This window comes from Cygnus olor, chromosome 1 (assembly GCF_009769625.2).
Source record: "Cygnus olor isolate bCygOlo1 chromosome 1, bCygOlo1.pri.v2, whole genome shotgun sequence".
Taxonomy (NCBI): Eukaryota; Metazoa; Chordata; class Aves; order Anseriformes; family Anatidae; genus Cygnus; species Cygnus olor.
This window is the reverse complement of record NC_049169.1, coordinates 43,517,262-43,795,492: the sequence shown is the minus strand read 5'-3', so window position 1 is coordinate 43,795,492 and position 278,231 is coordinate 43,517,262. Positions and strand designations below refer to the sequence as shown.

Sequence of the window (278,231 nt, the reverse complement as noted above, 5' to 3'; positions counted from 1 at the left end):
GCTCTTACACTTTGAGCGTATTTTATTTGCGGTGCTAGCTCTGCCCTGTCCTTATGCTCAGAAAATCACAAACCACCTACCTGGCAAAGCACGGTCTTTAGAAGATTTGGTCCAGAGTGCTTTTTTTTATTATTATTTTTTAACCTAAAAGCTGACCAGGAACTGGAGGGAGGAAGTTTAGCTTATGCACTTCATAGGTCTTTAATGGACATTTTCTTACCGACTGTAATGTGTCTTATCATTTCTTTCTTCCCCAGTGGACTATGGGACAGCGAGAAGAGAGTTTGGCGTGACAACGCTGAGGCTCAGCAACAATTCCAGGAGAACTGCAACAGGTACCATGATTCTTTATTTTAAGAATATATACGAGGGGAAAATCATACGTGTTTCTGCGACTGTCACTAAAACGTACTCAAACCTTGGTTATCAGAACTCTTCTGCAGGGCGGACCAAACTTTCGTTCTCCTATTTGGTTCCATTTTCATGGATAGGCATGAGATCCCAGACAGGTTTGTCTTGGAGTGCAGCTCAGGGTACAGGGTACATTACAGGAAATCAAGTCAGAGAGGGAAATTCAGGGAGTCAGAGAGGGAAATTGACCGGTGAAAGCATACTCTACCCACCCTGAGACAGACTCACAAGCCGGCCGCCACACAAGAAACAAAGGCTCCCCTATCCCACCAGGCAGCCACTACACAACAGACAAAGGTTCCCCCATCCCACCAGGCAGTAGGAGGGGACCTCGGTCACGGGAGGCAATGGCAGCAGGTTTCTGCTCGGGGTGGTAGGCGAGCCCTCTCCCTGCCCACCTCACCTTCCTGACTAGCCTTACCTAGCAGGTACGAGGCTCTAGAACTTGACAGTCAAAACAGCGATGTAGACGAAAGCCCATCCCGGTTGGAAGGGGTGCCTAAGGCAAGGCAATGTAACCCCTGCATCGCTACATCTTCTATCAAGAAAGAAAGAAGGGTTATCGTCATGGGGGACTCCCTTCCGAAAGGGACAGAGGGCCCAATTTGCTGGCCAGACCCAACCCACAGGGAAATCTGCTGCCTCCCTGGGGCTCGGGTAAGAGACGTTGCCAGGAAAGTCACTCGCCTGGTACGGCCCTCTGCCTAATACCCGCTACTGTTCGTTCAGGCTGGTGATGACGAAGTAGCAAGAAGTCCAAGAGCAATCAAAAGGGACTTTAGGGCTTTGGGGCGCCTGCTTAAAGGATCAGGGCCACAGGTCGTGTTTGCCTCTGCCTTTCCAATAGGAGGGATCAATGTTGACGGGCAGACTCAGCTCATCAATATGTGGCTTTGAGACTGGTGCCACCAGCAGAACTTTGGCTTTGTTGATCAGGGAAGGCATATGCGACACCAGGCCTGCTGGCACCAGATGAGATGCACCTCTCTCAGAGGGGGAAAAGGATTTTTGCCCAGGAGTTAGCGGGGCTGATAGATAGGGCTTTAAACTAGAGTCGAAGGGGGAGAGGAATAAAACCAGGCCCACCGGCGATGAGCTGAGGGATGGCGTGCTAGAATCAGAGGGACTGTGTGCTAGTGAGGTCCTTCGGTCTGCTCCACGAGGTGCTGCGTACAATGAGGTGCATTCGAAGTGCTTCTACACAAGCGCACTCAGTATGAGGAATAAAGTGAATGAGCCAGACGTCTTGGCCCAGTCCCAGAACTACCATATCATCAGCATCAGCGAAACCTGGTGGGATGAGTCCTGTGACTGGTGTGTTGCAATAATGGCTACAGGTTCCTCAGGAGGGACAGGCAGGGCAGGCGAGGAGGTGGGATGGCACTGTATTTAAAGGAGGGGATGGACTGTGTGGTGCTTGCAGTTGGCGGTGGCAAAGTCAGTGGCAAAGCTGAGAGGCTCTGGGTAAGGATTAAGGGACAGTCAAATAAAGGGGATGTCGTTGTGAGAGTCTATTACAGACCACCCGGCCAGGATGACGACACCGATGAATTATTCTTTGAGTGTGCTATGTGAGAAAGCACAGGGCTAACACTGGGCTCTGACAAGGAGTGGTGAGAGTTCCCGGAGAAGAAACATCAATGTCCTGTCTGCAACCTTCTGCAAGTTCACCTCTGTTTTAGGGATACTGTCTCTGGATGATTTCCCTAAACTTGAGACACGCTGAAACTGTTGAGCTAATAGTGCTTTCCCCGGGACTGGTGTGGGCTCTCCATGCTTCCAAGTCCTTGCCGAGCCCTGCTTACAAAGGAAGTAGGACCACTGCAGTCATTTTGCGGGTTCTTTACCTGCTGGTGGCTGGCACTAATGCCCTACGGAGAGCAGTCACTTCTCTGCCCTATAAACAATGAGGGCCCTGATGATCAACTGCATCTGGTGTATGCTGGTACAGGTTGGACAGGAGATTACAAACAAGCCAAACACAAGGGTGGCTCTGACTTGGCACCAACATTTGTGGGGGCTATATTGTGAAGCCAAAGCCAGCTTACGGACGCTGTTTAATCTGCATCATATAGCACGCAGCTCTTACACTTTGAGCGTATTTTATTTGCGGTGCTAGCTCTGCCCTGTCCTTATGCTCAGAAAATCACAAACCACCTACCTGGCAAAGCACAGTCTTTAGAAGATTTGGTCCAGAGTGCTTTTTTTTATTATTATTTTTTAACCTAAAAGCTGACCAGGAACTGGAGGGAGGAAGTTTAGCTTATGCACTTCATAGGTCTTTAATGGACATTTTCTTACCGACTGTAATGTGTCTTATCATTTCTTTCTTCCCCAGTGGACTATGGGACAGCGAGAAGAGAGTTTGGCGTGACAACGCTGAGGCTCAGCAACAATTCCAGGAGAACTGCAACAGGTACCATGATTCTTTATTTTAAGAATATATACGAGGGGAAAATCATACGTGTTTCTGCGACTGTCACTAAAACGTACTCAAACCTTGGTTATCAGAACTCTTCTGCAGGGCGGACCAAACTTTCGTTCCCCTATTTGGTTCCATTTTCATGGATAGGCATGAGATCCCAGACAGGTTTGTCTTGGAGTGCAGCTCAGGGTACAGGGTACATTACAGGAAATCAAGTCAGAGAGGGAAATTCAGGGAGTCAGAGAGGGAAATTGACCGGTGAAAGCATACTCTACCCACCCTGAGACAGACTCACAAGCCGGCCGCCACACAAGAAACAAAGGCTCCCCTATCCCACCAGGCAGCCACTACACAACAGACAAAGGTTCCCCCATCCCACCAGGCAGTAGGAGGGGACCTCGGTCACGGGGGGCAATGGCAGCAGGTTTCTGCTCGGGGTGGTAGGCGAGCCCTCTCCCTGCCCACCTCACCTTCCTGACTAGCCTTACCTAGCAGGTACGAGGCTCTAGAACTTGACAGTCAAAACAGCGATGTAGACGAAAGCCCATCCCGGTTGGAAGGGGTGCCTAAGGCAAGGCAATGTAATCCCTGCATCGCTACATCTTCTATCAAGAAAGAAAGAAGGGTTATCGTCATGGGGGACTCCCTTCCGAAAGGGACAGAGGGCCCAATTTGCTGGCCAGACCCAACCCACAGGGAAATCTGCTGCCTCCCTGGGGCTCGGGTAAGAGACGTTGCCAGGAAAGTCACTCGCCTGGTACGGCCCTCTGCCTAATACCCGCTACTGTTCGTTCAGGCTGGTGATGACGAAGTAGCAAGAAGTCCAAGAGCAATCAAAAGGGACTTTAGGGCTTTGGGGCACCTGCTTAAAGGATCAGGGCCACGGGTCGTGTTTGCCTCTGCCTTTCCAATAGGAGGGATCAATGTTGACGGGCAGACTCAGCTCATCAATATGTGGCTTTGAGACTGGTGCCACCAGCAGAACTTTGGCTTTGTTGATCAGGGAAGGCATATGCGACACCAGGCCTGCTGGCACCAGATGAGATGCACCTCTCTCAGAGGGGGAAAAGGATTTTTGCCCAGGAGTTAGCGGGGCTGATAGATAGGGCTTTAAACTAGAGTCGAAGGGGGAGAGGAATAAAACCAGGCCCACCGGCGATGAGCTGAGGGATGGCGTGCTAGAATCAGAGGGACTGTGTGCTAGTGAGGTCCTTCGGTCTGCTCCACGAGGTGCTGCGTACAATGAGGTGCATTCGAAGTGCTTCTACACAAGCGCACTCAGTATGAGGAATAAAGTGAATGAGCCAGACGTCTTGGCCCAGTCCCAGAACTACCATATCATCAGCATCAGCGAAACCTGGTGGGATGAGTCCTGTGACTGGTGTGTTGCAATAATGGCTACAGGTTCCTCAGGAGGGACAGGCAGGGCAGGCGAGGAGGTGGGATGGCACTGTATTTAAAGGAGGGGATGGACTGTGTGGTGCTTGCAGTTGGCGGTGGCAAAGTCAGTGGCAAAGCTGAGAGGCTCTGGGTAAGGATTAAGGGACAGTCAAATAAAGGGGATGTCGTTGTGAGAGTCTATTACAGACCACCCGGCCAGGATGACGACACCGATGAATTATTCTTTGAGTGTGCTATGTGAGAAAGCACAGGGCTAACACTGGGCTCTGACAAGGAGTGGTGAGAGTTCCCGGAGAAGAAACATCAATGTCCTGTCTGCAACCTTCTGCAAGTTCACCTCTGTTTTAGGGATACTGTCTCTGGATGATTTCCCTAAACTTGAGACACGCTGAAACTGTTGAGCTAATAGTGCTTTCCCCGGGACTGGTGTGGGCTCTCCATGCTTCCAAGTCCTTGCCGAGCCCTGCTTACAAAGGAAGTAGGACCACTGCAGTCATTTTGCGGGTTCTTTACCTGCTGGTGGCTGGCACTAATGCCCTACGGAGAGCAGTCACTTCTCTGCCCTATAAACAATGAGGGCCCTGATGATCAACTGCATCTGGTGTATGCTGGTACAGGTTGGACAGGAGATTACAAACAAGCCAAACACAAGGGTGGCTCTGACTTGGCACCAACATTTGTGGGGGCTATATTGTGAAGCCAAAGCCAGCTTACGGACGCTGTTTAATCTGCATCATATAGCACGCAGCTCTTACACTTTGAGCGTATTTTATTTGCGGTGCTAGCTCTGCCCTGTCCTTATGCTCAGAAAATCACAAACCACCTACCTGGCAAAGCACGGTCTTTAGAAGATTTGGTCCAGAGTGCTTTTTTTTATTATTATTTTTTAACCTAAAAGCTGACCAGGAACTGGAGGGAGGAAGTTTAGCTTATGCACTTCATAGGTCTTTAATGGACATTTTCTTACCGACTGTAATGTGTCTTATCATTTCTTTCTTCCCCAGTGGACTATGGGACAGCGAGAAGAGAGTTTGGCGTGACAACGCTGAGGCTCAGCAACAATTCCAGGAGAACTGCAACAGGTACCATGATTCTTTATTTTAAGAATATATACGAGGGGAAAATCATACGTGTTTCTGCGACTGTCACTAAAACGTACTCAAACCTTGGTTATCAGAACTCTTCTGCAGGGCGGACCAAACTTTCGTTCTCCTATTTGGTTCCATTTTCATGGATAGGCATGAGATCCCAGACAGGTTTGTCTTGGAGTGCAGCTCAGGGTACAGGGTACATTACAGGAAATCAAGTCAGAGAGGGAAATTCAGGGAGTCAGAGAGGGAAATTGACCGGTGAAAGCATACTCTACCCACCCTGAGACAGACTCACAAGCCGGCCGCCACACAAGAAACAAAGGCTCCCCTATCCCACCAGGCAGCCACTACACAACAGACAAAGGTTCCCCCATCCCACCAGGCAGTAGGAGGGGACCTCGGTCACGGGGGGCAATGGCAGCAGGTTTCTGCTCGGGGTGGTAGGCGAGCCCTCTCCCTGCCCACCTCACCTTCCTGACTAGCCTTACCTAGCAGGTACGAGGCTCTAGAACTTGACAGTCAAAACAGCGATGTAGACGAAAGCCCATCCCGGTTGGAAGGGGTGCCTAAGGCAAGGCAATGTAACCCCTGCATCGCTACATCTTCTATCAAGAAAGAAAGAAGGGTTATCGTCATGGGGGACTCCCTTCCGAAAGGGACAGAGGGCCCAATTTGCTGGCCAGACCCAACCCACAGGGAAATCTGCTGCCTCCCTGGGGCTCGGGTAAGAGACGTTGCCAGGAAAGTCACTCGCCTGGTACGGCCCTCTGCCTAATACCCGCTACTGTTCGTTCAGGCTGGTGATGACGAAGTAGCAAGAAGTCCAAGAGCAATCAAAAGGGACTTTAGGGCTTTGGGGCGCCTGCTTAAAGGATCAGGGCCACGGGTCGTGTTTGCCTCTGCCTTTCCAATAGGAGGGATCAATGTTGACGGGCAGACTCAGCTCATCAATATGTGGCTTTGAGACTGGTGCCACCAGCAGAACTTTGGCTTTGTTGATCAGGGAAGGCATATGCGACACCAGGCCTGCTGGCACCAGATGAGATGCACCTCTCTCAGAGGGGGAAAAGGATTTTTGCCCAGGAGTTAGCGGGGCTGATAGATAGGGCTTTAAACTAGAGTCGAAGGGGGAGAGGAATAAAACCAGGCCCACCGGCGATGAGCTGAGGGATGGCGTGCTAGAATCAGAGGGACTGTGTGCTAGTGAGGTCCTTCGGTCTGCTCCACGAGGTGCTGCGTACAATGAGGTGCATTCGAAGTGCTTCTACACAAGCGCACTCAGTATGAGGAATAAAGTGAATGAGCCAGACGTCTTGGCCCAGTCCCAGAACTACCATATCATCAGCATCAGCGAAACCTGGTGGGATGAGTCCTGTGACTGGTGTGTTGCAATAATGGCTACAGGTTCCTCAGGAGGGACAGGCAGGGCAGGCGAGGAGGTGGGATGGCACTGTATTTAAAGGAGGGGATGGACTGTGTGGTGCTTGCAGTTGGCGGTGGCAAAGTCAGTGGCAAAGCTGAGAGGCTCTGGGTAAGGATTAAGGGACAGTCAAATAAAGGGGATGTCGTTGTGAGAGTCTATTACAGACCACCCGGCCAGGATGACGACACCGATGAATTATTCTTTGAGTGTGCTATGTGAGAAAGCACAGGGCTAACACTGGGCTCTGACAAGGAGTGGTGAGAGTTCCCGGAGAAGAAACATCAATGTCCTGTCTGCAACCTTCTGCAAGTTCACCTCTGTTTTAGGGATACTGTCTCTGGATGATTTCCCTAAACTTGAGACACGCTGAAACTGTTGAGCTAATAGTGCTTTCCCCGGGACTGGTGTGGGCTCTCCATGCTTCCAAGTCCTTGCCGAGCCCTGCTTACAAAGGAAGTAGGACCACTGCAGTCATTTTGCGGGTTCTTTACCTGCTGGTGGCTGGCACTAATGCCCTACGGAGAGCAGTCACTTCTCTGCCCTATAAACAATGAGGGCCCTGATGATCAACTGCATCTGGTGTATGCTGGTACAGGTTGGACAGGAGATTACAAACAAGCCAAACACAAGGGTGGCTCTGACTTGGCACCAACATTTGTGGGGGCTATATTGTGAAGCCAAAGCCAGCTTACGGACGCTGTTTAATCTGCATCATATAGCACGCAGCTCTTACACTTTGAGCGTATTTTATTTGCGGTGCTAGCTCTGCCCTGTCCTTATGCTCAGAAAATCACAAACCACCTACCTGGCAAAGCACGGTCTTTAGAAGATTTGGTCCAGAGTGCTTTTTTTTATTATTATTTTTTAACCTAAAAGCTGACCAGGAACTGGAGGGAGGAAGTTTAGCTTATGCACTTCATAGGTCTTTAATGGACATTTTCTTACCGACTGTAATGTGTCTTATCATTTCTTTCTTCCCCAGTGGACTATGGGACAGCGAGAAGAGAGTTTGGCGTGACAACGCTGAGGCTCAGCAACAATTCCAGGAGAACTGCAACAGGTACCATGATTCTTTATTTTAAGAATATATACGAGGGGAAAATCATACGTGTTTCTGCGACTGTCACTAAAACGTACTCAAACCTTGGTTATCAGAACTCTTCTGCAGGGCGGACCAAACTTTCGTTCTCCTATTTGGTTCCATTTTCATGGATAGGCATGAGATCCCAGACAGGTTTGTCTTGGAGTGCAGCTCAGGGTACAGGGTACATTACAGGAAATCAAGTCAGAGAGGGAAATTCAGGGAGTCAGAGAGGGAAATTGACCGGTGAAAGCATACTCTACCCACCCTGAGACAGACTCACAAGCCGGCCGCCACACAAGAAACAAAGGCTCCCCTATCCCACCAGGCAGCCACTACACAACAGACAAAGGTTCCCCCATCCCACCAGGCAGTAGGAGGGGACCTCGGTCACGGGGGGCAGTGGCAGCAGGTTTCTGCTCGGGGTGGTAGGCGAGCCCTCTCACCTGGAAAGGCCTTGCAGAGATATCTGAACAGATTGGAGAGCTGGGCAATCACCAACTGCATGAAGTTTAACAAGAGGAAGTGCCAGGTCCTGCACTTGGGACAGGGCAACCCTGGCTATACGTACAGACTGGGCGACGAGATGCTGGAGAGCAGCCCTGCAGAGAGGGATCTGGGGGTTGTGATTGATAGCAAGCTGAATATGAGCCAGTAGTGTGCCCTGGCAGCGAGGAGGGCCAGCCATACCCTGGGATGCATCAAGCATGGCATTGCTAGTCGGTCGAGGGAAGGGATTCTCCTGCTCTACTCTGCGCCTCTGTGCAGCCTCACCTTGAGTACTGTGTGCAGTTCTGAGCACCATAGTACAAAAAGGACATGAAACTGTTGGAGAGTGTCCAGAGGAGGGCTACTAGGATGGTGAAGGGCCTAGAGGCGAAGACGTATGAGGAGCGGCTGAGGTCACTTGGCCTGTTCAGCCTGCAAAAGAGGAGGCTGAGGGGAGACCTCACCATGGTCTACTGCTTCCTCACAAGGGGAAGTGGAGGGGCAGGCGCTGATCTATTCTCTTTAGTGACCAGCGATAGGACCCGTGGGAATGGTGTCAAGCTGCGACAGGGGAGGTTCAGGCTGGATATCAGGAAGAGGTTCTTCACTGAGAGGGTGGTCACACACTGGAACAGGCTCCCCCTGAATGTAGTCACAGCACCGAGCCTGTCAGAATTTAAGAAGCATTTGGACTGTGCACTTAGTCATATGATCTGAATTTTTGGATAGACCTGTGTGGTGCCAGGAGTTGGACTCAATGACCCTTATGGGTCCCTTCCAACTCGGGATATTCTATGATTCTAAGTCATCTTGTGACATAAACTTTCATTTCTATGCAAATACTTTTATGAATAGGTAATGGCTCCTTTAACAAGAGCATTGCCCAAGATAAAGGCATCCAGCCCAACAAAGAAAGGAGAGGTGGTAAAAGCACCTCTGAAGACATTTGGAGTAGATGTGCAGTCAGTCATGTTTTTTGTTTGTTTGTTTGTTTGTGAAAACTGCCCTTGTGAGCTAAGCATGCATCGATGGAAGACATGGTAGCTGGGATATGGGGAGGAAGGAGGGAAGTTGTTGATCAGGAGTAAAGGAAAAGAAATAATAGCCTAATGAATCACATTTGGGGCAAAAAAAATACACACATAGATCATTCACAGTAACTGAGGCCAGGAGTTAATAAACTTCAAATAGCATAGCTGGATTTCCAAACCCTTCCTAAACTACACACAGCCTTGTGGAGAAGAGGCTTTCCTATTGGGATTTCAGTGAGGACAAGTCGTAGTATTTTAAAGTTTCTGATCTTGTTTGGAGTATCAGTAGAGTCATTAAGGATTTGCATATGATCAGTTATGGATAGCCTGATAATGAGGACAGGCAAGCAAGAGAAACAGTCAGACTTTCTGAAACCATAGAGCTTTCTTCAGGAGTGACTCAAGTTTGAGACTTGGGTTGATGGTGTAAGGCAACAATTCCCAGACCCTGGGCCTAGACTCAGATAATGACCAAGCTGAGTCACTTGTGTGACCAAGGGAGTTAGTTTGCTTAATTGTGGAAGGCTGTCAGGAAACCAATATAGATCCAGATTACACCTCTCACATTCAGGTCCTCACTCTTTGTTTATTCCCAGGTCTGTTTGTATAACATAGGTTGCTTCTTCCATTTCTAGGCAGAGTACTGTACATCATTCCAAGATGCAGGCGACCAGCAAACCTGACCCTCCTTACAACCAGCAACAAGGGAGCTCTTGGGAGTAAGTGCTGGGATTTTCTGTATTTGCTCTTCTCAGTATCCTTTCACCTAGAACCAGTCATTTTCCTTCAATAAACATACTATGTTTACCACCTCCAAATTTAGACAGTCTCTGAACATGATATTTCTGTGTGCAGTAATGAAGGTAATTTAATTGACAGCATAAAGACTTGATGGGATAATTCACAAGATCAAAATATTAATACAAGATGGCATACCTTACTCTGAAAGGAGCAGAAAGAAACATGGGACAAGAGGTGTCCTTTTCATTAGAACCGAATGTATTTGCTCTGAGATCTAAAATACAGAAGGAGACATAACTTCTAAAAAACTGGTGAATGATAAGGAAAAAACAAAACGAAACAAAACACTTCTATGGTGTGAGTATGCAATAGACCAAATATCTAGGTCATCATGTAGAAAGGGCTTTTTTAAGCTCTAGCAGTATCATCTAAAGAATAGGCATTGGAGATGGGAGAATTTCACCCACTGGAGAGAGACTGCAATTACCCAGATATATCTGTGGAGAAAGGAATCCAGGAGGACAGAAACTCGCTGAAGAGTTTGGGATGTTTGGTGGTAATATTTTGATATTAAAAATACAGAAAACTAGAGAAAAGATGAGTGTAGATACTAACCAGTGGAGAATACTTTTGTTTTTTTTTTCAAGCCCGTTGTCTTTCTCTTGTCTCACCTCTGATCCTCACAACCCTACCTCTCTTTCTTCTGCTGTAGATAGCTCTGCCCTTGCTTTGAGTATAAATCCTATGTGGGGGCTTCTAGGGGAGGTTGTTAAGCTGGTTTTGTGAAATCCTTCCTCAGTGCTCTATGCCCTCCCACCTCACAGTGTTTTTGCTGAAATTTTGGTAATTCCACAGGGGCAAGTCCACCGTTATCCAATATCCAAATACAAATGAAGAGATCTCATGAAATAAATCTGTTTCAGAGCATTTCCTGGAAGGGTCACCCAAAAAGAGCCTGAGGACAAAGAAGAATATCGGAAGATGAAAGAGAAGATCAAACTACTAGAGGCACGGTAACGTATATATTCAGATTTCTGATGCAGTGTGTGTTTTTACACTGAAAAGCCACACACTTCTTGCTTTCTCCAGTCCTTAGAGACTCTTTTTTTCTGAGCAGGCAGCCTAGACACCTTCTCCCCAGATCTTTGGCCTGTCAGCATCTCTTTATAACTGATTCCTGGAAGATGGATTGGGTTGTTCTAGAAAGGGAAGGAGATGTTCCCAGGGTGAACGTGTTAATAAAAAGAATCAGCCTACAAAGACATAGTCCAAATACTGCTCTTTGATCACATTCCACTGTGACCATGCAAGATTGAGACATGAAAGTACTATTTCCCACACAAAAGCTGCTTACCAGCTAGTATGGTATAGCTGGGAATTGCGATGTAGAAAATATGATATTCCTGAAATAGATTAATAAAAATAGTTATGCTTATTCATTTTTTCATCTTGTCTTAGCTAACTTTTTGAATATCCTTCTTGCTCTAGAAACCACGAGCTCTTGTCTAAATTGATGAGCATGCACAAGCAATCAGAGAACATGAATGACCCTTCACGCTTGTCTGCTGTGCTGTATTTGTATGAGATGGTTAGGCTACGTGACTGGGAAAAATGCAGGAAATCCTCAACCAATATGACATATAAAAATGGCAGAAGCATAATTCAGGTTTGTTCATGTCCGTTTTATCAATCTGAATCTTATCAAATTGATGTGCTATAGCCAGTACAGCAGGCTTTGAGTATTTAGTACTTCTATATCAGACAGGATTGGGTACTATGTTACTGTCTGTTATTTTCCAGTCCAGCAGGGCCCATATAATGATGTAGAGAGCAAACTGACAGAGACTTGCTTTCTCCTGCCTTTCAAAAGGGCACGTTCAAACCCCACTCCCATTTCTCACCCATATTAAGCACAAGTGGGAAATCAGTCTATTTTTCTTATGGTTAATGCTTTAACTACTAGATAGGACATCCCATTCTGATGTCTGACTCTTTGTTCTGATTCTGAGATGATCTAAAGGAAAATGGTAAACCTTAAAGGACAAAACTGAGATGAAACCATTATTACCATTGATTGCAATGGCAGGACCCCACAGATGCTGAAGAATGGGCTTCAATATGCAGACAGCTCATTGAAACAGTTTATTTCCCAAGTATTAAAGACATATTTCAGTCAGTTAGGGACCCTGCAATTTACTCTAATGCTGATGTGTTTTCAGCCCATGCTTCTCACACCATGCTTTCTGTTTCGCTGTGATTGCTGCTCTGATCAGCTGTTGTCTTTCTATTGTAGAAGCTGTTTGATGCCTGTGAGGAATATATAGAGAAGAGAAAAAATGACATATTTAACGTCCTTGACATTTCATCTTCGAATTACGCTTACAAATCTCAGGAATTTGCCAACTGCAAACAAGTACTTATTGTCTCTGTGTAACTGGGACCAGGCAGTGGGATAACGGGGCTGTCTGTGCCTGCCATTCATTTAGAGCTTAGTTTCTGCTATGGACACTGTTAAAGTATTCCGGTGATGACAGTGGGGATAAGTCATGAGCTGAGAGGGATGGGGGAGTGGAAAGTTGAGCTTCAGCAACCCTTCTGTGTCCCACAGACATATGCTGCATGTCTGAATTGTGTGGCTGGCTGAGGCACATAAGCAAGTGCAGAAGACATTTCCCAGATGCATATTGCTTTTATAGGACCTTCCTCCAAAGCTTGAAACTGGAAGTTTCTCCATTGCTGATTGACATGATCTGAGAAACACAAATTTCTAGCACTCAGGGGCTGCACTGCTGGCATCACATGCTAAGTCCGCTTTGTGCTGTCTTTGGTTTGTAGGAGCTGATGCCAATTGTAACGGAACTCTTAAGAAATGCCTATTGCCAACATTACTCAGACTTTAACAAAATCATTACTGAGGTAAGTAAAGATACAGCCCAGAAACAGGGGCAAAGATTCAGTTTTCTGGTTATGTCTGCGCAGCTTGGTACAAAACAGGACAGGTCTCTCTTCTGCTTGGAGTTATTTTCCACTTGTAGAGAGGGTCTTCTAGCCCGTATACTCCCATATATTCCCCCAGGCATGCACAGAGGTACATGTAACCTCCCCAAAACTGCATCAGGAGCAGTGAGGAATGGCAGAAGAGGCAGGGCGGTGCCCTCCCTAACAAGGGTGCAGTCCTACCAGGTGAGTAAAGCAGGGCTGGTGATGGTGATCAGGGTCAGCCACAGAGTAGCGATCACCAGGCAAGCCCACAGTGATGGGGCAAGATGAGCTGAGAATTCAGTCCATGGGTCAGAAGAAACGGTACAAGGCTGGACACAGGCATCCCAACATCATAGCTCAGGCAACCACCCACCCGAGCTTGAAACAACCACTGGACTGAGGGGCAGAGGTTATGTGGGTAGAGGCACCAGCTGAGCCTTCTCATAACTTCTTACATCCCTCTTTCTGCCAGCCTTGTTGTTTTCATAGCAGTCTGATCCAAGGTTTTACAGCTATGCTATATCAGAGCAGACCCTGAACACAAGCAGTCAAGCCCTTGGGGATGCAAGGGAAAGCTTGCAGAAGCTGTTGGTGTGCTCTGAGACCCCTTGCTATACAAACGGACTATAGACTAGTGGTTTTTTTCCAGGAGATATGTACATACAAAGCTTCCAGAGAGCAGCTTCCTCCTTTTGCAGCTTGCTAGGCCTTTTCAAAAGCTCAGCCTTGTCAAGGTCTTTGCAGAACTCTGTTGAATATGAGGAAATACAGACAGCTGCTGAATGCTGGAATGGTCCAGCAACCAGGACTTAGTAAATAAAAGATCCTTTAAGGTGACCCTGGGACCCGTGTCTGTCCCACTTGAACAGTACCAGCTTTCACAAATCAAATTCTTCAATGCTCAGATCATGCGGAGCATCTGCACAGAATGAGAATAGAGGGAGGCAATGTATGCTAATCAAAGTAACACTATAAAGCTTTCAAAACTGTTCTCATCTGATTTTCAGCAAGCCAGAGTTACTCTGGAAAATGATGATCAAAAACAGTTCGCACTGCAGTGCTGCAGAGTTTATTGTCTGATGCTTCTTCAGGAGTCACCAGTTAAAGCCGTCTGGGACACACAGGAAATCCTTCCTCAACATGTAGAGCATGTGGACAGGAAAGACTTGAAGCCCTGGAAGAAAGCAAGGCTTCTGTGGCCCATACTGAAATCTGGGGAAGAAGTTATTGTGAAAGGTGTAGTCTGGGATTAAAAGTGACATGATTTTTGAGTCAAGATGCACACTTAAATGGCTATAAGAAGATGAAACAGCTGCTGTGCAATATGTTGCTTTTCTTTCTCACATGAACACTCTGCTTTCCATACCTAGTTAAATGTGCATGGCTTGGGATGCTTAGGATAAACTGCTATTCACAAGCAACTACTAAAAATTGAAGATGTTCGTTTTGGTGGCATGCATACATTTTATGTAATTTTTGTTGTCACTGTCTAAACAGCACTTGTGTGAAGAGAGAATCTGTGTTTGTAGCCTACCTTATCTGTTCTTCATAGGTGCTTATGACCTTGTCAGATAACACTGGGGCTCTCAGCCACGCTGTGGAGGCACCTGCCTCCTTACCAACTGTGGGCTCCTACTCTTAGCAGCTCTGAACTGCACTTTGACAACGGTATCACAACCCTCCCGTGTCTACACCCAGTTCACATACTGCAGGCTCTTGCTTTTTGCTAATGAAAAAGCAGTGAGGATAAAGATGACCTGCTGGGAAAAAGGTCTCTCTCTAGAGTAAAAATGTGCTTAGCTGAGAAAGAGGGCAAGGAACTAAAAAATAAATAAAGCAGAGCTCTCAGAGGCTACAGACTCTCACAAGACACGTGTTCATAGGTATATAGACACAGACACAAAAGCCCACTCTTGCATACCAAAAGGTTACTTGTGTCCACACAAATGCTGCCTGCCTGCTAGTACTCAGCTGCTTTCCTTTGTCTGTATGATTTACTGCTCCACGGCCCTTCACCTAGATACTCTCCGCAGCTCTAAAAGTTTTCTTAAAGTTGCATTTCACAGTGTAAAGGGATGAAAAGAGGCAAATGTATGTTTATGAATGTGTGTGATGAAATTTTCAGTGAGAATCTTGAGATGTGACAAATAAAAAAGACTGGAAAACCTGCTGTGTGCCCTCCAAGACCTTTCCTCCATTTCTGCTTTCTAGTCCAGCAATTTTTGTTAGTGTTCTCAGTTGCAGAAACTCTCTGGCATTTTCTCAAGGGGCCCAGGAAGAAAAGTAAATTTCTCTGCAGCTCTCTGCTGTAAGCAATTTTTGCTCCTTCTCTCAGGATTCCAGCATTCTGTGAGCATGTTGCAGGTCACAGAACCTGACAGCATGAGCTGGGATCCAGGGATGATCTGAAAACCTGGCTTTCAGAAAAACACAGTATTCTGAGAAACTGATTGTAAAAGACCTTTACTAGAAATATTTATTATGAAATAGAGCAGCTGAATTAAAATTACATATACACCCTATTTCCTACAAATTTAGCAAAAAAAGAAAGAACCACAATAGTAAGCTTTACATTCCTCTTAAGGTGTTGCAGATGAAGGTGGGCAGTACATTAACACTTGATTTTTGTCCAGGCTTTAGAAGGTAAATGACAAGGAAGTTGTCCTGTATTAGCAAGTACGACATTCAGCATGACCCTGAGCCAAATACCATGATTTTGTATGTGTAATAGTACAAGCTCTTATGCTCCATTTGTTGCCTGCTTATGAATTTTATTAGCCTAATTTTTAGGACCCTGTGGCTCCCTGAGTCAGTCTGGTGCTGTTCTGTGGATCAGCTTTATCTCTGAAGCTCACTGCTTCTACAGTTCTCATACATGGCCCTTTCCTTTGACTTTTTTCTTTCCTTAACATTTTTTTTTCGTCTTTAGGCTGAAACATTCAAATTACAAAGCTTTATGTTTCAAAGGCTGATTCAAAAGCCTCCAGAAGGCTACAAGCCTTCTTTGCATTCTTTCTAGCAGGCTTCACACACGCTCGCTAGTCTCTCTTAACAGCAGTAGTAGTCTTTTTGCTCTGTTTGTACAGCATCTGGCAGAGTCTAGCAGATCTGGACTCTGAGTATTGCTGAAATACCTCTCCCTGTTACATATGCTCAGTCAATCTCAAAAGATCAACAATTTCCCCCTCCCTGCAAAAGGTTTCATTTGGCCTAGAGTGCAGTAGCCAAGGCTGCTTCCTTCCTGCCCAGATACAGGATTTTTAACTATTCACTACAGACCAGGTACTTCCTGTGTCTCTGTGTGTGAAATTTTCCTACTGCCAGACACTCATATCTCCTGGTGCAAAGGACAACATCCAGCCTGTGATTCAAATTGACCTCTTTTCCCAAATCTTGACATTACATTTGAGAGTGGAAGGGGGAAGAGAAGGGTTAACAGCTGTGTCTGCTGCTGTGCTGTCTTGAGATAGCATATAGCTTCTGACCAAGAATGTCAGCATATTCCCTGAAGAGGAATAGGGTGAGTCCCATCTCTTTCCATTTCATAATAGCATGCAACCGTGAAATAACCTAGTGTTGTCTTCCCTTCCTACTTTGGCTCTATACTATCATTAAGAGGCGTGGAGAAATGTTACTGCTACCTGAACGGAAATGTTTTTCTACCATAGCTTCTTCCACCCTGTGCCTCGTGGGGACAAATAGATTCTTCCATGGTCTGACTGAGAAGTGTTTTCTATTCCCCACCATCTCCTCCCCTCCCTTTTCATCAGTCACCACAATCATGCAAAAGCTTTCCCTCACTTGGTCTCTTTTGCTATCTAAGCCAAGCTGAGACAGTTCTGATCTAGACTCCGTAGAAATTTCAGTGGAAACCCTGAGACCCTATCCCTACTCATAGATTCTTCATCCAGGCTGGTGGAAGGTAAGTCTGCCCATACCTGTATACCTTATGTCTCTCAGATGGATGGTAAAGGATGAGAGTCTAAGTTTGCTCATCCCTGCCAGAGACATTATGTTCTGCAAGACAAAAGCTCCATACAGATGAATTCACACAGCCAAGGGGGTTAGATCCTTGGCCTAGCATCAGGAAAATATTATTCCATTTTTACACTATCATCCCAACAGTGATGCAGGATTATTTCTGGAGCTGAGGCACAATGGCTTTTTTTCAGCTCTGTGGGATGTAACTGGTTGCCATCTCAATCCCTCAGACTTTGGTGGGAGATCTGTCTGTCTGCTCCCACCAAAGACGCAGCCTAGGTGTTCTCTCCCTTTCTGCTCTCCCTGCTGTTCTGAGAGGGAGGAAGAGCCTGTTCCCAGCAAAATTTCAATGTAAATAAAAATTAATATCATTCATATCCTGGTAGAAATATTATTCAAAACATCAGCAGTCTACTCAGTGCTCCACTTGACCAAGAAAATAGTTTTGCTGTATCCTCACTGAAGTGAAAGAGGTAAAGGTTAGCCCATACTACTGGGACATAATGTTGAGTAATAACATAACTAGTGCAGCAGACTGAAGCCTTCCCCAGTTTCAGGGGTCTTCATAAGAAGAGGTGTCTCTTCAGGCTATTGTATGGACCTTGTTATTCAGCTTGCATGCCAGTGACCTGCAAGGCCTGCTGGGACAGGTAAATGAAAAGCATCCTGCTTCTGTCTTCTCCTGCCTCTCCTGCACAAGCCCGTCACTATTCTGACTCAGAGAATCTCTGATCCTGCTCTGTATTTCCCATGCTCTGAAGCAGCAACATCCCATAACTGCAATGATCCTCGGTGCTTCTGGTCTTACACTGCATCAGCTAAGTAACTGGGAAGAAACACAGCCCATCAAGCACAGTATAGCCAGCCGGTCGGGGGAAGTGATTGCCTCAAGTACTGAGTGCAGTTTTGGGCACCACAGTATAAGAAGGACATAAAACTATCAGAGAGTGACCAAAGGAAAACAGCAAAGATGGTGAAGGGTCTAGAGGGCAAGACATAAGAGGAGCAGCTGAGGTCCCTTGGTTTGTTCAGCCCAGAGCAGAGCAGGCTGAGGGGAGGCCTCATGGCGGCCTGCAGCTCCCTCACGAGGGGAGCGGAGGGGCAGGCGCTGAGCTCTGCTCTCTGGGGACAGCGACAGGACCCGAGGGAACGGCATGGAGCTGGGACAGGGGAGGGTCAGGCTGGGTGTTAGGGAAAGGTTCTGCACCCAGAGGGTGGTTGGGCACTGGGACAGGCTCCCCAGGGCAGTGGTCATGGCACCAACCCTGACAGAGTTCAAGAAGCATTTGGACAACGCTCTCAGATGTATAGTTTGATTTTTGGGTTGCCCTGCATGGAGCCAGAAATTGGTCCCAATGATCCTTGTGGGTCCCTTTCAACTGGAGATAGTCTGTGATTCTATGATGTCTGAGGTCTCATAACCTTGTGCATAGCTGCCATCTATTGCTCCCTAACCCAAGGAGACCCAGTTTCTGGAAGGCAGTATATTTTCCATCAGAGGAAAACTATGCCAGTAGTTATAATCCACAGAAGTCTGCTTAGCTGTTTGCTGTGGTTTGACCTTTCCCTCTCTGTGTGACTCCTTTCTATTTATTTCACACATGCAGTGAGCTTTGGTAAGAGAACAGACAGGGCAGTGAGCCACAGCTCCTCTTCAGATGCGTTAGACATGTTTGCAGGGTCTTATCATGCTGAGCACATTCAAATAAAAAGCAATTGGTGATCAGTTTGATGTTCTGGGGCATAAAGGACAAAGTCACAATAAATTCTGCAGAAGAGATTGGAGGTCCAAAAAACAAGTTACACTGTCTTGTCTTTTTCCATTAGTCTAGGCATCTAGGTATTTCTCCCATTATTCTCCACACTGAAGGACTGACTTCTGACAGCTTGGCAGCCCTGGAGGGCCCTGGAGGTGTATGTAAGATGGGACAAAGCCACCCTGGGACATCACTCACAGATTGTCTCACATTCTGGACCTTGATATGACTTACAACAGGAATGCCCCATGCACTCCATAAAATAACAGCAAGGGTACAGAAGAGAGCAGGCTAAAGGATGTGCACAGTGCGAGGGCAGTCAGCACTTGGGATTTGTCTCTTGTCACTCAGTCTCTTACTTTCTGATAGCTGGAAAGGACCAGGCTTCGTTGGTTCAGACAGGTGGAGAGAGAAAGTGAAAGGAGATGTTTGGCTCTGAGCAAGTCCTCCAACCCATTACAAGAAAGTGGTGGGGCCAGAATCCAGGAGGCTCAGCTCTTGGAAGAAGGAACAAGAAAGCTTTGGGACTATCCAGCGGGCCCCACTTAGATCATTAGAAGTACCTGGTCAATGCTATTAGTGCAGATACTGGGTGAGGTCCCTGGGACATATTTCAGTCATGTGGTTTTGCCTACTGACTCATGTCCCTAGGGGCACTGCACAGCTCTCATTATTTATTTTTTTAAGGACTAAAACAGTGGACAGTTTTTATTTCCATATGCGTGGAAACCACTACACCACTAACTTTTAGTTTTGAGTGATTACTTGATTTAGGATGCCCCTGACACACACTGGCAAAGCAGAGGCAACAGTGGAACAGAGGAACTGAAGAGGACCAAAGCTCCTCTTTTAAGACTGATTTCGATTACATTCTTGACCACATACTCTGAAGGTAGTCATGAAGATCAGGGACCGATTTTCCTAAACATTTCTAACATGCTAAACAGCTTATTGCTTGATTTCTTCCATTTATTTTCACTTCAGTTGTGAATCAAGGCTGTGCTTTCAAGGCTAGGATATATGCCCACATCAGTAATGGAGTTTAATATTAATAAAAAAATAGACTTTGAGGAGGAAAAAATCAGCTGAAAGAAGAAAGACACCTTTGGTTGGCAACAGAGCTCTTTGTACTTAGCTAGAGGAGGACAGTGTTTGTGTGGTTAGTATACCTGATCATGTCTCTCTTTAATAAGGGAAGGCACGGCAGACTGGTGGGACTCTACCTGCGAAGTGAGCAGCTGCTGCAGGCATTGCCAGTGGGTTCTGGTTACTGGGAACAACTGACAAAAAGGGCACAAATGCCATAAAGTGAAAGATCCCTGCAATTACAGTCAGGGAACTACTATAAAGTAAAAAAGTTCCCATCTATGATTAGATTGAAGAATAAATATTCTCAAAAAAAAAAAAAAAAGAAAAAGAAAAAAAAGAGAAAAAAAAGAAAAAGAAAGAAAAAAGAAAAAGGTAAAGAAAAATAAAAGGAAAAAAAAAGAAAAAAATGAAAAAGAAAAAATAGAGGAAAAAAATGCTACAGTTTAAATGTAACACAAGCAATAACCAGCAGGTTTTAAAAAACAAAGACGGTCTTTGTCCAGCTTCTTAAAAATGAAATGATTGGTAGGTGTCTCCATGCGGAAATTCTTCTTCTTGGACAAACCAGTATAACTGACATTGAATATACAGCCTTTTACCCCTGCCCTAACTGAATAGTATCATACCTTCTCAGACAGTTCTTCAGTTTGTCAGGCTAATTTTGGAACCTGGTTCTGCTTGCTAATGTTTCTTCATCCCACCCACATCCCATCCCACAAAGGATTCAAAATTTGGGCTAAAAGGAAAAACATATTCTGCTCAAGTACACTATTAAACAAATGAAAAGGGCTGCTTGCTGCAGAAACATCAACTGAAATTGAAAGTAAAAGAACGGCACTAAAAAAGCAGAACTGATTTTCCTTTAAATAGGTGTGTCAAGTAGCTCGCTGCATAATTTTTAATAATACAAGCTTACTCAGTAAGAAAGCTCAAAATTTAAAATACTTTTAAAAGCGGCTCTCTTTAATGAGACATTAAATAAAAGTAACAGATTATAACAGACAGGCAAAACAGTTACAAAAAGCAGCGTGCTCAACCTATGATGAATATGTAAGATGCTTCATTCAAAATCATTGCAGAACTTCAAAGCAAGGCAAATTTAAAGCTTAACTAAAATCTCATAGCTTGCTTCATGGCATTACCCCTCCTTTTTCTCAAAAAAAAAAAAAAAAAGGAAAAAAGGGTTTTGTGCTCGCAGTTTTATATATATATATACAGAAACTTAAAAATACAGAGGTCTCAGGCTTGATTGTCCTCCCCAGTATTTGTGTGATCAGTTCACAGTGGCAGCGCCACGCCTGATGCAAGACACACGGAGCCCCGTTGGCTGCCAGGCACTGGCGTCCCCAGGCGCAGCATGCAGTGTGCCAGCTTCTAACCCTGACATGTCCCGCTCTCTTCTGGATTACATCCAACGCAAATAACTGAAGTACTCCAGCAGAGAAATTAGAAGTTGAAAAAATAACCAGGGCTGCACATTTGCTAGTCATTTAAACTTTTACCATGATAAGAATATCCCTTTATTTCTGCAAATGTTTGTTGTATTCCAAACTAATCCCAAATCTGGCCCTTTCTCTTTGTCTGTTCTTATTTTTAAGAATGGAGTTTGTTCCTGCTAGATAGCATGCATCTTAATAAATAAGTATGTTTACAGAGATAAACAAGAGAGAGAACTCAACCTTACATTAACTGACATCTCTAGTGTAACCTCCAAAAGCATTAATGTCTCTCTGTCTTCAATCTGGACAAAAAAAAAGGAAAATGTAGTAAGCCAGGAGATTGTTGTTGTAATTATTAGGATTCTGCTTCACTGTACAGAACCTGACGTAGAAAAATTACCCATACAGCAGCTAGTTCCCTCTTGAGTTTAATTACAAAATTGCTTAATTGCTTTCATACAAAATATTTCTGTGTCAAGGCAGTAAGTATGGTGATGCTATTAATGCAGTCAAGGAGAAATGCACTGCCTTCATATGAAGTGTGTAATAGTTTTGTTACAGCTATTAGAGCAGAAATAAGGTTTCTAACTTTGTAGGTGGTTAGGGGCTCTCCTATCTGACATTGGCCAGAAAGGTTACCTGGCTTCTGGGGCAGCGGGCACGCAGGGGGCTGTCCTTTGAAGACCAAAGTCACTGGGACAAACGCTACAGTCACTGGGACAAACGGACTTCTGGACTAAGTAATAATGTGATCTTGCTCCCTGGCAATTTATCAAGTATTTTCGCCAGCCACGTCATTCTGCTTTTAGCTGCTTCATACACCTCTGTCAGATTCAATGAAGGTAATGCTGTAAGTCCCATACTACCCCAAGATGAATATTCACATAATTTCCAAAGTAATATTCTTAAAAGGAAATTGTTGTGAGGCAAGGAAAGGAGCTCCTCTGTTCTGAGTCCTGTACCCTGGGTCTCAGCCAGCTGCTGACCAGGTAGATGCTCTCAAGGATTCTGCTTTTTAAAAAGCAGCCCCTGGCCCACAGGCAGGCCTAAAAGCTACCCGGCACGTTTCAACAAGGACCCCTTTGTGGAAGCAGCTCGAGGAGGTCTCTTTGTTTTGCTGCCTGCATCTTCCTCCCCCTCACAGCCATCAGAAGGGAAGGGAGGCCTGGGCCCTTCCCCAGGCAAATATTTGACTTCTCATTCACAGCTGAAAGGGGGAACTGGGAGAGATCGGTGAAAGCTGAGCTGCTGCTCGTCATGTCCCACGGCAAGAAACTAACCCCCAGCCAAGAGACCCTGTGTGAGTTGCACACCCAGAACCAGGGGGAGTTGCAGCCTGTACTTTTCCCTTTTTAATGTGCTCTGTAGCCAAGAGCTAAGGTATATAAAGTGCTTTAAGAGAGCACAGGGGGGAAATTAGTGACTGCTGTATGAACATGATCTACTTGGGAAGAGTTTGCATGGTTTCTGTACAAAGACTTCCAAAGTTGTGAGTTTCTTTGAAAAGTCTGCAAACAGGAGCATACTACTTGGTTGGTCTAATCCCCCTGGATTTCTCAAAGCTTTTGAAAAAATCTTTCACCACAGGCTTTCAAAGCAACTAAGCGGTCACGGGATGAGAGACAGCCTGTCATGAATAAATGATTAGCTAAAAAACAGGAAACAGAGGGGAAGGGTAAATGAAGAAAAGCCACAAGTGGAGTATGGCTGGGGTCTGTGCTGGGACCTGTGATGTTTAACATAGTTGTGAGTGGTCTTTAAAAAGGGTGAGCCAGGAGATTACAGTTTGCTGATGTGAAATTATTTGGGGTCATGAAAGTGATGAAAGGACTGCAGAAAGATCTAACACACTGAGTGGCAATAAAATGTTGGATTTCAGTGTGCATTTACATAAAAGTGGTGCTTACAGGGGAAAACAATTCTCACTGCACAGACAAAAGGACAGGCTCTCATCTGATCACTATTGCTCAGCAACAAAACTTGGGGGTTTTGACAGATAGATGCATGAAATCATCAGGAGCGGCTGAAAAACAAAATCCAGTATTAGGAATCATTGGCAAAGGAGTAGGAAACAAGACAGAAAGCATCCAGATTTGCCACTCTGTATTTGTGATCTCTCTACATTGCGAACTGGGAAAGAAACAGTAAAGCCCAACAGGAATTGTTGGAAGTTTGAACGGGCTTTTACCAAAGAAATGGGTGAGCAGGCCTGGATTCTTCAACTGGAAAGTAGGTGACTTGTTAGATTGCAAGGTGGAAAAGAAGGTTGTTTGGAGCCATGTGTGCACTCTGCCTTCAAGAGCTAGGCTGGCAGAAGAAAAACAAAAAGGAGGTGTTTCTACACGAGACAAAGAGCAGAGGGGCTGTGCAGCCTGTCAAAGCATACTGTCTGCACAGATGTCACTGGGATCAAGGGCATCTGGCCAGGTGTCTGGAAGAGACCTCCAGTGGGTTACTAAACAAATCCGAGTGCCTGGAGGAGCATGAAGGGGGAGTACCGCGAGTGCTTGTTCCGTTCCAATTCTTCCCTTAGCATCGGCTTACAGGGACTGCTTTGGTTTACTTGGATTTTTACCTCCTAGAGGAGTAAAAGCCATCCACAAACGAGGCAGCTGAGTTTCTCACATTTGGGGAAACTTCAGGGGTCAGCACAGCAGGGCGACGGGCCTGACACTAGAAGGCACCTTCCTGATCCTATTGTCTCCCTGCAGGCAGGGAAACAGAAACTGGAGAGATGGAGCTTTAAGTCTGAACCACGGGGGCTGCTCTTACGTTTACGTGAACTTGCTCGAAATGTTGGCTGCAACAGCGGGGTTTTTTTGTCTGTTTCGGGAATTTTTCGCTTTTTTTTCTGACTGCTGTCAGTCACGTGCCAGCTGCCCCTGCAGGGCCCCACAGCGCCAGCACAAGATGGCGGCGGCCGCGCCGGTTCTGTCGTTGGGACGTCGGGCACTGAGGGTCGGGCAGATCGCGGCTCCCGGGCATCCCGCGAAGTAAGCGGGTCACCCGGGGGCGACCTGTACCCGCGCAAAAATTCCTCTCACATCAGCAGTGAGGACCCGGGCGTCACCCCGGGTCGTTATTTTCCTTACTCATAAGTTTAAGGCATAACACGACTCTTTCCGGCTCGCTGGCAGGGCTCTGCGCGTCACCTCTGCGGGTCAGGGCGAGCAGCTCGCCCTCACTACCCCGGCTAGAACGGGCTGTGTCCGTGCTGCCCTGCCGTTTTGCCCGCTCCTCGTGCCGTTGTGAGCCGGGTAAGCGCTTTTCCAGGCCGAACCGTGCCGTGCTGTGCCAGGGCCTGTATGCAAATGAGCCGCCGGGCCGCCGCTGGGGTTTGTGGGACCGCCGGGCTGGGGAGGGGGCGGGCGTCCTCGTGCGGTGCCGCGGGGAGGAGGGAGGGGGAGGGAAGCGCCGGAAGGGGTATGATGTCACGTCCGGGGTTCGCTGGCTGCGTCTCCTCGCTGGGCCCCGCGACAAGATGGCGGACCTGTCGCTGGACGAGCTCATACGGAAGCGCGGCGTGACGGGGAAGGGCAGGTAGGCGCCCGCCGGTACACGGCGCCCCCCCGGGGCTCCTCCGGGGCTCCCCCCGCTCTCCCTTCCGGGCCTTCCGCTCGGGAGGCCGCTGCCCGCTGCCGGGCCGGGCCTTCGGGGGCGGCGGCCGGCGCGCAGGGCCCGTCTGTGAGGTGAGCGGGGCGCCTCGGTTCCCTGAGCGCGCCTCTGGCTTTGTGTGGCCCGTTCCTCACTGAGGAACGACCACTTGTTTACCTTTCCTTCTATATCTATAGGATGTTGAAAGTCTGACGATAATATGTTATAGCGGAAATATTCCAGCACCTTTAAATCCCAGTCCTCACAAGGCTTTGCGCTTTCATTCATGCTGTCCTCCATGTTTGGAACGGTTTTCATGCAGCTGAGGCTGCGCTGCACCTCCCTTTGCCTTTCTCAAGTTCCCCCTTTACTCTCGTTTCTTCCGGGAAGTCTCCTTGCTTTGTCTGCCAAGCAGTAATCCCTGAAGTTCGTGTACCTTAAATTTCACTTGGCGCACTTAGCTTGCTTTATGAGATTTCTGAGGTAGCTAATGTGCCTTTGGGAAGGCTGGACAAACTGAATAAACTCGTCTGATCGTGTTATGTGCTCTTCAGTAATCTAGACGAAATGATAACAGAAAAATCTTCAACTATAAATAAAATATCCTTACCCACAAAATACCATTTTGTGTAATAAGTCAGAGCTCATAGTCTTTGAAAGGAAATGAGATGTTTGAGATTCCCTTGTGTTTCAGGTGCCATGGCACAAAACTGGCAGAAAATGCTTGAACGGTTTGTGCTGTTACAGGGTAAGCAATTCTCTCCAGAGAAGAGTTGCTTATTAGGGTAAACAAAGCCTTCAGAGAAGGTGTAGTCTTCAGTATAGAGTTTCCTAACTGATTTCATCATGCATGTTGTTAACAGTCTAACTAATTCTGGCTTAAATGCTGATACGCATATTTCGGGTTTTACTTTGACTTCTTTTATGCTTATTAAAAGGAACACTCACGAAGCCCTCTGCAGCACTCTAACCAAGTGCTTTCTGCTTTGCTATGTTAACGCTCTTTAAAATGGCAAGCGAAGTCGTGTTTTGTGGCTGTTGCTTTATGGGTGCCGTTACACCTTCATATTGTTCTGGATATATTTCAATAAATGGTCTTTGTAACAGTCCTGCCGTGTGGAGCTGGTGCGCTTTGGCTGTATGAGAGAGCAGCTGTAGGATTTCAAAGCTGGGTAACACAGCGGGACCCCAGTCTGAGCTTTCCAGTTCGGGGCACGGCAAGAACAGAGATGTGGAAGTGGGTGTCCAGTCTCAGGCTGTTTCATCTCCTTTCCACACATCTCTCCGCTGTAAATAGGTGATGGAAAATTATGTTAAGATAGTAGGGTTAGATCAGGAAATACTGATAGAAAGCCATATGGAGAATTTGAATTGCATCATCATTTGAATTTGTGACATTAGACTTTTAGGTATTAAAACAAATTCTAGATACCTAATTTTAGACTATAATACTGTGTGATGTGATTCAGAAAGCAGATGAACACTATAGTGCTGTAGCTTACTTGGAATTAAAAAAAAGAAATGACATCTAGAATATTTTTCACTAACATAGCTTTAAAATTGCTTACATTTTCTTCATCTTTACAAAAAAGAAGCCCAGTTAAAAGGGTTTCTTTACAAAAACTTTACACCCTAAAACTTTACAAAATGCTTAAAGGAAGACCAGTATTAAAAAATTAGACAAGCTACTTCCTTTTAGGGGAAATTTTGGACAAGTAAATCAGACCTAGTAAGAAGCTGGTTTCTGCTTCGCTATGTAACAGGCTGCTTCTTAGTACTATGCGTGTACAAATACAAATACCGTTCTTCCTGCGCACTGTTAGCTTCTGTGCTCGGTTTTGCGATGATGATGATGTACTTAAAAAGTAAAGGCCACTGAGTGCAGCAGCTCTGTCAACAGATCAAAGGAGAGGCAGCGATGCTGAAAAGTGATTTGACTTGTAAGTGTTCTTACTGGCAGTTCCTCAGTTTTGGAACTAGTGGCTTTGAGCTGAGAATGGGGCTTGTGCATTCTAGAATCCACACCTCCTGCAGTCCCAGAACTCTGCACTTGCTGCCCAGAGCTCTTGAAATCAGACATATAGCTCCATGCTTTCTTTGTTCCAAGGCATCTGATTGTACTACGAGAGATGTTTTAGCGGAGCTGCTCAGTCCTAACGCTAGAAAATCTATTTCTATTTGTCTTCAAAGAGTTCCCCAAAGTATGTAAGGTTTTGATGAATTTTGTTTAAATACAGTAGGTTTTTTAGCACAGCTGAAGTCAGGCCTTTACTGAAGTTCATAAATGTGAGCTTAAGGATTTTTGGAGAACGGTTCCTTAGCTATTTACAAGCGAAGTAAAATCTGGCATAAAACAGTTCAGGAGCTGTACTGTTGTACTGGGACAGGTAACCTGGTCAGAGCTCTGTGCAGTAATCGTGAGCTTTTCTTAGCAGTAGCACAGATACTTCTGTGGATGCTGTATCACACCTTATAATGTCTGAACCTTTTTTTTTTTTCAGGCTTAACACGAGGCCAGTATTTGGAGGTGTAAGATCTCGCATTGGGATCCAGCAAAATCTTCTGAGTAGATCGTCACCAGCTGTCAACTTCCAGCGGACGTTCGATGCCCGACAGAAGATCGGCCTCACTGATGCCCGGCACAAACTGGGGGTTAAAGATGCTCGGGAAAAACTGGTGCAAAAGGACGCTCGGTTCAAAATAAAAGGGAAGGTGCAGGATGCTCGAGAGATGTTGAATTCCCGTAAGCAGCAAAGTGTTGCTGCTGAAAAGGTGACCAAAGTGGTGGATGCCAGAGAGAAGATCAGTTTGAAAAGGAACACTCCAGCTGCTATCAGCCCAGCTATGGGGACAGTAAATCCAGCTGTGAAAATCACCAAAACTATTCAAGTAGGTCAAGCAAGCCATCTCTGAGCCCCTCAGTTATTCTGCAGCAGTCCAGTGGAAATGATAATAGTTGCGTGAATACGTTCCCTTGTTTACAACAGTCTGTAGGGCAGGATTCAGTCTTTTTCGTGTCCTTCTGGCTTTTTGGGTCTTGTTGAAGAATCCAAGCTTTCATTTAAGCTTTTATTTAAATTTTGGGCCCAATAAAGACGAAAGCAGTGCTCCTGCCAGCACTAAAATACTTACCTTGAGCTGTTAAGTAGTCTCTCTTCCCCAGATAAAATGCAAGGAAAACGTATACGTTTTTTGTTGTTCTTATACCACCGTTCTTTGCAAGAGACCGTTGATTCTTATTTAACTTCTCAGGCTAGCAGCTCCTGTTGAACTCCACGTGTTACACACAGTGAGTAGAGTCAGATGAGAAGTTCCTGTTCAGCCCCTCAGGATTGCTGTTTGAGGAGCGCTTGCGTTCCTCACTTATTCAAGCACGTTGCAAGGGCATAACTCGAGCTCCCAGTCTACCTCTTTTCCTTTCCTGTCTCCTGGAGATCCCGTGTGCTTGTACGCACCGGAACATTTGCTGTCCTCATCAGTTTGAAAGCCTGGGTGAGTCTTTCTGCTCAGCAGAAAATTGCCCCTTGGCGTCTTCAGATGCCAGGCTGGGAGTGAAAGGCTGGCCTGAGAAAGGATTCTTGTGGCAGTCGGAAGAGCTAATCACAGAGCTATAGAGCAGTCTGTTCAATAGCCTCAAATTAGCAGGGTAATTAATCCTCATCCTGGCCTTTTCTGCCAAATCACCGCTGTTAGGAGCTGAACGTTGCTAGAAATCCAGGAGTTAAATGGTTTCTGGAGGCCTGGTGCAGCAGCAACGTGCTCTGACCTGACTGGTTTTTTTTTTTTTTTTTTTTAATCGCTTGGTTTGACCTACAGTGCTTGTTCGCATGTTGCTATAAAATGTTGTAGAATCATGTGGTGACTAAGACTGTAGGCAAAACCGTGCACGTAAGCAGTTATCTTATAACTTGTTTCAAGATTTACACTGAAATTCTAAATTGCCAGTGGCCCTCCTCTATGTTCCAGTTGTGGGAGCAGAATCAAACTGGACTAGCTGTTCAGAATCAAACTGAACTGAACTGTCTTTGAACTAGCAAATTGAAACGTGAGGGTGCTGTGCTAGAAACTATGTTTTTCTAGAGAAAATGCAAATTTGTTTTTTTTTACTGCATTTACTGAGTGTTTTTGTGAGACATTGTTTTCTGTAGTTGACGGCTTCCAGCTTTTTCAAATACCAAGAAGGCATTTCTGAGGTAGCTGCGGGTTGATTTTGGTCACTGATTAGTGCAGTTACATTCCCTGTGTGTTGTGGTTTCCTCGTTTCACAGGCTAACATATGAGATGGCAGAAGGGTCAGGTGCACTACCCTGTGCGTCATTTTATTCTAGTACAGTGTATTCCAGCTCTAGCGTGAAGTGATGTAATTTGCTTCTATGAAATGGAACTGACCGACTAGATGGTGTTGTGTCCCAACTTGTTGAGCTTAATGGAAATAGATATCTTCTGGTTCTCCATAACGTGGTGGAAGAGAAGCTTTCTTACTGATTTAGACCATTCATGGTTTCGTATTTGCAGCAATAAAAATCTAATCAATGCTGTCGAAGCTGGAAATAAATCTTTCCTACTAAACTTGAAGTAAAACTCAAGTAATTTGAATCAAAACTTACCTGTGTGGCCTTGGGTTTTAATTTCTTTGATGAAGTGCAGGTATCTCATTCTGAACGTATCACAGGAGACATAGATGTTGTTTAATATTGTGGTGTAGCATGTTTCAAGAGCAGGGGAGTGTCTCCTTTAAGTGGTCTCAGGGGATCAATGAACAGCGCCAGTCTCTCGAAATGGCGATCTGGTGGACTGCAGTGTTTAACGCTTTGGTTCTTTCCCTCCAACTGTAGCAGAAAGCTCCAGTCCCCGGACACTCTCATCCAGCAGGAATGAGGATCAACGTGGTGAACAACCATACACACAAGCAGGTGTGTGCCCGTTCTGTGCTCTTCTAATTTAACCCTTGTTTTTGAGGGGTGGGGTGGGCAACTGAGGGGGCAGGAAGGTGTCCGTGCACGTTGGTGGGTGCAAGGAGAACTTAAGATAGGAAAGAAGAGAGAGTTAACAAGGTCTCTGACAGCTTGGCTCTTCGTTCGAGTGCAGTAAGATACTTCCGTGGTAACTGAGGCTTTCATTTAGTCTAACTGAACTTGATTCCTCGTGTCTTACATGAATACAGTGTAGGTATTCCCAGTTCTTGTTACGAGAACGTGTTTTTTCCAGAGACCAAGACCTTTAGCCATAATGTCTTTTCATAAATGCTTCGCTGATACGGCGTCGGGTCCAGGTGTTGGTTGCTTTGATTCAGCGTCCTGGCAGCCTCTTCACGGAGTGGATGTTGTTAGGCATTGTCAAATGCTCTGCAGCGAGATGGGAGAGGGTGTTACCTTCCTGTGAAACCCCAGCTGTGGGTCCCTGCTGGAAACCTGCTGATGAATGATTTTAACTGTTTTTTTTTGATGTACTGTCAACATTACTATATCAAGCAGCCTTTGTTTGAGGAAAACTCTAGAATTTGTGCTGTCTGTCTTGGGATCAGTCTTCAAGGCCTTTGCCGCAGCCCCCCGAGTGTTTGGCTACCTTACCACCTTGGGTTCTTTCAAAGGAATTATCCTTATATTATGTTACTTTGTATGTCTGTATGCATAAATTGTGGTATGAAATACGGGAGAACTAGCACTGACAATACCATGTCGTGTTTATTTTATGCCTTGATTAGGGTAACTTTAGCTGTTTATGTCTTCATTGACCTGCTGCCCTCACCTATCCCAGGTGCTATCACTTCAGAAAGTGTCTTCATTATTCTGACCTTGTTACCAGCAAGGTAACAAGGTAACATTTTGACTCTGTTTCACTGTCTTTAACTCAAATCCATTGTCCTCTTGCCTGGCGTTTTTGCCAGTTTTCTGCATGGGTCTGTGTTCTACCATCCCTTTTTCTTTCTTCATAGCATTTCTGTGATTATAACGACCTCCCTGCTCATAAACCAGAATCTCGTTGGCCATGAAAACCCACTTATTTTTCAGGCTGTCATTGCTGACCTCTTCATTTTTCTTCACCTTTCTACTGAATTAACAGGAAGCTCTTTCAAGTTGTGACTTCCTATGTTCTGGGCAGTGCCATATGCGTATAAACTTTTTTTCTTAGAAATACTGTTTAGAGTCTATGAAAAATATTTGGATAGGTGCTAGCCTCGGTATTTTAAGGCAGGGCTATGGGCATTATGCGGAACTGGGAAATGAATTCTTTAGTAACCTCACAGTACAGTGTTTTCTGGTGCCAGACGGCCGTGTGCTGTGCTGAGGAACGCAGCCGATTCAAAAGGAACGTTCAGTTCAGTTGTATTCCACAGGCATCTGCTTCCTTTTACAAAAAATAGATGCATAGGCTTCAACTTTAAAGGTAGAAGGGTGCTAAAACATAAGCCATTAAGGCTTTATTCTAGTAATGCGGTTTCGTCAGTGCTGGTAAGGTCTAGAGATTAGAGGAATCTGTACGTGACTTCAGTACACCTAGGGAAATCGCATCTCTGGAAAAGAAGTTAGATCTTACACTGACGTTATGAAATGGACTTGTATTCTCTCAGCTCTCTGTCCCCTAGATGTGAGGGTAAGAGCCAAGTCCAAAGTAGTTGTGCATTCCCAAACAGCATTCCCAAACATGCAAACATGGTGTTTGCAATGCTAAACGTGAATCCAGTCTGGGTGTGGGTGGAGAGCAGCTCTGGGGAGAAGGACTTGGGGGTGTTGGTTGATGAAACGCGAGCTGGCAATGTGCACTTACAGCCCAGAAAGCCAGCCGTATCCTGAGCTGCATCAAAAGAAGCGTGGCCAGCAGGGCGAGGGAGGTGAATCTTCCCCTCTGCTCTGCTCTCGAGACCCCACCTGAGTGCTGCGTTCAGCTCTGGGGCTCCCAACATAAGAAGGACGTGGACCTGTTAGAGTGGGTCCGGAGGAGGGCCACAGAGATGATCAGAGGGCTGGAGCACCCAGAGAAGAGAGGGCTCTGGGGAGAGCTCTGGTGGCTGCCTTTGAGTACGTAAAGGAGGCCTACAAAGTTGGAAGGGGACTCTTTGTCAGGGAGTGTGGTGATAGGGCAAGGGGTAGCAGTTTTAAGTTGAAAGAGGGTAGGTTGAGATTAGATATAAGGAAGAAATTCTTTACTATGGGGGTGGTGAGGCTCTGGCACAGGTAGCCCAGAGAGGTTATAGATTTCCCATCCCTGGAAGCGTTCAAGGCCAGGCTGGATGGGGCTTTGGGCAACCTGGTCAGGTGGGAGGTGTCCCTGCCCATGGCAGGGGGGTTGGAACCAGGTGGTCTTCAAGGTCCCTTCCAACCCAAACTGTTCTGTGTCCATTTCCTCATGTTACCGCCTGCGTTCTGAAGAAGGCTGAAGACAGGAGAAAATCCCTTATTTTAGAAATCACGTCTAAAGTAAATCTACCTTCTTGTAAACTATTGTCTTGCTTCTTTTCAGGGTCTGTATGACATGGAAGATGATGATGAAAGTGTCTCTCCCCTTCCTAGCAAACAGATGAAAATCACCACCACAAACAGTTTCCTGCACAACGCGGTAAGGGATTATCTGAACAGTCCCCACCGCGCCATGCTCACATTGGGTGGACGCACAGGCTGCGGCTTTACAGGGCTTGTGTTCTTTTAAAGTATGTAAACGATGCTCTACCCTGAAATGTTTGCTCTTCACCCTGCCCTTCTCTCTGTGTCAGTGCTGCTAGTGTTATTTTTGGGACAGGCTCCCTTGTAGGCTAACTGTGATTGTATAGGCCTTTTGCAGCCAGAATGTGGGCTTTCTCCCTCGCTGGCAGGTTGCTGCGTGTTAGCTCTCGACTTTCTTCGTGTTGGGAAAGTGCATTGTATCTATCTCGGTTGAGCAGGCAAGCAAGGGAAGCTTTCTGCTGCTCCTAGAGACTGGACATCAAAGCAGGAAATCTCTTGCCATGCAAAACCTTAGTTGACAGCTTGTTGGGAATACTCACGCTCTGAAGAAGATGGAAGTTCAACACAAATGCGAGGTCCCGCTGCAACTGAAGTTGAGGACTGGCTAGAAAGCAGCTTTGTAGGAAAGGACCTGGGGCTGCTGCTGGGTGATATGCTAAGAATGACCTGGCACTGCAGCCTCGCAGCAATGATGGCCAGCTGCACGTTAGGCTGTATTAGTGAGATCATAGCAACTCAAGGGAAATAATTATTCCCATCTATTTGGCGCTTGTGAGAATGCACCTGGAATGCTATGCCCATTTTGGGGCTCCATGATACAAGGCAGACTGATGCCAGTACACCAGCACGGGCAGAGGGCTGCAGAAAATGATGGATGAGGAGAGGACAAGAGAGCAGGGTTTCTTCAGGCTGAGAAGAGAAGGCTGTTGTGAGATGTCTGCTCCTTTTTCACTGTTTAATTAGGTGGTCAGAAAGGGCAAAAACCAGACCCTTTTCACAGATGAACGGAGCGAAGATGAGCCAACAAATGTGTTGCAGCAAACTAAGTTCTAGTTAGGTGTAAGAAGGGATTGTGCAATTCTCAGGGTCAGATTCTGGCAGAGGGACCCGGACAGGTCGTGAAATCTGTTCTCAGAGATGCTGAAGTTTGGCTGGATGAGGCCCTGAGCCAACTTGATGCACCTTTGAAGTTAGCCCTGTTTCAGACCCAGGGGTTGGACGTGGGTTTGTCCTAAATTATTCAGTGGTTTTAAGAGAGCAAATGAGTGCAGCTTTACCATCACCCAGGCAATCTTCTGCAGTGATTATCGCAGGCTTTTCTCGTGTGGGTGTTCAGAATAGAGCTCCAGACTTCACAGCAGGTACTAAGCACAATTTTTATTCTGGCTTTAGACTTCCCGGGTAGCTGCGAGTAGAAAAGTCATGCTCCAAGTCTTCACGTGCCCTAGCTCTATGTTTCTGAAGAACTACTACTGTTTGCACTAGGGAAGCTCAATTTTACTCTAAATGAACAATTGTTGTGTACGCTGTGTCAACTACTTGAGAATCTATGGACAAAAGGTGTCTTCCAAATTCAAATTGCACTGCTGAAGTTCATTTAAGAAGAGTATGAAACTTAAGTGTGTCGAAAAAGTGCTCTTTTGCAAGGGAAGTGCTCTTTCGAGATAATCATGCCAAAAAAAAACTTCAGTTGATTTTTGCCTCACAGCTGAAAGTCTCCAGCACTGCTGTGGTTTTGACACTGGGAAGGACATGAAGTTTTTAATGCATGCCAGTAATGCTCTTCTGCTCTTGTGCTTGAAAAAATGGGCTTACTTTTGTCACCTGCAGCTCTCAGAGATACTTTCTCTCCTTCTGTAGACTGGGCTGAGTGGCAATAAGTTCTCTCTGTCCAAGACTGTTCCCCTGACTAAAGTGGTCCAGAATGATACGTACACGGCTCCACCTGCACCTCCTTCCCCAATGCGGACAAAGGCCTTGACAAACATGTCCCGGACCTTGGTGACAAAGGAGGAGCCTCCAAAAGAGCCAGCGCCTGTTGAGGTGAGCTCCGGGAAGTGGGGACATGATCCTTAGAGAAACCTCTGAAACAGCTGAAGCTTGCTGTTGATTGGATTTGTGAGCAGTTTGCTTCTGCCCGCCTCGCACCACTACCTCTGGGAGTCCTTCAGGCTTATTCCGATAGCTGCGACCTGTTTCACGAGAATTTTAAACCTGTCTGAACATCCTCTTCTCCAGCGTTTGAGAGACTGGGAATTCTCAGACAGTGCGTCTCACTTCTTTTATTTCTTTCTAGTGTGGGAGGGAGCACGTGGTCTTGGAGGAAGCAGGTGGATGTCACCAGGAGATGGCAGTTGTTATCTGGACACCCTTTGGTGGCTTCCATGTCCCTAGGAATACTGTTTTAACACTAGTTTGTGTAGTCTTCTGTCCTCTGCTGCTAGCAAAAAGAACAGGATTCTTCCAAGAGCAGCTTCTTGCTATCTACACAAGACTTCTCGGGCAATTTGTAGAGAAACCTGCCTGGGATTGCTTTGCCAAACTGCCTGCTGCTAGGTACGGATGTTCCCAGGCACATTGGTCGAGTTCAGCGTGCTCTGGAGAGGCTGGAGCCCTGCTTCAGATTTCCTGGCTGGTTCTGAACGTAGCTTAGATGTGCTGTTAAAAGGGAGGGCGGACACAACTAGTGAGTACTGTGTATGTGTGCAGATTAAGTTAGTGTTATACTTGGGAACAGGAGAGGAAAAGTTACTTCAGAGAGAAATTGATATGAAAAAGGGGCTTTTTTTCATTCTCAGATGAGCTGGTCTTTTCTAAGCATTAGTATTTTCCATTACTAGCTGTAGTTTTCTTTTATGCACGTGTACAAACTTTCCCAGACACCCTTTTAGTGACTTTTTTTTGTTTATTTTATTTGCTGTGCTGTCTTTGCCGCATTTCTGACCTTCTGCGTGTAATGTATTTGTTTGTGTCGGTAGCTGGCGTTCAGTCCCTTGGAAGGCACAAAGATGACCGTAAACAATCTGCATCCTCGCGTCACTGAGGAGGACATTGTTGTGAGTGTTGCTTACTGCCAAACTCTGGGTGAATGAAGCTTCCTTCCCCTACCCTACCTCTTTTGATAAATCCCTCTGTGGTGAATACGGTGAAGAGGGATTGCAAAAGTTGAGTGTTTCCTGATTTTTGGGGGGGCAGGGTGGGGTGTGCTGTTCACTCTTTTTTTTTTTAAATGTATGCTCAAGAAGATGGTAGAAAATCCCACTTCTAGAGCTACCTGACATCACTTAGAAGACTTCATGCTAAGCGATGCGTAATGTTCTCCCTGAACTTAATGCTCCCATGCAAATTACCTAGGTCCTTCCATGCTCAGCAGGCAGAGAACAACCCAGGTCTGCATGCGCTCCCATATAAGAAATATGCCCAGTACTTGTTACATAGCAAACACGTTAAGACAAGTGGCAGCTGTCAGGTTCTGCCATGTGTTTACTGAACGGGAGTGGGGATGTAATTAGGAAACCGAGCCTTTCTCGCTCGTTGTGTCTGTCTGGTTCGTGTGGTGCCTTTGATGTGACCGCGGTCGTGACCAACGCTCTGCCCTTAGGAGTTATTCTGTGTGTGTGGCGCTCTGAAGCGAGCCCGACTGGTGCACCCAGGAGTGGCTGAAGTAGTCTTTGTGAAGAAAGAAGATGCAATCACAGCATATAAGAAATACAACAACAGATGCTTAGATGGTAAGTTTGAGCGGGGTTGCACTGAGGACAGATACATTTCATAGAATCACACAATATCCCGAGTTGGAAGGGACCCATAAGGATCATCAAGGCCAACTCCTGGCACCGCACAGGTCTACCCAAAATTTTAGACCATGTGACTAAGAGCACAGTCCAAACGCTTTTTAAACTCTGACAGGCTTGGTGCAGTGACTACTGGGGAGCCTGTTCCAGTGTGCAACCACCCTCTCGGTGAAGAACCTCTTCCTGATGTCCAGCCTAAACCTCCCCTGCCTCAGCTTGACACCATTCCTTCAGGGCATAGTCAAAGACATTTCAAAGCTTCAGGGCATAGTCAAAGATGTTTCGAATGAGACTTGTAAAACAGTTAGTGTCAGCTTCTCTCTAAACTTTGAACAATGCACTTCTTGATCTGGATCTGCCATCTGTTATAGGCTAAAATTAGGTGGTAATTACTTAGCTGGAAAGAGGTGTTTTTCCTTTGACAAGTGAGTGACAAGTTAAAAATACCAGATCAAGAGCCGAGAGCTCAGAATGGGAGATTCTCTTGCATCTATGCTAAGGGCTTTTAATCTATATGTGCTCTCTTACTTGGTGCAATTTTTCCTGTTGTACAGCGTTTCAGTGACACTTCTGCCCTTGTAATTTTGCAACAAAAGACGTATCAGCTGTTCCTTCTCATGTTTCCTCAACACGTGGAACTCTGTTGCTTACACTGTTGCATGATATTTCTGGTGTCTTTCCTTACTGGGATTCTGAGATAAGGACTCTTTGTTTTGGTTTAGGTCAACCAATGAAATGCAACCTTCATATGAATGGGAATGTCATCACCTCAGACCAGCCTATATTGCTGTAAGTGTCCCTTTGCGTGGGGGGAAGAATCAAACACATTTCCAGGTTCTGTTTTGAAGAGAATATGAGGGGAGGAAAACTGCCGGCAAATTATTGTCCCCTGAATATTCTCCTCTTGTTTGTGGCTCTCTGTGCTGAGTGCAGTTTGACTCTGTAGCGTTTCCAGCCCTGGAAATGAGTTCAAAATGAGACTGAGATCAGGATGTTCTTGTGTCTGAAAGTATATTTAAAACATTTGGGAATATATGGAATAAGGAAGGAAATACGGGAAAGGAAGAACATATGGGAAAGGAAGAACACTGAGAACACCAAACATGGACATTGTGTTAAATTTTATTTTATAATGAAAGGTTAAATACTGCTTTTTAATCCTCCAGGCGATTGAGTGATACTCCTTCAGTGAAGAAGGAAGGGGAACCACGCCGGACAAGTGCAAGCACTGCGTCAAATCCCCCAGCTGAGGTGGACCCTGACACCATCTTGAAGGCACTCTTCAAATCCTCAGGGGTCTCTTCCTCTGTGCAGCCCACAGAATTCAAAATCAAACTCTGAGAAGGAGGAGTGAGCAGTGGACTGGAAAACTCAATTAAGTTGGGGAATGAGAAAAGTGCAGGAGTGCAGATGTTGTTTGCATTTGCCTGCCTCGAAGTTTTTTTTTGTTTTCTATGATCGCTACCTTACTGTACAATAGTGTTTTCCTCTTGTGTGTGTATTTTCTGTTTTCATAGTTGGAGTTTTCTTCCACTATTTTTTTTCCAAGAGAATAACCTCGCCCTTCTGCCGGTAATATATTACTAAGCATATACCATGTAATTCCCTCCTTTACTCCGAAGCCCTTAGTGGCCATTAAAAGTGCACATAGACTGTGAGGGAAGGGGTGGCCATCTCCTTCTCTTCTGTCCTACCTTTAACTAAAAGGTGCATCCCCTGGATTTTCAACAGGCAAGAACAACACACTGTTTCCAAAATTGCTGCACCGGGTACGAAGTCAGGTGTGGCCACATACAGGAAGTGCCATCTTGCATCTTTGACTCGTATGCATTTGGTAGCATACTGTTTCATTCTGACTGCTGGGTGTTTTTCTGCTCAGCGGCTGTGACGTTGAGAAGTGTGAAAAACTGAGCTTCCCACCGTGTGTACCAGCCAGTGGAGGCATCGGGCACAAAGGACATCATGCAGCACCCATTGTGCTACAGGAGGGGTGCTTCAACTCTGGTAATACGCAGAGGCGGGGGAAAAAACGGCTCTGCCGTTTGTACAGTGAACATATTAGCCCCGTAGGGTGAGGCTGAGTTATTTTCTCCTGTGTCGACTGAAAATTAAGAACCAGGATTGTGTTCAGAGCTAGAGGAAATCCTAGTGTTTCATTCCCAGTAGACTGTATTGCATCTTCCTGCCGATGCAGGGACATCAAGTTTTTTCTTACCTTCTGACTTAACCAGTCTCCTTTTATGAAAAGGAAGGAGCTGGGGCCTTTTTCTGATACTAACATGTAAGAAGCAGTCTTCACTTGCCCTGGAGAAATCACTTTCTTGAGAGGTATAATTTGGGCAATGTTTGGCTGCTGTGCTGGCCTGTTGCTCACATAAATGGATTTGGAGGATGATCACTGTGCTTCGTTGCTGCAAGTTTTGGAGGAGAGCAGGCAGCACTGTGTAAGGGACGCTTGGAGAGGAGTGTTAAGCAAGTCCCCTGCTGAGCAGCAAGGATGAAACTTCGGCCAGTGAGCATCTGTGATGAGCCACAGGCCACTAGGTGGCACTTCCAATACCTCCTTCGTTAGTACAGCATTATTGTCATGGATATTTGAAGTCCCAGTAGCTCCATTTGTTTGTATTAGTTCAAATTGTATTATAAGAGAGGAAAGGAAAGAGCCACTTCGAGAAGCTGGTTGGGGGTTGAATTTGATCCTTCTAGCTAGGAGATTAACCTAACCCATTCGGTTCAGGTCTGCAGAACTTCAGTGAGCTTTCCGTAATCGGTGTAGGTCCAGATTCTCCAGGTCCCGATTCTTGGTCAGCCCTGTGTTTCTTTTGCTTTCTTGTTCTGTATGAATTCTGCTCTATCTAGCTGGTGCAAACCATTCCTTATCTCACTGCATCCCTTTTAGCCATGGAGATAACTGAGAACTTGGCAGGACTTGTTTTTCCGGAGTACTCTCCTTGGTTTGGAAGCCAACGACACCATTTCTGGTAGGGTGCTTTGTTTGAACAGCAGATGTTTGTAGGGGAGGGGACTTAAGACAGCTGTTGTTCCCCTTTCTTAGATCACCCACCAAACACCTGTGTTTTAATAAAAACTGGGGGGAGGGCGGAGAAATGTTAGGGTTGGAGAAGATAATGTATTATCTGTTTCTGAATAAACGTTTGTTATACGGAGAGTGGATTCTAAGCCTTTTTAGATGCTGTGAAGCAACTGAAAGATCAGTAGGTAGAGTTGTTCAATATTGAATCAAGTGTGCTTTTAAAAAAAAAAATAGAAACTTCAAATCTCTAATCATGCTGCTGGTTCAGTGGTAAATGCCATAGGTAGCTGATAGTGTGATGGAAGACCAAGAGGAAGAGTATGTGGATAATCGATTGATACTCATAAGTAATTTCATCTAGATTATCTCATCAAAATTAATAGCTGATTGTTGCTGTCGAAATGGGAACAATTTGTGACCCCACCTAGTCCCAATTTATTTGTCACATGAAAGCAATGGCAATTTGTTATTGACAGCCTAGTGATTTAAAAATAATTTTAAAAGTGCAGCTGTGAAGTTAGAGTACCTGTTCCAGATAAAGTAGGGTGCTTTCATAATCAGCTAGGTAATAAGATGATACGGCTGTGAAAATGTGAAGACATGTATTGTGATTGCATATCTTGTCTCTTCTGAAAGAATGGGGAGACAAGCAAGTTTTTTAATTGATTTATATCCATTCCAAAAGCCAAATAGCAAGAAGATGCATTTTGTAACTTGCTGTTAAATCATGCATTGTTTAGGTTATCTGTGATGAATTATGATGACATTAACATACTTCCTTGGAAGAACTACTGCTTTGTTCTCTATCTCTGTGATCTGTGCAGTAAATCTTTTTTTTTTTTAATTGTTCAGGTCGATGATTGTCTAAACGCCACTCTATGACTTGTCTTACAGCAATGTCTTGGTTGTGCGTTGCTCTGCCTGCTCCTGTAGTCAGTCAGCTCTCTGAAGTCATCTTAGCTTTCTAATTCTTTGTAGTGTTGCTTGTTTCAGCAGGCGCTTGAAAGAAGAGTAACCTGCAGTTATTCTAGGCTTTTTTAAGCAGCTCACCTTGCAGCTGACAAATTTCTTACTGTTCTGGAATTGTCATGCTAATCTTGTTACATTCCACTGAGTTCTCACCTACCATCTTCTGACCTAACATCTGTGCACATTTGTCCTTATGCAGCATGGTTATATTTTTTTTTTTTCTGGGCTACTAAGAGATTTTAAGCTCACATATGAAATACGAATGGTTTGCACTAACTCAATATGGCTGTCCAGGACAGGTGGTAGGTAATATGTAATAATGTCTCTCAAACTTCCTTTGCTTTTTCAAAAATATGCTGTCTTCTGAAGTGATGCCACAATTTGTGAGTTTGCCTGGTATACTTTTACGGCTTGTGCATGTACCATATCATCTGATAAATGTTCATTAACTTCGATATCTTGAGTCAACTAACCATATCACTTCTTACTTTCACAAGCCATTTTTTCACCTTGTACATGTCTTCTTTCAAGATCTTTATTTTTGGAGTTGTCTTCCATCCAATCATAAATATAACTTCCTCTGTAATGGTTGTATTTTATCTTCTCCTGATTTACAAGGGTCTTTAAGAACAGTTGTACTTACTGTTGTCTTCTGAGTGTTTTTACAAGTCTTTAACATTTCTTTATTCTTTTATTTGCCTCTCTAGCATTAAGCACATTTGCTGTTTTATACTGTTCTCATTGTTCAGGTCTTCATTTCAGAACTGTTAAACTAACTGTGTGCAATAAGCTTCCTTAACAGTAAGCGTGCTGTTCTTTAGAGACTCTACCTAGGTATTGTTCTTCATAGCATTGCATTTCCATAGTCCTTAGCCAAGGATTTCCAGAGGAACTTCAGTGTAGAAATACACCTCTAATGCCAAATCATTGGGCGACATAACCCAACAGCTACTTTGCTTGCCCTGGCTTCAGTCTCCGTTTACTCCCCTGTGCCTGTCTCAGTTATTTCCCATGACTGTGTAATGTGCCCCACCACCTGGGGTAAAAAAAAAATCAAAAATAAATCAGGTTTTGAGATAGCACCCCCTGTACCTGTGGAAACTGTCTCTAGGGAAACCTTTACCTTTCCACATCTATTGGTGCATCACCTCATGTTACATCTTGTTCCCTTGGTGTGCTACTCTTGTATTCCTTCTGCTGTCTTCATGCATTAGTGTTAGCCACTGTTTTCATGACCATCTTTCCCTGGGCTTTCTCTCTCCTGTGACGCACTTCCAGAGTGCGTGCAATATTGTCTCGAGTTTAGTGTACCTGTAAAAGCTGTAAATTGCCTGCTGCCTTACGAGGAAGGTTTAAGGAATAGTCAAAACCTCCCAGCCCAGGTGAGTCACAGCTTTCTTTGGAGGTCAGACGTGGTAGCAGACTTTTGAAAGACTGTAATCCGCAGGTGTGAGGAAAGCCATGCCTCAGCTGGGCTGCGCGCCTCCTTGGGGCTGAGGCAGGAGAGTAGCTACCTTCCTCTTCTCCAGCACCTCCCCCAGGTCCCAGTGCCCTCCGCCTCCTTAGCGTCAGCAGCCCTGAGCCAGGGGATTTTGGCTTTACCTCAAGGAAGTCTCGAGGCGAGCTGTCCCCGGCTTGCCCCGTGTGAGCGCAGCCCGGCCCCTCCTCAGGGCAGGGCCCCGCCGCCATTAGGAGCGGCGCGGGGGGAACTACAGCTCCCGGCAGCCCTCGCTGCCCGCCGCTTCCCGCCGCGCTAAGATGGCGGCCGCCAAGCAGCGTGCGGCAGGAGCGGCGCCGCCGGGCTACACGGGTGAGGGGCGGCGGGGAGGGCCGGGCCGGGCCGGGGGCCGGGAGCCGGGAGCGGGGCCTCTAACCAACCGCTGTGTCTCCCGCAGCCCTGGCGGTGAAGTTCGGGGAGCGGCAGCGCTCGCCCCACTGCCTGCTGGTGAAGGAGCACCGCGTGCGGGAAGGGCCCGGCGACGCGCACCCGCCCGGCCGCACCCTCTTCGTCCTCAACGTGCCCCCGTACTGCGGCCCGGTGAGTGCGGCCGGCGGCCGGGCCCCTCGCGGGGCCTCCCGCACCGCTGACCCGGGGCCGAGTCTCTCCCGCTCTGCTCTGACGCTTGTCTCGTAATCTCCGTGCCAAGGAGTCTCTGTCCAGGTTGTTCGCCAGCTGCGGGCCGGTGCAGGGCGTGGACGTCAGGGACAAGCCGGGGCCGGGGGAGAAAACGGAAAAACTCAGCTCCAAGTTCTTCAGCCGCAGGACTGCGACGGTAAAGCTCGGGGGAGAGAGAACCGGTGCTTCGGTGGTCACAACGGGAAGAAATCTCGAGTATCGAGTCGTGCTGTTTAGCATGAGTTGTGGAAAAACTGCGTGGGGAGACTTGGCAACGTGATTCAAAATTGCCTTATCTTTTTTTTTTTTTTAATCCATTCTTCTGTAACTTGTGCTTTGATTGCTATTTTATGCTTCAGTTCCTTGCCGCATCACCGTGGTATATCTGACTGGCCTGGGTGGGTCTTTTTCTTTTAGGGATTTCGAGTAGCATATGTGGTGTTCAAGAAACCAGCTAGCGTCCAAGCAGTCAAGGCCCTGGCAGAGGAAGGTCCCTTGCTGATATCAACAGACAGTCACCCTGTGAAAACTGGCATTAGCAGTAAGTAAGCAGCGGCAATCTTCCTGTTAGCCAGAGCAGGGGAAACCTTTTCCTTGCTGAATGCTACCTAGCGTGTTCCAATTTCATTCTCACCTCTTTGTGATGAGCCTGAGCTGGGGAGATGTCCAGCATTTCATTATTTTTTTTTTTTTTTTTACTCTATCTTATTGCTATCTTGTATTGGACGTTGTAGAGCCTAAGTGACCCTACAGGAGGATGCGGTCAGTTGGTCCAATGGAAGGGCAGTTTTTCCCCACATCTCTTCAATTTCACATAGCTCCAGAGAAGCTGGCTGTTTTTTACCCTCAGAATGGAAGCCAGACTCATAAACAGGCACCAGATGGCTGTCAAGATGACCCCTTGGTAGGAAGGCAGCCCTGAATGTTGCACCTTTTGGGCTTAAGGTAGCTCGCTCCTGCTTGGGAAAGTTGCAAGCTCTTCCCATCATTTAGCTTCCCATTGCTTACTGCCTGTGGCCTGGGCCTCAAATTGATTGTTCATGAGCTAATGCAGCGGGGAAGCTGAACAGAAATGGGAATGGAGCGTGTTGTTTCCCACAGCAGTTCTCTCTAGAGCTGCTCAAATGTGCCGCACTAGAGCTTGCTTCTAACAGAGGCTGTGGCTGACTTCTGCTGTCTGTGTCTCAGAGTGGATCGCCAGATACGCAGACTCAGTAGTGGATCAGGAAGAACTGAAGACTGAGGTGGACACCTTCATGCAAGACTATGACAAAAAGATAGCACAGGTGAGGCCGGGCTGGGGAGGGAACCCAGCCTAAGCAGTTTGTTTGGAGAAGGAAAGGAAGAGAGAGAGGATCTCTCAGTGCCCAGGCCCTGTTGCAAATGGCAGAGGGGAAACACGCTGGCTAGAAGGGTTGGTGGTGGAAGGTTTGGTTCATCGCACCTGGTATCCCCAAATAAAATGGGTCCTGTCTGGCATGCACCGTTGTGACTGAGACTTGAGTGCCTTTGTCCTTGGTTCCATGCCTTCCTTCAAATCTTGCTGTAACTTTTCATGTGTGTAAGCAGGACCCTGGGGGGAGCCGTGCTTCAGACTGGCTGGCAGCCCAGCTGCACTAAGCCGTCTCGCCTTCCTGTCTTTATAGGAAGAAGCCAAAGCGGCCCAGGAGGAGGGCGTGCCAGATGAGGAGGGCTGGGTGAAGGTAACGCGGAAGGGCCGGAAGCCTGGCCTGCCCCGGACAGAGGCCGCCAACCTGCGGGTGCTGGAGAGGGAGAAGCGGAAAAGGGCCCGCAAAGAGCTGCTCAACTTCTACGCCTGGCAGCATCGCGAGACCAAGAGAGAGCGTGAGTGTCTGAGTCCCCTCCTGCCTGTCTTTTTTTCTCTCACACTGTGGTCCAAAGAGTATCCTTTCTCCTTCAGCAGCCACTACATCCAGCTGCAGGTGAGCAGCCAGCTTGGTGGTGGTGTGAATGGCCTCACCAGTTCCCGTGGGCCCCTTGCCACCACCCGGCCTAACAATCTGTGGGAGAGCGTACAGATCACGGCTTCCTAACAGATTTTGTCAGTCTGCATAGAGGCAGCCGCTGAGAGGGAAAACTAGCATGTTCTGTCCCCAAGAGGGAGCTGCAGCGCTGCAGGAGAACAGCCAGAGCCTCAGCTCTGCACTTAGCCCTCGTGCAAAGGGACCTGCTCTGGGAAGTGTGTGCTTTAAGTGGCAGGACTGAACCCGTCACGGGGTGCCAAGGTGGAGCTCCCCAGGGAGAGGGAGGTCTGCTGCTCCTGTGTGACATCCCTTCTTTTTTTTTTCTGCCTGTTCCAGATATTGCCCAGTTGAGGAAGAAATTTGAAGAGGACAAGCAAAGAATCGCACTGATGCGAGCCCAGCGCAAGTTTAGGCCATACTGAGCCATGCCGAGCTGTTTCCTCAGATGCCTGCGCTGAAGAGGGCAGGAGAGATGCCAACAGACTCCACATGCCAAAGAGTTTCAAGGAATTGAGGCAGTTTCATGCTGTCCCTGCCCCTGGACCTGACGTGGGAGATCCCAGCAACCACAGCTGGAGGGGGAGTTGGCTTCGCTCGCACCGGCATCCTTCTGCTCTCCTGGCCACGTCTGCGCTGCCATCGTCACTATTTTCCATGGTGTGGGTCCAGGGGGCTGAGGCATGTCCAGTGACAACCTGTATCTCCCTGCCACCCAAGGCCTTCCCGAAACTTGGTGAGAGACAGAATTGGCCCAGCACAGCCTTTGCAGGGGCAGGGAATGGCTGAAGCACTGTAAATAAACTGCTGCTCTGTTCCCAACACACAGGAATGCCTCTCTCCCCCTTGCTCTGCTGTGGGAAGCAACCTCTTATGTGCTGGACTGGGGTGGTGATAAAAGTCATGGCTTATTTCTCAGTGCTCCTTTATGCGTTTACCTGGGGGTCAGGAAGAAGGGGAGGGAGTGACCTTGGGAATTAAAAAAAAAAAAAAAGGCAAAAATGACTGGTAAATTCCCAGGCCTCCTGTCGGCCTCAACAGGAGGCAGGTAAGGATGGCAACAGGCACATCCAGCCGTGGGGTAGCGCTTTTGCTGCTGCCCACACAACTTGGACTTCACCCCAGCAGTCTGTGACTGCTGCTGCTGTGGTCTGAAAGGAGCCACCCCAGGCTTCTACACGTTTATTTTACTGCCTGCAGCCTTGGTAAGGGGCTGACCGTGAGTGTACAGAGGAAGTGCTGATAAATTCCACAGAGCTGGGCTGAAATAGATTCGCCCTCCCCTAGAAAACCCACTGTCAATGCAGTTTCTATTGCGTGGGGAGGCTGCCAGGCCTGCTTGCTTCATTTGGCTTTTTGTATCAATTTACAAGGCAGATGGATGCTTTACATGCATTCTGCTTTAGATACGGCACGTTAAAATCGCTGCCTCTTAAGATTGGCACTTCAGCTGCTTGGGTGAGCATCCTGAAAGAAAGTCCACTCTCCTGTACAGTCAAAGACAGTGTTAACAGTAGAAGATCAATCTTTATTTAGAAGGACAGAAATCATCTCTGCCAACTTTTCCATTACTAGTAGTTCTCCCAGCTGTTTCAGCTAGAGGATTAATGTCTCATTCCCTACGAGTTCATTGAAATGGCCTTCTGTGCTCAGGTGAGCTCTCATGTAAGCCAAGTTTTTTTAAAAAGCAGCAGTAGAACAGAGAGATTGAGGCGCTCTGAGCTCAGGTACTCATGGAAATAAGCAGAGAAGCAGAACGCTCCTGTGTTTTTCAGAGGGTCTAACCCTGGGAAGAGACTGATCACACCATGCTCAGAGGGGAGTCAAGAATGAGCCACCCCACCCCTCTCTTGCGGTGCTACAGCTGGTGCTGCTGCTGCTCCCGCAGAGGATGCCTGTGCCTGTATTCCTGCTCTGTTTCAGGGTGCAAAAGTTAGGAGTAAGCAAAGGGAAGGCCACTGGGTATCTAACCCTGCACTGCCAGAGCTAGAAGTGGAGGAAAAATTCCTTTTCCCTTGGACAAATGAGCAGATCTGCTTCCACCCGTTCAACAAGTTCAGCTTAGGAATGAGCATCGTGAAACCGCTGTTGGATGTGAGGTAGGAAAGGTGACAATTCCTCCGGAGTCTGCTTTTAGCTCCCTGTTCTGAACTGCTGCTGCAGTGGAACCTGCCTAGAGCCTTGCTCTGGTGTCGTGCGCTGTCAGGAAGTTGCTGATGATCCCGGACACCACCTCAGGCTCGTTCATGTGCACAAAATGACTCCCGGGCACCTCTACTAGCTGGATGTGCTGGAGGGAGAAGACACAAGCAGATAAAGAGGAGGAAAGTGTTCCCTCAGGCAAGCTACGCTTGCTTTGTGGCACCCACCACGGGAGGAAGCTAGAGGAAATGGTGTCTCAAAGAAGGGTTGGGTTTTATGTTGCCGTATGCCAGTCACAGACAAAGCATCATATAAAGAGATTACAATCCAGCAGACTGGAGGCAGGACAGGGACCGGAGGACCTGGGATGAGCTGGCTCCAGAGGGCAGTGCTGACCAGGACTTTGGCAGCAGGGGAAAATTTGGCTTTCCCCCTTTGTGAGGACTGGGCTGTTCAGGACAAATCCCCCAGTGCAGGTGTCCACTAGGGTAAGCTACTTCCTAGCTGCTCCCGGTTTGGTGCCCCGCAGAGATGCGAGGATGAAGGCTGCTCTCACCTCTCTGAGGGTACGCTCGAATGCCTCCCGTAGGGCTATCACAAAGTGGTTTTTGCTCTCCAGCTTGCGCGGTACCAAGAGTCCATCTTGTGCTCTGAAAAGTAAGAGCGAGGCTCAGTACAGCACACGGTGTGCCTCTCTTTGTGGCTGTCCTGGGCAGAAGCAGTGTCCCCAGGACACTGGGGTGACAGCCCCAGCTGCTCTTTATCGGCTGCTTGTAAACAGCACGGTTACCTGTTCATACGTGGCAGTCAGAGGAGCAAGGCACAGCTTGGCTGAGCAGCTATTATCTGCCAAATTATTCATTTAAGACCTTAGGCCACTGCCTAGTATCAGAGTGGAGACTGGTTAAATATTATCCTCTTGGGGCTGACTCCTTAACTTGCCCATCATGCCCTGCCCCACCCTATCTTCTGCTCTTTTTTCCTTCCAGCCAGCTTTTGCAGCTCTCTGTCCCTTTCCCCCCTCCATACTGCTGCTTTAAACACTAATCACAGGTCGTGCCCTGCTTGGAGGAGGAGGTACCAGGGCAGTCCTCGTGGAGAAGCCAGCGTTAGACCTCCTAGAGAATTACGATTGTACTGCAGGTGACGGGACAAAGCGATGTCTGAGGCTCCGAGAGATGTGCTCTGAGTGGCTCAGAGCACCTGGCCTCACTATGACGTTGTGTTGCTCTGCTCTGGGCACACGGGAAAATTCTTAAGTGCACAGGACTCCGCTCTTACGATTCGATCAGCCTAGGGAAGCCAAACCTGCACCTCATTTTTCAACTCCCAGCACCTCTGCTTATAGCCACTGCACAGCACAGGCCAAGGTAACCACAGGGGATGGCCGGGTGTGGGAAGGGAGCTGTAAGCCCGGGGGAACCGGGGGCCCCTTCTAGCTGCCACCCCCTCTGCCCAGGGCTGTGGGACAGCAGCGAGGGCTGGCTGTGCTTGTGCTTCACTCACAAAATGATGAGAACACGATCCTGGATCTTCTGCAAGAGCTTCACGCACTGCTCCGTGGTGAGGGATTCTCGACTCTGCTGCAGGTGCAAAGACAGGGAGAGCAACAAAGGTCAGGGGCAGCAGCTGAGGACGCAGCACGTCCCCAAACCCCGTGGCAGCAGCAGCTCTGAAGGCAGGAGAGGCTGAGGCCCCACGGCTGCTGCGCAGAGACCGGATAAGCTGCCAGGCTGCACACAAGAGTGGCTGGCTCTGCAACTGCTCCTTCTGTCCAGCTGCGTTTCAGGGCTGCCAACAACGCTGCCTGCTGGGTTGCAGCACATATGGGAATGATCTCACAGCAGAGAAAAAGCTTTAAAAATCCTTTTACTAAAAAGGAGATAGTACAATGCTCTGGCTTTCACAGCCTGGCTGTAGCACAGGTAGAGAAGGCCCTACTTGCGCAATAGTGGCACAAAGCTATCAAAGTATCAAATATAAGGGACTTTGTTCCACTCCCTGCCCCCTTCTTATAAGGGTGACCCGACAAAGAAGCTAACCTAAAGCATCCATCCATCTGCTGCCTTAAGAGTTTTAACAGCAGGAAAACGTGGCCAGGAGGCCCTGGGGCTCAGGAACTGCTAAAAAATTCAGTAACATTTTCCAGTGACTCTGTAAGCTGAGTCAGTTAATGATCAAGTGTAGGCTCTTTTAACAGCAGCATTTAAAAGAGGTGTGGGAATTAGGGAAGCAGTAAGTAAACGGTTGGGTGGAGGCAGAGCCGGGGCTCAGCGAGTGGGCCTCCGCTACCTCTGTGTTCTGTAAGCTCAGGCCTTAGAAGCAGCAGGGGGCAAGTCAGAACTGCACCGCTTACCGTACGGACTCTCATGTCTCTGTTATACACCAGCCCTGGAATGAAAACAAGGGAAGGTTTCCATGAGTCAGAAGAGAGGGAGTTGCTCTGCCCCCTCTGCCCCTCACCTCTGGGTCTGCCCAAGGCTTTCTGAGACAAGAGGAGCAGGATTACTTCTGGTATCTCCTTTTTAGATGTCTTTTTCTTTACCCATTCTAACCTCAGTTGCTGGGAGAGGAGAGCTCGGCCTCCAGACCTAATTGATCCCAGTCAGGCTGCGTAAACTTGTAGCTAGGGCACCCCGTACCCTGCGGAAGATGATGGCTGTTGGCACTGCTCCCTTCCTACACCCAGTGTTGGGCCGGCGCTGTGATGAGCCCTGTCTCCAAGCAGCCCCTTACCAGCGGGTGTCTCAGTTGCTCCTCGCTGCAGCAGGATCGCCCCACCCTCAGCTGTCAGATGTCTGTTTGCTTCTAACAGCCTGGAGGAGACATGGCAGAGAGATTGTGCTGCTGAAAAAGGGAGGAAGCGAAGCGAAAATGGCATGACAAGGTGACAGCGAGCCCTTGGGCTGCTTCAGAGAAGAGCAGGAAGGTGGCTGCAGAAGCCAAAAGACTGCTGAGATGCCAGAGGAGGACTTGAACGGGCAGAACAGAGACAGTTTCACCTTATTGTTCAAGCAACCATAGCTGTCCAAGATGAAGGCAGGCAGCAAATGAAGAGACAGATGAGAACCCACCTCTGCAATGCTGCTTCAGGGCTACGTGCTTTGGGAGCTTGCTGCCTTGCCTCTAAGCTCAGTAATCTGTCGATAACCATCCGTTTTGATTTCAGCCACGCCTCAGTGTCCTAAAACAAAGCCATGTAGAGCACAGGAGTAACCTCCCTCTTCTGAGTCATTTTACCCCTAATCAAGAGGGTAGAAAGAGGTATTTCACCCTTCAACATCTCTCATAACTCCTACCAGTTACGGACATCATATATCATGCACACTTCTGGGGCAAAGAGAACAGTAATACATAACAGGCAAGGTAGAAGCTGAAAACCTATACAGCAGCGCTTAAAGTTGTTAACTTTTCACCTGTATAATCTCTTCTACTCTCTCCCACTTCACTTTTGAGCTGAGGACAAGTGTCCAAAAGAACAAGGAAAATCTGATATCTTTTGTCTCTCTGACCCTGTGCCTCTGTCCCCCCCTTCTGCCTACCACCCCCCAGCACTTGGGAGTGATGCTGGCAGTTTGGGAATGCAGCTTTATGTCCTGCCAGGAACAGAAAAAGAAATCTGCCAGTCTTGCGCCCAGGTCACCCAACAAGCTGTTGGCAAAAAGACAACCTTGGCAAGCAGCTGCTTGGCCAGACATTCCAGTTCCTTTTGCACACGAGCACGGTACAGACAAGTGAATTTCAATGCTACGGGGCTACAGGATGCTCAGCACTACCAAGTGTTCTTCAAGGGCCACCCTAAGCAGGGACCACGCTTCATGCAACAACAAGCACGTCTGTGCCTGCCAAAAGGACTGGTCACATCAGTGCTTTCCTTGAACAATGATGGAAAAAAACACCTCTCTTTTTATTTAATAAAAGGGAGGGGAACAACACATGAAATCTAACCTCTGGAGCCAGCAGAAAGCCCAGATTTTCCAGCAGGATCAGCTTGTCCACCATCTCAGGATAAAGGAAACAGAACTGAGGAAAGATGAAACATTATGAGACAAAGCAAAAAGCTGCGCACTGAGCGCTGTCTTCATCCTGTTACACTGGAGAGGAGTCAGAGAATGGCCTCTCCTCCCCCGAGATCCAAGTCTCACACAGTCTGTCCCTTTATTCCTCTCCCATTTGTTGTTCCAGCTGCAAAAGTCACAAACCCCATGAAGAAAGAATGTTTTACTCACCATTCCTGCCACAGCCCCACCTGCAAAGGAAAGAATGGTGCTCAGTTATAAGCAGGACACCCCCTGGTAACAGGAGCTCTCCTTCCCCACAGCAGGAGCTGCCTTAGAGGCCCAAATGCACCGTGTGCCAAGGGACAAAGCCCAAGCTACAGAGCAAAGCTCTCCCGGCAGGGAGAACACAAGCAGAAAACGGGATGACTGGAGGCCAGCTGGAGTCCCCAGCCTGCCCCATCCCCATCTCCCTCTCAGGCAGCAAAGGTGAAGGAAGAGTTACCAGTTAAAACACTACTGCCAGCAGGTACAGAGCAGCCCTGGGGAACAAAACCCACATCAAGGCAAAACCCAGTTATGTCCCCAGGACACAGAGTCGTGGTTCCCCTCTGCAAGCCCTGTAACCCACCAAGACCCTGCCTGGAGCCCACAAGGCCACAAAGCCCGGGGACAGCAGGAAGGCCTGCTGTGAATATTGCTGCCTTAGACCAACCCTCTTTGCCCATCCCTGTTCCCTCCTGGGAGTTCAGGAAGTGCCCGCAGGGAGAGCCATGCTGTTTGTACTACAGTGTCTTGAAAACAGAGGCATTCTAAACAAGGGTGCAGATTTTTGAATCACTCAAGCAAGAACCTGGTACTTGACACAATATAATAAATATTCCAACCCAGCCCCTAGCAGCATGCCTTGTAAATTAATTATCTACTCATATTTCCGTGAATCTCACGGCTTACAAGGACAAGAGCCACTTACCCATACTGTGACCCATCAGGGTGAACCGTCTCCACTGCAATGCTAAGTGGCAACAGACAAAAACAGACAGTGCTGCATTAGAAACCAGACCAGCGGCATCTTGCTGCTTCTCGACCACCACAGGCCCCTTCTCCCAGGAGGGCTTCTGCAAAGCTTAATTTGCTTCCCAACCCAGAAATGAGGTGGCTAAGTCGGCCAGTTTTAAAGAAAAAAGAACATCCACCACCTCATTTCCTTGGTAGTTAAGTCACACAGCTCTCGAGCACTCTCTGCAAGGCAAACTACAGCACGTTTCCACCCTCTGCCAGACATGAGAGTGGCAATAAGCAAAGGAGCCTGACTGGGCAGCACCTGCTGGAATGGGGAGACCTTGACAAAGCACCCTGCTGCAGGGCGCTCAGCAGAAGCCGTGAGGAGGCTGAGCCAGGTCTGCTGTGTCGGTGAAAGGAGGATCATTCCAAGTGAAAGCTCTTAACGCCGTTTAACGAATTGGGCTCTTCAGACCATTTTTAGGCACTCTGAGAGGCTCATGGGAAAATACCACTTCATCCATGCCGCCATCTGAAACATACCTCACTGAAAGATGTGTTTTACCCTCTGGCACGCCAAAGAACTTCTTCTCCAGGCTCTTTGTATGCTGAACGAGGGATGCAAAACTGCACATGCCATAGGCTCTCCCAATATCAGCACACAGATACGCAGTTAGACCAGGAGTTATTAGGAGTCTGAGACACCCTGCCTTTCACATTTCTTTGTATGGCACTAAAGCAAGCACCAAACTGCCAATGGGGAGAACCAGAAGAGTCTCCAATTTACACCTAACACTGGTTAGTGGTCGCTGGCTGCTTACAAAAAGTCAGTCTGGCAGAACCATTTAGCTGCATATTCAGTCACTGCTGCTTTTCAGTACAGAAACATTTCCTATCCTCAGTAAACAGTGATAAAGGGGGATGTTTATTCAGTCTGCATTACCAGAGCACCAGCTAACATCAGAATGGGGAGAACCAGTAAATGCTGCCTACTTCTTCCAAAGAGCAGCAAAGATAGAGCACCCCCTGCACAAACATCCCTCAAGGGTTCCTTCAACTACCCACCTGCTGCTACCCGGCGCACATCGCTCACATAATCCAGAAAATGGTAGGGGGAGCCTGCAGGTCGGTGGGACGACAAACCATGGCCAGAAAAATCCACTGCCACGTAATGGTTATCTGAAAGGGAGAAAGCATCAGGCATGTGGCCCTGCAACACAGCAAGAGCCATCCCAGTGAGCCAGACCCACCTTTGGGGAGCAGAGGGATGAGCCTGTCAAAGGTGTTGGCATTGTCCAGCCAGCCGTGCAAGCACAGCACCGGGTGTCCCTCCGGGGGTCCCCAGGCCTTGGCTGCCAAATGGCCCCAGGGCACGGGAAACTTCATCTCTGAGAACATGCCCAAAATAAAGTGCTCTCAAGCAATGTCTCCCGTGAGCCACGTGCTTGAAACAGGTCCCACGGAGCTTGTTAATGGCCCAGAGCTCTGAAAAGAGTAATACAGGTCTTTAGTAACTCACCAGTCTTCTGCGGTCTTAATTAGCAGCTTGCTGATTTATAGCTCCCCATTTAACATCCCAAGCTGCCATTCCTGCTTGCCTGCTTGGGGACTCCCCCTCCCAGCACGTACCAGCAATGCTCCTAGGAAGAAACAAGCTTTCCCTGCGCAGGAGGAGAAAAACTCCTCTTGTGTCTCCGCAGCAGCTGTGACCTGACCAGAAGGCACAAGCGATCTGGCAAGAGGGAAGCAAGCAGAATTTCCCCAGTTAGCTGCAAGGAGTCAGGCACCTGTCTTGGACCAAGAAGGCAATTTTGGGAATCAGGATACTGTCTTCAGTATTAGATTATTGCCACCTTCTCACAGCTACCTACCGCCCTGGCAGTCACCGAGCTACACCTTACCTTTTACTCAGCCCCAGGCTTTCCAGTGATCCCCCCAGTACTGCCCAGCCTCTGGGGTTCTTCCAGGGGTGTCCTGAATATCCTCCCAGTACCCCCAAGCCCATCTGGTCCCTGGAGCCCCTCATGGGCAGCCTGACACCCCATAAACCCATCCCCACTTCTCTCACGCTGTGTCCCTTTCCCAGTCACTCGTCTTGGGTTTGTGCCCCCTTACACAGCCCTCTGACACCCCGCTGCAATCACCCTACAGCAAGTCCCTCCTGATGGAGGAGGACAGAGGGAGCAAACTGGAAAAGGGCACCGCTCTCAGGGCCCTGAGGGCACCTGGAGGCCATCACGGACCTGACCAGATGCTCCTGGAGCCTCCCCCCCACCGCCCAGGCGCCCATTTCAGCTGCAGCAGCGCCGTCCTCAGCCCAGCACCCTCGCCCCGCCCGCTGATGGCCGGGTCCGACCCCGTTTGCCCTCGCCGGGCCTGATCCCGGCAGCTACGGACGGACAGACCGACGGACGGACAGACAGACCTTGGACCTGCCTCCTCCTACCCGCTACCCCCGGGCGCTGCGGGGCTCCCCCCCGACACCCGCAGCCCGGGCACGGCCGGACCCCAGCGGGGCCGGGGGCTCCCGGTCCCGGCCCCAGCCAAGGGCTCCCCGGGCACCGGCCCCCCCGGAGCGCCGCGGGGGGAGGCACGGCCCCGGCTGCCCTCCTACCCCTCTGTCTGCTCGGGACTGCGGAGCGAGGCCGCGGCAGGAGGACGGAGCCCGGCGGCTGGAGGCGGCGGGGCGGACCCCGGCTGCCCCGCACCGCCCCGCGGCCCGGCTGCCCCCGCCTCCTTCCCCTGCCCCGCCGCCGGCCCGGGGCAGCCGCAGCCATTTTGGTCCTGCCTCGTTGCTGTCCCGCAGCCATGGGCAGAGGGGGTGGCAGCTAGAAGGGAGCTCTGGCCGTGAGCAAGGACGTGTCCTGGCAGATGGGTGACCCTTCCCAACACCAGTCCCATGGGCTTTCCTCATGGTCAGACTCTCCCAATAGCAGCAACCCAGCCTGCCCAGTTCCGCAGCCCTCCAATCTCTCATCTACACAAGCAAGTAAAGCCATTGCAGCCTCCATCTCCTCTATCTTGTTCTGGAGCCTGACCCAGCTCCTGCAAGCTCTAGCCTTCAGTGCCCAGGGCAGAGAGGAGTTGGTAGGGAAGCAGCCAGTGTTTTATGTGGAGCCCCACGAGCCATTATCTGTCTGTGTGGTGTGGTGTGGGTGCTGTTTGTCCTCCTCTGCCTTTTTGCCATGTCCTTGGAGGGTGAGATGTGCAGGGCTGTGGTTACCTTGGCCCACATTGTGCAGGGGAAATGAGAGGAAGTGCTGGGAGTTGAGAAATGAGGTGCAGGTTTGGCTTCCCTAGGCTGTTAAAGCTCAGAAGGGGAACCCCACTTACTATGTAAGATCTCTCTCTAAATGTGTTCACTGAGGTACGTGCTATCAAGTTCATAGCTCGTTTTCTGTAACGAGAATAACAAAGGGTCTGAAGCTGTGATCCACCTACTGGATCTGTAAGGAGTCTCAGTCATGGAGGTACTGTTGCATCCTTGACTGCCTTCACAATGCACATTACTGCTAGTGGAAACTGCCTGTACTGCAGCCTTACAGTGTGAGATGTTTTAAATGTTGCCCAGGAGTATCATAGGGACATCAAACAAGCTCTGTGCTTGACACCAATGCTGGACTGACATCACTTTCTGACGGAGAAACTCTTCTGAACTCTAACATTTGTTGTAATCACATTGCTTCAGGGACAAGAGTCACTTACTGATACTGTGACCCATCTTCATGAGCTGACTACTGCAGGGCTAAGTTGCAGCACATCACAGACAGCACTGCATGAGCAGCTCTACTCTTCTACAAAAGCAGACCCCTCTCAGCCCGAGAGATTTCCACACAGTTATATTTATTATTTGTCCAGAAATTGGTTGGCTACATAGACCAGGCTTCAAGAAAAAGTTCACGATGAAGTCAATACCTGAGTACCCTTGTGAATGCTGCTTGCTGGTGCCCAGCATTCCCTCTAGCAGAGTCTTTCAGGCCTAACACAGACCACAACCGTTCACCTTCAGTCAAGGACTCGAGCAGCCAAAAGAGGAAAAGTCGGACTGCGCTTTGAGCAGTGGGACACCTTGCTGGTACGACTGGAGAGAACAGAATGGATATCTGTTCTTGGGGACTCATTTTGATATTGGTAATTGAAATCTCTGTGCTCAGTTCAGCACATCAGTCTCTTAAATTGCACAATACATTTTTAGAACAGCCTGTGAAGCTTGAAAGAAACCAACATGGAAGCTTACAGCCCTGTTTCTCCTGCCTACCTCAAACGCATCCTGGCAAAGTAGGCTCTGTACCACGGCAGAAAGGTAAAAAGCTTGGGGACCCATCACACAGAAGAAATGAAAGTGCTGTGCAGCTCACAACCTCCCCTCCAGGTGAACCATTAGAAGGGAAATCAATGTGAATTCCTTTAGGTTTGGAAAGTCTAACGCTTTGCTTTTTCTTAGGCCTTCTGCATCAATGAGAAGCAGGCAAGCAGACCACGAGTGCTGGGGAACCATGCAAAGGGAGAGAGGCCACAGTACCATCTATACAGCTTCTTTCCTACATCTGTCAGAGGTGGGTGTCTGATTACAAAAGGTGAAAAGCAAGAAATAACTTGGCAGAACAGATACGTACTCAATCATTGCTACTGCCGTTATGGAGGGCAGGGCCTTCCCTTGATTTGCTAGGATTTGAACATAAGAAGCCATCCAAAAGCAGTGTAACTCAGGCAGTGGCTGCAAGGGGCTGCTCACAGGCAGTGGCTGGTAGGCTTGCAGTTCTTCTGTCTGTGACAGCTCCTGAGGAAGGGGACCCTGTGTCAGGATCAGGAGTGATGTGGACCCCTCACACAAATCTCTGCAGTTGGTGGGACAACAGGCCATGGGCCAGGAAAATCTATTGCTGCACAACTGCAATCTGAAAAGTAGAGAGCATCAGGCATGCAGACCTGAAGCACAACACACAGCCCATACCTGTGTGCCAGAGTCATCTCTGGGGGACACTGGAACAAGCCCATCAAAGGTGTTGGTGTTGGCCAGCCAGCCATACAAGCACAGCACAGCGTACCCCTCTGGAGTCCCCAGGTCTCAGCTGCCACATGTCCCCAGGGCATGGGGAACTTCACCTCTGAGAACTTTTGTGCCTGTAGGTGACATCCTTTGAGAGCTACATGCTGAGAGCTGGTTCCAGGGAGCTCGTTAACAGCCTAGAGCTCTTGACAGAGATTGTAGGTAGATAGTAGTTATCAAATTTGCTTATCAGACAGCCCTGACCTCCGTTTAACACAAGTCTTCAGGCACAAGCCATGCTTGGGGGATCCTGCTCTAATTGCTTGCCCTGCAGGTATGTGCATCACCACTCACAGGTCTTGGACCCTCTCCCCCATCACTCTGCAGCCAGAAGTCATCCTGCATCAAGCAGCCAGAAGAATCTGGGCTTTTTTGCTTTGAGTCACAGAGATGACCTCTGGGTGTTGGGTGGGAAGTATGACTCCTCCAGTGAATTCTGACTCCCATGTCTTGCATCTCAAATCACTTTTTGGTAGGAGGCTCCATCAACAGGAACCTCAGGGGAAAGGGAAAATTCCTTACAGAAATCACCAGCAATAGATGATGTGGGACAGAGGGGTATTCCCAGGGATGAGCAACATGTTTCTGGTAGGATGGTCCCACCTCAAATTCCCAAATGGCTACTCTTGCTTCCCCCTTCCCAGCCATTCTAGCTGTGTTTCCATTTGCCTGGGTGAGATGTTTTCACCTCTCATTCCCTCCCCACCGTTCCTGTCTCCACTGTAGGTAGGCACAAAACACCTGGCACACCAGTCAGATCTGTGATACAGAAACAGATTTGCCCATGGGAGCAGCACAGAGAGAACACTTTCCTCAAACAAAGACAGCTGTCCCAGAGAGGACCTCCTTTCAGAGCTGGAGCTCCAAGTGAAGAAGGTTTTACAATGCACTGGGATACAGCCCTAGACCCTTCCTCAGCAGCATCACTATCACCCTATAAGTCAAAGGCAGATTGTTGAGATCTTTTCCGGGTCCCTCATATCCACTCTTCTCCACTCTAGCAATGCTGTTTAGCCATTTTGAAAGAGCAGCCCAGTATCCTGCAAGACTGCATATCTTCCCTCTGACACCGCCTGGCAAACCATTTCCCACGAGGAGAGGACTATTGAGGATGCATGGCAAAATTTGGGTGGCTCACAGAATTCATTCTGCAACATCTACTTCTAAGAAATGCTGCAGGCTACTGCAGTGGATTTGCTGCCGGTGTGGGAGCAAATTAGACTTCACTTGGCAAGGTGCTGAGGTGTTTGCTGGGCTAGTGGTAAGAGGCTGGTTTTGCATAAAAGACTGGGAGTTAGTTTGAGATGTCCCATGCACTTAGCAAAGGATAATTCAACCTCTGTGTCCTTGCAGAGGAGGAGGAGACTTGCAAGTGTAAATCGTGGGACATGCAAAGCTGTTACGCTCTGCTGACTTGGAACAGCATTGATCAGTTTGTGCTAGCTGCAGATCTGGTGAGGAAACTTTAAGTACAGCAGATTGATTGCTACCAAGGGACAAATTCCCCATAGCTATTCGGATTCAAGCCTTAAAGTGCTGGCATATTGATCTATTTATGGTGATTTATTAGTTATAGCCCTGTACCCCAAACTCTCTCACACAGTTATATGAGTAAAAAAGCATGCTATTGCTAGCTTAACTCATTTTTTTTCCAGTGGATAGCACAACCAGTATATAAAGCCCCACACTGGTTGGGCAGCCCACAGTGGGGCTGGGGGAAGCAGAGAGGCACTCAATGACAACAGAGAAGCCCCTGCTCCTCAGAGTATGGATCCCTAATGGGCCATCTGCCCTTTGTCCTGCACACTCTTTGGTATCCTCTTGGCAGAGGAACAGTGTCCTCTCATCTCTGCCCTCTGCACAAGGTTGCAGTGGTATGGACTTCATCCCCTAATCTGGCTTGTTCTGGAAGGAGGACATTTGAGAAGGAGAGGTCTCAGTGAGGGGCTGAAGTACAGATCTGCACATTGTGGACATTTTGCAGTGGACATCTCCCCTCTCGAGCCCCATCTGTAAACCTTGCTTGCCTTGGAGATAGTCCCACGGAGTCACAAGGGTTTAAATGTGCTGCCCACATGGGAAGAGTTGAAGCAGGACATGAATGTTCTGCAGTCCATTTAGTTTTAGCCCATCAGTTCCTGATGCCTGAGCTGCATCAAAAGAAGCATGACCACCAGGGTGAGGGACGTGATTCTCCTCCTCTACTTTGCTCTCATGAGACCCTACCTGGAGTGCTGCGTTCAGCTCTGGGGCCCCCAGCACAAGAAGGACACAGAAGTGTTAGAAGAAGTCCAGAGCAGGGCCGCAAAGATGATCAAGGGACTGGAGCACCTCTCCTACAAAGAGGGGCTGAGGGAATTGTGGTTGTTCAGCCTGGAGAAGAGAAGGCTCCGGGGAGACCTTACAGCGGCCTTCCAGTACCTAAAGGAGGCCTACAGGAAAACTGGGGAGGGATTCTTTTTCAGGGAGTGCAGTTATGGGACAAGGAGTAATGGCTTTAAACTAAAAGAGGGTAACTTTAGATTAGACATTAGGAAGAAATTCTTTACTCAGAGGGTGGTGAGGCCCTGGAACAGGTTGCCCAGAGAAGCTGTGGGTTCCCCATCCCTGGAGGTGTTCAAGGCTTGGCTGGATGGGGCTTTGGCCAACCTGGTCAGGTGGGAGGTGTCCCTGCCCATGGCAGGGGCGTTGGAACCAGGTGGTCTTTAAGGTCCCTTCCAACCCAAGCCATTCTATGACTGTGAAATAGCTGCTGACATATTAAGCTCAGAAAAGGCTGTGATGGTTTAGGTTGTTTTCTCTCGCCTGGCTCGAGGCACACACAAGCCCGTTGCACTCCTTGTCCCAGAGCTCTCCAGCCCTGCAGAAGGTAAGAGAGACAAATATATGCTGGCTCTTTACCCACCACAGGCTGGAGCCAATGTGATAGTTTAAATGGAAATCTTTGGCAGCTTAAGTTAATAAGCCAAGCTACGAGTGTTTGAAAAAGTGGTGAGCATCTGCTCCAGGGATTAACCTGCAGCAGAATTTGGATAGCGACGATGCTGGAGTGTTAAATCATCCCCACGTGAATCACCGCTATTCAGCTGGCAGCAGCCTCAGGCACACACCATGCATCAGCTGCAAGTGGTGCACATTTGTATTACTTTATTTGCAACTAATGAAATAGCTAGAAACATTTATTGCGTATAAATTATATATGAGCACCCATCATACAAATAAACTCTTTCCTGTCTCAGCTTTCCACTTCCTCCTTAATCAGAAAGTCCTTTATATTTAGGATTCAGATGCAGGAGTCTCTGCTGGTTCCCATCCCTTGGGCCTGTTTTGGTTAACTAGTGAGGAGCGCTGCTCTCCAGGTCTCTGCAAAACCTGTACTTGCTGATAGATTAAGCACCTATTTTGATGTATTTAATTGAGGGGGAAGAGGAGGAGTTTCTATCCAGCTCTTGTCTAGGCTTAACCCTGCTTCACTTTGAAGATCTGGCAGATTCCCCATAAGCTGAGAAGAAATAATAGCAAAAAAACGAAGTAATCTGACACTTGTAATTACAGGCCTACCAGCTCCTTATTGACCTCAGACAAAATAAGGAAATGGTACATACAAGAATCATTAAAAGCAAGAGGAGAGTTGTAGTTAATACCAAGTCTTGTGTTGATGGAAAAAATCCATAAAACTGAGCTGGTAACTTATGGAGATATAGGTTTAGGATATGGATTTAGCTAATAAACACAAAGGCTATTGTTGTAATAGGGCTCCAGCAAGGAATTTGACATGGTCTTAACTTTGTGTTTTGATTAAATAAACAAAAACTACAGTGATACCAAAATAACAAATTTTGTCACAATTGGATTGAAAGTTCGCTAGCTAACGTGTCCAAATGTTGAAGTAGGTAGAAGAGTACAATGTGTGTTTTTGAAACAGCCCACTGGTAAGTTATTTGACATGGGCCCCACTCGTGGGCTGGCAGCTCTGTTCGTGGGAGAAGGGACTCGGGTGAAGGCTTTACTCATGGTGTAGGAGCTACTGAATGGGAGCTTGCACTGCTGCAGTTGCAAAGGCTAATTTGATCCTCAGATGTGTGAGCAGGGGATGTGGAGCAGGTGGAATGAGATTATATTGCAGAAGATTGTATTGCATCTGCTAATTCTACGGTTGTGACTGTTGGCATGAAAGAATTTGCCATTTTAACATCTACAATTCAGGGAGGAAGTTAAGAAATTGGAGAAGCTGCCTACAGGTTGGAAGACATCTTGTGGGGGAGGAGAGCTTAAGACTGATATGATCAAGCCTAAATATAACTATGTGGGAATTAAGTTTTTGCTCTTCTGAGAGCTGCTGGGGCCAACAATAGCTCAAGAAAAAAGTCTAGAGACAGGGTATACATTTTATAATGGTAAAAGTAGTTAAATACTTGAACAGTTTACTTAGGATGGTGTCAGCTTCCCTACCACTGGCAACTTTTGAATCAAGATGGGATGTTTTACAAAACAACCATAATGACACAGTCCTTTGCTATGTAATTATCAAGAAAGCAGACCAGTCTGGAACTTAGTCTAGTGCAACAGACACCACTGTCAGATGGTACCAGCCTGTGGTGTTTTTGCTACAAACACTCCTAAAATTATAGCTCATAGCTATACTCTTTCTTGTCTTCTACATTATTTTTCTTCATTTAGAGGCTCAGCTTATTCATTTGAGGAAACTCCTGCTTCTAGGTCCAGCAATCACTTCGGACCTTTCCTCAGTGTGTCTGTGTCTTGGATTGCCCTTTCAGGATGGCTGCTTGTGGCTGTTTTTGTTTGGCTTTTGGTGACGGAACACTGGCACAGGTTTCCCAGAGAGGTTGCGGACTCTGCCTCCCTGGAGATCTTCAAAAGCCACTTGGACATGAACCTGGGCAGCCTGCGCTAGCAGGTCATGCTTTAGCAGGGGGATCAGCCCAGTTGGCCTCCAGAGGTCCTTAACCATTCTGATTCTGTGAAAACCCTGAAGGAGGTGGGCATAGGTCAGGACTTGGCGCCTGTCTCCTCTGAGTGGGGCTCAGCATCACCTCCTGTCTCAGCGTGGGGGAACAAGTCTGGGGAAGCAAGGACAGGGGTAAGGCCACACATTCCAGGAGAAGAAATGAGGTCAGAGGGCTCCAGGCTTGGCTGACCGTTTTTGGACAGCACTCCTAGGCACCTAAGAACATGGCCTGAAAACACAGGATACTGGGGAGAAGCGATAGGCCTCACAGGCACAATGAAATAAGTCCTTACTGAGCTTCTCCCTCTGTGTCTGATAGGTGGCAACGTTAGGAGGAGATAGCTGAGGTGGTTGTAGATTCATGGGTCCACAGAGCCCCAGGGAGCTTACACCTGGGTCCATGGTGCAGCGGGCTGGTGGCACCTCGCCTCTGCCCTGGATCCTCTGGTAGTGCTCTGAGGTGTTGTATGTGTGGGCCAGGAGCTAGGGAGCAGTTGGCTGTACAGTTATACGAGGCTGTTTGTGTTGTCTGCAGCTGCTTAAATCTGACCTAAATACCTTTTGGGCTATGCAGCCTGGTGCTTTCTTTGAAAACCTAGAAGGTCACCAGGTGCTGGGCCTTCCTTCCTCAGACGACCCAGGGGTGCATGAGGAGCCCCAGCTACGCCGGCAACCAGCAAGAAGTGCCCTCCCTTTCCTCTCCCTCCTCTGCCAGAACAGCAGAGGGTGTTGCGGGCCAGACCAAATGCCAATGCCGCTTTCTCCAGCTGCCCATGGCACAGTGGGTTTTGGATCCCTGGCCTCCAGCCCCGACGCCGTTGGGTGCGGGAGGCCAGCAGCCTGCAAGCGGCCTCGCTGCCTTGCTGCAGCCTCGCCGGGTCAGTGCACGCCGGGCAGCGTGTACCTTTCCTTTCCTGGAAAGCAGCTTCTCTTCAATACTGAGAAGAGCCTTGCTCTTGGAGGGGGAGGAGGGGCCTGGCCACGGCTTCACGCAAAGGGGCCACTACTCGTGCTAATTTTTCTCATAAGAGTTGAACTAATGCAGCCTCCGCTCACTCGAAACCACAGAAAGGTGTTTTTGTTTGGTGTTGATTCTTTTTTTTTTTCAGGGGGGAGGGGAAGCAGGGGACTGGGGGATTTCTGCATGTTGGTTTTGTCCTCCCAGCTTTCTCTTTCTGTGTTTTTTTTTTTTCTTTTCTTCTTAATGCTTTGCTGTTTGCATCCCCCCAAAGGAGGCTTTTAGGAAGTTATGGGACTACCTAGAAAGGGCAGAAGAGTGAAAAGGAAAAACTATCTACGACTGTATGCAGTAAACAGCTGTACATTTTTTTGCTGTCTGCAGGCTGGACACAGAGCACATCAGGAGGCTGTAGCAATCATTTCCTACCCACGCCCCAAGCATCCTTCGTCCTCCTCTGCACAACATCTTGTGCACCGTGTCATTGCTCGTGCTGGGGTATCCAGGCCTGCCCTGTGCTTGCTTCTCTCCTTTCTTTTGCCATTTCACCAGCTGGCAGGAACCCCCCAGGCTGTGTCTGGGCCACTCTGATCGATCATCACCAGGGCAGGCTACATGCAGTGTGGTTCATCTCCCACCCAGGTCCCACTCGCAAAGCCAGCGTGCACACTTTTGGACGACAGCAGGTTTGGGTCTGGCTGGCAACCCAGTAAAGCACTGAGCCTCTAGGTCATCCCTTCATCATCTGGAGATGATGCTCCCGCCCCAGCTGAGCTTCCATGCACTTAACGTGGCCACCCACCTTCCCACCCCCAGCACACCCCCTGCCCTCTACGTTCTTCTTGTTTTGCTTTTTTGCACCTCTCCTCCAGATTTTCAGTGCTTCGTTCTCCCCACCTCAGTTCTTTTCCTCATTGTATTACTTTCTCTCTTCCTGTGGGACAATGCAAGCCTTCGCTTTCCCAGAAAGCCATCCTCATCCAGCTGTTGGATATCAACATCTCCAAACTTACCAAAGGCTTTGGGGGTTGCTGAACAACGAGCAAATAAATGCCACAAAGCACAACTGTGATCCAAAGGTATAGTCAGGCCCTCAGACCTACTGCCTGCAGCAGCTGGACTTGAGATGAAAACACTGTGGAAACATTTCGTTTTGTCAACAGCTTTGTCACGTCATGCTTTCATGTTTAATGCTTTTTAAAGTTTTAGTATCAGGGATAGGGAGAGTGTACACATCCTTAGGCAGAAGAAAAAACAAGGGGATTGATACTACATGTAAAAATAAGAACAAATCCTGGCCTCCCCTAGGGAGCTATTCTTCTCCTCACTGTCATCAGCGTCCTGGGCAGGGCTCAAAGTGGGATGCACACAGCAGGACCATTCACTTGCCTGTGTCCTCCCTGCCACTGCACAGAGCCTTTCAGATGGGTGTCCATGTGCTACGAGCAGTTGGGTAAATGGCACCAATCCAGCGGTGTGAGAGAGGGGGGTCTCTTGGTTCTAGGGAATTTGCTGTTTTTTTTTTTTCTTAAGAAAACTCAGCTAAAGGCAGGGTCTGTTTGTCAGCTTAATCACATCCAGGCTAGCAGGAGAGAAAAGCAGCACTAGTGAAGCTTGAGCATGTGTTGTTCGCTCTCTCTTTTGTGTCGGAAGACACAACGCTATTTCAGCGTCCTTGTGTTTTCCACATATCATGAAGCCACTTGAGAGGCACCTCGATCCTGGTCCTCGTGAGTCAAGTCTGAGCTTTGGAAAACTGCGGTCAGTGGTGCCACCGTGCCACGTCTCACGGCTTTTATTGCCAAAGAGGATCGCCGCAATATGGCTCAGCCACAACCGCTGCAAGGTCACAGTTTCAAGTGGATGAGGGAGGGAAGAGCGAGACACGCGGGCAGGCTCAGAGCAGTGAGGCCGGTTGTTACTTTTCTAAAGGAAAGACAGAGAGGAAGAATAAAAGGAAGAATTAGACTGGTCCAACTCATGTTAAGGCAAGGTGGCCGGTAGAGTCTATGAAGTCACCCAGTAAATGCTATAAATACCCACAGAGGGAAACTGGCTCCCTACTAGGCAACTGTAAAGCAAACCACAGGATATTTTTGAAGCTGCCATCCAAAAATACAAAGAAAAGTGTGACAAGCTTCCTCATAAACCAAAAATGGAACAGAAGAGCACTTCGTCCCTGCCGTGATTTAGCGCTCCAGTGGCAGATCCTCCCACTGAAGCCTCCCTAAAAAAGAATTACCACTTTGCCCAGACTCTCAGGGAAGCTCAGAAATTCTTCTGTGGTCAGCAGCATCTTCATGCTTGGTTGAAAGGAAAAACAAGGAGTGATGTCTCAATACTTGGTGGAACTTCTGGCAAGACTGCAGGTCAGATTCAGCGTGTCTCTGACTGTTTCGTGCTCCCCAGCAATGCGAAGCAGCTGTAAAGCTCTTGTAGTCAGCTGCTTAACCCAGAGTTACAGCTGCTTTGCATCACTAGACTGGTGCAAAGCAGCCAGAGCATGTCCGTGTTCTGCATTTGTGTGTGGCTTTTTCAACAGGGCAATCCACCTAGCATGCATGCACCAGGGGACGCATGCAGCGGTCTCGGGGGGATCTGGTGGAGGTGAATTAGAGCTCCGATGGTGCAGTCAAGCCATTGCCTAATTGCAGGCTAGGCCTTTAACAATGGTGTGTTTCGTACAGAACTGCAAAAAAATCTTCTCCCCCATTCTTTTCGAGCAGCGGTACGCTTACGGCACGCACCACGCCGGCAGCTATTCATAGCCCACCTCTGAAAACTTTTGCGCCTTCTCCCGTTTTTTTCCACGATTTCCCTTCGGCTCCCCGGGGCGTGCGTTTCTGCCCAGCCCGAGCTGCCCCCTGCCCTCGGAGGGCTCCAGCGCTGCCCGGCCCAGCTCGGGGCTCAGCCGGGCAGGGCCACCCCGACCTCCCCGGGGGAAAAGAGCCCACGCCCGGTGCGCGCTCCCCGAGGGATGCTGCGGAGCCGAGGCTGCAGCAGAGGGGCTTTCGGAGTTTTGTTTTTTTTTTTTTTTGCCGTTGCTTTTTCCTTCCCCTTCTTTCTCCCAACCTGGCCAACTTTTCTTAACTTTTTTTTTTTTTTCTTCTGTACGTTTTTTTTTTTTTTTTTTTTTTTTTTTCCCTCGCAAAAGCCACGCCGTGGAAAGACGGGGTGGCGGTGGTGGAGGAGGGAGAAACCCCTCCCCTTCCCCTCCCCCGTGGCTCCTTCCTCGGAAAACCAGCACTTTGGGGGGTTTCCTCCCCTTCCCCTCCGCGCCGCTCCCCGCGGCCGAGGAGGGCCCGGCGGGCTCCCGCCGGCCCGGGCCGCCCCCGCTAAGCCCCGGTAAGGCGGGCACCGGCCCCTCGCCGATCTCGGGGGCCGGGGAGTGCGAGGGGGGGACGGGGGGAGGGATGCGCGGCGCGGCGGCGGAGAGCGAGGCCGCCTCGGTTTCGCTTCGGGGCGGGAGAGCGGGGGCAGGGGCCGGGCCGGGCCGGGCAGCGCCGCTGTCGCCCCGGCACTGAGCGCTCGCTCGCACCCGCGGCCCCTTCGGCCGCCCCGCCCGGAGCCCAGGAGGTGCCGAGAGCGAGCCGGGCTCTGCTTACCGACAGCCGGCTCCTTGGGGAGCGCGTGAGTGTTTGGGGGGCGGGGGGGGGATTTCATTCTTTATTTGGTTTTTGTTACGCCTCGGGAGGGCAGGAGCTGGGGGCCAGGCTGCGGGAGAGGGGGGCCGGGCTGGGCTGGGGCTGCCCCGCTCCGGGTTTGGGGTGCCGGCAGCAGCCCCGCGGGGAGCCATGTGCCTCGGCTCGGCTCGAGCCTGCCGCCCCTGTCGTCTCTCGGCACGGGGTGGCGGGGAGCTGTGTCCCGGTGCCGCTTCCCCTCCGTGCAGCGCCGGAGGAGCGGTTAATCTTTGCTGGAAAAGCGAGCTCTTCCTTTTATTTATTTATTTTCCTCCTCGATTTAATTCTAATTGAGTTTAGTGTAAGTGTGTGTTCTGTCCTGCTCAGTACAAGCACGGAAACGAGACCTGAATGAGCCCTGGAGGTAACAGAAAGATGAATGTAACATCCCTGAGTTCCTGCCCCCCCCCCCCCGCCAAACGTACAAGAGAAGGATGGGGATGTGGCTTGACCGTTGTTTTGGAAAGTTTGGGGTAAAGAGGAAAGTTTAGGGTAGCGAGCTGCTATTCAGGAGTACGTGGTCCAGACAGCAGAGTTTGCTCTTTGCAGTACTCGGAGAGTGAAAATTGCGGTCACATGTTGCCCATGCTTAATTCTGTTGAATGGGGTGGGATCAGAAATAACTGCAGTTTCCCAACCTATCGTCCTCTAATGGCTGGGCCCTCTGGAGGCTCTATCTTCCTTCTCCAAACAATCGGGACTGCAGTTCAGATGCTGCGGATGTCAAATAGCCCATTCAGTCGCAGTGGGGTTATAGTCATGTGCTTAAAATTATGCACATGCACAGAAGTTTGTGGGACTGAGGCTCTATTATCACATAATGTTGGTCTTGGTTGAATCAAGTTACGACGAGATGTGACCGGTTGCTGCAGATGAAGCCAAGCTTTGTTTCTGTGTTCGTGAGGGATTCTGCTGGGTCTGTGACTTACAGCTCGGCTGTTGAAGGACGGGGTCTTGTCCCCTCTGGAGCGGAAGGCTCTTGGGCGCAAATCCGTGGGATTACTCGGATGCCAGCCTCCCACACTGGTTCCCATCTTCTCCCCAGCCAGACTTGGAGCTGGGCCTTTGTTATTTCTGCGCTGCTTGCTGTCTGTTGCACACCCCTCGGTACCCTGGCTCGCTCACTGCTGGCTGGGGGTTGTGGCGAGAGGCAGCATGAGGCTCTCCTTCCAGGTTGCACTGGAAGCCACAGGTAAAAACTGTTGGGGTCCCGAAAAGCAGGTGTACAGAAGCTATAGGGCAAGGCTGGGCTGGTGCAAAGCCTCCCGGGTTTGTGTCCCTGCCCCTGTTTGGAGAGGGCCAAGTTTGGTTTCTAGATGACAGCTTCAGACATCAGCTAGTGCCTCCGTCCCTAATCCAGCTGGAATGTCTCTGAAGTTGGTGGCCAGTTTGCGCAAGGGCAGAGCTGGAGCCGTGTGGTGCCAATTCCTCGCTGCTGTCACCGATGCTGTGGTTGCACCGCTGGGAAACAAAAGGGGAGAATGTGCCTTTCGAGCTGGGTTTCTTCCCTGGTTTCTCTTTCTTTCCGTCCCCGCTGGGATTTCATTCTTTCCTTCTCCCTGGCCCTGCCACATGCAGTGTTGCTTTCCTTGCTTCTCCTGCCCTGTTCCTACCTTCGTCTGGTCAGCAAGAAATAGCTAGTGCTGGTGCTCAAACAGGACGTCGTTTGGGTCAGGCTGACACTGTGGTCACGTTAATAAAAGCTCTGGGGAGGCTGTGTGTTCCCGAGCCATTATCTGGTTGTGCTCGTGAGCCGGGAGAGGTGCGTCTTAAATGAATGTGTAGGTGCTGCAAGAGTTGAGTCTGCCATACTGGGATGGTATCTTTTTGTAGAGCAAGACATTAAGTGCATATACTGTTAAGAGGCATCAAATATTTGTTTAAAAGAAGGCAGTTAAACGTTAGGCTAATTACACCCCTGATTACATGTAACTAGAGGCAGAAGCTGAAGATGGTCATGGTATCAACTTACCCCCTTCTTTCCTGCCAGTGTACTTCACTACTGCTCGGCCTTCTGTTTTGCATCTGTGCATATCCTACAGCCTGTTGCCTCATCGAGGTATTCATTAGCTGAGCGTTTTGCTGAAACTGGTCTCACACCCTTTAAAAAAAAAAAAAGTTCAGCGGTGTGTGGTGCAACAGGATTTGGTGGCTTTGTGCTAGTGAGTGGTCAAAATGACTCGAGTAAAATTAATTTCCCCCCCGACCAAGTGCAAGATTTCAAGGTAAGATTTAGAAGTGAGAGGTATAGAAAGTCCTGTTTTTATTTATTTATTTTTTTTATTTTTATTTTATTTAACCTCTGGGAATCTGTGTGCAGTACTTCTTTAATAGTATATCAATATCAACTCAGTTTTAGTACAACTGCTAAATACCGGTCTCTGTGTTGTCTTTGGAGCCTTTCGAGCTGCCCCCTTAGTTTCGTCCTCTTCAGTGGAGAAATGAAAAGGCCTGTGTGCACTTCACAGGAAATGAATGTCTGATACAAGCTTGCAGACTGCACATTTCCAAGAACTGCTCTCAAGGTATTTTGATAATGCACATTCTCTCTGCCTTCTCCCTTCCTGCTCCCCGTGCACTTTCTGTGCTGCTGCTTGTTCGCAAACACATGTGAAGTACAAGGGAGACAACCAGGCCCTGCTGATCCGAAGCTTGCACGCAGGCTGCTCGAGCTTTACGTTGGCTCTCTCGGAGCGGTTGCTGGCAAAGTTGTGCTAAGCTGGCAGCCTTCAGCTGCCTTTGTCTGAGCAGAGAGGTTTTGTCTCCCCCATCCCCACCCCCTGCAAACACCGAAGAAAAACTTTGACTTCAGATGCTGACTTGGGTTACGGTCTTTGTGATTCTGCAGTTCACAAACTGCAGCAGCCCCACGGTTGAGTCCTTGTAGTGACTTTATAAACCCTTGTTTACTTCTTCAGTTCTGCATGACTAAGGGAAGTTTGCGCCTTTTGCTGGGCTCCCCTGATTTTTATGTCAAGTCTGATCAGTTAAGGGGGGACTTAAAAAGGTGATGCTGAAAAAAATAAAGCCCTTTGCTGCTGGATTCCTCTGCTGAAGCCTGGAGTGGTGGGTCCTTTACAGAAGCAAGGCAGAGAAGTTTGAGAAAGAAGAGAAATGAGAGTCCTCAGATCAGCTCTCTCACTTTCCCCGGCAGCATTTTAATGTGTGTGTGATTGGAGTTTTTCCCTTTTATGAGTTTTAAAATTACTTACTTTTCAATCTCGGTTACCTTTGAACTTCCTCTCTTTTAGTTTTATGAAAGAGCACAAAAAGAGCGGCCTGACTATATGGTGTGTTCCTTTTGCACCCCCTGTACCTATCCGCTCTCTAAACTAAGCATCACGTTTCTCCAGTCTCCATCTGAAAACTTGCATGTGACTTCTCATCACCCATCCTTAGGCCCATTCCCTTTGTTTCAGCTCTACCTGTTTTTATGTAAGGTGGCTGGAGCCGAACGTGTTGTCTCAGGTGTTACATTCCCACCTGCCTATTTTGCAGCCTCACGTTTGTGTTTGCTGCTTGTTTATTAATTTCTGCTTCTGCGTGCTGAGCTGGAGCTTCCCTCAGTGAGCGCTAGGTGCTGTTTTTCAGCTCGTTTGTGAGCTGCCCCAGTTAACGCATTGCTCCTGGAAATGCAGACCCAGTTTATTTTCTTGCAAGTCCTGGGGATGCTTGAGGCACGTCCTGGCAGCCGGCCGCCTTTCGGTGCTGCCTTGCTGATGGAAGTTCTGCCTCTGCCCTGCGGCCAGGCAGCCCTGTGCTGCTCCTGTCATAGCAGCGCTTGTCCAAAAAGGTTCCTTACATCACCTGCAGCCCCGTGCAACTGGTGGCAGCAGCTGGTCTGAGCGAGAGAGCACCTTTCTGCATCTCAACCAGCCCTTTCCGAGCTCCTTCCAAAGTCCTGCGTACGGTCCGCTGCGTCCCGCTGACTTTCTGCTCTTTAATTTCAGCATTCCCCATCTCTTCTGATTACTGCCCTCCACCCCTTCAGGTTAAATATCATTAAATACTGGGGAATCTCCTCAGCAAAATATGCAAGGGAAAAAAAAAAGTTATCTGCTTGCTTGCTTAGCTTCTCTGCAGTGTCCTCATCCCCACGTGCTGGTATCCCAGTGAGACGAGTGATTCCCCTGGAGGCTTTCAGGTTTTAATCAACTGAAAATGCCATTTGTTTTCTGGGTTTTCCTTTTGTTTTTCTTGGCTACTTGCTGTCCCACTTTCATGACAGCCATCCTAATGTAAATTTGCTCCCCGCCATCAGTAATTTATATTCCTTTACGTCGGCTCTGCCAGGGTTAGCTTTTCACCTTCTGAAGGGCTGTGGAGGTTGTAAAGAGGTTTGGGCAGGCACTGGGGCTTCGCAGGGGTTTTGGATGGTGCCTTTGACCCACGGCAATGGCCCTTGTGAGGCTTGTACCTCCCCAAGCTGTCCTCACAGCCAGGCAGCCCCTATTGCCCCTGCAGGTCAGCACGCTCTGACACTTTAAGCTTTCCTGAATAATCTCTAATGACTGAAGTATTTTTCTTTTTTCCACTTTTGATGCGCAGGACTCGTTTCTTTATTTTGTGTATTGGAAATTCCCCATTATAAAACTTGGTGTTGTGGTGCGTTTGTGCTTCGTGACCCTCGCTCCTTCTTCTGAAAGCGCAATCATTGATTCATGGTCTGTCACATCGGCTAGAGCCAGGAGGTTTTAAGAGCAAAGGGAGCATCCCTCCCCTGTGCCTGTGTGCCCTGGCTTGTACGGGTTAAGCACCTAGGATTTTTCTTTCAAATCCATGATACCGAGCCAGTTTTCCCTGCAGACGCTGCTCATTTCCAGGAATTAGCATCTTCCATGAATGCCTTTCTTGCTAAATGAGATGGTTTTGATGAGGGGCTGTGGTCATTGTGGGAACCACCGACAGCCGTCGTGTTTTGGGATGTACGTGTTCAGGCAGGGCACTGGAACAACCAAAACCAGTCCATTCAGCTGAGTAAGGTCGGAATGGGGGATGCAAACCCATGCCGTTGACCCAGGTATGGAAAGAGGAGCTGCCACTGGCGGATGCTGGACTCCTGGCCTCCCTCCCGGCCCCTCTTTCCCTGTCCCTGTCACCCTCAGTGCTCCGCCAGAGCCCCCGTGCCTCCGCTGTCCCAGCTCCCCCTCCTCATCTCTCCTCTCCCTGGCTGCCCCCCACCTCCTCCTTTTGGCACCCAGGCATCAAAAAACACCGCTGGGCCGACCAGAAGTGAGCAGCGACAGCTCCCTGTCCTTCAGCCTCGGCAGGAGAGCCCGAGCAGCAGCGTTGAAGCCTAGCAGTAACCCGTAACAATTTCCTGTTTCTAACAATTTATATTTTTAAACTCTCTTTTCCCCAGTTTCAGCGGGGGAAAACACCTCAGGCTCCCAGACCAGAAGTCGGTAGTCCCGTGTAAGCCAGCTGGTAGGTCTGGTTGTGTTACTTGCTATGCAGCAGCTCCTGCGCGGCAGCCTTACAGCTCAGGGAAGTGGTGCTGTTACTCCGAAATGGCGGGATTACAGCTTCACGCAGGGCCAGGCCTGCGTGGAAAGGGCTGTTTAATTTGGAAGTAGTTGTTCTGGATTTGCAGAGTGGTTCAAAGGTGAGAGGAAGGGACCCTGAAGCAGGTTTTCTCTTCCAGCTCTTTTGGTCAGGCTAGCAAAAGCAATAAGCTTTCCCTATAAACTGCCACCTTCTTATTTTTTGAAGCATGTTTTGTGGAAGCCAAACGCGCTCGCAGACTTCCTTGCCTTGAAGAATACTCGGAGCACATCAAACTATCCTGTGGGTTTTCTTCTGGGTAAAAAACTTGCAGCCTGTATCAGCAGATCATCACGTTAAAGCAGAGAGCACGTCACAGAAAAGTACAATAAGAAACGCAAAAAAATAAACGCAAAAACTAAACTAAGCCATGAGAAGGTGGAATTATTTGTGGGTTCTGAAGCGTGCTCTCCAACACCAGAGTTAAGAAGAGGGTTTGATAAGGACAGTCCTTTCGCAAGAGCTCTCGAAGCCAGTTCCCAAAACCCGCGTGCAGAGCTCTCCCCTACATCTCTTCTACGTGGAAACAGGAAATGTCACAGCGTGTGCTGCTGCCTCGTACAGGACAGCAAGCTTACAGATTTTTTTTTTTTATATTGCATCCTTGTTGAATGCTGGTCATGTAGGGAAACATGGTTTTGGTTTGGTATGTGTACGCGTGTCACGTTTGTTTTTTTCCACATATTCCCTCACGCCAGACGTAGTATCAGCCTCACACCAAGGTCTATTTATAGCCGTGGCATAAAAGACAGTGGGAACTGCGGCATCTCCTCAGCCCGCTTTGTGCTGGAGGAGCTGCCTGTGATTGACGCCGGCCCTATTCACGGGGCTGTGCCATGTTCCTCGCTGAAACGTGGTCCTCCGTGCTCACAGGCATGTGCTTGTCCCCGTGCCTGTCCTGCTTGCCCCTTCCCCTCTGCTGATGGATGGGATGGGGGCCTGCAAGCAGGAGGTGTCTGCTCGGGCTCCGCTGCCTGAAGCAGGGATGCTGCTGCGAAGGACCTGCTGGGTGTCCCTGTGAAAGCTTTTCTGAATTACCCTACCTGCTCGCGAGCTGCAGGATTGGTAACAGGGAGGTGCCGAGGCCAGACAGAGGGGGTAATGTAGTCACGGGGCAGAGCTGTGGTTCTGCTAGCTGCGAGTCAGCGTGGCTTGTGGGGTGCGTGCCCTGCCTGGGCTTGGCTGGGGCGATGCAGAGAAGTGATGTTAACTGATGGGAGCCTAGGTAAAAGTGGAGCCTTGAAGGGACTGCCTCCGAAAGGCATGCAGAAGGCTGAGTTTATTTTTTCCACTTGCTGACAGATCCGCTGCCAGGCAGGTGGTTGCACAAGTGGTGCGCTGCTGCTCCACCAGGTCAGCAGGTTTGGGTTTCCGTCCATGAGGTGAAAAGAAAAAGCCTGGATTGCTGGGGAAGCCGAGCAGGAGAGCAGGAGCCAGACTGGGCTGGTTACTGTTCAGATAACTCCCCAGCGAATGGCTACATGCATGCTTTCAGATAAGACAGTCTAAGTGTTGTGCCTTGTGCTGAGTGCAAGCTTGAGTTTGCTGTTCCAAATCCTGAAGCGTATTCCTGTTGCCACCGTCTCTTAACATCTGGTTTTTATGGTTCCTGCTTCCTGCAGATGATGGCAACGGTAAGGTCTCTGCATTTGTCCTTAGGGCATCTGTGAGCTGTATGGAAGCTATTCAGGTCACGGCTTTGGAAGCAGCAATAACAACAACAGTGATCCGTTGCTATCTGAAGTGCTGTGTGCAGGCTTCCACAGCCTCACAGGTTGAGGAGGTTGAGGCAGACCAACCGCCTCCAGATTTGTCGCGTTTCAGATCCACGTTACGGCCAGCTAATGGGCTTGGTCACCAGTGTGACGGGCATCTCTTTCTTCCCGAAAGATGGATCTGCTCTGGAGGAAAGCTTTGCAAAAACTGCGGAGTGCTGCATCGGAGCTCCCGACTTCGGACCGCTTCCAGGCCTGACATCCAGCGGCTCACCCCTATGGATGGCAAATTGAGAGAGGTAAGCCCTGCCGAGCGTCCTGAAGGCAGCGTGTGAGCACGGATCCGAACCGCGTGCGTGAAGCCGCCGCTGAGTGTGCCAGATGTATCCAGCCCCAGGGCGCGGGGTGGTTTGGCTGACACCAGCGGCTGCGCGCAGCCGGCTGCCTCGCGGGGCTCTCCCTGCACGAAACCCGCTGCCTCGCCTGGGTAGGGTGTCTGGAGGAGAGCACAGTGCTCTGTGTCAAGAGCACTTGTTTTGAAAAGCTCTTGAGCTTGCATTAAAGCAGAAGGTCTGGGGAAACTTATCCGGCCTTTCAGTCAGCAGGACACCGGCTTTTTGGGGATGTTGTTTTGGCTGTAAGTGCTGTTCTTGCTGTAGGGAGGCTGTAGTGTTTGGGTGTTGGGTTTTTTTGGGGGCTTTTTAGCAGCGGGGGGAAAAAAGCAAGTCTGGGCTTGGCAAATCAGAAGCAGAACTAATTATGCACGTGTGTTTCATTATGCCCCAGGGTTGGCTTATTTCTAGTCCAAAGAGTCCACCTAGCCTCCTTCACCTGGGAGGCCACATACACATAGTGCACGTTAACCCATTAAAAGTGAACCTTAAAGGTGACACCATGAAGTACTTCTAGAGGGCTAACTAATGTTACGCTGCCGGCCACCCGGTCATCTGTTGGAAGTGGGTCACTGAAGCTAAACAAATTCACGCTGAGGACCTGACCCACATGTAGATTTCAAACCAAGTGAGCAAGCTGTGAGGGTGCTATTTTTGCATTTACTTTGAATTCGAAACGATGACACAGTCTCAGTTCTTAGTCAGCCAGACTTCTAGTAGCAGTGGATTTTTCTTAAAGGACTTGGGAGAGTGACTCAAGGTTGAAAACTGGGACAAACAGTTGTTTTTTTTTCTTGTTTTGTCAAACGGCATCTGCAGCCTTAAGCAAATTATCTATTTATTTGTTGTTTTTAAAGCTAGCCTGGAAATGAAAGACAGCTGCTTGCTTCTGTTTTCCTGTTTGGATTTGTTTTCCAACCTAGGCCCATGAGATTGGCAAAACTTCGGTTTGGACCCAAGAGAGCTCGCAGTTCGGGAGGAGTGGCTGCTGGTGGGAGCGAGTCTCCTTGGTCCCATCGCAGCTGAAGCCCTGAAGGCCCTTAGTGGGAGTATGACCTTTTTTCCCCTATAATAACTAACGGCAAAGGGCTCTATAGCTTCCTTACCCAGTGGAGAGGAAAAGGAAAGGGACCGAGTTGCTGCAGCTTCTTGTGGTGTTGAGTTTTCGGTGGTGATAGATTGCCCTGAACGCTGCACGTGTCGCCTGTGTTTACTTGTGTGCAGCTCACTAAATCAGCTTCCCCTAAGATTTATTCTGACTTGCTGAACCATCTGAGCAGCTTTCAACCGCTGCCTTTTTTTTTTTTAATGGAAAAGAAAAAACCCAGCTTGATTAACTCCTTCCTACCCCTCCCACCTTTCTCAGAGTGGAATTTCCCTCCCACAGCGACACGTAGCTAAAGGGCAGGATCGGCAGCATTCAGAGCAGCGCCAGGGATGTCGTGGCCTGCACACCACAGGACCAGAAACTGAGTGGATTTACCACTGGAGAGGCTTCCCGGTGTTTATGGCTCCCTGTCCTGACGGTGACATTATTGATATCACTGCTGAGTATTGCAAGAGACGTGAGGAGAGAAGAGATGACTGCAGGCAAGGCGCTGCTGGGAAGGTGCCTCCTTTCCAAAAATACCATGCCAGAACAGCACGAGGGGAAGGCACCCCGTCCTGCTGGCACGAGGCTTTTAAATAGCGGCTGAATGGCGTGAGATAAGGGGAACTGAGCCTAGCCCGGAGCTTTCCCTCATGCTCTTTCCCTCTGTGTGCCCGCCGCAAGTCTTGGCCCTCCCCTGGGTCTGCGGTGGGGGGCTCGGGAGACGGGGCCGCGCAGCTCCTGGCCCGCAGGCTTCGTGTTGGCGGCGGTGCTGTAAGCGAGTGTGACTGGGTTAATGGAGTGTGTCAGGGGGCTGAGGGCAGGGCTTGGCGGTGAGCTACTGACTTGTCAGGCCTGGGGAAGTGGTATGTAACAGCTCAGCTTCTCACACAGAATGAGCCTCTGGCTCAGGGCTGTGGTTTTTATGTTTATGCATATATATATATATTTATATGCACACACACACACACATGTATTTTTTTTAATAATTGAGATGACTTGGATGGATGACTGTTGGCAACAGTGGGAGCAGGGATCTGCTTTTCTAAAGCCAGACAGCCTGGTGACAACACGAGGTGCAGATGGAGAGGGAGACGAGCAGGGTCGTGACAGCGAGGGAGGGAGGGCACTTGGCTGAAGGCAGCACAGGAGCAGAGGGTGGTGGCTGCGAGTGGGCAGCAGCATCTGCAGGCGTTGGGAGATGTCCCTCCGGCACAAGCAGAAGTCACGGGCTGGAAGGCCCCGAGCAGAATCGTTCCTCGGAAATCAGTAGAGCCTGGTGTCAGCGTAAGTGGTCTCCTCGTGGCAGCCCTGAAGCTGATGGCGAAGCATTTCGTGCGGGGCACTTGATCCAAGGGCTTTGCTTCCTCCTGGCCTGCTGGATGGGAGCGTCCTGGGATGAGGGAGCGGTCCCTGGGGTCTGGTGGGAAAGGCTCGTTCCCATCTGCTGCTGCTTCTGGGTCCTGTGGTCTGTCTGTCCTTCTGTCAGAGGAGGAGGTGGGCAGGCAGGAAAGACACCTTTCCACCTCTCGCTGAATGCCAAAGTGAAAGATACCCTCCTGCCTCGGGATTTTTTTCCATTGTCATTTGGGGTCTCATTTCCTCTTGCCAGTCTCAAGGCCACTCTGAAAAGCCCCTAAACATCCAGCAGAGGGAAATCTCCGAGATCTGCTAGATTTGAGCCAACCTGCTAAAGGATGTGCTGGGGAGCCCCTAGCTGTGAATCGTATAAACCCAGTGCTGTAAGGTGGGGCCTTGCACTGGCTGGGGATCCTGATGGAGCCCCTCCTGCTCTTATTTCCTTGGTTGTACCTCCAGCTGTGGGTTAGTGGCACACCATGGCTCCCTGCAGTGCTCCTTGGTGCTCTCGCTGCTGTCTTTTCTACCTGTGAAGTCCCTCTCTCCACTTGCCCAGCGAGAAGGGCATAGAGGGTTTGCCTCACTCTGCTTCTCTCCCGCAGGCTGGACGCGAAGGAGGAAGGATGGTAAAGGCAGCGTCTTCCCAGGATCCATGGGCTCTTTGAGAGATGATCAGAGGGAGGCCAGATGATCTGCACAACACGCACGCCACTGTTTCTCGTCCGCAAAGGCAGCATCGGAGCGTTCTCCCCAGCCCCGCACCTCCCGGCTTGCCCGATCGCTTCCGGATGTTTCGCAGCTGCGAGTGGGAGGTCCTGGAGCGGTCCCTCAACATCCTCCAGGCCAGCGACTTCTACTGGGGCCCCCTGTCCGTGGGGGAGGCCCACGCCAAGCTCCAGCGGGAGCCCGTCGGCACCTACTTGGTGCGGGACAGCTCGCAGGGCAACTGCTTGTTCAGCTTGAGCGTGCGGATGCCCACGGGGCCCGTCAGCCTCCGCATCTCTTTCCAGGAGGGCTATTTCCGCCTGAAGAACTGGTTTTCGGACTGCGTGGTCCGGCTGCTGGAGCTGGTGGTGGCGGGGACCCGCAACAACCCCTTGCACTTTGATGAGATGGGGGGAACCCCCCTGGTCTTCTCCGAGCCCTTGTGCCGGAGCCGCCGAGCGGTGCCCACGCTTCGAGAACTGTGCCGTCGGCATCTGCCTGCTGCCAGTGGTGCTGCTGCCGCAGGGGACACCGCAGGGACGTGCCCGCAGGAGGTGGCGGCGTCACCCCCGGGCAGGAGGCGGGGGTCAGAGCAAAGTGTTGTCCCCAGCCCCTCCGCAGCCGGGGCTGGGAGATGATGGCGGGCATGTGGGAGGCGAAGGGACGCGCCTGCCGCCTGGCCGTGCCGTCGGGGCCGAGGTAGCTGCTCGGAGAGGCAGGGGAGGACAGGTGCCCCAACCCACCGGCAGCGAGAGCTGTGTCCTTGGAGGTGCACAGCACGTGTGGCCTTCCCTGCAGAGGCTGGGGTAAAGCCAGATCAGGAGAGCAGCGGTTTCCACCTGCGGGTCCTGCTCTTTGCTCCAGTTGTGCCTTATAAGCTTGAGAGCGGGGCGAGCTGCCTGTCCCCCCAGGTCAGCCCCGCTGCCCCAAAGTGCCTGAGCTAGTCTGTGCTATGCATGTGCCCTCATGAAGCGATATGGCTGGGACCAGGCCCACAGCGCTGCAGCCTGGGCACTGGTAGGCACGGCCACCGTGCGGACCGGAGAGCCACGCAGGTGGGAGCGCGCCCTGCTCCTCGCTGCACAAACAGACGTCAACACTTGCACTCGGGGAAGACTGCTGCAGCTATTTACAGTACGTGCAGCTTCACTGCCTTTTGCCTTGCTTTATTCGAACAGGTTTTTGGGAGTGCAGATGGGTTTATACTACGGGCATTGCATTCCAGCAGAGGCAGTCCCGGTCCAGAGAGCCTGGTCTGCGCTGCGAGGGTGTGAACAGATAATCCTGTGCCCTTCCTTACGCTCATCTGATAGTATGCTGCTGCCATCTATGGACTGTAAAAAGATGTTTTGGTTTTGTCTCAAAAAAAAGGCGAAGAATTTTTTATACGACTTTTAAATGTTAATAAACATGTTTTTATACTTCTTTTTAAAAGCTAATGAATACATTACAGTATTTTCATTCCCTTGCAGCATTGGAAACATGGTTAGTTTAGTGCAGAGATATATGGTAATCAAACTGAAACTGAACAAGTGAATTTCTTACAAAGACCAAAAGCAGTACAGACATGAAGGGTCTTAGATGGGAACAATAAACATAGTTCACCTTACAGTGCAATAAATAAAGATTTTTATAAACATAAGACACTTCCTAAATAGATAGAGGTAAGACTTTCAGAAGTATTTTTAGTATTTAAAAATCGTACTGAGTGTTTGAAAGAAGCACAGCAGTGATGAACTGTAACTGGTGAGGGTGACTACAACTGAGAGGGATAGAGAAGTTTTAAATAGGACTAAGAAAATTAGCATTGTGGTTCATTTTAGGGGTGCAGGTGGGTATGATGTCCTCAAAATCAGTGACTAAAACCAGCTTTGTGAAAGGAGGTCAGCGTGTTTGGATACTATAAAATTTGACACCTGAGTCAGATCAGAGAGCAGCCAGCAGTGCATCGTGCACGCAGGCTGCCGAGCTCACGCTGGCTTTCCCCTTCAGACCCGTAGGGTGAAAAAGCCAAATGTAGAGAGCTGGCACTCTGAATTTGCTCTCTCAGCTTCGGATATCGTGTCTGAGGAACCACTTTGTGCGGCCCGTTATCATTGCTAGGTCTGTTAGAGGGCAGATTGGGCTGCGATGCCCTGCACCAGGGCAAGGGTGCCCTGTGCTGCTCCAGGCAGCAGTATCCAGGGGCTGGGGTTTGACCTGCCTGGAGCCCTGCTCAGATAAACCCCCTTGCCCAGGGTTGCCGCTGTGTCCACCTCGTGGAGCGGCCCTGTCTGAGCACTGCAACCCAAGCACCAGTCAGCAGGCTGAATCTACAGGGTGCCTGGCAGCAAAGGCCAGCAGCATCCTGGGCTGTTCCAACAGGAGCATGGCCAGTAGGTGAGGGGAGTGATTGTCCCCCCATACTCGCCACTCTTTAGACACCATTTAGAATACTGCATCCGGTTTTGGGGCTCTCTGATGCAACCAAAAAACTGGAGTGAGATCAGGGGTACAACCCCATGGTGCTCCGGGGGTTGGAGCACTTGCCCTGTGAGGAGAGGCTGAGCGAGCTGGGCTTGTTGGACCTGGAGAGGAGATGCCTTCAGGGGTACTTCACAGCAACCTGCCTGTGCCTACAAGGAGGTCAGCAAGGAGCGAGACTCACCACAGCATGGTGGGAAATGGGATGTGGTGGAAACAAGTCCAGACTGGATAGGAGGAGACCCCTTGGGAGGTCCAGCTGGGGGCAGGTTGCTCAGAAAGGTTGCGCAGCCTCCACGCTTGGAAGTTTACAAGACCCAACTGGGTGAAGCCTTGAGCAGCTTGGTGTCACCTCAGAGCTGGCCGTGCCATGAAGAGAGACCTCCCGGGGTCTTTTTGGGGGCCACGCTAATGCTCTTGTTGCTGCTCCCTGCCATGGGTTTGGCTGGGTCTTGGGCACCATCCCATTGCTCAACCCAAGGTGCCACTATGGATGAGCACATCTGTAGCTCATGTGCCCACCCTGTGGCATCTCAGGTGGCTTTGGGCACCTGCCTTGGCCCTCAGGGGAAGCCCTGGCAGGGTCACCTCTGTGTGCTGCCCTCCCTCACTAGGAGGAGTGGGGCTGGGACCGTGTCTCCGGCCCACCTCATCACTCCTTTGTTCTCTGGCTGCCTTCCTGCCTTCCCTTTAGAAACCAGGGGTGGTAGGGAAGGAGCGGGCTCGTTTCTTTCACGTTTATAACCGAGTACAGGAATGCTTCTGTTTTATGGCAGCGGTTATAACTCGCCGAGGGAAGAGCTTTCGAACTGGATTGCGCTGACCTGGCGATGAACCGTTCTCATTTGGCCTGAAATGAGCATCTTGGGCTGCACGGCTGAGGGCTGCGCAAGAGCTGTGTCTGTGGCTGGGGCTGTGCCTGAGGAAAATCACACCAAGGGAGGAGGAAATAGTTTGGATTTTAATAAAATCCACTATATTTTGTTAATTTAATTTTATTTTGTTTTATTTTGTAATTGCACAGCAAGTATTTGTCTCTGACTTACTTGTAAGTCAATTCCATGCAGGGCTGTAGCAAATTGATTTGAGATCTGAGGATGAGAAAGCAGTGAATGACTGCCAAGTATTGTTATATTGTGAAAGTTTAAAGCACATTATGGTGCCTATCCTCATTATTCCGGAGGAGAGGGCACTTCTCAGATCAGAATTGGAGCAAGAAAACAAACCAATTTGGGAAGAACAAGAATGGGAGAAGTGCATTTGGATGTGGCTGTCTTTAGAGTCCTCCTCCATTTTCTGCTTGGATCTTGGGAGAGAAGCCTTTTTCCTTAAACTTTTCGGACAGAGACGTGCAAAGTAAAATCAGAAGAGGTTAATTCCAAGGCGTGACTGCAAACGATGTCAATGGGTGGGAGATGTTCACTGCAGCCACCCTGCCCCGGAGCTGGTCCCTCCGTGCAGGAGCAGCTCCTTGTGGCCAGCATCCAAGCACTTTGCTTGGTGGCTCCTAAAGGGACTTGTAAAGAAATTACAAACTTCCTCACAAGCTCTCCAGCACCATTCGGGGAATAGAAGAAAATTGTTTGCATTTTTATACATTATGTTACACGTTTCTCCAGCTGACTCATTTCAGTTTGTCGAGGAAATTTATACAGCCCCGCAGATGTTTTTTTTCAACCGCTCGTCCTCACATCCAAAATCGAAATGTTTGGTCCTGTTGCGAGAGGCTGCCTCTTACCAGGCTGCTGGGGGCTGGCTTTCGGTCCCGGCACGCCGCAGGCATGCAGCAGGAAGCTGCTCTTCATCTGCTGCCGACCAGCTGCCCTCTAGCAGTGCAGCGGGGTCGCAGGGGTTAATTTCCCGAAATCCTCCGCTGAAACTTGTTAATAACTTCCATATGTACCCATGTGTGTGCGCAGGAGGGGCCCCAGAGCCAGCAGCTCTTGTAATAACACTTGATTACCTCTGACATGAGGGTCTGTATTGCATTACGGCTCTGCCTCGATGCATCAAAATTCACCCAAAGCCATAAGTTTTGTGCAAACACGTATCAGAAAGTTTATTGATGTTCGGGCATTCTAACCATTTGGAAATGAACTCCTCCTATGTAGGCAAGCTTTAGAACAAGACCTCCTGCGCACCCAAGCGATGGCTTGGGTTTGGGCTCTTGCCCTGACGTCCTTCCCAAAATACGTATTCGGATCATCATCCTTTCAATGCGCTGAAAATCTTAATTTGCAAGGATACCTTGGTTGGGGGAGTGTGTTGGTTTTGTCCAACTGAGCTCATTTTGCAGCAGCTCCTCAGACGTTTGGTATTCATGGAGTTGCAGCAATAGGAGCTCTCTGCCTGGCTGTGGAGGACAGCCTTCAAAGAGAGAGCAGGTGTCAAAGGGAGACGTGGCACAGCCGCCCTGCCTCCCCTGCTGCCTCCCTGCAGAGCCGCCGGGGTTTCTGCGCGCTGCCTGCTCCCCTGTGATCTCAGCCGGGGTGGCAGAGCTGCCCTTTTGATGCAGCTGGAGCCGAGCACTTCCACACACTCCCCCTGGACAGGCTGGCTCTATATGCTGGGTCTTCTCATCCTGGAAAAAAAGATGACTGAGGCTTTGCAGACCTCTGAGTGCCAGAGGTTCTGAGTGCCAGAGGGTCTACAAAGCCTAAGAGCCATGGAGGAGGTGGCTGAGTGCATTTTCTTGTAAAAAACAAAACAAAAAAAAACAAGAAGGCAACTGATCAGATACTCAAGTGTGAGACTCAAAACACACAAAAGGAGCTGTTTCTTCCTGTGATATATAGGGAGGGCATCGGTGCAGGCCAGCCTCAGCCCCAGGTGACAGCCGTGGGAGCTCTGCCCAGGGCACCAGCCGGGTCAGAAAGGAGCTTCAAAAAAGACATGCAGCGAGGAAGAGGAAAACATCACGCAGCAGTGGCAGCCTCCTAGATCTGCATCCAACCCTCAGCAAACAACAACTTCTAAAGGAAGATTTGGCTGGCTCCTGGGCTACCTGCTTTTCCACGGTGCCACTCCTGCTGGCAGAGCTCTAGACCTCTGAGCCAGTCCCAGATGCCATCAAAATCAGCGGCCAGATTGCCGTTCCCCTCGGAAGGTTTTGGATGAGGTCTCCCATTTTGTCAGGCTGGTGTGAGCAAACGTGGGTTTTCCATAATAAACTTAAATCACAACAAACCACGCTCCCACTGGCTTGTGCAACAAATCATGCTGGGGGAATTGCTGGCATTCAGCATGATTAGCCCGAGCGTAGATGCCTTCCAGCTCGTAAACAATAGCCTAAAGGACTGGAGAGGATCACAAACAAAGCACTTACAGACAAGACAATGTTTTCAGAAGTGACTTGAGAGCTTATGGCCACCGGGGGTTTGTCTTTTAAAAATAAAACAGAAGTAAACAAATTGGCAAAGACATCTCTGAAGAATCCAAGAGAATGAACGCAAGGATGTACTACTTCAAAACGGTAAAATGAAGTTGGGGAAAAAACTTCAGGCAGGACTAACTGTTCCTTTCAAGGTGCTCAAGGAAACGTGCCCACAGAGTGGGCAGGCAGTGGAAATGCCAGCTGTCTGGGCAGGCAGGGGCCGGGTGGGAGGTGGAAGGGATGCTGGGGCTGCTCCCCAGCCTGCCTCTAGTTGGCCATCAGGGAGAAGTCCTTGCTCCAATTCACAGGAGGAGAAAAATCCCTTAAAAAGCACTAAGAGCAATGACAGAATAAGGCAACTTGTATTTATCAAGTTTTATGGGAGCTCAATCTGCAAGGGACATTCCCTGCACTATACGCCATGAATTTCAGGCTGAAAACAGTTCAGTTTATGTAAACCATATTGTTTGTATTGCACTTTTATTCATTTTTAAAAACCTCATTTTTTTGTAATAACATTTTTAAACGTGGGCTGAATTATTTAGAATTTCATCTGTTTGCTCCTGGCCCTGGCCCAGTGAAGTAGCAAGTGCCCAGCTTCACGCCCAAGAGCTTTCTACAAGGGGCCAACAAAGTTCTTGGCTTTGATGTAGTTTCTCGCATGTTTGGACACCACGGGAAAGGTCAAATCCCTTGTTCTGCAGTTTTGGGTTGGGTGGAGAAGGACTGGTGGCTCCTGATCCTTGAATTTCTGCAAAGAGCTCTCCAAGGCATCGGGATGGCAGAAAGGGGAGGTGGAGAGCAGGAACCAAAGATTGCTTGCTGCTCTCGGAGACTGTGCAGGGGATGGGCCAGATATGGAGGCAGCTCTAATGTACGTGCTGAAATACCTAAAATAAGCCATGCAAACAAATCAATCGTATGTTATCCAGATGGGGCTGTTGAAATCCAATAATAGCAGTAAAGTGCTCCTGAACTCTGCGGAGAGAGAGATTATAGAAGGATCAGGTATAATTATAGTGCCTTATTATTACCATTCTCATCATTCTTTCTAACAAAGATTTTCAATAGGATGAAACAACTTCTTGCAGGAGAATGTCATGTGTTTGCTGGCATTTTTTCATTCTTCCTTCCAAGGCTGTTCGAGTCAGTCCTTGTAAATGGTATTAATAAATGCCATAATGATCTTGGACATCATTCAGACGATGCCCTTTTTGCCTACAGCAGACCCTTCCCCTGAAATTTCTCACTGTTGCTACCACTGGTGGAAACACCGGCAAAAATCCCCTGCTGCTTTGATATCCTTGCTTTGATACACACGCTTCCGAGCAGGATGGAGAAATGTCCTTAAAATATTAGTGGTTGCTAGAGGTTTGTTGGTCTGTGTCCTGCTCTATATAGCTGGAGTAATATAGGTGGAATCACCTAGGAGATTTTATCTACTTCAGACACGGTCAGATAGCTGGAGGTGCCTATCTGCAAGTACCCAGGACCACAGGGTGGTGAAGGAAAAGACCCCAGCATTTTTTCAGCAGCATCCCTTCTGGGTCATTGCAGGTTCCTGAAAGAATTGCCCTCAGATGGGACTGATGGTGTGGTGGAGCTGTGCTGTGTAATGGAGTCTGGACTTCCCGGGGAGGGGATTTCTCACCCGAGGGAAGTCCAAGGCCGCTCTTCCACCTCTGCGGCTCCCCTGGCAGCAGCTCAGCATGGGCAAAGCTGCTGGTGAGCGTGTGGTTGATAAAACCTCCGGTGACACATCTCACTTAACCTGCAGCACTCCCTGCACTGCCATCTTCATTCTGCCCCTGAATTGGCAAAACCCATCCATTTGCTGACCTCAGCTTGGAGAGATGCACACACCTGTGCCAAGTGCTGTGGCGATGCACAAGAGCCTCCTTCCCAGCCACCACGTCCTCAAGAAGCTCTCTGCTCTGCTCTGCTCAGCTCTGCTGCCTGGAGGTCCCAGGCCAGCCAGGAGGAGCAGGCAGGGTGGTTTGAACAGATGCAGCTTTTTTTTTTTTGGCGGGGGAGGTTTGTTTCAGAAGGGAGGGAGGGAAGGGGCGGTTTGCTGAGGTGGGTCTTTCTCTTTTCTCCTCCTCTCCCCAAACACCTCAGCAGAGCCTTGCTCTGAGCTCAATGAAAGTAGGGCAGAGCCTAACCACATTTCAAGCTGTCTGCGTTTTTGGATTCTGGGTAATTGTGATCTCTTATCTGTTCCTAGAAAAGATTTAAACAACTTATAAACCACAGCTGGGCAGAGATAATAAAGGAAGCAGTGGCAGGGTGGGGAAGGATCTCCCCAGCACAAGCAGAGCGGGGAGGGGGGGGGCCTGCGGGAGAAGTGGTGGGCCCGGCTGCGGTGGAGGGGTCTCCACATGGCTGCTGGGGCCACGGGGGACTGAGGGGGGTGGCTCGGGGAAACCAAAGCCACAAGTGCTGGTAGCTGGGCTATGCATAAAATGCGTGCATACATGTATATGCATATATGTATGTAAGAGCAAGTGGAACTGTGTTTAGCCATGGGAGGGGGAGTCTGAACCCTGCTATGGTATCCATGTAGTCCCACCTCCATGCACATGTTCTTGCTGAGGTTATTCCTCCACACGGATGGGACACGCTTCCTCTTGCACTCCAGGGCTTTCACATTTTCCATTCCTCACCACTGTTGGTATACACCAGCCACGGCAGGGGATACTCCTTCCACTGGAGGGGTTTGACCCAGCCTCCAACCTCCAGGCCCACAGAGAGGTTCAGAACATCCCTCCCAGGCCTCCCCGTGCCCACTGGGGACATGCTCCATGCTCTGCCTGGTGCCACTGCTCTGCTCTTTCCTCCTCAGCTGGACACTGTTGGTAGGATGCGCATGCTCTCCCTTTTGTGTTTGCTGTGCCTACTAGGGAAAAGCTTTGTCAGCAATGATCTTTTCATACTTCTAAGCTGTATTCTCATCATCCATCTTAAACTGCATGCAGGAATTTTGACAAGGGCTTAAAAAAACTTGGTAATGATCCTCTTGCAATAGGCCAAAACAACAGACCTGTGTCCTGTAGTCCTGTCAGCTTGGGATGTGGATTTTGGGTGGGAAATTGAAGGGGCAGAGGGAGGGAGAGAAGGAAGAGAGAATGAAAAACAATTCTATATTGGCAAAGATCCTAGCAAAGAGATGGTTCTTTCAGCAAATGCTCTTGCCAGGGTGGTTTATTTAGTTTGGATAGCCAGAATAGGGCCTGGTGGCTTAAAGATGTTTTTCTACCCTAGGAGAGTTTGCTATAACAGCTGTATCAGCCTGCGTATTCTCCACAGTTCATGACAAAAGGAAAGCTGAGGAATTAATAGAAAAGAAAGCCATCTTTTTTGCCAGCAAGACACTTAGCTACTTAATCCCTTCCCAACCTTCCTCCCAGGAATTGGCAGAGGCCTGGTGCATGTGAGGAGAGCGGCGCTGATCTAATGCCGGCTGCGACTGCATGCATGCCCCACTGCAGGGGGGCCGTGCTGGCTCAGAGGTTGCTGTTGCTTGCTGCAGGTCCCTCAGCTGGAGAGCTGCCAGAGGCTGTATGGGCAAGCAAGGAGTCTCAGCTAAGCAAAAAAAAAAAAAAATAGGAAAGACATTAAAAGAAAACAAACAAAAAAAAGCAACATGAGAAAGTGAGGGGAAGAACTGGGGAGGGAATGATGTAGGCAAGGTGCAAGGGAACGCAGGGACTTGGATGAGAACGAGTTGGAAGTGTGGTGCAGCTGTGGGGCACGCCATGGGGCACCTGAAGGCAAGCAGAAGCTGCGACTTGCCAGCGCTTGGGCAGCCGGGCCTGGCACGGCCGATTGGCTTGCCCAGAAGGCCATCTGGTGAGGCGGTGGCTGGCAGGCACGGGTCCTGCGGCTGCCTGGCTGCCCTGTCTCCTTGTTCTACATAATCCTCCCTGCGTCTGCCCTCTGCAGGAGCCGGCCCCCCGCCAACCCTGCCTGCCTCCCCACCCTCCACTCTCTTGGCAGGGAGCTTGCGCAGCCATCCCCTCAAGCTTTTCAAGGACTGATGCGAACACCCAATGCAGTGCTGCTGGCAGGGAGAGGGCTCCTATTTTAACACAGCGTGGCCAGGAGCTGCCAGCATCCTGCCCCTGGCCTCTCTGCTCAGCTGTGGCACCTCGGGGGTGGTGACACATCCCGGGGTGGCTGTGGGAGGGCTGCGCGCGTGGCTCCTGCTCTCATACTCCCACGGGGCTGGTGGGGCGAGCCTGCAGCTGCTGGAGCTTGCACTGATTTGAGCCTCCCTCTGTTGAGGCCAGGTCAATGGCATTGCAAGGCCCCGACCTGCTGAGGGAGGAGGGTGCCGCATCACCATTTAGTAGTGCTTTGCTTGGGGTGGAAAGTACATAAGAAGCTTTCCCAGGAAAAATCAGCGTACACATCATCTCTGCTTTCTCGCCTAGCGCCCTGCCAGGGGCCCACACTCACTGTCAGGAGGCCTCTGCAGGTTGAGAAGTCTCATTCATAATAAAACTTCACTCCCCACCAGCACTGGCAAGAGTTTCCACTGCGCCTGCCGCGTAGGAGGGACAGCTTCTGAGACTGAGTGGCAAACTGTGCCCAGGCGTCCTGAGGTGAGGCCACCCTTGCTCCCTGTACCTCTCCCCGCACAGGGGGCTGCTGCCCCTTGGGGCTTGCCAAAATGACTCAGTCACTCTGGTCTTGCTCCACTGCCAGAGCCCGGGGCTGGCTGGGAGCTGGGTCTGCGGTGCATGTGGGGAACCGCAGGCTCCTGCTCCTCTCCACGGGCTGTTGTGGTGAGGGAGGAAGGGTGAGAAGGGAGGACAGCAGGCATCAGGGCTGGCTTTGCACCATTGCAGCGGGCTGTGCTGGAGCCTGTGGTAAAGTTTATTTTCCTTTCCTGTATCCCGCCTTCTGCTTACCTTCGCCTAACAGGCGAACCGCTATGGCAATAGCTGCAGCTTGCTGAGTAAACATTGTTCTGCGAGTTGTTGATTACAGTTAATTGGCATTAATTTTGCCTTAAATGGATCCTAGTTGTGCTTGTTTTCTAGGGGCTACACAGAGTGCTGCTGCACAGAGGAGATGCCCGGCTGCAGGGAGGCTTGGAGCAGGAAGCACAGAGGTCTCCCTGTGATGGGGGGCAGTGACAGTGTGGGAGGGATGGGATGGGATGGGATGGGATGGGATGGGATGGGATGGGATGGGATGGGATGGGACCAGCATGGCATTCGCTTTTCACACACTTCATCTTCTCAGTGACCTGTACCAGCTCAGCCCAGCACCCATGTTTCACATGAACAGATGACAAAGCCTTCCACCATGCTGACAGAGTGCGTAAAACTTGGAGATGAGGATTCACCTGCCCCGAAAAGTCATTCTTGCTTATTGCAGGAGTAGTAGCTTTTCAGAGCTTTTTAGTAATTTAAAAAACAGACAAAAACACCAATACTATGTGCGCCAGCGGGTCAAAATGAAGGGGGGAAGATGCCTCTTGGCTGGCAGAGGGGCACCCGCGAGGGGTTCGGAGACACGGCTGGGAGGCAGCGCTGCTTCCAGCGACACCCCTGGGGAGCTGTGGTGAGTGGTCAGGCGGCAGGCTGAGGGAGCTCGGCCCCGCCATGCCGGGCCGGGGTCGGGGCAGGGCTCGGGTCTGCCCGCGGCCGGGGCGACGGCGCCATCTTGTGGGTGAGGGCGCGGCCGCCGCCCCTCGGCCGCCACCTCCTCCCCGTGTTTCCCCCTGCCCTGTGGGCTCTGGGGCTGAGCCAGGTGGATATTTTAATTAATTTCTTTTTTCCTGGAAGATGTCAGCCCAAGAAGTCAAGGAAGTCCTTCGAGGCGAAATCCCGCTTGTGACGAGACTATAAAAGGAAAGCTGCAGAGGGGAGCTGGAGGGGAACGCCGCGAGGTCGGCGCGCAGGCACGGAGCGTGAGCCCCTGAGAGCATATCAGGCGTGTGATGATAATTTAGTCCCCAGGAATCTTTCCAGCAGAGCAACAGAAAAAAAAAAAGAAGAGCAGGAGCAGGGTGATTTCTGAGGCAGACTCATTTTGTTGGTGAAAGGGAATTATAAAAGCACCCACTCCCTTCCCTACGGTAGTGTCAACACCTTTCTTTTTCTGGTTTCCCTTCTAGTCGGTGATTGTTCTCTTCCCTGGAGCAGTTCAACGGGTAGAAGCGTAGCGAGGGCATTGGCAGCTTTTACCTCAGCATCATCCAGCCCTGCTGAGAGGCACTCGACGCAGAACGGTGCTAAAATGCTGGCAGAGGTACGGCCCTGCTTGTTCTGGCTCTCCTAGCGCTCTTACCGCCAGCCAGAGGGAAACTGCAAGCCACAGAGTCTGGGGTTAGAGGAGTCAAAGAGATTGCGAATCCTCGGAGGTGTGTGTGTGTTGCCGCTGGCTGGGTTTCCAGTGATGGGGGATTGAGCCGGTCTCTGACAAGGCAGCAAATCCAGAGCTGCTGTGCTGGGGAATGCTCTGAAACGCTCTCAGGCAGGCTCTGCAGTCAGGCTTGTCGAGTTGCTGCAGCTCTTCTCTGCGCCAAGCGGTGTTTCTCTTTTGGATGGTTGTGGTGTTAAATGCTTCAGCAATAAAGAGGCTTTGTTGTGGTCTCTGCAGCGCTGCTTTTGCCTTGGCTAGCAGCAATCTTTTTGTTTGAATAAATACTTTCCCTGGAGTTGGCTGTGGGGGCATGTGTGGGCACGTGTGTGTGTGCACCTCTGCTTGTGGGTGTACGTTGGACACAGCTGTGAACAGGCAATTCTGGTAGGTTCAGCACTTGCCCAAACTTGTTGTTTCTGAGCGCCAGAACAATGTGCTTTTCCTCGCAGTTAGGAATGCTGGCCACTGTCACGGGCTTTTAACAGTGCTTGAGTGAAATTAATGGATGCTTTCCAGCCACGGGCAGAAACTGTTGCTAGCACCTGGCTCAATGCTGTATTTAGGCTCAGGAAGTAATCAGCATTTGCAGCACCAGAGGTGCAGCTTCTCAATCGGTGCTGTGGCAGGACTAGAGCTGGACAAGCCGTGCCCTACTTATGCTGCAGGGACCAGCTCACATGCGGTAGCATACTTTGTAACGTATGGGTGAAGGTCACACAGTGACCCATTTTCACTAAAGTTTCAGGGGGATCAGTAACAGCCCTGCTACAGGCTGGTCATAGAAGCACACAACTCCCCTGCTTTTTCTCATCTTCCTCCCATTTATGTCTCCAGTCCAGAATCCCCAAAACCAACTGAATTAAAATTGAACATTCAAAGATTCAGGCTGCCTTTAGGCTCTAAGGAACAGAATGCCATCCTGTTAATAGCTGCTGGGATGTCGTTTCAAAACCATTTCTTTTCAGCAGGCACTACCATAGCAAATTCCAGCAGCGAATGTATTTCTGGCCTGGTGTGCCTCTAATCCCACAGCTGAGTTTTACATGTGATCTCTTTTGAAATGCTAGAACTATATATTTCTTTAAATTCCAGACAGAGATATTTCTAGGATTTGGCATTTAGAGTGGCAACAGGATTGTTTATAGGAGGAGAAGGGAAAGGATGGAAGGAGGATGTTGACCTAGCAGCCCTACAAACCTACCGCATTTAATCCACTTATCGCTCTGAATTCCTGAAGCAGATAAATGCTGGTAACAGTTAAAACACATCACTGACAGGAGCAGCATGTTCTGTCCTCTGGAAATACATCAATGCTGGAAATTGCAAAGCTGTGTGCTACCATGGGGATGAGCGTGATATAAGAGCTGAGGAGGCCCTCACCGTTCAGTGGAGTTCTTCCACAGGAGGGTAGCTTTTCCCTCCCTCCCCCAGCTATCTTGAGATGCAATTCAGGCCTGAGAAACACTGCTGAGCATCACTGTGACCCCACAGCCCCCCAGAGCCACAGCTGCCTGATCTGTGCCTACATATCTGAAATACCAAGTGGGCCCCCAGTGTCTTGTTACCGCTCTTGATTGTCCTTGCTGCTCAGCGTTAAGACCTGCGAGGAGTGATTTCCAGCTGAGACCAGCCCTGTGCAGCTCACGTCAGCATGTCTTGGGGAGAGGAGTTCGTTTTGGCTAATCTGAGCTAAACCTTCCCTGGAGGAGTGCAGCTGCTGCACCAGCCTTGCAGAGCCACACAAAGCCACTTGCTCCTCTCCCCATCTGTCAGGGCTCTCTGCAAGGTACTGGAGCCGTCCCTGGGCTCAGGGGAATGCAGCAGCCGCAGCTGTGCACTGCACCCCTGTGTCGAGACCCCTTCCTCCTGAGGACATGTCCCAGGCTGAACAGGAGGAAAAACGCTGTAAACTAAAGATAGTTTTGGAGCAAGCCTTGCTCATACAAACTCAACAGACAGAGTGATTTTGACTATTCACAGTTTACAAGCTCATCTACTGTCTTAGGCCTTTCTCAGAACAGACTGCACAGCTATCCACCAGTCTCTGCAGTCCAGCAGGCACCCTTGAAGTTGCAGCAAAGTGTTTTCTTGTGGACAGTGCAAATGTCTCTCAAGACGTCTGAAAGGAGGAAGCTGTCTGGAGAGAAGGGAAGACCTCTCAGACATGAAGATTTTTTGAGTCAGACACCGCTCAGCTGTTGCATTGCAGATGTCTTAGCTAAAAACAAGCTTTCACTGAAATCAAAGACTCTTCATGAGTTTAAGTGGTAGGATCGTCCCACAAAGAGAGGGCTTTCTTCTTCAAAGGGTTCTCCGTAGATTTCCCTACAATAGATTTCTTAAGGCTTGCCTGCATTGTGAAGCTGATTTAGAGCCAGCATCATGTGAATCTGAAACATCACAGCTGTTATGGATGAAGTCACTGCCTGCTTGTTCTCACTTCTGCAATTCGAGTGCCGTCCTCCACAGTAACCTAGCCACGAAGCTGGCTGTGGAGGGAAGTGCTGGGCTGTAAGGAGTGCAGTAGGGCTGTTTCTTTCTGCTGACTGCTGCTGCAGGTACTTGTTTTCCATTCTGAAGGTAAAATAGGTTATCTCATGCTTGAGTGTTCACATGAAGAACTAGTTTGATTGTGCTGCTCTGCCATGAACCCATGCGCTGTCGCACTGTTAGCGATTCCTCCACGTAAATGAACGACTTGAGTAAGATAATTTGAAGTAAGATGCCTTTATTCCAAAATATTGGTGGTCAATGCACTGAGGTAATCAGGAACAGCTGTTCCAAAATAACTGCATAAACAAACCCTTGTAGAACTATGGTAAAAATCCCAACGTACTATTTTTAAGCTTGTCCATTGCTCCGGAATCAGTTGAATCATTCACTGAATTGGGCCACGTTTACCTCAAATGACCTCAAACGGTATCAGTCGAAGCACACTTTTTCCATGTTCCAAGTTGCTTCGGTCACTACGGAAGGTGACAAAGTTTGCTTTAAATGCGTGTGATATTTTACGGTCATTGGAAGCCAAAGCTCTCTGCGTTAAAGAGCTTACAGTTTAATCTTTGGACGCTCGCTGATAGGTGTAACACCATGATAATAGTACAGAGAAATGAACCACGGTGCAGGGAGGAGTCTGACAGAAAAGCAGAAGAGCCTGCATCTGCCGGAAAGAGCTTGCCAAAAGCAGTGTGAGTCTGTCCCGCCTGTCCCTGCACAAACGGGAGGGGATCAAACAGCTCCTCAGGCGTGGCAATACCTGACAAAATCCAATCTCTTTTGCCTTTTGGATCTTCATATCTGATTGCTTTCTTACAGCCTTTTGACCCTACCATGGCCTCTAATCTAAAAGTCATCTTCCTGTTTCTTTGGTCGCTTCTCTGTGAAGGTAAAAAAAAAATATTTTTTTTCCTTTTGTTTACTCTCACGTTTGTTCATATTAGAGCATTTCCAGCCGCTATCTTTTTCTAATTTCCAGAGCTCCCCTCTAGGAATTTGCACACTGCTGCTATTTCTGTCTTTTAAGCATTTCAAAGCTCAGAGAGAGAATCCTTAAGAAAGGGGGAACATGGGAGAAGGGTTATATAACCTAAATAAAATGGTTGGGCTTTATCCCTGGCATGTTCTTCTCAAGCTAATGGCTCCTGGGAAGCTGCAAAAAGATGGATCTCTCCTCTGTTTTGTTAGAGCAATGCTTTGCAATGTCTTGTATAAAAACTACATTCATGTGTGTTCTGCTGGGTACAGATGAGGATAAGGATGATGAATTATTTTTGAAAATAAGGCACAGAAGAGACTACTCAGGTTATCATTCCCACGGTGACTGCAGGATTTTCTGTTGCCTTCTTTCCATAACGCTGTATCTAGTGCACACAGGACTGAGCACTCACAAAGACCGTGTCCCTTAGGACTGTATTGTATCTCAGTTGCTTTTACAGCTAAGAACCTCTTTCTAATGATGTAACCTAATCTCTTCTTTACTCTTAGGGTATTGTCCCTGGCTGTGTCATCTGTAGGGGATTTTTCTTAAGTGATGTTACTTCCCTGAAGTCTGTTCTGGGCAATGATCGTGCCCTCCTTCTGTTATTCCACCCCTCTGTTCTCCTTAGTGGTCTGCATTCAGTAGCATTAAGTCAAGAGTTGCCTCCTCTGATGCCGAGTCCCACCACGCAGAGGTGATGCTGCTGTTGCGACGCAGCGTTATTGCGTGATGACAGGAAAGCCAGCCTGGCTGTGCTCTGGGACTGCCTTATTAGTGCCTGATTATCAGCCTGTTCGTAGATGCTGAACCCCAGAGAGTCCCAACAAAACCGTGAATGGTTTTGCCTGCCCATCCTCTACTTTCCCTCTCTATATTTTCCCCTTCTATTTTCTTGTCTCGGAAATAATCCCGGGTCTTTCATTTTGTAACAAGACTTGATGCAAGTTTCCAGTTCCCTTTTTTAAAGACAACAGTGCTTTGCACAGGCTTCCTCTTAAGGTGGTTTGTATGTGGTGTGTTATCAGCTGCCAAATAAATCAGCTACCAGAGAATGACTGATGTTAAACCCAGACGTGGCTGTGTTGCCAAGAGGTTCTGTACCCCAGGCTCCGTACTAGCCTGTGGCTCTCTCTTTTTTTTTTTCTTTTATTTTGCAAAACGGGGAGTGAACTACGGTGTGGATTCCCATCTGTGCTTACTCATCCTCTCTTGTAATACCCAACATGATTGTCTACGGAATTTCAATGACAGATTGCTTTCAACAGACCTGAGTAAGGAGGAAGCACATGAAGGGCATGTTCTCCCATCTCCCTACCTGAAATAGTGTCACATATAGATATTTAAGATCTGCAGATAGTTACTGTATCTAGCATCCGCTCTTGTGCTTTGCTGCCCGTTTACAGCAGCAAAAGTTAGGAGTGATTAAGCCGTGTCTTATTTCTCATGGCCCAGCGTACAATATGCAATTTCCTTCCTTATTCTTGTCTCAGAGATGCACAGTTCCACTGACACACCTGCTTGCACACAGCGCCTTCGCTGGTGCACTGTGATCACGTGCACACGTACACGTCCAAGCAGAGGATTGTAACTCAGGAGTTACAGAGGATGTCCAGTGAGTGTTTGCCTTAGAAAACCGCTTTCCAGTCATCCTTTGCAAACAGTGTCACGCCAGCACAAAATCAGTTCACTTCCTGCTTCATTTCTGCTCTTTCTGTATGCCAGCATTGTGCCGAGGAGCTCACAAGGGAAAAGGGAAAGTCTGTGATTGCAACAGGCTATCTCAAATCACACAGCAATGACCTAAGAGTTGTGGCAGATCACACAGGGCATGTGCTCTGCATCACTCAGTTTCTGACAAGGGCCAACAGTGCTCGCTCCAGACATGCTTCCCGACATATGTTTATTTTCACCACGTGATTGGGGCAGCAATTTTCTCCTGACTTATGGTGCTGTTAGGTGCCTGCTAACAATTATCACCCTTACAGGGGGAGATGTCAACGTACAGCAGAATCCTCTAATCCAGGTTGCACTGCTCAAGGAAGAAGTGTCCATCCCCTGTGAAGTCACCTTCCCTTACACCCTGAAATACACCAGATTTTCAATCTTCTATTACTGGATTAATTTGCTGGGTCAGAAGACATCCATCTACAATCGGGAAGAAAATGTACAAATCCCTCCTGGAGAAGAGAATAAGACCGTTGCCAAATCCTACAATCACAAAACCATGCCACTTGAAAGCACCTCTTCTACTGGCACCTACTATTGCGAGGTCCAGTGGAGTGACATCCAGAAAATGGGAAATGGAGTGTTCGTCCTCGTGAGAGGTAAGTGAACAACCAGAAAGGAAGAGTGAACAGTTAAAAATCAGCTGGACTTTGCTGTGAAAAGATTTCTTTGCTGTTCTCCTTTACCCAAACAAGCTATAAAGTCAGGTGGGAATAATACTTAATGCCCAATGCTTAAAGGCATCAGGGTTGAATGTGCTTTACACAGGGCTCATCGTAATGCCTCCCCCTTTTCCATGTGGCTACAAGGGGTCGGTTGTTCTATTGATGCACAGACTGGAAAACAAGGGAGAGCTTCTGGCCAAGGCAAGAGGAATGCTAAAGAAAAGTGATACGGCCGTGCGTGCTGCTGACTGGCAGGATTTGCGTTGCTGAGCGCTGGCTATGAAAAACTTCTTAGGGTAAATGGGAAGAGCTGTGGTGAAAGAGCTTTGCTACACTGGTCAGAGGTGCCTGTAGTATCCACGCTGCTAGTTTGTGTAGCCTGTGTGCTTTCCACCATCTGCCTTTCTACCCCTACCACTGAAGACCTTTGCTGGCCTCTACCTACCTAGCACCCTTTTTGGCCCTCATATTTATATCATCTCCTTCTAATCAACATGAAGTGCAGCTGCTTATATCCCGTCTCCTTTGTGTGATTCTCCAGCTGCACCCTGCTCTCTGTTCAGTCAGGCTGTGTTTTGAAGCATGTGTGCACCCGTACAACCTTTACTGCTTCTGTAGTTTCACTCTCCTAGGACTTTTGGCCAGAGTTAAAAACACAACGGAATTATAACTTCCACTCACACTGTGAATCTTTTGCCTTCTTTCCCACAGGGACAGGGTACATCGAGACCTCCTACGGGTGGGACATCCTCATTACCTTTACCACTCTTCTGGCTGCACTGAGCATCATTGCGACAGCTCTGCTCGTGTGGAAAAGAAAGGCAAGTTATTACCAAATAAAAGCCAATACCTGACGTGACCCATCCTAGGAATTTATTTCTCTTGCTTCTAACTTGGCTGGATTGGAACTCCCCATGCTGAAATTTTCCATGCTGGGTGTCTGTCTCAGGTTTATTTTCTTTTTTTTAAGTTCAGTCATTCTGAGAAAAAAAAGATTACAGAAAAGACAAAGCGAGCTATTGATTTGTCCATTAAAGACATTCTGGTAACCATTCTGACTCTGGTGCGCTCTGCTTTAGTGCAAGGGTCTGACACAGGGCAAGAAGTCACACCAGCAGCGTGCTGGCCCTGAGAATATTCAAGCAGATGCAGCCTTGTGATGGGTCTCTGGAAATTTGCAGTTCGTGTATGGCCGGTTGTGGCTCTTGTCAGTTTATCAGCTCGGTTTTCTAAAGGAGCCCACGCGAGGCTGCCTTTCCGCACAGTGTCAGTCTGACAGGTAGTGTGCCCTGGGCACCAAAGCAAGTCTCTTGCAGCCCTGATGGCAGGGGGAGAGCAGGGCTTTCCCCATGTCTAATCTTCTTTCAAGATGGGGGCTGCTCTGATGCAAAGGCATGACCTGATTGCGAGGAAACTCTGCAACTGCTTTCCTGAGCCATGGGCACCGTAGAAGACAGCAGTCTGCAGCGTGGAGGGCGTGGGAACCAGAACCTTGGGCATGTGCTCGGCAGATAAAACATTAAGAGACAGGGCTGGGGGGGGAAGGACAGGTCAAGGATCCCAAGGAAGCCCGTGTAGAGGTCCCAGCTGACTGGAAGAAAAGAGTGAGACAAGGACTTGAGGAGCAACCTGTTTTAGTTGACTCTGAGCAGGCTGTGGATCGGACTAGACAATCTCCAGAGGCATCTTCCACCTTCAGCAATTCTGTGAGGATGGAAGAGAGGAGCCTTGGGAGGGAAATGGACTGGGAGCCAGAGCGAGGAAGTACTAGAGCATGGAGGAGGGTGTTAAGACTGGATTGACAGGGACTCTTGGGTGAGGAGACTAGAGGCACAGGCTGGGACCAGTTGGGTAAGGAAAAGCTGAGGGCAAAGGGGAAACCAGAAGTGGAGAAAAAAGGGTATATAGAGCAGGAGAAGAAGAGCCAAAAGTAGGGGCAAAGGTCTGAATGAGACAGGGGAAAAAACTTTTGAGGTTGTGATACAGGAATCTCTGCTGACCAAGCAAAATCTGCTGTTCCTAGTAGTGCCTCCTCCAGGCATTCAAAACAATATCCTCTGCACTCCTCCTGACATCTCAAGGCTGGCTTAAATAGTCCTGATGTCTTTTAGAACGGAATTTGGGGATTGATGCTTTTTAGGTAGTGTGTCCCGACATTTTTACTCGTACAAGCTGCCCTCTGCCACAACAACAGCAGGCTTTTCGCGTGGAGGCTGTGTTGCTGGTGCAGACCTCTGACTCCAAGGAGCATCAGGCTTCAGCGCGCACAGTCGGAGCTCGTGAGATGGAAAACAGAGAGGCAGCACTTGGCAGGCCTGCAAATCTCGTGAGACTTACCTTGCAGGCAGGCAGATGGAGGGGGAAGGAGTAAGGGCTGGAGATGGGCCCCCATCGCTGCCTGCCTAGGCAGCATCTCCAGGGGGATGAGGGGGGAGGCACCGTCACGACTTGCCGCTTGGCATCTCTAGGCTTTGAGGCAGGCCAGCAAGTCTCAGACCTGTGGGCACTCCTCGGGGCCTGGAGAGATCAGGCAGTCATTACAGTTGCCCTCCTGCAGAACACAGCCCGTATTTCTCACCACAGCTTGCTCAGACCTGCTGGTTTAAAAATGTTTATCTTTAAGAGAAGCTATTTAGCATCCTCCTTAGTTACTAATGGACTGGAAAGCAGTTCATCGTTTTCATGTGATGTGAATATAATCATCTCACTTCTTTCCGAATTAGAACAGAGATACTTAGCAAAGCCTGCTGCCTTTTCTGCCTCTTTCTCTTGCTTGCTGAGCAGGGCTAACCCTTGTCTGAGCATGAATGGAGCATGTTCAAGGAGAAGTCATCTGATGCAAGAAACACTTCAGAGGAAGAGGCCTTCTTCCTTCAGCTCCGTGCTGGACTTGCACGTTAGTGTATCACTGACTGTATGGCATCATTAATGTCTGCCTGGTGCTTTTCGCCGGATTCTGTGTATTAGCATCTTCCCAGCCAAATCCTGACAGAAGTCTCTGCATTCTGCCTCTGTGAAATCCCCCTCGCACTTTGAATATGGCCCTGCTTTTCTCCCTGTCCTACAGTATTGTTGTGTGCTGTTCTGTATCTCTGCCCCCCATCCAGCTTAGTGTCAGTGCAACTGATTTCTATATACAGACACAGCCCAGTTCTCTTTTCCAATGCTCCAATGTCAGTTGTCAAACTCCTTCCTTTTACCCTGTGGTGAGGAAAGTGGAGGGCCTGTGTTGCGCAGAGAGACAGCATTCTTTGCTTCTGAAACGCTCAGGGGGTGTGCGAGCAGCTGGCTTTGACATGACTCTGCATTCATTTCATTTTTGGGGAGGTGGTGTTTTCTCCAAATGTGTGATTTGGTGTCTTGTCCTGAGCAGGTATTGTGTCCTAAAAGGAACCAGCTAAATATACTGAGACAGAAGGTAGAAACTCGGCCTCCTTCAGCCAGCCTGCCACCACCTTCTCCTGTTTATGACGTGAGTACCAGAATCGCCCTCCATCCCTTGTGTCCACGTCATGGTACAACCCCTCCTTTCCCTGACCTGCCATGGTACAGGCGAGGTGACAAAATACCAGTATTGTGATGTGAAACAAGCAGTCGGCCTGGTACTGGTGATCCTGCTTCTGTGCTCTGCTCCTCTTGGGACTGCGCATGTTGCACGTCTCCATCCTGATCCCAGTGCCAACGCCTTGCGCCATGCCCAGCAGCCCTGCTCCAGCACTGGTGGGCAGGAAGAAAGTGAAGGGAGTCTCCTTTTTGGAACATTTCCCTTTTCATCACTTAGAATCCAGCCAATCGACTCCTTTTTCCATTCCCCAAACTGGAGAACACCAACTGCTCCCGCTCCCTGAGCCCAGTAGCAGCAGTGTCAGAGGTAATAGGATTGGTGTGGCTCTCCTCAAATGTCAAGCCTAGACCTTGGCTACCTCAAGTAACCATGACCCCTAATCACATTTACAGCCCATCCAGCTCCATTTAAAATGTACTCCTTCTTTTTCCTTTTACTCCCATGGGAGGACCACTCAGCGAAGAAGGGAGTGATTATTTTTTTTTCACGTGGTCTGTGGGACGAACGAGGAGGAATGAAATGAAAGTGAGTAGAGGAGGATGTTGCCTGAATATTAGGAAACCTTTCTGACTGTGAGGTCTATAAGGACTGGAAAAGTGTCTCCAAGGAAAACCTGTAAGCTCTGCTGCATGAATCATTTAAACTAAACAAAGTGGAGCTCTGGAGAATGTACTACAGAGAGGAGCAAAGCCCTGCCAAGGAGGCAGAGAAATCTGATAGGGGGCAGATATGAAAACAAAGGCACTCCTGCCCCCTTCTCCTTCTCGCTTCCCAGGTGGGGGGCACTGTTCTGTGGCTCTTCAGTTTTTGGAGTAGAGGTTTAAAAGAAAGCCCTGTATATTGTATGTGATACCTTTATTCTGGGTAGAAAGCAATGCTTTGGGTAAAGGATGTTGCAGGTTATAAACCTTTTCATTTGTATCAAGTAATTTCTTTTTAATTCAGGCTTTTAAAAATCCGATTTGGAAGTTTCCTGCCGAAGTGGATGATTTCTGCAAGGAGACCAAAAAAAAAAAAAATCAAATCCATTTCTCGCTCAGTCAGCCTCGTCATGCATCCTTAGCTCCATCTTAATTACATGTTTCATCATGTTGTTCTGTTCAGGAGGCCCCGCTAACGCTCATACAGCAAGCCAGCAGAGCCAGCCTTAGGCGCAGGCAGTCCTGGTAGCTGGCTGAGCTCCTGTGCTTGCAGGAGCCCTCCAGACCTGGCCCATGCAGCCTTGCCCCGTAGCCTGTTAACTGCCCGCCAGCTGCGCAGGGCTCTTGGCTTTGGCAGAGCAGCGAGCAGCCTCGAATCGTCTCGTGCGTGCCATGGGGTACGAGCCTGCCCCGTGGAGCAGCTGCTGTGACTCGCTCGGGCATGAGGCAGCAGCTCCCGCAGCAGAGATGGCACAGGGTGAGGAGGTGGGAGCGTGGGGCTGCAAGGTGGAACGCGGGGGGTAACGGGGAAAAGAGGGCGAGAGCCCTGGGGTGGAGACCGTGCTTTGTGAGGTCCTGTTGGTGTAGAACTGGGTGTTGAACTTAGCGCTCGATTCGTGGTTGGGGGGGAGGCAGAAATCTGTGGTTGGCGCAGGGGTAAGATAAGGCAAGGGAATGGGATGGATGAGTGAGAAGAGACTTTGAGTGGTGAGATAAAGAGGATTAGGTAAAGGGACGGGAGGCCAGCACATGCCAGATGTGATATCCGTGGGGGAAAGCAGATCAGAGTCCAGAAAAAAGTCAGGGAGTCGCAGTGTTCTCGCAGGCCTGGAACCGGGAGCAGCAGGAGGCAGGACTGGGCATCAAAACAAGGGCTTCGAACTGGCTGGTGCAGCTCATTAAATGCTCTGTGCTGTCTTCCCTGGCAGCAGGGCTCACCCCGGCACAGAAAGGCTCCTAGCACACCTCCTACAAAGCCCTTCTGCTGCACATCACTAGGAGCAAATGCCCTCCCCACCGCCTCTTCCAGGCGCCACAGGTTACCTTGTGGTCCTTGGGGTTGGGTGTAAGCAGTGAAAAACAGCTCAGGGCAGTAAAAAACCCTGCAGGGTGTGTGGGGGCGGGGGGGCAGAGCTACGCTGCCGTGCGTTATTGGGCCCTTTTGCCCTCCTGCAGCCCGGGAGCAGCTCATTGCACTGGCCGGACCAAAATCTGTATTTTCCTCCATCTTCCCGCTCGGCTGCCTAGTTAATGAGCGGCTTGGAAACAACAAACCGAGGGCCTCGCTTCATCCGCTTTACACTTCAAACAAGCTTTTTTTTTTTTTTTTTTTTTTTTTTTCAGCAGCAAACAGAGCTCCTGCAGCGCAGGCGGGTTCCAGAGCACAGGAGCTTTTCGGGAAAGCATCTGGCAGCAGGGAGGAGAGGCCCGCGTGCCGCCGCTGTGACAGTAGCAGGTGGTCAGTGGCCAAGTGAAAGGAATTGATTTGCAAATGGCAGTTGGAGACACCGGCTTTCCAACTGGCCAGCAAAGGACGGGCGTTGTTAACAGCCGTCACGAGAAGAGGGCCCGCAGACGGAGGGAGTCTCTTCTGGGGGTTAAGCACCAAAAGGATGCCTCTTGCTTGCAAGTGGCTTTGGGACTGGAGCAGTGAAAGAGACTGCCTGTCACGGCAAGGGGGCACGGAGCCGGGCTGCCGGGAGCAGAGCACGCAGGACGAGGTCCTCACTGCCAGCATCACAAAGGGAATCGAAAATGAGGAAGGGGAAATGGGATTTTCTGCGTGCGCATGCGCACACGCGAATAGTTGGGGATGGCTGCTCTAGGCAAGTGGGCTGTTGGGAGCGGGAAGCGGACGGGTGAAACACTTGGGCTGCTCCCGCAGGAGGAGTGGGGATGGGAGAGCTGCGTGGTGCCCCACTCCTTGCAGCCCATCCTGTCCCAGTGCTCGTTCCCAGCCCCGTTCCCAAACGCTGCTCCTTTATCATCTCGTCCTCCTTAAACCACGATCTCGCTGGCCACGACCCAAAAAGATGCTGAGCGTTTGCAATTCCCGACGAAATGACGGGGTGGGGGGGAGTCAAATGACCGTCAGCCCCAGATTCGACCCCCCGTATTTTGCTGGTCCCCCTCGCTGTGCTGCAGGGCGCCTCGCTCCCTCTGCAGCCTCTCCACTAATACCATCTGCCCCTCGTGCGGCTGGAGCTCCTCCCATCCTCCCGTTGCCAGAGAAACAGCCACCTTGGCAACCTGCTGTCATCCTTGAAACACACATGGAAAAGTCCTCCTGATTGTTATGTTTGATCCTTCAGGCAGATCTGGAACATCACTCAAACTGACATGCATCTCTTGTGACACGATTACCTGGGGGACCAACAGGTGCAGACACATGTAGGATGTGTGTGTGTTTCTCTGCGTATCCGTGCGGGACCGTGGATATGTCTGTGGGCCTGCGAGTGTATTGATTTTTTTTTTATTATTATTATTCTTTGCTCACTCTACGAAGAAAGGAGAGTTCTGGCTTGGAAATAAAAAAATCAAAACAAAAACAAACCAAACCAAAACGGCAACCAGACAATAAATAGAAATGGTGCCTGATGTAAGGTTTCCTGTTTTCAACAGCCCTTGTGTTCCAGAAGCCCAGCCTAGTCTCCCCTCTCACCCTTGTGTGCCCAGAACAACCAAAAACAAGAGCTTTTTGGGCGTCAGGCACCTAAACCGTCCTGGGCGATGCAGGGTGCTGTCTGTTCCCTGTGCTCCCCGTGGTGCTCAGTACCCATTCAGGTGGCAGAGGGGCCTTCGTTTTGCATTGTTGTATCGGTCTGGAGTGGACAGAGGCAGGGGTGTTGCCATTGTTCTCTCACTGCCTTACACGGGGTAGGTAACATCAAAAGCTGTCTCTGTGAGGCTGAAAAAGGACCGTGATGTAGCTGCACTGTAAAGATTTCAGGGGAAAATGGATTTTCTTTTTGCACACGTTGAGGACAGGAACTTTGGAATTTTGGAGGCATCAGAGGTTCCTCAAAAATGTCAGGCACGAGTCGGGGAACAACCCAATGGGCCATCAGATGTGCTTAAACCTAAGCATTTTTTTGAACCCTCTCTTCTCTTTGCAGTGCCTGAATTCGCAGCAAGTCGAGGTCTATTCTGTCCTTGAGAGCAACACAAAGAACCCAGAACCCAGAAGGAATCATCCAGGGGAGGTAAGGGCTGGGGCCCTGTTCTTGGAGAGTTCCCTTATGCACTGGGCACATGGGAAGAGAAAAGCCAGAGCCACCACGGCCCTAGCTGGCATTAAGTGTGTCTGCTATTTCCCCACCTCCAGCCCCACTGAAAGGGGAAAACGGGACGTGGCGTCCACTCGCCAGCTGTGCTGCACGTGTGGTGTATCGTCCCTCTTCCGGCACAACCCTTGCTGCTGCCGCGTTACTGGTTCTGGCAGGCAGATGCTTTGCTGTGTGATGTTCCCTGGAAGGTATCGAGATGTTTGGCATTGTTGCTCCCTCTCAAAGGGTCAGACGGTCATGGAGAGTTGGCCAGATGCTGTCCCCCGCTACTGTCCCTTCCAGATTGTTTAGGCAGCTAAGAAGTCCCCCAGAGTAGAGGAATCTGTGCACTGGGGGCAGACCCTGGGCACACCTTTGCTCTCACTGGCATTAAGCACCTGAGAGCCATTTCCTGGTAGCAGAAGCTACGATGGCCTGAACGGAGGCAGGAAAAGGCAGCGTGGCTATATTTTGGGCTTGGATCTTCTTGCTGGGCTGGGAGTTATGAGTTAGAGACGAGGAACCAAACCCACCCGTAATGAACGTAGCGACAATATGCAGGCACAGATCAATTGTGGGGGCCATATGGCACGGACCAGAGTCCCACGCAGCCCTGCACCCTGCTCTTGGCAAGCATCAGCTGTTCCAGAGGGACAAAGCTTGCATCAGGCACCCCAGTGAACGTTTCCTTCCTGTCCTCAGATCTTTGTTGGTCATTTGCCTTCCAGACCTCTTATCTGCTTAAAAAATAGGTTCACTCTTCTAACATTGGAAAATGTAACTGAAAAATGTCCCCTTCTTCTCCCAATGATGTCCCGTTGGGGAAGGTTCCCCAGGTTAACTATGCAGCTTTGGCTGGCACCGTCCCTCCCTTTCATGGAGGACAGTATTTCCAGCATCTGAAGCACTTTCACAACTCCCAGCTTCATAAAAAGGTGGAAGAAAATCAAGTGCCTTCTACATCAGAGCTAACTGCAGAGTGTTCTGCTCCCAGGGCCACTGGCATCCTGCAGTTAGTGCTGTGGCTCCACAGCAGCGGTAGCAGGGGCAGGGGCAGGTACCTGATTACTGCAACTGACTACTGAGGGGAAGGATGGTTTGCGTTATATATGCAGCCTTGTACTCCGGTGTGTAAGATGCACTGGGAAAGAGAGCATCCCTGTTTTTGTGTTCTCGCTGCATTTTGAATTAGTTGGGTAGGAAAAACAGTAAGTCCTGATCCCCCTTCCCTGTCCTATTTATTCTTCTGTACGCCTTTATCACCTGCCCCCTTCTAAATGATTCAGTCTGGGTGAGGAGATGCAGTATCTGTGTTTGTTTTTTCCCGTCGTGGTGTTGTCTGGGCTGTGCTGAATCACCTGTGTGTGGCCCACACCACTCAGCTGCTGCTTAAGGGGTCAGCAGCCGTGTGAAACAGAGCGGGAGCAAAGCAACAAAACGAGCAAAGAAGCATCTGTGTGCAAGCGGGTCTGGCTCCCGTGGTCTCTGTGGGAGAAACAGAGGAGGAGAAAGCAAAGAGAGGTGTGGGATGGGCTCTCACGGGCACTGAGAGTGTGCCCAGTCCTTGTGCTGCTCAGAAGGTAGGGAGGTGTGAGTAGCAGGGCCCCACTGCTGCATCCCACCTCAGGGGGAGCCGAAAGGGGCTTCTGAAACAGGAGCACCTGTGGGGAGTGGAAGGCGATGCCAAGGCCTTGGGATCTCCGCGCAGTGAAGGGCGACTGAAAATGGAAAAGGTGGGCGGGCTGGATTCAGCTCTGAGTTTGTTTCTCAGAAGCCAGGAACGAGTTTGGTTCGCCCCAGAAGGGATACGGCCTTCTCTGCACGGCACAGTTTGACTGCCCTGCCCAGTACGGCTGCAGGCACCTTGACCAGCTTCCCTCTCAGCCGTCCTGGGCTCTGACCGCCTGGGACACTGGTCCTGCAGCTGGCTGTGCCAGAACGTCACAGGGTGTTTTCCCACCAGCACGACTCGTGGGCCGGCGGGCTTGTGCCGGGCCGGGGAGCTGGGATTGCTGAGCTGTGCCTGAGACGTGCTGCGGATGCCGCGCGCAAAGGGAAGCCGGGCAGAGAGCACCTGAAAGGAGAGTGTTTGCGAGCTGTCACTGCGCTGCCAGCCAGCCTGGGTGGCAAAGGGTTAATCCTCCAGAGCCTGTGCGTGCTTTGGAGGTGCCCGCGCTCAGCTCTTCTAAAACGCTTCCCTTTGGTGGTGGCAGCAGAGAAAAAGCTAGTGTAGGTAGGGCTCCATTCACCCTCTGGCACTTCAGCTACTTGCTGTGTAACCTTGCTTACAGCAGGCCTGTGCCACGCGGCGCTTAAAATATCAGTCTGTCAGCGCCTTGTCTGCACCGGGAGCGGCTGTGAGGAATAGACTCAACTGTTGAAGAAACAGGATTGAGGAGGTCAGGGAATTCCTCCTTCACAGAATCCAGAGTGATTTATTTTTTTTACCGAGCCCAATTTTCCCTCCCCTCCCTGTCTGACAGCTTTTTGGGGGAAGAGTGACAAGCAAAGGAGGCATCTTTATCCCTTGGGCTGGATTAGTCACGTTCGTCTCTGTCGGAGCAACATTTCTCAGTGTAGTGGCTTCCATTGCGGTGGATCACTTATAGCCATTTCCAACAGAGCAAACGTCAGTGTCTGCTGATTAAGAATTAATTCGTCTTCTTTTGAATAATTTTCCTCCATTTCTTTTTCCTCCTTTTCATCATTCTGCAGACATCTAAGAAGCAAGAAACTCTAGAAGAATCCTCTGATACACTGTATGAGAATATCTAAGGGGGAAAAACTGACTCTGTGTGGACCAGACATCTTCCTGCACGACAGAACTACTTTCTGCATCCTCAGTTCTCTGTGAAGACCCACAGCGACTTCAGGGTGCAGCCACGGGGGACTTGTGAACCCCAGGCTCCCCCCAAACTGCCCTTCATTAACAACAGAATACATCTGTTCAAATCCCACTGGGGCTCAGTCTGCATTGATGCAGTGAAGATATTTTGCAGCGAAGCTGTTTGATGCAAAAAGAAAAGCTGGTTTTTGTCAAGCACTCGTACGTAGCTTAGACATGGTGCAGATGGGATCTGTGCACGTTTCTCTCACCTGGCCTGGCTGAAATACTTGAATCTTGATCCTCTGTAAGCAATAGCGCGATCCAGAGACCTCCCTGCTTGCTGGCCTGATCTTCCAATCCTGACCTGCAGCAGTCCATCTGATCCTGTGCCTACAGCTTCCCTGACACAGCCGTCAGGCCTTCATGCATAGTTTAACTGAGATCCAAAGGTCCACCTGCCCATTTTTTCCTTTCTCAGGAACCCCACAGTGAAACATGCTTTCTCATAATCTGCTAATCCCATCAAGTAGTCACAGATGCCTGCTGTGACCGTACTCAGCCGACCCAAATCAGTGCCTTGGAATAAATGCTTTCCCTTCAGCAATATCAGCAGTAAACGGTGAGGAATGGATGCATGAACAGAGATAAAGATGGAAAAAAAGGAAGCCAGAGAAAATATCCCTGCCTGGCACTGTGTCTCAGTGGCAGTGCCCTTTCCAGAACAAGGAAATGGAACAAGGAGCCGGGAATCCGAGGAAAATGCCTTGCTGGGGCTGAACAGATCTGGGGCCAGGTTCCAGAGATGTTCAAGCCGAGCTCCCCAGTTTCCCCAGTTCTGAAATCTCTAACAACTGGAGTGAGGAGGGAGGTCTTAGAGATGAATTTTCTATTCCTGCTCCTCTCTCTCCTGTCAACTGGGACTTGCCTACCATTTGTGCTGATGGATATCCTAGTTCTGATAGGGAAGAAGTTACGTTAAATATCCATATAACGTGATCAAACCAGTGGATCAAAAAGCTGAGGCTGTTTTATCTCAGATTAAAAAAACAACAACAAAGTAACAACCAAACAAAACCAACCCAAAATAACAATACGTAGCATAACTTGAGAGGAATCATAGAAACCTCTTTAAAGAAGAAGATCAAATTAAAACTGAGCTCCAGGGTCATAGGACCCTCTCTAGTTGAAGATAATGTTGCTATGCATCAGAGATAGCGGCTATGGAAAATGTCTCCGGGGCCTCCAACCTTCCTATACTATGTTTAAAGAGATAATCCGCTTATTGCTTTGCTCTTTTTATTAGAAGAGATTTCAAACATGCAATTTGGACTTTAACCACAGGAAAATGCTTCTTCTCTTCCCAGTGTTGAGGAATTCATTTCAAAAATAGCAATGAATAGACAGCATGGCTTATTAGACCTGTCTTCCATTTGTTAAATGATCGTAATAATTATAAATAAATATTTCTGAACTCAACAGTTTTAGTATTTACTAATGTGACCAGAAATATAAATGAGGAGAAAACATTTGTCTTCATGGAAAAAAAAAATTACAAGGATTGCACAGGTATAATATTTTCTTTCCTTACCAAATTTGAAGAATGATGAGATGAATTATAAATATGTTGCAATATAGCGATAAAATATTCAGAAGAAGGTAGTGGATTAGATGAAGAGTTAAAACTTTCAAAGTAACGCTGCTTGGTTTTTGTGTTTGGCTTTTTAAATTTTGTAAATACTAAAAACAATGGTTAGCACTAAAAATTTCCTAGCAGAGATCTCACTTTGCAGTGAATTGTTTTGTCTCGTCTTTCTATTACCTTTCTAAATAGCGTTTCTTACATTTATGTCTGAACAGTTATATATATTAAGTAGCTGAAGCCGTTTAAAATGAAACATAAGAAAAAATGGTACTTGGAATATAGGGGCTGTTCTAGACCAGTCAGTGCTGAAGTACCAAACGAATCACAAGCGGTTATGATCAATTAAGTGAAAAAGTAAAAGTTTCCAAGAAGCACTGGGAAGGCTGGGGATCTGGGCTGTGCGCCAGAGCTCGTCAAAGTCAAGGGGAGTTGCTGCGTTGATTTCAGTGGGTTTTGGTTTGGCCCTGCAAGGCTAAAAGGCTGCTGCACGAGAAGGAGGAAGGTTGGAAGCTACGCAGCCAGAAGTTAGTGTCGCTTCCTTGGCATCATGCACCGTGGGCAGCAGCAGCGGCATCTGAGGTTGTGAGAGAGAAAGGCATAAAGGAGAGGATTGGGAGAGAAGGGGTGTTTGTAAATACAACAGAGTTTTCCAAGGAGGTATGAGGAAATGCCTTCAGGCACCAGTAGGAGAAAGTAGTAAATATAATTTATATAACATTGGTATAGCTATTTATAGCTGAGATTTGTTCAGGAAAAATAAAATAAAAAACCAGTCATTTGCTCTTTTTGTCTCACCTGGCTCTATGGTCCATGAGAATAGATGCAGAAAATGAGTGTTATTAGGAAGAGGAGAGGAGCTCATTTTTAAGTGTGGAGCAATACATATAATAAATAAAAGGAAGAAAATTTAACGATCAGCTCCCCCAGCTCCACACAGGACAGAGCTGATGACTGAGTCGTGTTTATTGCCCACATTTTGCTTTAAATTGAATGTTGAGAATGGATTCCTCTTTAAAACCGCGTCCCTGAGGGCCACAGCTCTGCTCGCTTCCCCCAGCATGGTGCTGCTGCGCGCAGAACACGCTGTCAGGTTACGGTGGTGTAATCTTTGATTCCCAGGCGCCGGGAAAGCTAAGAGAAATTATCCCTTTGTATTGACAGGATTTCAGGCAAGCGGAGACACGTTATCAAAATAAGCGGTGGTGTGAGGTGGGAATGCACCGTCTGCCTTCCTCTACAGGAGGTGCTGTGCTAGCAGTAGGGGCCCTTGCCCTCTCCACCGGGAGCGAGCCCGCAGTCCTGAGTGGTGGATGCCGTGTCTCAGCGCGTTGCCTTAGCTGGCGTTGCTGTAAGGGGCGTTGGTGGCACTGAGATCATCCAGTCCCTAAAACAATCCCTTCACAGCGCTTTCCAGCCTTTTTGCCTTTGAGAAGGCAAAAAACGGAGCGCATGCGAGTGTGTCGGTGGTTTCATCCTTTTCTGTAGAGAACAAACTTGCATGGGTTCTGCTCTGCAGTATGAAGTACATCGGCTATATTTTGCCTTTTATCTGTAGACAAGAAAGAGCTCATTGTGGTGGGTGACTACAATGAAATGCATGACCACGCTGTAGTCCTCTGTGTTCTCCTTCCTTGCTTCTGTCTCCTAATTGTCTTCTTTCCCCTTCTCGTGGGTATCCCTGTCATTAATCATCTCTATGGCAATAGCGTCTAAAGACCTAGCTAGGGCTGAGCCTTACAAAAGGAGGCACTTCACTGAACAGCACCCAAAAAAAAAGGTTATTACTGCTGTAGTTTGGGCCACCCTCCCACCCAGCAGTGCCCAAAGGGTGTGCGAGTCTGGGCCGAGGGCAGGGGTCCCTTCGTCCGGCTGGGCTGTCTCCTGGAAGGACCTGGTGTTCCTTCAGCCCTTGGCCACGCAACACTGTGACCCTGCGCGTCGGGGATTTAGGGAAGGCGGTGAGTGAAGCCACCAGATGGTGCCCTAGGTCCTCTCTGCTCCCTCTCCTGTCCCCTGCCTGCCCACGTCCCCCTGGCAGCCCCCAGACCGCAGACCCCCCAGGGTGGGCACCTACAGCCACGCAGGACGGCCCCCGCCAGGACTGCCTTCTGCCTCTGCGGCGGGTGCCCCTGACCACCACAGCTCTGCGCCACGGCCCAGGTGCCACCAGCACCCGTGGGGACATGGGGACAGGACCTTCCCCTCCTCTGCATCCATGAAGTCTGGAGAAACGACTTTATCAGGTACCCGTGTGTCCAAACACAACGTTGGCCAGATGTTGGGGCCGCTTCGAGTTGCCACCACTTTCTTTCACCATTTTGGGAGGGACGTCTTATCTTGGGCTTGGGAAAATTTAAGGCGTCTGTGGTAAAAAGAAAATAATTAAAAAAAATCCTTCACAACTTAAGCTGCTCCTCTTTGCTTTGTCAGGAAAATGATGAAGGCTCCTGAGCCTGGTCAGGCTGCATGGCTGCTGCGGGTAACCCCACACCTGCTCTGCCCCGTGCCCGCGGGGAGGCTTTGTCCTCACCAGCCCACGAACCTCTCCTGGAGCTCCACTTTTCCTTCTGAAGTACACGGCTCGTGTTTTGTAGCTTTCGGCCACGCGAAGATTTGGCTATACAGCTGGTAGGGCCAGGCAGCTGGGCTGCCCTGCTTTAAGCAGTCAGAATGTAATTACCCAAATGGGAACAGGGTGAACGGGGGAAAGCCAACATATGGGCTTCTCCAAAACACCAAGTATTTTGGTACCCAGTCAGGGCCTCTTTTCTGTCCCATCTGAAAGACCGGTCTGCCTACAATTTTAGGCACTTCCAGGGGCAATAATTGTACCCAAAATACCTGTACCGCAGCTGTGAGGGAATTAGCCCTGTAATGCTGCCAGCAGCGCTTTACACTGACATGTGCCATTAAAATCAATGATTTCAAAGAGTCCTTGCAATGCTCAGTATGGCATTTCAGCTTCATACATGAAGAAATGGAGACTCAGGAGGTTAAATGACTTGTCCAAAATTGCAGAGGGTCAGAGGTAAAGCTGGGAGCAAAATTCAGCTTCCTACATTCTTACTTACATCAGGTTGTCCAGGTGGGAGCCAGTAGCTGGGTAAACAGGAGCTGCTGAGCTCCCTTTAATTTTACAAAATAGGTGAAAAAAAAAAAAAAAAGTTTCTTTCTTAGTCTCTACCACGAGTTTCTGCAGCACTTTGCTTTTCATCTTTGGTTTCTCATGCAGGTATTGATCAGGCTCACATCTGCCTGGCTGCGGTTGCCAAGCTGCAGGACAAGTTGCTGCTCTCTTTGAGGGAGCCACCCACCATTTTGGCAATAAGGGAAGCTCGTAAGAGCCAAATCGCCATGGAAAGCCCAATTACTTATGCTGTAATTCCCCAAATAAATGTTTATGGAGGGAATGTGATGAATTACTGCACGTCCACCCCATAAAGTCTTCTTTGACTGCTGAAGAAGCTCCCAAGCTTGTCGAGAGGGCTTAGACAAGGAAGAGAAATGTCTGCAGCTGCTCACAGAGGTGCTCTGCGCTTGGGCGAAGGGAGAGCAGGGCTGTCTTCACCGCCCCAACGCCGAGCTCCCGGAGCAGGAGGCGTGAGGAGAAGCAGCGCTGGTCCTTACTTGATGAATGGAAATGCTTGCCATTCTTTTCAACACTCAAAAGGAAACCGCAGGCTCGATGTGATGCAATTCCTGCCCGGTTGGGTTGTTTATTCACACGGGGCTGCGCTGCGCTAGCACGTGGGGAAGAGAAAGTAAAACTTCAGCTCGGCTTTGGCTCCCTTGGGATTTCTGCACGCTTTCAGACTCAGTCAGGTCAAGGCAGGGTGTGAGTCTGGAGTACGGCAGCTCTGGGGAATGGCTCTCTGTGCACACCAGCTCTGCTGAGTAATGTGCAAAACGCAGGTGTGGGTTTTGAAGAAATCAGTTTAATAAAGGAGCTGTAACTCTTCTTCTCCTCCTCCCCAGAAGATTTAAAATAATCTTGCTGTCCATAAAAATCAGGTTAGCTATTTTGGGTTCATGCGGAGCTAAAATGAATGCAGCAACTCTCATGATAAGTCACTGGATATCAATTCTTAATTGCTTGATTAATCTTGAATTTTCAGAGCTGACACTGCCAGTCCTAACACTAGACAAAAGCTACGTTTAAAGAAGAAAACACTTACCTTTTTTGATTAAAAACAAACAAAAAAAACAACCCCGCAAGTAAGTGCATGAAATTACAGAGAGGTTTGTAGCATATGTTGTCCAGAGGAAGGCGGGCCATTAGGCAGAGTGCAAGTGAAACAGTCAGAGGTCGGCGATACACTGGGGGGGTGATGAATTCATTTCAGCGTATGCTTCAGCAACTCATTGCGAGACTATCTCAAGCCCAAATATTAGCGAGCTTGTATTTGCTGTATGCTTGTGTGTGGCAGGCCATGTCATTCATTTCAGTAAATAAGTAGAGAGGTTTCCTTCACGGAGATTGTGACATTTCTATGTATAGAAAAGCTGTTTAATGTCAACAGTTACGGAAGGCTATACCATTGTGTGCTTTGTGTACGGTTGGACTGATAATTATCGCTGCACATACCTCCCTAAGGGTGTTGTTAAAAAAATACAGGCCCAGCAAGGGAAGACATTCAAACCCATTACAGAACATTTATAAAATTGTCTGGGCTTTTATTTATTTATTTATTTTCAGCAATGCGTGTGTGGTACATTCAGGATGGATGGCATCACGGTGTGTCAGCCCTGGTTGGGAGCGACATACTGTGCTGTCGGGTTCCTGTGCTAGGAGGCCGGGATATGTGATGGCACAACATGATATAAAGGTGCTATGGGTACAAGTTCAAGTTGGCTTTCCTACTGTGTTAGAAAAAGGACTTGCTTTGATCTCATTACTCTAATTAAGGAATAACAAAGCCTCTGATTTTTATTTTTTTCATTTCAATTAATTGCTGTCTCTGGGTGCCACAGACTTTTTGGAAGAGGTGAGTGCTGCTCAGGACAACAACTCAAAGCTCTAAGTAATCCAAGAGAACGTCATGATGACAATATTAAAACACAGGAGTGGTATCACCGCCATCCTTACCAGACGATGAGCCAGTGACATCTCCAGAAAATCCCAGTGGTAAAAGGGAAAAACTCTGAAGTTTTTCACCCCCTGGATCCCTGTGAATACAGCACTCCTTCCATGGTCACCTGCTGGAACTTAGCATGGTTATTTTGGTCTTCAAGTATCTCCAGCAATGGAGCAGAAAGGGAAAGTTTCCACGATGTACAGGGCTGGGACCTATTGCTCTGCAGATGTCCCAGTTAGGGAGCAGCTAGGCGGGCAGGGATGAGACATCCCACAGGCATACCGTCCTCATCTAATCCCTTCCTGCAGTCACTGTTCCTTGATTGTCTTCTGTGACTCAGGTGATGGGAGCTCTTCTGAGATGCTGTCTTGCAGATTAATGATTCCTTTGCTTCATTTCATTTACATGGATATCATTTATACTCCATCAGACAACCCTAAGCAGCCTTTCTCGCTCCCTGGTGTTTCTGCACCCTGAAATTCTCGCACACAATTCCCATGATGCTCTTCACGGTTGTTATTTGGCCAACCTACACACACTGTAATCCCTTCCAGCTTTTTTATCATTTTATGTTCCTTTTTTTTTTTTTTATTTATTTGCCTCCAAGTTGTTGACATCTAGCTAGCACCGAACTGTCCAGAACTAAACATGTCTTCAAACTGCGGTCTTGCCACTATATTAAAAAATGGGACTATTGCCTATATCTCTGAGAAGAGGTCTCTGCCTTTACAACCCCAAATTAAATTAACTGCATGATTTTTGCTGCCGTATCACATTGCAAAAACATATTAAATCTGCTGTCTACTGTCTCCCTGAGGTCTTCTGGTATTTCTGCTTTCAGTGCTTGAGCACAGATGATTCCTCTCTTCACCTCAGTTTCTACCTTTCAGTAACTCGTATGTTGTACCTACTGCCTTTCAGACACGTGGGATTGCTTAGGGTTCCTCTTTGAGGAGCGGCAGCGTGACTCCTTACACATGAGTAAACGCTCTCTGTGTTTTAGCATGAAATAATTTATTTCCACCGTCTCCCTCCCAGCAGTCCTATGGCAGCGTGTTTCAGTGCGATTAAAAGGTATGTTACCCTTTGCGGTTTCCAGATATTCCTGTTTATAGCTGTACAGAGTGCTGGCCTGTATGTTAAAAATTCGCAGCAATCTGTCGGAACCTCGCATACTGAGGATCATGGGTCGAAACTCTTTTTCTGGAGAAGGGAAAAAGCTGTTTTTTTCTTAGGAAGTTTCTGTCCCAAGTGTCAAGAATACAGATTAGCTTTTCTCTCGTTGGGAATGACATATTATAATGTTCCTTTGTGCAGGAGACATCTTTCTACGGGTGGCTCAACACTCTGAAATTAACTTCCCTGGGAAATAAGGTCTATCACAGAAATTGCCATCATCCTCATTTTCTCTGGTACAAATGCAGAGCAACAAGAATAGAGGAGGGAAAAAAAAGCAACTCACAGAACCAAAACACTGCTCTGTGCATCATTTTCTTCCTGGGGAGAGAGAACAAGACAAAGAAAAACAAACCCTACACGTGACAGTTGATCAGTTAATGTAGTCCTAGAAGGTACTTGAATATTATGGTTGTGAAAACAGCATAAGAATCGATACAGAATATGTTTTATCTTATTCTATTTTATAGATAAGAGAATCTAGAAGAATCAGTTAGAGCAGGCAAGACAGTAAAAGTGTTGTTGTTGTAGCTGTGATGGTCTGAAGATCCTAGGGAAGCAAGGTTTGTGGAGAAAGGTAATATCTTTTATTAGATCAACTGATATAACTGGAAAAAGCAAACAAGCTTTTGGGCTCAGGGTCTCTTTATCAGATCTGACAGAAAGCAGCAAAATTCAAGCTAACTACAGGCTAGATGCAATTGCTCTTAGTTTAATCTAATTATATTAATCAATTTGACCACTTGAGAAAAAAAAGGAGCACCTATGGAGTGCAAAAGGGTGTGAGCAGAAGTGACTGACAAGCTGCTAGTTCTCTGCTGGACCACTAACGAAGAAAGGGTTGTTTGTGTGGGTGACAAAGGGAGAGGTCAGCAGGGAGGCTGCAATGGGCTAGGAAAGCAACACCTCTGTTAAACCCATGAGTTTTAGTATCTAGGGGCTGACAAGTTTAAATTATGAGATTTATCTTCTGGGAGTATTTTGCAGGTCTCCTTTGGGATAAGGATTGAGGGGCGAGGGTTGTTATTTTCCGACACAACATTCTGCTAATGATGAGTTTGTGTTTCTGTCCTTTATTGGCTGCCTGTACGCACTCATTCTAAGATGGCAATTATTCATTTTCACTCACGTGGTTTCTGGGGGGGTATCTCATCTGCTGGAGGAAGTGATGAACTGTAGAGATTTGGGACGACTATGCGCAGGAACAAAGAATTTCGGTGGTTTTGCTGTGGGAAGAAGGGCATTGATTATGCCGTCTGTGGAGCGGCGCTGGCGTATTTCATGTTTGATGCTCTGGCGGGATCTGGTTCTATTTCATGTTTTCAACTGCAGATTTGCTTCCTGTAATGAGCTGGGAAAGGGAGAGGCTGAAGGTTAGGAGGAGAGGCAGTGGGGAAAAAATCTTTCAAATGGAGATCGTCATTTAAAAGATTAATTTGTGTGTGGATTTTAGCATGTAATATTATCGCTATCAGGGAAATGTGGTCGCAGGAGGGGGAATGTTACAGTAGACTCTAAAATTAAGAGCAGAAAAACAAATTGGCAGCAAGCTAATGTGGTCGGAGACTTTGCCAGACCTTTTTAACATTGGTCACACTGGACAAACACCAAACAAAATTTGATTCCTTGAAAAAAATGATTTTCTAAAATTGCTCTGGCTGCTGTTGCGTCTTCAACGCAGCAGGCACGTATGTGTTTTGCCAAAGCGTGACCTCACTGGTAGAGCAGCCGCCAGCGCTCCCCTCGGAGCAGGTGTAGGAGTCCCGGCAGGGCTGGCTGAGTCTCGTGGCTCCTTGGTGTGGTCTGGGCAGCTGCTGAGCGCATCAGCTTTACGGAGGCGGTTTTACGGTCTGAGTGCTCTCGCGGAGGCTCTGGCTCGTGGGGTGCCATGTTTGTGTGTCAGTTGTGGTGCCTAGAAAGCTGGTGTTGGTGTAAGAGCCATCTTGGGGATTGAGCTGAGGGGAAGCCGCTCATTGCATTTGTGGCTGTACTTGGCGAAGGAGTCCCAGGTTTTCTGAGCTGTTTCTGATCGGAATACGCAGTGCGCGCTTCCCATGTGTGGCCCGGCTTGGCAGCGTGATGTGTTTTGGCTCCAGCTCGTGGGGAAGCTGGTGCTTTGGGGCGCGGAGAGACACAGAGGAGCCCAATGCACAACAGGAGGGGACCGAAGGCTGCCCGGAGCGGCCAGCCGCGTGAGGCGGCAGATACGGAAATCTCGCACGGCTCAAAAATAAAAACCACCAAACACCAAATCCCCAAAACCACACACCGACGACAAACTCCTGCGGGACTCTTAAACGACAAAACCCCCTGCGGCGGCCGGGGCAGCGCCTGACACCCACCCCCGCCGGAGGCAGGCCCAGCTCGGGCCCTCCCGGCCCGGGGGAGCGGCGCCAGGCCCCGGGACACGGGCACGGGCCCGGCCCTGCCCCGCCGCCGCCCGCAGGCAGCGCTGGGCGACGCCGGAGCCCGCCCCCGAGCCCCAGCCCGAGCCCGAGCCGCCGCCGGCCCCGCCGAGGGAGCCCTCCCCGCCCGCGGCTCCTCCTCCCCGGCCGCCGCCGCTCCGCCGGCAGCCACCTCGCGGCCCGAAGGGTGGGCGGGAGGGCGGGCGGGTGGGTTGGGGTGGGGGGGGAGGGAGGGAGGGAGGGAATGAATAAATAATAAATAAATAAAGCCAAAAAAAAGAAAAAGGAGGAAAAAAAAAAAAAAAAAGCCGACACCCCCGGCGGGTCACATGACGTGACAGGATCCGTGCCCCGCTCCCCGCCGCGCAACAAAGAACCGGGAGCCCCGCTCCCCGCCGCGGGAAGGGCCGGGCCGGGCCGGGCCGTGCCGCCATGGCACGGTGAGGGGCGGCCCCGCCAGGTGAGCGGGGAGCGGGGGGACGGGGGGCGGCGGGTCTGGGTCCGGGTCCGGGTCCCCCCCCCCTTCTCCCCGCTGGAGGTGACTTTTTATTCTCTTCCCCTCCACCCCCCCCTCCCTCGGTGCGCGGGGTTTGTTGTGGGTTTGGGTACGGCAGCCGCAACACCAGCCCCCCCCCCCATATCCCCTATATTTGTGGGGAATTGGGGGCCCCACGCGTGCTGTGGGGTGCCTCGGTCACGGGCTCCGTGGGTGTCCCGGCCGCCGTGCCCTGCCGCTTGCTTCCTTGCCCACGCGTGGATGCTTTATGGGGAGCGCTGTGCAGCCCCGTGCGTCGCTTCCCCCCTCCTTGCATGCCCCCCCAGCCCACCCTGACCTTTTGGGATGAGCGTTGCGGTGATCCCATGTCCTGTTAAAGCACCGTCCTGGCACCGGCTGCCTTTTCCCTGGGACGTACGTGCCCACCGGGACCGTGACTTGAAGTTGTCGACAGTGCCCGTGGGTGACACGCGGGTGACGCCGTCCTCCAGCGACAAAGGCGTCGGGCCGGAGACCCCGCTGGGAGCGGAGATGGTGGCACGGCCGGAGCTGGCGTCGGAGGCCAGCTGCTTCTTGTTGTTGTTGTTCTCCTTTTTCAATTTCCTTCTTGGCCCGTGACCCTCGCTGCTGTGATACTGAAATAATCCACTCCTGAGCTCGGCCAGCATCTTCCTCGTGCGCTGGGTGGCCGCGTGCCCCGGCTCTGTCCAGCTGGGAGTGCCCCTGGGACTGTGGCTTCCTTCCAGCGCTTATCTTGGCTTGTGGGGAGCGAGGAGAAACCGCAGTTCCCTTCCAAGGGAAGGCGCTGGGCTGGCCGTGCTGGTGCTAACTAACGCTCCTTAAATCAGAATTCAAAACAAGAGAAGCTAAGGGGCGAGGAGGAGCAAGCCACCGCTGTCCCCTGTGTGCCCAGTGCCTCTGAGGGCAGGACCAAGCCCTGTCGATGCTGCCCTGTTCAGGGCCGGGGCGTCCAGTGCTCGAGGACTGAGAGCTGGCCCCTTCGTGCTGCCCATGCCCCGGGGCTTGCCCAGGGTGGCTCTGGGGTCCTCGGCAGCACTCTGCAGGGTGGACCCGAAGTGCAGGTTTATGCACTTCTTCGTGCAGGCTTGGGCCTCGAGTTTATTTTTAATGTAGGCTACAAATCTTACCTAGTGTGACTTCAGTTATAGCAGTAAACGCTCCAAACTTGGGGCAAAACGGTGAGCAGGGAATACTGATTGTGAGGGCTTGTTTTTTCCCCCAGCCCTTCTTTATCTGTGGTACCTATCCTGGCTCCCTTCCCTTTGCGGGCTGTTTCTTGGTCTGGGGGGGGGATGGACCAGGGGAGAATCTGTCAATAGCCAGCTCAGCTTCTGCTGATTAGTGCTGAAAATATGACTGTTTTTAATGTAACCAGCTGTGTCACAAAGGCCTGGACTGGGATCCTGACAGTTTGCTTCGTGTGGGTCATTAGCTGCCGTGGAAGACTAATGGCTGTGGCTGCCAGCTTGTGTCCTTACAAAATAAGGAGGAAAGGTTGGTTTTTCCCCTAGACTGGGCGAGAGGTTTGAAGTGAAGATTAGGTTGTCTGTCCCTTCCCTTTAAAAAAAAAATGCACAGCACATTTTTGAAACTGAGTCATCGGGTAGAATTTATTTCAAGTATTCTTAAGCTATTATGAATTTGATGCACTTTGGCCATATGCTCGCTGGAAACCGTAAGACAGTCTTGCTCAGGTTTGCTCTGTCTGGGCTCAGAAAGGTAATGAGGGAGCCTCTCGCTGTGCGCCTTTCATATCTGAGCAGACCAGAAGGGGTTTGAAAGGGCAGGGACAACGGCCACGAGACAGCCTGCCTGCAGAGCAGGAGCAGCACAAACTCTCCGGCCCCCTCTTCGCGCACAGCCTTTGAAGGGTGAGCTGGCAGCGGGCAGGAGCAGGAGCAGGAGCAGGGGGGATGCCGTGCTCAGCCTCCCCGTCCCTCCGAGCTCCTCTTCTGCAGCGGGGCATCGCGGGGTCCGGCGCGTGGTGTGCGTGACCCCCCCGGCTCTCTCTCTGTTGTGGAAGTCATCGCAGAGACGCGCAGCTTCAGGAGCGATTATTAGCATCGGATGACCTGGCTGGGATTGTGTAATGACACCGAGGAAGAGATAAAAGGTTTTATATCCTACAAACTTGGTTCTCGCTTCAGGGTGAGCTGCAAGGCTTTTGAAAACGTGCGAGTTTGACGGCTCGCTGGTAGCTGCAAATAGGTGCAAACGTTAATCGCTTGAAACAAGTCCTTAAAAATAAGAACAAACACAGATGTAGACTATAGGCAGGAAAGTGAAAAGAAGAGCTAATTACTTTTTTTTTTTGTATATTTTTTTAAATGACGTCTAATCCTGCGTATATGGTTCTGCGAGTGACCCAGCAGCTCCAGCAGTTTATTCATTTATTTAAAACAGCTTTGTAGTTCACCTTGAAAACCACTTCCTGCCATATGGTTATATTATTTCCCTATGCCACATTTTTTGCTAATTATCAAGACCATTTGCTTTAAAATAGGTGTTTTTAATTTCACAGCCTTGTCTGCCTCTCCTGCTTGATCCTGCCCTGGAGTCAAGAGGCTGTGTCTGTTCATTCTCCATGGCAACGGGCTGTGATTTACTTATTTCAATTTAATTAAAAAGCAGCTATCAAATTCTAGGCATCTTATATGTTCCTTATATTAGAAAAATATCAGTGGCTCGGTCTCCGCCGCAGATCTCCCAAGCTCAGAAATGAAATTCTCAGCCTGAGCCAATCCTATCTTCTCCGGTCCATCCCCTTTGGAAGAGTTTGGGAGAGGGAAGGGTGCTGGGGCCTGGCCGGAGGTTGAGGGGATGGGATGGTGGTGGTCGTGGAGGTCTGGTCGTGGAGGTCTGGACGTGGCGTTCTGGTCGTGGAGGTCCGGACTCCAGCTGGCCATCTCTCCCTTCCTGCTGTCCTACAGCTGCTGGGAGGTCTCGGTGCTTGTTGGGGTAGTGTGGGCACCCCAGGCAGCGTGTGGAAGGGGCACACAGACTGGGAGGTCTGCGTGTGAAGTCCTTGCTGGGGCAGGTGCCTCCTGCAGCGGCTGCATCTTCACAGCCGCTTTCCACGGTAGTGCTGGGCTGCGATGGCGTTGTGGGACCGGGTGGAATAGGCACGAACTTCAGTACTTGCTGCAGCGAAAATGCAGAAAATGGCAGCCCTGCTAGAAATGGGTTGGCGTTTACCAGCTCTCCCTGTGTGAGAGATCTTACAATTCCAAATCTCTTGTGTTGGCTTTATTTCAGTTGGTTTTGGGGCCTTCTTGACACCTATCTGTTCTTTGATGCATGCAGGATACGGCTTCTGGTTTTAAGCTAGTCAAGTAGAGAAGCCCCCAGTGCCCCATTGGTTTAAGCGTGCTTGGTATTCGTATGCAGGCTAGAAACGAATTTAATCCTAAATCAGTTTTCCAAGGGCTGTAGTTGTACAAAAACCAGCCCGTGTCGGTCAGGGATACGGAAACACGGAGCTGTTGGCTGAAGAGGGGAAGGTGTCAAGACAGGCCCGCTGGGGTGGATGGAGGAGGGTGGATTTACTGACCCGGCGGCGTTACGTTTGCTAGCAAATGTGATTAAGGAGTGCCAAAATTAACACTGCCTTCGTCTCCAGCACCAGTGCCCCGGTCTGTCACAGAGCCGAGACCCCTGGGGCCTGTGCAGGTGACTCAGGCCCGGCGCTGGCCTGTGCGTGCTGGCGCGTGGCTCCGGCAGCCAGGGAGGCCTGGAGGGAGGAGAGTTGGCCGTGCGTTTTTATCACACCTGAAGGAGCAGTTAGCATCGCAAGAGTGCCTGCGCTTTTTTTTTTTTTTCTCTCTCTCTTTGGCGGTGCTACTCCCGGTGCTTTCTCCAAGTCGCGGGTGGCGATTTTAGCAGCAGGCCCAGGTCCTGCGGAAGCCCGTGAGGCTACGACGAAGCGCTGGGCTCTCTCCTGGCTGGCATGTTTTCGCTGGCAAAACGATGCACGCAGAATTTCTAGCTGCAAATCCTCTGTTCCTGGTGATCGTGCAGGAACCTAATAAAAACTGAATAAAACCAAAAAGCAGCACCCCAAAGCAGGCTTTTATTTGTTGCTGCACTTCAGCAGATAGGTTCAAGGAATTGACATCCCACTGGTGACATCCCTAACCCTTCATTACTGGTTTTACTGGCGTGCAGGCATGATCTGTATTCTTTAAGAGTTTGTCTGCTCCTCTTCCTTACCCAGCTTTGAAGCAGACCTCGCTGATATTAATTTCTGTGTAGACTGTATCCTCCTCATCTATAAAATAAAGGGAATGCTTCATACAAGCAGCTGTGAAGTTGCATTTATTGTCTGTAAATTGCTTTTAGTAATTGAGCTGAGGAGGTGGAAGGGAAGAAAGACTGAACTAATATGAGCTTGATTTTATTTTTTTTTAAATCGAAGAGAACTGCATTATTTTGTTCATCTGATGTAGAAGCTGATGGGGAAAGAAAAATGCTTTACCACAAGCACCCTGAAACTAATTGTTAAATTTGTAATGGAAACAGACATTTCTGAGCATAGTGATGAAGGCAGCCATCTTGTTTGATATTAAGAGTCCAATTTAAAAAGAGGCAGAATTATTATTGGAGATCCTGCAGTACCACCCCTATTTTTGTCTGGTTTGGGTCTGCTCAGTTTTAATGTCAGTCTTTACCTTCACGGCTGCCTTCACCATCCAGTTCAGGAAGGCTACCGGTAGGTAGAGCCTATTAACAGGTAAAACCTCATGTTTTAAGATTATTAGCAAGCATATCTATTGCAGGCTTTTCAGGTCGACCGCTTCTGTTGTGCTGGCCGGTGTCCTTGTCTGGTGGCACCACAGGTTCGTGCAGCCCAGGGTGGGTTTTGTTGCTGTGGCCGAACCAGTCTGGCTGCCGGCTCCGTCCAGGAGGGGTGGTCGTGCCTTGCCTTGTGCTGCTCTGGTGCTACACGGGTTCGGTTTGTGCAGCTTTCGGAAAACTGACTTGGCTGAAAATATTTAGGAAAAAAAAACATAAAAGAGCTGAACCTGCTCACCAGGTTCAGGCTAGTACCAGAGCTGCCGTGAGGGAGGGGCGAGATTTGTGTTGCCAGAAGTGAAAGGTAGGGAATGAAAGAAAGGTGGAAATGGGGCCCCCCTCTTTTGGCAGCGGTGAACTGTTAGCCTCGTTCAGCTGTAACGTGAAACCTCGCCCTCAGTCTTCATTCTCGGCTCCCTCCCTTCCCCTCGCTCCTCTCATTCTTTCTCTGGGATCAACTCGTGTGTGCTTCCAGATGCTGATCCCGTTTCCAAGCTGTGCTTTCCAAAGGGAAAAGGAAAAAGTTGAGTTTCACCACCTCCCCAGGAGAAGAGCCCACTGTTGTTATGGTATTTGCTAACAGACAGAGCCTAAGGATATGAAAGGGCTTAGAGAACAGTAGCCGTAGCCCTCCCCTAGGAGAGGACAGCTGTGGGCTGGGGAAGAGCATCGCCGCGTGTGGCAGTGGTGCTGCTCAGGCAGAGCTGGTGGGACCAGGTAGTCCTTGAGGTCTGGGATGGATGGCAAGGGCAGGGTGATGTCTGGAGAGCTTTCTGCACGTCCGTGGTGAGCCAGGTCCGAAGCTGGGTACCACGCTGCCAGGAAAACACCCCTCCATCTTTCAAACGTCGACTGTGGTGGCCCCAGAGGCAACTGCTCTCATAATTTTCAGGTGCCAGCAGGTACTGGGAAAGCCTTGTGGGATGCTGCTGAGGCAGCTCAGAACGGTGTTGTCTTGCTCTGGGGGTGAAACCAGGGGTGTGCTGAAGCTCAGACGTCAGCCTGGGTGGGTGACCTCGGCGGGGTTCCTTCAGCGTGGGGCTTTGGTAGCAGCAGGGGACGCGGCTGGGCTGCACGTGTATGTGTAGGGCAGTAGGCAAAGCTCCTTGGGAAGGGGCCAAGGAGAACTTTGCTTCCACTGAATGATGCGAACAGCCTTTCTGCCTCAGCTTTGCTTTTGCTTTCGGTGTTTCTGCCTCATCCTTCACTGATGGCAGGGAAGAGACACGTGTGGCCCACGTGTGTACTTAGCGGGGCACGGTGCGGGTCAGAGCGTGCATTTGGGAGGCGAGACGGAGACACCTCTTGGCCTTCGGTGATTGCTTTATGACTAAAGGAGCAGATACGTGTCTGTCTGCTGAATTTTATAAAGCGTGGAGTTGAAGATGATGCCACTAAAGAGTTGTTTGCCAAAAGCAGCAGGGTGCAGGGAGCCCATGCGTGCGTGGACCGACTGAGGGAGGGACAGGTTGCAATTGGTGTGTTGCACAAACTGGAGATGTTTGTGCAGCCATTTCCAAACAGAAATAGGGAGGGATGGGGGAATTTGCTCCAACTTGAGAGTTGTTAGAGATTGGTTTCCTGCTGCAGTTTTCTTTTTTCTTTCTTTTTTTTTTTAAGCATTTAAGCCTAAATTCTTCTCATTGGAATTTGAAGACATTATGGGAAGAGAAGGATTATTGTGGGGTTGCGTTGCTTTACATGGGAAGATTATACACTGGGTGGCTGTTACAGTGGGTTTGTTCCAGGGATGGAATGAATAAAGGAAAGAACCAGTGTATTGATAATAAATAATGGTGCCACTGGATATGCTGAGCACAAAGTGGCTTTGTTTTCAAGGATATGTTTTTATAAATCTGACACGCTTATAAGCCAGCTGCACTATTAAAAACAAACAAAAAAAGCCCCACCCCACATTTATAGGAGAGGGGCAGTAGAGAAAAACGCTGTAAGTAACCTCATTGCGAGGTATGTTTTTCTTCCGCCCCCTTGCATGCAGACTCGAGGAAGATGCTGGTGAAGGAGCTGGATAGTTGGGGTCTTCTCAGGAGCTGCCGTTGATCTGGCTGATACAGTGGGTATCAGGTGGGGGCTGTGTGCAGGTGTGGGGGCTGATTGTGCCTTCATCTCTGCAGTCTCGGTTATTTTTTTTATACCTTCTGGACAGAGATATGTATCCTGGCACGTCTGCCTTCCACCTACATCTCTTTCTCATCTCTTGTAAATACTTGCTGATTTTTGTTGCTGTTCTGGCAACTCTTTCCATTGTACTTGCAATGGGTGACTCTCCTGTGCTGCTCAGCCTGGCTCGTGATCATGGGTGTTTCTGCACGCCATTCTTCTCCTGCATCTTTCTGCTGAGTTTTCGTGTTATCTGCCCAGTTTGGGGCCTTCGTGGTTGCAGTGGTCTCTCTGGTGCAGGTGAAGGCATCGCAGCTGACTCCAGCAATGCTCCAGTTGCCTTGCAAATGGTGGCAAAATGCAGGAGAGGAGCAGCCGTGCCAGGGCCCTGTTCGAAGCCGCCGTGTCCTCGCTCTGGAAATGCTGAGGGTGCGTTAGAGTTCACGTGCAGGACTGCAGTAATCAAATAGTGTTGAGGGAACAGAGGGAGGAGAGCACGTGGCGGTCACTTTAGATAGATTAGCAAAGAGAGGGTGTTATGGTGCCAGCAGAAGACATCCTTCTGTGGCGGTTCCCAGCCAGGAAATACCTAAAAAAAAAAGCTGTCCCTGAGGATGAGAGGAAAGCCCGATAGGTCTGTGCTGTAATTAATTGCCCAGATACCACGGGAGGAGCAGCTTGGAGGAGGGAGCTCATGCATGAGCCGGGTGTGGTGTAGAGAGGGAAATGGGAATTTCCTGACTCTTGTTTGCAAAGCTTCAAGTGTAGAAGGAATTTTAGCCATAATAGGTGGAAAGAAAGGCTAAAATTAATAGGTAGTTCCATCTTCTTTTGCACTGCGCGCTCCTGGCTAGTGTTAGTTGAGCATCACTTGAAGCAGCGCAGAGCCTGCTTGGGAACTGAAGACATTAAGCAGAAAGAAGGAGTGAATCGGATTAGCTCTGCTTTTCGTGCATTAAGCAGAAAGACCGACCGAGATGTGATTGCAAACAGATAATAGCAGCGTGCTCGCGCGGCACCGCCGTGACCCAGCATATGGGGTGATGGATCTAACCATGCGATGGAGTCATTTCTTGTAAGAGAAGGCGCTTGTTTTTACCTTGCAGTTTCTCTTGGACTTTCTCACCGCCCTGCTCATTGCTGACTGCCATTTTGAGCTCAGCCCCCTGCAATGTGTGTCCTGTGGAGCACCCCGGCCACAGGTGCTGGCTGTGGCTCTTGTAGCCAGAGGACAGGAGGGAAGGGGAGCTGAGGCTGGAAAGCCCGAGCCATTTCCCCTCATATTTCCAGGAATAATGGGAGTCACAGCTGCCGCTTTAGCCCTGCTGGGAGGTATGAGGGCTTCTGTTGTCTGTGAGCGCTCTGAAAGCGCGAGTATTAGGGTTTGCTGGAAGAAGGTCCTACGACCTTAAAACCCAGGTGTCTCTCAGTGCTACTTATAAATAATAAATAAAAGCTGGCTTTGCTCTGCTGCAGGCCTTCGTGGCCGCTAAGGGCTGCTACACCAGCTGCTTTCTCAGTGCACTACCAGTGATCCTGGAGGTTTTTCTCCAGAAGGAGCCAGGCCACGGCACACCTGCGCCCTGCTTTGAGTCAGCGGGTGCCTCAGCAGCCCAGGAGGCTGGGGAGCGGGCGTTGCCTTGCCCTGCAGGCGGGTGTTTTTGCCTCGACATGAGCTTTTCCTTGGGCTCTGGGCTCTTCCCGTTCTTCCACGTCATTTTGTTTCCTCACAAAGCCCTTTTGATGCTATTGCCTCGCTGTCCTTGTGAAGGGGATTCCCTCTGGAGCTCCTCCGGGCGCAGTGCCCTGCGGGCAGGTGAGCTGCTTCCAGCCCGAGACCGCTCCTCCACGGGGGAAAACTGGTGGAGGCTGGAGTCAGGAGGCTCCGCTTCCACAGAGCACCCAAGGACCCCGAGTTTGCAGTGCCGATGTGGTGGCCTCTTCCCCAAAACAACCCGCTTTCCCTTCTCCCCACCCGAGGCTGTTTTTTTGTTAAGGGAAAGCTGAAACTACCATTTCCAAAACTGGTGTGGGCTGGGGGAATGCAAAAGACGTGGGCAGAGCAGAGCTCGCCGTGAAATGTCTGAACAGAGCAGAGCGTGTAAGGCGCTCACGTGCGTCTATTTGTATTTTAAGGCCAGGAGGGGCGGGGCGGGCCAGCGGTCCTGCGACCTTCTCAAACTGCCTTTCCTGCCGCTGCCTCTCCCTGCCCGTGAAGGGACTTCCATTTCCTTCCCGGCGACCTCCCTGTGGCAGCTCCCAGCTCTGGCTCCGAGCCCTGAGCCCAGGCTGACGGTCCCAGCGGATGCGACCGGCCTCCTCCATGCCCGGCCACACGGGAGGTGCCACCTTTGGCACCCTAGAAATCCAGCCGGAGGCATCCGCCTGAAGGCCAGGCCTCGTCAGTGGCACGGACTGGTAGAGCTGCCCGCAGCGAGGTCCCTCGCTGCCCTACTGGCGGGTGACCAGGTGGCACCTCGGCACACACCTTCTGGTGGTCTCCGGCTGTCCAGGGGGGTGACTGCCAGCAGCACGGGGTGCCGGGGGGAGGAGAAGGTATCGACAGTCAGGAAAAACGCGTCGGGTACCGGAGAGGGTAATGAACATCTCCTCTCACCACTCGCCCCACGCATCAAAGCGCACTTTAAAAAAAAAAAAAAAAAGAGAAAGACAGAGAGCGTGTTCGTCTTTGACCCCCATTAATGCTGGCTCGGTCTGTGTACGAGTTTTACGAGTCTGCTGCTGCTCCCACAGAGTTTAATTATTTAGCGCGTGAGGCAGAGGCTCGTGCTCTCCCCGCTGAAGTCCCAGGGTTCAGGGCCCGCTGACAGGCCGGCAGGGTTGGTTACAAATGCAGTCAGGCTGGGCATGACGCCGCGTGCTCCGGGGGTCCTAATGGACGTGTGAGCTGCAGCTGCACAGCCCTTGTCGGGGCTGGCAGTCTGTCCTTCTCCGTGTGACTGTTTCGCCTCAAATGCAAGGTTTGCGTCCTTATCTTCAAGGTGCAGGACCTGGGGCAGCCTAAATGATGGCCAGGAGCTGTGGGGTGGGCATGCTGGTGGCAGACCCTGCTCGTCACTCACTCTCGAGTCTCCCAGTCTGTGGCAGAGGCTGTAGGGGCTGCTGTAAGACTCTGGCAGCAATACCTGATTTATCAGTGTTCCCCCATTCCCTGCGGGGGCCTGCCTTCTTTCTGCCAACAGCCCCACAGGTGGGAAGGTGCCCAACACCAGGCCATTGGGGTGGGACGTGGGCTGGTCCCATGGGGTCAGTTGGCCAGCAGGAAGGGTCATGCTGCCCACTCTGGTCTTCTGGCCACTGTTGGAACAGGTAAATTCCTCCCGGGGTTGTGCCACCTCGTACGGTGGCTGGTCCTGAGGGCTTGCGGTGCTCATCAGCACTGAAGTGAAGTTGGTGCAAGGCTGTTAGTGGAGGCTTGTTTCAGAGCACGAGTGGTTGATGTTGGTAGGCCTAGGTTTGGCTGGTAGCAAAATGAATTCATGGGCAGGCTGGGAAGCCTCGTTTAATGCGGAAAGCTCATGCTGCCTTCCCTTTATCAAGCCCACTGCTGATGAAAATGCCAATTGCAGCAGCCACCTGGCAATAGGATTGCCTGGCGTGCTGTTGCTTCTGAGGGCTGAGCTCGTTGTGTGTGCTGGGGCTCGCTCTGTGCTGCCTGCTGCCGTTTCTTGCCCCAAGCTCAGGGACCACTCAAATCTGCTCTCCTGCCTCCCGCTACCTGATCTCCCGTTTTCTGCCACCACAGGGGCCAGCACACGCTCTTGTTTGCATGCCGATGCCTATGCCATCCCTATTCGCCATGTTTTGTTTCTTCCCACTCCTTTTCCTCTTCCTATTTTGCTTCTCTTGGTATGGGACTGATGTTTCAAGCCGTGTTGGGAGACCGGGTTGGGCTGAGGTGGCGGAAAGGGGGTGGAGGGGAGGAAGGGGCTTACACTGGTAGATGGCAATTTCTGCCACCAACTAATTCTTTAATCTGTTGGTAATTACAGACCTAGCTAAATCAGCTGGATCTGCTAGACAAATGCCAGGTGCTCTGTGTCCTGTCTCCATATTCTACTCTGTTTTTCTTTTTTTTTTTTCCCTGAAAATTAATAGGATTCTGCCCGTTGATGATTAAAACATCGCCTGGAGTTTTGGAATGGATCAGATGCGTCAGTCAAATGCTACCACATTGCGCCCAAAGAGAGGAATGCCATCCAGCTGGGGGTAGGATCCGTTTTTTCTTTCCCCCATCGTTTAGAGTTACTGAAAGCCTTCTTGTTTTTTTTAATGCAAGAATTTTTACTAGAAAATGCTAGCTTTTAAAATGGATTACTTTATTGTTTGAAAAATTGCTGCTTTCTTTTCTTTTTTGGTATGGAGTAATGTCGTGCATCTAATTTTCAAAATGTTATCAGTAAGCTTGAGTCTTTGTGGGGTTTTGGCAAAGAAAAAAATTCAAATATTGTTGGAGGGAGTTTTTGTGTTTTAAATGAAAAGCAAATCTATTCTGATTACTAAGAGACAAAAATAATTTAACTTTTTTTGGAAAAAATGTCAAAGTTCAGTTTATTTGTCCCAATTCTAGAAATCACCGTAAAATGGACCAATACCCCTGCATAAGCCATTCCCCTTGCAACAGGGGAGAGGAAGAAGAAAGCCATCTGTAGGAAGCCGCATCTTTTTATATGCTGCTTTACGGGTTCTTGGCTGCTGCGGCGGCAGGTATAGCATGAAACCTGGAAGGAGATAAAAGGTCTGGGAGAACGTGAAGCCGGAGCTCTTACAGCATGGGGTCCATCCAGCCCGAGCAGCAAACCGAAGTGGCTTTTTGGCTCCCTTCCATGTGGTAGCGTGCAGCGCCCATTATCCCTGACTGGCACGGCGCTCGGCTGTCTCAGCAGAGTGGCTGCAGAGACAAAACGCTTCTCCAGCTCTCGGAAGCAGGGTGGGCTTCCCAGGTCAGGAAGGAGAAGCGTGTTAGGGTTTGTGTCCGGAAATAACGTCGCTCCCGTGGCACTCGCTTGAAATCCAGAGTTCCTGGTGTTTCGTGTTGCTTTCCCATTCTTGTTGAAATTGCTTTTGCCTCAGAAAGGAAGGGTCTTAAAACTGAGGGTTTCGATAGAGCTCGCTGCAGAATGACTCTTTCCTCCTCGGTATGTAAGCTTCCTGAATGAATGATTTTGAAGTAATGTAATATTTCCCTGCAGGGCCTGCCTCTCTTAAGTCTTTAGACTGTCACGGCAACAGTGAGACTACTAGTGCAATATTAATAATTTATGTGTGTCCCTCATTTTGGACTGTTGTCAGTCATTTCAGCCTCGGCAGGCTGGGGGAGATGAGAAAAGCGTGTCTCTGCTTTGCTGCAATTCTCTCTGCATATCTTCTCAGGGTAGGCGAAGGCTTTCAGTCTCCAGAGAGCGTCTATCTGGAACCTTTTAGCAGTGCTAAATTTACAGAAATAATACCAGAAAATAGCCTAGCGGTGTCTCGTTTCAGTGATCTCTGCGTACAGTTGTACTGCTTACATTGGACTCTGCAGCAAGGGTGGTTCAGACGCTGGTGAGCTTTGCCTGCTTGCAGACGGTGAGGGAGAGGTGACGCCTTTATGGGTCCCTCCTGGGTGATGAATCCAGCCAGGGTTTTGCTGTGCATGTGTGTGCAATCAGTCCCAAATGTTTCTACGCTGCACGCACATAGCTTCCTTCAAAACTAGGCTTCGTGTCCTTGATTCTCCCCCTTGCTCTTTTTTAAAGGGAGGGAGATGGTCAGAGGGTTTGTGTGTTTCCTGAGCGGGTCTTGCTTGAGGCGAGGAGCAGAGGACTCTGAGCAGAATGAAAACAGGTCTTCAGAAACGAGGCTGATGAGAGGATGTCACCAGAGGATTCAGTCGGTTTACATACAAACTGCTAGCACGTCCGTGCTTGTGCTGAATTCTGGAGTTCAGTGTTGCAGGCTTTTGCTTTGTGTTAGCTGTTGCCTGAACGCATTTCAGCTCGATGGTCTGCTGGGCACTTCTTGACACCCCGTTGGAAGTGCTGCGCTGCGTTCTGGGGAGTTCTGAAGGTGTAGTGTGCATGAACTAGTCGACTGGTGTTTCAGCAAGTATTCCTGCAGGTACTGAGCAGTTTGGGTCAGAGCAGTTTCCTTGGAGAGGTATGTAGCAAGCGAGTAGTTTGCAAGGAGTGGGAGAGTTAGCTCTGATCTTCTGCTGGTGGTCCACGGTGGTTGATTCACTGCAAGGAATCGGTGACTTGGTTTCTGCGCTGCTGGGCTGTGGATGGACTGACGGATGGATGGGACTTTCTAACAGAGGAGAATGTTCTGCAAAGAATTTGAGCTGTATCTTAAACCTGAAACAGTTTGGCTGAGGAAACACAGATTTCTAGAATAATTGTTGGGGAAAAATGAATGTTTTTTTTTTTTTAACTGGATTGCATTGTTTAAAATTCCGTTTTTGAACGTCTTGGCTTGGAGAAAAGTTTGGCTCAAAAATTGCTGTGTGTGTGCAGAAGGATCTGCGGAAAGATTAATGGATAAGAAAAAACTTGGTCTAATTGTTTTGTGTTGCGCTCGTTAAAATATCCTTTCATTTGAGATTTGAATTTTTTGCCATAGTTTGTACCTTTGTAGTTCAAAAATACCCTCCTCCCAGATTCTCTGTATTAAGTCTTCCTGAGAGCTTGTATGTACAGTTTGAAGAAAACAAGACGTAACTAAGTTAAGATTTCTTGAACCTAAATTAGAATACTTAAATTGCAAATCCAGTTGGCTTGGCTGCTGGTGAATGGTGATAGCTCAGAAAGAAACTAAGATGTTGTCTTGGTCTTCAGATGGTTTCAGCAATGCGAATTTTTTTTTTTCTTTTTCCAGTTGATAAGGGGGTAGAGCCTCACTCCTGGCTCTGCACTTGTGTACTTCATCTAATATACCTATGCATTTTGTAACAAAGGACTTTTTGCAAAGCATCACTGATTTCTTCTGCAAAGCAGAGAAAATGGAGAAGCTGAATGGAAGAGGGTTTTTTTTTCTTTTTTTCTCTTTTTTTTCCCCTTTTTCTCCCTCCTCTTTACGAGAAGTTACTTTAAATAGGGAGCTGTTCAGCAGGTTGCAACCAGAATTCTATAATAAGATCTCTGTTCGCTCTCCCTACTTTTTTCACATGCAAAGTTGTGGCTGTAATTATATGACAGCTGCCCTCTTGGCTGACCTGCAGCAGATTGAACTGGGGATCTCCAGAGCTGAAAGTGTGAGCTGCTACTCCGTGAGCTAAGGCTCTATAGCTGGAGGCTGTAATGATCTATATCCTTCGTGACTGAGTGTAGAAGGGAGCTGCAAAAAGCACTTGCTGAGTTATGGTGAGTACATGGTACTCCCTGGGTATACTGGAGCCTCTCTTTGAGTGGTTTGTGATAATTGTACAAACTGTTGTCAACTTACGGGTGCTTTAAAATGGCACTCCATTTTGAAGCCGTTCTGTCTCAAATAAAAAATCTTTGCTATATCATGCTAGTCAGGCGCAGGCATTTGTTGCTCTATGTGTACATTGTGCTGAGTAGAAGGGATCCTGATATTGCTGAGGTCCTTTAATGCTAATGCAATGTAAGTAATTGTTAACAATACTAAACACAGTATGAAAAATTCCACAGCACTGGTGATGTTCAAACAAATTTACCTTTATGCTTTGCCGTAACAATAGGTTTTTCGTAGATGGTGCAGTGGGAGCTCTGTCAAAACAAAGGAAGGAGAAGCTGGAATTGTTGGAATCTCTCCTGTTTCCCAAGGACCAGGAAAACCTGAGCAGTGCCAGAGTGTGCCAGGCTGAGGGAAAATCAAGGGAAGCAGAACCATATGGAGCTTCATGAGTAGTGTCAGCCCGTGGGTAGCTCCTGCAACCAGTGTTGTGGGAGAGGGGGAAGTGTGTTACAAGTTGAGACATTAATTTTGAACTTTGTGGTGTTCTTAACACCTCCTTCCCTGCCCCCCCCCCCAAAAAAAAGTCTTCTGCTAGGCTTAAATGTGGGCATAGTATGGGTTCCTATGAAACTGTACAATTCAAAACCAAGCTGATATTTCCCCTATTTAAAAAAAATGTAAAAAATGAAATGTTAAGGGAAGACAATTAAACTTTATGTCAATGCCAAGCCAGTCTTTCAGATCTAAAACACTAATGCCAGCACAGTGTGTCAGAAACTTACTTGATACCAGATGTATTTCAAGCAGGGATGTTCTCTGCTGTACGTTAAGATCACTTCCATGTGTGTTAGGTCATGTCCAGCTTCACAAGTGTGACCGTGCCGAATCATGGCTTAGTTCACCCCCTTCACCTGAGTTGCATCCTCCACTGCCTTTCTTTGCATGACTTCGTGTGCAGATGGTCAGTGTAAAGATATTGACAGCATGGCGTAAGAAACTGCTATTTCCTCACCTCCCACCTCACATTCCTGGCCTCTCCCATCGCTGCCATCCCGTCGGTTGTGCTGATGCAACTGTTGGTAGGACCGTAGCATAAAACACCTCAGTGACCTGATGTAGGGTCAAAAGACCCATTCCTTCCAATACGTGAAGTGGCCCAGGCTAAAATGATGCAGTTTGTGGGGCAGCCTTGCAGGAGGCAGTGCTGGCAGAGCCTGGGGTGGGTGGGAGGATGCTTTAGGAGCAGTGGAGGGGATTTAAGTGGGTGTTGCTCCTGGGTGAGGCATCTGGTGGGGCTGCCCCCACCAAGGCTGTCCCGCCAGCCCCAAGGCGCTGCGCTCTGCTGCCTGTCCTGTCACTCTTCACAGAGGTGGCGGGATGAGGCTTGCCCCGCTTCCCCTGGCAGCCAGTTCCACACTCTAATAGACTTCACTGTCAGGAAACATTTCTTGATTGTGCGTTACTCATGGGCGTGAAGCCCTCGGTCCCTGGGCTGACCTCAGCCTGCACCAGTATGAGCGCCGTTCCTGCAGGCACTGCCTGCGGCCTGCCTGTGGCCGCCTCCTCCTCCCGCAGGCGTTGCCGCCTGTTTCGGCGGCAGGCCGCGGTCCTTGGCTGCATCCCCGCCGTCCCGAGCACCGCTTCCAGAGGCAGTCACAGAAGCGTGGAGCTGGGAGCCCACATCAAGGGCCTGGGTCACCATGCGAGGCATGCTAGCCTCTTGGAGCAGGATTTCAAGAATCCAGGCTGCTGGCAAGCCAGCAAGTACAAGCTGATGTAGCATTCATGTGCGTGTCTACCTTGGATGGAGCCAAGTCCAAGGAATCTGTTACAACACAGCTATCCCTTGACCTAATTACATTGCTGTCAAACTCCAGAGCACGGCTGAGACTCCAGCATATCCCTGCCATTATTTTAAAGCAGGGCTCTGCATTTCTTTTACACCACGGTGTTTGTGCTGTCTGTGTTGAAGTGGGTCAGAGAGTAACCCAGCCAAGCCGTTCCACTGTGAGGCTATAGAGGTGCCAACCGTGAGGCTCTGTGGTGAGGCTCGTCGGCTTTGGCATGAGTAGGAGAAGAGTCTGCCGTGCTCTCTGTTCGAGTGGTGGTTCTCTCCCGTGGCTGAGGGCAGCTACCATCAGGTTGTGGTGGCTGGCTGTGAGAGGATGGATGGGTTTCCTGGGGAGGGGAGTGTGCGTCTGCTATGTAGTAATAGTCTGATTGCACTAGATTTATTTTTTTTACACACTTTTTCTCCCCCCTCTTTAGCACATATATGTTGTTTTGCATGTGTGAACTTCACTTGCTGTCTTCCAAAACCTCTTTCTTTGTTGCCACTTCCTGAACTCCTTTGGTTCCTTATATGCCCTTTCCAAGACAGGATGAGTAGAACAGGTTTTGGTGCTGCAGAGGTGGATATATCTGATTTGTGTCACATCGTTATCAAATCAGAGCTGTTTTCTGGTCTGTTCCTAGTATGGTCGGACATTTTGCTTACTCTCCTGTGTGCCTCTGTGATATTGGTAGACCTCATTATGTGATGTGTCTGTCTTTGTACAGAATGGATGTAATTACTACAGAGCTAGAGGGTGCATGAACTGTGCAGATGATGACCTGTTAAACCATTCACAGCTGGAACGGTTATAAACTTCAGAGATCTGAAGTAGCTTCCTCACTGCTTCCCCTGGTGCCTTCCTCTGCCGCAGGCTGGTCTCTCTGCATCCCTATCCTGTCTCTGTGTCACCCAGTTCATGTCCTGGCTCCCTTCTGCTCCTCACCGCTCTGCCAGGAGTTATTTCTGTGGTGCCCACATACAGTCCCCGCTCCTCAGCTTGCCATCCTCCTCCTTGCTCCTCAGAACAAGCACCTTTCATCAGTGCTTTACCGTCGTGCGGCTCTTCTGCACAGCTCTGCTTTTCCTTGTTCTACTGCTTCCTCAAGAGAGATCGTTTTTGCCTTCCCCATTCCCAAGGGGGAAGTAAACTTGTGTCTCAGCTGGAGGTGCATAAAACACAGTCACGCTGCCACCAGACTTTATTTTTACATCCTGTTCGGCTCAGGTCACCTCTTTCCAGTTAGTCACTTGCGAAGTATCCCTCCTCCCTGCCCTCCGTTCCTGTGGGGTCTGTGCACCATGCCTTGCTCTCCCGGGGCGAGGTGACGTGCCTGGTGACTCTGAGGGTGCACTTCTATGCATGTTTCCCCCAGCAGCCCCTGCTACTGCTCCTGAGCCGCTCGTTCAGCGGTGCCCGTGCAGCCAGATGAATGTGCTGCCGCGCACTGGCCTGGAGCAGGGGGTTGGTCTGGATTAAAGCAGTTGGGGCGGCGAGGAAAGCTGCTTAGCCCGGAGAGATACTTGAGAAACAACAGTTTAAGGGTAAGGAAGCTTTGCCTTGAAAGCCCTCTGACTAACACCCCTCTGGTTTAGAAATCCCTTGGTTTAATGCTGAATTGCTGCCTCCCATCCTTCAAGCCCTCATCCCAAAACAGCACCCGGCTTGCTTGAGGCGCAGGGTTGCCACTGCTGGGCCCTGCTCTGGGGGCCTGGGACCTGCTGGAGCAGACGTGGATGTGTGTCAGGGTGTGTGAGGTTATCCCTGTTGGGCAGCATCCCACGCTTGGAAAAAGCCTCTTCCCTAATCTTAATTGCCGCTCTTGTTTAGCCCTGAACCTTCTTAGCGTGAGGGGATGTTGCCGCGTCGCTGTTTCTGGGAAATGGAGCGTGGCCCTGGGTGACAGCACAAAACCCCGCGCGTCCCTGCCCGGCTGCCACGAGGGGCTCCCCGTCCCTCCTCTCCGGCTCCTCCGCTCTGCCTTCACGCACCCTTCCCTGCCTTACCCGTCCGTGCGCTCCCAGCTTTGTGCTGTCCTGGGTTTAATTTTTGTTTAAGATCTTCGTTCCTTTAATGACAGCGGGAGCCGAGGGCTGTTCTCTGTGGGGGCTGTGGTGCGCGGCTGTGCTCGAGGTAATGAGACTTGATGAAAACCTCTTGTTACTGTGGCAAGATTTCTTCCTTCTCCGCGTTTAAGAAAAGGGGAGAGGGGGGAGAAAAGAAAAAGTGACAGCCCCTGCTGGGTATGTTAATATATTTTTAATGGCTTGCATGTGGCTAGCTGAAGACTTATTTGTCCAGCCCGCGAGGGAAGCGGAGCAGCGCGGTGTTCTCCTGCGCTCTCGGCTGCGCTCAGCCCGGAGAGGCGACGGGAGGGGGGGCTGGGGGAAAATGTCACCGAAATCCTGATGGTACGGATGAGATCTGCTAGAGAGGGAGTGGGGCTGGCCGGGGGACGGAAAGGATTGGATCCTGGGTGCCTTCTCCCCAAGCCCTCCCCAGATCTTTCTCCCGTTCCGGAATATTCCACCGCCTGCCATCGTCAGGAGAGCGACTGTCTCAGGCGGTGGTACCTCCAGCGGGGGAGAGATTTTTCTGCCATAATTGCCGCCTTTCTGAGGAGAAACAAAAGGGTTTATGCTGGGGGCGGAGGCTGAGGAGGGAGTGGACCAGCGGGCACTCCCCCCAGGGCATGGGTTGGGCCGCGGGCACCTTCCCCTCCAGGCCTCAGGGCTGCTGCTTCACGGCGACCTTCTCGGTCGGGGCAGAGCCGTGCTCGAGGAGCAGGAGAGCTGCTAGCAGGGGATCAACACTGCGTGACCTGCCCAGGAGCGGGCCGAGCAGCACTGAGCCTGGTGCTCGCCTGTGGTGGTGTGGTGGAGCTGCCAGGAGGGGCAGCCCCCAGCTGCAGGGCGGCTGTGTCACAGGTCAGGGAGACCGGCTGAGCCCTCCCAGCCAGGGGCTGTCGGAGAAGTTGTGCTCTCGAGTCCCTGCCCAGCTCCGGGTTGGGTGTGTGAGGCTTTCCAGTAGCCTCTGCCTGGTTTCTCCTCTCCTTGAAGTACCTCTGGTGCTGGAAAACATCCCGCTGTCGCTTAATTGCCCCTTCGTGGTGGCCACATCTCCGGGTGTTCCCGAGGCAGGACCCCAGCAGCTGTGTTTCTGTCTTTATTTTTGGGGGGAATTAAAAATTTGACTGTCTATTTAATTTTGGTGCCAGGGGATGGTGCTCGACTGGCAACTCTAGGGACATCCTTTGTAGCCTGCCCCTGCCAACGTACCAGATTGCTGACTCCGAGCCAAAGTGTCCCCTCTGATTGTAAGTAGCACAAAAACAGTTTGTGGGAGATTTCTCTGAGGATACCGACAGTTCCCGTGCGTTACAGAAAACTGGAAGCACATATGGTGAGTCACCAAGATCTGACGGAGAGGACAGCAACTTGTTAGCCTGCGCTGACTGGAGTGCTTTGCTGGTCTGACCATACCCTTACTTAGATTTAAATTAACTTTCAGCTGATTTAGGGAAAACCCAGTAGTTGTATCAGGGACACATTTGCATTCTGTGTGAATCTGTCCACGCAGGGCTTTAATGCCATTTTACCCACCAGCTTAAAGTACTTCAGCGTGACTTTCCTGCGGGTCCCCGTGCAGGCAAGCCCTAGTTTTCTGCGAGCGTCCACTGCTTTCTTAACCCAGTTTTCCAGCTGGGCTGAAGTTGCTGACGGCATCGTGACTTATCCAAGAGCATGAGTGAATGTGAATTGGCACAAAATCAAAACCAGAGACCCACCAGGCTCCCAGTCCTGTAAATTCTGGATTGCTGAAGCCCTACTTTCCTTGAGTAGCCAACAATAACAGGCAACTAATATGGTCACATAGTATTATTTTTTCTCAGGCCTCTTGGACTGATAATATGATTATAAAACAGTTGGGAGGTTTTTGTTTGTCTCCTTAAGCGTGCTTTCTAGTGCAGTGTCCAGATTAGTTTTAAAGATGACCCAAAAAGAGTTCGTTTCACGTGGGGCTTGTACCAATTTATTTCCCCCCCAACCCTGCCATGATGGATTTAAAAAATGGTACTGTCATCAAGCCTGATATAACCAAGTCTACAATAAAGAGTAATGTGTGCTCTGTGTTTTAATTTTATTTTTTTGGCTTAGTTAGAGAACTGCTGCTGAGGTATAACGGATGTTTCTGTGAGCTCTAATACTTTAATTGTAGGTAAGAGAGTTTTCCGTCTACTGGCTGTCTTCAGATTAAAACAACTGAATAAATAAAAGTATTTATATAGATACTAGTAAAAGCACGTGAAGACCAACCAGAATTTGGCAGGGGCTGAATAAAATCCCATTTTCTTTCAACATCACGGCTTTCAGTTTCTCACCATTAAGGACATCACTTCTTGGTGCTCTAATTGTGATAGTTTTTCAGCCTAGAAAAACCTCGCATCTCTAGATGGGAAAGACAGGGGAGGTAAAGGAAATGGCCATCTTTTTGTTGTTGTTTTTGTAGTTCTTTATGTAGTTTTTTTAAAAATAAAATCCCCAAAACAACCAAACAAAAACCAAACCACAAAGTCACAGGTACTCTTTACTTATTTTTAATTTTTAAGATTATTTTAAGGTCATCTCTGGCAATCTCACGACACTGTAACATCACCTCTGCTAAGGTACGTTGTCATCACTCTGCCTTTTTGTAGGCTTTTCAGGCACTGGCCTGTGCAATGTAGTTTTCTTGCTTTCTAGTTTACTAGGGCAGACCTGGAGACACTGATCTGGTTTCACAAGAGGAAGTGATGGGGAGGGTCTCAGAGTATCTCGCTGGTGTTGCACGCAGGTGAAGATGGTCGTGCTGTTTCTGGGAGGAGAAAGGAGACTCATGACTGCTGTGCTCAGTTCCCTTACATGGGGAGAGGAGTGGACACAGCTGGGCTAAGGCATCTGACATGGCTGACTGAGGTCCATCAGGGGTGTCCCAATGGAGCAGAAGGGAGCTTTCTTTGTTAACTTAATAATTCTTCATCCCAGGCTTGCCCCTGCACGTCTTTCCTTGCTCCTGCTGGCTCTGCCCCCTCTCGGGGACCCTGCAGCCCATGAGTTGCGTCCCCCGGCTCGTGGGGGCGGTTGTGGCTGCTGCTGAGCCAGCTGAGCACCGGCCGTCTCCCCGCTCACGGAGCTGCTGCTGGAGTGACATTGTCAAAATCAAGATCAGATTTTAAGCAGGCCCTTCCTCACGTTCCTGAATAATGTACCGGGCTATTAAACTAAATGAAATTTAAGAAATCACCTTGGTCTCCCGTTTGTAGCCAGAGGGGCTGGCCTCGAGCATCAGGTATGAATTACCTATGCGCCCTGCAACCACAACTTTGAATCCCGGCAGGCCTGACTTAGCCCCGTGTGCTGTGGTCGATAAATTGACTTCCATGCAGCTTATTATGTGGGGCTCTTTCAGATGTGACCTTATTAAAACCTCGAGTCCTCTCTGGACATTAGCAATCCCATAGCTGTTTCCCTAAGTATAGGGGACGGCGTTGCTGCAGTGTCCTTGACAAAATCTCTTTCTTCCCCAAAATCTCTGCCGAGAGGGGCATGTGCTGCTCATTCGCTGAGCCTCAGCTGTGGCTGCAGCACGCTGCTGAGCGAACGGAGGGGCATCAAGAGCGTGTGTCAGCCTCGTGCTAGTGTAAGGGGTAAGGCTACTGGCAAGCGAGCTCTTTCCTGGACAGGTAGTTGTGTACTGTACTTGATTAGATTGCAGTGGTGGTGAAATTCCTGTTGTACACACACACAAATAATCTTGGCTGTTGTATCGTTTCACAACCTCAGACACTTCTTTCCTTCCTCCTGCCCCATAGGTTCTTTTCGTGTTGCCTTCAGAGCAGCCTTCTTCTCAGTCTCCTGTTTAGCTTCCCTGTTCTTTACACGCTTGGCCGCAAGTCAACGTCAAAATGCCTCTGTGCTCAGATGGGAGTTTAAAATGGCTATGAAATCTTTACTGTGTGGGGCACAAAACTGACTTGCCACAGACGTGTGGGAGAGAGAAGGGAGTGACCTGGCATCCCAGGATGAGGCTGAAGTTGGAGCCTGCTCTTTACTCCCTTGCTTCTCAGCCTCCTGATAAAGCTGGAGGTTTCTGCCAGTGTCACGGCTCTGCTCCTGCTTGCCTACCAGCCTCCTTTTTTTTTTTTTTTTTCCCTGGCCCTTTTAATCCACGCTCAGAGCATCCTGGGTGGTGTACAAGTGGAGAAAAGGTCTTTGTACCTGAATTTGGCTCTTTTGTCAGGGGAGAAGAGCAGAGGAGCGCTCAGGGCAGCAGCCCTGGCTTTGCTGCTCCTGTTCGGATGCTCTGCCAGCTGTAAAACAGGGCTGCGGTGACCCGTGGGGCTGGAGGACGTGTTCGTACGGGCTGCAAAGCGCTCTGCACCAGGAGAAGGAAAGGCTGGGGAGTGACGGCTGCGGAGCTGCCCCTGCCCTGTAGTAGCAAAGTGGAATTGGCACCTTGGGCTTTGCTGGGAAGCAGAGGGCGAGAGCTAATAAAAGCTCAGTTTCTAATCTGTTTTGGGGGAAACTCAGAGCAGCAGCAGAAGTGCTGGAGCTGCTGATCTACAGATTGCTGTGGCTTGGCTTGGTCTCGTTTCACATTATAATGATTTTCTGTGAGCGTGTGTGTGTGTGTGCGCGTTAATGAAAGCTTTGGTTCAGAACAAGCTGTTATTACTGGACCGTGATTTCTTGGTCTCTTTCACAAGCAAGTGAATTTTCCCAGTGTCCCGCCTCTCTGTATGCACATGCGTGCACATGTGTGTGCTCTTCGGGATCTTTCAGGATGGAAAGTGCAGTGGAAATGTAAAATACTATAATTACGTGCAGCGATCATTTCTATTTTTGCTCTGCAGTCAGCTTGGCAAGTGGAACTCTGTGTCTGGGCAGTCTCATATCTGATCTGATCTATTTGTCTGTGCTTTTTTGCATTGTGGTTTACAGCTCAGCAATTGAAACCTTCAAGATCACTTAAAGATGGAATGGGAGCGTGCTTCCATCGAGCTTCGCAAAGGCCATTTCTCCTCGTGCAAAATAACGGGCCTAAATGACTTGACAGTGCCCCCTTTTAAATCTGCCGCTTGGTTCCGGAGGGGCGGGGGCGAGGAGGTGATGTATAGGTCTTCCAGGAATAACGGCAGTGTTTTGTGCTGCCCCGCGGCTCTGCGGCAGTAGCTCACTGCCTGACCCTGTTAGCAGAGCTGTTCTGTCATCGCCGGCGAGTCAGGTGTGCAGCCGGGCAGGGGACCTACACGAATAAGAACGCCGAGCTGGGGGATGCGGCGGCTGCCAAGTGGGAAAAAAATAAAAGGGGAGGAAGAGACGGTGGTAAAATAATAACAATAATAAAAAATCCGAGTCTTTCCTTCCTTCTAGGTCCCTTGGAGGCGGAAGCTTCAGAGTTGCGGGTCCGAGGGACTCCGCTCGGCGCTGCAGAGGGAGGCGTGGGGTCCCAGGCGTGCGCGTGTCTCTCCGGGTGAGCCCTGGGCTGGTGGCGCACCAGCGTCGCGCTCGCAGGAGCCGCGCTACCGCCGGAGCCTCTCGCGGATGGGATGCAAAGCCGAGGCCTTGATCCATCGATTGTTAAAGATCCCCCTGCACTTTTCACGAGATCAGGGGAAAATAACCTCAGCGTCCTGGCCCGATTCCAGTTCATTACTTTCTGCCCATCTAAAATTTCCCCTTCCCCTCCCCCTGCCGCTTATCCTGGAGAAGTTATCATTTGCTTCCTCTCCTAATGACTCACGGGTAATGCTGCTGGCACACAACCGAGGCTTTATTTCATCCCAGCGATGAGGGAGTGATCCCTGCGACTCGGGGTCTTTGGGCTGAAAGAGGTGCTATGGAAACACGGAGATGTTTGGAGTACACACACAGACACAAAAGCACGGTTGGTTACTGTTCCCTTCGGTCGCTGTTTCGGAACAGGTAAACAGGCTTTCCAGCTGCATCTTCCAGCTCCATCCAAATCATAAATGCGCGTGTGTCTTCTCTGTGTGTGTGTGTGCGTGTGTGCACGCAAGCCGGTCTCTCCCCCCCTTCCGTCTTGGAACAAGAAGAATGTGTCAAGCCCTCTGGCTGCAATCCAGGGCTCTCCGTGGAACTATAAATCGACCCGTCAGGGAGGGGGAAAGAGATTAACGTTGGCCGTCTTCATTAGTGAGTCCCCAGAGGAAACTGGGTCTGCCATGAGCCGTGAATGAGACCAGCTGAGAGAGAGAGGGGGAGTCTGCGGTTTTTATCACTGCCTCCAGAGACCCTGGAGGAGTGGAGGAAAAGAGCGTGATAGGGATGGGAGGATGTAAAATGAAGGAAGCCGGAGCTTTCCAGCACGTCGCTCGCTCCCTCATTGGAGGGCAGGTAGCTGGTTGCTGCTCCTCTGCGCCAATCCCTGACCCGTGAGCCCATGTGTGTGGCTGGAGCACTTGGCATGCTAATTGGGAGCAGAGAGGAGCGAGCCCAGTGGCAGTGCGATGCCCTACCATGCTAAACAAGTGCCAGTAATTGCATTCAAGGTACTTTCATTATGTCAGATTTTTCACGGAACCGGAGAAGTGCATTTATCACGAGCAGCATAATTCTTCCTGGGCATCGCTCAGGGTATGCGTGTGCTTAATTCCCTGCCCCCCTCTCCCTCCCAGAAAGAAGAAAGTAATTCTTTCCTCTGCTTTATTCTCGCTCGCACGATGATTTTTTGCAATTAGCTGCCGCTTTGAGCTCCAAACGCCAGTCTTTCTTCCTCGCTCTGTTTATTGTATACGTTTGCACTGCAGGCTCGTGCAAACACACACACGCGTGCTAACTGCCGTTCTTCCGAGCCGAACGGGGGTACGGAGATGGCAACTGGAGTTCGGAACATTTCAGGTTCCCTTGTAAAGTCCCCGAGAGCCTGGATTGTGGTGGGGCTCCTACCAGCAAAATCTGGTTTAAGCTGGTAGCCGTCTTCCCCCCCCCGCTTCTTGCAGTTGTGACGCAGGCTCGCCAGCTCCAGATAGCGATGCTCTTTATTTGCGGAGCGAGCGTCGCGCGCGCCGTGGCACTGCCAGCTCCCGCCGGGGCTCCTCGCCGTGACCTGAGGGGACCGGGGAAGGGGGAGGCCTCTCGGCTGCGCCCGTGCGCTCCTCCTCACCTCCGCGGCACGGCAGCGAGACAGCCAATTAGTGTCAGCGGCGGCGGTGGCTCTTGCTGATGGGGACGCCGACCCGGCTAAGATGCGAACTGAGGCGTCGTATGTCTTCTGCTCTGCCTCCATGTGGCTCCTCGGGGTCGGGGACTCCAGAGCAGGGTGGCTCCGGAGACATGCGGCCGCGTTTGGGCCGTGCGCGGGCGCCCGCAGCCGCTCCGGTCGCTGGAGGTGCGAGGGACCTTCGCAGGTGGTTGCAGTCACCGCTCTGCCCGTGCTGTCCTCCTCTCCCTCCTCTTCTCATCTCACCGCTGCGGTTTTGTTCTGCTGCTGTTCTTCCCCTCTTTTCCCCAACTCGCTGCGAGCCCAGCTTCCCATGTCCCACGCACCTTGACATCCGCGGTCCTTTGCAAACCCCAGGGCAAGGCTTTGCCTTTGCCTGCCTGCGCCGCACCGGCGTGCCGACGCCTCCGCTGTGCAATTTGGCAGCTTCTTGATATTGTTTCCTAACTGGCACTTGCAGCACAGTTGTGCCTCCTGGTTCTGGGCATTTAGCATTTACTCAGTTAATTGGTGCCCCTTGGTAGCAAGTAAAAGCAGTAATCCATTTTTCTGACATGATAGAAGATGTTTTTTCAACATCTTCTTTTGTAAAGACCATCCCGTAGCTGTTAGGTCCCTAACATCAGGAGCTGACAGGCAGAAATGGACGAGCAATTAAAAACACTTGGAGTGGAAATGTGGGCAGGAGGGAGAACGGAAGGCTGGGGGAAAGGAGGGCGTTACTGGTACTGGAGAGTGGCATTTCGGGTGAGCCAGCGGTTAGCCAGGGTGCTAAAGCAAAGGGATCCCCAAAAGCAAGGGATCCTGCTTCCTAGATCCCTTTTACACCTGTTACTGTTGTAGCTGAGGAGCGCGCACCGATGTTTTTCATCACCTCGAAAGGAGAAGAAATAAGCGACGATGAGGAGAAGGGTGAGTGCGTTACGGTGTCACAACACAACACCGGCTCTGGTGGCACTAATGACCGGGCTGATGGATGAGTTATTTGCTCCCCAGCCCGGAGGGAGGAGGCCACCTTCGCTGACACCCACCTCCGGGCGGTGCGAGGGCTCTGCACCGAGGGCCGTGCTGTCACCTGCAAGAGGCTAAAGCACCCTTTTCCTCTCGCAGCTGGACGTCTCTGGGAAGCCTCCGGTTGAATCCCGGTCCTGCTCGGCTTGTGATGCGGCTGAGGCTCACAAGGTGAGCTGCTGCTGGCCGGGGTGGAGGTCTCTGCGCCCGGGGGATCGCCGTCCCGCTGGAAGCACGAGGAGGGACGAGGGGAAGGCAGCCTGCTGCGGGGGAGAAGTGCTGCGGTAGATTAAAGCAGCTGCTGAGGGACTACTCCAGTGAAGCTTGAAATCAGATTGTTTGACAAACATCATGTTAGAAGCACCTGGCTGCTTCTGTTTGCCCCACAGCTCCCTACCTCAGAGAGAAAACAAGGATTTTCACGGCTCCAGAATCGCTTCACTCTTTCTTCTTCCCTTCCCTCGCTATGCCCCAGAGGGCAGCCCGCCTGCCTGCAGGGAGCCGCGGGTGCCTGCTGGGGACGGCGGGTGGCAGAAAGCACTGGGAGCCCCTCGCCCCAGTATCAGCCCCCTGTCTGAGAGAGGCAGGGAGCTTGCGGAGAGGTGGGTTTGTTTGGTGTGATTTGATTTTTTTTTTTTTCCCCAGCTCTGATTTTTGTTCTGCCTCATTTGCATATTGTGTTTTTTTTCCCCAAGCCTCTGCATCTCCTTTCTTCCTCCTCTTTTTTTTTTTTTTTTTAATTCTCTTCTCTCTGCTGAAGATTGCTCCTAACTCTCAAATGTCCCTCCCCCGCCTCACTCCCCCCCACTGCATTTTTCTTTCATCCTTTGTTCTTGATTGCTTGTGCCCGGGAGCAAAGAAAGGAGAAGGAAAGGATACCATCTCTCTCTGAAATACAGGAGAGAGAGAAATGCAGGCAGGCAAAGTTGTCAGAGCCTGGCAGAGTGAGGCTGAATCCATCTCGGGCGCGCGCAGCGCGTCTCGTTGAGCACAGGGGATTTGCCTCCCGCGCTGCCCAGCCGTGGGACGCGATGGGAAACCAGCCCTCGAGGGGACTCCCCTGCAGAATGTCGCTGGTGGCATCTGCTGCCCCGGGGGAATGAAACGGGGCTCGGCGATGGACCGAACCCGCCCGCCGTGCCAGTGCCAGCCCCGCGTGCTCACTGAGCCCTGTGCACGGTCCCTTCCCCGTCCTGGTCCCACTGCGGATCCGCTGTGTCTTTCTCGCCCAGGAGTGTAGGTAATCATCTGAAATGTGTGCGCACGCTGGCTGATACATCGCATCTTCTCTTTCCTTCCATCTCCTCTTCCCCTGCATCAACAGCGCTGCCATAATCTCTCAAAATCAACAGGCCATTACAGTCTGATGTAACTCAATGAGTACTCTGAGACAGAAATCCTGCAGTGTACTTAAAAACCCTAATGTAGAAACACAGTGCTGTCCTGCATTCTCCCTCCACCTCATTTACTGGTTTCTAGTGAAAAATCAGCATCGTTCCGGGTCTGTACGTACCGTTTTGAGCAGAGCAGGTTGCTAGCCTTAACCTAGCCTTTTATTCTCGTTCAGCTCCCAGAATCTTAAATACAGAGACTGATCTCTTCCCTCTGCCCCAGCCTTCTCCCTTTTTACCACTAGCTTTTGCGAGTGCTGACTTTCAGCTCTTGCCTTGGGAGAGCAGAGGTCACAGGGAGCTCGAACAAGTCCCCCGTGTGATCTGCCTGTACCCATCCAGCTGGTTCCTTGCTGGTGGAGCACGTGCTTTTGTAGATCAGACCCCGTGGGTGGGCAGTTCAGGTGGAGGTGGGCCACGATAGCTGTTGCACAGCAGAAATGTCTTGGTCTCTCTCTTTGACGTAGCTTTGCCTTTCAATCCTTCTTTGGAGTCCCCTCCCCCAGGTTTTTATGTTTCTGCCTGAAAGGACTGTGATCTTTAAGCCTTATTGGGAGGGGGCATCGGCGCTCCTGGTACCTGCAGGTTATTCTTATTTCTTATAGGATTTAGCCGTGTCTGAGACCTGGGTTGCAGGCAGGTGCAGTGGGTTCGCCCAGCCGTCAATGTCATATCCCACGGAACTGGATTTCCCCTGATTATCTTGGTTGCACAGGATAAACAAGAATGATGGGCAAAATTGAGTGAGATGCTTGCTGTATGAGTCACGTCTACCGTCAGCAGTTCTCCCAAGCCTCTTACCCTGGCATCTTGCTGGCAGGACTGGGAACCACGGTTTGTGTCGCTGCTCTTTCAGCAAGGAGGTGCTGCTGGTTCTCCTTTCTGACCTGGCCTGAATAACTGGGCTGCCTGAGGTGGAGTTACAAAACTGGATGCCAGAAGGTACCGTTCCTCTCCAGCCCGCCTGGGGTCTGAGGACAAGCACTGAACTGCTTATCAAAACCTATAACGTAATTTGTGTGTCCTGGGATGTAGAGACAATAGTTGGAGTTGCCATCTAGGATCCCGTGCGTGATGGTGGCGACTTGGTGTCCCTCAAGAGCAGTCTCTCTTTTGTTTCTGTGGTCCACTGATGTTGACTGATTGCAGGCAGATGACCAATACAGAAGAGCTGGCAGAGATGCATGACTTTCATTAGCTGTCAAAAACAGATGAGCAATTAGCAGAGTCTCTTACCTTTTCTGCCTCCAGGCCTAATCTAATACTCTCCTCTACGGTTAGATTAAAAAAGGCAGGTTAGTGATGAACTCTCTTGTTCAAAGGAGCTATTTGGGGTTCTTGCCAGTGGCAAAACATCTGCTTTAACGGGGTGGTTCATCACCCAAAACTTCCCTGTGCTGGGGTCCTTGGTTATCGCCGTGGACCTGAAGAAGCATGGCCTCTGCTTCATGCGTGAGGCAGCAGGAGGTGCCAGAGCAACCCCGCCACGCTGCTTGGACCGCTGATCCGATCAGTCTGCTCCGCTGTCTTTGACGTAGGGGCTGGCTGCGATGCTGGAGCTGAGACCAAGCGTTCACTGGAAAGCGAAGAACAACTCCGCTGTGGATAGTTTGGAGCAGCAGACCTGAGAGAGAAGCTGCTGCGTTATGTCTGTCAGCTGGCGAGCCTGTGCTCTGACACGTGAGGGTCTGTACGAGTTCAGAACTGATTTCCTGCCTGATACCACTGTGGGTGTTTTCATTGTCCTTAGAAAAGCCCGGTCGAATTAAGATACTGGCCAGTTTTTTTTCTGGACTAGGGAACTGTATCACTCCGTGCGCATCTGTCCTGCGGATGCAGAGGCTGTGATTTTGCCAGGCCTCCTCTCAGGTGGTCTGCTCAGTGCCTGCATTTAATAAACTGCCCTTGGCCTCCATGGCCAAGTATCCAGGCAGCCTCCTGCCAGAACTGCAGGCACTGGAGATGAAAATGAGGGACCCCTCTGTTCACGCTTCTCCTTACATCCAGCCAACGTGTTTTATAGCTCGCTGTCCACTGGCTCCAGTCACGGCATCACAGCTGCTCGAACTGTTTGAGCTTCTCTTTCCCTTTGCTTCTCTTTCTCTTTATTGCCCTACCTTGCACTCCTTTGGAGCAACTCTTCTCTTCTCTGGCTTGATGCAAAATTCATCCTCAGCTACAAAAAGCTGCTGTACAGCTGTGGGTCCTGACCGTCTCCCTGTTTTCTTGGTTCTCTCTCATGTGTCTCATTTCATCTGAAAACACTCTCTTTTCCCTCTCTTGTTCCTCTTAGCATTTCTCTTCTCCTTCCATTGTAGATACGAGCACTTGAGCCAGTTGGGAATACTGATTAAATGTGTTTTTTTTTCTTTCCTTTGGAAAGTGTTAAACAGTACTAAGTGCCTGTCTGAAACGCAGCATTCGCTGGAGTTTCACGGGGGAGGAATGCTGTGCTGTCCAGCTGCCCAGAGCTCACTTAAAGGCCCCCCTCTGGTCTGCAAGCAAGGCTTTGAACCCGAGGTGGTGGCTGGAGCCTTTTTCTGGTGGCTGTCCTTACTGAAACCCATCCTGCTGGGGACAGTGCATGGGGAAGGTTTGAGCAGCAGCGGTGTGACCTGCTTTGTCACCAGCAGCCAGCTAATCCAGCGGTGCCTCAGGGCCCTTCTGCAAGGAGGAGGGGGAGGAAAGGCTTGTGTTGTTTTGTTTCAGCTTTTGTTTTCCTTAAAGCTTTGAAAATACCTGTGATCTACTGCAGCATAATTGAGACACCCTTACATCTGCTGAACTTGGGAAGTCTGCGCGTGTGAAGTTTTACCTTGAAAATGCCCTCAGAAGGCACTGGAGGGTGGAAGGACGGGCTGAGTGGCACACCGTGATATAAGCCCTCGTTGGTAGGGTGCACGAAGTAATCACAAAGCTGCAGGTTAGTATTAACTTGTACCTGCGGTGCCGTGGCTGCGATATCGTTCACAGCACACGCAGCTGAAGGGAGGAAGGGAAGGTGTAGCGTGCTGGGTGGGGGGTTGATGAGCCAGGGTTCAAACCCTAGCCTGCCTCTGTGGGCGGAGGTGTTCAGCTTCCCTGCATCTCCAGGCGATGCCCCAGAGGGCTTTCCTCTGGAAGCTCTGTGTCTGAGCCCCTGGCAAAGAAGGCCAGGAATTAGGCATGAGCCCCTTTTGAAGGGAGGAGAGGTGGAGGCATGCAGGCACTGTAAATGTGGGACAGTCAGGGTGGGAGAGCAGCTCGTCCCCAAGGCCAGCACAGATTTGTGGAGCAAACCCCAGTGAAGCGGTCCGAAATTTAAGCAAAGTTTCCTTTCATCTGCTCTTTTTGGCGCTGTGCAACCCACCACCACAGGAGTTTGTGCCGCCCAAATGAGTAGAAATGTTCGGGATGGTGGGTGCCAAATGCAGTCCCCTGGATTTGTCCTCTGGCTGAGGACAGCCTCAGCTGCTGCATGCTGAGCAAGGACACCGGGGGCTTGCCTGCCTCCGGCAGCTGTCGGCGAGGGAATTTGGACATAGGTGGGCCTCTAGTCCGGCCCAGGTTGGCTCAAGTCAGGCTCACGGAGGCCCATTTGACTAAACTGGATGAAGGGAGGCAGGTGGACAAAGCTGGTTTGCCTTTAGTCTGTACTGCTCATGGTTTGGAGTTAAAATCTAGGGCTAAAGGCGAGGCAGCGTTAGGGTTCGAGTTGTGAGCTTGGGGTGTTGCGGAATAGGATGGACCCGGTTGCCTCCCATGTTCTTCACTACCACTTAAGTGCCCCACTGAAACTGACAGTAAAACACTTTTCCAGCCAGATCTGGTTAGGGAGATGTGCTGGGGGAGAGAGGGAAGAGGCAGGAGGGCTCAACTGCCCTTTTCAGCCGAATTAAGGACTTGGATTGTCTCAATGTGTTATCAGACAACGTGTTTTCAGTTTATTTAGATAACTCGTCAGCCTCTACCCTTTGCCCTTGTCTCTTATCCCCACTTAATAGCATTTCCCAGCTTCACGAGGGTGTGCTGGGGGTATCGCAGCCTGCAAAGTGATCAGACACATGCGTGTGACCTAAGGTAATCGTCTCTGCCAGCAAGAGCCCTGCGTTGGCCAGGGCTGCTGGTGGCAGGGAGCAGGCCGTGGTGGCATGGCTGTGTGAGGTGGGCTGCCTGCAGCCTCCCAGCCTGCTGCCTGGGCCCGCCGTGCTTTGCTGCCCTCGTGTGAGGCAGCCCCGTGCTCCCCTCCGTGGCATTTCCCAGCCCGGAAAATGCGGCAGCACTGGGTCGCTGCCGCCCATCAATCCTGAATCTAAAGGGGATGGCAGCAGTGGGCAGAGACCTATCGATTGTGCTGTAAATCAGGATGCTGAGGAAAAAAAAAAGCCTGATTCTCAGGAAAGTTGAAGTCTGTCTCTCACCTGCCGCAGGCAGGTGCTGCCACCTCCTCCAGGTGCTCAGGACATCAGTAACTTACATGTTCTCTGTCTGGGGACAATTGGCAGCATAGGTGCTAAGATCAGCCCTAATTCTTCCCACTTTCTGTATGGGCAGGTGATGGGGTGTCAGCGGGGCTGAATTTGCTCTGATAATGACGCTAGAAGTTTCAGCCGTGCTTGAAAAGTAACCCTGAAGGGATATGGGACAAGCGAGCTACCAGGGGCACAAGAGCTGGTCTGAGCTGGTGTAGAAAGGCACAACTTGCTGCCTCTGCTTTGGAAACGATGCCTGCTGTTACAGCAGAAGACAAAGACGTGTAACGTAGGATTGCTCCGCGAGCAGCGTCCTCTGCCCCTTTGTGCCCCAGGAACACCTGGCTTTGGGAACGGAAATCCAGGGAATTTCCACAGTGCAAGTCTGAGAAGGGAGGCAAAGAGCTCCAGCGGGACTGAAGGTGTTGCTGTGGGGTGGGACGTGACAGCGGTAACGTGGCACCGAGACGAGAGCCGGTGGCAGGGCTGCAGAACACGGTGGAGCTGGAGATTTGGGGGACAGAACGAATCGTCGGGCAGGAGGTGGGCAGATGGAGAGAGATCTTGGAGGAGGTCCCAAAATTGCCCTATTTAGTACATTTGGGAGAGTCATCACTCCTCTCATCACGCATATGTTTTGGGAATGGGCCAGGGGAGGTCTCAGCAGAATCAGAATCACAATCTCAACTTGAAAAAATAAAAACCCAAACAAAACCAGACTCATTATTTTGGGGTCATTTTTATATGCATTGAAAAGTTTGTTGTTGTTGTTTGTTTGTTTGTTTTTTGTTTTTGTAAATCTGTTAACTGCTAAATAACCCGGTTTTCTTACCCTTCCAGTCTAAGATTTCTTACCCTTCCATTCTGAGAGGGAATTCTTGCTAGGCTCTGGATCACGTATAAGCTGGAGTCTCACACAGGTTCAGGACAGATATAGAGGCAACCTGGGAAAAGTGGAATGGCAGGAAATTATGTTGGTCAAAACCAAATGCTCAGCACAGCCAAAGCTCTTGAGCGAGGGAACCTTTTTTACAGCATGTGTTGCCCCTGTGCCATAGATTGTTAATTTTTTTTCGCAGAGAGCAGATGGAGGAAATCTCTGGGGATGCGATATTTCTCCTGTGGCTGGAGAAGAGCCCATGTGTGCTCTGGAGGAAGGAGAGCAACACCTTTTGCTTTGCATATGTCTGGGTTAGCAGGAAAGCTCCAGGAGGACCATGGCTATACTGGATCCGTGTTTGCTTAAGGTGCTCTGGGATGCTGAGGTCAGAAGAGCTTCCTCTGGTGCAGCGGGGAACTGTTATAATAACTGCTGTTTCTGCTGTTATGGGCCACACAACGATGAGATATTTATTAGGCTAATGAGCAAATTATAATTCAAAGCTTCAGGATGAACAAAAAAAGAAATGTATGTTAGCTCCCAACTGGTAATGGTTGTAGTATCGGAGTCACAGAATTCTTGAATTTCAAAGTTTTCCCAAGTGACCAGCACTTGGATGAGATGCAGAGCTATATGTGTGTGCAGCTATATTCTTAAATTTATACATGTATGTGTGTGTTGTGGTCACAATACAGAGAATGAGGGAAAAAGCAACCTTACCTCATTTCCTGCCTTTTTGTATGTGAATTCTCATTCATAAAGCACAGAGAAGGGATATTTTTGTACAGAGTTTCCTAGGGGGATTTTTTTTTTTTAACTAAAAGAAAATGCAGAAAACTTTGGCCATGCATTCAAATGCAGCTGTGTTTGGTTTGCGGTGTAGAGGTCTAGCTGTGTATTAGGACATGACCTGCTTAGTGTACCTGTTTTGCATCACCTCCAAACACAGAAGGCTTTTTTTTTGTGTAAACTATATTGACCTGCTATCCAAAGGCAGTTTTGGATTACAGCTTATCTGGGCTAGATTCAAATGGTGGCCTCAAGGAGAAACACTCTTTAATCATTAGAGCTGGATACCTGAGTTTTGGAATCCTGCAAATATGTTGGCATTTATTTAATAAATAAAAAATTCAAGAGTGTTTCTTTTTCTTTTTTTTTTTTTTTTCCTTGAGGAACCCTTGACTTCATAAGCTTTTATTGTGAGCTGGTTGTTAGGGTTGAGAATTTGCCACTGACTCCCTCTCCCCACCCCAAAACAAACAAATAAATAGAACCATATGTAGTTGACTTCATTCTCCAAACAGCCTCGTAGGCTACTTCCTTATGAAATCAGCAGCTTTTTTTTTTCTTTTTTTTTTCTTTCAAGTTTTGAGACATGCCAGACCACTGTAGGCTGCATGGAGAAGGAAGATGTTAGCCCCAGTGATGACTCTTGAGTCAGCTGTCAGCTCTATCCAAAGCATCAGTCATTTTCCCATAGCTAAACTCACTACAACATGTTTTTCTAGCCTCGCTCCCTGTGTGAGATAAGTTGCTGTAGCAAAGGGATTTTAAAAAGATTCTTTTTTTTTCTTCCCTAAAATAGAAACATTTAATCAGCTTTTTAATCATGCTTCACAACCTGCAGCCAACAGACATTATTTTTTCAGTGGCTGTTTCTCGTTTGGACTCGGCATAAATCTGTTTTGGTTTGTCGATTGTGCGATCTGTTTCTTGACCATGCAATGACCCAAGGATAGATCTGAGTGATTCTGGACACTGCCTTCTATTCCGGCACTACTTCTGGCTTCCCATGTGGTGTCTTTGCCAAATCGCTTAGAATTTATCTTTTATTTCCGTTGGCTTTGAAATCAGGGTGGCTCCTGATAAACTCTCAAAGGTTTTGTGGCTGTTTTATTTGATTGATATTGGTTGAGCGTGCACCAGATGCTAACATGAGAGAAGCACACTGCGACCCAACAGAATTAGAGTGAGGGCATGAAGGGACAGAAGGGGACGAGCTCCGGAAAAGGGCGAAGAGGAAGCTCAGATGGAGTGGTGCAGGGGAATGCTGGGGTTGAGCTGTGGGGAATGTAGAGGATTGTGCAGAAGGGTGGGAGGGAAGGAGACTCTGCAGATCAAAGAAGAAAAGGAAACAGAGCGCAAACGAAAGCAGTGGTTTTGAGAAAGGTAGTCAAGGAGTTGGAAAGAAGCAAGTTGGAAGGAAAAAAAAAGGAAGAAAATAAGGACAAAGGTTCATTCAGGTCAATTAGATTTATAGATTACATATATTTGATTTTTACTTTTCAGGCATTACCCTGTGTTTCTATATAGGGTAAGATGGGGCAAGATGGTGGTATCTTTTGGTTTTGTTTGAAGCATCTGACCACTCCAAATTACCTTGTTAATGATTTTGCAGAGGAAGACCTCTAAAATTTGCTCCTGAAGTCATACTGGCCCAGGTGCCTGATGGCACCCTCCTTTCTCCAGCAAATAGCCCCTCAAATTCTTCGAATAGTTAAAGGCTTGGCACAGTCCCCTGCTAACTCGCCCTGGTGGCTTTCAAATTGTTGTCCAGCGTTGTTCTGTTTTGCAGATGAAAACCTCTTAGCCCATAAAATGTTGAAGATGAACAAAAAGCAACTACAGAAGAATATTTGTGCATTTTTGTTTAATTTTACTCTTCAGTGAGCAGTGTGCCCAACTTAACGCTTTGCCTGGGATACGTCTCTGGGTTCTCATCGGTGGCTGGTGCCCAGCTGTACATGGGAGGAGTAAGCGGCCAGGAAAAGGAGTACAAGTTTAGATGGTTTGTGATGGCGTGTTTTGTTTTGGGAAGTAAGAGGGGGTGGCCAGCATTGGTTGGAAGCTCTGGGGGGTTGCTCTAGCTATTGTTCTGCCAGACCGCACAGCTTAGTTACAAAGCTGTTGTTTTTCAAAATTAATGTTTAAAACTTCCCGTTTTGAAAATAAGGAGAAACAATGTGAAACGTTAAGGCCGTTACTTCACCTGAACGTAGAGCAATCCCTTGAAAATTTTCTCCGTTAAAATATTTGTATTGTCTCTCGCTGGACCAGTACTTTGAAGCATAACCTTTGGGTCTGGTACCAACTCCTGCGGTGACTGGTTAGGCGGTGGAAAACCAGAGAAATCACCTCACCTCGGACCAAAACAATAGTTAAAAAAGTTATGGAAAGTATAGGCAACCGCTGGAATTGTGGCTTGCAGCAGGCGGCAGAGATGGAGCAGGGTGGCCTTCCCAAAGGCTCTGGTTAGCAGTACGATGGCTAGGAGCGTGAATCGCTGCTTCCTCTAAGATTAATGAGGAGGAGGGAGAGAGTTTTTGCTTAACATATGACGGTCATCTGTAGAAGCCAAGGAAGGCCTTTTTGGGGTCAGGCTGCCATTCCTCTGCAGGGGTTTACGGCTGTGCGTGATGAGGCAGGTGTGTTATGTTAGCATTTGCCTCCCTTGAAACTTGGAAGGGCAGGGGACAGAGGAGGGAAGGATTGTTTTTTTCCTTCTTTTTGGCTTTTATTTGTCTCTTCTTTCCCTGGAGAAAAGCGCAGTGTGGTATTTCTGGCTGTTTTTTTTTGTCTTCAAGAAATTCCTGTGAAATGATCAGGAGATTTTATATATGTGAGATGCTTCTGTATTTTGAGTCCTAATCACTTAGGTGAAAAAGAATAAGTAAATTATATATTGAACTGCTAACTGGTGCTGAGGCCTGGTTGTTTCCATGGCAACCGGGCTGGAAATAGCAGCCGGTGACATCAGCACGGCACAGGTATAGTCGGATCCAGCCGTTTCCCCTAAATAAGCGAAGGCGCTGGGGCCAAACATCGCTCCGGTGATCAGCGCATGCAAATACCCTGACATTGCAATTAACATATGCAAATGCCCTAGCAACCTGGGGTACTGGGGCGACGCGCCTGCCGCTGAAGCGCACCGAGTTCGTGGCACGCAGGGGAGAGAGCCGTGGGCCCCCGTGCAGGTGCTGAGGAAGATGGCCGCCCCACGCGCCCCACGCTGAGCCTGGCTCCACAACCGCAGGCTCGGCCTAGCGGGGGGCTCAGGTCTCCTCCTGGCGTGCCCCGTGGTGCCCCGGTTGCCCACGCGGCTCCTTGGTTCATGTCACCGCTCGTGCTGCACACGAGAGGGGACAGGTGCCCACGCCGTTCATCTTGGACACCACTTCTCCTCGCTGGTGATGGATAAAAGACCTGGTAGGTTTGGGGTGTTTTAATTTGTTTGGAGTGTTTTCTTATTTTTAATTTTTTTTATCGTGTTTTGTTTTGTGGATGATTTGGTTTCATTTCTCTTTTATCTTTGAGATGCCAGGAATGTAAACTCTGGTCTTTCCTTGCATTGCTGAAGGACAAGTGGGAGGTGTAAATGAATCTATGAATGTGAACATTTAAAACCTTAATTGAAGGGGTGATTGTGGTGAATCTTTAACAAAGGCCTTCTCTACTCAAAATATTAATTACTTGTTGAAGTAAATTCATTTTAAGCAAAACAAACAACCTGATGCAGCACGATTACTTGATTATCCTCATGGGGTCAACAATGGAGGTACTGCCTAACACCTTTCTGTTCCGACCTATACTTACACATTTGTCACATTCCTGTGTGACAGGGGGACTGTCCCGCACTGGAACCTGGGTAGACATTGGCAAGTTGGACGTATAAAATAAACCTGCTTTTAGCTGAGGAATTAAATATCCTTTTGCCAGCACCAAACAAAAACAAAAACCCTACAAGAATCACTGATCTCATTACCTCGTTCCATGCATGATCAAAATGCAGTAGATGTGATACTTCCTTCTGCATGTTTTCTTGTGTTTGTGTCCAATTTAGTTGTAACTGTCCCGAATGATTGCGTTTCCATCGTTTTCCTGAGAAGATAAGACCATATGCCTCCTTGTTAAAGTGATTTGTCCTCTTTCCCTAATTGTACCATGCAGTAACAAGCCAATGTTCTTCCTTTCTTGGTTCTACTTCTGCGACCTTCTATTTTATTTTGAGCTTTTGAGCAGGTTTAGCACAAAATTAAATACTGGCTTTCAGGTATGGTTGCAACTAAGACCATTTGAGGCTTGTCAGCTCTAGAAACTGCCAATATTGCAAGCACATGCAGCAAGTGCAGCAGTTCACTTGCGACAGTGCCCACACACACACAGAAGTAGCTCTGTTGCAACAGCCTTCTCCAATAGATGCCCCAGCAATGTGTCCTGCTTCTCCTATGTCTGCATTACTGCAATGACTGTGCGTAGAACATGATGAACATTGCAGTTGCAATGACATAGCTGGCTTGCTCAGGAAGGGGCTTACACTGTTGCTTCCCCTTGGTCAAAATAAATGCACTCTGGCCGATATTTTACATTTAGATGTGTTTATCTGGCATACAGGCGTAAAGACATTCAGTGTTTATAATGAGAAAAATGACACCGGGCAATGGATGGGGAGTTGTACGAGGTGCCGTGGCTCGCTGAGCGGTGGTTGCAGATAGTGTGCTGCACGGACCGCCTATCACGCTTCACAGACCAGCAGTGACCTGTGGACCGCAGTTCAGGTGATGCTGTTCTAGGGCCTTATCTATGCTATGAAAAGGAAGACAAATGATGCATAGTTTATCGTCGCATTGTGAAGCTAAGTGACATTGTGTTGGTTTATTTATTTATTTTTTTTATCGAGAGTTGAATCTGACTGTGCTGCAGCTGTGTTTCTGCTGCTAGAGGTGAAATAACTGTCCTGATTTCATCAGCATAGATGCAGATAAATGTAAATGGAACTTCAGAAGACTCCTACCTTTATTGTGTACCCTCTTTCGGGAGCATCTTCAAGCATTAGTATCTCCTTTTTCCTCCTTTGTATGGACTATTTTAAACCATTCATATCTTTGTGGCTTCCAAGGACTTTTTCCCCCAAATGGTGGTCTGCAGGCAGTGCCACCAAGAAGTGAAAAGATATGAGTATGAACAATATGAAGGATCCCTGAAACTTTACCTGACAAAAGGGGGAAAATTGCAGTGCATGTCTCACTGCTGCTAATCCTAGTTAGCTGTGCTACCACTAGTAGTGGAGTAGTTTGAGATTGTCTGTGGCTCATTAGATGCAATGTCAGAATTTTTAGGAACTGAACACCTACTGCTTGTGGTTGCTGAACAGTCATGAAAACCTGGTCTTTGTTTAGATACCTTAGTGCTAGCTGAGCTTTGAGAATACGCTTTCCGTATTTAGACCTGCTGTGCTCAGATACGGTATGATGCATGAAGGACTAAAATCAGCCCTTCTATCTTAAGGTACCCACTGCTATTAACACTTGCACAGTTCCTCGGGGTTTTCTAACGCCTCCTGTCTTTTATACACCTGTCTTGCAGAACGTGAAATCTTTGGGCCAAAAATGGACGCCGTTTTGTCATGTAAGCGCATTGATAGGATGAGAAAGAATGGCGCAGCTAATTGTTCCCATCAGAATCACTGGCAAATGCATCTGATGGGAAGGATTCGGTGATGAGTATTCAGATAACAGGCCATAGGGAGGTAGGCTATGACTAATGGAAAGCAAGCTGAGATCACTTTTTACTCCATGCCCTCTCCACTTTTTTCCCAATCCACGTGGTCTTCACGATAAGGAGAAGCTGTTACTACTGTTAGCCTCATGGTGCGGAGCTCTTGGTCCCTGCGGATGCCGTGCATAACACCTTTGCGGGGCATTGTCTGCTACTGCCTGAGAAAGGTGAAAGCTGAGAAGATTGGGTTTTGTTGTCTTGTGAAATCTCAGTGGCTCCGACCTCTGGAGTTTTGGAGTTGGGATGTCGTTGATGGAGCCTACTGGGGCAGACAGCCATTTGTGCACCCTAAAATTACCATGTGGCCTTTCTTTTGCCACGGGATGGCTAGCATGGTGAGCCAGGCTCAGGGAGTGAGAGGGACAGACGGTGGACGGGGGGCAAGCTTTGGGGAATGAGTTGGGCAGCTGGAAGGAGTCGGGCCCTATTTAAAATGGCTGCTGCCGCATTCAAGGGGCCATTTTAAGTGTCTGTTATCCTACTCTCGCTTAAGGATGTAATTTGAAAGAATGTGAAGCCAACAAAAATGGTAGATTCCAGTTCAAATCTGTGCTGATTTGGGGATTCATCTGAGTCCTAACAATGCGGAAAGTACTGCAGGATGAGAGGTGATATATTGTGGAAATGTTAGATATGAATTTTATATTTATTACTGACTTGGCAGGGTGCTTTTCACATCACCATTCTGGTACAATTTTGATTAGATTTTTATGCTGAGCATCAGAGAAACACTGCTTGTGTGTACGCATTTCTCCCTCCCTTTTGTGCTTTCCTTCTCTGATAAGGAGAACTCTGTGCTGATGAAAGATACAGGGTTGACAGTCCTTGCACCGTGACAATACAGTTTAGGCGATGCCAGTAAAAACTTCCTCTGCCAGTGTGGAGGATGCATGTTGACATGGACCAGAGTGCCGCTAGCAGTGGGAGGAGAGGTGAGTTTCAGTGTTTTTCTCTGCAAGGCTTCAGACGGGTAGTGGAAGTTTCTGTGATGCTGGCATGCACGGGGACTTGTTCAACGGTCCTTAGTCCACGTGTTGCTCTCATTTGTCACATACTGTTGTCTCCTAACAAATTTTGTTTACTCCCAGCATGTGCTGGCTCTGAACTAGCATCGAAAGCAGATAAAATTCATCTGCAGATGGAGTGCTGTCTGTTCTCTCACAGGTACTTGTTTTCCTTAAATCGGTGAGCGTCAGGAAAATACCCGTCTCTGTAGACTGCCTCACAAAGTCAGAGTTCTGGGGCAGTGGTAAATCTGTTGTGTATATTTATATTTAGTTATTTATACAACCCTTGTCTTTTGTACAGAGCCTTTTAGGAGCATTGATGCATGTATTTCTCCTTGCTTTGTGTCGAAACTAATCCTGCCCCCATTTTATAGCTTCATGAAAAACTGTGTTGTGGTTCAAGATGGTGCAGAAAGTCTGCACTGTAACAGGGGACTGAACCCAGACTTCTGGGACTCTCAGGTCAGTGGCCAATACCCAAGAAAGATGAGGGAGAAAGAAGCATGATTTTTGTGCTTATTTAAAGACCTATATATATGTTTGGGCCACATCTGCTTCTGTAGATTGACATCTTCAAATGTGGCACTTCTCATTAGAATAAGCGTCTTGAGGAGAGGCTTAAAAGGATAAAAATGGGGTGGTAGCTTTCTGCATCTTCACCACAAACAGCATTACAGTTGTACTGCAGAAACGCAGGCAGCTTATGGCATTCGGTGGAACCAAAAGATTTGACTAAACCTGATATTGGCAGAGCAAAATGTATGAACAGATGATTGCCAGCGAGTTGATTTACCATGATCAGATTATAAGCCGTCATCTGGGCTATAGTAATTGACTCTGTTTGCAGTCCTTCCTCATTGCAGTAAGAAGTAAAATGTTGGCTCAAACCACCAGGAGGTTGGTTGGTTTAGTGTTGCTGTGACTCAGCTGGCAAATGGCAACTCGTTAGTCACAGCAACTCGACTGCTTACTCCCGTGTTTGCCTATCCGGGGCTGGTTGGGATGGGCAGCCATTGCGAATGGAAGGCGAGTGACGGAAAAAGCTTGGGAGGCACTGGTTATAGCTCTGCTCACTGGTAGCGCGGATAGAAGCAACTCTGTGTGCAGAGCTAAAAGATTTGTCTGGGTCCAAGTTGCTGTCCTGCTACAGGAAACGTGTCACCCCCACCGGAGCTGCGAATTCGTATATTTAAAGTTTTGGCAGCGCACGGACAAGGCTTTAGGTGGTGTTAGGTGGGTTAGTAGCTCAGTCCCTAACCTCTGGCAGCTGTAAGATTTACTTTTTGAAGAAAAGGTGGAGAACATTTCCCTTGCTGGGAGCCAGGCTCGCCTTCCCAGCTGCCGCACGTTAACCCATACCTTCGCATTATCTGGCAGTAGCGCGTGAAACCACGTGGCTCCAGCCTCCTCTGAAGGAAACCATGGACTCAACCCTTGGGCAGCACATGTCCCACCTGAGATCTGAACCCTTCACCAGCCCCAGCTCGGGACTCAGCCCTCCAGGAGGAAGCCCTGCGAGCCGTGTAGAACCGCTGCGCACGTGCGTTGTTTATGCAGGGGAGCGGGTGTGCGGGAGGCCAGGGGACGAGCTCACGGCTCCCCGTCTGTCCGGCGCCGCTTTGCGTGGGCATTCGTCCTTCGTAGTCCCTCGTCCCCTGCCCGGAGAGGGGACGGTGGGCCTGGAGGACCCAACTTGGCGCCCCTGAGCCGCCGCCGCCCCCCGCGCCCCACGTCGAGCGCGTGCTTGGGCTTGCGCGCGTCTTCTGGACACCTTCCCGGTGAGTCTTCCAGAGAACGACTGCAGATGAAACGCAATTAGACACAGATGGACGGGGGCTGGGGGAGGGGGGAGGCGAGGCCGGCTTGAACATGGGGGAAGGGTAGAGATTAATTGCGAGGCCGCGAGGCGGGCGGGCGAGGGGCAGACGAGCGGAGGATCGGAGGTCTCCGCTGGGAGACGCCAGCAAGGCCGGGGCCGGGCACCCGGGGAGGTTTCTCTGCTCTCGCTGCTGCTGTGGCTGTTTGAGAGCCGGGGGGAGCGGCAGGCGTGTCCCGGGGATGATTAATCATGTATGGCAGCACCGGGGAAAACGAGCGTGGGGCGCGCGCCGAGGCCAGCGCCGCTCCTGCCCCTGTGCGCCTCCGGCTCGCCGGCAGCAATCCCCGCTGGAGGAGGGCAGGCCATGGTTCGGCTGGGCTGAGGCGGCTCCTTGTCCGCCCCGGCCTTTGAGGCTCCAGAAACTTGAATCTCTCGGGTGTGGGGAAGAATGAAAAAAATGTGAAAGCGGGGAGCTGAGCTAGGCCAGGTGGGAGGAGAGGCGGAACGGGCTGGAGGTTTAATTAGCGAGGAGCGTGGAAAAAATTAAAGTGGGTTTGGCAGCAGCAGGCGGCGAGCGCTTCGTGGTTGGAGAGGTGGGGACAGGGCGCAGAGCAGTCCAGGTCAGGGCAGATGGCCCTGGGCTTCAGGACTTGTCAGCCTCTTCTCCCTCCACGCCCTGGCACTACCTGAAAAACCTGAGATTTAAACGTAGATTGGTTTCTGTTTCGGGGACGGAGTTGGCTTGGTTTTAAGCCTCCGGGATTCAACTTCTTATTGCCTGGAAGAAATGCTTAAGAACTAGAAACCTGCTTATTTTGCCTGCAACATTTTTTGGAGAGGTCAGAGTCCTGCACAAAGAGAGAACCAAAAGATGGGAACATGGGAAACCTCCAAAGTAGAAGACAGATGATTAAACCAGGAGTGCTGGCAGGCCTGCAACTTCCAACCAAGTTTCCCAGTCCAGTGGTCATTACCTGCAGTGGTCTGCACACACATCTCCCCTCTCAGTTTCTCCTGCAAGTAGCCGAAAGCTTCCCCTTTTTTCTGCATCCCCCACCAGAAGTAAGGCAATATTCTTCCCACCGCCACTATTGTTTCCAGTGGATGATGACAAAGTGTTTGTACTGTTTTCCCTTCATCTCAAAGACATCCCTTTTATGGTCTGTAACAGTTCTTTCTGGGAGCTTTGTACTGGCGTGTTTGATTATATTTCCCTGCCCCTTATTTACCTCTGCTCTAGGTTTGTTCAGAAACCCTTAACTACAATGCTGTCCCCTGTCACTGAGGTGGGATCTCTCAGATAATTTTTGTAGGGTTGCTAGGACATGTTGCCTTTATGTTTGTTCCTGCAAGATTGCTCAGTGAGTTGTTTAATGCTTACAAACAGCTCCACATCTTCCATGTGCCACTTCCTTGTGCAATTCAGAGTAGTGGCCAGAATCTGGAAGATCCTAATTTCTTTCTTCCCTTCTTTGTCTTCCTTAATTGTGATATTTAATGTGCAGCTAAGCAATATTTGACAAGGCTAAATATTACCACAAAGGAGAGAGGAGAAGGGCATACAAATTGTTCAGGCTCTGGACTGGAGCAGGTTTCTGTTGGGAAATGCGTGCTGCAGAGCTGTGTGAAGCCTGGGTGCTACCGATGAGGTTAGAGGTACTTCTGCAGTGTTGTTTTGGGATCCCTGGATTAAAAAAGACGTGTTGTTTTCCAAGCAGAATCGAAACATGTTAGTGGCATCAGAATCTGACAAAACCAAGAGCTGGAATAAATACTTAATGCTCGTCCCTGTGAGACCTCTACTCACAGTCAGTAGTCATGGAAAACAGGACAAAACAGATTTGGATTCCCGAGTTTTGTGAATAGCGCTCCTTTATTTGTTGCTGTTGTGGAGTGAGGTGTTTTCCTCTCCTCACCAGTTTGGCAGGCCTCCTCTGTGGTGTTTGTAGCCCATGGTGGTGATGCTAAGAAGGTGCTGGAAGCGGTCTGCGTATTGCAGAGCTGTGCTGCAGGATATGCGCTGAAGGCAGGAGATAGCCCCGCAAGTTTCGCCCTTTGTTGCTGGTTATATTTTCTATGGAAATACATTCTTCTGTACGGAGCCATTGGAGTAAGCAGGGTTCGTTCTCTTCACCCCCTCAGACACCAGCCCAGCCCATCTAATTTTGGGTGTGTATGAGGACTTGGGCAAAGCGTTGGGTTCCTTCAGTGGGAAGGGGAACTGTGCCGAGGGACTTTTCTGACCTGCCTGAAAGCACCATCGACCCACTTTGAACAGAAGGATTGAGAGCAAGCAGAGGGACGGGAGTGTGTCTGTGCACTTGAGGCCTGTATGAAATTGCCATTTTTCATTCAGTTCTTCCTGAGAATGTTTTTTCTAAGGGAGAGCAGTGAAGGAAGGGGCAGCTCATCCTGTCTTCTCTCCTTTCATTCATCAAGGAGGCGATGGAAGCAGGGAGCTCATGCTAAGGCATACATCACAGCGTACATGATTTAAGAAAAAGGAAGAAAACTGGGGACAAGAAGACATAATTTGCTACCTCACCTCACCGAGGGGAATGTGTTGGTGACTAATGAGAACTGTGGTCGTGTTTGGACAGGGATGATGCTGTGATGGGGGAGTAGCTTCCACCTTTGGACCGCTGGAGCTTTTGGGGCATTGCGTAGTCCCTAGGGATCCCAAGTGGAGCGAGGGTGCCGTGGTGAAGTGCTCAGCAGAGGTGGGAAGCAGCCCTTCGCTGCTGCGGGGGGCTGGATGCCAACAGCTCCGTGCTGTGGTGGTGGGGTGTCCTGGCTCTCTGGGGGACCACTTCTGCCCAGCCTCCATCTCCTCCAGCCCCCTCCCCGCCTGGGGACGCCTTCTGACAGCGTAGAAGGCGAGCTCTCGAAGGTAGCCGAGCCGGGGGCTGGCTGCCAGGCTGCCTTTAATTCCCCCAGCTGGCAAACAGGAGGTCTGTGGCGGTTGCCGGGGCAATGGCGGGAAGCTGTGTTAGTTTAATGAAGCAGTGGGAAGGCTGCTGCTGATTTCGGGGGAGCTGGGCCCCCCCTGGGGCGGAGGGGTGGCTGCCCAGGGGCTGCCAGGCCGACATGGGCAGGGTGGTGCCAGGCTCTGACCCCTCAGAGCAAAACATGCCTGCCCGGTGGGCACCCCGTGCATGTTGGGTCCCTGCCCCTCTGGGTTTTGGGCCCCTTCCCTCACACTTGTCCTCTTCCCAGCACACCCCCTGGAGAAGTGTCCTCCGCCCCGCTCCTGAGGTGCAACGGCGATTACCTGAACTTCTTCTCTTGGTTTAAGCAAATGAAGACTCAAAGCATCAATGTCTTCATAGGAAAGGTGACCTACAAAGAGGGGGAGGGAGGGAATTAAAAGAGGCCTTGCGTTTATGCCCCTTTCCGGTGTCTCTTTATGTTTAAAAAGGACCGAGTGTGGGGCTTGGGCTTTTTTATCCCTCTTTGCCTCTTTTCTTCCCAGCGTGTTATTTAGAGTACAAAAGGAATTGTGGGCTTGTTTAACCTCGGGGGGGAGGGGGCTCCACGGACAACCCCAGCACTAATAGGCTTAGGGCTATTTAGATAAAACTTCAGTGACTGATTATTTAAAAAAAAAAAAAGACAAAACTTATTTAGACCTGTTCAAAATTAAGGGAGTTGCAATGGGTGCGAACAAACAAACATTAGGTGGAGAGCTTGTTTGAAAGTTCAGTGAGCCACGTCCGTTTCATTCAAGGCGAAGAAAATGCCTCCCAGACCACGAACCCATGAATTTTCAGGAAAAAAAAAAAAAAAAAGGAGGGGGGGGCTTAATAAGACTGTTCTCTTGCAAGGAAGCAACAATAACATGACCCAGGCCTTTCTGTATGTTGAGATATGTATTTTGTGAAGATGTCCAAAAGGGAATAATGCACCTGATTTTTTTTCGCCGCCTCCGTTTCTGGTCGCCTCGTTCGATGCTGTCCCGGGCCGTGCTTTCTGGAGGTGCTCCAGGACCTCCCCTGGCCCCGGGGGCCCGGCTGTCAGCATCAGCACCCGCGGCACCCGGCCCCCTCCCCAACCAGGCGGCACACGTCGCCCGCTCTCCACCTGCCCGCTGCCAGGGCCTCGGCATCCCATGGGGGCTTGTGGGTCGCCCGTGCCAGAGCTGCCATGTGGAGGGGAAGGAGCTTTCCCCGCGGCGTGAAGCCCGCAGCCATCCAAACTCTCCTACCCCCTGTTGCTAGCCTCCCTCTCCGTCCCGTTCCTGCCAGTCCGGAGCGCCGCGCGCGGCCGGTCATTAAAAACCTTGGAGGGGGATATTATTGAGTGAACGGTAGTTATTTGTGAGGCTGCTTGTGGGGGGGGGGGGGGGGGGAGAGTGATCTATCCCCAGGGAAAGCGGCACTGACGAGGGGTGGGGGGAGCGGGAGGGAGGAGGAAGTGGGGGCGAGATTGGCAGGTGACTGCCAGCTCCGACGAGATGACAGCGGCAGCAGCTCCGCCAGTCCCACTTGAGCACTGCACTGCAGGTACTGGGTTAATGGGTGGGAAGTGGCGAGGAAGAATATCAGGGTGGGTGGCTGGAGGGGAGGGTGTTGGCGTGGGGGAGCTGGTTTCTGCCGAGCGCCGAGATGGAGATGACACTCTCTATGTACATGTAATCATTAGACTTTTCATTCCCAAGAATATTTTTCCTTCGTATAATTTTGAAAAATGCAGAGAAAGCTTTCCCCGAACCTGACAGTATTCTACCTACGATCACTTCCCCCTTGCCAGTGTTACCGTGTTCTACACAAACGGTCTGAAATGCTGTACTATTTTTGTCCATTTCTTTAGGAGATTTGTAGTGAAATTTTAATTTTTAAGGTGCTAGGAATAGGATCCTCAGTCCCACATCTTCTCCATGTAACAAGGCCTTTTTTACTGAACGTGAGACTGCATTACAATCCAAACCTCACAATTTTCTTGTTTGATGATACTGACTATCCAACTAGAAAATTCATGTATCCTCCTTCTGCAGGACTGGCAGGTAAGACCTAGACTGAAGTCCTGATTGACATCTGCAGACAGCATTCCTGCTCCTGCTTTCTCTCTCTCTCGTGCTCTCTCTCTCTCTTCCTCTTTTCCCTTTCGGAGGGCAAAACATCTGTTTGCAAAGGGCTGAGGACATGAGCTGCACAGGGAGATAAAAGCAAAGAGCCCTCATCCCATAAGAGTTCATAGATCTGTAACTCAGGGGGCTGGCGACAGGGCTTGGCAGGGGTTGAAATCCTTCTGTCTTTCTCCCTTCTCATATGTTTGAGCTTGAAAAACAAAAACAACCGGGGTTATCTCAGATGTCCAATAGTGAGGATTTAGATGTCAGCCTCGCTATCTGCTTCATTCTTTGTGTACAAAGAGAGAAGGAGGATCACAGATTTGCACCTAAGCTACACAGAGGGATGCCTCGGTTTATCACAAGGAGGGAAACCAGCGCCTCTCCCCTTGCACTACAGCAGAGTTCAGCCCCAAGGGCCTTATGCAGCCATTGCCAGGGCTGAAGCCCCGTTCTCCCCCTTCCCTGCAGCAGGAATCGAGTTTAAGGAATTGGGGCTGAGAGTTCAGGACACGTGTGATTGTAGACCTGTGGGATCTATGGGAAACAGAGGAAGCTTAGAAAAATGTCTCTGTTCTGCTGCACCTCCCTGCAACCACCACCAGATCACTGCACAGTATTCAGCTACAAAAATGCTGCCTTTTCTCTTTGATCTGTCATGACTGTCATAAGACCACCATCTCTGTCTGTGCATCTGTGGTCTTACAGGTTTTAGTCCAGAGACTAGCTGAGGTGTTCTGAGCTGTGATAACAGTTGACAGGCTGCTCTATACAGCAGAATCTACCTATGGCTCAGATGCTGTGTCGGTATGCTTATCGGAAATGCCTGCAACAAAAGGGGCAAACTCCCTTTTATTTCCCAGTGCTGACATAGGCATGCCGATGTATATTACACGGCAATATGTATTTTGACTACCTGACAAAGAAAAATCATATCCATGACAGCTTCTTGTCAGGCAAGTAGTCCTGCTAAATGGCAGCATGGCCACAGCCGTCTGTTTTGAGGTGTCTTCTGGGCGGTGTTTTCCAGAGCCCTGGTGTGGCTGGTTTCAGAGACCTGAGACCTGGGCTTTACACTGGCAACTGCTTGCAGTCTTCCCTGAGCAGCGCTAGGAGCTGTGAGCGTTCAGCAGCTTTGAAAATTACATCATAGGCATCTTAAATGGTACTTTTCAAGTGTGCATTCGTTTTAAAGCTTAGCAGCTGGCCTTTTGGCCATATATATAGATCACACACACACTGAACTGCTTACTAGGAACAGCAGCTATTTCAATCCAAAGAAAAAATACACATTTCCCTTCTGCCTTCTTCCTCCCCTCTTCTGTGTGGGATGAGGATGCCAGGGTGTACCTTCTGTTCCCCGATGGGCAGAGAGACCCTGAGCTGGACTCCTAAGCTGTTTTCCTAGAGCCTTCTAGCTCTAGCAAATGCTCACCAATGGGGCTACCCATTGTAGAGCGCTACCTGTTCTTTGGGTGACTACACTACAACCCGCTGTATTTTCAGCGTTGCTGACGCATGGCAGCGGAGTTCAGATGCGTGTAGCCTTACTTGGGGGTGAAAAGGACTGGGGACGACACCAGCGGAAGTCACAAACATAAATCCGTAACTCAGAGCGCACAATTAATAGGATCGCAATTTTGGGCAAGTCTCGGGGTAGCAGGAGCGGGTAAGACAAAGCCAGCGTCGGGAACTCATTTTAATTTCAACCATCTTGTGCCTGTGTAGTTGGCTGTCTTTGTTTAAAGAACTTGGCCTTCAGGTAGATTTTATTTGGACTGCTAGCTTATCCAAAGAACATTAATGACTTTCCTCAAGGAGCTCTAGCCAGCACCTTTGCACCGGGGCTCTCCTACAGCCCCATTTTCTCTCCTCCATAATCTCCCGGTGCCCGGCAGCAAGCCTTTAGGGTACATGCGCGAGTGAAAGAAGCTGGAGTTGGGGAATTAATATTCCTGGAACATAACACCAGCAGCATGCACACGCTGAGGAGAATATTAGAGCTATTAGCGGTGGGAGTTTGGAGTGCATGCAATATCTAGATGGAGAATTCAGTGTGATTAATCTGCCTCTAAGCAGCAGCCTCCGGGCTCTGGGAATTCTGTGGCACGTTTGAAATCAGAACTTTTTTTAATTACCTTTCCGCATCAACAAAACAATCGCAGTTGTGTGAAAATAAGCCCCGTGCAGCCCCTGCCCTGTCTCTGGTTTGGTGTTTTGGGGTGAGACGCGCTGCCGAAGCGCGGGCTGCTGGCGGTGCCGGCAGCGCTGACGACGCTTTGCACGAGCGTGGAGGGACTCGGCCTGGGCGTCCTGGCTGCTTTCCAAGGCAGGTAATTGCGCTGTGGGCCGAGCCGGAGCAGGCCCGTTCTCGTTTGCGTGCACGTGTTGGGTTTCTCTCTTTTCCCCGCTCCTTCGCTGCGCTTCCCCACCAGCGCGTGCCGCTCTCCCCGCCGTCAGTGGGCACTCTGGCGCCGCAGCAGCCATGTTGTCTGCCCGGCCGCCGGCGGGCCGAGGAGGATCCCCAAGGGGAAGGAGTGGGATAAACATGGAGGTGTCTCTCATATAATCCAGGGGGATTCAGTCTGTATTAAACCTGTACCGTAGTCGTGGCCAAACAAGGAGCAAGGCTTTCTGAGGAGCGCGGTGGGTACAAGCTCTGTTGGGTGCCCGTAGCACACCTTCTCCCCTCCCTCTCAGAAGGAGAGCGTATCCCTTCCATTGCAGCCTGTTTTATCGCTGCGCTGGCACTGGAAGCCGTAAAATGACACAGGCAGCCAGGGAAAATCTTCCCAGGTGCTGAGACCATGCCAAGGCTGGGAGGAAAACCCTCGCGGTGCCCAAGGCGCTGGCGTTCAGAGCCTGTCCAGGACGGAGCGAGCCGGCGCAGAGGAGCCTCCCTGGGAGCCCGGCAGCGCGCCTCGCTGGCCCGCAGAGCTCCCGCTCCTCCCAGCCCTACCTGCCAGCCGGCTCGTGGCGGGGATTTGGATCGCTTCCCTCGTGCTTCTCGCTCGCTCCATGCACAGCTTTCCCTCCTGCGGCATGGCAAGCTGCGGGAAGGGGCAGGCTGCCGCCGCCCGGCGCGCTCCTGCCTCCAGGCTGGCCTTGGTGAGGCTGGAGAAGAGGGGTGGACGCTCCGCGAGCGGCGCGGGCTGCCTCCCCTTTGGCTCCACAGTCCGGTTAACTTTGTAAATATTACATCGTCTGCAATTAGCGTGCTTTAATTTTTTTTTACTCCTTTCACTTGGCTGTAGCTGTGCCCTTGGCTTATCCCTCTGAATTCCTGGCCTTCAGGCATTATTAGCACAGTGCAAGTGTTTGAGTTGCCTTTCTTCAAAGGGAGGAAGAAAATTCCATTTTGAACACAAATAAGAGGGTCTTTTTTTGCCTATATACCAAAATATTTGAGGTTGTGTTAAGTCTTGGTAAATTGCTGTTAAAAACCCTCCAACTGAATAAATGAAGAAGACCCCAAGTCCTGCAACTATGCAGGCCAAATTAAGCCCATACGTACTTAATATCCCCTTTTGGGGGGTAGCGTTATTTCAGAAATGACCATAGAAGTTTGTATCACGTGCTTTTACTCCCAAAGCAACATGCAAGCATCGCTTTGCATTGGGAGCACATTGGATCTTTCTTTTACCTGTCTCAGTCTACCTGCCCCTCCTCAGGGCACCTAAAAAAATGAAAATACGACGGGGAACTGAAAACCTCACCGTTGAACTCCGTTGCCTTGCTTAGGCCTCTAGTACAACTTCATTACCTGAAGCCTGAGCTTTAATACCTCTTTTATTCCAATTACAGTTTAAAAGTGGTTTCAGATCCTCAGGTGGAAAAAAAAATGAATGCATGCTAATTAGCGTTACCTCAGCCCAACCCGCGACTACGAGACCTCTGCTGCCGAGCGTCACTGCTAGCGCGCTGCCGCTTATCCCAGCTGGCTTTTTCAGTGCATCCCGGGTGTGACCTGCAGCCTCCGGTTATCTCAGCCCTTTTCCCCCGCCCCTGCCGTCCCCGAAAGCCTCTCTCAGTCCCCTGCAGTGCTCCTCAGTCTTAGCCCCAGCACCTTTTCTGCATCCGGAGCGGGTAACTGGGGCAGCTCCGTCCCAAAAGGGCTGCAGGAGCGTGGGCAGTGCTGGAGGACGGTGGCTGGTCTGCCACTTGCTGCTGCCTGTGCTGCTCAAACCACTTGTAAAAGGTATTTCCATTGTGGTCACAAACTTTATCGGGAGGGGGGGGAGAATAAGAAAAGAGGATATGTGTTTTTTTACGAAAAAAAAGCCATTTTCTTGGCCAGCCATTTCCTGAGTTCCCTTTGTTACTACTGCAGATATGTGTTTGAATAAGAGCCGTTTCCCCTCCCCTCTCCTCGTCCTCCCTGTTCTACCCTGCAGTGAAGTCACAATCCTGTGTTTGTGGGCTCGGTGTGATGTCAGAGCCCCAGCCTTGTGACTTCACTCGCGGGCTCAGGCAGAAGGTGCAGACGGGGCTGAGAGAGGAGAAAAAAAGCCCCCTCCTCTTCCCTCCCCCCCCCTCCACCCTCTTGGTTTATAAAACCAGTAGCTGAGATAAATCGGAAGGGGGTGGGGAGAAGCAGCAGGGAAAGCTGAGAAAGATGCCAGAAAGGTACAGTAAATGGGCTTTATGTCTCTCTCCTTCTCGAAAGTTTAGAGTGCAAAATGGCCCGGCGGAGGCCGGATCCGGCAGGCCACGCGCGCGGCCGTGCGCCCCGCGTGTGCGCGCGTGTCACCCCGTCACGCCGCGGCCACCCGGGGAGCGTGAGCGCGAGCGGGGGGCCGCGGGGCAGGGGCTTCGCGCGGCGTCTCGCGGGGACGCAGCTGGAGCCCTCTCTTCTCGGCCGCTGCCAAGGCCCCAGCTGTTGGCTGCTCCCCGCAGTCTGGCTCCAGCTCTGGAGACCGACATAAATGGGTTATTGGGCTTATGCATGTGCCCGCCTGGGTTATTTTTATTTTTATTTATTTATTTTTTTATACCCCCCCCCCCCCTTCCTTCTTCCCCCCTCCCTACTGTATCCTGTTGACGGTGGTTTTTTTGTTTTGGTTCCTGAGGTGTTTGGTTTTTTTCCCCCCCTGTTCTGCAGGTTCAGAGCGGCGAGGGGGTGGTGGGGTGGGGGCCCTGACGGCGATGGGTGTGCGCGGGGAGGGTGGAGGGCAGGGCCTCGGGGTCACATTCTCAAGGGCTGGGAGATGGGATTTCTTCTTTAATATCTCCATCTTTTTTTTTTTTTTTCCTTTTAAACTGACGACAGCACAATAGCAGTGTGGGTGCACCAGCAAAGAGCAACCTCAAAAAAAAAAAAGAAAAAAAAGAAGGGGGAAGGAAAAAAAAGGGGGTGGAGGAAAAGGGGGGGGTAGCTTGCCCCTCCCTTCTTCTTCAGCATTTTTTTTTTCCTCTGTCCAATTTACTGTTCATTTGAGATTTCGGACAAAGACAGGGACAGTGGGTGGGCTGCTTTGAGTTTTGTGATATAATATGACTGGAGCGAGAGAGTAAAAGGCAGACAATTAGGGATCGGCGCGAGGGCTTTGCTCATTCAGTCTGTTGAGGAAGCCGTCATTTTGTGTTAGTGCGTGCGTCTGGAGGAGGAAGGGTGGCAGAGAGTGACAGTGGAAGGATGCCTAACACCGTGTTGCGTTTGTACTTGCTGAATGCCCGCTCCGGGAAACGGGGGCTTCAAAAGAAAGGGCTCAGGGAGCGGGGGTCCTTCTAAATTTGCCCCTGTGGCGAAGCCAGCCCAGACCCCGGCCACTGCGAACGTGATGTTGGGTTGCAGCCTGGAAAGGGGAGGGCTGAGGAGCGGGGAGAGCATGCGGGTGTCACCGTGCCCGATGCCCCAGCTCTGCCCAGCACCTCGCCCCGGTGGCCAGCTGGGCTAATCCTGGTGGCCAAGCCCCGGCCAAGCCGTGGGGCCCAGGCGGCTGTGGCACCGGCCTCCTCCGCTCCTGGGTCGCCCGGGTCCCGCCGCGCGTCCGCCCCCGTGACCCGCAGCGCGTCCCGCTTTTGTATTTATTTATTTCTTTATGTCAACTGCTGGACCCTGGCTGTCCTCTGCCAGCACGTTTCAAGGCTGATGAATAGCACCCCCTGCAGTTATAGAGCTGATCTTTTGTAGCGCAGATGTATAATTAATCGTGCGGCACTTTTGCAGGCTGAGCGGGCTGGGGGAAGGCACCCCTCTGCAGCTCCGCGGCCCTCTGCGACGGGACCCGCGGCCTGCGCCCCTCGGCCCTGCCCTGCCGCCCGCAGGGACCTTCGGTGGGAAAAAAACCACAAAACCCAACCCAAAATGCAGAGCAGCCGAACCCCTGCACCAACACAGGGGTTGTTTGCGTCTCGGCTCCATCACGGTGGTGATGTTGAGGGATTTTTTGCCTCCCTCCTCTCAGAGGGATTTTCTGCAGCGCCCCTCGGCTCCCCCAGGCCCAGGAGGGCAGCCACGCGGGTCACCTCATGGGACCAGGCGCTGCGAGGACAACGAGGGACACGCTCCCTGCGGCGTCGAGGGTGGCAGGGGACGTCCGGGGTGTGATTTAGCCGTGATTAGATACGGAAGAGATTTTAAGCCTCATCATCTTGTCTAGGTACGGCAGGATTGTTCCCTACAGGGTTTTCCTCGTTTTTTTATCTACACCTGCTTTTAAATTACTCCTGAAAGAGAAAAAAAAAAAAAAACAGCGGAGAAAACCCTTTGCTTTGATTTCTCTTCAGCTGGGGACATCCGTTGCCCAGGACTGTAACCAGAGGTGTTCAGGGAGGGGGAGGAGTGCATCGCTTCAACCCCATGCCAGGATGTGAAAGGATTAAATCTCTTTCCTAAGCAAAGTGAAAGGTCCCCAGGTGTCTTCTCTCAGGCTCAGAGATTGCAGTGGGAGAAGTGAGGCAGGATCCAGCTGGGTAAGAGACCTCATCAAGAGGATAAAAGCATTTAGGGTAAAGGACAGCCTGTCTCCCTGAGTAGGGGAAGTAATCAGCGAGGATGTGCAAGGGTCTCTCAAAAAGCCCTAGGCTGGAGATGCTTGTATCAGAGCAGACTTTCCAGGCGCTGGTGAAGGGGAACAAGCCGAAAGCGTTAATTGGTTCCCCCTTTCTGTTAAGATATTCCCTTTCCTGTAACCACCACTTTTTTTTTTTTACTTTTTTTTTTTCTCTTCAAAAAAACAACTTCTCAATTTCAATGAAGAGAACTGTTAAGGAAACCCCCTACTTACCACCTAAGGCCAGCTGCTGACTTACTGTTTCTGGAGATGAGATAATGCTAGCTGATTGCAAACAGGGTGACTACCCTTTCTCATCAGCGTTAAGGAGTAAGCCGGCACCTTGATCTGCAGCCTGGGGAATGAATCATGCTGCAAGAGTGGGAAACGCCGCTGATTTCAGAGAAGGGAAGTCGTCCCTTCGCTCACCCCTGCGTGGCTGCGATGGGGGGGGACCTGAATTGCAGGCTGCTACCCCAGGGGAGGTGAAATTTCACCCCTGGCAAAACACTTTTCCTCCTCTAATCGAAACAGCATCTCTTGGTTAGACCTGGGTTCAGCCAGGGTTACTGCGGGCCCCACCGCAGCCCTCCGGAGTGCTTCTGCTCCTTGTGAAAGTGTTTGTGTTGGGATATCTTTTAATCTTATTTGTGGGTTTGGGCTATTTCTAAAGCTGGGTAGAAACAACGGAGACTCATAGAGCTGATAGGGAGACATGCATCGTGCTTGCTGAGTCTTCTCTTCCTGCTCCTGTGCTCGCTGGTGGTGTCCTAAGAAGAGGTTCCTACTTCATTTTCAGAGCCCTGATGGAACTGACGGCATTTTATTCAAGTCTGGTTACCCTGAGCACGTTTACAGAAAAGTTAAATAGGTGGCCTCCATTCCTTGTCACCTCTTTGGGACAAACGTGAGTGCCAGTAGGGTTCTGAGCTGCAAGAGATGGTCTCTTCAAGAGGGATGATGACAGCCCCGATACATAAGCAGAGGTTTTGTTGGTATAAACCTAAACCTGACCTTCAGTAGGCAACTGGAAGGGTCCCTAGCATCCTGAAATAAAAACTGTGTGAGATTCTACTGGGTGTTCCCATCGCTTGGACCCTCTAAGATAGGTCTCTACAGACTTTACAAAATTAAATGCTAATTTTCTGAACCTGGGTCAGTTTCCTCTGTTACCTGATAGCTTTTAAAACATTGTCATCGCTTGGGGTACGTGAATGAATATATGCTTCTTTCCCATACCCCAAAAGTGTAGGCAGTGCCCCTAAATATTTGAAGATGCTGTGTTTGAAGTCATAAGTTCTGTACGTTCGCATGTGCCCTACCCTTCTTAGGATTTGAGCATGTTGTTAACGTAATACAGAGCACTAAAATAAGAAATTAATGTCTTCTGAAATTTAGAATTAGGGCTTTTGAGCATTGTATGTACTTTTATGAGTCTCAAGATACAAAGTAATTAAAGCGGTTGTTTGAAGTGTTTTTTTTTCCCCATGTTTTGTTAGCAATATGAGATCTATAAGTAAACAGTGGTGAAACCTCTAAAATATTTTTAATAAACCAATGTCTCTGATGAATCGGGACCAGAAAACATCACTACATGTGACAGAAAAAAACCGTATAATTCAGTTTCTGCGCCAAGAAGATAATGAGATTTCACGTAATGTATATCTTAAGTGGAACCTAAGACTACCGCTATGGAAAATAAATACAGCCTTCTTAGCAGATGGGCGTAGAAGACCTTGGTTCTGGTCTAGTCTGATGTGCTCTGCTTTTGCCTCTTTCTGCTGCAAGCCCTTCTCGTGCGCTGAGTAACGCGCCTGGTGTCTGTAGTACGATAGCAGCAAGGTGCCTGGAAGAACTAACGCTGCTCCTTCAGGGACCTTTTTTTTTTTTTTTTCCGGTTGGAACAGCTGAGATTCGAAACAGCCATTGCGTGCATCAGGGAGGAAACCAACAGGGAGTGAAGTAAGAATCAAAATCTTAGCTGCCTCCAAAATTTGGGACTGTATGTCATGGGGATTTAAGCTTGTCAAGCCTGGAAATTCCCACTTCCCTGTAGGCAGAAAGAAAACCAACAAATGAAACCTCTGTAAAAGGCCAGCGGAATTAAAAGGAACAAAAAAAAATCCTTTTCTGTAAAACATGTTCCGGCAAGGCAGAGTTGGTTTTCTGCAAGACCATTGTAAAAGATGAGTTCTTCTAATATTTGAATTTCTCCTTTTATTTAGATATGTTTAGCAATTCAGATAATGAAGATTTATTGATGGCCTTTTCTGCCTTGTTGGAGACAGTCTTGCCAGAGAATCATATTTGTGTGGCTTTCTATTTTCATTTCCACCTTTATTGCTTTGGACATCAGCATGGAAATGTGCTCCTTTTTTCCTCAAAAGTTCAGCTTCTGTTGTTCCTAGCCTTTTTACTGGACTCAGGTTCTTTTGTCTGCAACATCACAATCACTTTCACAGCAACTAATTCTGATTCTGCCAGGAGCAGCTTTTTGGCAGGAGGTAAAAGGAATAAGCAGAAGAAGCTGAGCAGGTCTTAAGGTACAAAGATCCTATTTTCATGAATCAGCTCCTTGTAACGGGAAGATGAGAGGACAGAAGTGTTGCAGGATTAAAAGATAGAGCAGAATTGTCTACCGTATAGGTGATTTAATTTTTTTCCTGCTATGATTCACGCTGCCTGCCTTCAGCTGCTTTATCATTTTTCTTCCTTTGAGAAACTCCAGAGTCCTTCAATCCAGTTGTTGTTCTGCTGCAGGAATTTGGCTCTAGGACTTAGCGCTGTGGCTTGTGGAGGTGCTTCTGGTGCCTGGAGGAGAGCCACTTCCAAGCGATGCACCCAAGACGTGACAGTCGGTAGGCTGATTGATCTCAAACCCACGTTCTTCCAAAATGCTTTCCAGCAAGTGCTCAGGTCCTGTGGCTGTCCTAGGGGGAAAGTTCAGTATCGGTGAATTAATGAGAGGAGAGCCCTCCCTGTCTTTGCTGCAGTTCCTCGGGAGATGTCTGATGCTGCTTCTCCCTTGCCCAGGGTCAGACGTAACACTTTTTATCTGAAGTAAGCGTAAAAGAAGTAGGAGGAAGGTGTGGGGAATCCTGGGGCTAGATGGGAAGAGAGGTAGGAAATGTTAATGAATGCAGCCATGCTGATGTCTTTCTTGGAGGAAGAGGAACAGGCTCGCTGCCCTTGCTTTACACTTGCTTAGAGACTTAGCTGTCCCACCGTGAGTATCAGTTTCAGTCCCTGGTTGCGTGACCTGTAGGTGCCTGCTCTCGCTGTCATCTTTTGTATCATCTGTCTTCAAGCTAGTCTCTAATGCCCATTCCCCTAGCATCTAAGTGCCTCGAGATGAAGGCTGTAAAAGTGCAGCGGTGAGCCTGTGCGTGACACGGAGTTGTGTCACGGGGGAAGGATTAGGATGAGGGCAGTACTTTGAGGGGACGGTTTTCGCGCCTGTAAGAAATCTGCGTGTCTGACTCTGGAGGTTCAGCCTTCTGGTGCTGCTCATTCAATGCTTTTCATCAGCAATGAAACCTTTTATAAAGGAGAAGAAATCTCTCAGAAATCTCTCCGAGGACCCCACCAGCTGCGTTCAGACATCCTCTTTCGGCTAAGAAACACTGGGGCGCCCCGAGCCTTTCCAGCATCTGTCACCCACAGACTTGTTCTCAATCCCACGGGCTGCATCCCTTGCAGCCGGGCTGCAGTCCTCCCCCCTCTCAGGCAGAGGGAGCTCAGGGGGGTGTGGAGATGAGGTGTGGTGGAGGTCAGGAACTGGGCACTCCTTCCTTTCCCCCCCCAAGCTGCTGATGTACGCTCCTGCAGAGCCATAGCAACTGAGTAATCACTGAATTATGGCTAGATCAGAAGTGGTGACCTCAAAGACAGAAGGAGACTCTCCATCTCCATTTGTCAGTCCTCTCAGGGTCAGAAGGAGATTTTTCTCAGGGATCTGTGGGAGAGGGGAAGGGGATGTGCAAGGTAAGCCTTACATTAAGGCATAACGGGAAAAAAACGTTTGCTTTTGCCATTGGCAGAGCTCGTATCCGCTGAGAGAGTCATTGCTGTTTCCATATGTGCGAAGGCAGCAGGGCGTGTAGGAACAGTGACTCTAACCCCAAGGGCTACTTATGGGGCTTAATTTCACCCGGAACCTCCCATCCTTCATAAGGGAGGGTTTCAAGTCTCAAGGCTATTTTCCTTCCCGTCTCTGTCTTGTTTGTGTGCGAGCACTTTGATTAGGTGGGAGGAAAAGATGTCTACGGGGACACAGGTAGGGCTTGGGAGGGTTTTGTGGTGGTGGTCCTGCAGCGGCTGCAGACAATTAGGGCTGAGCTCATTTCCTTCCACAAAAAGCAGGGACTTCAGTGTTTCTTATGAGGCTGGTGCGGTGCATCTGCTCAATTTATAGGACTTACTCTCCGATTACAGAATGTATTTGCTGGAAATTTACATGCAAACCTCTTTAGTTTGTTCCGTTGATTTTAAAATTGGTCCTTTAAGGGTTTATTTTGGTAAGCGACCAATTTTGGCCTTAAATCCCCGTTCTCTTTTTTTCCTCTTTTAAGAACTGAAGAGCAATTTGCTTATAAGTTGCTTTAAGCGCGTGTGGATACTATTGATGGCTTTATGCTGAACTAGAACTGCTTGCGTGGGTGCTAGATACCAGCCCTGGTCACCCATCTGCGGGGTCGGAGCCCAACAGGAGCATAACAGGATTGCTTTCTCTGTTAGTCCTAACAATGTTTTATTTGTAACAATATTTTGTGTAACTGATCATCGTTGAGTAGTTGTCACTGAATGGGTAAGTCAGAAGGTTGAATTTCTTTCTTCTGGAAAGAAAGCAAAGCATTCAGTGGCAAGGAAAAAAACTGGTGATGTGAACAACGTATACTAATGACGGTGGTTTTTCTTCCGGAGTCTGCAGACAGCCAAAAATTAGGTTCTGAGAGAATTAAATTCTCCATTAAGCTCAGTGGGGTTGTATCTTAAGGCCCAATACATCACTTCAAAAGCAACAAAGTAGATGCCATCTGTGCTCACGTGATAGTTAATTAATATATTTTGGTTCTTTTGTTTTCATTCTAGACTTCAGGTGATCCTGTAGGTTACCAGTGATGCCTGCTGTAGTGTAACAGCTGACGATAGTGTGGAATTTGCCTGCATTTATAGCCTGTTTTTTTTTTCTTTTTAAACAACTTTAGTTTATCCTTGTAAAATGTTGAGGTTTTAGATTTTTTAAAACCTGACTCCTCTTGTGCTTCCTTTACGACACCTGTTAGTAGTCAGTAGCAGAGATGGAAGCGCTGTGGTGAAGCAGACAGAGATCCAGGTATTTAAGGGTGCAAATTCACTTACTTTTGCGCCTTTGAGAAATTTTTGACTTGTGATTGCTAGCTCTCTTACAGTTTTATAGCATTTTTTTGAGCATGTTACATAACTTTTTCCATTCATGCTGCAACTTCATTTTGTACGTGAGGTAAGAAATACCTCGATACACCAAGCATGTATAAATAAGCTGTGTTTTCATGTATTTCTATATACTAAAGGGTTTTACTTTAAGGTACGTTTAAGTTTAACTTAAGGTAAAGCACTCGAAGCACTCCTGCCTTATAAATCTACATAAAGGATTGACCTCAATTGACATTTCCCTTCGGAATCAGAAAACAGATAATGGAAAATCAAATTATAAAACCCTTATCGAGTTCCCCCACCCCATTACGGCTTTTATCACCGTCCTCCAGCCCCAGAGGGAATGCTGCTTGCACCAAGCTTTTAGCATGCGGTGAGAGTCGGCGAGATTAGGGCTGTTTGTGACGGGAGTAAAGTAACGGCTTGTCGCGGCGAATGTGCTGGCGGAGCCTCTGCTCCAGACGAAGGAGGCAGTGAATGACTTCCACCTCCCACGAGGGAGGCCCCACGCCTGAAACACTGCTTGCAAGCGGGCAACAAGTGCTGGCGAGAGCACGGGCACGCCGCACGGCGGGAGGAACAGTGTGCCTCGTAACGCAGCGCCCGTGTGCCCAGCCGCGATCCCCAGGTAGCGCACGCAGGGCACGCCGCGGTAAGCTAATCTGAGGGAGATAAGGCATGGATCACAGCAGCGGGCTTGCCTCCGAGAGGAGGATTCCTGTTCTTGTGTTGAGCCCAAAGAGGAGCGGAGGAGCAGGCGAGTCCTTCCTGGGCGCTCTCTTTGGCCACGTGGTTGTCTACCTGCCCTCAACGACAAATGGAAGGAGCGCTTGTCGTAGGCGCCCGGTGGTTTTCCCAGCCAGCTGCCATCGTTCCAGCCTTATCCCGACGGAATTTCAGCCGGTCTCAGAATTGGTTTTGACAGATAACGCAAAGTACTCTGCGTGGTGTTTCGCATTTGTTTTTCATGGAGCAGGACACCTGTGGGGGAGCCGCCGGTGCTTTGAGGACAGCCCCTCTCGGCAGGTCGTTGCTTTTTGGGGTGAGCTGGGAGCCGCGGCCCTCCCTCAGATAAGGCTGGCTACAGGAGGTGGTGTGTGCCGAGGACGTGGCGAACAAGGCTGGGCAAACAGGGCAGCTACCCGAGCCTGTCACATCGGCTCGGCGGAGCTGCCCGCCTGTCCCCTCGTTTCTGTCACGTCCCTGAGGGAAAGCCGCCAAGAGCGGTGAACATCGGCCAAACTGCAGCAGCAGCACCACCAGGCGCCCCTAACCCCCCCCCCCCCCCAATCCACGGTCTGTAGGAGCCTCGGGAGCGCTGAGGGTGTTTATAAGAGCGTTTATTCGGCTGCTGAGGCGGTGTAGAAGCGGGAGCCGGGAGCACCTCTGCGCTCAGCCCGCGCCCAGCCTCCATGTTGGGGAGGTCCCTGGGGGGGGGAGGGAGGGGGAGGGGGAGGGGGAGGGACGCTCCCTCCCTCCCGCCACCGCGTGCGCGCGCACGCACAGATACACAGCGCCGGGCGCGCGCGCGCACGCTCCGCTCACCACCACCACCTCCCCCCCCCCTCCGCCCGGCCGGGACCCGCCGCCTCGCGCGCCGTTCCCGCTGGCGCCGAGCGGCCGCCGCCATTGGCTGGGCGGGGGTCAGGTGACCCCGTGTTATTTCCTGCGTGCGCGTGCGTGCGCGTGCGGCGTGTGCGCGCGCGGCCAGGATGCAACCCGCCAGCCCCCCGCCGCCGCCGCCGCCGCCGGGCCCCCCCCGGCCCGCAGCCGGGCCCCGCCGCTGAGCGCCCCCGCCCCGCGCCCGCCTCCCGCGGCACGGGGTGGGGGGGCGGGGAGGGCCGCAGGTAAGGGCCGGGCCCCGGGAGGTGCCCCCGGACCGCTTCACCCCCTCCCCCCCCCCCCCCCCCTTTATTCCTGCAGGGAGCCGGCGGCCGTGGGCCTGCCCCTGGGGCTCGGGGCCCGCCCGGTGTGCCCGGTGGTCCCGGCCCCTCGGCGGGGCTGACCTGGCCTCCGTTGGCGGAGCGCGGCCGGGCCGCTGGCGGTGCTGCCGGGCTGCCGGGAGCTGGTTTTCCTTACCTCCGGGGAGGACTAAGGGAAAGTTATGTAAGCCGGTACCGGAGCCGGCCGGTGGCACCGGGGCTGTGTCATGAAGTTGGAAACGGGGCTGCGGTTGTGTGCGAATCAACAAGCGTCTGCCTGCGCGGGGGGGGGTTGGCACCGCCGGAATCCCTCGTCTCGGTGGGTGGACTGCTCTGGCTCTGTGCTGTGGCTCTTACCCGTAGCGTTACACCTCCGTTAGGAGGGCAGGCAGCCTGCTTGAATCCTGGCGTTGTTTCCCACGCCATTCCACTTCTCTTCTCCGCCTTTGAAAACAGGAGGGGGAAAGAAAAAAGCGAGATGCCTGCGAGGGGACTGAGGATCAGTTTCTGAGCTTTCTATGTTTAGGTTAGTGTTTTGAAAGCTATTCGTGTCTGCAGTAGCTGTTGCCATCTGTTGATTCCACGGATAATTCTGAGCAGTCCTTGCTTTCCAGCGTGCTTCCCGATCAATAGCTGCGCGTGTAGCAGTTGGCGCACCTTTAACCCGGCTTTGCTCAACCTTTCCGCTTGCCCAGAGCGGATGGATGATGGACACGCAGCAACCTTCGCGTTACAGATGCGGCATATTCGTTACATTCAGTTCAGGAAGAGGTGTCCGTTTGGTGAGGCGTATGTGTTACACACAACGATATTAAGCATTTTAAGTTTTCACTTGGCTGGCTGAAAGCTTTGTTCCTTCAGTGTGCCGCCCTACGAAATGTGGATTTGTTTCCTTTGCCTTGAGTTGTATGAAGCTGTATTTTTTTAAAATTCGTCTCTGCATTAGGTTCGGTTCACACATAAATAGCCATCTGCATTAAAACACTGCAGAAAGTGTAACTACCAAAAAGAAACGAAGAAAGAGTATTTATCAGTCACCTTTCTCTTAATAAACTTTGTGAATAGCACAAGGAGAGGAGAATACTATTTGTCCACTTCTGTAAATTGCTGGCAAGTGAAATGCATATTCTTGTATTTTCTTAACTTTCTCCTGGTTAAGTTAGCAAGTAAGGTACTATGCTTTCTGAGGGGGAGGATGACAACACCTTTTATGTCAAAAATATGACTTGCTATTGTACGTTTTCATTGCTTACGGTTTTGGGAATAACCTCAGACAAACTGATAGCTTTGGGGCTTTGTATTAATGCGCTTAAATGTCTAGGGGAGGTTTTTGGACCTTCTTGCAAGTTTGGTATTCTCTAGGCTACTTAGCTTTAAATTTGTTAGCATCTTTTTGAGTAGAATAGTATGTGTTTTGACATAGTTTGGGCTTTGATCTCTAAATCAGACTTCAGAGGCTTTGGGAATTATGAAACCTGTTTTTTTTCTTTTTTTTTTCTCCTGAAATGCGTACTTTAATGTACCTTTCCAGCCCGGGGCAGGTTAAAGATGGTTCTCGGTATGAAAGCGCTTGGAGCAGCGTGGTTGAGTGTCTTTAACGGGAGGTCAGATTTTTAGGGGGGGAGAGGGGTGCTTTTCTTAGTTATTAATGCTTTGTAAAGAAGGCCCGAGGTGAATTTTTATGAAAGCAATAAATCTGTTTCTGTAATGCATAAGTAAGAAGTGAAGGTTATGAAAATCAAACAGAAAACTTGCGTATTACTTGTAGAGGAGAACTCTTTATTGTCAGAAGTTTCTTTAACCTTTGGCTGAAGGACTGGAGAGAGATTAACCGTTCTTACATTGTAAAGGATACTTGGATTAAACTTAAAAGCTTAAACAGTGTAAGTGAAAACATTCTTAATACGGTTCTGTATGTGATTGTTAGAGGTATAAAGTCTATAGGAAAATGACTGGAACGTGCAGGTTTTGGGGTTACTCTCTCCTTTTGCCATCATAGAAAAGTGTGCAACAAAGTCCATTTGGGTTCTTACTACAATATTAAAAAGCAAATCACTGCATACCCCTCTTGTGCCTTCCTTTTTAGGTCATGCTTAACTAAACCACCCATGAAGCACAGCAAAATGACAATAGTTGCCCTTCTTAGAAGGGTCGCTTCATAGGAACTGTACTGCACAATTCCTGTTGCTACTCTACCAGCTTGGCACGTTGCTATCTGGAACGAGGGCGTAAGATGTAATAAAGTTGGATAATTTTCATGCTGTTTGCTTGGCTCCCCTATAATTTGAGGTAAGGGTATATTTAGGAGTTTATAGCTGGCTTAGGCATATCTTGCCTTTTGACACGGGGTATGCCAGATCCCCGTTTGGGTGGGGTAGCTTTTTAATTAAAGCATACATTTACGTTTTTTTCATAACCTGTTCAATTATATTTTATACTTACAGAGGGTATTAGACCAGTGTTTTTGGAACCAGAGTTCGTATAAATTCCAAAGATTCAGGAATGTTTTTGGCAGTGCTAACTTCTCAGGCTTCACTGTGTACCTTAACTGGCCGTGTGAGGATTGGTGTTAATTAATGCCGCGATGGGCCTCTGAGACAGGAAGGATTGCGTTCAGCAACCTAAGTTTCTGAAGAGCGAGCTAGCATCAGTTGGTGGAGCGTCCTGTGGTTTATCTGCTGATAGAGACTGGGCTGAGACCAACCACCTCTTTCCTTTTCCACTACCTAAAATCAGGTAGCAAAAATGGCTTTTATGGCTCTTTTTGGTGAGATCTTTCTCAAAATAAATAAGCAAATTAATTGCTTGTTTAGCTTTTGGACTTCTGAAATGAAAACTAAAGATAATGTCAAGTATTTTTACTTCTAATAATGTTGATATGCTATGGTAGAAAACCTTGAATAGAAAAAATAGTGCTACTGAGGACACAAATACAACGTGAACAGAGTTGTAAGTTCTCAAATAATGCAGGAGAGACCGTTGTGTTTCACTCCTGGTAATGGGGTCCTAATATATGGTTCTGTTTTTATCAGTTTCTCTTTTTTAATACTGGTATTGTAATTCTTCTGACCTGGCTCCCCTCCTTTACAGTTCTCATCTCAATACCAGTCTTGACTGATGGGGAAATACCAATGTCTGTCCTCCAGTTACATGCTGGTGCGTCTGGGTCACGTCGCAGTGTCCTGCTACGCCACTCCTTGATCTCTTCAGCTGAGCCTTTCTGCTATTGCTTACCACTAAGTTTTGCGTTGGTTGGTTTGAGGAAACTTGGAAATGCATGCGATTGTCTTCTCCGTGCCTTTACATGGGTTTCCTTTTGGTTTAAAAAAGAAAAAAGGAAAAAAAAAAAAACCAGAAGCCAAAACCAAAGACTCAAAAGTTGAAGCTGACCCGTAATCATAAACCGATTCTGTTTGGAGGGTAAGGTCAGCTCAGGATGTTCTGCAGTCTGTAATATGCTGCCTATTTGCCTTTGGAGGGAAAAAAAAATTACCAACTCTTGAACTAGTTTGTGCTGCATTTATGAACAAAACAGCACAAGCAGTCAAACTTCGATTTTTAACTGGATGCAGCGAAGCACTGCTGCAGTACAGTTCACATTCTCGTGCTGGATTGACCTGGTGACGATGAATACGCACAGGCTTTCCCAATGCTCCTTGTGTTTCTTATTTTTACCCTGGTGCTTATAGCTGGTGATAGTACTGGAAAAAACAGGGTTCCTGTCTGAAAGCCCCGGTTTGAAGTCCCTTTGGGACTTTGGGCTGTTCTCAATTTGAGAAACACAGTATTTCTTGCCTGAGTTGTGATGCAACAAGTACAGAAATGCAAGGAAAATGACTTTTCCTCCTCTTTGTAAGCACACAGCATGTATTTGTTCATCCTAATAACTGCATATGGAATGACTGTGTGTTTCATGCTAGAATATGATGATTTGTTTTGGAGGATTTTACTGGTCTGAACTCAGCCATCTAATTGCTAGTAAATTTCAAGTCGTAAACAGAGCCCTCAGATGAGCTCCGTGCTTAGCTGGGAAGTGCTCAGGGACCTGCTTCGTTAGAAGCTTTCATACGCTTTATTGGGAGCATTGTTCGTATCGCTTTTCCTGTAAAGCATACGTGCTGTAAACTGCCTTGGTAATAGCTTTTAACTGAACTAAAGACCAGGCACGGGGCTGGGAGAGCTGACGGTACAGGTGGCTGTTGGCCATACGCAACTTCGCTAACCACTGGGAAAAACGTACCCAGGGCTTGGAAGCTGAAAGAAGAGCGGGTGCTTCACGCCTTCCCGAACTTAAAGGGGTAAACCATTGGATGTCGCGATGAAATCTTTCTTTTAGATAGGTCTTGAGAAGCTTGATAGACACTTAGCAGGCGGTGAAATAAATGAGCCGAGCCCTGATACGCAGGGTGGTAGTGGGCTGTGTCGCAAGGAAGTGGCACTGCGTGTTTTGTGCGTAGGGAAAACTCAGCTGTGCCATCCTTACACCTTCCCTCAACGTCACTGCATGTGAATGGAGGAACGTTCCGTGCTTTCCTCGGCCTCTCATTTACCCGGAGTGCACAAAGAGAACTCTCCAACCACACAAAAAGGACAGATGTGGAGTCGCGGGTCATTTGGTTTGCCTGCTCTGCTGGGGGACTGGCTTTGGTTGGTGATGACCCAGGGAGGCCTGCTGCAGCGTGGCTTTCTGGATTTCTGTCTCTGCCTCTCTGACTTGAGTCAGCATCGTGTTTGCTGCGGTTTGGGGAACGGGCTGGTGAGTCCTGCTGTCTGATCTTTTCCCCTTTTGCTGCGGGGTGCTCTTCCCGTTCAGCGTCTTGCACCCGCCTCTGCTTCTTGTATCCCAGTCATCAGAGGCGAAACTCCTCTCCTGGGAATTGCTCAGTTGACTGCAGGTGGTTTGAATGATGGGATCATGCAGTTAAGATGGACAAGCTTGACTTGTCAGGTGTTCATTTTGTTTGTTTCCTTGCTGTTTGTTTGTTTTTGTCTTGGGGGGAATTAAAATTTTCTGTATGCTTGAAAGGTGGCGTTTGTGGAATACCAAAGTTGTGTGCACATATAATGGAGTTTTGGAAGGGTTGGTTGCTCGTACCCACTGCTGAAAGAGGCAAGGGGAAGTGAAGAGGTTAACTACGTGCGTCTCCTACAGCCTAATCAAAAACTTGTTGAAGTTGGTGGAAAAAGATGCACTGACTTCAGTGAATTTGGATCAGGCTCACAGGGAAAGCACACCTCTCAGCTCAGTAAGAAACAGGGTCAGGAAGTTCCTCAAGGCAGACAGGAGAGGAGGTAAGAAATAAACTTCCTTGCTTATAAACCACAGTTCTTTGGATGAAGACTTTTGTTAGGCTGTGTTTACTCACAAGATTTTCCTGACTAGATCCATGTGTACATTGCCAGTCTGAAACAAGCAAGGAGTAAGATCCTTCTGCCCAGTTAGTTTACAAGACATAAAGAATTAAATCAGAGCAACTCTGAAGGCAAAAGCTAATGGCTAGTTTTCATCGTCATCTTTCTAGCTTAAACAAGGTAGCAGACTCTTTGTTTTTTCACTGAACGTTTGGATGTTTTAAAGCAAGGGAGGAAACGCCATCTCATCTTTATGTTCTTTTAACAGACCTCTACAACTACGTGAGCATTGTGGAGTGATTATATATAACCCATCATGCGTGATCTATGGAAATTGTCTCTATTTAGGCTCTTGGGGGGAGGCAGGATGGAGAAAGAAATAGTAGCCTTCTGTGATGGTGGTGGTGGCTGTTCAGTTTTTTTCCACCATGTTCTCCCCGAGGTACGGGATGAATGACTGCAGGGACCCAAACGTAACAGAATGATGGGGCTGATTCTCAGAGTAGCGGACCAGCTACGGCTCTCTCTGTCTTTGAAGTCTGAACTCTAGCATTTACAAAAATTATGCTCAGAGTGCAGCATCTTTGTTATCCTCTGCTAATTCGTATTTATAGAAGTATTCGTTCTTCTCCCGTGCTGAATTCATGTCACTTCTTTGCCTTCAACTGTTAACTTCTTTATAATTCATTCGCTTTCTTCCGGACATGTGCTGTAGGCTAGGAGATGGACGAAGCTTCCGCTGCGTGTACACCATCAGCTTTGCAAGATTGTGTTTCCATCACCAGTTTCAGGTGCTGCTCAGCAGTTTCACTGCGGTGATACTGAAATCCGCTGGGGAGGAGAAAGCTTTAGGCCCTGCTTGTGGGAAGATCTGCAGTTGTAGCTTCCTTGCTTCTGTGAAGTGGTTTTGCTCGTAGGAATTAATTTTGGTGCGGTGTGCTCTGACCGTCGTTGTCATGCGCTGCCTTTGGCTAGGGCAGCAGAGCTTAGGAGCACGGGGTTAAGCGTCCGCAGCTGGAAGTAGCGGGATGCAGTGTCTTGTTTCTTGATTACTATGGCCTCTGTTTATACCTTATAATTTCAGACATTTGACCAAAGGGGATTAGGAGTTTAATCACCTAATGCTTATGAAATAGACATGGAGAGAGGCTTCTGGAAGACTTTCATTGACTCCATGGGGAAGCTGGTGAGAATGAACCAACTGAAGTGCTTTAGGCTAAGGCTTAGAGATACAGGAGTGTAAAAGATCTGAACCTAAGGAGTTCTTACCTGTTTGCTCCAACACTACAGCGTGCTGCCTCCTCTTGGTCGTCTGTCTGTTGGGTATGCCAGCAAACCACAGTGAGGATGGCGCAAGAAGATGGGTAATCTGAAAAAAATCAAAACAAAAAATTATTTTCCCTCCTCATGTTCTGTCAGTAAGCATCAGATGTATTTATCTGTAGGGTCAAGTCTTCCATAGCAGGAATGTATGCAGGCTTTCCGCACCCAAATTACTCCTAAGTCTTTCTTGCTTCAGGGGAATAAAGTACCAGCTTGAGAGGAGGACTGGTAACCTTGGCTAGTGAAACTTGCAAGTGGCACAGTGCATAGCTACATTTCTTGTATCCTATTCTTAAAGGAATAAAGATTATTGGCAAGAAGTTTGGAGGAGATAAATTTGAGTACAGCCTTTCTGCAGTGGGATGGTAACTGTTAAGTAGGTTGAGGTTGTGTCTCTCGCAGATTTTGTTGGTTTTGCATGTGATGTAACTGGGTTGTATGATCCTCAACAATGGATTTATCCTAATCAGTGGATTTAATTCTTGTATACAGCGTGTAACCTGTATTGTAATGAAGTTGCACATAACTGATAGAGATTTTGTGTTAATTTACTTCATTTGCCTTGAGGAGTTCCCAGGAGTCTTAGTTACAGGCTCATTGCACCAGGCATTGTAGAACAGAATGAAAAGGCTTGGTTGTGTGGACTACTTGGAATAGAAAAAAACACGTATCGCTGCTTAAATATTTAATGTGTGACCTCTGCATTCATCTCAGCAACTTGTCATAATTTGAAGAGAGAATGCATTTAAGACTTTAAAGGCAGGGCTGCTACTCAGTATGAAGAATTTATAAAAAGTTAATTAAAAATAACGTGCTAGATTTTTTTTATAAGTGCTGTATAGTTCTGAATATTTGTGATATTGGATTCATTTCTGCAATGCAAGTGAGAGCTTAGAGGTTCTATCTGGCAGCCCTGCTCCCTCTTGTCTGCTCCCATCTTGCAGTTAATTGACTTCTTCTCTCTGCCTTAATTTTTGTAATTGGAAGGTGAGGTGAGAGTTGTGGTGCCGTTGCTGAATGTCCTGTCTCACACGTTGAGGAGCTGAAGAGCAGATCAGGAGCTGCCTTTGAACTGGTTGCTCGGCTCTCGGTGTGTTGCAGAAGCCGGCGGGATGTTTGTGTGGAGACATTGGCGATACGGGCGCAGGTGAATTTTCAGCGTGAGGCAAGTAACGAAGGGCCAAAACTTTTGGGAGAACTACTGAATTGCCTGAGGAATCTGCAATCAGTTGGGAGAGAAGAAGGGAGGAGCTGAGGGTTCAGTATTCTTTACCCACCATCAAAATGAAAACTTGGTTGACTGTAAAGATGAAGAGCCTTTTAAATACGAACTTCTGATTTCAAGTGCACTTCACTAGCCATGGCACTTGAGCCATCCCTGCTGTGTCCGTTTTGCTGGTACAGATGTTTGTGTGCCGATATGGTGAGCGGGTCTGTCAGCTCAGAAATGTTTTTTTTTCCCTTGCAAAAATGTTTCTCGACCATATCAGTTCCCTGGTCTGCCTTGCGACCTTAGCACTGTGAAGGAGGCTGGACCTCCTCATCGGGTGCACGGAGAATGGACCCAGCATGTGAGACTGGAGTCGTCGTTTTAATCTGTGACGTAAAAATGGAATGTGAGTGACTTGCATAGCTTCTTCCTGACGGTCGCTGTTAAAAAATTTAGCTGGATAACTTTGAGCAGTCAGGTGGTGGGGTTTCAGGAGCTATTTGGTGCATCCGTGCTGTTGATTTAGACCGGGAACCAGTAATGTAGTAATAAGGTCAAATACATAAAATCAGGTAAAATTCTGCTAAACCTTGATCATTAGTCACATTCCTCAAAATACATGTTTTCACAGCGTCACGATTTAAATACTAGCTTACAACAAAATGTTGTTCTTGTCAAGTTGTTCCTTTCATCATGTTTAGGAATATAAATTTAACAGCACGCTTCCATCAAAGCGCGGAGCTGAACTGGAGCTAGTGTTTTAGTTCTGGTCACGTAGGCAGAGAGTAAGGAAGACTTGCAAATGCAAAAAAATCTCTTTGGATATTTTAATTTGGTGCTATCAGTATGTTTAAAAAAAAAAGGGGAAAAATGTTTTTTTTGGGGGGAAAAAAAAATCCACAGTCAAGTAACAGCCACTGCAAGATTCTGATTTGCTTTGCTTGTTGATATGGTGCCTTTTATTACAGCAGCTGAATGCTCCAGGTTCTTGTATGTCTGTTCACATCTCCCCTGTGAGATAGGAAGATGCAATGACTCAGGCTTAGTGGTTTTTTTTTTTTTTGGTGGCCACTTAGGGAAATATATGAAATAAGAAGTGAATCTAGATCTTATCTAGCACAATAATCCCCAGAGCATTCCCCTCTCTCGACTGACAGAGCTCACTGTGTTCCTTCTGCCACGCTCAGCTGTTCTTCACCCGTTCTGTGCGAAACATTTGCTGAATTGTTTGGATTTAAACTTACATATACTGACTTTTTTAAAAAAAAATTCTGTGCAGATATTTTTGTAAAGAAGGCATAGTGACTCTGTGAGCTGATGGAAACTAGAATCCGGTTGTCCAAACTTTAACTTATATGAGGAATCTTTTGATGAAGTTTGTGTTGGGCAGAACAAAATTCAGTTTTTATGTTACCAGTGTTGGCATTGATTGGCAAGACACTGCTAACTTGTGATGTTATTAGAAGCGTAAGCATTTATAGTAGCTGCATATGTGTGTATTTAAGATGTTATTGTGACTCTTTATAGAATGTAAAATTCAGTTTTCAGTAACCTAATTAAATATTCTGGTTTAAACTTCCATTTTTACGTACTTTTGAAGACGGCTTGAAGTAAATACTTCAGCTGCCTCACTACTTTCTGCTACTCTATGAAACTGAAATGTCCTGTTTAAACTTGGGGTGGTGCAGTGAAGCTTTGTTGCTGGAGTGAATTGTGATGCCTTGGTTAGAGCCAGGTCTGACTGCAGTTTTCTCCAGAAGTAGTGCGGTGGTGAACGAGACAATAGGAGTTTCCTATGTGTTAAGCTGTTCTGTTTATTTGTAGTATACAAAAATAGCTTTTTGATGGAGCAGGATCCGAAACAGATTTGTAGAAAGGTATGAAGAAAATCTGTCTTGCAGCTCAGGCTGACCACAACTTTTTGAAAGATGTGAGCTATGAATGCTACTGCTCGGACAAGCTGCTGACCTCTTGGAGTGCTGGCCACCTCAGTTTACTCTCACGTCACACCTAATGCTGAAAGCTCAGGCTACCTTTTTTCTTTTAAAAAGGCATCAAATGTAGGAGAAACAAGTTGAGTCTGTTAATTAGTTAAATGTAGCCTTAGGTTCGATCCTTCAGTTCACTTGGTTGTGTCAGAGCTGAGTTGCCTTCACTTGAAAGCAGCGGATGAGGGAAGGTTTCTTTTATAGCTGAGTACCTGCAGAAACGAGGCATAGCAACTTGGCCTTGACCGTGGAAGTGATACTGAGTACATGGACATCTATTTTCCTTTTATTTTATGCTTAATTCGGATCCTGGAGGTTTGAGGTTACAAATGATGCTGCTGAGGTGCTTGTGCTGAAGTTCTGGAATGGCTGGGAGTTTTGGTTGAGGGTACGTATGGTCTGCAACTTTAAGAAGATGGAGTGAGGAAGGAAGGACAAAAATTGTCTTGGTTTGTACAGGTGGTGACTAGAAATGGTTGTGGAGATGCATGTATGCTCTCTTACTTGCACAGCATTTAGCAAATAAGTCTATTTTAATCAGAAGCCTGGATGTGTACCACTTAAAAAACACAATGGTTTGCGTGCACCATGGAAAATGCATCTTAATGTTTGTCGCCTGTCTGTAATTATGCTTTCTTTTCTGAACATCATGCTAGGAAGAGAGGTCTTTGACAGATCAATGAAAATACATTGCGTTTGGCTGCTTCCTGAGGCTTCTCTGCACAGATGGGTCGCAGTAGTCAACCCAAAGCTAAAGAAAATTTAACGGAGCAGAAAGGCCTCGCTTACCTCCTACAGAAGGAGGCGATGCTCGTTTGGTTTGTTCTTTTATAGGTAGGCTTATTGTTAAGAATTAAGCATAGCCCCACAGTATTTTGTCATTTAGTTCACTCATTTTGAGCTGTCTGTCTGTAGTGCTGGCATCGATGTGACGTGGGAAAATCTGGGCAGCTGTCCAGTATCTATCCAGTCTTCAGTAATCGGGACAAAAAAAGTTTGAAGATCTGTATGGCTTTTAAAAACCTAGCACAGGTTGCAGAAAATCATTTCACGTGGTAATCTTGGTGTGGGAGGACTGACGGACCCCGTTAATCATCAGTGGCTGGGCAGTCTCATAGACATGCAGGAATCACAAAGATGTTTGCATGCTGTTGGCTGCCACTTGATCACCCTGCTCGTGGTAGGATCAGAATACGGTAGCTCCATGTTTTTGGGAACTCCCACATTAACAAATTTGTTCTGCAAAGGTGTTTCAGATGATTAAACCAGAAACAAAGTCTGCATTGCAGACGTGCTTAGAAATAAGTTCACATAACTCAGATTTCATAACTGAGGCTATTTCTTTATCAACCACAAGAACTTGTAGTACGGTTCCTTCATTCCTACCAGGTTGAAGACAAAAAATTTTGGTTACTGGGATATTTGGGAAGAAACAACCATCAGAGCAGAGTGAAACAGCTTAGCCTAGTAAATGTAGTTTGTAGTTTTTGGATGGATCTGCTTAGATGGCTGTAAAGCTACAGGCTATAAATACTGGAGGAGAATTACGAGGCTTTGTTGGTAAGCTGCACGCACCTGTAGTGAGAGTGTAGGTGTGATGCTGGAGTAGTGAAAGCTGTGCCAGAACCTTCTCTTTCCTTCGAATAAACGCAGGCAGTTTTGGATGTTTTTGCTGCATGTGTTGGTAGATGCTGTAAATGTGTGCAATTTGTGGCTGTTGGTGGAGTGCTTTTTTGAAGGTGGGACTTCACCTCTTCTGCTGGGGATGAAGTTACGGACGTGTACCACTGTGGTGTAGCCTTTAGTCAGCAGTTAGTGCATCATTCTTTGGAGTTCCTGCATGTGGAAGAGTATGTACCAGCTGAAAATACTCTGTTAACGCTGCTGGCAAAACTTTAATCTAATAAATGTATATATTTTTTTTCCTGTGGATCTAGGTGGGCTTTGAAGGCCTCTTCATCTGTCTGAATGTATCTTATTAACAGAGCTTGCCTATGGAATTATCCTTGGTGGTTTTGCTGAGAAGACAGCACTTAGATCTGAGCACTTTGCCGTGCTGTTATTATTAAGAAAGATTATTACAATAGTAATTGTAATAGTCCTGTATTTATAGTACATTAATGACAGGAAATGTGCTACAGGTCTTAAGTTACCAATGATGTAATGGAGTAAAGCACCTCCTATGTTTTTTATACCTGTTATTAATGAAATGCCTTTTTCCTTTTTTTTTTTTGGCTGCTATTCTGCTGGTTGTATTTCTTAAGTTCCTTATGAGATATTCAAAAGAAGTGTTGTGCTGAGGAAGAATGGAAAACAGAGCATTTGCTTAGGGCATCAGCGATTCAAGTTTACCTGACCAAAAATTTTTATTTATTTGTCAGGGTAAGAAGCCAAGATTAGAAATATATAAATATTCTCACTGTTTTGAGTTTTGCATCTTCTGAACTAAATAAATACTACATGCTATGGTAGTGTGAGATTATGGAGGGTACACATCTGTGCCTCAGGTTGATCATTTCTGGATCACTGTTCTTAAAGGTATTGTATGGTATCCTGTGCTGATTCCTTTCCATAATGTAATTAAAATTATACTTCTTAAATAGTGAGGAAGTTTTCAGAATGTTTCCTAGCGCCGTTAACATTGGTATGTTGGTGGTTTCCCAGCCCTTGTTAGTATTATTGTAGAAGAATGAATTTCATCAAAGATGAAAGCTTTTGCATGATGCAATGCAAAAGAGGCTGCCCGAGACCTCGCTCGGGCTATGCAAAGGAAGCGTTACTGAAGTCACATTTAAAAACTAGCGTGAGATTCTGTGGGAGCCTGGGATGAGGATGGAAATGTTGTTGTTATGAGAAGAGGATGCAAAGCACGCGAGCGCTGGGAGCTGCGTGCAGTCTCCGTACTACAGGAGTGTTGCTGATGGCAGAGCCCCAAACTGCTTATCTGGGGAAGCTGCTTTCTAACACCTGCCACTTGCAGTAGCCGTTCTCTTACCTTCGGTTTGATAACTTCCTTCTATTTCTGTAGAGGTTTTCTTCCCTGTTTTTATTTTGTCTGATTGCTCACCGTAAGAGCTGCTTGTACAAAAGGGGAGAAAGAAGCTTGTATTAGCTGTCACAGCTTTCGGGGCAGGAGCTTCAAACTGACAAAAAAAAAATAATAAAATAATTCAGAAAAGTGAGCTTTCCCAGAAGAAACGCAAACTGGACAGATCACCACATTGTGGCACTTATAAAAGTGTTATTCATGTGATGCATGTAGTCTTTAATATCCTTTTTTTAAAAAAAGTGGAAGTTAGCAGAACACCAGACCTCTCTTACAGTGTAATGCTTCATTGCCGTTTTAATCTTATCCTCTAATATTTTGAAGCTGACTTCCTAGAAGGGGCCAGGCAGAATCAGAAGTATCAGCGGTTTGATAGTTCCCTTCTGGTTCTAGTAAATGATTCGTGCAGCTTGATGACCAGAAGAGCATTACCAAAAGAAGGCTGCGACACAAGGATGCCTGAGTTATCAGAAAGAGGTTGTGGAGACATGTTTTGAGGAGGTTTGGGTTTTTGTGTGTGCCATAGCCTGCACACCCAAATAAGTAGAAACCCAAATATAACCAGGTTGCCCTTCAGAAACTCCCTAACGGTGGAGTTAGATGCTTCCATATAAGATGCATCTTAATAGTAAAATCCTGAGAGGCATATGGAAAAAGGGCACAATGCCACACACAGCCTGCATCTTCTTATTTGTGTGCCTGTTTTCCTGGAGCTCTTTAGCGATCTTCTGCTGGAACAAAACTTCAAATGCAAAACCAGGCTTTAATTCTGAGCGCGTTCGGTTGGCAGTGACGAGCACAAAACACGACTGAATGAGAAGATACAATGGAGGCAAGTATTCTAGCAAGCTTCCCGTCTGAGGAGCTAGGGTTGGGTCTCCTGGAAAAGCGTGCGCGTTGTCTTAGCGTTTACTTAAAGAAAGTAGTCTCTCCAGGTGGATTTATCCAGCTTGTTTTCAGGAAGGGAAAGCTGCGAGGTCTCAGGAACAACTTGCTTTTATCATTTGTTTGTTTTGTCATTTTTTATTGTGTTTATTGTACTGAAGTCTTGAGGATTAAATTGTAGACACCTTTGGTCAAGTAGAGTGGGCTGGTTCTGACTTCCCATCTTTTAAAACAAAGCGGGTGTTGGGGGAGGATGAGGATATTTGTTGTCTTGCTTTGTTGGTTTTCACCTAAAAGCCTCACCGGAGGAGTCAGGAGGCGATGTCTTTGAGCATGCTGGTGCCAGTTTTTCCGCAGGTTCCCATAGGCCCTATTCCCTGGAATACCTTGGTTGGAGCTTTAGTCAGCTCTGTCTCGGGTGTAATCGAGCTCTTTGAGCGAAGGGTAGGCCTTTGGAAATTGTTTCAAGGGTGGTTTGAGACTGTTCCATGATTCTTCTTGTTAAATCTTTCCACATAATAGCGAAATAGTTGATTACTCCCAGCATTAGTCATAGGGAATAGCTGGGGGATGAGCACTGCTCTCCTCCTTCGCTGAGCAAAACACTGCTGGAAGTTTGTCTCTGCATGTAAACAGACCCTGTTAGTGACTGACTGCAGGGAAATACTAATGCTGAAAACCTGCTCCAGCTGGTGGTAGGCTACAAACTTGCATTTTCTTGGGAAGTAGTGCCTCCTGCTACTTTTGCTCCCTAGAATGACTGAAAGGTGCGAGCGGAGGGGATAAAACAGTGGGACTGAGCAGCGCTGTTGACGTGACTGGGAGATGTGGATGCTATACCTTTCTTTCTTTCTTTTTCTCCCCCCTTTAGGAGGGCTTTCGAGCTGTCGCTCTGCTGCTGAACAGCATGCAGTCCTTTCGGGAGCAAAGTAGTTACCACGGAAACCAGCAGAGCTACCCGCAGGAAGTGCACGGTTCCTCCCGACTGGAAGAGTTCAGCCCCCGCCAGCAGGCCCAGATGTTCCAGAGCTTTGGAGGAGGCGCCGGCAGTGGACGTCGTGGAGCAGCAGGAGCCTCGACAGCAATGCCTGGTGAGAGCTCTGGCCATCAGAGCTACCAAGGTTTCAGAAAAGAAGCAGGAGAGTTTTACTATATGGCTGCCAACAAAGATCCAGTGGCGTCAGGAGGGCAGCAGCCACCTCAGCGCAGGCCTTCTGGACCAGTGCAGAGCTATGGGCCCCCTCAAGGGAGTAGCTTTGGGAGTCAGTATGGGAGCGAGGGACACGTGGGCCAGTTCCAAACACAACATTCAACCCTCGGGGGCGTATCCCACTATCAGCAGGACTATACCGGTCCTTTCTCTCCGGGGAGTGCCCAGTATCAGCAGCAGGCTTCTAGTCAGCAGCAGCAGGTGCAGCAGCTGAGACAGCAGATCTATCAGTCTCATCAGCCCTTGCCCCAGGCTTCCAGCCAGTCTGCTTCTAGCACCTCGCACTTGCAGCCGATGCAGCGTCCGTCTACCCTGCCTTCCTCTGCTTCTGGCTACCAGTTACGAGTGGGTCAGTTCAGCCAACACTACCAGCCGCCTTCGTCGTCGTCCTCCTCCTCTTTCCCCTCCCCGCAGCGTTTTGGCCAGTCAGGACAGAATTACGATGGAAGCTACAGCGTGAATTCTGGGTCGCAGTACGAAGGCCATGCCGTGGGTTCCAATGCACAGGCGTACGGGACCCAGTCAAACTACAGCTTTCAGACTCAACCGATGAAAGGCTTTGAGCAGTCTAAGCTGCCCCAAAGCGGGCAGCAGGGGCAGCAGCAACAGCACCCGCCTCAGCACGTAATGCAGTATTCAAACGCTGCCTCCAAGCTCTCTCTTCAAAGTCAAGTGGGACAGTACAGCCAAACTGAAGTTCCTGTAAGGTCACCGATGCAGTTCCACCAGAACTTCAGTCCGATCTCTAACCCATCTCCTGCTGCATCTGTGGTTCAGTCCCCAAGCTGCAGCTCCACCCCTTCTCCCCTCATGCCGGGTGGAGAAAATCTCCAGTGCGGGCAAGGCAACATGTCCATGGGTTCTAGAAACCGAATCCTGCAGATGATGCCTCAGCTTAGTCCTACACCATCCATGATGCCGAGTCCCAATGCTCACGCAGGGGGATTCAAGGGGTTTGGGCTGGAAGGACTGCAGGAGAAAAGGCTCACAGATCCCGGGCTGAGTAGCCTGAGTGCTCTAAGCTCTCAAGTGGCCAACCTGCCCAACACAGTCCAGCACATGTTGCTTTCGGATGCCTTGGCACCTCAGAAAAAAAGTTCCAAAAGGTCATCCTCTTCAAAGAAGGCCGATAGCTGCACAAACTCAGAAGGCTCCTCCCAGGCAGAGGAGCAGCTCAAGTCTCCCCTGGCAGAGTCCCTTGATGGGGGCTGTTCCAGTAGTTCCGAGGACCACGGGGAAAGGGTGAGACAGCTGAGTGGGCAGAGCACGAGCTCAGACACCACCTACAAAGGGGGTAACTTAGAGAGATCCAACTCCTCACCAGCACAAGGCTCTCAGAACGAGCCATCAAAACTCAGCACCAGCCCTGCAGCTAGGGAGGATGTGGCCTCCCCTGACGGGAAGGAAGCTGTAGTGGCAGTGGAAAATGCCCCAAAAGTGAACGAAAAGGCAGTTGGAGTGATTGTCTCCCGGGAAGCCATGACAGGAAGAGTAGAAAAGTCAGGTGGACAAGAGAAACCTGCACAAGATGATGCTTCTACAGCCCCGCAGGCTCCAGCTAGTGCTAGTGGTGGTACAAAAGAATCTGGGCACGCAGGGCCACAGCCAGAAGCTCAAGGAGGAAGCAAAGGGAGCAAAAGTGGAGATAACACTAACCGCAATGGAGAGGGGAACAGCCAGCCTGGCCACGCAGTTGTTGGGTCAAACTTTCCTGTGAGAACAGAACCTTCCAAATCTCCTGGCAGTTTAAGATACAGTTACAAGGATAACATAGCGGCAGGTATACAGAGAAATATCGGCGGCTTTCCGCAGTATCCTTCTGGTCAAGAAAAAGGGGATTTTCCCGGGCACAGTGAGCGCAAAGGCCGGAATGAGAAGTTTCCCAGCCTCCTACAGGAGGTCTTACAGGGTTACCACCATCATCCAGACAGGAGGTATTCTAGGAATGCACAAGAACATTCTGGGATGGCCGGGAGTTTGGAGGGAGCCATGAGGCCCAACATCTTAATTAGTCAAACCAATGAATTGACCAATAGAGGCCTCTTAAATAAAAGCATGGGGTCTCTCCTGGAAGGCCCTCACTGGGGTCCCTGGGATAGGAAGTCTAGCAGCGCAGCTCCTGACCTGAAACAAATAAATCTAGCTGATTACCCTCTTGCTAGAAAGTTTGAGGTGGAGTCTCAGTCTTCTGCCCATGAAGCGGGAGCGCTCTCGGAGAGGAGATCAGTGATCTGTGACATATCTCCATTAAGGCAGCTTGTCAGAGATCCCGGTCCTCACCCCATGGGGCACATGGGTCCTGAGGCCAGAAGTGGAAGGAGCGAACGTCTTGCCCCTGGCTTAAGCCAGTCAGTAATACTCCCTGGTGGCATAGTATCCATGGAAACAAAAATGAAAGCTCACAGTGGGCAAATAAAAGAAGAAGATTTTGAACAGTCAAAGAGCTCAGCTAGTCTTAATAATAAAAAGACAGGAGACCATTGTCATCCTGCTGGCATCAAGCACGAATCTTTCCGAGGCAATGCTAGCCCTGGAGCTGCGGTCTCCGATTCTGCTCCAGACTACATTCCTCAGCAGGAGAGCAGGTCGACGCAGATGAGACGAGCACCTGGCAGGACTGGAAGCAGCAGGGGGAAATCACCTTCTCAATATCACGATCTTGCTGATAAGCTGAAAATGTCACCAGGCAGAAGCAGGGGCCCGGGAGCAGATCTGCACCACATGAACCCCCACATGACACTATCTGAAAGAGTTAACAGGGGTTCCTTGCATTCTGCTTACCCTCAGAATTCAGAAGGCTCGTCTTTGGCTGCAGCATATCACGCAAATGCCAGGCCTCACGCTTTCGGTGACCCGAACCAGAGTTTAAATTCCCAGTATCATTACAAGAGACAGATATACCAGCAACAGCAAGAAGAATACAAAGATTGGGCAAGCAGCGCTGCTCAGGGTGTGATTGCTGCAGCTCAGCACAGACAGGAAGGAGCAAGGAAGAGCCCAAGACAACAGCAGTTTCTGGACAGAGTAAGGAGTCCCTTGAAAAATGACAAGGATGGAATGATGTACCTTCAAGGCAGCTCTTATCACGATACTGGAAGCCAGGAGCCCGGGCGCTGCGTTATGGGGAGCGACAGTACTCAGAGCAAGTGCGCTGACCTGAAGCACGGTAACCAGAAGTTGCAGCAACACGAGTCTGGTTGGGACCTCTCTCGGCAAACTTCTCCTGCCAAAAGCAGCGGGCCTCTAGGAGCAGCCAACCAAAAAAGGTTTTGCCCTCAAGACAGCGATGGGCATAGACGAGAGGAATCTTCAGATTTGCCCAAGCCTAGTAATGCCATGCTCAGGCTCCCTGGCCAGGAAGACCAGTCTCCTCAAAATCCCTTAATTATGAGGAGGAGAGTCCGTTCTTTCATCTCGCCTATCCCTACCAAAAGACAGCCACAGGATATGAAGAACAGTGGCAGTGAAGATAGAGGGCGAATGATGACTTCAGCAAAAGAGGGAGCTGATAAAACCTACAATTCCTATGCCCATTCATCTCAAAGCCAAGATGTTGGCAAGCCAGTTGGAAAGGGAGATTCCTTCAAGGACCTGCCAAGTCCTGATAGCAGGAATTGCCCTGCTGTTTCCCTCACAAGCCCGGCTAAGACCAAAATATTGCCCCCAAGAAAGGGGCGAGGATTAAAACTGGAAGCTATCGTTCAAAAAATCACATCTCCCAATATTAGGAGAAGCGTTTCCACCAACAGTGCTGAAAGCGGTGCAGATACCGTCACTCTTGATGACATCCTGTCCCTTAAGAGCGGGCCTGAAGGAGGAAGCGTGGCTGGACACGGGCCAGAGGCTGAGAAGAGAAAAGGGGAGATGCTTTCAGATCAAGTGGGGTCAGCGAGCCAGGATACAGCTAGCGAAATAACTCTCCCACGGTCCTCAGAAGAGTGGCAGAGCAACGAGGATGATAAAACCAAGAAAGAGACCCCCGAAACTGCCAGTGTTAGTAAAGAAGGAGCAGGATCCGGCGCGGCAGCGCCACCTTCTCAGAAGTCAGGCGGTCAGGGAAGGTCCGATGGCTCTGTAAGCGGAGCTGGAGCTCTGGCCTTTCCAGACTCAAAAACAATTTCCCCTTCTGGTGTGTTTACTTCTGAACCAAACCCAAAGGCTGAGGAAAAAGACGGAGATGTGACAAACATTTCGCCCAAGCCAGATGGTTTCCCCCCAAAGGGATATTTTCCCTCTGGAAAGAAAAAGGGGAGGCCGATTGGGAGCGTGAACAAGCAGAAGAAGCAGCAGCAGCAGCAACAACAGCAGCAGCAACAGCAGCAACAACTGCCCCCACCCCCGCCGCCCCCACCTGTACCTCCGCAGTCTGCAGAAGGGGTAGGTGGTGGCGAGCCAAAGCCGAAGAGGCAGCGGAGGGAGAGGCGAAAACCTGCAGCACAGCCGCGGAAGCGGAAGCCTAGGCGGGCTGCTCCGATCGTGGAGCCTCAAGAACCAGAGATCAAGCTTAAATACGCTACCCAGTCTGTAGATAAAACTGACTCCAAGAATAAGTCCTTTTTCCCTTACATCCACGTGGTGAACAAGTGTGAGTTAGGCGCTGTGTGCACAATCATTAACGCGGAGGAAGAGGAGCAGAACAAATTGGTGAGAGGCCGGAAAGGACAGAGGTCTTCGACACCCCCTCCCAGCAATGTGGAGAGCAAAGTGCTGCCCACCTCAACTTTCATGCTGCAGGGCCCTGTAGTAACAGAGTCTTCTGTCTTGGGGCATCTGGTTTGCTGCCTGTGTGGCAAATGGGCCAGCTATCGTAACATGGGTGACCTCTTTGGTCCTTTCTACCCCCAGGATTACGCAGCCACCTTGCCCAAGAACCCGCCTCCAAAGAGGGCCACGGAAATGCAGAGCAAGGTCAAGGTACGGCACAAAAGTGCTTCTAATGGTTCCAAGACAGATACGGAAGAGGAGGAGGAACAGCAACAACAGAAGGAACAAAGAAGCCTAGCTGCTCATCCCCGCTTTAAGAGGCGGCACCGCTCTGAGGACTGTAGCGGAGCCTCTCGGTCACTTTCAAGGGGAGCTTCTTGTAAAAAAGCAACCACTGAGGGTGGCAGTGGTGGTGAAAAGACTCCTTTGGACTCAAAACCCTCTATGCCCACTTCAGAAGGTGGCACTGAGCTGGAGTTACAAATTCCTGAACTACCTCTTGACAGCAATGAATTTTGGGTCCATGAGGGTTGTATTCTCTGGGCCAATGGGATCTACCTGGTCTGTGGCAGGCTCTATGGGCTGCAGGAAGCTGTGGAGATTGCAAGAGAGATGGTGAGTACCAAAACTTACTATGCCCTTTTTGTTTGTTTGCAATAAATATACCATTTGAAATACTGTTTTTCCTTGTTCTTCTCTCATGTTTTAAATTATCATCTTTCACCTGTAAGCAAATCTCTAGCACTGCCTGTCCGGATCAGATGGATTTTTCAGGCATCAAAAAGCTGCATGCATATTACCTGCTAGAAGTTCTGGATGTCCAAAAGCTTTCTCATGACTACAGCGATCACTTTCTTTATTGTGTCCTGTTAGATATTAATACTCACCAGGGCTGGTCTTGATGTTGTACAGTGAAAAGGCAAGTGGCAGAGGACACAAGTTGCAGCAGATGAGATTCTAATTCAATAGTGGGCAAAAGAAATCAGTGAGGGTGGTTCAACATTGGCATAGGGGAGGGGGACTGACAGAAGTTGTGGAGTATCTGTTCTTGGAGATGTACAAATTGGACTGGACAAGGCCCTAAGCAACCCACTGTACCTCTGAAGTTGGATCCAGCTTCAAAGATGGCTTTGCTTTGAGCAGGGGTTTAGACCAGACATCTACAGAGGTCCCTTCCAACCTAAATTATTCTGACTGTAACACGTATTATACAACTTCAGGAGAACTCACAGTCCCTGCAAAATAAGGTCGATAAAGTGGAAAGGCGTAGAGGTCTGTAAACTGAGTGCAACGTGGGTGGTTTGACTGTTGATGAGTTCCATGTCAGTTACCCCAGATGTCATACTGATTGATAAGGGACTTTCTCCAAAGTGCGAGTACACAACGAGAGAGGAGAGATGTAAAATCGAGCAGGGACAAAGGGAGAGCCTTATTCACCATCCCGTGGTTGTGGATGGAGACAATCATTATTGATTATCTGAGACAGAAGCTGACACTTTAAAACCACAGCTATTTGGCTTTCTGTGCCATTATCAGCATGCTACAACCCTTTATCGCTACCTTTTGCATTATGCTTTCTGTCCTGGGCCAGATCATGGAAGAGATGTGAGATTACTTTTCCTGTTACCTTCAGATTCTCCTCTTTCTGAGCAGCGCTAGGATCCAGTTTTTATTTTCTTTTCTCTCTGCATTGTTATATGCAGCTCATTTCCTCCCCATGAGCTTTCCTCTACAACTTTGATTCCCAGCTTGTTCTGCATTTTCACTCACTGTTCTCTGACAGTAATTACATGCTTCTTTGCCCTAACTTGATTTGGCCTGCATTCTTGTTTCTAGCTTCTCATTAAACAAAGTCAGTTAATTTCATTTGGTTTTCACCAAGTAGTGTCTGTGTGCTGAGTTTCTCATCTCTGATAATTGCAAGGTTTCTTTCAGGTTCTCCACTGTCAGTTGGATTTTACTTACGGCATGACGAGGCTTTCATGTGTCTTGTAGTTCACCAGTACTTTCAGTTTGGATCTCACCAGCCTCTTTTTTTCCCTTTTTCCTGTTCCCAGGGTGTGTCTTTCATTTATGATCGTCTTTCCAATAGCAAATGCCTTCTCCACAATTCTTGAACCACTCGAGTTGTCCTTCAGTAATCCTCCTTGTGTTCTGTACCTGCAAAAGGTGTTTGCCCATCAGAATGTCAGGGCTGTGTCAATGGGCTCTAATCAAACTTGTCAAATAGTAGCCCATTATCCACAACATTGTTACATGGTTCTCGCCTGTTCTGTTTCACACCTAGTTCTTTCTCTGTATGGGATCTTGGCGACTTTCTTTTTCTGGCTGAATACACTTTGGCCTACTCTTTATCACTTTCTTCCAACCGTTATGATCATCTCCTTGTCACAAATCGAATTTCTTGCTTCTCTTTTTAACCCTTTCATCTGCCCTTATGGCACCGTACAGCAATATCCCCTTATCTCTCTTGAACCTGCTGTCCTTTCTCTCTGCCTTTTTCCTTTAATCACTCACTCAACTCTCAGCATTTTTTCACTCGTAGTAACCTGTAGACACAAGTGTTTCACATTTTTAAAAGAGGTGTACAGAATGCCTGTGGCCTCTCTTGCCTTTGCAACTACCTCTTCATTTCCTTTCCTTTTTTTTCATCTCAGAATTCTTTGAGAGCATTGTCTGGTGCTCTTGTCCTCCACCGTGGCTTCAATTGTGCTTTACTACAATTGTAATCAGTGTTTACTGTGATCTCTTCCTAGCTAAAGTTCAGATCCAGTTCTTCATTTTCCTTCCTCTGTCAGCTACATTTGTCACTATCAGCTGTGCCGCTCTTGAAGCGTTGTTCCACCTCGTTTCCTGGCCGTGTCCTCTTTTGATTACCTCTTTTCTCTCCACTGGTTTTGCAGAGGCTGTTGTTCATTACTCCCTGCTTTTTGTGTGGCTTGCTGAGAGGTCCTGCTTGCGCTTTCCTCGCCCTTATCCTGGATTGCCAAGTCTTTGGGTAACTTTTGGTAGCCTGCTTGCTTTATTCTAGGCTTGTAGAGCCTTCTTTTTGCTCCAGATCCGTGCTTTTCTATCACAAGCTTAAAAACTCGAATTCATGGTGAGGTCTCGTACTCTCACTTCAAATGTGTCTTTTAATCTACATCATCCTTAATCCATCCTCTGCCATCTTGTTCTGACTTTGAATCTGAGCAACAAGAATATTCTCATTTGATTTTATTTTTTTCTAATTCTTTCCATGTGAAGCTGTAAGAAATACTGCCTTCTCTTTGTGTACGAGATGCAGTACATATCCTGTTAGTGCTTACCCCTGTTCTGTCTGGGGCTGTGAACTTTTAGACAGGGACCATTTGTGTGCACATCTTGTTATGCTGTGTCTTACACAAACACAGTAACAGATGTCCTAGCTGAATGCTGGGGCTCTTCATTATGTTGGTAAAAGTAATCGGTCTTTTCCTTCACCTCTGTCACAAATAATGGAATAGGGTGCTGATTTTTTTTCCCTTCCTAGCAGCATCTCTTTTTTCTTCTCTTTTTATTCTACTGTAGCAAATAGTGCTGTGTTCTTCCCTGGGAGCTGCGTGCCCTCCCCTCCTGATTGAGGAGAGGGTTACGCGCAGCACAGAGCTGGCAGTCGGGGTATCAAGAGGTGTGCCTGCCACAGGCCGTCCTCGGGCAGTGGAAAGGCTGCGTTGAACTAGACTCTCTTTTGCCCTGCTGCCTGAGGACAGCCTTCTGGCTCCGACAGCTGATTTCCCATGCTTGTTGCGTGTGTTCTTTCTATACTTCCTCCTTGCTTTGCAAGTGCATTTTCTCTTTCTTTCAGCTGACATGCAGTTCAGCAGTGTTAGAGTGTCCTGGAAAAGCAGACGTGCAAACCACACAGCTGCTTGCTGGCAGGAGAGAGGAGATAAATGTGTGCATGAGCATTTGGTAATCTAGGTCTTAGATTTGGTCTAGGGAAAGGGAAGACATTAGTTTACGGCACATGAAAGGATCGTGACCTTGGAAGTGAACAGTTCATATATGTAATGCATTCTGTGCAAATAAAATACTGCCATAGTTCCAAATTCATGTAAACTGTTTGGAGTAGCTACAAAGGGTGAATGCATACTAAATTTAAACTGCATCCGTACCATTAGATGAGCTGAAATATTTTCTTTAGCGATCTGTCTCTCTTGCTGTTCCTTGTGCAGCATCCTACTGTAGAAATAAGAAACGTAAACTGCTGGTCTCATGTCATAAACCATGGTAGTGGTCTAAGTAACCCACCCAGTGTTTCTTCTCACACCAACTCACCTGTGTTGTTTTCTTTTCCCCGCTCTTACATGGAACCTTATTATAGATTATTTTTTTTGAAATGCCTCCTATCCTTCCTTGCTTTGAAGAATCAGCGAAGAATCTGAAGTGTTTCTCTTGCTATGTTAAACTTTCTGCTCCTTATACAAGTAAATGTCTGTGCCGTATGGCTGCCAATGTTGATCTCGTTGAAGGCTTAAAATGTACGTGTGGTTGCTCAAGGTTCTAGTTGTACCAAATACTGCAGGAGAAATTGAGATGAGAAAGTATTTTCTTTCAAAAAAAAAAAAAAAAAAGGTTTTGTCAAACTGCAGTGACTTTCTTGAGCTTTGAGCTTTCCTTAAAGGCTTATTTTACCCTGGACTGAAAATGATGTGAATGCATTATCTTCTAATCCAGCTGGATTTCAAAGCAGCAGAACCTTTATTGAAGCCCAGAGAAGGCACTTCATTTGCTCTGCTTACCCCAGAGGGCTTCTCGTTTCTGAGAACATGAAGAGCTGGTCAGATAAACAGGGCTGATTTAGATGCAGAATGCCTTAAGCCTTCTTATTTTGAGTTACAAATTGGATACCCCAGTAGATGGGACCTACCTGCTGAGCAGTCTGTGTTTCTCTCATCGTGCTGGTCATCGGACCGCAGTGAGGTGCTCGCTGGCCTTCTTGCCCTTCTTGCTATTAGATGTTTTGGGTTCCAAGGCTAATGAAATCTGGAGTAGAGAAACTGCCACCTCCCTAGTGCTGGAGGGACGTGTTGCCTAGAGAATGCCTGCTTTCAGGTGTTGGAGGTGGTCAGGCACCATGGTTTGGACCAGGTAAAATTGATCATTAATTAGAGAATTGGGGTGAGATCTTTGCCTTATGGTATAGGGAACCTTATGGCTGCTATTCCTGCAGAAGATTTGAGAATATTTAAGGATTCCTGGCCCTATCTGATAAGATACAGGATATCCATATTCTTCCTATGTGGATTTTTTTTGGGGTGTCTATTCTTACAGTCATGTCAAGCCATCTCTTTGCACGTATAAATACAGAAATCTAACAGTGGCGTGCCCTTTACTATAGATAAATTAAAGAACAGTAAAGAACAGTTTCTTGCCTTGATCATCATCTCTTTGTTTTCCTACTCGTGAGAAACTGTTGCAAGATGAAATTTTGGTTACCTTTGAAACTGGCAAAATTACCAAGCCACTTTGTAGTCCTCAGCAGATTTACTGTTCATAAGAATTGATGGTTTCTGTTCTCAGCATTAAATTTAAGAAGCTGTAGGTAAAGAGAAAAATAACTCTAAGAAGGTTCTTTGGGTTACACGTTCAGTTGCAGAGCCCAAGGAGAGAGTGAGCTTTACCGTTGCTTTCTAAAAGGCTGTTCACCAGGAGGTGGTATGCTGTGGCTTGGATTCTTTTTTATAAAACCCCTTTTTTTCTTAAGGCAAAGGCTCTGACCTAGCACAGGTGTTGGTTCTAGGTGTTTCCCCTCTGCCATCACTGTCTGAATTGACCTTGATGAATGTAAATCTAGCTCTTGGTTCTGCCACCAGTGCTCTGAAAGGAAAACTTGTTTATCCCTGTATTAAAAAGTCTAAAGAATCTAATGCTTTTCTCGTCAATCTCTGCTTTATTCCCAGCTTGAGGAATCTTTTAATCCTCATACATAGAAGGAAGTCCTTGAACCTTCTGGCTCATGTTCAGTGTGCCTTTGTTAGTCTGTGGGGCTGGAGATAGGTTTGTGTAGGCTTTCCAGATTTCCCAGAGAACAGCATCTGGTTTTACACAGAAAGTTGTTCTTGATCACTTCAAACTCGTGCTAGCTGATCTCCCAGAGCATCTGTCTGTGGAAATCTGTGCCATAAAGGAATAAGGATTGCCTACATATAATAACTTAGTTTACTCTGTTGCTTTCATAGAACCGTTTTCTCATCTTTACCTCTGCCTTTCGGGACCCTAGGTGTAAGTTGGATAAAGAAAGGTCCCTAGAGGGATCACTGGGTATTAAGCTATTTATATTCCCAGATTTGGGAAACCAAAACCTGACCAAAATGCTCCTACGTGCTATAAGTAATTGCTTTTAGAAGGTTCCTAACTGCTTGGTAATCAGATGCCTAAGCTAGGGAACACGTATGAACCGAGAAAACTGCGGAAGGTGAGCTACTGCTGGCAAAACAAAGCAAACCAGTTCCTAGTCCCAGAAACCTACGTGGTGTAGTGCCAAGAGTCTGAAGGTGCCAGTTTTATTTTGAACGTCTTACTGGGCGCAGGTGTGCTCTGCTATCCCCAAGGCAGGCTAGAGGAGAGCCGCTGCCAAGAGGGGTGATCCTGCTTCATCCTCTTTGAAAGCTGCTCCCTCCCGCCATTGCCCTTGTGCTGTCTACCAATCGCACGTTTACCCAGTGGTGGTTTTTGTTTTTTATTGCTTTTATTTTTATGTTTTAGCTAGCTAATCGATCAGAAGACCGATCCCACACCCCTGTCTGTCCTGCCAGGTCAGCCATCTCCATCCGCTTACTCTCTGGACCACGTTTGCTGTCCCTGACTGGTGAGGGCCTTTTCCCTGGTGGCTGTAACCATGAGATCTCCGTTTAGCCATAACATAAAACTGGCACCACTACTAAGAAGTGTTATACTCCCACAGTGCTACTGTTTCTGAGTGTTGGGAGATGAATGTTGACCTCTTATTCATTATCCTTCTTTTTACAGAAGAAAAATGTGCAGCACCTGACATGTTTTTTTCTTAATTTTTCCTTGCCAAAAGCCTATCAAGTGAAGTTTGGCATCGGGTCAGGGTTCAGCTGAAATAATAATCTGCTGCTTCAGTCTGCCACGTGCCTGACAAATACAGGAAGGAAAATCTGTGTTTCTTATACCCAGACTTGTAATATTAAGGAGAAATTTCCAGAGGAGGAAGAAGTGACACTGGAGCTTGTTAATTTTCTGCTGTGAAAAAAGGGAAACCAGTAACAAATTTAAAAGCTACCTGTTAGCAGTGGTTGAAAAAGGGGTGGACTGAGAACATGGCCTATCTCTCTGTCAACAGCTTTTAGTGTGCTTTAACCCCACAAGTGAGGAGTGCCACAGAATCTCGAGGCACCTTCCACAATTACCCTTGGAGTGATCAAGTTCTTGGTTTTCTTTGATGGACAGTGTCTGAACACCCAGGTGGATCAACTGAAAACGTGCTCTTTTTCCTTGAAGACAGCCCTTAGTACAATTAGCCTAGCATTTCTTTTCATTCCTCAAGAAATGGCAGCGTCCTTAGTATTCTTCTGCAGCGCTACAAAAATACGGAAGCACGAAATTTCTGGTAGAGCAGAAATTCTGAAAGACAGGCTGAATAATGCATTTCTGATTCGGTTTTCTCAGAAAAGCATTGCCATCTGCTGCGCTACTGAAACTGTCTGTGCTGTCGTGACTCCTGGTCTGTGAGTGTGTGTGCCACCACAGAGAAGAGAGCCTGGTAGGAGCCCCTGTTGTATCTCAGTTCGCTGCCTGCCTCTGGTAGGGACCTGGAGGTGTGAATGAGTAGTGCTACGGTGCTTCGGAGCTCACAGCAGCTCCGTGTATTGGTATCACAATCCTCAGCTGCCAAGGAGGTGAGCAGACAGAATCTACGTTTACGTTTCTAATGCATATATTTCAATATCTCAAGTGATTGAAAGCCATTAATTATGCTGGGGAGATAAAGCTTGCTTTCCTTGGCTTTATCACAAGTAGAAATTGAGTAAAATTGATGCAGCGTATTGGTGACCATGGCTTGTAGGTGGCAGGAAGCATGTTTTGCTCGAGGTCTCATGTAAAGATGACATTAGGAAGAGAGGAAAGACTTCTCCTCTATCAGCCTTTTGTGTGGGGGCAGAGGAGATAAAGGGTAAGTACAGGGAAGTCATTTCTGCGTGTGTTCAGCTGCCTCCTTTGCCATTAGTCTATCCTGAGGTGTGGGCATTACGGCTGCTGACACGTGTTTTTATATTCCACTGTTTGTCTAGCACGTGGAGTGAGGAAAGCAGGGAAGAGATTTACTAACAATAGAGCACTGGGAAAGAATGGGATGTTTAACTGCTTACATTAGCTGTAGCCAGGAGCACTGGAAACTTTTGTATGTAAAATGCAGCTTGCTTATTCCACAGTTGTGGCCTTTCTATAAAGCATCAGGGATCCTTGAACTCTATGTACAATTTTCACCTAAAAATACATTTAAGTAACTTTAACTCCTAAGAAGCTCTTCCAAATGTGTATGGGCCTTCTCTGTGCAGAAGATTTCTAAACAAAGCTTCAGAGCTTTTTGCCTGGCTCACACAATCCCTTTTGTCTGACTTAAGTTGCCAAACTCTTGTTAAATTCTCAATAATGAGTGAATACAACCCATTTACGCATCTTTTTAGCCTGAATCTTTTTAAGCTGTGCTGGCAAAAAGGTTGCAAGATTTCCAAAAATTGGGGAGGAGTGTTGTTGTGCTGTTGGTGTTTTTGTTTTAACTTAATGAACTAACTTTTTTTTTTTAACTTGAACGATTCCAGATGGTAGTCTCTTGAGCTGTATCCCCTTACCATCATTAAAAGAATGCTACTAAGATATAGGTGTTGAAGGACATGCAAGAACTTCAGAAGCTTATTCTGTTCTACACCTCCATTTTTCTAGTAGCCTATATCTAATCATAGCTAGGCAAAAATGAAGATTTCTCAAAATATTTTTCCTGACCTTGGAAAGAAATATATTTCTTTTTAATCAAACTGACCCAAGAGATTAAAAAGATAATTTTGAAGGTAAAAATTCATGCGTTTCCATTATAAAATATTGTACGGTTTATTAGAAATACATTCTATCTTTCGTAATCATATATTTAAATAAAACATTTTAGACTCTCAATTTTACTTTAAAAATGTTATCGTGAGTTCTCTGATCTCTGAGTAAGCAAAAAACAATGCTTCAACTATACAAATGTTTTCCTATTCAGAATAAAAGAAAGTTCTTCAAACACTACAAAGCAACCCAAATTCTTAAAAAGCTGGCTACAGAACCATGGTGCTTCGTGCTGTAGCCGGACTGGGATGGGGAGGGTCTAGGTCAAAACTGAGAAACTTTTGGAAAGAGGTGTGAGATTTTTAAAAAATATAATACGGAGAGCAATTTTAAAACTTTTATCTTTGTAAAGAATAATTTTCATCTCTTCCCATTATTTTTAATACCAGTATTTAATTAGAGAATTAATTTCTGAAAGAGGTGAGGTTAATTTCTCTTAATGTAGAAAGAGGAGTAAAAGCAAAACTGAACTATGATGAGGATTCATGTAATAATTGTGGAAACTGTAGCAAAATTAAAACTCAGAAGGCATTTTTGCCTTGAAGAACAAATATTCTGAAGAGACAAGAATCAGAAGAGCTTTTGTCTGTACCGCAGATCTTGCCTGGGGTTATTAATGAGGAAGCCAGGAATGGAGTCAGGGTTCCCTGCATCTTAAAACCATACTTTTCACTTAAACTATGCTCTTCTTAAACTGTGATCTGGGTGCTTTATTTTGGTGTTGTGTTTTTTTTCGTAATAGAAATATTTTTCCATCAGAATTTCCTACACATGCATGGACTCTGTGAAGTACAGGATGCGAAGTACAGGGTAGTCTTCATGGATAGAGCGCTCTGAAAAAGTTATTAATGAACCTTCATTGTTATGGATTGGATCTCAGCCAGCTGCTTAGTGATTAAAGTTTAATTGCATGATGATTAGTTTTCATTAGTAAGCAATTAGCATTTAACAGCAGTCTTGTATTGCTAAGGCTATGGTTGAGCACAAGTGGATTGAGCCATGGTGAGAAGGCATGTAGCTGGAGCTAGGGGCTCAAAGTTGCTTGGGGAATATGGGGGATGTGAGTTGTGATGCTGGTTCCCCTCAACAGCTCGTTCCCGCTGCAGTGCTGAGCCGAGACAGGAGCAGGAAGAGGGGCAGATTGCCCAAACAGTGCAGCAGGGACCTGAGATACGACGACTGGCTGTGGGTTTGTCCTCAGCTAGGGAGCTTTTCAAACAATCCTCCTCATCAGAAAACCTCTTGAAGTTCCAAATTGTGCTCTCAGTCATGCTGGCTTTTCCTCCTGCAGGTTTGGAGATGGCAATGCCTGGGCTATGACTACAACTAAAAACTTTTTCAAAATCCCTTGCTTAATCTTGATGCAATTCCTACGTTTACTGCAGCAGCAGTCCTCGATGCTTTGTGCCACAGTGCAGTAAGTTAGTGAAAGATGAGTGTGGGGTGGGGAATAAGATAAAGGAGTAAAAATGGGGGTAGGGGGATGGTGGGAATATAGCAACAGGTCAAGGCTGCCTGGCTTTTAGAGGTACAAAAGAGAGAAGAGCATCCTTGATAATGCCCTTCAGATGCCTCACTGGAGCAGCTGTGAAGACGAAGTACAGTGGTAACTGAAGCCTGGCCCATGCTACACTTGTTAGGAGCCATTCTTTTCCCTGCAGCCTTCCCTTCCACCAGCACTACTGCTCTCTGCCTGAACTGGTGCAGCCTGAACTGGTGCAGGTAGATGATCTGGCCAGCAAACTCCACACACACGCACTTCTGTCAAGCAAATTTGTGTTGGCCAAACCAGCTTTTGGCTCTTACTGTGAGTGTGGATACAGGGAAAAGCCTGATTTGGCAGCCAGAATAACCTAAAGCAGGCCTTTTTCTTCAGTTAAAAGGGCTAAAATAGCTGCCATTTCTTTTGAGAAATTCCAGCAGCGTTGGGGTGGTGACCAGATCATGCAGATAGACTGAAGTTGTCTTCAGCCTTGCTGAACTTTGGGTAAGCACAGGACTTAGTGTACGATGGCAACCACACCCGAGACAAATACCGAAGCAGCAAAGCACACCCAGAGCGAGCTCTGCGGTCTTTGTCAGCACCTGAGCTAGTAACGGTAGGTAGAGCGTGTACCTCTTCCTGAGGTCTGCTTGCACAACCAGTCGTAGCATAAATACGTACATCTCATCTCAACCAATTAACTGATGTCCATGTCCAAAGCTTTCCTTCTAGTTGAGAAAAATAAAGGTTATAGTTAAAAACACAGTTGCAGTCATCATCTACCAATGACTTTTTTTTTCCATTTCTTGCTCCTTGCGTGTTTTCTTCTGATTTGCACTTAAGTAGGTATAACTCAGTGTGTATTTGTCTTGTTCTCCTGGCTTATCTCGTGGCAAAATACGGCTCTGTTGGTGCTTTGGACTGTGCTGTTGGTAACCACAACTCTTCTCGCACCTTCCTTGCTTTCTGCTTACTGAGGACTCAAGCTCGCAAAGTTTAAGAGAGTTACTGATGCTGAAAGGTGAGTGTGCAGCTTCAGGGAAGACTTCTTACTAAGGGAGAGAAAAAGGAGGAGGGTAACATGGCACGAATCTCTGAAATGGGGACTTCCACCAAAGGATACTGCCGTTCAATATGAAACTTAAAAAATGGGAGGAAGGCAACTTTGTGTGCTTGAGTTCAGTTCTGAGAGCTATGGTCCTTTCAAACCCCGTGCCTATGCTGTCAAAAATTCCCGCTGTGGCCCCACTGTGGCCTTTGACAAGTCAGTTAATTACTGTGTAAAACAGGACTTAAAAACAGTCATTCTTTGAGCATCAAGACAGACTTGTAGGGTGCTTGGAAAATTTAAAGTATGTTATGTTCCTAAATTGGCAGATACTCATAATTAAATTGCAAGATTAGGGAGCTGATACGAGCTTGCATGTTTCAGTTGCGTAGATGTAATGAGAGGAAGTTAGTCACTTTAAAATCTGTTCATGTATCGTTTAGATTCAGGTCCATGGAAGATAAAAATGTTTTGCTAGTTTTCTCTTTTCTAGTAGGAAGTTAAAATGCTGAAAATCCTAGCTTGAATGTACTGGCACCATACATCTATTCATTATTAAATTTAAATGTTAAATGTTTTCTGGAGGAAGGACTCCAAGTTAAACTTATTGCTAAAATTTCAAGGTTGACACAAAGCATAACCAATGCTTTCCAGAACACCAACATTTTTAATGTTAATTTTAGGAGATTGTTTACATTATATTAGAATAATTCCAATACCCCCAGCATAGGTTTATGAAGCTGTTCCGTGAGCTTTTTCTGCCGTCTTTACTCCCATACTTAAATTTAACTACTCTACCTTTGAAGTGTCACACGTCGTGACTGGGGAGAATAAGGATTCTTTAGTGATGCCACATGGTACCCTTCCTCAGCAGAAATACGCAGAGGTGGTTCCTGGGGAACAGGAGTTTTAACCAAGTTACCAGCAAATTCAGTTTTCTGGACAAATAACTTGCAGGGGAATGCCCAAAGAAGAATTTTCCATTCTGAGTCTCTGAAGCTGTTGAACAAAGAAGACTTCGCTGCTTTTGGGCTAGAGCCCTCAGAAGATGAAGGAATAAGAAGTGAGAGGAGGGTGTGCCTGTGTAAAATAAACTAAAAACAAAACAAGAATGCCTTTATCTTTCTATTTCTGCCTCAGATGGAAATGAAATTTCTTCTTGATCTTGCACAGTGACTTATTTCTAGTACTCTATAGTTCATACCAGTCCTTCTTATCTTAGTACAGATTGATCTAAATTTATAAAACCTGAAACTGTAGCTTGTAAATAGATCATGCAAATAGCCTTTATCATGACTCAGCAGTGGCCTGAGCCCAAAAGATCTTCATTAATTTTTTAATTTCTTCTCTCAACTCTGGGAAGAAGAGCATAGCTCCTGAATCCTTAGACAGAGGAAGTTCTTTCCCCGGTAGAACAACATTAAGCCTGTCCTTTAAGGAAAGCACTGATTGATACCTCCTCAGCTGCCTTGTAACACCAGCTGGAATGCCATCCGGCCTTGGACTTCGGCTGCTATTTATATTTGCTGCCGCTTCTGAACTGCTGCTAGTTCGTACGAAGCTTTTCTGCCTTGGCAAGCCAGCTGCTCCTAGATATTTTAAAATAAATGCACTTTAGAATTCATGAAAAGTAGTTGTTATTGTAATAGGCAGTTTGATCTATCTTTGTGGTTTGTCCTTTTTTTGCTGTTGATTATTGGATAGTGAAATAACATATTCCTCTTTAAACCCATTCAGAATTTTGGCCAGCAGTCTTTTTTTCTTTTTTTTTTTTAATATAGGACACCTCCTCTATATCTAAGGTCTTTTTATCAGTGTGTGTTACTGACCTGCTTAGTTTTCCCGAACTGTGACTGAATATCTATTGCTCAAGTTCACGAGCTGTTTCCAACTTTTTTTTCCCTTTTTTTAAACACTGATGCGTTACCTGACGGCACCCCCCTAATGGGCGATGTCCAGCCTCCCGAAGATTTGTCCTTCCACCTTCTCCACTTCCCTTGGGCTCACCTCCCCTGCTGTTGCTGCTCATCTTCAGCTGATTTTCCTGGGCAGCAGCCACCAGCGGACCTCAGTGTGCGCTTTGCATTTTGCTCACCTCCACCTCGGGGCAGCACTGCCCATAGCTGCCGCTTCAGCAGCCTTCTGGAGGAGCTGCCGGCTTCTCGTCGTGCTCTCTTTAACCACAGAGTCGCAGTTTTATTTGCTGCAGGCTTCCTCTTTTCGCGTGCCTCAAGCAAGCTACTCGTCATTTACTTAGCTGCCTGCCTCCTGCTCGTTTGTCGTCTTTTGGTTTCGAGGATTTAGGATCTACTTCCAGTGCATCCTATTTATGTTTTTCATTTCCTAAATGAAGTTCCTCACTATTAAAAACCTGGGTGCTTACCTTGGTTTTCCTTCATACGTCGCTTCAAAGCCCTCCTTGTCAGGCATTTCTGCAGAAGAATTGGATGTGCCTTGCCTGCTGCTCTGACAGTCTCTGCCCAGCGCCGCTGGCTCAGTCTCATCATTCCCGTTTCATCCCTTTGCATCCGCCAGCATTTCACTCTGTCTCGCAGAAGCGTCTTGCACCGTAGGGCTTTGTTTCTGATGAAGGCTTGCAGAGATTATTACAAATAATGACGATTGCTTTATTTCTGTGTGACGTTGCAAGCCTTTGAATCGTTAGCAGGGGTGGACTTGTTCTGCACCCTTTTTGCTGCCAGGTTGCACAGGTATTTGCTATCTTGTCAAAATCTTTCCCATTTACAGTTTGCCTTGCTCAGAAGCATTTTATTATCTGTTAAGACTTTACTTTTGTTAGTAGTGAGTCCACTGCCACTAATAACTTAATGAATTAGACCTTTTTCCTTTGAGCCTTTGTTTTAAGGGTGGTCAGACACTGGAACAGGCTCCCTAGCAAGGTGGTTGATGCCCCGTGCCTGTCGGTGTTCACGAGGCATTTGACCAATGCCCTCAATAATGTGCTTTAACTTTTGGTTAGCCCTCAAGTGGTCGGGCAGTTGGGCCTGATGATCCTCGTAGGTTCCTTCCAACTGAACTATTCAATTCTTCATAAATAGTAAGCATCCATTTTTTGTTCGGCTGGAGAAAATCTGGTTCCATCATGCAGATTGCCTCTTGAAAACAAATTCCTCAAATATATAAACTTAAAGTTGAGTTTGTTGGGTTTTCTTGATTGTCATTAAAAAAAAAACAACTCTTTTATGTCATTCCAGCCATTTTATAGAAGGGTATTGCTTTGTGGGGGAGGGTTTTTGGTAATTATTTGATTTATCTACAGATTCTTCCTTTATGGTGGTGGCATTGCTTTGTTTTAAGGCAACTGTGTGCTGCTGGTTTAGATTGCATTAGTCAGACCTTGTGCTAAATAGGGATTGACCACGTATTTAGATATTTCCCGTAATCAGTGCCCAGGGTGGTTGGGAAAGAAATCTAGTACTGGCAGAAAATCCAAATGGAGTGAACGCTCTCTGTTGCTGAGTATGCTGTTCCTGCACCCGTGTGTCGCCTTATCGCATAATCACTGCTTGAACAGTTGATTTTTTTTCCTCTTTTAAGTCTCCTTTTCTATCTTTCAGACCTTTTCTAAGCTAAATTGCACTTATTGTTGCACATTTAAATCCCCAAATGAATAGCCAAGATAACATAAACTGTATGATTTTTTTAGACAGACTTGCATGCTTTAGCAAATTCAAATCCCTGTACTTGTAAGTGGTTGTCTGAAATGTTTCTCTTGTTCAGGGTGGCTCTTTGTCGTCAAAGGAAACAAGACTTAGGCATTTCTGGTCTTGAAAAGACCTGCTGGTCTGTCTATTAATATTCCTTTTAAAATATGAAATGTATTGGCTACAAAGGGGTGTGTTCAGCCTGCTTAATTTAAAATTAAACGTGTTTTTCCGTTACCATCTTAAGTTAGCAGTTTTTGTTAATTTTGCTGAATCTGTTCAAGTTAACCTTCAGTTTATTCTTGAAATATCTGAACTCAGTTCTAGTTTGGTTACGCCCGGTCCTTATTTTGTTTGTTTTTTTTTCCTCTTTTCATTGTTTGAGAGGCGGAGAGGGTTCCTCATCTTCCATGATTTCTCAACCTTTCAGCGGTCTCATCTCCTGGAGTGTATTCATGCACATGTAAGCCTTTGATCACTCTAGCAAGTGAATGAAACACTTAAGCTTGCTTGGAGTGCTGAACATGAACTCGTTGCTTAGATCAAATTTCAGCCCTTTCATACAGTGTTACAGTTTAGCTTGGCCTTCCTGCTCTGGAGGTAAGACTGAAGTCTTAAAAGCTTGTAACCTCACAGTATGCTGTTGGGTGCTTGCACTCCTTCTAATAAGCACATTTCTGTTGCTGTTTTTGTGGAATTTCACAATCAAATCTCTCGGCCTGCAAAAGAAGTGCCATTCTGGGCAGGTACAAAAGTATGTGTTGTGGTATCCCATCTCCAGCAGTGGCCAGGAGCAGTTAGTTTCAGAGGTGTGTCGTAAACCAGGTGTGTTCAGAGTGGTATTTAGGTGTTTTCCCCCTGCCTTCAGCAGCCACAGCTTTAGCTTATTCTCCTTCAGATCGCTGTGTTTAACAGACAGTGGCATACCTATCCTTGAGGAATTTGTGTAAACTGTTTTTGAACTTGCTTATCTTTTGGCCAATGCAGCAGCCTTTGGCAGGGAGCCTTGTGGTCTAATTAGTTGTTCTGTAGAAAAGTGGATTTATTTTAAAATTTAAACCTGCAGCCTGATGGTCTTGTTCTTTGCTCTTCCTCTTTGGAAACAGCTGAAATCATTCCCTTGTGCACACCATATTTGATATGTAGATCTCAGTGACATTTCTCTTACCTCTTCTCTAAAATACTTAGTCTCATCTCATGTGGAAGCACTTTATGTTCCTAGTTATCTCTGTGGCCTTTCTGTTGTTTTTATTTTCCTGATCTGTCGTATTCCTTTGTTGATAGGGTGACCAGAACCACACACAATATTCAGGATATCAGGATACTACAAGTGTAATAAACATAATGAAGATTTTGCTTTTGTTATCAATTTCTGTCCCTAATAACTGTGTATATTCTGACTGTCTTTTCTGTGGATGTAAGGACTGCATGATGTTTCTGTGTAGGATGGCTCCTAATGCCTTCTCACGAGTAGTAACAGCTAATTTAGAGTCTACCGTCATGTATATGTATATGTGAAAATATTTTTCCCCATGTGTATCACTTTGCACTTATCAACATTTAAGTTTCATCTCCATTTTATCATACGGTTACCCAGCACTGTGAGATCTTTTTGCAGCTCTTTACCGACAGTGAGATTTAACTACCTTGGATAAATTTTCAAAGTTTGCAAGTTTTGTCACCTTCTTGTTCGCTCCCCTTTTGACATTTGTTAGGAATACAGTTGAATGGCCTAGGTGTCTGCATAGAACCTTGAAATTTTTGCTGACAGACCCATTCCTTGTCAAAACTAACAATTTATTTCTGTTCTTGCTACTTTCCCTTCAAGTTGAGGGAAATACAGCTCTGTTCTTTGTTCATTTGAAGTGCTTCTGCTGTACTTTAATCACTTTAATCGGTTTTGTGTGTTTTGAATAGGATTTCCCTTTTTTAAGACATTTTTAGTTCTTGTATTTCTTTTTTTTTTTCCATGCCATCCATTTTGAGCTGCAGCTTCCCTTTGTGCTTCAGCAGCCCATGCAGCACTGCAGTTCTGACTCTCTTCTGTGTTTCCTGCTGCAGCTTTATAGCACAGTGATGGCATCTTCCAGATCATTGATTTGTCCCTTTGCTGAAATCTTGAAATCTAAATTAGTCCTTAGTTTCTTGAATTTGAGATAGCTGCCCAATCCTACTTCAGTGATTATTTCTTTGTTGTTAGTTGATTTGCTTGCTACACGAGCATATCATCATTGGCAGGAGATACCTTTTAATAGTGCAAGTGCGAAGGATTTTTTTTTTCTTCTTTTTAATTGCAGGATTCGTTTTTCTGATATTTTGTGCCTGTTCTTTGGAGAACTTAAATTGCTTTACAGGAAATGGAAACTAATAATTCAGTATCCTTTAGTAGTGGTTGTTATCTCTAGTCCCAATCCCAAAAGCAATTTTTTTCATTAACCAGTGTCTGTATATCAGAGTGAAAATGCTGTTCTCCTCTCCTACTTCCTAAAAATGTCAGCCCCCTGCCTTTTTCCATCCCAGTCCCTTTTAACAGCAGTCTTCCAAAATCCCTTTTTCCTTTCTCTTTTAGCAAACAGTACTTCTCACACCATGTGCGGTAGCAAAGATTTTTCAGCTTTTCCTCGTGGCTCGTTGCAGCAAGTCGTCTCTCCGTGTCCTGCTTTCCAGGAAAGGGAGGGTGGCTGCCTGCTGCTTCTGGTGCCCTTTCGCCTGGAAGTCGCAGCCGAGTCCTCTGCTGGCCTGCCAGCTGCTGCGCGCCAAGGAGCCGGCGGCTCTCCTCCTTCCGACATGGCCGGCTCTGAAAGCCACCCTACCTTCTAGCTGAGTTTGTGCTGTGCTCTTCTACAGGAGCAGTTGTTTTCCTGAAAGCATAGGATTTAAACAGATCAAGCAGAGAGTATGGAGAATTTGTGTGAAGTGAAGACTTACACCTGTATAATTAATGCCACATGTGTTTTTTTTTTTCCTCTTTTCTTTTGCTGGCTTTTCTTTTTAAGTGACCTTTAGTTGTTGCTTTCCTTTTTATTTCATGCATTTATTCCTGACACTGGCATGTAGGAAGGGGAAAAATAAGGAGATACCTAGAAAGCAAAGCAAAGGGGAAGAAAAGAGAGAGCAAAGGAAGAAGAGGCATTCTGGAGGGAGGTATTCAGGAGGCCTACGAGCTGGTAAGAAACTGAAAGAAGCAACCAGTGGGCAAGAAAAACCTTCTAGGATTATAGACAGTCAAAAACATGACACGGTAGCATCTGGCGTGGATGTCCACGAGCGTTGGGCAGGCTCTGGTCATTGCCTCTGGGACACAGCCGCGTGGTGCTCGGAGCTCGTCCCAGTGCTCGGCCAGGAGCAGAGAGGTTGGGTGGCTCGGGACATGTTGCTGCACCGGTGTGGAGTTGGGAGCGACTTCTGCTGCAGCCCTGAGGGAGGCAAAGAAAAGTACCCAACATGCACACCTCTCTTTATTTTATTGAGAACAGTGTGCTGTCAGAAGAGCTTACTCGTGTAGTAACGGAGGAGCATGTATGGCCAAAAAAAACCAACAAACAAAACAAAAAGCAAAAAACCTTGGAACAAAAGGAGTGCAGCTAGAGGAGGTTTTAGTGTTTTGAATGAATCAGAGCACACTTCTAGGGCTGTGGTAGCCGTCCCCCTGCTGCTCCCACTTCCAGGTTGGGTGTTGCTTCATTTCGGTGGACAGAGAAGGATGAGCTGTAATGAGGAAGAAATGGGCTGCTAATAGCATGGAGGAGTAGAGACAATGTATCTGGCGTTAATACTATTGATAATTTAGTTCAAGGGATGGAGTGGCTCTTCTAAATGGCACTTTTCAGTCTCTCCAGCCTATTCTAAGTGAGATGTATGTGCCTTGTGGCCAGAGATGAATTGTGGAGATAGGACCTCAGAATCAATCTTCACTGTGTGGTCTTTTTCTTCTTTCTTTCTTTCTCCTTTTTTTTTTTTTTTTTAAATTGAAGCCAGGAGTTGATTAGATGCCTGGCAATGATTGCTACCCATTGGCACCTCCCATTGGGAGCGCGCTCCAAGTACCAGCCTTCAGCTCTGTCAAGCAGGGGAGGTTAAGCAGGCTGCTTACTGAGCAAAAGGAATTTCTCTTCCCATGAGAGCCTGAGTGCTGTTTCCCTGGCTAAGAATGCTATAATTCCTGTACAAGTGACAAGCAGGCTGCTACCATCTGCTGGTGAATGGCTGCAGGATGGTGGGGTTTGGGTGGGAATGTGCTCATGGACCAAGGAGAGCGATTAGCGGTCATTAAGCCCAATTTACTTATTTTATGTATGAAAGTCCATGATTTTATTTTGGTTTTAGATCAGTTTCTAATTGTAGTGTTCCTCTCTTATTTATTTGTTCTTGAAACATGAATAGGTAAGGATAAGCTTCTGGCCAAAGCCTCAAAAGGTACTGACAGGAGCTATGCATCTTTTTCAAGACACAGCAATAACATCTTGCAAAAGAAGGCTGAAACCAGCTAGAAAGTTTTTCATCACTATATTCTGTCTTGTTTCTGGAGATATTTGGAAACCATGTGGCATTACATTATTATCATCTCTTTCAAAGGTTAAGTGATAGACTCGTAAGTTGTTTTAGCACCATACGACTTCGTAGGGTATCTGCTTTGTTCAGTCAGTCTGTGGCGTGTCAAGAAGGAAGAACTCGAAAGAAAAGCGTAGTTATTGTGTATGTGGTTCCCCCAGCTTCCCCTGAAAGAAGCAGATGGTCGGGGGTCCCAGGAGGTAGAAGAAATGGGGCCATTAGACTGTCAGTGGCTTGTGAAAAGCAGAAGCATCTGCCAGAATGGAGACTTGTTCAGCAGCAGGGGAGCCAGCAGCAGCAGATGATCTCTGCCTTGAGCAGTCGATGGTATTGCAGTCCACTGGGGAATTGCTGTCGTGGGCGTAGCTGCAGGTAACCTTGGTAATAATCTAGTTGGTCAGGCAGGTTGAAAAAAAAGGAAATAAAGGCTCGATGCTCGTCTTCGGGCATCTTAACTCCCCACTTTTCCTGCCTAGCCAGTCCGAACTGCAGCCAGAGTGAAAATATTCTGTGCGTGTTCTCAGCTGAGCACTACAGGCGCTCTTAAAATTCCCCAATCTGCCAGTCGTGTTTCTGCGGCAGGTTTCAGAATGGCAAGACGAACCACGCTAGATGCAATAAAGAATTAGTTCAAAGACTAAATTAACATTTGGAAAAGTGTCAAAAATGTTGCTGGGGGTCTTTTTGTTTTCAGCTGTATCACACAGCGCGCTCTTATGACATGCCTTTTTAGTTATAAGAAATATTTTACACAGCTGCAGTTTAATCTCCGCTGTTGTAGCTCTTCTGCTCTTATTGACTGTTCTGTACAGGACACGGTGTTCCAGGGAAGAATGACCTCTTCTGTTGCAGCAGCGTGATGGTACTTCAAAGACTGGATAAAGTGGGGAGGACAGAATGCCTCTGAGGAACAAAACTAGAAATTCATATCTGTGTTCAAAAAGAATAGTCGATTTGGGCTCTGTCCTGTTAGAATAATTAATCTTTGGCAGCCACATCTCAAAGAGAGAATAGCGTGTCCAGGTAAAGAGCTCCCATTCAGGGCTCCTCAAGCTGCACTTTGTGAATACTTGGCATAGGTGAACCTGGGACTATTGCCAGTACATAATATTCTTTTAGGGTTGATTTCATAGCCAGGAAAAGACATTTTCTATACATGAAACTTGGTTTTACTCCCACGAGAGAGTGAATTACAGAGCAGTTTGGCTAGAGGTCTATGCGTTTTGGTGTATATTTAACTATTGGTTTAGACTTTTTTTTGTTTTAATGTTTAGAAACTAGCGTTCTTGTTCTGACAGGCAAAAATAAGCTGCCTGGGTGTCTCTTTCTAAGCCTCGGGAGCACTTTCCTTACATTAAAATACTGCAGTAGTTTGTCATGATATCCGTTCGCTGCTTAGAAGATACACGCGATATAATAGGGAATGTTGAAGATCAAGCTCAAAACGCTTTGGCATAACTGAGAAGAGAAGGCAGTATTCAAGACTGGAGTTGTACGTGTCATGAGAAGTGATGCCTCACAAGTTTTCCTGCTAGTTGCATCTGCTTTGATTTGAAGAGGGCCACCTGGTTTATGGCTGGAGCTAATTTTGCTTTCATCCTCGTTCAATCATTGAAATACAAACTACAGTCATCGCTGTCTGCAGAGCACAGAAGAGTAGGGAGAGCAGCGACTGTCAGATATTCTTAGTACTTTTTTGAAATGCTGTAACGAAAGCCCTGTTTATTCAGACTGAGGGATTTCTCTGGGGCTGTAATCTTCGGCCCCGTCTGTTCTGCAGACCTCTGCTGCCACGTGCACGTACGTCAGGGATGCGAAGAAGTGTGGGCGAGCCCATGTGGCCACCTTGGCATCTGAGGCTGCTCGAATGGTAGAGGAACTCTGCTTTTGTGCAGTGCCGGTCATGCTGCTGGTTTGAGCACGTCTGTTCTGCCTGCCGTACTTGCTGATAGTGTCGATGGGGTACATGTAGTTTCACACTAGCTTTTCCAGCAGAAAGAGAGATTTTAGATCATGTCGTCATCTGTCTGTGTGTAGTCAGTGACCAACCAAAGGCAACTTTTCATAGCCTGAACTGAAGGTGAATTGTACTGGTAGTACAAGGCCTTGTTGTGTTGGTCACATTTATCGGCAAAGCCCAAATTCCTGTGTCTCTTAGATATAACTAAGAAGTTGCTGTAGGTGATATCTTTCTGTCAGTAGTCTTTTTTTGCATTTTAGTTTATAGATAAGAGTGGTCTCTCAGCCTTCTGCCAGATGTGACTTTGTTTTCTTGAAAAATGTCAAGCTGTCAGAAATCAGCTTTCATCAGAATCTTAGATGAGTTGATGAAAATCACTCACCAGATACATTCAATAGAAAAAGTTGCTGTCTGAATGAGATATACTATGGGCCTATTCCCTAAAGTCATTCGGGATGAAGTAAATGGGTGAGTGGCTTTCATTCTGCGTCATTCACATCTGTCTGATAATATGATCAAATACATCATTGACCAGTTGAGATGATAGGATTTAAGTAATGGAAATTGAACATGTTCATCAGATGAGCTTTACTACTTTGAAAATAAATGTATGAGCATCTCTGGCACTGCGAGCATTTGTTGGGAGATGTGCCGTTTCTGTGACAGTGAGGTATTTTACCTTGATGGCATCTTCCCGTGCTCCATGTAAACCTTTTTTGATCACATATGAAAAAAGGTTCAACTGGACTGCTAGTGATAATGAAACCAATGTGACCAAATTACTTTTATGCTAATGGTGTCTTCTAAATCATTCGCTGTCGTGCTAATTTTCATTTTAAAGCTACTATAGATTCATAAATGCTCTTTGCCACTTTTAACACTGATGTCATTGTCAGGTACTGAAACATGGCTCAGTGAAATGGATTTGAGAGAAGTGTTTTCAAGTTCTTTCTGAACGGTTGGTTTGAACAGTTGGTGTATCTTGCCTGGTTAAAGCACAGCTGAAAAGTTTCGTTTGAAACAGCTTATGTTGCCTTTATTCAATAGGCCTTTCTTTCTGTGGTGTGTAAAGACACAGTCTGACATTGTGATACTTGAGAAATTTCTGCTGGAATGTGGTTGATAACATTCCCAGGAAAACAGGGATTTTTGGAAAGCTCGTTACAGTCTTCATTGCCATTTCTTGGTTTCCCTTTCAGAAATGTTCCCATTGCCAGGAACCGGGAGCCACCTTAGGCTGCTACAACAAAGGCTGCTCCTTCCGATACCATTACCCATGTGCCATCGATGCAGGTAAGAAGAAATGACGCGCTAACTACATTTCTAACTATGAAAATGCAGTAATAGAAATGATGAAGAATGGCATCAGATAAACAGTGTACAGTAACGCCCTGGGACAGGATGGAACTCGTAATGAAAAGGAATCTACCTGAAAGTGCAGAAGAAGCCTGCTTTTGCAGAGTGCAGCTACGGCAACTGAAAAGTGGCTGCAATGTGAGAACTGGCTGAAAAAAAACTGTAAAAGGATGCAAGCAACCAGAAAGACGTTTCCCCTCTTTCAGAGTTAAACTTGTATAGATAGGCATTATAGTGACTTGAAGTGCAAAACGTTTGTAGAAACTTCAGTACCACTTGCAGCGCAGCCTTCCTTTTCTCCCTCCTTACAAGCATTTCAGCCAGTCTGTTGAGTAGGTCCAATTTTTATTATTGTAGAAGCTAACAGCTTGGATGGTATGCACTTGCAGAATTTTCTCCTTTTATTCAGTGTTTAGAGGACGAGTTTGGGGTTCTGGGAGTACATTTGCTTTAGGAATGTATTGTCCACCTCATACAAACACAGGTTCTAGAGAAGACAGGACAGTTGTTTGCAGGAGAAAAGCTTCCTTAGAATGTTGTTATTAGAAGTCTAGAAATTAAAATAGGGTGAAAGGCTTGGATTGTGCAGTTCTCTGCAAGTTCTCACCTTTTGAGACACAAGGAGAAGGTAGAAAGGACTGCTACTTAAAGTGTCTTACAAGAATTGACAAAAATTACTGTGAGTTTTAAATTATTTCTAGCTATGAGCCTAGGCTTATGAGTTAGCATTTTTTGCTCAAGAGTGAAAGTTTTCCATGGACACACGTTCTTGGGTAAAAAATCCCAGTTTAGAATGAATAATGTCCCACTATTCCAGTACTCTGCATCTCACTTTTATCATACAAAACTTACTTTAGTATCAAGGAGGTAAGGATTCAAGGTTGCATCTCTTGTCTGGCATATAATTGCAGGTTTCTGTTCGTTATCCCACTTCCACAGCAGCTCCACCTATTTTATGCTGTTTTTCAAATGTTAGTAGATACGAAACGAAGTAGGTATGATCGCTGCTGAATGACTACATTGCACTTCTGGCTGTGAAATCCCACCCTAATGGAGCACATTTTATTCCAATAGAAGTGTATTTAATGCAATTAATATAGCAGTGGAATACTACTATTGTCACAGTAGAGATGGAGAAGGCTTGATTTTACATGAAATACAGTGTTACAGAAACATTGTTCAGGTTGCAAAAATCACACGCTAAAAAATACCAGAAATAAGGCTGTCCTTGCAAGTTTAACATTGTTATCTTAGGAATGTATCTTATAAGATAGCGATCACCTAATTAAAGATTTATTTTTCCATAGGGCTCTACCTTAGCTCATAGGTTGAAGGGGAACTCAATTAATGAACATTACGTTATCCTTGATGTTTGTGTGACTCTGTATTTAATTTACTGCATAAGATTCCATCTCAGTTATGAAAGTAGAGCTGGGGAATTCTCTTATGTTCTTGTCCATCATGCCAAAGAGTTTTGTGAACGTTAACAAACTTGTACATCTGAGATAGAGAATCATCATATTTGCATTCATACTGCATTTAGTAGTTTGTTTCTGGTTTGTGACATGGCCTTTTCAATGCCATGAAAACACGAAATAAATTATAGAGAACATGCCCAATAGTTCGAGGTGCTTAATTTAAATTTTTGTGTACAGTGTGTAGTATTTTCTGTGTTCTAAATACAGGTATCAAACTTAAGATATTGTCCTTTTTCTTCAGATATTACCTTCCTCATTAAAGCTACTCCACTTCAGCAAATGCAGTAGGATCCTCCAGATGACAAATTTACTGAACAATCATGACTGATTCCCAAGAGCAGTTCTGTGTCATGCACAGAAGAGGCAGTGTTCCGTGGAAGAAATAGTGTATAGTCATACTCTTAAATCCATACTATTAAATCCGTATTAAATCCATGTTAAATGTAGTATAATATGTCTACCATTTGCTACATTGAAGTGGGCTACATTAAATTTGTCATTTCCTAACATTTGTCTCGACATTGCAACCTCTGAGTTTTTTTTTTTTTGAGTAGCTTTTTGTATTCAAGTTCCAAGTCTATGCTTGCTTCGTTTTCTTGTACTTGAAATTTTGTCATGAGACATCGCATTGTCATGTGGCCATCTGTCAGAGGGCACCATTCCAAGCTAATTTCCCTGCTTTGAGTAATATGGCAGGAATAAATCTCAAGCCACTTGATGGGCTGGAGCTGCATGGAGACAGGATACTTTGGCTGTGAGTTTCACCAGCATACTTAAAGAATAGCAGAGGAATGGTAAAACTTGTGGAACTCTGGTTTCAGTCCAGGAACAGTATGATTACTGAGAACAAGGACTTCTGGCTTTCTCCTCTCCCCTCCCCTCCCCTCCCCTCTCGTCCCCTCCTCGATCTCATGCTTCTGTTTCCACTCATCCCTGCTCCTAACTTCTCCTAGACGAGTGCTCCACTCTTTCTCCTGCCCCAAATTTCCCTTACCGTTAGCCTTTTTGCCTTCCAGACCTAGTGCCTCGCAGTTTTGAAATGGTTGCCTCCTTCCTTCAGGCTGCACAGGCCTCAGAAGGCCCTGACAACTTCACAGCTTTGGGTTCTGGTGCCTAAATCTGAGGCCACAGGTTCATTTACAGATATGACTTGCTCATCCCCAGTCAAAGCACATTGGGTGGAATTTTCAAGGGATTTAGCTACTAAAATCTAAGAAACCTCTCCTGAAGACGTGCAGATCAAAATCCCTTTACCTCCTTGCAGAGGGTTGCGTTTGCTGACTTTGTGTTAAGTCGCAAGAGAATGCCTTAGCTAAAATTCAGATCCTGTTGCAAGTCAGAGTTTGTTAGAGTCTGTCAGACAAAGTTTGCTGGGATGTTTGACATGGGCAGAATAACTTTTTCCAAGAAAGTTTGAAGGAAATGGTTAGACTGCTTTAGCTGAGGTTTCAACCAAAACAAACAAAAGAGCCCAGCTTGAAACAGATTCTCAGCATTGAAAATCTCAGTCTGCTGGTATGACAGTAAAGACCTAGCTTGCAGTTGTTTTTATCTATGGGAATAATCAAGCTGTCTTAATCTATAGCTGCTCTTCCAGTAAATCTGTATAAAAGAAATAAGAAAGCTATATGGAAAAGGATATGATTTTCATTTATGCCCAGGCACAAGATGCAGGCCTCCTGGAGAAGCAGATCAGCAGTCTTTTCTCTTGCCTCACTCTGCTGCCTGCCTATAAACCCTTTTTACTGGTTATGCAGTGCTGCTGTCTTTCCTGTAGTGAATCAAATAGAGATAATTCTCAAGTTCCTTCAGCTCTGTGGTAGTTTTCTTTGAAGTCCACTGTCCTACTAGGAAGGCTGGAGCCCCCCTTGCTTTACTGAGGATCTGGTTCTGAGGCCTCAAAACTTTGTGCGGCCATTTACAAGGGCTCTCAGGCCTTTAGACTATGTTTAGACTATGTATGGCTTGTTTTGTATCTTAGGGAAAAAAAAAATAAACCAGAAAACACTTCCTGGAGTGCTTTTTAGGGTATGTCAGGTCATAAGCACTTAGTGTTTGACAGAGTTACTCTGTCAGCCCTGGAAGTGTGACCGTGCCATAGCTGGGCCTAAAGATGCGTGTCGGATTCCTAGGCAGTTGCACTGAGCCGAAATGTCTCTTTACCTTTGCATTCCTGTGGATTAGAAGCTAGCGCCCTGACAGCTACTGTTTCCCGTCTGAAAGGCAGTATATTTTCGATGAAATACCTCCAAATGCTTCAGCTCCTTGCAGTGCTGGAGGCGGGCCCTGCGGCACGACCTGGGCTCTGGCTTGGCGCTGGCCCTGGTGAGGAGCCAGGTTTTGTGCCACTGCTGCTAATTGGCTGCTATGCGAGGCATGCAGCTCCCTGAGCCTCCCGTTTGTACACATGGATGCTTGTGTATATCCCGATTCAGCCTTCCTTTTAATCTCCTTTCATACAAAATAATCTTTGGCAATATAGGGCGTGCTTCTGTGCAAGAGGACTCCTGCTAGCCATTTGCATAAAAATCAAGATGAGTAGTGCCACTTAAATAATTTTTATATGGAAATGGCTGCGGTTAACGTTGTCTGTGTTTGGCTTGCGTCTGTCCAAATTTATGAAGAGCCTGTGATATCTCTAGATAACTTAGTCCTAGGGATGTCTCCATGGAAACAGGATCTTTGTTTTCTGAAATTTTGTATCTGCTCCCTCTGCTTCTTCCTCCCCACCTGGAGTCAGATCCGGACTGTTGCGGCGTGCTTACCCCCACAGCATCTATGGTAGGGAGTATCAGGAACACAATTATTTTTAAAATAGTAAATTAGGAAAAGACTAGCAGCAAAATAAAACGAATTTTCAGAGAGCAGAAATCCTGTGTCTTCACAAGTATCGTTAAAGATGAGTAACAAGGAGAACACAGAGGGTGAGACAAAGTGTGAAGCTTGCAGAAGAAAAACTGCTTCTATTAAAAATGTTTTAGGTTTTCCCTGACTTCTTTATGGAGAAAAATCTGTACAAACAAGGACGAGCCTCTGTTCTTTTTCCCTTTCTGCCACAATGAGCTGATCATAGCGATGTGTCTGATGACTTCGTGGTGAATTGTAATCTGTGATATAAAATACTTGCTAACTGAAATCCAGGCCAGCTTGGTAATGACGAACAAGTTCTGCTGCCTCAGTTATTCAGCTGGTTTTCTAGTGAGCTATTTTACACAGTTGTCCCTTAAGAGAAACAAAAAATTGTCATTAATTAGGTCCTCTATTAGTTGTTGCAACAAAAATGCCAGACGTAATAAGAAATAGAGCTCCATACTCAGATCAGGCATGAGGTACAAGGTAACTGACTTTTATTCCTGATCCTCGTACGACCTTCCTTTCTGATACATGAGATAGAGAAGTGCATTCACTACCGCTGTTGAATTTCCAAGAAAGAAAAAAAATGCTATTCTAACGTACTGTTTATATTTTTGATCACTGCTCTGTATATTTTTGATTATGTATTATGCAGTGATAATTCAGGATGTAGTCTAAATGTATGACTCCTGCCCTTAAAATGAGACAATTTATTTTACTTCTTTTCTGTTGTTTGCTAATACCGCATTCGAAATCGTTATCCATGGCAGGATTAAGGGTTTCACTCTTCCTTGCTAAAATCTCTCAAGTAACTTAGCCCAGTGCATGCTGTTTCCCTTTGATTCAGGCCAGAGGCACTCATGTTGAAACATAAGCAGTTCATAGCGGCGAGATGCTCTGCCAAAGCTTGGGTGTCTAGAAAGCTTTTCCCTCAAGCTTTAGTTGCAGTCTCCTGCTGTCTGCTAAACTCTTCCAGCAGATTGAAACAGCAGGTAGCGCTGGTTATGCTACATACTTAAGAGCGTTTTAAATTAGCACGTTTTACTTACCATTGCGCTTCTTTCCTTGCTAGCTCTTTGGGTAGGTCGGAGAAGATGGGCGGCTGTAAGCACCTTGCTGCATTCTCATGCTGTTGGGTCAGCCTGCCTTTGGTTCGCGAGGCGACTGCAAAAAACGATGTGAGAAGTCTGGGCGAGTTAAGAGGTGCCCCTGCAGTTCAGGGTGCCCAGGGAAGGCAGCTGAATTCCCTCGGCAGGGTGCTGCTGCTCTTCGACTTGGCTGTGAGGGGGAAGTACAGGCAGCCTGGAAGAAGCCACAGGGCAGGAGGCAGAATCGGACAGCGGTGCTGCTGCTGCGGGCACTGCTGCTGCCCCCGCAGCTCTTGGAGGTGTCGTCTGAGCAGGAGGGTGAGAGGGGAGGCAACACCTGCACTGCCACTGCCCACAAAGAAATGCTCCGTGGGCTACCATACTGTGTAATTCCTTCCTAAACAAGTGCTTCTGCACAGGTGCCCCGTTTCCATAATAGGTTTAAATCATTAATTAAGCTATTTCTTAGATCACAGAAGCTTCACATACACAAATCGTGGAAGCAGATCCAAGAGCAGCATGAGTGACCTGACTACCAGGCATGGTGTCAAAGTGTAAACTGATCACCAGGATTTGGGGTTGCAAATAAACTATCATATACACCCATAGCTAGAGACGCACACCCCTTCTGCCCCAGTGTTGGCAGGGCCTTGGGGTGAGGATGAAAGGCAGCGATTTTCCTACCAAGTATAAAGCAGGGATTGTCTGTTCAGATCGGATGAATGTGCCTGTCTTCCTTGTGCTGTAGCAAGGAAGGCTGGAGTAGGTGAAGGAGGTTGGGGTACAGGATTTGTAGACTTGCTGTTGTGATTCCTCTCTGTGATGCAGAGGAGTAGGGAGACTGGGGATGCTTGGACTTGGCTTGGTCATCCAGGCAACATTGTCACTTGGGGGGTTTAGTAATTGTATTTGCTAAAACTTAAGGGGTGGCAGGGGCAAACCTGCTAGTAAGACAGTATTCCTAAAAAAGATGCTTAAAATAAAAATGTATACCTGAGAAGCAAGACTAACATGCGATGTATTATTCAAGTTGTTTTTTATTAAAAATGTAATAAATTGCTGTCTTCTCCTCCCCTAGATTGTTTACTAAACGAAGAGAATTTCTCAGTGAGGTGCCCCAAGCACAAGGTAAGAGTCTTCTCCTGTATTAGACCTGCTTTTTTGCTGCCCTCTTCTGGTATCTAAATTTGTTTTAGTAATTTCATACCTGGATAACATCTATAGTCAGAGATGCTTTTAGATGAATTCTTCTGTGATGTGTGCTTGTGGTATATTCTGGGGGCAAACATCGACTTGAGAAGAATACGGAGAGTTTAAGAAGATAAATGAAGTTTTTGCTGCATCTGCTCAGTTGTTCTTTAGATCCTTGATGACTCTTTAGAAAACCCAGCTTCATTTCCTGTCTTCTGTGATAGAATCAGTACACTGCTCGCTGCCTCTGTTCAAGTGCTGCATTGTAAACTGTGGTGTGTTTTTTTTTTCATGGATTTACTGAGGATGCAAAAAGAAAAATAGCTCAGGGGAAAGTTGTGAACCGCTGCAGTCATGAACCTGAAACACTTTGTCCTAGCAAAATGGTAGTAACTAGGCTGAGTCCTACCATTCAGCCTACAATATACGTTCAGCTCTTCTGTAGATCCTTGGCTCTCCAAAAGACCCATTGTGGTTTCCTGGCTTTGGTGATGGATGGATTCAGCATGCTGCCTCTGCCTAGGGTTTGGGCATGCTTAACTGAATGTCCCTGGAGCCTGCAAATACAGTGGTGGTAGGAGCTGGACTTTCTTGCTCCGGGTGGAAAGAGGAGACAAGACACACAGTACATACTCTCTTGTGCATACAAGCAGTGTGATACAGGGCTGGGAATATCCATCCACCTTCATGCCTCCCACCCCAACTCCCCCCTATCCACAGTCCATAAGGGAGGTTGCATCTCTAGGAGCCTGCGGATGTCCTCCAGTCCACTGGTTTTAAGTGCTCTGGGGTATCCAGGAAAATGGCTATTCTCGTGGCCGGTTGGGTACAACGTAAATTGTGTGAGAGTGTGGATGGCACATGCTGGAAGAATAAATGATAATAGGGAGTAATTCTGTTGCTCTCTAGCAGGGATTAGTTTCCATTTAGTTCTTGTCTGCAGATCTCCTCTCTGCCTAGAATTAGACTGACATCTGGTGGTCTTTTGTCTTCACAGATTATCTTTAATCTGTCTTTTGTAAACACACAAGAATTAGTCTCATGTTCCTTTCTAGATGTTTCACCACAATATGATGCATTTATGTAGATGTATTTAAAATGCACTGGAAGATTCTGGGGGCATTGAGTCTGTGATCCAGACCTGGCCTACTTCCCATCATACAAAAGAAAATCACTTACTCTGTAAAACTGTGGAGAGGATGTTGAAAATTTGCAGCGAGCTTAAACTGATGCATTAATGTTGCATGAGCCTGCACTTCTTGCCGAACAAAAAGGGAAAGGGTGAGCTCCCCTTACTGTGGAATGCAACTCCAGGAGTGCCACCCCCTTCCCAGCTTTGGATACTTGCCTAAAGAGAATAAGGAGGTTACATCTATGAAGGCTGTTTTATTTTTGCTGCCTGCTGCCTGAAGTATTACAGTGAAAGATAGTTCTAAAGCTTTTCATGGCTGGCTTGGGTCAGCACTGCTGTATATTAGTATTTGCTCTGATGGTACCCAAACCATGAAAGGAAACAACTGTTTTATGGAATCCAATCTCTTGGAAAAGATGCTGAAGAGGCACAATGATTTCTGAAGTAATCTTGGGGGGAGGCAAGAGGGGGAACACTGCCAAATAAGTTGATTTTAAAGTACTTCATGAGGCAATAAAAGTTGTGAATTTTATTCTAAACTATCCCGCTGCACACTTGCTGTGTCGCTTCAAAAACAGAAATTCAACATCTGCAGCCTTTGACACTCAACTTTGGTGGCTTTTGCTTAGTAAATACATGAATCATTTGTTTGCAGTCAAGCAGGCCTTTTCGTTGCCTGCTTGTGACTCTGCCCTTGCTCTGTGGTTCACTAATCATTACTGGTTTGCTGCAAATTCTTCTGCAGGGCAGAATATAGCATCGCCGGGCTCCTTCCATTGTAGTTACTGGAATGGGGAGGCTGGAACAGAAAGGCTGAAAACCATTGCTCTAGAATGACTGGGAAACAAATTATACCCATTTTTTTTGCAAGCTACGAGCATGAGCAACTGAAAGGAGAAGAGATTTTAGATTAGACCATTTAAAACCAAGCTGTTAGGTAGCAACAGTTTAACATTAGTAGCTAATTAGTAGCTGACTAATATCTCACTCCTCTGTTCTTTAGTTAATGGGTGGAAGAGCTAACTTCATAAATCCACTGACACTCAGTAAGTCCCCCAGTATAGCGCTTCTTACCCTTTTTTAGTCCATGCCTCATGTCAGTAAATACACCTCATCATAATAAGTGGCTCCTGGAGAGCAGAGGTGCTCCTTGCCTCATTAGCTGCACTTAACACTTGAGGCAGAAGCAAGCGAAGTCCAGAGGGACTGGTCCTGCCTTTCCCTGTGCTCCCCAGCGAGCTTTCCCATTTCCTTCTGTCAGCATTGATGCTTCAACCATCCATGTCCTGAATGTGCTACTTTTGCAAAACGGCAGCTTTTAGCACGGGGAGAATGCTGTCTGAAAACTAATCATCATCTGAAGGGTTCAGCTTCCACTCGCAGACCCAGCCAGCTGTGTGTCTGCAGCAAGTGCTGTTGCAAGAGAACTGGTGAGGATGCAGAGGCACAGAAGGGGGCATAGAGGGGATGGGACACCTCACCTTTTAGAGGCACTGCACTCTTAGGTTTTCTTAAGCCATCTGCGGGGTAGTTACAAGTGATGTTGCTAAGTTTGTTCTACCTTTTTTGTGTTAAATTCTGTGTTTCTTAACCAGGCTTTCATATCCCAACCTCTTTACTTTTGCAAATTTGCCTGCTTTTGTCACAGGGAAAACTCTGTCTGAAAATCTGTGTCTGGTTTCAATACTGACTTCTCTTTCTCTCTCTCACTTTCTGTATGTTCACTTTCCCTACCCCTGTCTTCCTTTTCTCCCTTGTTTTCTTTTTCCTCCTCCTTTTGGCTTGCTGGTTCGTCAGCCCCTCCTTCCTTGCTCTCTTCCCTCCTTGCAGAACAAGATGGTGAAAGGCAGCCTCAGCACAGAGCAGTCGGAGCGGGGGTGAGGGGGGAAGTGTACTCCTGGGAATGGAAATAAAAGCAAGCACAGGTGAGTTGGGGAGAGCTTCCAGTTTCCACCTGCCTTCTCCTGTGGCTCCTTACCTGCAGTGCTCTTCCCTGCTGCTATGAGATAACAAGGTGATCTTGTGTACATGCAGAAAATCTGTAATTACTAATTTTTGTTTCCTTTTTGTCCTGCTACCGTACTGTTCAGGCTAGCGACTTCAATTTTGTTGTATTTCTGCAGAAGTTTCTTCTGTTTAGTGGTGAGAGGCAAAGCTTGTTAGCTGTTGTAACTGCTTGATTGCTCCCCCAGCTAAACCAGTGGCAGAAATCTCCTTTTGTATTGCCCTGATCATGCCCATAAAGATTTGAAGGGGTTTTTCCTTAAGTCACAGGTAACTGCCTGGTTCTGGTTTGGTTTGGCTTGGTTTTTAAAAAAAAGTTCATCAAAGTCTCTTCAATTTTGTATGAGGAAAAATTAATAATGCTGATGAGTTCAAGATCATTGCAGTTTTGATTCCCCTGTTTTCTGGAAATGTAAATACGGGGATAAGTGCATTAAACTCACCAGGAGCCCATTACATTCCTTTCAGACCAGCATTTTCCTTTATTTTGCAAACAGACGTGGATGAGAGAAGATGGAATTATATCCCCAAGTGGCCACAAATTCAAGTTTGTATAGTTTCTTGTAATTCCTCACCTCCTTTCACACTGGATCCAGGGTAGCCTGTAGATGCTCTTGGTCAGTGTAAGTCAGCAGCGCTGCAGAAGGCAGCAGTTCTGCTCTCGAGCCCCAGCTGCCTCCTTCCTCCTGCCTCCCCCTTCGACTAGCCCAAACGTTCATACAGCCACGTGTGAACCTGGTCAGAAACTCGATTTGTCGGAAATTATGTTTTGCCATGTGGTTAGGCCATTGTCCTAACCTGGTTTGCTGTGTGGCTGGGCGAATTCCCTGGCACAAGGAGGGAGCAGCACAGAGGTGGGAATCCGCACTGGAATATGTTGAGGAAGGGATTTCTTACTTCATTTCCGTCGAGTTCATTGCCACTTGGTGGCAAGAGAGAGGTCTAAACTAATTAAGTGATTTCAAATTAGGTCCTGTTGGCACATTTTCCCATTAACTGTAGCCCAGTAAAGTCTCTGGACTTCATTTCAATGCTCAGGTGCATTTCTTACTCCAGGCAGTTGTTTCTCTTTTTCTTGCAACACTGCAGCTGAAGTTGCTCTTTCATGTCTGCTGTCTGAGCTGATTACAATGGTCCCTTTCCCTCGACACCATTTCCTCGCTTCCCAGGCACCTCCTTTGCCCTATAATCTTGCTTGTTTCTCCAACTAAGTAACTGTGAAGAGCTTTTAATGGTGTTTTCTATGAAAGATGAGGGATGAACTGGAGAATTCTGGTTTTTAGTGTAGTGCAGAAGACAGCTAGTGTTTCCTATAAAAACTTTGTAGAGTGACTGCTGAATTGGCCTTGGTCTGTTTTCTGTGATTTTATTTTTAACAGTATTTGTTCTTGGTATTGGAGTGTTGTTAAAACAGTTACCATGCAAACAGTATTAAACTTCAAAGTTTATTATTTGAGTAACTTTTGCCTTCTATGGTAAAGGACATTGGGATTCTTTTAAGCTTTTCTCCTTAAGTGTAAAAGCCAGTGTGGTTTATAATGTTTAAACAGGATGGTAGTCTTACAGACAGTGCATCAGGTACAGCTGTTTAACACTAGAGAAGATGACGAATTGTCTTCTCAGGGATGATTTTTGCAGGCGTTTTAATAAGGAGTTTGTGACTATTAGTATGTCCCAGAGACCTTTATGCAGCTCTGTTTACTGCATCACTTCCCAGCACTAAATTTTTATATATACAACAGCAATATATTGGCTTAAGACCTTGCAAGCTGCAGAATCTCAGCACCATGTTTGCTGTGTGCTCTAGGCATCTCTCGAAGGCATCATTTCTTCCCAGTTCTACTTTTGCCTCAGGTAGTTCTCACCTGAAGGTCCTATTTAGCCTCTTCCTTTGGGGCTGAGAATATTTTAGAGATGAAGTTGTCCAGCCTGACCTCATATCAAAAAATAAAACCCACGCAAATCCAAAAGGTCCTGTTCTTAAAAAAAAAAAAAGGGGGTTGCTGCATCATGGGGGTAGTTAACTAAGGTTAGAGGACTTCTGCCTCTGTCCTGGTAGAACAGCAGCTGCCGTTTCGCAGGCCTTAGTGTAAAGATAGAAGGGGCAGTCAGCTGTTAGGCTGTTGGGCTGTTTTGTCTTGCTTTGCTCCTAGGCCCGGCAAGTTAGGAAAAATCCTGCGCGTTGGATAACATCCAGGCAAGTCAGTGTATTCTGTCTCTGTTTGTTGCTTCTTTCTCCCTGAGCCAGTTGCCTCCAGAACATTTGGATCAACTCCAGATCTGGAGAGTGACTGTGAGAGTGAGTCTGGTGCTCTGGATCTTGTCCAGGAACGGGGAAGGACTCTCTGTGTGGTGAGCCTGCTTTCTCCCGGAGCCAGTGCCTAATGCTCTGGATTGATTCCAGGCATGGGCAAGCGGCACTTGTACAGGAGCCAGAGACAGCAACGCGGCCTTGACACTCCTTCAGTGCGGGCTTACAGTTGCACAGTAATGAGCACCACAAAGGTCAGCTGCCTGAACTGTCTAGGAGCCTCCCTTCTTTCCTCTCGAGCTATAACTCCGTGGCTTACCCGTCTGTTTTCATACCTACTTGCCCGACTCTTCGCTCGTAGCCTGGCACCCCCGTAGGAGGGGATGTTTGCAGCCAAGAGGTACGCTTGCTGCGATGTAATCTAATTGGTGTGCTGATAATCAGAGGGGCATTGACTTCTGTATCACACTAAGGACTCCTGGAGTTTAATTGCCGCCTCTGAATGATCATGGGTGCTACCTTGTTCACAGGCACACCTCGAATGCTATTAACTGCTTTCCATATGTGCCACGTGCATCGTGAGTTTTTTCTTTACCCAAACCCAGTGGCTCGTGGGGAGGGATTTATCCAAGTTGCATCAAAGGGTTAACTTGCTAAATAAATACATTGCTTCTGGGCCTCACTTGTGTTGCGGGAGAAGGGAAGAAAGGAATATATTATTTCAGGCTTTGCTTTCTCGGCTCTGCAGATTAAGAATGAGAACTGTGGCTTAGAGAAATGAAATTTTAACTTTGTCTGGAGTTTCTCTTTTGAACTACACCTCCACCAACATAGTGAACTCCTGGAGTTCATTTTGTCTCCTCAGAACGTCTGGGCAGGGAGAATGAGCATGCCAAGCACTTGGACATTCCCACGTTGGTCTGTAAAGGCATCACGAGCGCAGTCTTTCCATGAACTTTTGCCACCACAGCCTGGCCATTAGGCAACACAAATTGATATTACTTGACCAGCAATTAGTATAACTGTATAACTACCTTTAGCTTGTGAAATCTAGCCATTTCAGGAGTTTGGTTCCTGTGCCTGGACTCCTCTAGTGCTGATACCAGTTTCATTATCTGCTCCGTGTCCACTGCAAGCTACTGTCTACCTGCATAAAAATATTTGGGTCCAAACTGTGTGGACAGCATGGCATTCCCAAAGCTGTCATCACATTCGAATGTGCTTGGCCCCTTTGTTTCCAGTTTCCATAGTCAGGACGGGGACTGAAGAGGAGGTGAGCGAGCTCCTTTCTCGCTGCTGGAGGTAGCTCCTCTGTCAGGGTGCAGGCAGCTCTGCCCTTCTGGGCTCCTCCGTAGCCGGGCTTAGTTCATTTTCTGCTGGTTGTTAAGCTCCTACTTGTCATTACGTGGATTTGCTTTTATGAACTGCTCACCGTTGTGCTTGCGTCCGTTTTTAGTCCACAAACCTAGAGACCTGGGTGTTGCTGCCACCCGCAGTAGGCTGCCGAGTACGTTTCCCCAAAATGCGGGGTGAGTGCTGGTGGACCGAGGAAATGAAGCTTTCCGACATATTACTGGTGTCACTTTGTTTTTCAGGTTAGGCTGTTGAGATAAAAAAGCGGTGGACATTCGTGACTGAATGGAATCTCTCCCACTGTGCAGCCATGCCCCCTCTCGACGTGCCTGCCAACGCCAGCACTTCCTTCATAAATTCTTACATCACACTCAAGACCGATGGCATCACTGAATCCGACCAAGGAGTCCGAACCAGCTGTTTCCATGGACACAATCTCCATAGTGACAGTGGGAAGGGGAGGGGGAAAAAGGAAACAGGTGGGGGGAACTAAAGAGGGAGGGATAAATATATATATATATAAAGATCTATTTTTTAGTCTCGAAAGACTTTGTTTTAAATGAAAGGTGCGCTATCCCTTTTGATGCTTTTTGATTAAAATTAACAAAAACCCAGATAAATTAAAAAACAAATCCGTAGCTAAAGGAAATATTAAATCCAAAATTAATGCAAGGCTCACGGAGCCTTACATTTTGCAGGAAAGAACCGTGGAACTGGGAGTACTCCAGACTGGATTTGTCTCCCTTCCTCTTGCTTTCTTTCTCACAACATCCAAGGAAATTCAATTTTAAAAGGAAAACAAATCACACGATAAATTGTAGGGTGTGGGAGGAAGGCTTGGATGGATGCAGGTGATGGGGTGTTTGTACTTTGTGTATGTGGGGTAGGGAGGTTAGAGTTTTAAGAAACACTATATATCAACAGTGGAAGCTTGAAAAACATCTGAAAACTCTTAGGTCATGTGGCTCACAAAGGAAGAGGTAGCTGCTGCTTGCTTAGGTCATGCAAACAAACTTAACCTTGTACGTGTGGAAACATCGGTACCACGTTGGGGAAAGGAGTAGCTGTCCTCTGTGGCAACAGCATGCACCCCCATATCATTCCCAGAGGCTGCCTTCAGTTCTGAAGTTCTGAAGGCAGGTGGAAGACGTGGTTTACCTGCCAGGTTGGGGAAATGGAAAGGAAGTCTGAATGTTGGTGGAGTCAGCGTGCTAAACTGTTCAGAATATCCACTTAGCCCTTTTTTATTTTACGTTTTGCTTTTCCAAAAGAAGGAAGAGGGAATGTCAGTGTAACAGGCTACACTATATGGTTTTGGTTTTTCTTTTTGTTTGTTTTGTTTTTGTAAATTATGTAATTGTAAAACATTTGGGTTTAAGGAACAGCAACAAAAAATTCTGAATTTTTTCTTATTAAGGCCTTAAGAAAGGGGTTAGTGCATCTTTCAGGGGTCACTCTGCCATGGGAATAAAATAGCTGTTTCACAAACAGTTTTATATAAAAAAAGCTTAAAAAAACCAAAAAAACTAATAAACTTCATTTTAACCTTGTCTCCTTTTGTTTTGTGCGAACTTGATTTGTTTAAAAGGACAGAGAGACACTACTATCTGCTGCTTTTTGGTTTATTTGCCTTCATCAGTTCTGCCTTCAGCGATGACCTTCTGAACTGGCCCAGCAAGAGGAAGACCACACAAGCTTTTAAAAATAAAAGCTTAGGATTTGTTTGATGCTCCAAGATAACGAGCCAATGACTGGATGAATTTTCTGTTCGTGTGAGGTGGTGGCATTTCACCGGTTCACTGACTTCTTTCACTCATAGGATGGTAGCATATCCTAGTGATATCAAACAGCGTGGTGTTTACTGGGAAGTCACTATAGATAGGGATCTAACCAGCATGACTTGGATAAAAAAAAAAGGGGGGGGGGTTGATATTGTGGGGAGGGAAGAACTATTTTAAAAAGTTATGTACTGGATGCTTGCTCAACTACTCGCATTTTGGAGTATTCAGCACATAAAAAATAAAATCTATGATAGCTCATATTAAGATATCTATTTTAACTCTATTTTTAAAAGATCGATTTAAAGATTTGGGAGATAATTTGGCAGTTATTTATTTCTAGAAGTTGCTACTTTTGCTGATAAGAATTTGGAAAGAAAGGGCAGTCTTCTGCTTACTCCTTTCCCAGTAGCAGCTACTGAAGTTAGTATGTCCTTCTACATTAAGAAATAGACCTGTTGTGATAAATGTCACTAATGTGTCCTGAATTGGTGCTGAAAATATTTAACTGCTGGTGTAGTCAGAAAAAATCATTTTTAGCATAGTTAATGTGATTGAGTAAATGACTTCTTTTCAACTGAATAAAAAATGGTTTTTTTTTCGTAGTGTCTGTTCTATTCAACCTGTTGGGAGGGGAGGGGGAAGTCATTGCCTTGATTGATGTTGGTGAGGAATCTGCTTTGTACTACAGCAGCAGCAAACTGGTAAAACTGCTGATCTGGTGCTTTTGGCTCTTTTTGGTGGTGTCACACAGCAGAGGGGGAAAGTTTCGGGATGGCTGGGAGGGAGTCTCAGAGGTTTTCCTTGTTTGTGCTCACGGCAGTTGTGGCAATTCTAGAGCTCCTTGCACACCTTGTTTGGAAGGCAGTGGGAGTCACGTACAGTAAAGTAAATCAACAAATTGTACCGCTCTCGACTCCATGACAAATACTTCTCGTTGGGAAGTACTTTGAACCCTTCAAGTCGGCTTCCACTTGGCCCCTCATCAGGGTGGTTTTTGGAGGTAAGGAGCATGTTGTCCCGTAGAGAGGGGTCCTGCAAGTTGGCCATCTGCATGGCAGTCATGTACAGAAACCAGAACTACAACAATTCTGTAAAACCAAGCTAAGAGGATCTAAAAGAATGTTTAATGGATTCTTGGGAGAACTTGGATATGGTCCAGAGCAGTCATAAAATCCACTTGGAAATAAAAATGTATTTCCGATCAGAAGCTGAAAGTGCCGAAGCGAATTCGGAAAGCTGTGTGCAAAATGTTTACCAGTTCCTTCCTGCAAAAGCAATAGCAGCTTGATACCACGGATACCCCAACTTTGAAAGAAGGAAAAAAGGTTTGGTAATCTTGGCTAATTTAGAGTTTGTAAGGCAGAAATGACCCACAGCTGAATTGGATCAAGAAGCATATCTGTGGCCTTCCAACAACTTGTGAGTTACCTATTTTGATGAGAAAATGAACTGAGAGTTTGGATAAAGCAGCTCATTTTCAAAGTGGTTCTCCATGCTGTCGGACTCTCATCGGGATCTCTAACAGACTAACACCAGCTTCCCGGGAAATATAGGTGGTGGTTTAACAGCACTTCCAAAGTGAGTGGTTGCCATTTAAAAAGGAAGTCTAACAACTCACCTGAGTGAATCAACACTGCTCAACATGGTCAAAGATGGTGGTGTGGTGATTTTTTTTTCCCTTTTTCCTTTCTTTCTCCCCCTTAAAGGATGTGCAGCAGATGAAATACACAAGGGATGTCTATAAATACGAGCTGATCAAGGTTCAGCTGGAGGCCAGGAGGATAAAGGAGATCCCTGCAGGAATTGATGGACAGTCTGGGATACGTAGAGCAAGCACATCTTGATACTGGGAGCTGTTGATTGATTTATATTCATGGATTTTTATTGCATGTGAAATCTACACTTGGAAAGCCAAGGCATAGACTACTGTGGAGTTTATAGATTGTGCATCAGAGGAGAAAGCAGACTCAGCTGCCGGTGCAGAAGGTAGTGGCTATCCTTGCTAATCTGTGTACGACACAGGTGTGATTGGGGATTTGACCAGGGTTTGTGATGTTCTTGAACCTTTTGAATCAGAACAAGACAAGCTGATGACATGCGATGATATCGAGACAAAAACACTCCGGGGCTTCAGGGCAGAACATCTCCCAGAGAATATTGTACATCTAGTTCATGGAGTCCAGCTAGTGCCAAGCTAAAGAACAAAGTTTTTGGTGGGACATGCATTTAAAAAAATAAAAAGAATTTAAAAAAAAGAGGTGGGTAGTGCTGTCAAGGTATGAGAAACTAAATGATGTAACATGCAGTACAAACTACAATGTAAAAACCATGTACAAACTACAACTGTAAAGAGGCAGCATATGTGAGGAAAGATAATGCATTTAAGCTGGTACAGTTAGGGGGAGAATATTTTGGGGCTGAGTCAGATACAAATTTTCTAAATTATGGCTAATAACTGTTATGACATCAGGAATCGTATGTGCCATCTTGAGTGCAATGGTTGTGCTGGGCGTAGTAGAGATACTTGGTTAGAAGAGTACAGAATTGGTTTGTCTGATCTAGTTCCTGACTTACCAGAATAGCCAGGAAAAACAGACCTCTATCTAAAACCATAGAAAACTGAATTTAGGTATCAGGCCTTTGGAAGTTGAACAGGGTATCTGGATGGTTGAGGATAAATAAATCAATCATCACTGGTTTGGAATTTATTTTTTTTTTAGTGATTAAAATTTGTGTGGAAAAAAAAAACACAGAGATAATCCAGGTTTAGTTACAGATCTAGAAAATACAAAGATGTGGCTAATGTTTTGTGGCACTGACTTTCCTATGAGAAGTTGAAGTGTCATTACAATTGAAGGTTTCAATCGGAATACTTTTTGTTGTGAAACAGGGTGAGATTCTTGTTTGGCTATGGTGCACTTCTTGTGGGTTGGTGTGCTTTGGTTTTGTTTGTTTTGAGCTCCTGCAGTGTGTTGTGAACCAGATAATTTATTCAATTAAGGTAGAGAGCAAAAGTAACTATTAGAGTATCATGGGAGACCAGTAACTCACACTGTTTTTTTGTCTGTTCTTCTTTTTTTTTTTGCTGCATGCCACAGTTTGGCTAAAGCACATCACTGAAAAATCACTTCCATACTGATAAGGTTTTACTTACAGTCTACAGATTAGTGAAACAGTTGCTGTCATTGTACATGAGTGTTTAATTTTTTTCTCTGCCTGTGCTTTTGATCAGATCCAAAAAGTTCACCCTGTCGTCCAGACAAAAAGTGAACAGGATGTTCCTTAGAGGGTCTTTTTGTAAGAGTTCATTTCTTAAGTGGGACCCATGTGCTAGTTTGCCCTTCTACCAAAGGGAGCATGAATTGGAAGAAAAGCATGGCTTGTTCGCTCACTTTCATGAGGCTACATTCACAGCCTAGATTGCTTCCCTTTCCTCCTTGTCCTATAGAGGTTTCTCGTAATTCATTGCTCAACTCAGTTTTAATGCTATCATTTCAGGATTTTGACCTTAGCTAGCTTTAGAAATGCTGATATCTCTCAGCAGCATAAAGTTATCTCCTATCTTAGTAATTAAGAAAAACAACAAACAAACAACATTTTTAGCCCATAGCAAACCTCCCGTGATGGAAGTATTCCACTCTGGCTGGGGGATTGGGATTCAAACTGATTGCATACTCTTCTGCATGATAAAACCCACTGCATGTGCACAGAGCCAGTTTATCTGCCAACACTGCATGCAGTACATCACTAAGTGCGGGGTTGTAACCAGATTTGCTAATAACCAAACCTGGAGGTCACAGTGGGCTCGAGGGTCAGCGCTCCCTGGCTTTGAGACATTATGACAGCGACTTTCCTGAGTTTTATTGAAATTACATCTTTTCAGTCTCGCATCTTTCAGCAGGGATAAGCAAAAAATGGCTGAGATGTCTGGGAGGGAGCTGGGAGCTGTACAGACACGTCTGCGTTGTATAGCAACCAGATTCCTGTGGGCTGAAGCTAATTCATCAAAGAAGCACCACCACATCTAATGGGGCGATTAAAAAGGGAAAGGTCTGTACAGTTTATAGCATTTGTAGTAGGAAAATATAATTGGACTTCCAGCCAAAGGCTTGAAAAAGATGCTGTTACAGCAGATGTATGAGCATACCTTACAACAAATACGGAAGAAGGATTTATAAATGTCAAGTTTGTGGTTTGTTGCTTCAGAAGAAGGTGCGCCTTTTGGACTCTGCAGACTTGTTGCAGTCTAGATGATGAACAAATCAGAAGTGGAAATGGCTAAAAAAATAATGCCAATCCCTAATAGTCAGCCCCAGTGGCTGCAGCCTGCTGGTTACTGGAATGAATTCTGCTTTGCAAGGAGCCTTTGGAAGCGTGGACCAATTACCTCAAGCACTGCCCAACACCCCCAATCAGCATTGCAGCTGTTTACACCTGTTGTGAGCTCTCAGGTGCTTTTTGGTTCTTGGTGTCACAAGGCTTCTCAAAATCCTTAGGGGTAACCCTTCAACCATTACAACAGCGTGAGCCACAACAGCTGCAGTAGAACTGAAGTTGAAACAACTGCCGGACAACTGCTGTGGTCCGAGTGCCTCTCACCACCACGGGGAGGTGAGACCACCTCCTCCGAGGGGCCTAACGGTGTGGAAGAGATAACGGGTCAGTAGGAGAAGTCCTGGGAGGTTTGTCCTTGGGGCTCCTTTCTGGGAATGCTAAGACACGAGAGGAGGAGGCCTGAGACCACCAGAAAGGCACGTGAAGGCCTTCCTGGGGCATGGCTGCACCTGGTGGCTGTACCTGGTGACCACTTCTGAAGTTTGAGGTTGCATGTGTGTTGGTTTTGGAAGAACAGCCTAGATGGGTACCATGCCAACCTCACTCTGTGCCACTTATCATACGACAGGCCCCCAAACCAATTCTTTAAGGTGGAACAACGATTTTTCATCCAAATAGCAGTTCAAAATAGACTCTGATCTTCTTAAAAATGGACTGTTGACCAGGTCACCTGTGTTTGTTTGTCCCTCTTCAAAGCACACATGCTTTATCTTGCTTTTCTAATGCCAGTTGATAGCAGCCCGCAATGAATGTGGAAAAGGAAGGCTGCTTCCATGCCTGCTCACCAGTTGTCTGCAGAGCAGAGGCCAAGGGTTACACAAAGCTCAGGAACAGGGCTGGTCCCTTGGGCACCGAGATGGGATGTGCATCCATGTGGGACTGCCGAGTCTTTGTCCTGTCCCAGGGAGGGATGTTAGTCTTCCGGGGTTTCATGTGGGCTAATTAAAAGGGCTGGTTGAGTCAGAGAGACACCAGAAGTCTGTGCAAGCTCTAAAAACATGCTTTGCAGAGAGATTTGCCCCTTCTTTTTAGCATTTATTGGTGTTACTTGGAATTTCAGAGTAGCTAATCAAAACCAAAAGCAAACAAACAAAAGTGCTTCCTAGGCTGTAGTCAAGTGCTTAATGAAGTGTCTGGTAGAGCTTTCTTTTATTGTCCTTTACGATGCAAAAGAAAGGGTCTGTCTGGGGCTTGTTCGAACAGCCTTTTCCTCTGGCTGTTTGCAACAGTCCTCTAACCTTCCTCTTTCTTCGCTTGGCGCATCAAGGAAATCCAGTTTTGCTTTTTTTCTTTTTAGGAATATACGTACTTTTTTTTCTGATCTGCAAGCGTATACCACCATCTGTAAATACATGAGTATAGGTGTTCAATAGCAGAGAAAAATGAGTAGTGTTTGTGTTCACTGACCAGCTTGCACGGCTTGCTGTGCAAGTGCTGGTAAGAATCCGTTCATAGAGGCTCGGGTCCATGATGAGTGCAGGGCACACTTGAACAACTCAAATGTCTCAATTCAAGGTTTCCCAGGAGATGCTGTATCTCTGCACAAGCTGAGAGCATTCATGCAGGAAAAAAAAAAAAAAAAAGTAAAAGCCCTCCTTGTAGTAAGCAGTCTTTGTACTTTCAAGCCACAACTTCCTAAGTATCAGTCCTTGAAATATACTTTGAACAGACACACAGCACAAGCCATCATAGAGAAGAGAGAGGCAACCAACTCGTGTATTTCCCTTTGTTTTTACTTCTGCACCAGCAGCAGTTGTTTGAATTTGATTTCTACCGCAGCTGTTGTGGCTCACACTGCTGTAATTGTCAGAGAAAAGTTACCCCTAAGGATTTTCAAAAGCCTGGTGACACCAAGATTCAAAAAGCACCAGAGAGCTCACAACAGGTGTAAACAGGCTGAGCCATTTTCATCCTTCTTTCTGCTGATTACAGGAAGACTGCAGTGCTGCATTTCTCCATCTTCTGTTACTTTCAGGTAATCTGTGCATTGCATGCTGGTGGTATTTGCAGCTAACTCACCCTTACTTTTCATAATTCATCTTTGAGGCTCCTAAGGGGGTTGTGTTGTGGAGCTGTAGCCCAAAGAATATGGGATGCAGGAGTTCCCATTTCCCAGCCCTCTGTCCCACCCTTGGTGCAACCAAGGGCATCAGTGGTTGGTGTCACTGCCATGCCAGGCACAGAAATCCTGGCACCTCCAGGCTCCTCCTTCAGGAGGTCACCATCCCTGGTGTCTGGTGGCTATTTCAGCAACTCCTCAGATTGGGTTTTTCACCTATCAGCTCTCCTCATCATCTGGGCGAGTCAGGAGTTCTGAAATTCTTCCTTTTTTCTGTATCTCTTTCTCTAGCCTTTTAAAATAGAATCACAAATTGATTCCAGACTTCTTCAGCTATTATTTTTCTTTCCCCAAATTGAGGAAATTTTCCCCATTGCTTCACAAAGGTATACCTGCCCTAGACCACGAGGTAAAGAAGAATTTAAATTGTGTCTGTGACAGGGAATCCCAGGCAACAGTCATGACTGTTACAAAGAGAACGCACATTTTTTTTCCTGTCATCCACGTTTACACTTCTTGAAGCTACCTGAAATCCTGTTGCTGCCGAATCACAGACCAGACTGGAAGGGAATTCTTGAGATCTCTGCTCTGGCCTCCTACACAGCGAATGCCAACCTCAAGACTAGACCAGCTTGCTCAGGGCCCTGGGCAGCCATGTCTTGAAAATCTGAAGGGTGAAGAATCCGCATCTCCTCTGGGCCCCGTTCCTGTGGGGTACGGCTTTCTCCTGACATCTGATTGCAGTTTGGTTGCTGCCACTCATGACTGTTGTCTCTTGTTCTGTCGCTGCACAGTTCAGAGAAGAGCCTGGCTCTACCCCACTTATAAATGCACCCATTCACAACGGTATGGCAAGTCAGGGTGTTCAGATGGCGTGGATCCCTGAAAATATTCAGCATTGATTTTAATTCTGAGCCCCAGCCCATCTTGAGGGCTTTAGCACAGCCACCCAAGGCAGGCAGCGGTGGTTCAAACAGCAGCAGGAGGTTACTCTGAACCCCAAACTGCACCTTCTGCAGCCAGCAGGGAGAGGCAGCACAGAACATGGCCTGCATGTAAGCCTTCAGAGAGAAGTTACCGGAGCCTGTGTCCTCACAGCATCACAGAATGGCTGAGGTGGGCAGGCACATTTGGAGGCCCCCTGCTCCAAGCCCTGCTCCAGCAGAGCTACCCAGAGCAGGCTGCTCATGAGTAACCCCAAGGAGGGAAGCTACTTCAAAGCCTTACTTCTTCAGGGGGATGCAGTTTCTAACTGAAACTCCACACTTTTTTTTTTTCCTGCTTTCCATCAAGCCTGCCTTTCCGTTGACATTCCCAGGAGGACAGGACTTCAAGCAAGACTTCAGTCAAGGCCAGCCCACCTGGGGAAGGAGGTCTGAGCTCCCACACACGCCCGTCACGCAGCGTGCCGGGCGGCAGCGCCTCTCCCTCAGAGCCCCCCGCGTGCTGAGCTGCTCCCACCTTGTGCAGAGCCCGCAGGCCCTGGCCCCGCTCCACCCACACAACACAAAGCTCGTCCCGTTGGACTGGGTGTGAAGGCGTTTCTGCTTCGTTTTGGTAGCCCCGAGCCCTCTTTGCACCCCAAGCGCTCTTTGGTGGCCCTTTTCATTACTCACGGGTGGGCCCAGGTGGACTCTGTCTCCACAGGTGCAATCGGATGGTGGGATTTACCAGCAGTGAAGCAATGCCATGACGGGAGGAGCCCCACACTGTCAAACGTATAAGACTTGCACAGGAAAACAAGTTATATCAGATACAGGTGTTGGATTTTTAATCCCTCGTGCAAAGGCTATCGTAGGTGTTAGGCCTGAGTTCAAAACACGGCGAAGACAAATCAAGAAGCTTTGGACTTCGGGATAGGCAACAAAGAGTATAGAGCAATTAAAGATTTGTCTGAGGGCTTTTCCTCTGTGTGGGTAGGAACCAGTGTGCCTTATCTCGGAGCAAGGCAGCCCAGTGGGGAGCTGCAGGAAGGTGTCAGCTCACACACAGCTGCGCCAGTACTCAGTGGACATGAGGACTAAAGTTTGTCATCTCCGTATGGAGTATGGCTCTTGAAATCTCCAAATTATAGCATTTTAAACAAGCCAATGCTTTTCAAAGCGTGGTTACCACCCAAATGTTCATTTTTAGCACCTGCCTTCAGGGCAGCTTAAAAACCACTGAGAAAAATACTTTGCATTTCAGCGCTCGTTGCAGCCATCACTTCAAGTCCTCCCTCCCTCTCTAGGAAAGACGACTGCTTGCCGATACCCCATGTGTGAAAGTATGCTGGTATTTTTGTTGAAGCAATGTTTTTAACACAAAACCACAATTACATAGCTGGAGGAAAAAAAAAAATGAACGCAGAAAAATCAGCTTGTTATGTCCAGTTGCTATGAGCATGTAGCAGCTCCTACTGGCAAAAGTAACTGACAGTTCATTTAGGACAGGGCTCCAAAATGCACCCAAGTAGCGGAACTGTTCATATTAGGAACTTGCATGCATTTTCACTATTTCTAATTTCTATTTCACGCCACATGCTCCCACGGTTATTAATCCAACTGTGAGCATGGCTGAGCCAATGTTTCAAACCCAAACAGTTATTCATGGTTTTCCTGTTCATAAATAAATATACATTCCGATTTCCAATGCACATTTGGGTTTGCGAGGCATAAACTATCATTGGGAGCATCACACAGAACTCAAACACAAACAACCCCTTTCACTGCCATAGTAACATGCAACAATCTTCTGTGTTTCCAATACATTGATAAAAACTCCTAAATGCTTACTTGTATTCAAGCCATTGTTTATGCTGACATGAAAAGTGCAGATAAACACATGAAAAAAAATGAGAGCCTGACACTGCTTTATTCATGAAAATAACAAAATAATAAACTCTGTACTCTAACACCAAGCACTCGGTGCTCCTGGAAGTGATTAACACAGTTTATAGATAATCTAAATTGTATGTTCGAGCATTTTAATTTTAGGTGTATTAATAATCATTTGGGCAAAAAGAGCTCGGAAAAACATGTTTTATTTTCACTGCTGAAGTGCTGCGTTATTTATAGTGTGCTCGTAGAATCAATGCCAGTTCTTCAGATCATCTTCTGCTCATTTAATGGACTGCTTAACAAAGGGCAGAATTCAGGGGCTCATGAATTGCTTGGCAGAACAATCACCAGATTGAATCCAGCAAACAGCAGGCACATTTTCTTCATCGGTTAAGCCTGGCCTGCAGATACACGTGCCTTTGCAGGCATCAGTCTGCTCTCCACGTCCCTCTGTTCCTTCCTTCTCTCCTTGCACTTCCCCACCCGTCACTGTTTTCCTGTATCTTGTCATCAGTCCCCACCCCCTGGAGCTCCTCATGCACCTGGGGGAGTGCAGAGATTGCCGAGGTTTCTGCCGCTCTGTTAGTGGGCAAAGCCAGAGGGGCATCTGGGCTTTTGAAGGCGGCCAGGAGACGCTGCATGGTTGGAGGAGGATCCCTCTGTGCTTGCTGCCAGCCCTGGCAGGGGCAAAACCCTCCTGATGGGGGCCCGGCTGGCCTCATGCTGCTTCCCCCTGCGGCACTGGGAGCTGCCGGCCTGGCACTGCCCGCCACGAGCCCGCATCACCCGAGGGACAGGTGCCCAGTCGCACGGCAGGAGGATGTGATGCAAAGTTAAGCAGCTGCAGGGAGCATCCAACCTCGTGCCCATTGGCTGAGTCTGCATTCGCTGTCCCCTAAACCTGGGGAAAATCGCAGTGCCGCTTCTGCCCGTGGCTTTTTTGCCACTGCCATGGAAGTTGGGTCTGCTCTGAACATCCCTCTGAACATACGCTTAAAGCAGGCAGTGCGACGCTTTACCAGAAGATTTTTCTCTTTCTCTTTCAATCACAGCCACCAAGCCCTCAGGAAGGTGATGTGAACAGGACCCATCAGCTGTACCTTTGTTAAGTCTCAGAGGATTGTAACAGTATGTACATCGTAGGAGGAATGCCTCCTGCAGCGCATCCTTCTGGGCTGAGCCTCCATGCAGCGCCGAATGCTTTCCTGGGAAGCTGGGGATGCTCAGAAGCCACCAGCAGCAGGGTGATGGGCTTAGAGTGGAAAGAGGAAGGACTATCACTCATTTATCCATTCCAGTTCCTGGAAACTGACTTAATTGCCAGGAGACAATAGCAGTCAGGGTTATCGCCGGTGCTCCTGAGGGCCATAAGCACAGGAGAAAAATGCAATTCTCTTTTAGCCAGATTAGCTCCCCTTTTTGTTTTGATGCAGCAATCCCTGAACTGGGGGTCTAATTGTGAAAAAGCAGGGCATCCCCAGCACCTGGAAGCAGCAGCAGCAGGGCACTCCCTATGAAATATTCCCCATGCCAAAACAAAAAGATCAGAGTTGGACATTTCCTCTAGCAATGGACTCTTCGAATTAACTTTTGTTTTATCTTTCCTAACCTCTATTCCAAGCCCTCTGCCCACCCGCCTCTTTGCTGTGTAATAATTACTGTGGCCAGCCTCACAGATGTACTTTGCACCTCGATTTGCAGATACTTTATCACAGCTGGGTAAATGGCAACATTAAACACATTTTTCAAGAGCAGAAACGGAGATGCCAGCTAGCTGCTTGCTTGCCTCTAAGTCACAGCTCAAATCGATGGCTGAAACTAAACCTCGGTTCTTCTGTCTCTTTGGCTGCCAAACTTGTAGTTAATCACCTCATTATTTTCAAAAGCATCCCACTGATCTCACTCTTTAGGAAAGCAGGATGAGTTTCCCCATATGGATTTAAATGCTTCTTTTACAAGAAAATTAATAACAGGATTTTAGCCAGTACCGCCATCCAAAATTCCCCTGGATACTCTTGTTACAGCAAAGAAAAAAAACCCCACGGTATCAGCACTAATCCAAAAATGAAAAGAAACACAATACATCCGCGGCTCCTGAGAAGCTTAAAGAACAAGAAACCAAACCCAGCAGCTGAGACAGACCAGCAGCCGTGGTGCCGGGGGCGTAAGCCGTATTTTTCTGACAGTTTCACAGCAGAGTGTGAGCCAGGGCAAGTGCTGCCGTTCCCTTCCAGAGGGCAGGAATCTCCCCAGAGCCCAGCGACACCACAGGGGTGAGCAGGACGGGCAGGACCGGCGCTGTTACAGGACCTGTGCAGCAGCGTTTGGGCCATCAGCTCCGTGCTGAGCTCGGGTGAAGGTGCTGGCAGGCGCCATTTGGCCTGAGGAATCGAAGCCTGCAGGAGAATCTGGAGTTGGATCTGTCATTAACCTGGTGGAAACCAGGCCAGGTTGGGGATGGGCGGAGGAAGCAAAGTCTGACGGAGACCTGCTTTGGTAACAGGTGATGTGCTGGGATGGGTGTAGGAAAAAGGGTAGGGAGCCACAGGGAATTTAAAGAAGAAAAGCCTGAAGAACAGATTTCTTTGCAATGATGTGGGAAGGCTGGCAGTAAGTCATAGTAACAGTAACTATGAAAGACTTGGCTATTTCAGTTCTGCTGACTGCTTTATTATGAACAAGCTGTTTGCACAGCCCGTCTTAAAGCTGTACAAATAATTCCAATTTACGAAGCCTTATCTGAAGTCCAAGACAGTCACAATGAACCGACTGAGACTAAAATTTCCCAAGCTGGGGTTGTGCCTCCGGCTAAATTTGTTTGGGAGCATTCAGCCAAAAATTTTAGTCCATTTCTAATAGCTGACATCGTTCTTAGAAACCCATTGTTTGTCTGACCTCCTCCTAACCCGTTAGAAAAATTTCTGGCGACGTTTTTCCTCTCTCGGTTTAATGCTTAGAAGCGCCGCACTTGAAACTTGGCAGGAGGCGGCTCTCTGTTAGGAAGACACATTGCGCCCGCTCCCTAAAACTGTGCTCAAACTTGGCCACTTGACAAGCACTTGAAAAACCGGCCTGCCTGTGCTCGATAGAGATCTCGTTTTTTTCAGCCCAAATCCCCCGGAGCTGTCTGAAGGGAGCAGGTGGTGGTTATCGCCGGCTGCTGGGGCTGGCAAGGGAGGATGAGGAGCACAAGGCCGGTCTCCTCCGCTCCCTCCTTGCCCCCTTCCAGCACTAAAGCAGCTGGGAGGAGAAGCAGTCAGAGCTAGGGCAAAATGGGCAAAAGACGGGCTAGAAAAAGGATACGGAGAAGGACCAAAAATACCGGGACTGGAGGGAAGAAAGGACCCTGGAAATGGGCAGAAGGCCAGTGAAGAAGCCACTGAAGAGGAAGGGTTTCGGGGGTCTCCCCCAGCACTGCATGGCTGGGGAATGGCAGCAGCAGCAGGCATCACACCGAGCAGCTGTGCTCCTGCGAGGGGCTTTGCTTCTCCAGACTGAAATGTTGCTGAGGTTTGGATCCACCTAACGGTGCGAGGGGAAAAGCAGCCAGCCTGCTGGGATGTGGATGAGAAATTTCTGAAAGCTCGAGGAAATATTCACGTTGTGTGACCGCTGCTTCCTGGCTCTGGCACTGAAGCAAAGGGGGGGAGAGAAAGAAGAGCGTTTGCCTGGCTGCTGGCAGCTGCCCAGGAACCGGGACTTTAACCAGGCAGGGTGTGATCAGCAGGTAGCAAAACAGGCTTTGAATCCAAATAGTGTAATTAAAACAGGGTTACTAAATGATCATCATCTATCCCATAAACAGAGGGAGGGTCCTTCAGGAAGGAAAAATAGCAAAAGATTGCAATTAATTATGATCTTATGGTGTATATGGACAAGAAATCTCAATCAACATTGTGCAGGCAATGCTAATCCCTGCATTTTGTTACCTCGAGATGCTTCACTTTGCAAGATCAACAGGCTTCTTTTCGAACCTTGCTTTCTGTTCATGTTGGGGGTTCTCCAGTCTAAGAACAGCAATGTCCACACATAACTTCTGCAACTTCACTCAGCTTGTCTCTTAACTGATATTGCGTAAGGATGAGCACACTGCACAGTGGGGCTGAAGCTAGCTAAAATTAATATGTACGGATTTTGATTTTTTTCCCCCAGGGTTTGAAAAATCTCTCAAAATATTACTTTTTTGAAAATAAATGCAAATGATCATCTTTTGTTCTTCAAAAGCATCATTGCCCTTTTTTCTTCCTTTCTCTCAGATAGAGATTTGTTACCTATGACCTAAGCTATGCCACTTCTTCCAGTCCTTTCCAGCCAAGGCAGTCCAAGCTACTAATCAAGAGTGGAGGAGCTGTCTAGTTTGCCACCTGAAGTGGGGAGAGGAAAGGATTGTTTGCCCAGAAACATTTTGGGAAGGTGTATATGGCAGGGGGGAAGGAACATCTTTTCTTAAGCTGCTTCATTTCTCAGGTTGCAGCTTTGGAGCCCAAACATCAAGGCCAAGCCCCAGGAAGAAGAGCAGCTAGAGAGTTGCTCTTCTGGTGGCTTCTCAAAGCAATGTCCCTAAAAGTAAATCCACTGCCTGCATTCCCATCACCCAACCATCCTTCTGGCAGCCCAGAGGTGAGCGATGGGAGTCTGACAGATTTTAGCTGTAGCCAAGATAACCAAAAGGAAAGAACACAGGTGGATATTTTTCAGCTGAAATTTGTAAAGTTAGAGCTCAAAATACATCGAAACCCGAAGAGTAACATCCTTTTACCAGGTGGGTGATCTGGCAATGTCTGTCATGTTCCTGAGACCATGTTTTCCCATCTTTTCACTTGTCATCTGTGTGCGTGGGTCACAAAAATGAGTCTGAGAGAAATCCCCTGATCACATTTAAGCATCCAGACGCCGCTTGCTCAAGTCAGCTCACTGAGTACAGGACTGTCACAGCTCTGTCTCCTAAGACCTTGCAGCAGAGCTGTTCAAAATGTGGTGCGTGCTTTGAAGCCAACAAACTCACAAGCACACTTCAGCTCTTGTTAGCTTTCCCAGTCTGTGCTTGCTAGGAGCACTCTCTGTCCCGTCACCCCAGTCATTAATGAATACGTTAAACTTTAACAGCCCGGGGACAGCTAATGATGTGTCGCTAGTGATCAGCCACCAGCTGGACTTTGTACCACTGATTCCAACCCTCTGAGCCCCAAGGAGCAAGCAATCTTCCATCCACCGTATCATCTGCCTTGCCAGTCTGTATCACGCTGATTTACCTGCAAGAGTACTGTAGGAGACGTGTCAAAGGCTTTACCAAAGTCAAAGCAATAAATGATATCCACTGCTCTCATGCTCTGAGGAGTTTGTCCTTGAAGAGAAGCAGCTCTCCTGGGGCCCTCTGCTCTCCAAGGCAGATCCCTTTGGGGTCTTGGCAAGCAGATCCCTGAACAAGGTGAAATATGCTCTCCTGTAGGCAAGGGCTGTAATGCTATTTGACCTGCTGACTTCTTGCAGGATTTTAAATTCCACAGCGTCATGACTGCTGCAGGAAAACTTACTCTTGGCCTTAATGTCCTGGACCAGTTCCTCCTCGTTTATGAATAACAAACCCATCAGGGCATCCCCTTAGTTGGCTCGCCAGTCACTTCTGTCAAGCAATTGTCTTCTGCAGCACACTCCCAGGTTGCACCTGACCATCCGGTCCTTCACATTGCGGTACACCTGTGAGTCCTCAGGCCTGTGATCACGTGAGGTGGCTCCACTGACTTGCTGTCCTTGATCGCCCCTGCTGTATGTTTGTTTACAGGTGCCTGAGATAAGCCCCAAGTCACAGTGCTTTCACAAGGGACGTGCCAGGGTTCCCCTGACCATGCTGTACAGACCCCGCACAGGGGACCTCTGCACACAAATAACGAGCATTTAGGTGCCTCTCTGGGTGAGGGGCGTTTCAAGGCCTTGGCTACACACCAGAGATCACTGCAGAGTGTTTGTGGGTTCATCGCTTTGCAGCTTGAGCTCTCCATCACCGTCGCAGCAATTGCTCCATTAGGAGTTTTTCTGTGATCACACCGAGATCACAGATCAAACGGTGATGGGTTTATTGCTTCTTTTCAGCTAGAGCTAACTGTCATAATGGAGAGCTTTATTGATCTCCGAAGGCAGCAATGCCAGGAGCACAGAGCTGTGCTGTTTTAGGAAACACTTTGACTATCTCCATAATTGCATTTGGATTACTGCTGCCCCAAGGGCTGGAAATGCAAGGCTGCTTGTGAGCATGTGCTTCCCCCTTGTAGTTGAGATGTATCCTACCAAAATCAAGGTTGTTGCACTGACTGACATTTGGAGTTGGATAAAGGTTGTTATTTCCAAAAATGATTTTTAGTCTCAGGTCACTGTTTTAGGTTAATTTCTGTCACTTATGTGCTTTCTGTATGGGAAAGCTTGACCTAACCTGAGCTTACTCAAGCTCCAATGGAACAACTTCTTGGCCCTGCATACAGAAACCCGAACAGCCTGTGTTTAGGATCCGTGTCTGCCTTGACTTGTCTGCATGAGCAAGAAGGAGACAGGCTTAAACCCTTACAAAACAGCCCCGTGAGAATGCAGCAGGACTGGGTTGCTGTTGTGCTTGTTGTTCTGAGGGCACCCCAGCACCTCTTTGTCACAAGGACAAAGTGGCCTCTGAGCTCCAGCTTTGGCGAAGGAGGGGAAGGAGGAGGAGGAGGAGGAAAAGGGATGACCCTCATCACCACTCCCCCGAGGCTGAGTGGAACAGAGGAGGAGCTTGGGGACAGAGCCAAGTTCCACATTCACAAGCCAGAAACTGGAGGGAGAGAGGAGCAGGGAGACAGAAAAAGAGAGTGAGGGGACAGGAGGAAGCAAGGAAAAGAGGACAGCTGCCCGAGGAGGGAAGCAGGAGAACAGAGAAAGAGGCAGAAGGGAGAGGCAGAAACAGTCTTGGGTCAAAAGAGGAAGACCGAGGAGCAGACAGGCTACAAAATGACATTGCTCCTGTGGCTGTCATCTTACTGGAGCAACATCTCTGTGCTGGGAATTTTCCTTACCATCTTCACCTTGCTTCTTGATTTCATGAAGCGCAGAAAGAAGTGGAGGCATTACCCGCCAGGCCCGATGTCGCTGCCATTCATCGGGACCATGCCGTACATCGACTTCCACAACCCGCACCTCTCCTTCAACAAGGTGAGTGCCAGCCCTGTGGGGCAACCTGCGGGCTGGGGACGTGGTCATGGGAATGGCAGGCTTCTCCGTGAGTTACGCCAGCATGCCTACGGGCACGAGGCTGCTCAGGTTAAAGAGATCAGCTCGCGGGATTTGCCCCAGCAGCAGTGCCCAAAATGTCTGTAGCATTCCCATTCAAAGTCAGGGCTTATTCTTTCTCGAGGGAAAGGCACAGCACAGCTTGCAGCAGATTAGTTTGCAAACTCTAAAGGTCTTTTTTTTCTTTAGGACAACACTGCTCAGCTGTCTGTCCAAAATCCACCAAATGGAGAAAATAAATACAGCATTTGTATTGTTTGCCTTCATATAGTCCAAAAGATTACCATTTTCAAATCTCATCAAATCAGGGTCATGCTGACCGCAGTCTTGACCGGTAATCACTTTTAATGATGTATTTCTAGTGCCAGTAAAGTACTAATTCCCTTTCCAATCCCACTGCAAATACACTCAGAGTATTTCAGTTCCTTGATTTGCTCAGAGTATGGAAATGAAGAGGGAAAGAGGGAAAGAGGGAAAGAAGGAAGGAAGGAAGGAAGGAAAAGAAAGAAAGAAAAAGAAAGAAAGAAAGAAAGAAAGAAAGAAAGAAAGAAAGAAAGAAAGAAAAAGAAAAAGAAAAAGAAAAAGAAAAAGAAAAAGAAAAAAAAAAGAAAAAGAAAAAGAAAAAGAAAAAGAAAAAGAAAAAGAAGAAGAAAGAAAAAGAAAAAGAAAAGAAAAGAAAAAAGAAAAAGAAAAAAAAAGAAAGAAAGAAAAAGAAAAAGAAAAAGAAAAAAAAAAGAAGAAAAAGGAAAAGAAAAGAAAAAGAAAAAGAAAAAGAAAAAGAAGAAAAGAAAGGAAAAGAAAAAAGAAAAGAAAAAGAAAAAGGAAAAAGAAAAAGAAAAAGAAAAAGGAAAAGAAAAAGGAAAAGAAAAAGAGAAAAGAAAAGGAAAAGAAAAAGAAAAAGAAAAAGAAAAAGAAAAAGAAAAAGAAAAAGAAAAAGAAAAAGAAAAAGAAAAAGAAAAAAGAAAGGAAAAGAAAAAGAAAAAGGAAAAGAAAAAGAAAAAGAAAAAGAAAGAAAAAGAAAAAGAAAAAGAAAAAGAGAAAGAAAAAGAAAAAGAAAGAAGAAAAAGAAAAAGAAAAAGAAAAAGAAAAAGAAAAAGAAAAAGAAAGGAAAAGAAAAAGAAAAAGAAAAAGAAAAAGAAAAAGAAAAAGAAGAAAAAGAAAAAGAGAAAGAAAGAAAAAGAAAAAGAAAAAGAAAAAGAAAAAGAAAAAGAAAAAGAAAAAGAAAAAGAAAAAGAAAGGAAAAGAAAAAGAAAAAGAAAGAGAAAAAGAAAGAGAAAAAGAAAGAGAAAAAGAAAAAGAAAGAAAGAGAAGGGAAAAGAAAACAGAGATAACTAATGTGTTTTTTGTGAGCATCGCTACTACGACACCTTCCAACAGCACTCTCCTGAGCACTGTGTTCAGTGTTACTGACCAGCAGCAGTGCAGCTTCAGCCTGGCTTCCTGGGAGCCCATGTTCAGTGGAAGGGCTTGTCCTCCTCAAGGAGGCTCAGCTCCATGTCAAGCTATGGGTTGGATGAGCATACAGCCGACAGGTTACCTGTGCAATCATTCTGCTGTCAGCTTCGTGTCTTTTATAGATCACAGCAGATGTAGGGGATGTGCGAATTACCAGTCTTACTAGATGCGTTCGTTGCTCTTGGGGAGAAAGTTGACCTGAAACTCCAGCATGGAGCTGCCTCTTCCAAGCATGCTCCTAGGATCTGGGCTTTGAGTCAATCTTTAGGAACAAATGCATGTAAAGAAACTACATATCACTTTATCATCGATACTTCCTTCTAGCAGAAAGAACTCAAAACTAGTTCAAAACTAGCTCAAAAATTGCCTAGGCTTTCAGAGACAGATAAACAACACAAAGTATTCAAAATCCAAGTATTAGTGGGTTGTTGAGCTTGCACTATCTGAAAATCCCAAAAGAGGTCCTTGACCTTGTGTTGTCAAACAAAATCCAAAATGCTTGCACAATGTTCTTGGCAACAGCTTGAGCTGGATAGTTGTATATTAAATCTTGCCAGTTGCAGTGTGTTGCTCCCTGCTTCAGCTGGTGTTTCACACTGCTTTGAGATGTTTCACTGCAAACACAACAAAGGTCAGCTGAAGGTCTCCTAATAAAAGCAGTTCAACCCTCTAAATAGTAAAGGCCCTAAGGAAGGCTACAGGGATATTTCGGACATTACTTGCCAGCACTATTGGGTGTGAGGTCACTTTCAGGGCCAATTTTTTTATCTTGCCAGTTTCAGAAGAAGTTCGGAAACATCTTCAGCCTCCAGAACTGCTGGACCAACCTGGTAGTGCTGAATGGGTACAAAACTGTGAAGGAAGCCCTGGTTCACAAATCAGATGACTTTGCTGACCGGCCGTACTTCCCAATGTATGAACATGTGGGCTACAGAGATAAATCTGAAGGTAACGTCCCTTGGAAATGGGCATTTCCCGCAGGCACTGGCACAAGTTCTCATTGAACTCCCCCTCCACTTTTACTGGGCATGTAGCTGTATTAGAAGGTGCAGTAATAAGTTTTTAGAATGGCTGTGTGAATAAGCTGTACAAGATCAGACCCTTTCATCTATCCCTACAGACCCGTACCTCCAAACTCACATTTGCTCTTCTCTAGTAAACTTTGCATGATGTATATGTCAGAGCTCCTGACATTTCTTGTTCATCCATAATTCCAGGGATTGTTGTAGCAAGATATGGGCACGTCTGGAAGGAGATAAGGAAATTCACACTCTCTACCTTGAGGGACTTTGGAATGGGAAAGAAATCCTTGGAGGAGCGAGTGACTGAGGAAGCAGGATTCCTGTGCTCTGCAATCAAAGCAGAAGAAGGTATGTCACATCCAGAAGGATGGGCAAACTGCTCTTAGAAACAAAACAAAGCAAACAAAAAAACGGGAAAATGCAATAGAACAATGCAGAGAGAGAAGTACTAACACAGCCACTCCCACATGCATGCAGTGTTTCAAGTCCATCAGCATAATTATTACTGATCCTGCTCTGCCTTGAAGCCACTTCTACCTGACACATTGGGGCTACTGTAAAGCTAATCAATCTGAAATAGGACATGAATAGAAATAAGCAGAGGTAAAATATAATTATTCCCACGGCTTGGTCACTGTTACCTTTATGAAGTTTGGTGGAACACAGCGATATTATCACACATGACAAAAGTGAAGTTTTCACAGCACATCACCTGTCATCTAGACGCAAACAGAAGTCTTATCTGGCATGTGACAGAACAACCCTGCAAATCAGCTTTTCTTTGGGAGCTTTCTCCCTTAAATAATGACCAGCTGAACCACAGCAGGAGATGAGAAGATCTTCTCTTCCTACTATGATGTATTTGTACTTTGAGTGTTTTTTGTTTTGTTTTGTTTTGTTTTTCTCTTGAAAACATCAAGGAGGTATTTGTGTATTCTTGTAGCCGAACTCTGAGGTTCAATAGGTTGATGTCGCTTAGCCTCTTTGCTTGGTCTCCCTTTCTGTTTTTAGGTCGTCCTTTCGATTTACGTTTTCTCGTAAACAATGCAGTCTGCAATATGATCTGCACCATCATCTATGGAGAGCGTTTTGACTACGGTGATGAGGTGTTCAGGAAAATGGTAGCTTTGTTTGAAAACTCCCTGAGTGAAGAAGCTGGATTCCTGACTCAGGTAACATAGAAGTGTGATATGTTCTGTAAGAGGCTGCCCTCTGTCGCTTGAGAGCACTGTGTTTTCATTATTTTTCTTTTTGCATCACGTAATATCTTGTCTCTTTCTCTGTGGTTCTGGCCTACCAGCTTCTTAACGTGATGCCCATTTTGTTGCGCATCCCTGGACTGCCGCAGAAAGTCTTTCGAGGGCAAAAGGCATACATGGACTTCATAGACGTTCTCATACAAAAGCACATGGAGACCTGGAACCCTGAATACACCCGTGATTTCACTGATGCATTTTTAAAGGAAATGTCAAAGGTAGGGAGAGACCAGCAGAACCGTAGAGCCCAGGAGCAATTCCTCTACTTCTTTGAGCTTGTTGATGAAAGCTGACTTTTGTCATAAAGCTCTCTAAAGACCATTACTGCTTAATTTTCTACTTCTTCATTCTACTTCATATCTTGAGCATTAATTTCTTCATGCTGTGCCCTCCTTGATTGTCCTCAGAAATCATATAATCTGCTGATGTTCCTGTCCCCACCTTCCACTCTCATTTTTCCCTCAGTGTCTGGCAGCTCCCTTCTTTCCAGCCTACACCATTTTGAAGACATTTAAAAGTCAATAATTGAGAATTCATGAATAAGTCTAAGTTTGCACCAGCGGACAAGCCAGACATGCAAGATGTTTGTCAGTGCCTTAACGACTGATGTCAGAGCAGAGCAACGTGACCTAACGTGCTCTGCACTGAGCATTTCTACTGGGGGAGACTGAGCCTGGCCTCCTTCCCTCTTGTCACATCCCTCTCCTGCTTACTGAGGTCCCCTGAGAAGCCAGTCTGATAAATCCCTCCACTGGGCTAACTTCAGTCAGGCCAGTCCCACAGCTCCCTCACCAGAGTTCCTTTATTTGAATAACAGTTGAGACTTAAATGCCTCATTAATTGCTATCCATGTTAAGACAGCATCAAAATATACAGAATAACTCAGCAGAAGCTAGTCCCTAGGAGAGAAAAGTATAAAAAGGATTAGAAAAGACAAGCAGATGAACTCATGCAGAGAGCTTGTCATATCTCATATGCTAGCAAATTTGAGCTCAATTAGTATTTGGATGAGAGACCAGTTTTGCTGAAATTGGTGTTGCAGACTTAATAGGCAGCAACGATGCCCTGATTTTTTCCCCCCTGATCGTAAGAAAACACCAGGGCAGAAGCAGTGAGAATCTGTAATGCGTACCTACAGATAGCCCCCTCAAAATACCGTTAATTTGCATTTGCCGCATCAGTGCAGCCTCCTCGCTGCTGCGTGGGCTTTATGATCTGATCAAGCCTGACTAACAGAGTTCCACCTCCTCTGGGGGAGGACGTTACAGTAAGTGGCAGTGGCCTGCTGAGCTGGGAGCGCAAGGTGTTTACTTCTGTTCTGAAGGCAGGAGTAATGTTCATCTCGCAGGCCGTGGGAGGTTACCGATGACCTTCAAATACACTGGTAACAGCGGTATTGGAGCACATCAGTCATACACAGACTATTGCCTCTGTTGTGCTTTTCTCTGCCAATGAAATTCTTGGTCAGCAAAAGCGGATCTAGTGCTTCTTAGCGGTGCTCTGAAGGAAGGTCTTCTCACCCAGCGACTGTCTTTGCTCCTATCACACACTTGTTTGCTTTCCGCAGGGTAAGGAGGCTGAAGAGAATGGTTTCAATTACAACAACCTTCGTCTGGTGACCGCAGACTTGTTTGCAGCTGGTTCTGACACCACCTCCACCACCCTCCGGTGGGCATTTCTGTACATGCTTTTGCACCCAGAAACGCAGAGTAAGTGAGAGGACAGGCAGAGGTGCAGTATGTTCCCTTCAACCCTCATTTCTCTGTAAGGACACTCAACATCTCCTATCCATGGTTTGGGGCTTTTGCAAGGAGAAACAGCTTTGGTGATTGTTGGTCTAGAAGAAACCAGGAGAAACACTTCCCCTGATACAGCTGCTCTAGCAGGCCCAGTGGTGGCGGTGGGGAAGCCCTAATGAAAAGACTGGAGATGGAAGGGCAAGTTCACTCTCCTTCACACTGAGGGCTACCTGGGGACTTCCAGTGGTCATGGAACCCTCCCTCCTATACTCGGAATAAACACTAATCTGTTTTAATTCTCAAATGCTGCCTGCACAAGTACACTTCCAGCCACATTGAGGAGGGATAAGATAGCATGTCAAGTGCCAAGACCTTTATTAAAGACACGGTGCACAAATAACAGTTACAGTTTTTTGTTTTGTTTTGTTTGTTTATTTTTCTTTATTATTTTTTTTCTAAACAACTGCAGAAAGGCATTTCCCTTTAGTTTCTGTTCCTTTCTATAATTGCTTGTCCTGCTCTTGCACAGTGCCTACTGAGCTCATACTGCTAGCTTTCCTCCAGCTTGTACCAGCCCCTTCTGTTTAGCTAAGGGAGCTCTAAGTCCTTGGCTGTGCTGCTTTCAGGTAAAATCCACAAAGAGATTGATATGGTGATTGGAAGAGAGAGGTCACCTACCATGATGGACCAAGTGAACATGCCCTACACCAATGCCGTGATCCATGAGGCACAGCGCTGTGGGGACATCACTCCTGTTGGGCTACCTCACATGACATACCGGGACACCGAGCTTCAAGGTTACTTCATTCCCAAGGTGAGACAGGCCCATGGCCATGGCCCATTCCCATGGCCAGACGGGCCATGCAGCATCCTTGTCCTGTGCAGACACCAGGCCTAGGGTGTGGGTGACCCCACACAACCTTGCAGATTTGTATTTCCAGCCCCAAATCACGGTCACTGCCAAGCACTGAAGCAGGGAACTTTGAAATGTTAAGACCAGACAGATGGACACGTTTGTGCTCTAGGTTTACACTAGTTATGTGGGAACCCAACTGTAGTGGCAGCTCAGTGCAAAGGTTTGCTTTCCTCTTGATGAGCTGTGACATTCACTGCCTGTGTTGGAAGGGCTCTTTGGAGGCACATGAGACCAGCTTGCCGCCTTTCCTGAGACGGTAGTAGTTAAATCTCTGAAGTTATTCAGTTGCCACTGGCATTCGGTCCATTGACACTGTGACAGGAATCAAAAGCACTCTGTCCTGGCAGTGCTGGTAGCAATACAAGCCTGGGATGTTTTTTTCAGCCTTGCAGTAACTCCACTAAGCTTAAAACATTGACACGGGAAACAAGAAAGCTTTGCCATTTTCCATGTGTGAAAGTTGGGCTTTGAAGTCTGTCAGTTAGCTTTTTCTCTCCAGCTACAAAGTAAGTCCAGAAGGATCTGTGAAGCAGAAGCTGTTTCCACTATGTAACCATGAAATTAACATTTGCATGCAATGGCCTTTGTAAGGATATAAGTTGCAAAAGTTCAAATGCTTCAGGTGCATAGGACAGGCAGCATGTTATTGGAAAAGTGCACTGCTTTACCTCCGTTATAGCTAAGATACAGAAGAGGAGCTCAGTGCCATATTTTGAAGCATCTAGTGATGGTTGCTATTAGATGGGAGAGACTGACTAAAGAGGGGCCAGCGCTGATCCATCTCGCCAAGATAAGTCTGCTGTTCTCACGTAAATTGTTTCCTCTTGTGGAGGAGTGCAGGGGACAACAGTCATCACCAACTTGTCTTCCGTGCTGAAGGATGAGTCAGTCTGGAAGAAGCCAAATGAGTTTTACCCCGAACACTTCCTGGACGTGAACGGGCAGTTTGCGAAACCGGAGGCCTTCATGCCTTTCTCAGCAGGTAAATCTAAGGGGAGGATCTAGCTGCAAGCCAGGTGCACAGCAGGAGCGGTGATCTGCCTCCTGGGAAGTGAAAGTCCAGGGGTAGTCTCTTTCCCCATCTTTGCATTTGAGCAGGGGGTAAGAAGGTGACCTGCAGGGGGCTCTTCCAACCTAAATTATTCTATGATGCTGTGCACACCAGACAGGGTGTCCCCATCTAATTAGCTGTGAGTGCCTGTGCCCTTTTGACATGGTTAACCGGGCACTCTCACCTTCTTCTTTCTGTCCTTCCTGAGCAAAGCAGCTTCTGATCTTCCATTTTGCTCCATCCCGTGTCTGCACACAGAGGTTGCTCATCCCACAGTGATTCCAGCATGGTTTAACGTCCTCTTTCACGGATGCTTCCTTCCTGCAGGTCGACGTGTCTGCCTGGGTGCACAGCTGGCCAGGATGGAGCTCTTCATCTTCTTCACCACTCTCCTGCAGAAATTCACCTTCATGCTCCCCGAGGATCAGCCCAGGCCACGGAAGGATGGCCACTTTGCCCTCATAAACTCGCCATACCCATTCAAGCTGCGAGCTATCCCAAGATAAGTGCACACCGTTCCCCTTTCACTCAGAGACCACTGCAAACGCTGTCAGAAATGTTGCAGGTCTAGGCAGGATGGTGCCAAGTTCCACTTAAGACCACCTAAATCTGTGCAGATGTCCCTAGCAGTGTAAAGAAGGCTGTAGCCCAACAATATAGCTTAGCTTAATTCCAGTCTTGGATCCTGAATCACACAGCCATAGCATGTTACAGGTGATGGTCATATTTGCGAGTACATGTATAACCAATAAACCAGTTCTGCTGTACTTTGGGCTCTCATTGCAGAAACAGTTTACTGAGCACAAGGCTACTGAGAGGGTATTAGCCCTGGCTTATTGTGTACTGAAATACGAAGGTATCTGGGGTGAAAGATAACCCTGGGGTCCTGCCAATTTTAGGAGGAAAAACAAACAAACAAACAAACCTCAGAACAATTTGTAAAGAGCTCCTGACCACCTCCCTTCCCTGCTAGCCCCACTGCTCCTCAGCCACTGTCTGCCTCCCTGCTGTGCCTCTGCCTGCCTCTCTCCGGGTGCTCAGGGCAGCTCAGCTCTGGCTTGGTTCCTGCAAAAAACATCCACGGCCGATCAGCTGCTTTGGCAAGCGCTAGTGGTGGGCAGGGCGAGAGCTACAGCTCTGACCGGGCAACGTTGCCCTGAGGGACGACACAGAGCAGTGCCCCTGAAAAAACACAACCATCCTACAAACATGTAATCCCTTCATTACTTCATATTTATTGCATACTGCTGTTTATTCCACACATACTGCATTGCCTTCATTTACAGCCCCAAAGAAAGTAAATTTTAATCCAGAGAAGTGCCTGACAACCCTTATGTTATGCTATGCCTTAAGCAGGAGGAAATACCAAAAAGGAGTACATAAATAATCAGTATGATGTCTCAGCCACAGAAGCAGGTAATTTCTGAAATGCAGAAATTCCGACATATCTATTTCAAGAGGAACTGTGGTGCTTAGGTTTACCATCTCCTATCTAAATAGCCCCTCGAAACAGCTTTTCTTCAGCGTTACATAAAGTCAGTTCTCGGGCAGGTTTGGCACGATGCCATGGAGTTACATTGCTTGAAAGTTAGATGTAGATTTCAGAGCTGGCTTTCTTTTTCTTCCTGCAATATTTCTGACCAATTGTTTCGCAAGGTTTGCAAAACGATTAAGGTTTGATGTTCAGACTCATCCTTAAAAATATTAAGGTTTGATGTTCAGACTGGTAGTAACTAATATAAAGGAGCCTCTGTGCATAATCACAACTAAAAATAAACAACTCAGAAACAGCGTATGTGTGTGCACGCATTTATTTTTCTGACGGTAATTTCTGGAAGCGGTGAAGGCTGCTGACTTACACGAACGTTTGTCGATACCACCGGTAAGATTTTAACTTCTTTGTCGATACTACCGTTAAGATTTTAACTTCAGCGGGACCTGCACGTCAGTGTTTTCTATTTAAAGATCCCGTAAGGGAATAAAAGCGACCCGAAATGCCTCCCTCAGCCCGCAGCAGCCCGCACGCCCGCCCCGCCGTCACGGCCGGGCCCGCCCTCAGGGGCCGCCCTCCCTCAGGGTCCGCCATCGAGCTCCGCCCCGGCCGCCATTACGCGCGGCCCGCCCCGCTGTCCCTCCCCCCCGCGTCTGCCGCCCAATCAGGGGGCGGAGCGGCAGCGCGGCCGGCCAATGGAGAGGCGGGTGCGCTCCGAGCCGTGCCGGCGGCGGCGGTGACAAGATGGCGGTGGCGGGCCGCGGGGCCGCGGCCGTGAAGCCCATCTTCAGCCGGGACCTGGGCGAGGCGAAGCGGCGCGTGCGGGAGCTGTACCGGGCCTGGTACCGCGAGGTGCCCAACACGGGTGAGGGGGCGCCGCCGGCACCGCAGGAGGCAGCTCCGGGTCAAGGTCGTGCCGGGCGGCCCGGGCCCGCAGCGGGCGGTGTGGGGGGAGCGGCGCGGGCGGTGTCCGTGAGCGTGTTGTGTCCCCTCAGTGCACCTGTACCAGCTGGACATCACGGTGAGGCAGGCGCGGGATAAGGTGCGGGAGCTGTTCGTGAAGAACGCCCACGTTACGGACCCGCGGGTGATAGACATGCTGGTGATTAAGGTACGGGCGGGGCGCCTCGGCCCCCGAGGCTGCAGGGAGCGGGTGGCGAGCGGCGTGGAAAAGAAGGGCAGTTCTGTCTTTGCTTGCTTTAACGAGGTGTTACCCTTTGCAATCTGGATTGGTTTATCCGTTACAGCAAACCTGTTGGTAAGGGATGAAGCTCCGTCAGTATGCAGGGCGGTAGTGTTGTTATGTTCGTAAGTCAGCATTGCTAGAATATGTATGTGTTTCTGCCCCTCAGTGTAGGGACTCTTCCAATTTGCAGGTGTTTAAAAGGGGAAGTGTATGGTAAGCGAAACAGTGGTGTAAACACTCCTGTATTTCCTTTTAGAAAGCAGCAATCAAAGAAAGGGAAACTAGCTAGCAGCATCTTTTTATCATTTAAAAATGACCGTTCTGGTCCCTACAGTACTTCGTTAGATTGGGATGTATTTTCCTTAACTGACTCTGAAACAAACACTCGAGTGGCCGTACTTTGTGGGAGGCTGACTTTGGGTCTGTGTAGGTGGCAATACATCCTGATTTGGTAACATATCTAGCTGTGTCTTAGCCCTGAGATCTGTCTGGTTCAAAGGACTAATCAACATGCCAAGAGTAGGGTAAGGATTCAAAAGAAGCCTGAGCAAGGGTAACTAACCTTTGCAGTTTTAAAGCGTCAGAAACCTTCCAGCCAAGAGCTGCCATGCTCACCTGTTGTATTTCTTGCATTTCAAGGCAGCTAGGTTGTCTTTAAATAAAGGAAAAAATCTGCAAACATAGTCCAAAGTAATACAGTGGGTGAAGCTTCCAGGCAGTCTCATTATTATAATATTATTATAATAATTCTCACTATTATATATCTTTTGTCTATGCACAGGGAAAAATGGATCTTCAAGAAACCATTCACGTATGGAAGCAGAAGACTCACATCATGAGGTATTTCCATGAGACGGAAACGCCACAGCCTAACGACTTTCTGTCCAAATTTTATGCAGGCCACAATCCGTGAGACAGACTGACTCTGTCTTCCTGTCCTGTATTACAAATAAAGTTCTATATAACAGAAAACATCTGTAGAGACAGATTGTATAGCAGCCTAGATGCCTAATGACTAAATCTGAACCCAACGTGTGCGCAAGTCATTAACGATCTCTATGAAGAGCTGTGATTACCTAGTTTTTGCCAGTGTGTATTTTCGGTGGGTGGAGTTTGTCTCATCATTTGCCCTGGAGTGTCCGCTGAATAACCACAGCGCAACCAGGTTGTGGAGCTGTCTGCTCAGCCTGCAGCCCTGCACGTGGGTGGGAGCTCCTTTGGAAAAAAGAGCAGGCAAGAGTGGGCCTTCAGAAAAGCTGTTGTAGTCGCAGAGGTTTTGTGCTTGAGGCCCACGTGTATTTCACAATTTCATGCCGTGACTTTGTTGACCTTGTTTTTTACTTTGACGCTATTCTCTGTTTATGTCGTAGCAGAGAATGGCTTAAAATCCAATAGGCCAATAAAGCCCTTTGTACAATGAAGAGATCAGTAGAGTCCATTTCCCTGCTGTAAAATTAAATTACCTGGAAAAAATGTTTTTTTGTACTGCTGTCTGGAACAGAGAAGCTCCATGAAAGCATGTGATGCCTAGCAGGAGGTAGTGTCCCACCATCACCTCGATAACTGAGTCAGGAATTACTAGTTTGCCACTGAGAAGAGGAAGGAAGATTTGTTCTTTTGCCAGTCAGAATGCATTTTCAGCAGCTAAATCAGTGCTGGAGTTTTCCCATGTGTGATCAGCACTGCATCCTTGTAGTACTCTCAAACTTCCATCCTTGCCTAAATACTGGTGCCTTCATCCCCACGTGAGAACTGTTAAGCAGTGAGGTGTTTCTTAGGGCTGGACTGAAAAAATGCAGCCAGGAGGGAGCCAGAAGAGACAGTAGGATAACGCAGTGAAAAGGCGTTTGGCAGTACAGAAGAGGTGTTTGGCTCCCAAGGGAGATGAACTGAGGCTGGGGGAAGGGGGGCAGCTCAGATACCGGGTAACTCAAGCCCCTGCCAGCTGCCTTCAGCCACAGCTGTTGGGGTTACAGATTGTGGGCTCCCCTTTCTGTCAGCATCTAAGCTAGAGAGCTAAAGATCAAACAAAGAGTACTAGCAAATAATGAGCGCACAAATGTGGCTGCTTAAACTAAGTACTGTGCTAATGTAACATTAAAAGAAACTTGGCCTTCTAACTTGAATACTGAAGGGACAAGTGGGCAGTCAAGAGAGGAGGCCAGATATAGCGGCCAGAAACCCCGAGAAAGCATTGTCCCAATAATATGTCTGGCTTTAATAAAATAATCATTTGACTTTGACCTTTCAAGGTCAAGTTGGTATGCAACTGGTCTGATGTCACTGAAGATAGCAGCAGCAGAGAAGACCTTGTAAATCTATTATGTGATGATTTAATTGCAAAAGCAAATACTTATAAGAAAAGAGGGGGGACACTGAAGTTTACACATAGTTAAGAAAATAAACATACCCGGACTCACACAGGAATAATGAACTATCTACACATTACAAGTACTTGGAGCCAGAGCATTCAGAGTTTCACTGTCCACACATGAAATGCTATGAAAAGCATCACCTTAGTTTGCTACTCATGATCTCTACTTTGTACATTACCAAACCTACGTAACATTTACTGTGCACTGGTAATACTGTATTTAATCCTCAGCGAGGTGAAATTAATGCTACAGTCTCTATCAGGCATACCTGCGCAGTGCTAGGTTTCAAGTCAACGTTATTTGAACTGCGGTGCCACTGTCAATATGAACTCCATTCTTTTAATGGGGCTGTGTTGTGGGGCTCTTGCTTCTTTTAGGATCCTATTATGTTCCATTGATTAGGACTGAATTACAGAAAAGACTCCTAAAAGGAAAAAAAAAATATGAAAAGAACCTTGTCACTAGAACAGACTTTGGAAGGTAGAAAGGTTAAGACAGAAATACTACGTCACAGGCAATAATCTACAAAAAAAACCACAGAAACAAAGTCATGCATCTCAATCTCTTGTTCTTTAATTATTTCCTATATTGCTAATAAAATGAATCCCAAGCAGTCCTTTATGAGGTGACTGTGTGTGTGCAAGGATGCAGAACCCATCAAGTGCTTCCTTCATTCCTGATCTACAGATTTCTCTTACACCGACACGTGCAGGACATTGACTGGCAAAGGGGATACAGTACCCCCTGTCCCCTTGAGGAAAGACAAAATGCAGGTGACAAATGTTGGAAGCGTTTCTTTCACAGTGGCTTCCTCCCTTCTGTTCTTCCGTTATGGTTCTGCAGATAGAATAAAAACGTGTTACTTTTCAGATATACTGTACCAAGCTCCAGTCCATACAACCCCAGACCACGCGAGGTGGGGGGCCTACAAAAAGTGGCTTTCTAACAGGCCACTGCGATCTTCACAACCTTTTAACTCTTTGATTTTAGCTGCACAGTGCACACACAGCTATAAAACAACGCTGATGAAGTCTATAAAGAAATACACACAAACTAAAATCTTTACACAAGGCCAAGCCAAATGGGATAATATCAAACAGAAGAAAGTGTGGCGTGCTGTAGATAAAGGTGAATTATTCCACTCTTCCTTCGTCTGAATGGTCAAACTACTCCAGAGATCAGCACCCACATGACAGTTTGATCTAATGAGTTCTGGAATTCTTAAGTTTTTTTCACTTCTCTATCAGAATTTCATACAATACGTGATTCTTATTTAAAAGTCACGGGTTAGCAGACTTCCAAGCGGGTGACCATTAACAACACTTCAGCAGCAATGTCCCTCTTTTATGCCCGCAGTGTAGACCACATAATCCCTCACTGACTAGTTTACTTCTGATTCAAACGTCAAGATCTAAAGCACGATCAGTTTATCTTCAAAGAATGTGTGTTGTGGGGATTTCTCATTCAGATACCAATCTGGCCTACCCCAGTATCAAAGAACGGAGAAGTTCAGAGCCAGAGGCAATACAGCTGCACGAGTCCCTGCTTTCAACCGCAGCTGCATCTTTCAGAACTGCTTCAGAAACACGCATTTCCTCGTCCGAGCCTCTCCCTGCACCGAGCCAAGCAGGAAGCACAACTAATTAGACCGCCGGTGCCATTAATGACATACCCTTTAATCATCGTCGTCGTCGTCCTCCGGCACAAAGATATCGTGCTCCTCGAGCAGCGCCGCGAAGTTCTTGCTGATCTGCGTGCCGACGTAGAGGAAGGGGATCACGACGCTGAATACCCGGAGGAGGCCGAAGGGGGTCTGCGAGGGTTCAACCGAGACAGGAACCGAGACAGGACCGCCGTTACCGGCCCGCTCCGCGGCCGCCGCCGCCCCCCGTGCCGCCCCCCCCCCCCGCCGCCTCACCTTAACGGGCTTGGGCAAGATGGCGCCGCTGCGGGTGACGGTGGCGCCGCGGGACGGCACCAGCGGCCCGGCCCAGCCCGCCCGCCCCGAGCGGGCCGCGGCCGCCGCCAGGAGCCGCCCGCCCGCCGCCGCCATCGTCCCTCCTGCTCCGCTCCGGGCTGCGCCCACGGCCCGCGGCTCTCGCGAGGCTGCGGGGCCGCCGGGGAGCGGCGCATGCGGGAGGGCGGCGGCCCGGCCCCGCTCCCCGCCCCGGGGCCCGTCCCACAGCGGCCGGGACGAGGGCGGGCCCGGCCCCGGTGAGGCCCGGCCCCGTCAGGGGTTCGCGGCTGAGGCGGCGGCAGGCGGCTTACAAACAAACGCGAAGTGGTTTATTCAGCTGGCCGGCGTAAAATACAAGTGGTTACAGTGTTGAAATGCATAATACACAAGTTCTGCATGTAAAAATAAAAAAAAAATAAAAATAAAAAAGGCGCATGCAAACTCGCCTCCGAAAAAGAACACGTTATATACTCGAAATATAAGCACTTCAAAAGACAGGATTGTTTCCACAAATTGCTTGTAGTGTCGTTACTTGTGCAGGTCGTAAAGTACGCTGGGTGCAAAGTTGCCACTGAAACTGGAGCTTCACGCAGATCCCAGCATGTTTCAGTGGGGTTTATTTCTCAAGTTTCTCCGTGAAGGCAGTGAGGGCTGAGCTCAGGGGCTGACCAAGCCCTAAACTATGAATGCGGTAACTTGTAATGGAAAGCATTTGTCCGTTCTTAGTCACGAATGTCCCAAATGGCAAGCGGCGGCCAGTGGTAGACGCTTCAGGTTACTCATCGCTAGGACATGGATTCAGATCAAGTGGAAAACATCACAACAGACGTTTCATAAAAAGATAAATGTGCGTAAATAAAACAATGTATTATGGGCCTGAATGTGGAATCCCATCCACAGAAAAGTATAAGGATTTCATCAACTGTTTTAACAGGTTTGGGTTCCCTTCCTGGCAAAGCTTACAAAAGCTGTCACAATTTCCCTCACTTCCTTCAGTCTTCAAATTCTTTTAAATTCAAGCATTCAGATACATGCATTTTTCTCTCATCACTTTTGCATTATTATTCCAAGGAAAATTCTTAAATGTTGCCTTCGGTACTTTAAGAAAAGTAGCCATTTAGCTTTAAAACATTCAGTCCCCCTTTGCTAAGGATCCTGTTTTGTGCTGGTCAGACACTTTCTATTTTTAAAAAATAATAAGGAAAGAAGGTGGAAAGTGAAGCAGCCCAGACCTGAAAGACTGGAGAAAAACAGCGTGTGGCAATCAGTCTCATTTTGCTGCAGGGGACAATGCGCTAGCGAGCAGCGAAAACTCCTTTTCCTGTAATGATCTCTGCCTGCAGATACAGAGCGCGCACGGTCCATTAGCCAGGTAAGTGTGCAATCTCAGGAAGCAGAAATCCCGACCTTCTGCCTGGGGGCTGCTTCAAAGGCACAGCCAGCACAGCTGATCCGCAGATGAGCTGGTTTGATGTCTCAGAGCGCCTAGGTGTTTCCTGCCTAATGAAGCGAGTGGCGGTGGGCAGCCAAAAAATCTGCAGACGCATGCAAATTTGAGGATGGCTCCGATTATGGCTCTTTTTTAGTCATGAAAGGGCAGGCCCTGCTATGTAATGGGCTGGACAGGGATTGAAAGGAAGCCCTGACCATATGCATCAAAAGTCACACAGCACTTTCAAGTCCTAACCAATGCCCATGCATAGACTGTTGGGCCAAGCACAAATATTTTGCAAGATTCTGCCATTTTCTTCTCAGTGCTGTAGAAAACCCCATAAAATTACTTAAAATGCAGTTGGACATAAAGGAGAGCACAGTTCCTCATTTGCGGGATTTAGGATTTAGTTGGAGTATGTACTAATGCAAAGCCAGGTAGCGTGGAAATTGTGTGATTTGAATAGGACATATTAAAGCATTAAATATAAGCTCTTTAGTAGCGTTACCAGCACAATCCTAGCTTATTTAAACAAACTAAGCTTCTTAAAAGTGAAATTGCTCTTAAATGAATGATACTGTTTCAGGTCCAATTCTGACAGGACAGGCTTTGTTAATTTATTTTCTCTTTTAAGTCACTCCTGATTCTTGGGTCTCATGTAGGAACTCCCATCACATTTTGATTTATTTTGGAAGTTAAATCTTTACCGTCAAACTTCGTTACGTAAGTCTGAGACATCACGAATATTCTCTCTGTATTGGGCTGTATTGGGGGGGGATAGGAAGAGAGAGAGAGGGGGAAAGAGAGCACTCATCAAATCTGATCCTGGCCCCAAAATACCCCCACTCAGAAAGCGGAGGCACCAGGTAATGCCAGCCTCTGATGCTGCTGCCACACACATAGGATTCAGGAGTCACAAACATTCCTGATGGACACAGACCTACTCCTGGCCCTCCTGCTCCTCCTTTCTCCTTACTGTTTTCACTTAATAAGTAAAACAACAACAACAAATTCCTACCAACCTTGAAGTTCTCTACTATGAAGAAATACAGACGTGAACTAGAGGGGGTTGGATTGCACCATTCGTATGTGAAGGTCACACTCCCACTGTCCAAAGCCAGATCTAAGATCTCATTTACGCTAACACCCCGGCACACCATAACTAGGCAGGAGGCAGGAAGCTTGTCATCCAAAACTACCAAAGACACATTTTCAAAGGCACTGAAAGTTAACGTAAGCCATTTGATTTCTGCCTCTGACAATCTCTACTGGCTACTGCAAAGTATTAGGCTGAGTGCATTCAGCTCCAGAAAGGTGAATGGGTACCCACCAGTTGTAACAGACTAACAGGCTGTTTTCCTAGCAAGACTCCTGTGGAACAGGGCAATAAAAACAGGTTTAACACTTTCAGAGAACATGGGAAAGGCAAGATAGTTTCATATATTCTTCTCCTTTGAAAAACAGCCCTTGCCAAGAGGACAAGTGAGGAGATTTATAAACACCCTCTCCAGGGTGTCCTAGTCTTTGGACTGCTAGACTCAGCACCATGTACTTGTACTGTCTGCCTTTTGGTTAAGGCTTCTGACCTAGTGGATAATGACATGGGACGTGCTCCTGCGATCAGCCCTGTGAAGCTGACACTAAACTGGAGGGAAGCCCCAGTAGGTCAGGGTCTGGCTTTCGTAGGATATGGCTTTTACACTAGCAAGGCATGTCCAAACGCTGCTGACACACAGGGCCAGGGAGTGACTGGTAACTCACTCCTGCACCTCTGGGCCTCCTGCAGCCAGCCCCTGTCCTTGACCCCACTCCTCCAGAGCCTGCTGATGTCCTTCCTATTCTCCAGCTACATGGCTCTGCCCAGCTCCCCGGAGCACCTGGCAGAGGCACAACATCAAAAAAGGCCTTGCACAAGCGTAGCTCTGGACTCTGTCTCCAGCATCTGACTAGCAAGCAGAGCCCTATATGGCACTTTCTACAGTCGGTGCAGAGGCTGATAAATTCACCCCTGGGGAAGACAAACAGCCTGTAGCATTCCTGTTTTGTAACAGGGAAGACTTGACCCAGAGAAACAAATAGGCTTGACTACCACTAGGTAGTCAGAGTCCAACTCGGACACGATGAGCTCCTGATCCTCTCTGTTGCTTCAGATCAAGCTCCATGTTTCCTTCTGCTGTCCCCATAAGCCTCGATGATGAGATTGGGTGCCCCAGGAAGCAGATACAAGCTTGTGAAACACACACCAGAGGACACCCTGAGGGACATAGAAGGGAGGAGCTGCTGGGGCAGATGAAAACTTAAAAAAACAACAACGATGTTTGTGAATACAGCTCTGCTGTGGCTTGGTACACAGCCCCACTCCCCACCCTGCTGGGGAAGCTGCTCATCAGGGTCAGAGGAAGCTCTGTGACCACTCACAATCCCACCATGGGGTCCCACCTGCCCGGGCCTGATGCTGCCGCACAGCCAGAAGCCCCAGGAAATGCAGCTCGTGCCAGCCGCTCCGCCAGGCCAAAGCAAGCACCCGTCGAGGTGAGCCATTGCTCCTGGGCCAGCCGAAGCCATGACATCTCAGACGCGTCCTCGTAAGGCCTGCGCGTGACCAAAGAGGCACAAAGCGGCCCATCGGAGGCATTTTGTAAGAGTCCAGTCTTATCTGCAGCCAAAAAGCGAAGGCAGATGGGTTTCAGTGGGCTTCAATACCACAGACAATAATAACTGGTGACCTGTGCAAATCTCCACGCTGAGAAACAAAACCAAAGCAACTGGCGAAGGAGAGGCGGAAAACAAAACGCTGCATCTGCCACACCAGGATGGCAAGGCACTGAGCCCGCCTGTTTCAGTGGAAAGAGCATGAGGCTCGCTGCTACGGAGGAAACGCCAGGCGAGGCCTGGGGAAGACACACATCCCTCCCGGATGGCCAGGCAGCACGCAGGCAGCCACGTGCCACACACCGGTTGCCGGCGAGGGAAGGGGGCAGGCGGCATCCCTTGCTCTGCTCTGCCAGAAACCGGCCGGCACGTTGCATTCCACATTCCCAGGTCACGGGTGTCCCCTCTTCTGCCTCTCCTGCCACTCCCGTCTCAGCGCCGCGATCTCCTGCCCGTACCAGTGGTGCAGCTTGGCAAAGCAGGCCGTCTCCGGCGACACCGGGCTCTCCTGCAAGGCGGGCGAGAGGCCGGCTGCTGGGGACCCCGCGGTGCTGCCGGCAGCCGAGCGCCGGCGCGGAGGCAGAGGCGGGGGCTTCGAGTGCCCCCCGTCGCGGTCAGGGCCGCTGCCCCACGTGGAGTACCCGTTCTCCAGGACGGCGGGCTTCTCCTGGACGGGCAGCAAGGCGGGGTTGGAGAGGTGCCGCTTCCTGCCCGAGGACCTCCGCGGAGACTTGCGACAAGCGGCCAAGCTCGTGCAGGCCTCCTCCAGCTGCTTCTCCAGCTCCCGCACCACCAGCCGCATGTAGTCGAAGCTGGCCCGCGACAGCGCCTTCACCCAGGCCTCCATGGCAGCCTGCCCGTCGGCCACCAGCACGTAGGCCTTGGCGCCGGCGTCGTCGAAGCGGATGGCGAAGGCGAACTCCTCGGCGGCCTCGCAGAGCTCCACGGTGCAGCCCTCCAGCACCACCAGCCCCACGGGCTCCCGGCTGTCCCGCTCCTCGAAGTAGAAGAGGAGGTTGCCCTTGAGGACGAACCAGCGGCGCTGGTAGGAGGTGCCGTGGTGGGCATGGTGGTGGTGGCGCTCCACGCGCTTGCGCAGGAAGCCGGCGTGGTCGGTGGGCGAGTCGCAGGTGGCGTAGTGGGCCACGCTCCGCTCGTTCAGCTTCATCGCCCCGCGGTCGCCCCGGAACGGGGGAGCAGAGGGGGAAGAGGCCGGCTCAGCGCGGTGCGGTGGCGGCTAACCCAGCAGGACCGGCAACTGCGGGGACAGTCACCAGAGCCCCACCTGCCTCCTCCAGAGATGTCAGCGCTGCTGCTTTGTTTCTTACTCCGCCACTGACCTACTTTGCAGGTTTTTTATGGAGCAAACTGAAGAAATTTGCCTCTGTGCATGTGAGGCACTCATGTTGCTCTCTCCTCTGTTGTAGGACAGGACAAAGAGGGCGATTTCAGACCCAAGATCTCTGGGACCTCCGTTTGAGCACCCATGTCTATGCTGAGGACGAGGCGGCCACACCGGCCTTCCCGCAGCGTCGCCATCGCCCAGCCTGCCCCCACTCCGTCCGGTTAAGCCATGCTGGCCGCGTGGGTCAGACTGCAGCTCCTTGTCGTCTTCCTCCGGGCGTTCGCTTCCCCGATGAGCGCCTCTGAAGCTCCACCACGCCGAGCCCCATCCCTGGTCGGAGGAAAGGAGAGGGAGTCACAAACAGCTTTGAGCTGAAACAGCAAGGATCTAAATCGCTCGTACCACAAAAAGTCAGGGCAATGTGTGAGCAGCGGGTGGGAGGCTCTGAAAGGCAGCAAAACCCAGGACACTTGGATGGGCTTCAGCCAAACGCTGAGCCGCATCCAGCTGAGGAGCTCTCACACCAGCAGACGCTGACGAGGAGGTGTTCTCCGCTGGGACACGAGCACAGCTCAGCCCCACAAGAACGTGTTTTGGTTTTGTTTTTTAGCTCCCGTGGGTTTGCTTTGGTGTTAGTTGAAATAAAAAAAAAAAAAGAAAGAAAAGAGTTAAGAGCTTTCGCGGAAGCACTTTTACGCGGTTTCTGGTGGACGACAACCCCCAGCCCCCCCCGCAGGGACTCCCTCCCCCTCGGGCAGCGCTGTCCCACCACCGCCCGGCCCCCGCCCCTCCGGCAGCGCCCGCTCCCGGCCCCGCCGCTCCGCCCCGCACGGCCCCGCACGGCCCGGCCCGGCCCGGCTCACCTCGGGCCCTCCCGGCTCGGCTCCCGGCTCGGCGGCAGGGTGCCGGGGCGGTCCCCGCGCGCTGTGCTCGGGGCGGGGAGAGCCGGGCCGGGCCGAGCCGTGCGGGAGGCGGGCGCGGGCGGTCAGGTGATGGGGGCGGCCCCACGCGAGCGGGGCCGGGCGGCGGGGGGGGGCTCCCGCAGCGCTGCCCTGCTCCGGGGGGGCCCAAGGCGGGGATGGGGGCGGCGGGGCCGGGCGGGCGGCCCCGGGCCGCGCTCCTGGGGCTGGTGGTGGTGGTGGTGGTGCTGGTGGTGCCCGGCCGCGGGCTGGACAACGGGCTGGCCCGCACCCCCCCCATGGGCTGGCTGGCCTGGGAGAGGTTCCGCTGCAACGTGGACTGCAGGGCCGACCCCCGGCACTGCATCAGGTCAGCCGGCACCGGCACCGGGGACGGGACGGGACGGGACGGGAGGGCGGACCCGGTGAGGGTGGCCCAGCGGCAGCTGGTGTGGTTGGGGGGTCCCCAAAGCGATACCGTCGGGTATCGTGTCCCCTGGGCCGGGGATGAGGTTACAAAGGGGCCCCGAGCCTTGGGGGACGCAGCGCGGTGACCCCCGGAGCCCCAGCCCGTCCCCTCGGGGCACCGGCAGGGGCTCAGCTCGCCGCCCGCCCGCAGCGAGATGCTCTTCTTCGAGATGGCCGACCGGCTGGCGGGGGACGGCTGGCGGGAGCTGGGCTACGAGTACGTCAACATCGACGACTGCTGGTCTGCAAAGCAGCGGGACGCGGAGGGGCGGCTGGTCCCCGACCCCGAGAGGTTCCCCCGGGGCATTAAGGCCCTGGCCGACTACGTGAGTGATCCCCCCTGTCCCTGTCCCGTCGTGGTGGGGGCTCCGTCCTCGGGAGGCACCTCGGGACCCCTCGTCCCCTCCTTGCAGCCCTCCTCTTCTCACAGGTCCATGCCCAAGGCTTGAAGCTGGGCATCTACGGGGACCTGGGTACCCTCACCTGCGGGGGCTATCCGGGCACCACGCTGGACCGCGTGGAGCAGGACGCGCAGACCTTTGCGGAGTGGGGTGTGGACATGCTGAAGCTGGACGGGTGCTACTCATCAGGCGAGGAGCAGGCGAAGGGTAAAGGCTGCCTCTTTGGCCAGCGTTTGTCCTTTCACGGCTTCAGTCGGGGTGGCCATCCATCTGATGGACAGTTGGCCGGCTTCGGTTCCTCCCTCACATCTCTTCTTCTGGCGGTGTGTACCGCAGCCACAGGGCAAAAGCACCTCTTGGGCAAAGAGGAGGTTTTGGGGGAGCCCTAGAGCCAGTGCAACGCGGGAAGCCGTGCAGGTTGCTGCCATCCATCTCCTTCACCAGTCTGCTGCTTCTCTCCCGAAGGCTACCCAGAAATGACGAGGGCCTTGAACGCCACAGGCCGCCCCATCGTCTACTCCTGCAGCTGGCCGGCATATCAGGGGGGGCTCCCGCCCAAGGTGAGGGTTGTCCTGCCTGTCGTTGGCTCCCCTGTGCCACGGGGGGGCTCTGACTCTGTGCCCGTGTTCTGCACCCCTTACTGCTCTGCCCCTGGTAGGACAAGGCTGTAAAGTCCTAGGAGGGGGCATGGCCTCCTGCCAGGCCTCTCTGGACGTTTGGGGTTCCCAACACAGCTCGGTGATGGGAGTTTGGGGGAAGAAGGCCGTGGGACATGGCTTCTCCACCCTGCTCAGCCCACGTGGGGTCAATCCTGAAAGCCTGTTGTGCTAAGACTGGTCCTGTCTGGTTTAAATGCTTGAAATGGGACTTCTGCTCCTCCTCAGTGTATGATCAATCCTCCTTGTAATGTCTATTGAGACTTCAGAGCATTATTAATTTATATATTTTCCCTTTTGACTCCCACGCTCCCCTCCAGGTGAACTACACCCTCCTGGCCACGATTTGCAACCTGTGGCGCAACTACGGCGACATCCAGGACTCGTGGGACAGCGTGCTTTCCATCGTGGACTGGTTCTTCGCAAACCAGGACGTGCTGCAGCCAGCAGCTGGCCCCGGCCACTGGAACGACCCGGACATGGTATTGCAATGAACCCGTCACCCCTCGAGTGTCCTTGCCCTTCCCTGGCACAGCCTGGGGGTGAAATAGTGATGAAGCAAAGGGTGTCCTGGCTCAAGGGAAGCGGTAGCACACGCGAGGTTTCCCATGCTTGCTCCCACCTAGCGGGCTGCGGCATCACCAGGTGGGACACACGCAGACAAGCTCCTAACCCTTTTCTGCCTCCACCCTCTTTGTCCCCTCTCCCCTCAGCTCATCATCGGGAACTTCGGCCTCAGCTACGAGCAGTCGCGCTCCCAAATGGCCTTGTGGACCATCATGGCAGCTCCGCTCCTCATGTCCACCGACCTCCGCACCATCGCCCCGAGCGCCAAGGAGATCCTGCAGAACCGCCTGATGATCCAGATCAACCAGGACCCCCTGGGAATCCAGGGGCGCAGGATCATCAAGGTTAGGGGGAAGGCGTACGTGTTTGGGAGAACGGAGAGCAAGCGAGCAGCACCGGGTGGGAGGCAGTAACGAGGGAGGCAGAGAACCGTGAGCTTTTTTCCTTGAGTTCACTGCAAGCCAAAAACGTTCTTATTCCCCGAGACCAGAGAGGGGTAAGACAAGTCTCTTTTCCCCTGCTCCCTCCCCACAAAGGGAGGGCCAGGGCTGGCCCTGGCGGCTCTGCCTCACCCACCCATCCCCACCCCTAGGAGAAATCCCGTATCGAGGTGTTCCTGCGCCCGCTCTCCCGGGCCGCCAGCGCCCTCGTCTTCTTCAGCCGGAGGACGGACATGCCCTACCGCTACACCACCAGCCTGGCCAAGCTCAGCTTCCCGGAGAAGGCTGTGTATGAGGTGAGCCCCGCTTTCACACTGCGCCTGCACCCCCTCCTTCCAGCTTCCCCCTCCTTTTGATGCCCGCGGTGGTCTGGGCACAGAAATCGGGACACCACGGTGAAGGTCGGTGACACCCTGGCAGCGACCCCCTGTCTCTCCCAGGTGCAAGACGTGTACAGTGGGAAGACCACCAGCGGCCTGAAGGCGGGAGACAACTTCACGGTGGTCGTTAACCCCTCGGGGGTGGTGATGTGGTACCTCTACCCCACGGCGCTGCGGGAACAGCCCTGGCGCTTTGACCAGCAGCAAGCCCCCCACGGGGGTGCCCGGCCGCTCCTCCTCTGAGGGGGAACAGCCGGTGGGGATGTGGGCCAGTGCCGGGGCGATCTGTGAGCCCCTGGGGCCCGTCTCTTTGCTGCACAAGTGCCTTCTGCTGGTGCAAATGGCAGGGCCGGGTACTGGCCGCTCCTCCGGTGTCACCTGATGATTTCTACTCAATCTATGCAAAGCAGGAGTCCTCGTGACTTCCTCCTGAGGGCATGCAGAGTGTGATTCCTCTGTGATTGCAAAGCAGTCTGAGATCCTCCTGTGGAAGAAGAGGATCCCCTGTGGCCTCAGGGACCAGACGTAGCCACCTTCTTTCCTTTGCTATAATCAGCTTGGCTTTTTAGAATAAAGGGGCAGTCAACAGGGCTGCACCCTTCTCCCCAGGAACCCCCTGTGAGAGCTCCTGGGGCCAGGATGGTCCTGCAGAGAGGACGGGGCAGCTCCCTGCTGTGCTGGCTTTGCTTCTGCTACCAGGATCCCGGAGATAGCACTGCTACGGCCTAGCGTGCCTGCTAAGAAAAAGAACCCCAAACAAAATGTGTGTCAGCACTGCGTTGAAGCCGCTTTGGGGTCAGGTTACAGCAGAGCACAACCACAAGTTGCCCACGCACAACCCCAGCTGTCGTGCTGTGGTATGACAGCAAGAACTGCAGAGCTGTGGCGTGCTGCGTGCGAGTGCTGTCTGGAAAGTGCTGATGCTCGTCTTCGGTGGGCTCCTGACTTTGGGAGGTGGTCACAGGTGCCACCAAACTGCAAGTTGCATCTCGTTCCTGTAGGATGTTCCTCTGCCAGGCTGAACACTCCAGCATTTCTCAGGGAAAGGCTCCTCCTCCTCCCCAGGGCAGCTTCCCGCACCGCTCCACTATGAGGAGGAGCCCGCACAAATAAACCAGAAGGGGCTCGGAGTGAGCGGTGGGACGAATGCTGCAGCCCCCAACCGTGCCTGCCCCACGCCTCCTACAGCAGCGGCTCAGGTGAGCCGTGGCCTCCCCCACAGCCCCAGGGAGGGGTGCAGCACTCGACAAGGCAAGCTCACCCCGTCAGGGTACAGGCAGCCCCAGGAAACCGATGCAAGATTAAACCTCAGAGTAGGGAGCTTCCCCTTTCTATTCAGAAACAAATAAGGGTTGGGAGCCCTCTCCTTGCAGGACCACAGGGCTGATTCTAGCCTCTCACAGAGTCTTCTTGTTGTGTAGCAGCAAGACACTGGACACAATGCTTTGCAGTACTAAAAAGAAACAAGTCTATTTCATGTCTGTACAGGAGCCGGCTTTGTTTTTGTGATTTCGACAATTTCGCTGAAATAAAAGGGAAGCAGGTCGCAGACTGTGTTTCGCATTTATTCAGCCCCTTGGTTAATGTAGGAGTTTAGGGTCAGTTCCTCAGAACAGGAAGAACTACAGCAAGAAGGAAGTGGCTTCCTGCTGGACGGGGCTGATGCAGAGGGAAACTGGCTTTTCCAGTAGCTGCACTGTGCTCAGCAAGGCAGCGGCTTTCCTTGGCACAAGAAACCCAGATGTTACAGTCCACAATCAGGTGCCATTTTCCTTTACCATGTGTTTATTTTTCCTTTACTAGGAAAAAAAAATTACAAGCCA

General features: G+C 48.4%; 11 protein-coding genes, 1 long non-coding RNA gene and 1 other non-coding gene across 29 annotated transcripts; 8 read left to right on the top strand and 5 right to left on the bottom strand.

Annotated features, from left to right (window-relative positions):
• Positions 1-24,301: 24,301 nt before the first annotated feature.
• On the bottom strand, positions 24,302-24,450 carry LOC121064219. Its single transcript, XR_005816419.1, has one exon. It is a non-coding gene; the product is annotated as a U12 minor spliceosomal RNA (small nuclear RNA).
• A 260-nt stretch (positions 24,451-24,710) lies between these two features.
• On the top strand, positions 24,711-39,338 carry POLDIP3 (DNA polymerase delta interacting protein 3). 4 transcript variants are annotated; one of them, XM_040554814.1, is made up of 9 exons: positions 24,711-24,881; positions 27,437-27,824; positions 29,774-29,848; positions 32,397-32,492; positions 34,238-34,420; positions 35,356-35,433; positions 35,979-36,108; positions 36,894-36,960; positions 37,338-39,338. In XM_040554814.1, the coding sequence occupies exons 1-9, from the start codon at positions 24,823-24,825 to the stop codon at positions 37,510-37,512; spliced, it is 1,251 nt and encodes a 416-aa protein (XP_040410748.1). In that variant the 5' UTR covers positions 24,711-24,822; the 3' UTR covers positions 37,513-39,338. The 4 variants fall into 4 exon arrangements, with proteins under 4 accessions (XP_040410748.1, XP_040410737.1, XP_040410756.1 ...); XM_040554803.1 differs by having other exon boundaries at positions 24,733-24,881; positions 29,771-29,848; XM_040554822.1 differs by lacking the exon at positions 34,238-34,420 and having other exon boundaries at positions 24,735-24,881.
• A 2,407-nt stretch (positions 39,339-41,745) lies between these two features.
• RRP7A (ribosomal RNA processing 7 homolog A) lies at positions 41,746-45,185 on the top strand. The gene is made up of 7 exons (XM_040554867.1): positions 41,746-41,984; positions 42,070-42,212; positions 42,322-42,447; positions 42,708-42,831; positions 43,479-43,576; positions 43,937-44,135; positions 44,612-45,185. The coding sequence occupies exons 1-7, from the start codon at positions 41,933-41,935 to the stop codon at positions 44,695-44,697; spliced, it is 828 nt and encodes a 275-aa protein (XP_040410801.1). The 5' UTR covers positions 41,746-41,932; the 3' UTR covers positions 44,698-45,185.
• Positions 45,186-45,779: 594 nt separating this feature from the next.
• Positions 45,780-54,129, bottom strand: SERHL2 (serine hydrolase like 2). 4 transcript variants are annotated; one of them, XM_040554860.1, is made up of 13 exons: positions 54,029-54,100; positions 53,044-53,124; positions 52,665-52,899; positions 52,480-52,593; positions 51,386-51,427; positions 50,644-50,663; positions 50,363-50,437; positions 49,489-49,598; positions 49,151-49,230; positions 48,771-48,805; positions 47,921-47,997; positions 46,971-47,064; positions 45,780-46,562 (listed from the first exon to the last, which is right to left on the bottom strand). In XM_040554860.1, the coding sequence occupies exons 3-13, from the start codon at positions 52,810-52,812 to the stop codon at positions 46,446-46,448; spliced, it is 912 nt and encodes a 303-aa protein (XP_040410794.1). In that variant the 5' UTR covers positions 52,813-52,899; positions 53,044-53,124; positions 54,029-54,100; the 3' UTR covers positions 45,780-46,445. The 4 variants fall into 4 exon arrangements, with proteins under 4 accessions (XP_040410794.1, XP_040410768.1, XP_040410776.1 ...); XM_040554834.1 differs by lacking the exon at positions 53,044-53,124 and having other exon boundaries at positions 54,029-54,129; XM_040554842.1 differs by lacking the exons at positions 53,044-53,124; positions 54,029-54,100 and adding an exon at positions 53,840-53,993.
• A 19,376-nt stretch (positions 54,130-73,505) lies between these two features.
• On the top strand, positions 73,506-78,659 carry LOC121069071 (suppressor of cytokine signaling 1-like). 2 transcript variants are annotated; one of them, XM_040554779.1, is made up of 2 exons: positions 73,506-73,629; positions 76,774-78,580. In XM_040554779.1, the coding sequence occupies exon 2, from the start codon at positions 76,840-76,842 to the stop codon at positions 77,512-77,514; it is 675 nt and encodes a 224-aa protein (XP_040410713.1). In that variant the 5' UTR covers positions 73,506-73,629; positions 76,774-76,839; the 3' UTR covers positions 77,515-78,580. The 2 variants fall into 2 exon arrangements, with proteins under 2 accessions (XP_040410713.1, XP_040410723.1); XM_040554789.1 differs by lacking the exon at positions 73,506-73,629 and adding an exon at positions 73,661-74,771 and having other exon boundaries at positions 76,774-78,659.
• A 12,743-nt stretch (positions 78,660-91,402) lies between these two features.
• Positions 91,403-110,660, top strand: NFAM1 (NFAT activating protein with ITAM motif 1). The gene is made up of 7 exons (XM_040554759.1): positions 91,403-91,645; positions 92,168-92,472; positions 94,551-94,889; positions 95,667-95,776; positions 98,329-98,427; positions 102,557-102,643; positions 105,422-110,660. The coding sequence occupies exons 2-7, from the start codon at positions 92,418-92,420 to the stop codon at positions 105,479-105,481; spliced, it is 750 nt and encodes a 249-aa protein (XP_040410693.1). The 5' UTR covers positions 91,403-91,645; positions 92,168-92,417; the 3' UTR covers positions 105,482-110,660.
• A 1,204-nt stretch (positions 110,661-111,864) lies between these two features.
• Positions 111,865-124,572, bottom strand: LOC121069066. The gene is made up of 2 exons (XR_005819225.1): positions 116,665-124,572; positions 111,865-114,777 (listed from the first exon to the last, which is right to left on the bottom strand). It is a non-coding gene; the product is annotated as an uncharacterized LOC121069066 (long non-coding RNA).
• TCF20 (transcription factor 20) lies at positions 116,066-236,021 on the top strand. Of its 7 annotated transcripts, none has more exons than XM_040554696.1 (7): positions 116,066-116,291; positions 127,380-127,490; positions 192,923-198,580; positions 220,965-221,058; positions 227,619-227,668; positions 230,661-230,788; positions 234,714-236,021. In XM_040554696.1, exons 3-6 carry the CDS (start codon positions 192,959-192,961, stop codon positions 230,742-230,744), a joined length of 5,850 nt encoding a protein of 1,949 aa, XP_040410630.1. In that variant the 5' UTR covers positions 116,066-116,291; positions 127,380-127,490; positions 192,923-192,958; the 3' UTR covers positions 230,745-230,788; positions 234,714-236,021. The 7 variants fall into 7 exon arrangements, with proteins under 7 accessions (XP_040410630.1, XP_040410677.1, XP_040410684.1 ...); XM_040554743.1 differs by having other exon boundaries at positions 116,084-116,291; positions 230,694-230,788; XM_040554707.1 differs by lacking the exon at positions 116,066-116,291 and adding an exon at positions 127,112-127,130.
• Positions 236,022-252,221: 16,200 nt separating this feature from the next.
• On the top strand, positions 252,222-261,931 carry LOC121068987 (cytochrome P450 2D20). Its single transcript, XM_040554600.1, has 9 exons — positions 252,222-252,641; positions 254,951-255,122; positions 255,392-255,544; positions 256,208-256,368; positions 256,497-256,670; positions 258,020-258,161; positions 258,818-259,005; positions 259,948-260,089; positions 260,486-261,931. Exons 1-9 carry the CDS (start codon positions 252,441-252,443, stop codon positions 260,662-260,664), a joined length of 1,512 nt encoding a protein of 503 aa, XP_040410534.1. The 5' UTR covers positions 252,222-252,440; the 3' UTR covers positions 260,665-261,931.
• Positions 261,932-262,332: 401 nt separating this feature from the next.
• Positions 262,333-263,808, top strand: NDUFA6 (NADH:ubiquinone oxidoreductase subunit A6). The gene is made up of 3 exons (XM_040554664.1): positions 262,333-262,515; positions 262,646-262,761; positions 263,618-263,808. The coding sequence occupies exons 1-3, from the start codon at positions 262,395-262,397 to the stop codon at positions 263,747-263,749; spliced, it is 369 nt and encodes a 122-aa protein (XP_040410598.1). The 5' UTR covers positions 262,333-262,394; the 3' UTR covers positions 263,750-263,808.
• Positions 263,809-265,153: 1,345 nt separating this feature from the next.
• Positions 265,154-267,298, bottom strand: SMDT1 (single-pass membrane protein with aspartate rich tail 1). Of its 2 annotated transcripts, none has more exons than XM_040554691.1 (3): positions 267,130-267,298; positions 266,884-267,024; positions 265,154-265,635 (listed from the first exon to the last, which is right to left on the bottom strand). In XM_040554691.1, exons 1-2 carry the CDS (start codon positions 267,262-267,264, stop codon positions 266,887-266,889), a joined length of 273 nt encoding a protein of 90 aa, XP_040410625.1. In that variant the 5' UTR covers positions 267,265-267,298; the 3' UTR covers positions 265,154-265,635; positions 266,884-266,886. The 2 variants fall into 2 exon arrangements, with proteins under 2 accessions (XP_040410625.1, XP_040410614.1); XM_040554680.1 differs by lacking the exon at positions 265,154-265,635 and adding an exon at positions 265,763-266,048 and having other exon boundaries at positions 267,130-267,289.
• A 177-nt stretch (positions 267,299-267,475) lies between these two features.
• PHETA2 (PH domain containing endocytic trafficking adaptor 2) lies at positions 267,476-273,585 on the bottom strand. Of its 3 annotated transcripts, none has more exons than XM_040554641.1 (2): positions 273,461-273,585; positions 267,476-272,927 (listed from the first exon to the last, which is right to left on the bottom strand). In XM_040554641.1, the coding sequence occupies exon 2, from the start codon at positions 272,418-272,420 to the stop codon at positions 271,644-271,646; it is 777 nt and encodes a 258-aa protein (XP_040410575.1). In that variant the 5' UTR covers positions 272,421-272,927; positions 273,461-273,585; the 3' UTR covers positions 267,476-271,643. The 3 variants fall into 3 exon arrangements, with proteins under 3 accessions (XP_040410575.1, XP_040410581.1, XP_040410585.1); XM_040554647.1 differs by having other exon boundaries at positions 267,476-273,221; positions 273,461-273,578; XM_040554651.1 differs by having other exon boundaries at positions 267,476-272,968; positions 273,461-273,526.
• A 26-nt stretch (positions 273,586-273,611) lies between these two features.
• NAGA (alpha-N-acetylgalactosaminidase) lies at positions 273,612-277,957 on the top strand. Its single transcript, XM_040554606.1, has 8 exons — positions 273,612-273,866; positions 274,116-274,290; positions 274,395-274,572; positions 274,831-274,925; positions 275,342-275,503; positions 275,735-275,932; positions 276,181-276,324; positions 276,469-277,957. The coding sequence occupies exons 1-8, from the start codon at positions 273,676-273,678 to the stop codon at positions 276,649-276,651; spliced, it is 1,326 nt and encodes a 441-aa protein (XP_040410540.1). The 5' UTR covers positions 273,612-273,675; the 3' UTR covers positions 276,652-277,957.
• Positions 277,958-278,231: the final 274 nt, after the last annotated feature.

Excerpts from the sequence above, each read along its gene's own strand:
- POLDIP3 (XM_040554803.1), top strand. The coding sequence starts at position 24,823 with ATGGCGGACCTGTCGCTGGACGAGCTCATACGGAAGCGCGGCGTGACG. Across the intron at positions 24,882-27,436 it reads GGCGTGACGGGGAAGGGCAG|GCTTAACACGAGGCCAGTAT; the intron begins GTAGGCGCCCGC and ends TTTTTTTTTCAG. Across the intron at positions 27,825-29,770 it reads AAATCACCAAAACTATTCAA|CAGAAAGCTCCAGTCCCCGG; the intron begins GTAGGTCAAGCA and ends CTCCAACTGTAG.
- RRP7A (XM_040554867.1), top strand. The coding sequence starts at position 41,933 with ATGGCGGCCGCCAAGCAGCGTGCGGCAGGAGCGGCGCCGCCGGGCTAC. Across the intron at positions 41,985-42,069 it reads GGCGCCGCCGGGCTACACGG|CCCTGGCGGTGAAGTTCGGG; the intron begins GTGAGGGGCGGC and ends TGTCTCCCGCAG. Across the intron at positions 44,136-44,611 it reads TCGCGAGACCAAGAGAGAGC|ATATTGCCCAGTTGAGGAAG; the intron begins GTGAGTGTCTGA and ends TGCCTGTTCCAG.
- SERHL2 (XM_040554834.1), bottom strand. The coding sequence starts at position 52,812 with ATGTTCTCAGAGATGAAGTTTCCCGTGCCCTGGGGCCATTTGGCAGCC. Across the intron at positions 50,664-51,385 it reads CCTGATGGGTCACAGTATGG|GTGGGGCTGTGGCAGGAATG; the intron begins GTAAGTGGCTCT and ends TTTCCTTTGCAG. Across the intron at positions 46,563-46,970 it reads TCGAGCGTACCCTCAGAGAG|CACATCCAGCTAGTAGAGGT; the intron begins GTGAGAGCAGCC and ends TTCTCCCTCCAG.
- LOC121069071 (XM_040554789.1), top strand. The coding sequence starts at position 76,840 with ATGATCAGAGGGAGGCCAGATGATCTGCACAACACGCACGCCACTGTT.
- NFAM1 (XM_040554759.1), top strand. The coding sequence starts at position 92,418 with ATGGCCTCTAATCTAAAAGTCATCTTCCTGTTTCTTTGGTCGCTTCTC. Across the intron at positions 92,473-94,550 it reads TTGGTCGCTTCTCTGTGAAG|GGGGAGATGTCAACGTACAG; the intron begins GTAAAAAAAAAA and ends TCACCCTTACAG. Across the intron at positions 95,777-98,328 it reads TGCTCGTGTGGAAAAGAAAG|GTATTGTGTCCTAAAAGGAA; the intron begins GCAAGTTATTAC and ends TGTCCTGAGCAG.
- TCF20 (XM_040554696.1), top strand. The coding sequence starts at position 192,959 with ATGCAGTCCTTTCGGGAGCAAAGTAGTTACCACGGAAACCAGCAGAGC. Across the intron at positions 221,059-227,618 it reads CCCATGTGCCATCGATGCAG|ATTGTTTACTAAACGAAGAG; the intron begins GTAAGAAGAAAT and ends CTCCTCCCCTAG. Across the intron at positions 227,669-230,660 it reads TGAGGTGCCCCAAGCACAAG|CCCCTCCTTCCTTGCTCTCT; the intron begins GTAAGAGTCTTC and ends CTGGTTCGTCAG.
- LOC121068987 (XM_040554600.1), top strand. The coding sequence starts at position 252,441 with ATGACATTGCTCCTGTGGCTGTCATCTTACTGGAGCAACATCTCTGTG. Across the intron at positions 252,642-254,950 it reads CGCACCTCTCCTTCAACAAG|TTTCAGAAGAAGTTCGGAAA; the intron begins GTGAGTGCCAGC and ends TTATCTTGCCAG. Across the intron at positions 258,162-258,817 it reads TTTGCACCCAGAAACGCAGA|GTAAAATCCACAAAGAGATT; the intron begins GTAAGTGAGAGG and ends TGCTGCTTTCAG.
- NDUFA6 (XM_040554664.1), top strand. The coding sequence starts at position 262,395 with ATGGCGGTGGCGGGCCGCGGGGCCGCGGCCGTGAAGCCCATCTTCAGC. Across the intron at positions 262,516-262,645 it reads CCGCGAGGTGCCCAACACGG|TGCACCTGTACCAGCTGGAC; the intron begins GTGAGGGGGCGC and ends GTGTCCCCTCAG. Across the intron at positions 262,762-263,617 it reads TAGACATGCTGGTGATTAAG|GGAAAAATGGATCTTCAAGA; the intron begins GTACGGGCGGGG and ends GTCTATGCACAG.
- SMDT1 (XM_040554691.1), bottom strand. The coding sequence starts at position 267,264 with ATGGCGGCGGCGGGCGGGCGGCTCCTGGCGGCGGCCGCGGCCCGCTCG. Across the intron at positions 267,025-267,129 it reads TCTTGCCCAAGCCCGTTAAG|ACCCCCTTCGGCCTCCTCCG; the intron begins GTGAGGCGGCGG and ends GAACCCTCGCAG.
- PHETA2 (XM_040554641.1), bottom strand. The coding sequence starts at position 272,420 with ATGAAGCTGAACGAGCGGAGCGTGGCCCACTACGCCACCTGCGACTCG.
- NAGA (XM_040554606.1), top strand. The coding sequence starts at position 273,676 with ATGGGGGCGGCGGGGCCGGGCGGGCGGCCCCGGGCCGCGCTCCTGGGG. Across the intron at positions 274,291-274,394 it reads TTAAGGCCCTGGCCGACTAC|GTCCATGCCCAAGGCTTGAA; the intron begins GTGAGTGATCCC and ends CTCTTCTCACAG. Across the intron at positions 275,933-276,180 it reads AGGGGCGCAGGATCATCAAG|GAGAAATCCCGTATCGAGGT; the intron begins GTTAGGGGGAAG and ends CCCCACCCCTAG.